General features: G+C 45.6%; 1 protein-coding gene and 3 pseudogenes across 1 annotated transcript; all 4 read right to left on the bottom strand.

Annotated features, from left to right (window-relative positions):
* Positions 1-11,241: 11,241 nt before the first annotated feature.
* LOC146425540 (uncharacterized) lies at positions 11,242-13,394 on the bottom strand (annotated as a pseudogene).
* A 47,419-nt stretch (positions 13,395-60,813) lies between these two features.
* On the bottom strand, positions 60,814-217,626 carry LOC146425537 (uncharacterized; annotated as a pseudogene).
* LOC146425539 (uncharacterized) lies at positions 156,265-163,701 on the bottom strand. The gene is made up of 2 exons (XM_085041629.1): positions 163,028-163,701; positions 156,265-158,009 (listed from the first exon to the last, which is right to left on the bottom strand). Exons 1-2 carry the CDS (start codon positions 163,037-163,039, stop codon positions 156,582-156,584), a joined length of 1,440 nt encoding a protein of 479 aa, XP_084897755.1. The 5' UTR covers positions 163,040-163,701; the 3' UTR covers positions 156,265-156,581.
* Positions 179,183-180,444, bottom strand: LOC146425538 (uncharacterized; annotated as a pseudogene).
* Positions 217,627-269,401: the final 51,775 nt, after the last annotated feature.

The following is a 269,401-nucleotide window of genomic DNA, read 5'->3' as shown; positions in this document are numbered from 1 at the left end:
ATTTTCCCACATTCTCTCTTCATTCCAAAATATGAATTACAGGTAGGAGTTTTAGACTTTCGGGTGTCAACAGATAACCCCTGCCAGGCTCTTAACCTAACTGGATCATCTATCTTCTGCAACCGAGCAGAGAGAGAGAGAGGAGGGGGGGGAATGTCCTGCCACACTCCACCCCTGTGACCAAAAGGCACTACTTTTACCTCATGAAGTGACAGTGCAGGTGTCTCTTGCCTCCATGCTATAAAAGCACTCACGTTTTATATATATATATTATTGTTAAATTTTTTAGTATACATTTTTTTCCCAAATTGTATTATTCTTTAATAGAACTTTGACTATGTTATTGATATTAATAGGAAGCACTTGCTGTTGCTTCAGTTTGTGGGTTCATGTAGTAGATTATGTAACACAATATATATATCTTTTAAAAGAAACATTAGTAGTAACAACTAAGAGATTATAAAATATGTCATTAACTTCAGAATGTCTATAGTAATTAGAGACAATTTAACAAGTCATTTATGTTGATATTGATGCCTTAAATCGCTGGTAAAAACTTTTTAGACGCAGACACACAGTATAGGAAAGGGGTTTTACCTTGGTTTAATAGGATCCCAGATGCACACCGACAAACAAGCCAGCCCCCGACGATATCCCCCGTATACAATTTATGGACAGCCTAGATTAGAATACCTATCTAAAAGTCTCCAATAAGAAGTCTAACAAATGAAGTAATTGCCCCCTTATTAAAATTACCTCCCCCAAAAAAGATTACTACTTAGTTTACAAAAACATGTCTCAGTGATGGGGGCCCTGTTCAAGGTTGGTATTTCATGCTTTTGAGATTGTGGGGATGTTTCGTCTTCCCCAAAGGATTCTGAGCAGGGCAAGGGTACTAGGGTGATAAACATGTAGGGTTAAGATACAGGGAGTAAAAAGTACAGGAAGGGGGAAGGGTAAAAGGTTATATATAAAGGATATATATATAAAGAGAGTATAAAAAAAAAATGAAAAAGGACAAAAACCCATCAGGCATCATTTCCCCCCTTTCTGGGGACTAACAAGATTTTACCTTGTTTAGTCTCTAAACTACTCTACCTACAACACCGGTTTACACAACTAGCTATGGCAAAAATAATAACTACAATTACAATAATTATAAATGTTTCTTTCACCCAGGCCCAATCTGGCAACCATGAAGTGAGGGCATGGACGATTTGGTCAAATTTCAAGGTGTAATTTCTTGAACCCACTTCATGTAGAATTTGAGTTCCCTTCCAAATTTCTTCCAAATCCTCTCTGATTCTCCCATCCTGGTCCACAAAGGAACAACAGCTGCCGTTAATAATATTTCTCATACCCCTTCATGAGCGCCGAGGAAGAATTTGAGAGCTATCCCGTACTGTGTCATTGCCCTTGACAGGCCATGGACTTCTTCTTGCAAAGCTATAATTGCATCAGCAGTATGTTTTTCAATATTTTCAATAACACTCGATATATTCATGATTGCCCTTTCCAATTCAACTATCCCATAAGAGGGAAGGAGGGCTCTCACAATACTATGGAAAACTGTGGGACGTTCAATGAGGGGATTAAGAGTTCTTTTCTCTCTCTTACATGGTTTTTCAATTTGGTCAAATATGGTTATATTTGGAATTACAGCCCTGAGGGCACAGGCCTGGTCTCTATCTACAGGTAGAATTTTCCAGGCCTTATCATCACATATCTAATACACTCCCGTCCCAAAAGGCAGAACCAATCTCCATCCCAGCAACCTCATTTTTGTTACAGATCTTGGGTTAAGTATTTCTCTAAAGTTGGTCTTATGACAATATGGTGGAAGAATGGCCTTTCCTGTAGCATTCATGAGCACGCAGAAAACTGTATAGTTCCCACGTTCCATCAGGCCGCTCAGGGGTATAGGAGGCAGCAAGGTGGTATTGGGCCCGATCCGTTGCCACCTTTCTGTATGTTCCTCTTCCACTGCAATACCAATCAATGACCATTTCCCCTTCCCATTTAGAGGTGGTAATTGAGTACAGATCCAGCAATTGCTCATATTAAGAGCTTTGGATACGTTTTGCATCACAGTATTGTGCAACTCCTGGGCTGAGCCCTGAGTCATGGTTACCAGTTGGAAAAACAGCATACATGTAAGGAACAATTTAACCATCATCTTGATTTGTATCAGTCTCTGTTTTCTCGGTAGTCTCAGGAGCAGAAGCTTTCTTCACTCTGGAATAGTGGATCCACGGTCCTTTCCCAGCCACCTTGACAGCAGTGAGGGTGGTCAGCAAGACTTGGAATGGTCCCTTCCACTTGGGTTGCAAGGGGTCACTGTCCCACCACTTGATGTAGACCCAGTCTCCAGGCTGAAACAGGTGGGCAGGGATGTCCAATCCTATAGGCTTGGACAGGACAATGAATCTCTGGAGCTTCTGCAAAGTGGAACTCAAAGCCATTAAGTATTTCTGTAAATCAATTTTTCCCCTCATGTGAATTTCACCTGGAATGTGTGGAACTTGATATGGTCTGCTATATAGAATTTCATAGGGACTTATGTTGTCCCTCCGCCTTGGTTGTGTGCGGACCCTCAGTAAGGCTATAGGCAGAGCCTGAACCCATGTCATAGATGTTTCTTGACAAATTTTTCCAATCTGGGTTTTGAGGGTTCCATTCATACGTTAACCTTGCCACTTTCTTGGGGCCTGTATGGTGTATGCAGGTCCCAAGTATGTCCCAGGATCTTGCTAACTTCCCCAACTACTGTTGCAATAAAATGTGGTCCCCTATCTGATGACATCCCCAAGGGAACCCCAAATCTTGGAATTATATGATTGAGCAAGGCTTTTACTACCTCTTTTGCTGCATTGGTGCAACAGGGATAAGCTTCAGGCCATCCACTGAATGTATCAACCAATACCAATACATATTTGTATCCTTCCCTCCGTGGCATTTCAGCAAAATCTATTTGCCAGTAATCTCCTGGGAGATGCCCTGTCTTGGTCACTCCTAACACTACTCTTTTAGTTGTGTCAGGGTTGTTTTTGCAATAGGTTTCACACTTGCTTGTTACAGACTGCATGATATCAGTCATCCCTCTCCCTATCACTACTTTCTTTAGATGTTTTAAAAGGTTTTATGTTCCGCAGTGTGTACTCTCATGTTCTCTTTGTGCTATTTCTCGAAGGATCGGGGGTAGGACTACAACCTGGCCCATAGGTGTAACAGCCCACCCACCCTCCTTAATTTCAGCCTTAAGAGATTTAATTAGCTTTTGGTCACTCTGATCATATTTTGGAGCAAACCCTGTCAGATCTACTTCTTTCTATGGCACTATTGTGAAAATGCCTTTTTCTGCTATCCCTCTTGCCATTTCATCAGCAAAGCGATTTCCCACTTCAGGAGTTGTCTTTCCCTTTTGATGACTTTTGCAGTTCATGACAGCTACTTCTGTAGGTTTCCAGATGCTCTGCAGGAGTGCTAGGATTTGTTTGGCATGTTTAATGCCATTACCTTGAGCAGTCAGCAGGCCACGTTCTTTCCAAATAGCTCCATGGGCATGAACAACACTGAATGCATATTTGGAATCAGTCCATATATTTACCTTCTTTCCCTCGCTCAGTTCTAGAGCTCTGGTCCGTGCAATCAGTTCAGCTTTCTGTGATGATACATCTGAAGGCAAGGTTTTTGCCTCAATTACTTCATCTATGGTGGTCACTGCGTAGCCTGTCATACGCTTACCGTTCCGTATGAAAGTGCTTCCATCAGTAAAAAGTTCCCAATCTGGATTCTCCAGAGGCACATCCTTCAGGTCTGGTCTACTGGAGTAGGTTTCTTCTATTGTCTGCAAACAGTCATGCTCAGGCACGTTATCGAGCAGTGTGGATGACAAAAACATTGCGGGGTTTACAACAGATGTTGTTTTTAGAGTGACATCATCCTGTTCCAACAATACAGCCTGGTATTTAAGCATTCTGCTAGGGGATAACCAGTGTCCCCCCTTTTGCTCCAGCACAGAAATCACAGCGTGGGGTACATACACGACAATGTGCTGCCCAAGGGTGAATTTCCGAGCTTCCTGGATTAGGATGACAGTTGCTTCCACGGCCTTCAGACACCCCGGCCACCCTTGGCTAACATTGTCTAGCTGTTTTGAAAAATAGGCCACAGCTCTTCGCTGATCCCCAAGATATTGTGCTAGCACCCCAAGAGCTACATTCTGCCGCTTGTATGTGAATAGTTCGAAGGGCTTTGTTAAATCTGGCAGCCCTAAAGCTGGAGCAGACATCAAGGAATGTTTTAATTGTTTAAAGGCAGCTTTCGCTTTCTCTGTCCAGTTAATGGTTCCCTTTTCAGCTGTCTTAAGGGTTTCATACAGAGGCTTTACTAGCATTCCATACCTTGCCACCCAAAGTCGACACCAACCTACCATGCCGAGGAAAGCTTGCATCTCTCTCACCGTGTGGGGCTCTGGAAGCTGACAGATAGCTTCTTTCCGTTCTCTGCTAAGTTGTCGATGACCAAGGAAGATTTCCAGCCCCAGGTATACTACAGTTTCTTTGGCAACCTGTGCTTTTTCCTTTGAGACTTGGTATCCGCCCATGCCCAAAAAATTCAAAAGACTTACAGTGAGTTGGATGCAGTCATCTCGTGGTTTTGCTGCGATCAGGATGTCATCAACATATTGAAGGATTTCTCCTTTTGATTCTTGTTTTTTCCAGTCCTCCAGTTCTTCTGATAGCTGGTGTCCAAATATTGTTGGGCTGTTCTTGAACCCTTGGGGTAGCACTGTCCAAGTTAATTGAGTCTTTCTTCCTGTCTCAGGATTTCCCCACTCAAAAGCAAAAAGCTCCTGGCTATCTTTGTGGGTTGGAATAGAGAAGAAGGCATCTTTGTGATCTAAGACTGAGAACCACCCTAATTCATTTGTTAGTCTGGTCAGAAAGGTGTAGGGATTTGGTACAACTGAATGTATGTCCTCTGTAATTTTGTTGATTGCCCTCAAATCCTTCACTAGCCTGTAACTCTTACCATCAGCCTTCTTTACTGGCAGGATGGGTGTGTTGTATTTGGACTCACATTCCACTAGCAACCTGAATTTGAGAAATTTCTCAATTACAGGTGCTAGTCCCCTACGACTTTCTAATTTCAGAGGGTATTTTTTCTGCCTTACTGGTGTTGCTCCCGCTTTGAGTGCAATACTCACAGGTTCAGCTCTTTTGGATCTCCCAGGAAAATCACTGGCCCATACTATTGGAATAACCGCATCCTTAACTTCTTTAGGAATTTCTCCACAACATTCCTGGATAAGAATAGTAGCTGCTTCGACAAATTTAGATTCAGGAATTATAACTTTCACTCCCTCCTCCTTGGAAAATTTAATTTCTGCCTCCAATTTTTCCAATAAATCTCTGCCCAACAATGGTTTTGGAGAATTTGGCATATATAAAAATTGATGAGGCATCCAATGTTTCCCCTGTTTAAATCTTAAAGGTTGAAAGAAAGGCCTTGTTTCACTTACCCCCGTGGCACCAATCACATCTACAGTATCTTGACTCAGTTTCCCCTTTAAAGTATTTAACACAGAATATGTTGCCCCCGTATCAACCAAAAATTCAACATCATCTTTCCCCAGCTTAATTATAACCGAAGGCTCCGCTGGGGTGGATAATGCCTTCGGTCCCCGTCAATTCTCATTCACAGCTAATTGAGAAGACGTGGGCGTCTCTTTTGCCCGCATTGGACACTCGTTCTTCCAGTGTCCCTTCTTCTTGCAGATGGCACACTGGTCCTCGGCTAGAGGAGGGTGAGGCGGACCCTTTCTTTTCTCTTGACCGTTTCTTCTTGTAGTGGGGTTTACCAGTATCTTTATCTGTTGAATCTCTATTTTGGTATACTTTCCAGGCTACATTCAACAACCTATTTATATCATACTCATCCAATTTTTGCAGCTTTTTCCTTATATCAGGTGTAGATTGGCCTACAAATATGTAGGCTAAATGAGACTGTTGCATTGGGGAATCCAAGTCCAAGTTTGTGTACTTCCGTGCAGCCTCTTTGAGCCTGTTCAGGAAATCTGTGGGGGTCTCAGTTAGACCTTGCCTAATTTCATATACTTTGGCCCAATTAATTGCTTTAGGAATAGCACATTTTAGTCCAATAACTATCCACTTTTGATACTGTTTTAATTTGGCCATTTCCTCTGGCACATTGGGATTCCAACTTGGATCTATCAAGGGAAAAATATTACCAACAGGTCCTTGAATGGTTCCAGCTGCAATTTGGGTTTCCACAGCATTTACAACAGCCTTGATAACCATCTCCTTTTCTGTACTATCCAGTACTTCATCTAACATTACATTTAGGTCACTCCAATCTGGGTTTTGTGCCTTGATAGCTAATTCAAACCGCATGGCTACTTTCTCTGGGTTGTCTCTGTATGTTCCGACTGACTCTTTCAATTGTTGGAGTTCTCCGAGGGAGAAAGGAGTTTTGATATAAACCATCCCTTGATTCCTGACAGCCTGCCTTAGAGGTACTTCCAGGGCAGGTTCTTCCTTCCTTGATTCATCTCTCTTAGATCTAGTACGTTTTGCTACCGGACTGGCAGCTCTGACAGCTTCCTGGGCTATTTTCCCCCTTTTCTTCCCAGCAGGTTCGCTGCCTGCAGCTTCAGCCTCGGTTTCCCCTTCCTCTTCCGAGCTATCTACATCTACACTGGATTCGTCTGACTCACGCTTGATTTGGGTTTTTCCCCTCTCAGCTCTAGTGGAGCTGTGGAGAGGGTGCCGCCCGCCGTCCCCCCTTTCCCCAGTCTGGGAGGGGCCAGCAGCAGACGTGCTTCCCTCTCTGTCCTGGTCCGTCCCGGTTCCACCCTTCCCTCCGCCCTGGTCCCCCCCTTTGCCTCCACCCCTGCCTCCACCCCTGTCTCCACCCTTGTCTCCAGCCCTGCCTCCACCCCTGTCTCCGCCCCTGCTCCTGCCCTCATCCTCGTTGTCAGAACGGTCGGGGGATGGTGGCAGTGGGGGAGGAGGAGGCCACACCTCCTCAGTTCCCCGTGCTGTATAAAGTAGGTGAAGGGGGGGGGGCAGACGGCCAGAATGGCGGTGGGGGAGGAGGAGGAAGAAGAGGGAGGAGGAAGAGGGGGGAGGAGAGGGGGCACCGGCCCCTGTTACGGATGGTGTGATGCCCCCCTGCGTAAAGCTGGTGCCACCAAATCTGTGTCTGTCATGTCTATCTCCTCATCTTTCGTCGGAGGCTGTTTCTATCTTTTTTCTTTTCTAATTTTTGTAAAGCCATCTCAAAGCGGTTCTCTTTCATTTGCTTATAAGCTTCTTCTCGATTTAGAAATATAGATTACAATTCTGCATATCTTAACTCCTTAAACCTGCCCTGAACTTGGAGTTCTATGAGTAACTTTGTAATAAGTTCATTATCTAAACTGCCCAACCGAGGCCATTTACTCCTCCCTTCCAGTTTCAACACAGGCCATACCCACAGTGAGAGTCTAATTAATTCACCCGAATGTAAATCAACACTTCGTACTGTCAGCAGATTTCAGTTTTTCAAAATCAAACCCAGCAGGGAATCCTGCAGGATTTTTGGGTTGGTAGATAACACACCACCCATATCTTACTTATAAACAGAAAGAAACAGTAGGAAAAGGTTCCTAACCTATAGATCAGCACAGAAACAAACCAGCAGAGCAAAGAAAGCAAGCCTGAAAACCACACGTGTTCAGCTTAGAAACCCTGGCGGGATTCGAACTTTGGTAGTTGAACCCACACCCCAACCTGTGGGCCGAAGCCCCCTCTGAGCCACAGCCCCCCCGTGAGCCCTATGTGGCTCGCTGTGAGTATTAGCGAAGAGCGTCCCCTTCTCCTCACAGTCCCCCACCTTGTGGGAGCGGAGTGGTTAAGAAAACCCCTTTTTATGGCCCCCCTGGCCACGCTCCCACCCTTGGAGATATCCCCAGATGCTAGCTAGCTATCTATAAAACCATAAAACAACCCCTTTGATCTTACCTCTCCAGCTATGTTTCTGCGGTAGGGTCTTCGGAAAACTCCTGGATTTCGATCCTGAATCACCGCTTCCCTCCCCTAGTGCCGGCAAGTGGGGGCGATATAGCGGGGTGTTTCTCGGTCCAAAATCAGAACCCGGGGTTCCTTCTCCTCCTGCCTGGCTCACCAGAACTGATGCCTTAAATCACTGGTAAAAAACTTTTTAGACGCAGACGCACAGTATAGGAAAGGGGTTTTACCTTGGTTTAATAGGATCCCAGATGCACACCGACGAACAAGCCAGCCCCCGACGATATCCCCCGTATACAATTTATGGACAGCCTAGATTAGAATACCTATCTAAAAGTCTCCAATAAGAAGTCTAACAAATGAAGTAATTGCCCCCTTATTAAAATTACCTCCCCCCAAAAAGATTACTACTTAGTTTACAAAAACATGTCTCAGTGATGGGGGCCCTGTTCAAGGTTGGTACTTCATGCTTTTGAGATTGTGGGGATGTTTCGTCTTCCCCAAAGGATTCTGAGCAGGGCAAGGGTACTAGGGTGATAAACATGTAGGGTTAAGATACAGGGAGTAAAAAGTACAGGAATGGGGAAGGGTAAAAGGTTATATATAAAGGATGTATATATAAAGAGAGTATAAAAGTAAAATAAAAAGGACAAAAACCCATCAGGCATCTATTATTCTTTAATAGAACTTTGCCTATGTTATTGATATTAATAGGAAGCACTTGCTGTTGCTTCAGTTTGTGGGTTCATGTAGTAGATTATGTAACACAATATATATATTTTTTTTAAGAAATATTAGTAGTAACAACTAAGAGATTATAAAATATGGCATTAACTTCAGAATGTCTATAGTAATTGGAGACAATTTAACAAGTCATTTATATTGATATTAGTCCATGTAGGGTAGATTGTTTTCCACCCCTTGAGTCTTGAGATTATAGGAAAATCAGGAACAAAGAAGAGTCTGTGGAGGTAACTTCTTGGTTGTAGCAACTGAATGAGTCCAGTAAATGGTTGGTGAGTCTTTCACTCCTCTTGTGCTTTCCAGTTAGTCTTTTTTTTCCAATGGAGTTTAGTGTTAACATATCAAGTGTTAAACAAATACACATATAGAGGTAGAGCAATATATATATATAATTGGTTTGATTGTTTCAGGGGATACAATAAATTTTAATTTGTTTAATTTATTTAGGATGTAATTCTAATTGGCATTTTTATACTTGAAGAGGTAGATATGTAATTTAAATTTATTATCTTATATTTAGGATACAATCCCCTTTTCCTACTGTTACAGTCAGAGTAAAGGCATAGATATTTTAGAGTAATACATGTAGGAAACTATAAAGTATTTACATAGACATCACTTGGATCTGTCAAATCATTTAGTACTTCAATAGTACTAAGTGAACAAAGTTAAATTTATTTCTTTGGGGTTTTCTCCTTTTTAGAGAAGCTGATTATCATTGGATTTACATATTTTGTTGATTCCAATTTTGCAAATTTGGAATATGATCCATATTCCGATTACCAATGTTAGAACGACAATTATTACACCAATTAGTTTCCTCATGATTGGACTTAAATTTGGAATCCACAAGGTTATCCAGTCAAATACATCTGTTCCTTGATATTTCTGGATCTCGTGTAAGCCTTTAGTGTTTTTCCTAATTTCTTCTAGATCAGTCTGTATTCTGAGGGTTTGATCTATATATACACAGCAGCTTGTGTTAATGACTATGCATACCCCACCTTTGGAGGCTAATATCAAGTCCAAAGCCATTTGGTTTTGCTTAACTACCTTTGAGTGGCTGGTACCTTCTTGTTGTAAGGCACTGATTGCATAATCTTTCTGTTTTTCTATTTGTTCAATAACTCCAGATGTATTTACTATTGCTTGTTCTAATTCAGGTATTCCTATCCATGGTAAGAACACTCTTATAAATCTATGAAATCCAGTAGGCCTCTCAACTAAGGGATTTAAATTTCGTTTGTATCTTGTTATAAAAGATTGTAGGTGTCCTCAGGGAAATTCTGATTTGTCAATAATGTCTATCTCTGGGACAACTGTACCGATGGTGCATATTCCTTCCCACAAAGGGGGTAGAGCTTTTCTAGCTTGATTTCCATAAAGCCAATAGTATCCCATGCTGTCTGGAATGGGCCACCATTGCATGGTTAAAATGCCTTTTTTAGTTATGTCCAGATATGAATGACACTTGGCATAAATTCCTACCCTGACACCACAGTTACATTCAGGTAACTTCATTTTTTGGAGTGAAGTCACTCCTGGTCCCTCTAGACATCTGTGAATACAGGAGGTTCCCACAGTCACTATGTCTACTGTTAGGATTTGCTGGTTTATAATGGTGTGAGCTGTTTTTCCCTCAGAAAGAGCATTATTTTGGCAGGAGGGATACCATTGGAAAATATACTTGGTGTGGGAATTCCCATCATCCGAGTACCTTCATCTGTGTGAGTAGGAAACTGAGAACAGATCCAACAATCACTTTGATTGGCTATCAAGGTTACAGCCTGTATTAATTTGAGATGGGTTTTTCTTTTCCATGGGTGTCTTGGAGTGATGTTATGATAATCCTTTATTCCCTATTGTTGGCTTATATGCTCAAAAAAAAAAAAGTGGTCCTGTCGCTTTAGCTATGTTCAGCTGCAAAGAGAAACGTGGGTTGTTTTGAAAACTTTTTCCCCAAGCCTCTCTTTGGGGGAGAATTCTTCGCTCAGGAGAGACTGCGCACTGGACGGCTGTCGGAGTGGGCTCTGTTCCAGTTCTTTTTTTTTCTTTTCTTTTTATTTTTCTTTTTTTTTTTTCTTCGTTTGGACCCCTTTTCTTTGATCTGCTTTGTCACCCGAAAACCCAAGGGAGCCAGAGGACAGCTAACGTGGAGGGGGAGGAGGGGTGGAACCAAGCCTCTGCGTTTACCGAAAGTGTCTCTATGGCTATCGAGAGATCACTCCAGCCAGCACTGCCTGGTGCTGTACAGAAAAGCCCTTCTCACACCCGTGCCGGTGTAAGGCACATATTCTCACTCACCCACGGAGTTGGATAACTCGTGCGTCACCAAAGACAAAGAACTCAGAGCGCTCAGCAGCCGGAGGTTCCAGAGTTTTATTCTGAAGGGTTCCAGGGCTAAAAGAGGGCAAGACACCCCAGCCGTCTACATTTAAAGGGACGTCTGGAGGGTCAGGGGAGAGGAGGCGGGGGGAACACCACAACCAATGGGAGGAGGAATGGATGGAATCAGGGGTTAGGTTACAGCTGGGGGGATTTACATAATTTGGGGAGGAACCATCATGTTCTCCAGGGGGAAGGCTAAGATGGCTTCCACCAGTGGAGTTCTGCTGTATTGGAACTACTCAGCTCCTCAGCAGTTCCTGAGGTGGTATCTTCTACCCCAACAACTCCCCCTTCTTTATTTAAAGGAAAGGCCTCCCCTACTTGCTTAGTTAAACACTTCTTGAGGCAACCGAACAAGCTTAGAACAAGGAAAATTATTAGGATCACCCACAGTCCAGTTTTGACTAAGGATGCTAGCCATCCTTGAAGTCCCCACTGTCCGAAAAGATCGCTAATCCAGTCTGCTTCTTTTTCTGTCTTCAGTTCTTTGATTTGATCCTTTATTTTCTGTATCGTCGCGTGGATGCTCTGGCTATGAGATGACAGGTTAAAGCAACACAGTCCTTCGAATTCCTCACAGCCATGTCCATGGGCCAATAAAAGAAAATCGATGGCTGCTCTGTTTTGCAGTGTTGCATGCCTGGTGGTTTCTTCATCTTCAAGAAGCTGAGAGAGGGCACTCGAGGTTAGGTTAGCATGCTTTCCGAGCCAGCACTCAAGGTGGCTAAGTTCACCTAAGGCTTTTGCTGCTGCTACTCCAGGCAGGAAAAACGATGCAGCAATCCTTTTAGACAATGACCAATTGATAATTTCACTATCACAATTAGGATCTAATTGTTGTATATTTCTTTTTTGGCGGGCCAATCGAGTATGGTTTCTCCAATGTAGAATTTGGGTTTTGTTGGGTGCTAGTACAGAAAGCCTGCCAAGAGTGCACGGTCCCCCTTGGAGCTGGGATGGGATTCCAGACCACGCCTGATTCCCGCAAATCAGGAACATACCTTTGGGCAGCGCTTTGGGGTGTACAGATGACTCTGTTGGGATGACCTTTTTATCCTGACATCAATTACTGACAGAGTAAACCTTTCCCTGGGGTGTTGCTTTTCTACTATGACTTAATTTCTGGTGTTCTGACCAGGATAATGCCATCCCTCTTTTCGGGCTGAAGACAAACTTGAGGCAAAGGGTAGCCTGGGAGGACCCCAATAATAGTAATTCGTGGGGTTCCTCTGGTGCTGTTGCCAGCGTGCTTACCCATTTCTCCCAAGCTTCTTTCTGGGGGAGCACCTCGTTTGCAAAAGGCAGTTCATCTTTGTGGAGAGGGATCCCCACCAGGCATGATGAAAGTGGGTCACTGACGCTGCCCATAGACAGGCACATATGGTCTTGCTGGAGTGCTTTTGCCAATGTAACCCACATATTGGTCTTTGGCTGAGGGACAATCCATGCGACAACCTCTGGTGGTAACAGGATGCAGGAGGTCAGGAGAATGCAGAGGTAGGCAATTACAGGCATGGTGGTAAGAGAGGTATAGGTAGTCCTTTTTTCTGTGGGATTTCAAGCAAAAATCATTAAAAGATGGTTTTCTGTTACTTCTTTCTTTTTTCCCCCTCATCCCCCCTTTTTTTCATAAGACACAGGTAATAAGGTTGTGGGTTAGGGAAACACATGAAGATAACAGATAAGGGATTTGTGGGTTTGGGGAACTGCTTGAAGGCGGCACAAATAGCTGTTCACGTGGCTGGAATCTTGCGTCGACGTCTTCTCCAAGCGGCACTGGTTTCTTTGTCTGGAGTTTCTTTGTCAGTGTCTGGTGTGTCATCTTTCGCTTGCTCAGGAGCTGTCACTGACGGTCGGAGGTAGGGCTTTACATATTTTCCTGGTATCCACTTGGGTCCTGAAGGTGTGGAAACACAAGCATATCCCCTCCCCCATACAATTAGTGAAAAAGGGCCTGATATTTGATGGCTTTCTGGATCTTTGATTAACACTGGTGGTTGTTCTTTCAATTTGGCTTGGGTCGAATTGGTAAAATGCCGGAACACAGGGGGGTCAGGCTCTTCAAACGAATTGTTTAAGAAATTTATTGTAAAAAGGGCTTTGCAGAGTCTCATAATGGGAGAATTGAGTTCTGACCCTCCCCGCTGTTGGTCTAGGACCCTCTTAATTGTCTGGTGGGTCCTCTCAACTATGGATTGTCCTGTGGGGGAGTGGGGGATGCCTGTAATGTGTTTGATACCCCACGAGCTAAAAAACTCTTGAAGTTTGTTAGAGATGTATGCTGGACCGTTGTCAGTTTTTATCTCAGCAGGAACACCCAGGGTAGCAAAAGCAAGGAGAAAGTGCTGTATAACATCTCTTGCTTTTTCTCCTGCATGGGCAGATGCAAAAACAGCTCCAGAAAATGTGTCTACAGAAACGTGTACATATTTCAATCTGCCAAACTGGGGGACATGGGTTACATCTGTTTGCCAGACTTCACAGCTGCCTAGACCCCGGGGGTTAACTCTAGACCCTAATGATGGCACTTGGTAGCTCTGACAGCTAGGACAGGTTGCTACAATTGCTCTTGCCTGGTTTCGAGGTAGTTTGAACATTCTCATCAGTGCTGGTACATTCTGATGGTAAAATTGATGGCTCAGCTTTGCCTGAGCAAAGGTGTCTGGAATGTTAGGAGCTTTCACCGGCATAGCTAGAGCGTCTGCCCTCCGATTCCCTTCAGCAACTGGTCCAGGGAGATCAGTGTGTGACCTCACATGCATCACATGGAACGGCTGCTTTCTGTGGGAAAGCAGAAAAACAAGTTTTGAGAGCAGTTTATACAATTTAGGATTTGACACTTCTTTTAGCCAGGCATGTTCTGCTCTGGCGACTACCCCAGCTACATAAGCTGAATCTGTTACCAGATTAATAGGTTCTTCAAACATCTCAAAAGCTCTAACAGCAGCCACAAGTTCCGCAATTTGCGGTGAGCCTTCGATTATTTGGATATCGTGCTCCCACACTTGCGTTTCGGGATGCTTCCAAGTCACGACTGACTTATGGGATTTCCCGGAGCCATCTGTAAAAACAGTTAGAGCCTTGAGAGGGGTTCGACTTTGGAGTTCTTTTGGGGCTAAATGAAAAGCCGAATTGAATAATTTATGTTTTGGATGATGATTTGAAATCTTGCCTGGATAACTATCCAGAGCAACTTGAAGGTGTTCATTTGTTTGGAGTATGTTTGCTAAGGATTCACTTTCCAATGATGGATAGATGCAGGTGAAATCACACCCTGCAAGGGTACGGAGGCGTGCTCTGGCTCTCATAATTAGTTGGGCTACTAGTTCTTGTCGTGTTGTTATGGTTTTGAGCGGCTGATGTGGTAAGAAAATCCACTCTATTATAAGAAGTGGGTCTTTTTGTGCAGTGTCCCATTGAAAAATCAGTCCATACAGCCTAGGTGACTCACCCAGAACGATGAAATTAAAAGGCAACTCAGGACTTGTCCGATGGGCTTGGCGAGAAGACAGGGCAAGCTGTACCTTAGCGATGGATTCCCGGGCCTCCTCTGTGATGACTCGGGGCGAGTCCAGGTGGTCACAGCCTTTCAGGAGGTTAAACAGTGGAGCAAGGTCTTGCGTAGTAATTCCCAGCAGAGGACGAATCTAGTTTATAGAACCACACAGTTGGTGCAAGTCCCGGAGTGTCCTTGGGTTGTCTTTAATGGTGAGCTGCTGGGGTACGATGGTCCGTTCGCTGATGCGGAGTCCCAGGTAGGTCCACGGGCAGGTACGCTGAATCTTTTCCTGCTGGATCTCAAACCCTGCTTTCTCAATGGCTTGAATAGTTTTTTCTAGAGTTAAGTTCAGGTATTTATCATTTGGTGCACAAATTAACACATCATCCATGTAGTGGAGAATGATAGAACGTGCAAACTCTTTGCGGATGGGGGACAGGACGCGAGCCACATACCATTGGCAAATAGTTGGAGAATTTTTCATACCCTGGGGTAACACACACCAGTGGTATCTGCGCTGGGGGGCTTCCTGGTTTAGGGATGGTACGGAGAAAGCAAACCGAGGAGCATCACTTGGGTGTAGGGGGATTGTGAAGAAACAGTCCTTAATGTCAATGACAGCAAGCTTCCAATTCTTAGGAAGCATTGAGGGAGAGGGCAGGCCAGGCTGTAGGGGTCCTATATCTTCAATGACTTCATTGATTTTCCTGAGGTTTTGGAGGAGCCTCCATTTGTCTTTTCCAGGTTTCTGTATGACAAAGACAGGGGAGTTTCAAGGGCTATTAGATGGTACAATATGACCTTTGGCGAGCTGTTCTTCTACTAGGGATTCTAAAGCGCTGAGCTTCTCTGTGCTTAGGGGCCACTGGGTCACCCACATGGGGTCGCTTGTCTTCTAGGTTAGGGGCGGGGTGGAGTGCACCCCAGTGGCCCCAACTAAAAATCCTGAGATGGAGGTGGGATTACCAGCTGAGTCCCCCACTGGGTAAGGAGATCTCTGCCCCAGAGGGTAAAACCAGAGTCAATTACGTACGGGTGGATGGTGGCTGTGTGTCCTTCAGGGCTTTCTATGATGATATTATTTGTACTCCTCTGGGAAGTTGCTGACCCTCCTATGCCTGTGATTCTGCCGCCTGCTGGTTTGGTCTTCCAGTCCTGGGGCCATTCTGCTCGAGAAATGATGGTTACATCGGCCCCTGTGTCTACCATCCCCGTTAGGTAAGCAGTGGATTTATCATTGTGTAGTTTACAATGCATCATGGGCTTGTTTGCGCCTACAACTTCTGCCCACCATATGGAAGGTGTTCTGTGGCACCTGGGGTGGTTTTCAGGTAGTATGATAGCTTGTGCTACCACCTGACCCTTTGATAGAAACCAGGGAGTGTTGTTACAGGAGACAGAAATTTGTACTTGTCCATTGGGGTCTATTTTGTGCACCTCAGGTAAAATAAAAAGTTTAGGTGGATTATGCTTAGTGTCCCCGACTACTAGAATGTCCACAGTCCTGTCAAAAGGTTTTTCAAAGCTCACATATATGTGTTGTTGATTTCCATTGCGGAAGTGGTGTGTATCAGTACTTACAAGACAGAGTCTCTTGTCCGTTCTGCTGTGTGATGCGCAGTTATCATCCATGGCAGGGGTGGCAGGGCAGGGAGAGACGGCTGTAGAATTTGTGTCCTTGCGCGGAGCCGTGCCGCGCTTCAATGTTCGTTTTCCTGGTCCTTCTGATGGTGATGCTGGCAGGGACAGCCTGGGGGCACAGCTTCAGTATTTTTGTTAGTATTTCTCTTAACACACTTTGGTTTAGGGCAGTCCTTGGCAATGTGTTCAAAACTCCCACAATTATAACATCTCCGTGGAGGTTTTTGAGATGCTGCTAGTGCTTCTGCTACCCCTTTTGAAACTGCTTGGGCTATGGCTGCCTCAGGAGATGCTAATTTGGTGCAAGCCTCAATCATCTGATCGAGGCTAGGAGGTGGGTCTAGCGGAAGGGCTTGGAGGACTTTTTTACAACTCTCATTAGCATTTGCCATAACTAATGCACGCAGCAGCTCCTTTTGGGCTTCTGGATTCCCAACTTGCTTTTCAACTGACTCTTTTAGTCTATCGAAGAATTTTATAAAGGACTCATCGATAGTTTGTTTTATGGTGGAGAAATTTAGAGAGGGAGTGGAATCCGAGGGGGTTGAGAGCAAAGCTCTGTCAGCTTCTCTTTTGATATCTTCTAAAATCAGTTCAGGCAATTGTCTTGCCTGATCCTGGGGTTTAACCAGGTTTCCTTCCCCGCAAAGATCATCCAGTGTTATGTGAGCCCTGTTGGGATCTCTGTGATATACCTGGAGGAGGTCTTTTAATTGTTTTCTCCAAGTTCTGTCCCACAGCATGTATTCTCCGGGTGACAGAAGGCATGCCATAAGATTCTTTATATCATGTGGGACCAGTACATTTGCAGCAAAGGTAGCTTGGAGTAGATTTTTAAAGTAAGGGGAGTTACGCCCAAAATCTTTCCCTGCCTTGCACATCTCTTTTATCTGTGCATATGGGAGGGCATCCCAGCGGGGGTTCCCTCCAGCTCTATTATTATGGACAGGCGCAGCAGTGACAGAGATTTTGTTGGCTAATTCCCAGTGCCCCTCGTATGCAGCCTGCTTGCCTATTTCAAGCCAGGGATCTTCTTCAGAATCGCTGCTTTCTTCATCCGAAGAAGAGCAGCCAGCCCGAGGCCGGTGCCGGCGGGGCTGGCTCTTCCTCTGTCGCTGGCCGGCTCCGTTGCTGTGGGAACCGGGGAGGAGCGGGGCCGCAGGAGTTGCACTGCAGGGGAGGGGGGGGTGAACGAGGGAGGGACCCGCGCTGGGGTGGGAGCTCCCCGCGGGGGGCAGGGCCGACACAGGGACGACACCCGACACCGCGGGGGGGGGTGAACCCGGCGCAGGGATACCCGATGATGCAAGGGGCGGGGCCGATGCTAGCCCGGGAATTTTAGGCTGATAAGGATCAGGCATGCTAGTTTGTTTTTCCACGTGGGCCGCGCCATATTGACCCGCGGGGGGGGAGGGTAACGCGTGGTTTGTGCCGTCTCGTGAGAAACATGGAGTCAAGGTAGGGAGGTTTTGGGGAGCTGGGAAGAGGGTGAGGGACAGGCTCGAGCCGGGCTGGCCAAACCCGGCTGGAGCGGGGGATAGGGGGGATAGCGCTTCTCCCCCCTGGGGTTCCGAGGGTTTGGGGGCAGCAGGGGAGGGAACAGACACGGGGGAGGCAGCACAAGAGAGGTCTGAATTTTTCAGCAGAACTGATTCAGTCTTAGCGTTCTTAACAGACTTATAAATCACTACAAACAAAGGGAGAAAATTAGCAACCTTTCGATCCCCAGCCTGTGTGAGAACAGTCAGCTCGTGTCCGATTTTATCCCAGAAGCTAAGAGATTGAACAGCAGCTACAGAAACATTTGGAAAGATGTTAAAAATCCAGCGAACAAAACATTTCAAATTCCCCTTAGAGAACTGGGAATTATCTGACTTAAGAGTAGTTTTAAGGGAGGTATAAAGCTCTGATTGAGGACGGGTTAACTTCCCACCCATATTCCCCAAATAAATTCTTCCCAACACCGAAAGAAAAAAATAAGGAGAAAAACAAAAGAAGGATTCACCCCAGCAAAGCCTCACTTACCACCTCGAGGCTTCCGAGAGTGTAAAAAAAAACTTTCGGCGTGGTTCTCTGGTTTTAGCCGATTTCTCCTGTCCCAGACAAACGGAGATTTCTCGGCTGCCTCTTTAAACAGATCTAATAAAACTTAGACCTGTTTTCAAGGGAAGTAGCTGCTCCGATCGTGACATCTATGGCATAAAGCCTTCCGAGACACTTTCAGGGCTTTTTTATGTCCCTGTTCGGGCGCCACTTAACGCGGAGGGGGAGGAGGGGTGGAACCAGGCCTCTGCATTTACCGAAAGTGTCTCTATGGCTATCGAGAGATCACTCCAGCCAGCACTGCCTGGTGCTGTACAGAAAAGCCCTTCTCACACCCGTGCCGGTGTAAGGCACATATTCTCACTCACCCACGGAGTTGGATAACTCGTGCGTCACCAAAGACAAAGAACTCAGAGCACTCAGTCAGCCGGAGGTTCCAGAGTTTTATTCTGAAGGGTTCCAGGGCTAAAAGAGGGCGAGACACCCCAGCCGTCTACATTTAAAGGGACGTCTGGAGGGTCAGGGGAGAGGAGGCGGGGGGAACACCACAACCAATGGGAGGAGGAATGGATGGAATCAGGGGTTAGGTTACAGCTGGGGGGATTTACATAATTTGGGGAGGAACCATCGTGTTCTCCAGGGGGAAGGCTAAGATGGCTTCCACCAGTGGAGTTCTGCTGTATTGGAACTACTCAGCTCCTCAGCAGTTCCTGAGGTGGTATCTTCTACCCCAACAGACAGCAGAGCTCTCGGGGAGCTCCGCCTGGCCCCGGGGGGGGGCGAGGAGGAGAGGGGCTGCGTCTGAGGAAAAGGACTTTTTAATCAGGTTTAATAACTCCTTTTCACCTTGGTTTTCCCCTTCCCCTGTGCCTTGCAGGGCACTCTGCATGGTTTTGTTAAATAAATAGTTTTTTTCTTCACTTCCATCTAAGAGGTTCTGTTGTGGGTGGGGGAGGGGGTGTCGGGGCCCTTCGCTCTCAGAGGAGAGAGAGTTTTATCATTAATCCAGGACAATATTTGGCGCCCAACTTAGGGGGCCTTGATTACTTGTTTTACACCTTTTGTGGGGTTAGAGAAAGTGAAGGAAAAACCTCTAACAATTACATTCTGGTTTTAAATGCTTTGTATTGAATTACAGCCATCAGTAGTCACTATGCTGTTTGATGGGAGGTTGTTTGATGTAATACTGTCTGTTTGGCACATAGGTTTGTTTCCCTGTTACGGCCCAAGCAGCTGAGATAGAACTCAGTGCCCTTGAGAATGTGGAGGATTGGGATGAAATGGGAGAAGTGCCAGAAGAAAGTGAAGAAGAGATGGATTATCCCAACAACCTCCCAGAAAAGTATTACAAATAGTATGGACCGTTATCTCTCTCCAACCACTCGACGCATGCATATCTCAGAGTTAGACATTGGTAAATTTAGACTGTAAATTACTTGTATTCACTTTTCTATTTGTTCTGAAAACTTGTAAACCCGCCTAGTTATGTGCCCTTATAACCTGTTGTAGAGCCTTTGTTCAGGGCTCTTCAGATCTCTCTCCAAACTTTCCTATCCCCTATGTAACCCCGAATAAAGCTGAAGAGACCTCATCTCGTTCTCTCGCCTGAGTCGACTTCCAGAAGCCCAAATTCATCTCCTGTGTAGCTCAAGACAGCCCTTCTCCCCACTGAAAGAACTTTCCTGTGGCATTTAAAGCACTTCTGGTTATGACTTCAGAAGTAGCCGCCACATTTCCCTACCAACAGGTAGGGGCAATCTCGTCCCTAATGTATAATTTCCACCAATCAGGGACACGACTCCAGCTTGTTATAGTAATGTGTGTGATACTGACGATCTGTAAGAAGGTATGGGAAACAGTTAAAGATATACATGCTCTGTTACTTTCCTCCTCTAGTTTTAGTAACCTGTTTTGGAGTTTTGTTAGTAATATTACCCAACCTGCTAGAGAAGTAGAGGGTGAAGCTTCCTGGCTTCTCACCCATCTCTTTCCCTTTAAATCTGGTATATCATCTTTTGAGAATATTCAGTTTCCCCTGGATGTTAAAGAGACCCTTAACTTGGTAGTACAGGTGCTTTACCTGGTAGGTTCCATGTATATGATGTTCAGCTTTACCAGAATGAGGGCTGAGAAGTCCAGAGGGGCTGAGCAGGAGCAAGCACCTAATCCAGATGTGAGGAAATTTGAATGGTGTGGAGTATGGGAGGACATAGGTAAAACTTTAAAGAAATTCTCTGACCCAATAGACTGGGAATTTCCCCCTGGACAAATCCTGAGACCAGCTGAGGTGGGGAAGTATCTGAAAGAGAAGTGCAGAGACAACTGCAGTGCAATATGTTGGGCCCTGGCATATGCTTATCGTACACTGTCGGATATTATAGAACAGGAAGTAAGGGAGCCTAAGCCAGTGGCAGTTGCTCCTGTTACGAGAAGCAGGAAAGCCCAAGTCAAGACAATGGGTTAGATAGCATTTGCTCTATTTGGGTTAGGTTAGAGTGAGTCATGGAAGTGTTGACATTTCTTTCTGGTTTCCCTTTTACAATGACTAATTGCAAGGTTCTATCGGGGTGGCTGACATGCCATTCAGCATTGCTAAAAACAGTGACCCATAGGCATAAAAACATAAGCAGCATTGTCATTAATATTTTGATTACAACGGATTTACTGGTTGGTGTGGAGTCCCATTGGTCTTCCATGTATGTGGAATGGATGTTGCTTTTCTTTAAGAGCCCAGGAATTTTTGAAGTCTTCACAGCCGTGTAGGTAGCAAACAGTTCTTTCTCCTTCTGCTTGAGCGTTTCTTGTCTCACATCCGGGGCACACACTTAGTCTTTGATCTGGTGAGGATATTCTTAAATATTTAATGTTATTAAAGAAACTAAAACAGCAGAATTTAAACAGTGATAAACATGTTTTCCTGAGAATAGTTATTCCCTCTTTTGGCCTGTAATTGCAAACACGTCGCTATTTTCAACTGCTGTCACATGGGGGCAGTATAGGGACGGTTTGCGAGGCTTCAATGAGGAAATAGGGTTTTGCCCTGAGCAAAACCAGATTTGTTACAGTTTAAAATGTGGAAAATACCCATCAAGAACTGATTTTATGCTGGTGGCCATTAGAATCAGTAGCCATGGGCCCTCGAGCATTTGTCAGCATCATTGGTACAATCCCAATTTGGGGTAGTGCGGCAATGCGGAATCACGATTCACAAACGGCCACCCCACACCGCAATGTGGAGGGGGCCGCCCGTGGCCAGAACATGCCAGACAGACACATGGCTGTAGCAGGCAGTGGAGCTGCAGGGGACGCGAGACTCCGTGAAGGTGTGGCGATGGAAGAAATGCAGGATCACCATCTGAAGTTTCCAGGGATTTATTAAGGTCCACAGTCGAGGGTCAGAGGAGGGTGGAGAGGGACGGAGAGGCGGGGGAGGGTTCGGGGTGCTGGAAAGCCAAGATGGTGAACCCCGAGGGAGGCTTTCGCAGCGGGTTATCAAGAGAGGGAACAGAGGCGTGGTTACTCAGAAGAACCAACTAGGGGAAGCCAGAGGGGAGGAGCCAGGGAGGAGAAAGGGGTAAACCAATAAGATTACAGCATGGGATGGTACAGGTTTCTGCTAGGGAGAAGTCTCTAGAACAGCATAAGCACACTACAACAGGGTAGCTTTACCATAACTTGTTGGCCCACTGTTAGATTATTTTGAAAGGTCTCAATTTTGTCATGTGGAGTTGTCTGGAAAGACATAGGGCTTAAGAAAGCTCGTGAAACCGGGCTACCCATCACCCCATTTCTATTATTTATCTGGTACAGCACTGAAAATAACCGTCTGTCCCAGTTAGAATTCTGCAGTTTGAGGTACCGTTTTAGTAAACTGTTGGCCCATTCCACCATCCCGTTTGCCTGTGGATAATAAGGTGTATGGAAAATCCACTTGATACCTTCCCTCCTGGCCCAATCCTGTACTGCTTGTCCTAAGTTGCAATATAGATGTAGTTAAGTATTCTATTACCACCAGCTGTGGGCCGTTAGCTGCTATCACCTGCTAATGACCCACTCCGGATGACAGGCAATGGGCCATCTGTTAGCTATTATCAGCTGTTAATGACCCACCCCGCATGACAGGCAATGGGCCATCAGGGACCCACCGTGTGACTCATGGACTTATCTCATCCCATTGTGGGATGCTCTGCCCAGGAGGGAGGAACCAGGTGTTCCCACGTAGATATAACCTGGCCTTGGAACTGCCTGAGCGAGCCCTGTCTACTGGGTTCCCAGAGGACCAGAGCTACCACTGGATCTTCAGCTGGAGACTAGACCTTCACAGGATCACCGCTTCAACTGGACTACTTCAGTTGGACTGCTACTACCACCCTAACAGGGTGTTAGGTTGTATCTGACTTTGTCAGTGCTTTTCCTTGTATTATTTCACTTATTTTTAATTTCAATCTTGACTTGTGATCTCCCATTGGTTTGTTTTTCAAACCAACACATATTTTGGCGCCCAATGTGGGGCACGACCTGGGGAAACTCAGAAATCCTATCACCATGATGCTCAGCTTATCTACATGGGTACTGTATCTCGCTCTCTATATTTTTCCTCAAATGGGAAACTATCTGCCCGTCGTATTGCTCTTGTTACGATCAGGGCATAGCATGAGAATTGCTCTATTGGTTTATTATGCCTATTGCATAATAACCTGTGAGGTGATGAACACCATTCGGTATATATACTCGACTTTGTCTGCCTGGCCTAACCTGAGCTGCTCCGTCTGGGACCTCCTCAGCAATCGCACCCACCCTCTGGGGCTAGGAGGAGAGAGCAGTTTCTTCCAGCATTTCAGGCCGGGCACAGCCGTCTTTGACAATATTGAGTTCTCTCTAGATGCTAAAGATAGCATAATCTTCCTGTTAGTTCTGTTTTCTTTTTTCTCTGCGACCAGCACCGTGTACCTCATGCTGAAGAACAGAACAATACTTTCTCTTCTTAAAGAGGAGAAATGAAGCAAATCAGCAGGCAAGAGGAAAAGAACCAAAAGAGCAGTCGACGTCTCAACACAGACCATCACCAAATCAGAACAGTTAAAGCCAGTAGCAGTTGCCCCCGTCCGGAAAAAAAAATCCAAGAGCAAATCAGTCCGCATAGCGACTGACGAGGATGCGGCAGGACCATCTCACCCAGCAGAAGAGACAGAGCCAGAGATCATCACTCGCTCTCTATCCCTGGGGGAGCTGCGAGACCTACGGAGGGAATTCACCCGGCAGGCAAACGAGTCCATCTTAACCTAGCTGCTCCGCATCTGGGATGCCGCCGCTAATGACACCATTCTAGACGGAAGTGAGGCCAGGCAACTGGGATCCCTGTCCAAGGATGTGGTCATTAACCAGGGGATTAGAAAAACCCAAGAAACTCTCAGCCTCTGGCGGCGATTGCTGGCGAGTGTACGGGACAGATACCTCTGCAAAAAAGACCTCCAGATGCACCAAAGAAAATGGAACACAATAGAACAAAGTGTCCGGTGCCTAAGGGAATTAGCCGTGCTAGAGATAATTTTCTCGGACAACGAGAGATTCCCCAAGAACCCAGATAATGTCCAGTGGACTTCACAAATGTGGCTAAGATTCGCACGGCTCGGACCAGAGATATACTCTCGTTACCTGGCAACACTGCAGTAGAGGGAAGGCGAAGACAAGGTGGGCGTGTTAACAAACAAACTGAGAATTTATGAGGACACTGTCACCGCTCCACTACGCACCCAGGTCTCATCAGTAGAAACAAACCTGGCCAAGCAAGTCCGGAGCTTGATTGAAGAGAGCCTCCAGAAACTAAAGAAAGAGTTCAAAGAAAGATTTTTCCATGTCACATCGAAACCAACCAGAGTCTCTGCCATCAAGAGCAGACGTCCCCCAGCCAAGGAAAGAAGACAAATTCCACGACGTGACCTCTAGTTTTTCCTGCAGGAGCATGGGGAAGACATGAGGAAGTGGGATAGGAAACCCACCTCCTCCTTAGCAGCCCGGGTACGTGAATTGAAAAAAAAAACATCCACTTCAGGAGGCTCATCTAGGTACAACACTGCCCCAGTCTCTTGTAGACAGAACTCCAGACAGAATGGAAGTGATAATATGACTGGTCCTCTTGAAGGGACCTCAGGAACACATTTACAGGAAAAGAACATCATGCACCAAAAACAGGATTAGAGTACCCCTGCCTCTAGCCAGGTAGAAGAAAGGGATAATCGGATCTATTGGACTGTGTGGATCCGATGGCCTGGCACGTCTGACCCACAAAGATACACGGCTTTGGTTGATACCGGTGCTCAGTGCACCCTGATGCCATCCAGGTATGTGGGGACTGAATCCATTTCTATTTCTGGGGTGACAGGAGGATCCCAGCAGCTGACTGTACTGGAAGCTGAAGTGAGTTTAACTGGGAACGAGTGGCAGAAACACCCCATCGTGACTGGTCCAGACGCCCCATGCATCCTCAGCATAGATTATCTCAGGAGTGGATATTTCAAAGACCCAAAGAGACATCGCTGGGCTTTTGGGATAGCAGCCGTAGAGACGGAAGACATAAGACAACTGAATACCCTGCCTGGTCTCTCAGACAACCCATCTGCTGTAAAACTACTGAGAATTGAAAAACAGCGGGTACCAATCGCTACAGCAACAGTGCACCGCTGGCAATACCGCACTGACAGAGACTCTGTGGCCCCCATCCATAAGATGATTTGGGAACTGGAGAGCCAAGGGGTGGTCAGCAAGGCTCACTCACCCTTTAACAGCCCTATATGGCCGGTGCGTAAGTCCAGTGAAGAATGGAGACTGACGGTGGATTACCGTGGCCTGAATGAAGTCACACCACCACTGAGTGCTGCTGTACCGGACATGTTAGAACTTCAGTATGAGCTGAAATCCAAGGCAGCAAAGTGGTATGCGACCATCGACATTGCCAATGCCTTTCTCTCCATTCCTCTGGCAGCAGAGTGCAGACCTCAGTTTGCTTTCACCTGGAGAGGTGTGCAGTACACGTGGAACCGACTGCCCCAGGGGTGGAAGCACAGTCCCACCATCTGCCATGGACTGATCCAGGCTGCACTAGAAAAGGGTGAGGCTCCAGAACATTTGCAGTATATTGATGACATCATTGTGTGGGAGGACACAGCAACGGAAGTATTTAGAAAAGGAAAGAAAATCATCAGAATTCTCCTGGAAGCCAGTTTTGCCATCAAGAAGAGTAAAGTCAAGGGACTTGCCCGAGAGATCCAGTTCCTGGGAGTAAAGTGGCAAGACGGACGGCGTCAGATTCCTACTGAAGTAATCAATAAGATCATCGCGATGTCTCCACCAACCAACAAGAAAGAGACGCAAGCTTTCCTAGGCGCCATAGGCTTTTGGAGAATGCACATCCCTGAGTACAGCCAGATCGTGAGTCCTCTCTACCTCATAACCCGCAAGAAGAACGATTTCCACTGGGGCCCTGAAGAGCAGCAAGCCTTCACCCAGATCAAACAGGAGATCGCTCATGCGGTAGCCCTGGGCCCAGTCAGGACAAGACCAGAGGTAAAGAATGTGCTTTACTCTGCAGCCGGGAGCCATGGTCTGTCCTGGAGCCTTTGGCAGAAGGTGCCTGGTGAGACCCGAGGTCGACCACTGAGATTCTAGAATCGAAGTTACAGAGGGTCTGAAGTCAACTACACTCCCACCGAGAAAGAAATCTTGGCAGCTTACGAAAGGGTCCAAGCCGCCTCAGAAGTGATCGGCACAGAAACACAACTTCTCCTTGCACCCCGACGTCCAGTGCTGGGGTGGATGTTCAAGAGAAAGGTTCCCTCTACCCACCATACCACTGATGCCACGTGGAGCAAATGGATTGCCCTCATCACACAGCGCGCCCGTATTGGAAACCCAAATCGCCCTGAGATTCTAGAAATTATAACAAACTGGCCTGAAGGTGAGACTTTTAAATTATCTTCAGAAGATACAGAAGAGCAAGTAGCACGTGCTGAGGAAGCACCCCCATATAATGAGCTGCCAGAGAGTGAAAGACGCTATGCCCTCTTCACCGATGGGTCCTGCCGAATTGTAAGCGCAGATCGGAAATGGAAAGCTGCAGTATGGAGCCCCACACGACAAGCTGTACAGGCTACTGAGAGACAAGGTAGATCGAGCCAAGTCGCGGAGCTTAAAGCCATCCAACTAGCTTTAGATATTGCCGGACGAGAGAAATGGCCAAGGCTTTATCTCTACACCGACTCTTAGATGGTAGCCAATGCACTGTGGGGATGGTTAGATCGCTGGAAAAAGGCTAACTGGCAGCGCAGAAGAAAACCCATCTGAGCCGCTGAGATTTGGCAAGACATCGCCGCCCGAGCAGAAAAGCTGACTGTGAAAGTTCGACACGTAGATGCACATGTACCTAAGAGTCGGGCTAATGAAGAACATCGTAACAACGAGCAGGTGAACCCAGCTGCCAAGGTGGAAGTGTCACAGGTGGATCTGGACTGGCAGCACAAAAGAGAATTATTTCTAGCTCGTTGGACCCATGATGCCTCTGGTCATCAAAGGAGAGATGCGACATACAGGTGGGCTCGTGACCGAGGGGTGGACTTGACCATGGACAACATCTCACAGGTCATCCACAGCTGTGAGACTTGCGCTGCAATCAAACAGGCCAAGTGGGTAAAGCCTCTGTGGTATGGTGGACGATAGTCAAAGTACAGGTATGAGGAAGTATGGCAAGTTGACTACATCACACTTCCCCAAACCCGCCAAGGAAAGCGCTACGTGTTGACCATGGTGGAAGCAACCACAGGATGGTTAGAGACCTACCCTGTGCCTCATGCTACTGCCCGGAACACCATGTTAAGTCTAGAAAAGCAAGTCCTGTGGAGACATGGTACCCCTGAGAGAATCGAGTCTGACAATAGAACCCATTTCAAGAATGGCCTCATAAGCACCTGAGCTAGAGAACACGGAATTGAATAGATATACCACATCCCCTATCATGCACCAGCTGCTGGGAAAGTTAAACGGTGCAACGGAATACTTAAGACAACTTTAAAGGCACTTGGCGGGGGAACCTTCAAAAATTGGGAACTGAACTTAGCAAAGGCCACCTGGATGGTTAACACAAGGGGTTCTATCAATCGAGCCGGTCCTGCCGAGTCCAAACCTTTGCACACAGTGGATAGAGATAAAGTCCCTGTGGTACACGTAAGAGGTTTCTTAGGAAAGACTGTTTAGATTAGTCCCACCTCAGGCAAAGGCAAACCCATCTGTGGAGTGGTTTTTGCCCAAGGACCTGGTTATACTTGGTGGGTGATGAAGGCAGATGGGGAAACCCGTTGTGTAACACAAGGAGACCTTATCTTGAGTGAGAACTCTGTAAATGGTAATAGAATAAGGGGTGGATAATGTCCTAAGTTGCAATATAGATGTAGTTAAGTATTCTATTACCACCAGCTGTGGGCCGTTAGCTGTTATCACCTGCTAAAGACCCACTCCGGATGACAGGCAATGGGCCATCCGTTAGCTATTATCAGCTGCTAACGACCCACCCCGCATGACAGGCAATGGGCCATCAGGGACCCACCGTGTGACTCATGGACTTATCTCATCCCATTGTGGGATGCTCTGCCCAGGAGGGAGGAACCAGGTGTTCCCACGTAGATATAACCTGGCCTTGGAACTGCCTGAGCGAGCCCTGTCTACTGGGTTCCCAGAGGACGAGAGCTACCACTGGATCTTCAGCTGGAGACTGGCCCTTCACAGGATCACCGCTTCAACTGGACTACTTCAGTTGGACTGCTACTACCACCCTAACAGGGTGTTAGGTTGTATCTGACTTTGTCAGTGCTTTTCCTTGTATTATTTCACTTATTTTTATTTTCAATCTTGACTTGTGATCTCCCACTGGTTTGTTTTTCAAACCAACACACTGCTGTGCTGGTAAAATGTGATCCATTGTCACTCTGTATAAAGTCTGGGATAGGAAGGCTAGAAAACCACTCGCTGAGTCGAGATATAGTGGCTTCTGTGTTAGCCAGTCTGGTTTTTGAGGCCTTTAATAGTCCAGATACAACTTCAACTCCTGTTAGTATGTACTTATAACCATTAGAGGTTTTTAAAGGTCCAATATAATCTACTTGCCAGGTCAACCAAAGCGCCTAATTATCTTTGATGTGTAAAGGTGGTGTTTGATCTGGGTGATTTTGTTTGAGCCTCAGCTGGCATTGTGGACACTGTGTGAGAATGTCTTTGCACATTTTTCTGGTTATTGACCATCCCCTACTTTGTGCTGCAAAAAAGAGAGTGTTTTCGCCTGTGTGTTCTAACTTACAATGTAAAAATTCTGCTAATCTGTACCAGTGTTGTGAGTCCTCTAATTCATCACTTTTTATCTTTTTTATTTTTTTTAGATTATCTACTTTGTTCCAAAATGATTGCAGTGTGTGGTCATTTGAATGGGCTTTAACCCAGCCTATTTGGATTTTCTGATTCTGAGCTTCTGTTAATAGCCACTCCCAATCCTCTTTCTGCCAAACTGCTTTTCCATTCACTTGCCAATTCAGTGCTTGCCCCTGGCACAACCATTGTGTAGCTCCAGCCCACACAGTAAAAGAGTCCACATACACCTTCTCTGCCTTTTCCTTTACTGCCAGTAACACAGCTTTCAATTCTCCCACTTGTGCACTTCCTAAACCTTTCTCTATCACTTCCTGTCCTGTTTCAATATTCAGAGCCACTGCCCTGTATTTCAATTTACCATCAATACGTTTGGCTGAGGCATCAGTAAACCATACACCTTTCACTTCAGAATTTGGGGTAAGCCCAGAGGCATCTGTTATTGGGCTACTCTTGAATGGCTGTTGCAGAGCCAGGGTGTCTGGGGGGATGGCAATTTGTAATTTGGTCGGTTTTATAGGCCCTTCAGTGATAACCATCTGGTCTGTGATTCCTGTAAGGTATGCAAACCATTTGTGTACTGTGGGTCATTGTGCGATGCCCTCAGGCGGAGCACAGCCCTTCTTCACACTATCTAGCAAATTAAAGGGTCCTTGAATCTTAACAGGCTGTTGCTGCTGAAACTTCTCTACTTGTTTAAGGGATCTTGTAAGAGATAAAAGTCCCTTCTCCCAGTTGGAATATCGTTTTTCAGTGTCTTTAAATGCTGTGGAACTGAATCCCAGGGGACGCTTCGGTCCCACAGGTCCTTTTTGGAATAAGTTACAGTAAGTTCCATGCCGAGAAACGGAGGCTTGACAATCCAATATGGGTTTACTACAAGCTTCAATTTATTGATCTGCAGTATACAGTTTTATAGTGTAGTTAACTAGATCATGCATATTCTGTAATCGTACAATATTATTGGTTATATACTTCCACGCCCTAAGTTTGGCTACTTGCCTTAAACATAGATACATGTTATCTATAATGCCTGATTTCTGCATTCTTGCTAGTGATTACTGCATTCTCGACGGCTCCCACAACCTCTATGTTGCAGCAAGGTCATTGCGACCTAGATCGCTGATTGGACACAGGCATCTTAAGCAATAGTTGGCTGAATATGGCTATTGTTAAGAAGCAGCTTGTCTTAAGTGTTAAGAAGCAATTTGTCTATGTCGGCATGCCCCTTCTCTACAAGCCAGCTTTCCACAATTCCCCTGTTTTCTTTACGCGTTTGTGCAAGCCAAAGCTGATTCACTGTCTGTGATAATGATTTTTTCAAGCATTGCAAAGCACAAGGTAGAATAACCGCTATGCCAACAAGGACAAGTAAAATCACCAATCCTACTTGCAAGATATAGCGAAGCCATCCTGTTATACCCCAGTCGCCCCATGGAATTCCGAATAGGCCATTGTCCTTTTGCACTGTTATCTTTGCCATATGCTCCTTAAGCCATTGCAGTTGTTTGTGTATTGACTCACCATGATTGCTAAGGTTGAAACAACACATACCTTTAAATTCATCACAGCCATGCTTTGAGCTAATAAGAGAAAATCTATCGCAGCTCTGTTTTGAAGGGTAGAAAAGGGATTGTATGGTGACGAAAGAGAGAGACAAATTATGTTTTGCCCTGTCAAGTTGGCTAGAGTGACCCACAAATTTGTTTTGGGCTGCACTGGAATCTATGCTACAACAACAGAGATTAGGCAAGCTAAGGTTAGTGAATTCACATAATGACCTTAACAACACATCTAGAATCATCAGTACAGTAACAATAACTGTTCTAAAAAGCGAAATTACATTTTTCTATACATAAAATTTTAGCATAAGTATTGCATTGTCTAATTGCTTGAGGGGTTATACTCCCCCCGTTTTGTTTTTGGCAAGATGTGTTTCTTTCTATAAAAAGATGAAAATGACACAAAGGTGTAACAATACATGGAATGAAACAATAAGCTTATTTAAGAAAATACATCCTCAATTATTTAACTACTCTGCTATCTCCCAGGGACTGCAATTGCTGGGGAACCTCATTCCACAGGCAGGGCTTGGAGAACCTTTCCCGGGCAAGGATTCCAAGTTTACCTGGAAGAGGGTTCAGCTTTCACAAGTCCAAATCAGCGAGTCAAGGTGACTCGATCACATTTTTGGTGCAGAAACACCTGGGTTTGGTGGCATATTTCCCAACCAGTCAGGACTAAGGCTTGGCCAGAGCCCCAGGCCTTAACTGGGAGGGTTTTCTTAGAGCATCTTATAAACAAGCTTTGATTAATACCAATAAGGAGAGTGTTTTATCATGTTACCACTTTGGTAGATAATTATATAAGGTGAGGTGAAATATTTGAAAACAGTGGACCTTATCATTTGACTTTAACTAAGGAAGATGAAACTGCAAGGCTTTTGTGAACAATAATATAAACTAACAATTTTAAAACTTAAAATTAATATCACTGAAAATGAATAAAGCTTGATCTTAATAAATTTGATTTAAAACTAACAAATAGGACTTAACTATAATGGAATTCAAAGTTGATATCACTTTAACAACTTAACTCTAACAGAATTTAAAACTTAACAGAATTTTAACCTTAACAGAATTTAAAACTTATTAAAATTTACATCTAATAATACTTAATTTTAACAGAATTTATACTTAACCATAGGCATTTAACAGGTAACTTAACTATTCAGTAGAACTTTGCTCTTAGGTTTCATTCATACATCAAAACTCTCAAAATCAAAAACCACACTCTCAGCAGTTACAGGTTTCATCTACACATTAAAACACTCAAAAGCAAACAACACTTTCAGCAGGCCTGCAATATTCACACATACACACAAACACTATCTTAAGCAACACTGTAACAAAATTCAGCTTTTGTTCAAGGCTTTGGCAGCAAAAACTTGTGTTCTTCAAATGAGCACAACATAGCAAAAACAAACTTGTCAAAACTCAAAGTTAATACCACTGAAAGTGAACAGAACTCAATCTTAATAGAACTTAATGGGACATAAAATTACTAGAACTTAAAAATTAATAAATAGTAAATTGAGCAACACTTAAGAGACTTAACTATAATTGAATTCAAACTTAATAGAATTTAAAACTAATGGAACTTAAAACAACAAATATTGAGTAACAGTTGAACTTAGTGTTAATTGAATTTAAGCTTAATGAAATGTAAAATAACAGACAACATAATATACCTGTAATAAAATCTAAATTCACTTAACTTTAATAGTGTTTGAACTTAACAAAATTTAAAATTTAATATAATTTGTGGTGCTTTTATTCTCTTGACTCTGCTTAGCTTTTGTCTTAGGTAAGCTTATCAAGGTATTACTTGAGCTTAATTTTAATGGCACTCAACAGGTAGCCCAAATTATCCAGTATATTTTCACTTATAGGCCTGGTCCACAAATTTAAAACGCTTTAGAAGCCAAACGACATTTATAGTATGTTTGTCACAGCACTGTCACACCCACACACACAGACACACTCACAAACACATAAACACTGCCCCAAACAACACTTATAAATAAAAATATTTCTTTAAATTTAGTGTGGTAGTTACTTTGTGAGGTAGTTTTGGATGTTTCTGCAAATAACTTACATGGGGTAAAGCTTAGGGTGAGCTTTACACAGTTAATTGCATTTAATAATTTTTGTAAATCATTTGATGTTTTGATATAAGGATTTAAGGGTAATGGTTCTAGCTTTATATTTTGTTTAGTTAATATTCACTTTATTTTAAAAAGGGTTTTACTGAATTTGTTTAAAACACTGAGTTGGTTTAAAAGCTAAGATATTATACACATAATGATAAATGATGCTTTGAGGAAATAGTTCAAAAATTAACTTTGCTAGAATATACTTAGGATAGACACTTTTAAAATTGCTTTTAGCAAGGAATTCAGCTTTTCTTTAAGGTTTTAGTAACTAAGGTTCATCAGGACAATTATGTTGTTACAATGGTTTCTCATTAGTAAAAGCTGGAAACAAGTTTAAATTATAACTTAGTTGCACCAATTAACAGGGTACTTTGAAAATACAGTTAAGAATTGATTTTTGGAGCTTTGAAAAGAATCTCTCGTAGCACAGTTAGCATTTGCTTGTATCACTCGCAGCGGGGCGATCCCAGTCTCGGTGTTGGTGGTGGTTCCAGCGAGCAGGAGGCGGTGAAAGAGGTGTGGACAGCCAGCGGCACCGCCCATCGGGGTGCCTTCTGCGACTTCCGCCTTCTGCTTCAGTTGACAGGAAACCGAGGTTGGAGTAACTTCCGTTTCGCTCTCGGGTTGCAGAGTCTGAATGGGGCGCGGCGGGGCTGTTCCTGGGCGGCGCGGCTGCTCTGAGCTCTCTCTGCTACTGCGGTGCGTTTCGGCTTTGCGGGTGGTGGCTCTGATCTGGCAGAAACTGTCGTTCTTTTTCCGCGGTTTGTTTGTGCAGCAATGGAGCGATAGAAGGCTACGATTCTCCCTCCCCCCTGGTGGGGGGGGCGCCGCAGCTGCTGGAGTTGTTTGCATGTTAAAAACAGAACGGCAACTCTCAAGTTTCTCTCCGCTCTCTGCAACCGCAATTTTCTGTGCCGCTACCCTCGCAAGTTTTAGCTCTGCAGGTTGTTGTAAGCAAGCTAGGACTTTACTCCATGGTTTGCCAAGCTTTTTTGCAATTTTATCACCCTCTAGAAGTAAACCAGCTCCATAATTTAACCACTCTTTTAGGTTGAATACTGTAACAGGATTTGTAAGAAATCCATAGGCTTGTCCCACCACGATTAGTGAAGCAAACTGTGACAGAATGCTTTTACTGAGTCCATGCTTTTCTAAAAAGCATAATGATATCTCTAGAGCAGCTTGCCTCTCCATCCCGATTTACGGAATTGCGCACTCACTTCCACCCCCTCGAGGTTATCGGCTGCTTGTCCTCCTCGGTGCGTGTGGGACTTCCACCCCGCAAGTCCGGCAGTGTCTGGATCTCGTCTGTACGGTCGTCCGGTCAGTGCGCCCCACTGCTTTGACCCTCCTGGGTGTCCGGAGCCGAGTGCCTGGATTCTCGGCCGTAGCCGTGCTGTTCCCCAAACAGGTCCAGCCAGACAGGGAGCAGGACCTTTGTTCATATCACGTCGGTGGTCACCATTTGCCGAGAAACGGAAGCTTGTAGTAAACCCATATTGGATTGTCAAGCCTCCGTTTCTCGGCAGTTCCATGTTCAGCAAAACCCCATTCAGCAACTATGGGATCACTGGGATGAACTGGACCAAGGGATTGGTAAGTTTTTAGCTCCTCTATTAATGTTTGCAGAGCCTGTTGGTGAACATCATTCCATTCCCACGCTTGATTTTTTTCTCATTAGTGTGTATAAGGGTCTTGCTATTATGGAAAACCTGGGAACATGCTTTCTCCAGTATCCCAAAGTACCCATTATCTGCTGCAGTTCCTTTTTAGTCGTGGGGGTAGGTATGGTGTCTAATTTTGTAACAGTTTCCTCTGGAATCACAGCTCTCCCTGAAACCCACCAAACCCCCCAAAACTTCACTTCTTTAGAAGGTCCCTGGCATTTGGTTATAGATATTTCTATTCCCTCCTCGCTCAATTTATTCCATATGTCCTCTGCGGCAATTCTCACTGCTTTTTCTTCCTTACCCCCCACTAACACATCATCGATGTATTGATACATTTGCACTCCTTCTGGCATTTTTATTTGTTGGAGTAGTTCTGCTAAAGCATTGTGTGCTACAGTGGGCAAGTGTTTGTAGCCCTGGGGTAGTCGATTGAATGTGTATTGTAATCTTTCCCAAGTGAACGCAAATTTGGGTTTATCTTCCTCTCGAATTGGTACCATGAAAAACATGTCTTTTATAGCTAGCACAGCCATCCATTCGTGAGCAGAAGCCTGCAGTGTGGAAGTCAGGTTTGCAATGTTTGGAACAGCTGCTGCTAGGGGTCCCAGGTTAGCGTTTAACCTTCAATAATTGACTGTTAATCTCCTGTTGCTGTTGAGCCGCTAGCAGAGAAGGAAAACCTGGATTCTTAGCTTGGCATAGTGTCTTGGTTGGAAAGACAGGTGTCTGCCAAGAGAGGCTGAACCCTCCCCTAGAGCAGAGGATGTGATTTTCCTTCCCCTCCTCCCTCCGAATTATTTAATTTTGTAAATCAAGGGCTTTCAGGCAAAGGTATGGGAAAAAGGAGTATCAGTTCTTTACTAGTATCTATAAACAAACAATAACAATAATAGCAAACCCCAACTAGAACCAGAAAAACCAAACAGCAGATAACGTGAGCTGCTGAACCTTCTCCTGTGTGGTGTAATCACGGTTGCAAGCAGCAGGGGCGCTGTTGAGCTCCCGGCCGGCCAGGGCAGGTGCGATGACTCCCGAGCGGCTGCAGGTGGCGCTGTGGCGCAGGGTCAGGTCAGCGTCGGGGAGCTGCAATGGCGGACGGGCTGAGAAAGCGCGGAGGGCAGCGAAAGCAGCTCGGGGCAGCGAGAGAACAGGGCAGCAGGAGCGGGCGCTCTCTCTCTCTCTCTCCGGCCAGCGAGAATTTCTGCAGTCACAGCAGACGCCGCAGTCTCGTGCGGCAGAGGGCGGGGCAGGCAGCAGAGGCAGCCGGACTCTCCCGGCAGCAGCCGCGGGAAAACGCAGCCCGGGGAGACGCGCCCTTCCCAGTGGGAAGAAAAATTGAATCAAAGCTCACCCAGCCAGGAGAGAAGAGAAACAGGGCACAATTGGATTTCCTCTGGTAGCAGCTGGAAAGCCAAGAGCCAGCAGCCTCTCCCCTCAGCGTCCGAACCACGAGAGTCCGTTCCCAGGACCGCCTCTCCCTTACCTTGCCCTGCCCAAACCTAGCCTTTGTCTTTTACAAAAGGCTTGATCGCTCCCATTTGTTGCGTAGTAACAGGAATGGGAAGAAATTCTCAACCCCCGACACATAGAAAAAAGCGCTTTATTATTTGAATCCAACATATATATAGACTTTTCAGAGGTCACCGGTATTGGTCAGTCAGAAACCTCCCCCTAGGCCTGATTGGCCAGGCCTGAACTGTCCAAATCTCGAGACACTGTAACAACAACATCCAAACTTTATCTTTGTTTATAAAACATACAAGAATGTTCTCATGGGAAAGACCTGTGCTAGCCACAGCTCCCCTGTTTTGTTTAAGAACAGAAGGCATTGCTTGTGAGCCCCAGTGGGTCAGCATGAAGGATCTGTTTGGTAATGGCCAGTTACCAAACAGAGCCTGGTCGAAACTCAAGAAGGGGTCTGTCCGGAGGTGGCCAGCCACCGAACAGAGCCCGAACCAGATGCTGATTAAGATGGTCAAAGAGGCCCCTTGCAATACTCTAGATAAAGTATATATAAAACTAAATCTACATATAAATCTGTACTTCAACAAAATATGCTTTCAAAGTCCTTGCTCTCTGACTCCATAAATAAGTTTCAGTCTCTGCTTGTGGATGGACCGGCTTCTTGGTCATCATCAGAAGGATCACTCGGTTGGTGTTCGGCATCCTGGTTGTCATTTTGAGGTTGCTGGTTCTGTCTCGGGAGCCACAGGTCTGGGTGGACGCATTTTGCAGGCAGCCACCGTACCCCAGTATCTGTGGAGACGCAAGCATACCCTCGACCCCAAGCAATAAGCTCATGTGGGCCTTCCCAGGTGTTAGTAAGTAGGTTCCGTACCCATACCTTCGCCCGGGGCAAACGCAACTCGCCTGATGACTGCAATGAGAGAAAATGGTTAAAAATCACAGGATTATTCTAATTCGGTGGCACTGTAAGATGATTGATTGTGTACAAAGCTTTTTCCAATCGACTCTGTGGTGTTTCCCCATGCATTCCCCCTCTTTGCCTTTCCAAGACACGCTTCAAAGTACTGTGAGCGCGTTCCACAATGGCTTGGCCAGTAGGAGAATGCGGAATATTGAATGTGTGGTCTACACCCCATAGGTGTAAAAACTGCCACGTCTTCTGTGAGGCATAGGCCGGACCATTGTCAGTTTTCACAGTGGCTGGCACCCCCAGGACTGAGAAGGCTAATTTCCAATGGGCAATGGCATCACGACCTTTTTCTCCAGTATGAGCAGTCGCCCACATAGCTGAGGAGAAAGTGTCAATAGACATATGCACATACTTGACTCGGCCAAGTTCTGGAATGTGTGTCACATCTGTCTGCCACAGCTGCAAGGCCTTTAGACCTCTGGGGTTCACCCCGGATGGCAGAGGAGCAGCGAGTCCGTGGCAGTCAGCACAAGCACTGACAATGTCACGAGCCTCAGTTGGCGTCAATTGAAACTGCTTCTGCAGGGTATGCGCACTTTGATGAAAGAAATTGTGTGATGCCTTGGCTTGCGCAATTCTGTCAGGCTGAGGTGCCACCCATGCAGGGTTGGCTAGCATGTCAGCCCTGGCACTGCCTTCTGTTATAAAGCCTGGTAAATTGGTGTGGCTTCGAATGTGCAGAATATAATATGGATGCACTCGAGCCTGAATCGCCTTCCACAGGATTCACAATAGCAAAAACAGAGTCGCATTATTGACTTCTTTTAGAAGTGAACAATCCAAACATTTGGTTATGTCTGCTACATAAGCAGAATCAGTGACCAGATTCAAAGGCACCTGAGAGAACCGCTGAAAAGCCATGGCAACTGCCTTCAATTCAACCAGTTGAGCAGAGCCTGTCTCTTGGCCCTTCAGCACCTGCCACTCAGATCCTTCCTTCCAGGTGACAATGGCCTTTCCGGTTTTCCCAGAACCGTCTGTGAAGACGGTGGGTCCGTGAACTGGCACCCAGCTGTTCTTTGGCCGCAACATTAGATTGACTGGATTTGCCAGCTGCAGCAATTTGTGACTGGGCAGATGATAAGCAATCTGCCCTGAGAAATTCTGCAGTGCGCTTTGCAAAGGAGCGCTATTAGCAAGACTCCATTCAAAATTGTCCCGTGATACCGGAACAACAATCGTTGCAGGATCCACTGCCATCAATTGTAAACACCGATATCAGCATTTAGTTATCAAGCAGGCTATCAATTCGAACAATGTGGGTGCTGTCTTTTTTGGCTGATGGGGCAAAAAGACCCATTCCAGGATGTGCAAAGGATCATCCCATTGTTTGTTCCACTGGCCAATGATACCTGTAGGATGGAGGACTGGAGCAGTAATGAAAACAGTGATATCAGTAGAGGGATCTACTCGATAAACCTGATGAGCAGAAACAGCTTGCTGCACTTCATTCAGCACTCGTTGCGCCTCGGGAGTCAATTGTCGAGGTGAGTTTAGGTCAGAGTCCCCCTTTAAAATATTGAAAAGTGGGGAAAGTTGTGCATTGGTCAGTTCCAAATATGGACGTAACCAGTTGATGATGCCTAGCAACTTTTGGGCATCATTTAGAGTCTTAATAGTGTCTGAGAACTGCACCTCTTGATGCTGTATGGTTGGATCCAAAATTTTGACTCCCAAATATTTCCAAGGAGGCTGTTGTTGAACCTTTTCCGGAGCAACTTGCAACCCATAGGAATGCAAGGCAGAGAGCAGTCGAGGCTGTAACTTCCGCAACTCATCCTGGGTGGCTGCTGCCACCAGGATATCGTCCATATAATGGTAGCAGAGTGCCTCGGGAAACTGCTCACGAATTCCGGACAAGGCCTGCGCGACATACCATTGACAGATAGTCGGGCTATTTTTCATGCCCTGAAGTAACACTTTCCATTGAAATCGCTTTACGGGCTCCGCATTGTTAATTGCAGGCACAGTAAAGGCAAATTTCGGTCTGTCATAGGGGTGAAAAGGGATTGTAAAAAAGCAATCCTTCAAATCAATGATCAAGATTTCCCACTCAGTGGGAATCATCGTGGGTGAAGGCATGCCAGGCTGTAAACTCCCCATACTTTCCATCACTGCATTGACTTTCCGGAGATCTTGCAACAGTCTCCATTTCCCCGATTTTTTCTTAATCACAAAAACTGGGGTGTTCCAGGGACTGGTAGAAGGTTCTATGTGTCCCTGTTTCAGTTGCTCCTGAACCAGCTGACAAAGGGCGACTAATTTGTTTTTTGGCAAGGGCCACTGTGGTTCCCATATCAGTGTTTTGGTCAGCCATCGTAAAGACAGCGTGGAATATGGTGAGCCCTTGCACACAGTGACCCCTATCAAAAATTTGTCGTGATCCGCACCCCCCAAGCTGCCAACACGTCCCGTCCCCAGAGGTTCACTGGAGCTGGAGTGACATAAGGCCGAATGGAGGCCGTGTGTCCCTCTGGATCCTTCACCAACACAGGTCGCTTACTCAATCGACTCTGTGTCGTTCCTCCCAACCCCGCGATATTCAGTCCCACCGGGCACAAAGGCCACGTAGGAGGCCACGAAGCGGCGGAAAGGATCGTTGCATCAGCACCTGTATCGATCAAACCTCGGACTCGAACTCGATGTGGACGTGCTTTCGGCATGATGAGGGTACATGTCATCTGTGGTGACTCATTGGAGATAGATGCAGCCCAGTAGACCTGCGGAAGTCCTGGCAGTTCAGTGCCGTCACCTCCGCCAACTTGCTGGTCTACCCTGGGAACAGAAGACTCACAAGGCAACAAGTGAGCAAGGCAAGTGTGTGCAGGGATGGTGACAGGAGGATCAGGAGTGGAAACCGTAGCGTGAATTTGGCCCTTAAAATCAGCATCTATGAACTCTGGAAGAACCAGGATCCCTTGGCTAGTGGCCTCAGGCCCTGCCATGAGCAGTGCACCAGTCCCCTGGTCCAGGGAGCTGTCCACCTCCAAGGGAACCCTGTGGGCATCGTCAGATTCTAAGACGACTGTTGCTGCGGTGTAGGCGTTGACTTGGGCTGAGCCTTTGGCGTCTCTTCCACATTGACCGGGTAAGCCTGGGCCATCACCCTGTTCTGGGGGAACTGTTGTGATGGGCGGAAAATCCCCCTTTTTGCCCCCCTCTTCATGTTTCCCAACAGGGGTCGACCATCTACATGGTACAGCGACCTGTAGTAGTCAGAAGTGTGACCTGGCCTACCACACCTCTTACACTGAGGAGTCTCGGTCCCTGAATTTGCCTTCTTCTCTGAATTTTCTTTCTGTTTAGATTTGACCCGTTTCCGTTTGTTCCCAGATTTGGGCTGGTTTTTATCCTGATCAGCGGGTCTCTGATCTGAGGACAAAAATGCAGCCAAGGCGACTTTTCCCTGATTTTCTGACTGCACCCTGATGCAAGCTCGCATCATCTCCTGCACAGAAGGATCCCCCGGTAGGGCATTGATGATCTTTCTACATTTATCATTGGCATTGTCTCTTGCCAAGTGTTTCATCAGGATCTGTCTCGTGGACGAATCATCAACCTGCTTTTCCAAAGCTGCTGCCAGCTTTTCAAGAAATGACATGTAAAGTTCAGATTGCCCCTGCCGTATCTGCATATACCGCGTTTGCGGGGCAACCATCTCAATAGTTTTCAAAATGGCTCCCATACCGAGCTGTTGGGCTTGCTCCAGAACCCAAGGATCCCAGGCAGCTTGAACGTTGGGGTTAGAGAAAGGTCCCTTACCCATGAGGACATCAGCCCCAACCATGCGCCTTAGGGTCCTCGGCAGGCAAGGACAAATTTTTCTTCAGCTGAACCTCAACCAGCACTTTCCAATTGTCCTCAAAGGTGCTGTATTGTACAGGGTGAAACAGCACCTGAGCCAGATACATAATATCAAATGGAGCAAGCAAATCACTGTTTATCATTCTAAGAACTTGCATCACTGCCGGGGAAGACACCCCAAATGTCGCGACCTTGGTCGCTAGGTCATTTGTCATGCACCAGGCGATGGTGGAGTGGCTGTTCCTTGTGTCCATGGCATCTGGGCCAGGCACATACACCGGAAAAGCCTGAGCGCCCCCTTGTGGGAAGCCACCACCATCCAAACCTGCCACAGCAGATTCGCTCCCCTCCCTATGTTTGGGCAATCCAATCTTCTCTATAAGTTCCCAGTCCCCTGCCTCCACCGCACCCTGCTTGACAGATTCCCAGAACTGCAGGGGGTAACGCGGGCGAAAAACCCCCATGCCGTTACGGTGTCTCCAGGGGTTTGACAGAGCCCAATGCCCTTTCTTTTTCGTCGCCCGCGCGAGCCTCCGCCCAGGAGGAAGAAAACTCTCCTCATCACTGTCGGAGCCGTCCGAGCAGGGCTTGCAATCAGCACTCCCCATCACAAAGGACGGCGAGCAGCCGGAGGCAGCGCCCCCGCCAAGAAACTGCGCGGTGACCGGGACGGGGGAGGGGCAGGAAGACAGCAGTGCCACTGGCGCACTGCCGGGCGCGTCTGCCACGCCTGCCGGCACAGCGCCAGCACGCCGCACCAGGGCTTCATGAGCCACAGAACCCAGCAGGTAAACCGGCACCTGCCCGGCGCCAAAGCGTCCCCTCGCTGCCGGCACCAAGCTGGCCGCCGGGCCGCCAGGAAGTCCAGACCCCATCCGGAGACCCGGAGGATGGACTCCCTGGACCACCCCACATGGACCGTGGGGCCTGCACGAACAGACCTCCATCCGCTGCCGAATTTCAGCCACCTCAGCCAGCAAATCATGGAAAAACGAAAGCGGAGGAAAGACCACCACACCCGGCACGGACGCCGCGTCCGCTGAGCCGCAGGGAAGCCGGGCTGGCCCCGCACCCGCGGGAACGCCAATCAAAGCTCCCGCAGTGGAAGCACCGCCCCCTGGCGGCTCCCCTTCCGGCTCCACGACCACTCCGGGGAGCGACCCTGACTGCCAAGCCCCAGCCCCAGCCAGCGGCCAAGCCGGCGCCTGCTCGCTCGGCCCCAACGCCACGGGATCGGCCGCGCCCTCGGCCACCGCAGCCTGGGGCTGCGCCACCGCCCCGCTGGCCGGGCTCGGCAAAACGCCGGCCTCTCCCGAGCTAGCCGCCGCCCATGCGGAAACCCCCGCGCCGGCCGAGACCACTGGCAGATCCGGAACCGGAACCTCTGCAGCCGCAAGTGGCTGGCCTGCAGCCAAAGCGAGCAGCTGCGACTCCCGGTCTTCCGCAGCACTCCCCACCCCCACCCCACCAGTCCCCGCCGCACATCCCGGCTGCCCATGGGGGAGGGGCATCCCGGCACCATTCCGCAGGGGAGGGGGGGGTTCTGAGGCTGCGCACTCCGCGGCGGCAAAGGCGGGGGGACCTTCGCGGCGGCCATGTCAGAGCCGACCCGTGGTCCCCCATTGTTCAGCAACCCGGCGAGCTGCTCTGTCGGGTGGACATAAGTGCGCCTAGGTAGGTCAGCTGGAGAAACAAACTGAGGCCTTGCGGCCGCATCGGCCACCAGGGACGGGACTTCGGAATCCGTCTGGGTCAGCGCGTCCTTCACGCTCCGCCCCAGGGCCGAGAGCAGGGGTTCCACGCCCGTGCAAGCTGATAGCTGCGAGTCATAGAACGCCTGCCCTTCCAAAGCATCCCAAATGTCTCTCCAAATCTCATGGAAGCGGACCGTGGACCTATATCCCCGCATCCACTCCATGACCAAAGTGTGGCCGACCACGAACCAAAAATCACAGTCCAGCGCCACATCCCAAACGGCCCGGGACACATGGCCCGCGACCCATTCCAACAAGGCCCGAGTGACCCGCGGCGACTGATCGGATGCAGGGTCATCCTCAGAGACCTCCAGAAAGGCCCGCAAGAGTCCATCGGCAGGAATGGGGGGGGTCCATGTCTTTATCAGAATCAGCCATACCCCAGGGCAGGCGGGGGGGGGATTCGGGCCCGGGGGCAAGACTGCCGCGTACCTGCAACCACGCGCAGTAAACGTCGGTGGTCACCAGATGTCGCTGTTGAGCCGCTAGCAGAGAAGGAAAACCCGGATTCTCAGCGTGGCATAGAAAAAAGCGCTTTATTATTTGAATCCAACATATATATAGACTTTTCAGAGGTCACCTGGATTGGTCAGTCAGAAACCTCCTCCTAGGCCTGATTGGCCAGGCCTGAACTGTCCAAATCTCAAGACACTGTAACAACAACATCCAAACTTTATCTTTGTTTATAAAACATACAAGAATGTTCTCATGGGAAAGACCTGTGCTAGCCACAATCTCCAGCTTCCATCCGGCTTTTTTACTGGCCAAACAGGGGAGTTGAAAGGAGAATGTGTTCTATATATGATATTTCTCTGTTCTAAGTTTTTAATTAGAGCATTAATTCCTTTTTTGGCTGCAGGGGGTATAGTGATATTGATTCATCCCAATTGAACCCAGAGACACTTCAGAGACCAAGTCAGAGAAGTGGGTATTTGCTTTATTCAATGCACTGGGTGTGGGGGAATTGTTTCCACCAAACACACACCTCAGTACCCCCAAAGACACAGTGTTATAGGTAAAATTCATGAATATTCATTACATTCCCCAGGATAGGAGTGGTTACACAAATCATTTCTTGGAAGTCATTAATATCATTAGCATGTGCACCACGCATGCTCTGTATGTCCTGGTGGTCTTTGGAGACCCCCAAAGACCCCTCCAGGGTGAAGGCCCTTCATGGGATGATTCAGCGTTTTCTGTGCTGGTTTCAAATGCATGCTTGTACATCTTAGCTGATAAGCCATCAGGCCAGAGCTGTTACCTACAATTTGAATTTGAATTAAGAGTTCAGCCTTCAGCCCTGGACAGGCACTGTGCTGGTGGAAGGGGGCAAAAGCTCAAAGAAACAAGGATGATTGAAGTTCAAATAGATTTGGGTTTTCTATTTGACCATTTCTTTCCCAATCCCCCCTTTTCTTTTTGTAATTTGTAATTTGTAATTCTTTACAAATCTTGTATGTTGTGAAAGTAAGTACCTTTCTCTATTTTATATCTAAGTTCGTACTTTTGCCATTGAGCATAAGCATTGCAATTCCAAGTACATAATATTATACAACAATAACTACTAATACAAACAGTAAGTAACAATGCAACAATACAAATAACTATTACAAACAATTGTTTAAGCCAGGTTAAGTTGGGTAACCATGCTATAAGTTTGTCTCATACCTCTTTAAACCCTCAAGAAGTGTCATCTAATGTGATCTGATGCAATGTTTGTGTTTTGTAACTGCAGCAGTTTGTATTTATAACTGTCCATTAATCGAAGGTATGCATTTTGGTCCCATGCACCTGCCCAAATTACCAGTGTCACTAGCATGGTCTAGATTATGTTGTATTGATTTTTTGTATTTGAAGGCGCAGAGGTCCTGTTCTTCTTGTCTCCCACTCTGGTCTTGGTGCAAGTTTGGTCCTGGTATAATGGATCCAAGTCGATTTTCCCTGCACTTTAATTGCTGTATGAGTCACCAGCAACGTTTGATAAGGTCCTTCCCACTTTTCCTGGAGTGGATTTCCTGAAAGAGACTTAACATAAACCCAATCCCCGGGATTCACATTATGAAAGGGTTTATCAGGTGGTGGGGGTTTACAATTAACAACAGTAGTGTGTATTGATTGTAATTTTTGACCTAAATGTTTTACATAATCTATTAGATAGCTTTGCCCTACCAGAGCCACACTGTCATTGTGAATCACATTTGTTCCATAGGGCCTTCCACACAAAATTTCAAAGGGACTCAGTTTTTCCTTGAGCCGTGGTTTTACCCTAATTCTTAGCAAAGCCATGGGCAGAGCCTGATACCAATATAAGTTGGTTTCTTGACAAATTTTGGCTAATTGTTGCTTTATTAAGTGATTCATCTTTTCGACTTGTCCATTTGCCTGTGTCCTGTATGGTGTATGTAGTTGCCAGCGTATGCCTAGTAGATTACTTACTCCCTGAACCACCTGAGCTACAAAGTGTGATCCCCTATCAGAATTAATTTCCCTGGGTACCCCAAATTGTGGAATTATTTCTTGTACTAAAGCTTTAACAACTTCTCTAGCTTTATTTGTTCTACAAGGGAAGGCTTCTGGCCAACCTGAGAAAGTGTCTGTGAGGACTAAAAGGTACTTGTATCCCCACTTCCTAGGTAATTCAGAAAAGTCAATTTGCCTCATGTCCCCTGGTAAGGCTCCTTTGAGGATTGTTCCAGTGTTTTGCCTAACAGTGGTATTAGGGTTGTTTTTAAGACAGATTTCACAAGTGGAAGTTATGTCCTCAATTGTCTCCTTTAATTTTGATGCTATCACTTTGCTCTTTAAATGGTTATGTAAGGCATTAACTCCCCAATGTGTTTTGGAATGGTTGCTTTGGATAAATAACTTTAACAATTTTCTGGGTATGATCAGGAGATCCTTTATTCTAGCCCACCCGTCCGCTCTTATTTGTCCTTTGTCTTTTTGTATCCAATTCAAATAATCAGTGTCATATGGTGGGGGTTTCTCACCCATAAGGATGCTAGAAGGGATTAGAGCTAGGGCTTGAATTTGAACTGCACCAGCCACTGCCTTTGCTGTTTTGTCTGCCATAGCATTTCCCAGTTCAGGGATGGTGTTCCCCTGGGAGTGCCCTTTACAATACATTATAGTCACTTTTGAAGGTTTCAGCACTGCTTCTAGCAATTGTAAGATTTCAGTAGCATGCTTGACTTCTTTCTTCTGTGAGGTTAATAAACCCCTTTCCTTCCAAACAGGCCCATGAGCGTGTACCACCCCAAAAGTATACCTTGAATCAGTCCAAATGTTGACAGCCTTTCCTTCGGCTAGTGCTAAGGCTCGAGTTAGAGCTATTATCTCAGCCTTTTGAGCAGATGTCCCCACAGGTAATGGTTTTGCTTCAATGATGGCATCTGTGGTTGTAACTGCATACCCAGCAAGGCGCTTACCATCTCTGACATAACTGCTTCCATCAGTGAACCAGTTTTCCGCATCTTCCAGCGGAGAGTCCTTCAGGTCTGGGCGGCTGGAGTAAACTGCCTCCATGGTTTCAATGCAGTCATGTTGTACAGGCTCTTTGGTAGCTCTGCCCTGGAGGTAAGCTGCTGGATTTAAGATCTTGGTTACCTGGATACTCACATCCTCTGATTCTGCTAGGACAGCTTGATATTTGAGAAAGCGAGATGGGGTTAACCAGTGATTTCCTTTCTGCGTGAGCACTGCTGACACTGTATGAGAGACAAAACCAGTTATTTTCTGGCCCATTGTGAACTTGCGGGCTTCTTCTATGTTCAGGATCACAGCTGCCACTGCACGCAGCCAGGCGGGCCATCCTCGGCTGACCACATCCAATTGCTTGGAGAAATAAGCCACTGGCCTTTTGTAGGGTCACAGCTTCTGTGCCAAAAGTCCCAACACCAGTCCTTGCCTCTCATGTGAGAACAACAGAAAAGGTTTAGTGATATCTGGTATACCCAATGCCAGGGCTTGCATTAGCTCATGTTTCAGTTACAAATGCATTATTAGTCTCTGGTGTCCAGAATAGGTAGGTCCCCTTGGTTTCCTTTAGGAGCAGGTACAGGGGTTTCACAATCAACCCATAATGAGGGATCCACAACCTACACCATCCTTTCATTCCCAGAAAAGTTTTCAGTTCTTTGATTGTAGTTGGCTGGGACATTTGACAGATTGCCTCCTTCCTGTTGTTTCCCAAGGCTCTGTCTCCTCCCGCCAATTCATATCCCAGATATGTAACTTTCTGGAGGACCAACTGAGCCTTCTCAGGAGAGACCCTATATCCACTTAGTCCCAGAAAATTTAAAAGAGTTACAGTCCAATTCTTGCAGTCTTCACTCATCCTCGTTGCTATTAGTAGGTTGTCAACATACTGCAGAAGTGTACCTTCCCCCAAGGGGCGGTGTCCAGCCTTCCAGTTATTTAGCTAATTGATCTCCAAATATCGTGGGGCTATTTTTGAATCCTTGTGGCAATACAGTCTGTCTTGCATGGGAGACAGGAGTTTTATGTGTTTTGCAGTTTGACAGACTTTAAGACAGCTACTTCCCCAAGACTTAGTCCCGTTCGCAAGATTCTTTGATATCTGGCCGATTTGTCTAAAAATACCATTTATTTGACACAGAACATAACAAACATACAAACATAGAACAGATTGACACACATAAACACACAATGAATACATAATTGCAACACTACAATAGTTAAAAATGCAATTATGGGGTAAAACCTTGCTTGAACTATAAGAATAGTTAAAAATGCAAGAAATGCTTGCTTGAACTATAATGCAAATTAAGAAATGCTTGCTTGAGCTAGCTGAAATGCAAGTTAAGAAAGGTACCTATAAGTTAGCCGGAATAATACAATTTAGGAAACTCGATGATCTTACCAAATCCAATTTTTGGAGCTGGGGATACATCAGTGTCCTCACCCAATCCCTCGGGAAGTAACCACAGGGCTGCGTCCAACCCTGGGGAGAAGGCTTTACTTCACGCTCCAGTGTCCATGTAGAAAGCTTCTACCTTTCTGAGATTTCGTGAGCTTTTTATAGGATAAAAGTGTGTATTTGTAGTCACTGGAAATTTTCTCACATTCTCTCTGCATTCCACAGGGGAGTGTCTTTTCAGACTTTCAGTCGCCAGCACCAGGGAGCTGTTGATTAGGCTATAAACCTAAACCTGAGCCATCCATTTCCTGGGACCGATCAGGGAGAGAGAGAAGGGGGAGGGGGGTGTCCTGCCACACAGTCCATGTAAGTTGGCTTTTTCTCCCTGTTTTGGGGTTTTCCCATTCAAAGGCAAAAATTTCCTGACTGCTGTCAGCTAATGGCAGACAAAAGAAAGCATCTTTTAAATCTAAAACTGAAAACCACACCCAGTCACTTTGCAATTTTGTAAGCAAGGTGTAAGGGTTAGACACTACAGGATGTAGTGTTTTTGTTATTGCATTTATTGCCCTCAGGTCCTGTACTAATCTGTAAATTCCATTTGACTTTTGCACTGGTAGAATTGGGGTATTGTAGGCAGACCTACATTCTCTCAACAACCCTTGATCAATAAATTTAGCAATTATTGGTTCTATTCCTGCCTGTGCTTCATGCCTTAGTGGATATTGTTTTACTGATACTGGCTGCACTCCTTCTAGCAGTTCAATAACCACTGGGGAAGCCTGTTTTGATCTTCCTGGAATTTTGACATCCCATACCAAGGGGAACACTTGATCTGTTATTTCACTATCTATGGGTATTTCTTCTTTTTCAGGGATATTTGCTAGGCTTAAAGCCATAATTAATTTTTCCTCAGGGACCTGAAGTCTCATTCCTTGTTCTGTGAATTCTATTTTTTCTTCTAACCAGGTTAGTAGATCTCTGCCTAAAGGGGTTTTGGTGAATTTGGAAGATATAAAAATTGGTGTATTCCCATCTTCTTGCCTAATGTAAATTTTAAAGGTCTCAAAAAGTAGGCATTTTCAGTTTTCCCTGTGGCCCCAATAACTTGGACATGATCACTGCTTATAGGACGCAAAGTTTGATTCAGGACTGAGAATGTGGCTCCAGTATCCACCAAAAACTCCACCTCCTGTTCCCCTAGCTTAATTTTAACCAGCAAGTCTGCTAGGGAGGGACCTGCCGGTCCCCGTCATTCTGGATACAGCTGTGCTACAGTCACTGGTTCTGGTGGCACTGATGATTGTGTCTTCACAATCGCAGCATGGTTAGGACAATTCCACTTCCAATGCCCGAACTCCCTGCAGGACAGGCACTGGTTATGGCCTGGGTGTTGCTGTCTTTGCCCCCTAGGTGGGGGCCTTCTCCCGCCTCTGGGGGCGCCCACTTCCTCAGCCTGTGCCACTGCCACCATGACGGCCTGTTTTCTGTTCTTATATACTTCCCATGCTTCTGCTAAGAGTTTCTCTAAGTCCCGGCTATCTGGTCCCTTAATCTTTTGCAACTTTCTGCGTACATCTGGTGCTGACTGACCCATCAACAAAGATATTAACTGTTGTTGCCCGGCTTCAGAGGCTGGGTCCAGTGTAGTGTGTTTTCTCATATTATTTCTCAGTCTTTCTATAAATGAGCCTGGGGACTCAGTGGTTTCCTGATGAATACTGAATAATAAGGACCAATTGATGGTTTTAGGAATGGCATTTAGCAGTCCCCAATGTACTAATTTCCTGTATCTAACCAAAAATGGATACATTTGTGTATCGTTCGCATCCCACTGCGGATTTGAAATAGGAAAGATGTTATCTACATTCCCATGTAATATTCCCGTAGCTATCTGTCCCTGCACATGTGTTCTTGCTGCAGATACTACTGTGTGGCTTCTCGCTTTTGAGTTCAGGCAGCACGCCTCGAAGCCACACAGAAAGGGCGAGCCGCCACACCACGCACACGCCGGGTGTGCCCTGGCAGAGAAGCTCACTGACCGGTCTGCGGAGTCCCTGGGGGACGGAGGCGGGCAGGAAACGAGGTGGGACAGAAGAATGTACGACATGCAGTCTGCGGGCTTCCAGGGATTTATTTGAGGGTCTTCGGGTGAGGGTCCAAGGACGGTGAGAAGGGACAGAGAGACAGGGAGGGGCGGAGGGCTGGAAGTCCGGAGGCTGCGAGCCCCGAACAGCCAGTGACAAAGGGTTATATGGGGAAGGAAAAGGGGAGTGGTTTGGTGCGCAGACCAACCAGGACCGTCAGAGGGAAGAGGGACAGGGATACAAACCAATAGTTACATGATAGGGGAGGGTACACAATTCAAATGAACCAATGATACACAACTCAAGAGGGAACAAAGGAGAAGTCTCTAGAAATCAGTCCATAAGGTAAAGAAGGCAGGGGAGTGCTCCGGGAACTTGCAGGCATGTGCCGCAACACTACTGCTGCCTTTTCTGTTTCAGTTAATTCTGATAGCATTAAATCTATGTCCTCCCAATCAATATCTTGATTTCTAACAATTAATTCAAACCTCTTTGCTACCTTTTCAGGGTCTTCTCTATAGTCTGGCTGCCTCCCTCCAGGTATCTAAATCCAAAGCTGTAAATGGTGTTTTAACTTTTGTTATTCCCCCGTCTGGCCCTACCACTTGTCTGAGTGGTGCTATCAGCTTCTCTTTTACAAGGGCCTTGCTTCTAGTTCTGGATGATATTCCTGAGCTAGCTTCACTTGTCCCTTCATCCTCATTATCCTCCAGGGATGTTGAGGACCTGTGGGATGTTGCCCCTGATGTTAGGGTGTCACCATTGCAGTTCATCAACTCCTGGGTTTCTAAGGGATCTTGGTCTCTCTCAACTTTGAGCTTTAAACACCTTTGCCCGATGCTGCAAGAAGAGCAGCACCTTATCATGCGGCTTTTCCCTTTTGCCTCTTTTTCCAATACAAGGACCATCGAGTCCTGAGGTGCTAAATTAATACCACATTGTTTCTGCCATTCTGGTTTACGTCTTAAAGTGAAAAAGCAATCAGCGTAAGAGGTCTCATCCCATTTGTTTGCCCTCCTTAAAAATAACATTAGTTGTAGTAGGGTGTTATAGTTTAAAGTTCCATTTTCTGGCCACTTTTCACCATCATCTAATTTGTACAGTGGCCACCACTGGTTACAATATTTAAATAGGGTGCTCTTTTTCATAGCCCCTCCAGAGAACGCTCCTAGTTGTTTCCAATGTGCTAACACACATCCCAACGGACTTTTTTGGGTTATTTCCTTGCTTTCTGATGATCCCATTGCCTCTTTTTGTCTTCTCTCCCTCTCTTCCTTCCACGCACACTTTCCTGCACGTCTCCTCTGACTTTTCCTGTCAAAACCCCTCAGATCCAGGGAACCAGCCACAAAGTCACACTACTCTCTGCCACTTCTCCCCTTATTCTATTCCTTCAATTACAAGCACACAAAAGTCCAGTTTCCACACTAAACACAGGATTTCAAAAGAAAATCACATGGAGCTGTATTAGAAAGGTGTAGGGGGTCTGGGTGTACTCAATTCAGTCTTTCCCCTGCAATAATACAATATACCCCCCTCCAGATACTCCAAACCAACAGTTTATATATGATTTATATTCATTCACTCTTTGCCAGTCGCTTCGTTTTTCTCTGGCCTTTTCTGTCGCCAGAGAACGGAAACGCAGCTAGAGCTCCACTATCGCTTCGTGTCGGAGACACATCTCACTCATTCACACTCACACAGTAACAAAATAATGACACAGTGACACAGTAACAAAATAACGACAGACAGAACAAAAATCACAGTATGATGGTGTAGTACAGTGGGGTCCAACCCCTTAAAGGTACCTTTCACTATAGCAGGGTCCAAGCCCGGGGATCCAACCCCTTGCCTGGGACTAATTTTGGGAGACCCAGTCTCAACCCACCCTCGGGGACTAGCACCCCGGACCTGCAGGCATTTCTGTTTTTGTAAAAGTAGCAAATACCTTAATTTGGTGCAGATGGTCCTTGGTCTACCCCCACCATGAGCCAAAGGACAGCTGAGCTCCCCCTGTAAATTCAGGGTCACGACTGGGAGGTCTGCTTACCTTTGGATCTGGCAGCCGAGCAGAGTTAGGGTCCCATCTGGAGGTGCCAATTTGATTCAACCCAATCAAGCCCAGAGACACTTCAGAGACCAAGTCAGAGAAGTGGGTATTTGCTTTATTCGATGCACCGGGTGTGGGGGAATTGTTTCCACCAAACACACACCTCAGTACCCCCAAAGACATAGTGTTATAGGTAAAATTCATGAATATTCATTATGTTGCCCGAACCGAGGAAACACAAAACAACCGAAGTTATTTTATGTGGTGCTTTATTGAGGGCCCTGGGGACCTGAGGACTAATGTCCAAAGTCAGAGCCCCAAACCTGCTACAAATCACTGAGTATATATATGTTTTCTTTCCAAATTGCTTCATCTTAACGAATTTGATTTCTAGACACATCTACCTGATTTATGATTACATTGTGACTTTGTTTTTCGTTAACTGAACATTCTTTATCATCATTAATCTACTACACCCTATTAGATAAGTCACACACTCCACTTAGCAGATTACTTAAATAAACAAACTGTTCTATAGCTACATTCCTTAGACAAGTCTTTCTCCCCTCATCAGTATGCTCTATTGATCCTTTTGATCGCTACTGGCAACTTCGCTACACAACAGTGTTTACACTCAGGCCTACTGATCCCTCCAAGCCTTAGCATGACTACTACTAAAGTTTTTATTCATAGTTTTGCAACAATTACATTCCCCAGAATAGGAGTGGTTATACAAATCATTTCTTGGAAGTCATTAATATCATTAGCATGTGCACCACACATGCTCTGTATGTCCTGGTGGTCTTTGGAGACCCCCAAAGACCCCTCCAGGATGAAGGCCCTTCATGGGATGATTCAGCGTTTTCTGTGCTGGTTTCAAATGCATGCTTGTATGTCGTTAGAAATCGTGGCGAGAGTGAGCGAGCGGCAGTCTCAATGTGAGATATAAGCAAGCTTTATTTATTTTACCATATCAGTGGCTTATATACTATTACAGGGTTTCTATTTATATCACATAGCTTACAATCCACATTCTTCTCACACATTCAGAGATTCTCTTTAGTGACTCCTTAATTTCTCATGAAATTCTCTCACAGCAAAGAGGCACAGCTGTGGCTTTCGGTATTTTTCTCATGGCATCTTTCCAGGGCTGTACTGCGGCCTGTGTTCAGCTTGTTCAGCTAACACAAGTCTTGCTCGTACTTGACACAAGCCTTATTACATTTTGCAATAGTTCCCCCTTTTATTTATTTGTGAGAGCAAGACTTGTTAGTTATTAGATTAATTTGCTTTGCTATAAGTAATTCTTATCATTACAATTATTAGTATGAAAACTTTTAACGAGGTGAAAATGACAAACTTACTTAAGAAAATACATTATTAATTGTTTAACTACTTTGTTATGACTCAGGAACTGCAATTTGTTGAAAAATTTCACTTCACAGGTAAGGCTTGGAGAACTTTTCCCGGGTAAGGACTCCAAGTTTACTTGGAAGAAAGTCTAGCTCTTATAAGCTTAATTTAGCAAGTCAAAGTGACTCGATCAAAATTTTTTGTGCAGAAACACCTGAGATTGATGGCATTTTTCCCATCTAGTTAGGACTAGGGCTTGGCCAGAGCCCAGGCCTTAAGCAGGAGGGTTTTCTTAGAACATTTTATAAACAGGTTTTTATTAACTAGGAAAGTGTTTTAAAATGATATTGTTTTTGCAGATAACTACACAAGGCAACGTGAAATCTTTGAAAGCAGTGGACATCATAATTAAACTTTAACTAAGAAAGATAAAACTGCAAAGGTTGATGTAAATATTAGATTCTTATTAGGAAAGCTTCTGTCTTAAATCTTCATCTTATTTTCACAGCAGAAAAACTATGTTCTTTAAAATAAATGAGCATAATCGTAACAAAAGGAACTTGTTAAAACTTAAAGTTAACATTAGTAAAAGTGAATAAAGTTTAATCTTAATAGAACTTAATAGAACATAAAATTACTATAACTTAATAAACAGTAAATTGAGATTTAACTATAATTGAACTTAAACTTAATGGAATTTTAAAATTAACATGGCTTAAACTTAACTTGGCCTAAACTTAACACAATGTACATTTCATAAAATTTAAACTTATTTAATTTAATAGAATTTAACAGAACTTAAACTCAACAGAATTTAAACTTATTACTTAACTTTAACATTACTTAACTTAAAGTCATTTAGCTTTACTAGGATTTAAACTTAACAGAATTTAAAATTAATGGAATTTAACATTACTTAACAGAACTTAACTTTAGCAGAATTTAAAATTAATGGGATTTAAAACAACAAACATTAAATTGAGTAATAGCTGAACTTAGCTTTAATTGAACTTAAACTTAATAAAATTTAAAAAAACAGACTTAACATAAGGTATTTGTAATAAAACTAAAACTTATCTAATTTTAATAAAATTTAAACTTAATTTTTGTCTTAGGTAAGCTTATTAATGTATTATTTGAACTTAATTTTAATGGTACTTAACAGGTAGCTTAAACTATTTAGTATAGCTTTACTTAAAGGTTTAATTTACACATTAAAACACTTAAAAGATTGAAACAGCACTCTCAGCATGTTTGCAGAAGCACTGTCACACTTATACACACACAGACATTGTTCTAAGTAGCACTTTAGCAAGGAATTTAGCTTTTGCTCAAGGTTTTAGCAATTAAGATGTTATTACTCATCAGAACAATCATATTGCTACAATGCTTTTTCATCAGTAAAAAGCTGGAAACAAGTTTTGCTCCTGTTATCGGTGACAGTCTGGGCAGGCAGGAAGTGCTGCTTTGTTCTGTGTTGCTGGTTAGTTCTGGTTGGTTGTCGGGGCTGTCAGTCATTTCTTCATCTTTGGGGAGGGGCCGTGTCTAGGTCTTTGCCACAGACGTAGCAGGTGGGGCGGTGAAGGAGGCGTGGACGGCCTGTGGCACCGCCTACCGGGGTACTCTCTGCGACTTCCGTTTTCTTTGCCAGTTGACAGGAAGCTGGGGTTGGGATAATGTCATGGGTTTTAGACAGGACATTGCTAGGAGGACACACAAAAAGAGGGCAACCAGGCTCCAAGCTTAAAGTTGCAAAAAGTGTTTAATTACCTAACAGAGTTGGAGGATTAATGCAGGCAAAAATAAACTTTTCATACAGTTTTTGTTCACTCCCCCCTCCCTCTTAAGAACCTATAGTATTCACCCCCTTTCCTCCTTTACAGTCAACAAGCCAGGTGGGGGGGGGGCAGGGCAGGGTGTGGGGTCTCTTTTCAGTCCACAGAGCAGATTCTCAAATTTACTCATCACCACAATTCTTCTACTACAAATACTCTTTATCTCTACTTGTTTCTCTCTCTCTTCAGACAGTTTTCTGCTCTCACCCCCACCCTCTTAAGAAGCAGTCTCTGCACTCACCCCCCCCTTCCCTCTTTCCAAACCAGCAACACAGACAGGGGGCAGGTTGAGGGATCCTCTGGTCAGTCCAATCAGGAAAAGAGGTTCTCTACTTAGCCAGGGGTCCTTCCCATGAGAGACAGTCCTCTGGGAACTTGTTTGGCGTGGGTCCAATCTCACGAGCAGCATCCCGCCCGAATTCTGCCGCAACATGAGTTCTTTTGTCCATAGGGTGCTGTGCAGACTCTCCTGAGCTGAGGCCAGGCTGCTTCCATGCCAGGAGCAAGGCCTTTCTCTCCCTTGCAAGGCCTTTGTAGCTTTAACTCTTTAAATGAGACTCCCACTGGTTCACAGCTTTCTCCAGGCATCCACCTGCTCCTCTGGCGTGGGCTATGGGTGAATTTCTGCATCCTTATGGACTCCATGGGCTGCAGGAGAAACTTCTTGCTCCCCCCATAGCTTCCACCACAGCTAGCAGAAAGTTTCAGCTCTGGTGCTGGAAGCACTGGAGCACCCCTTTCTTCCCCCTTCTTCACTGACCTTGGCACTCTCCATGCTGTCCTCCCTCACATATTTTCACCTCCACCTCCTCCTCCTTCTCCAACTACAAAGTGAAAGAAGTGCGTGCCTGCTTTGTTTTGAATTTTTCTTAAATATGTTTTCACAGAGGCGTAACCAGCACCTCCAATTGGCCCAAACTTGGCTGGCAGCATGTCCATCACTTTCAGAGCCATCAGAGATTGGCTCTGCTGGACTTGATGTAAAAACATCCAGAACTTGCACTCAGGACACACAGGAGCCATCTTTGTGCCACACCCCACCCCTCAGACACCTCTCCAGGCCTACTACAACAGCTTCTGAGGGGTCCAAATTTCTCCTAGATGTTAAAAACACTTTACTGATGTTTTGGGCTAATCAAAACCACCACAGGTAACTTCCGCTCTGGGTCTCGGCTCGCAGGGTCCGAACACCGCGTGGTGGGGAAGAGGGGCTGCTGCACTTTGTTTGTTTTTTGACTGACAGGCTATAGTGCTATGACTATTCTTATCGCAGTGGGAGCACCAAAATGGCTTATTACATTGTCGCCGCATGTGTCCTTTATCGCTACATCGATAGCAGCGAGGTGACTTTTTGTTACTCTTTTGCTGTACTGGCATGGCTTTTGTTATTATAGCTTGAGCTGCTGCTGGTACTTTACTCCTTCGCTCTAGCAAATTTTCAATGATGGCATTTCCAGATAAGGTAATTAAGATATTTTTCGTTGTAGAGTTGCTATTTTCTATAAGACACTGACGCAGCAATGCTCTCTTCATTAAATCGGGCATATTAGCTGTTTCAATTGTAATTAATACTCTATGAAACTAGCAAATGTTTCGTCTTTCTCTTGCTTGGGTGGTGTTATACAGACTTGGAGCGCAGTTTCTCGAGCAGTTTGCATTGACTCTAAAAGCACATTAGGATCAGATTCAAATTTTTTAACGCTCTTTTGTCTTTCACGGGAGAGGGGGGCTGAAAGTTGCGTGTTTTCAGCCTCTGGCAATGGTGCAGAGCGCTGCTCCTCTACTAGTGGTGGCGGCGAGGGAGAATTACGGTTCCCCCCCCCAAGCGTGGGGGGCTCCCCCGGCTGTGCAGTTGCTAAAGTTTTTTGCATGTTAAAGACAGGACAGCAACCCTCAGGTCTTTCTCTACTCTTTGCAGCTGCTACTGTTTTTGTTGTTACTTCTGCAATTTTTTCTCTGCCTCATATCGCTGTAAGCAGGTTACTACTTTTTTCCACACTTTGCTAAGCTTTTTTGCAGTTTTATTACCATCTATTAGTCTATTAAACAAACTGGCACCATAATTTAGCCATTCTTTTTCTTCAAATACTGTATTAAGGTTTATGAAAAACCCGTTAGCTTCTCCTACTGCAATTAATCTGGCCAACTGCCTTATGATACTTTTACTCAGTCCCTGCTTTTTTAAAAAGCATTTTAATAAGTCGTGGATTACCTCTTTTTCTATTTTTTTGTCCAGCTGGTTTTAACATGTCCTGGTCATCGCTTCGAGTAGCGCACTTCATGCGTCTTGCACTGGCCTGCGTCTCTCTTTCTACAGCGAGCCATACAGCGCTTGTCAGGGTATAATCCTTTTATGGGCGGCAAGTCCCCTCTTGGACAGACTGAGCTCTTGGATATTAGCTCACCAGTCACTGCGCACCGGTGCTTTCCTGTTCTCATCGCTTCTTGGAGCAGGGTCTTAAATCTTGCTATCAGTGTCTCTGTATCACGTCGGGCTCACCATTTGTCATTAGAAATCGTGGCGAGAGTGAACGAGCGGCAGTCTCAATTTGAGATATAAGCAAGCTTTATTTATTTTACCATATCAGTGGCTTATATACTATTACAGGGTTTCTATTTATATCACATAGCTTACAATCTACATTCTTCTCACACATTCAGAGATTTTCTTTAGTGACTCCTTAATTTCTCATGAAATTCTCTCACAGCAAAGAGGCACAGCTGTGGCTTTCGGTATTTTTCTCATGGCATCTTTCCAGGGCTATACTGCGGCCTATGTTCAGCTTGTTCAGCTAACACAAGTCTTGCTCGTACTTGACACAAGCCTTATTACATTTTTCAATACTTGTACATCTTAGCTGATAAGCCATCAGGCCAGAGCTGTTACCTACAATTTGAATTAAGAGTTCAGCCTTCAGCCCTGGACAGGCACTGTACTGGTGGAAGGGGGCAAAAGCTCAAAGAAACAAGGATGATTGAAGTGCAAATAGATTTGGGTTTTCTATTTGACCATTTCTTTCTCAATATAAACAAATTCACATGCCGGCATTTTTTTAGGAATATAATATTGAACATTTATTAGGAGAACAAAGACTTACAGCTGGGCTGGAGTGGCTGGTTTGCCTTATTCCCGGTCCCGCACCTTTTTCATTTTAATGTGTGCTTAAGTACTTTCTGTAACTGTTACATATTCATTAAGTCCAAAAAATTATTTACACTCCAATCATCCCTTCTTCTTTGCTCTTTGCCCCTCTTGGCCAGGCTGCCGACATCTTGGTCTTCTGGTTAAGCTCAGGGCTGATGGCTGAAGTCTTCTATACCCCTTAATTCAATTTTATGGCTGGCACTTTTCTCAGGGAGGTGTGACTGTAAATCACACTGTCTTGCATGGGAGAGAGGAGATTTATGTGCTTTTGCAGTTTGACAGGCTTTAAGACAGCTAGTTCCCCAAGACTTAGTCCCGTTCGCAAGATTCTTTGATATCTGGCCGATTTGTCTAAAAATACCATTTATTTGACACAGAACATAACAAACATACAAACATAGAACAGATTGACACACATAGACACACAATGAATACATAATTGCAACACTAGGGTAGCTAAAAATGCAATTATGGGGTAAAACCTTGCTTGAACTATAAAGATAGTTAAAAATGCAAGAAATGCTTGCTTGAACGATAATGCAAGTTAAGAAATGCTTGCTTGAGCTAGCTGAAATGCAAGTTAAGAAAGGTACCTATAAGTTAGCCGGAATAATACAATTTAGGAAACTCAAATGATCTTACCAAATCCAGTTTTTGGAGCTGGAGATACATCAGCGTCCTCACTCAATCCCTCGGGAAGTAACCACAAAGCCTGCGTCCAAGCTTAGGGGAGAGACTTTTCTCCACGCTCCGATATCCATGTAGAAAAGCTTCTGGCTTTCTGAGTTTTCGTGAGCTTTTTATAGGATAAAAGTGTGTATTTGTAGTCACTGAAAATTTGCTCACATTCTCTCTGCATTCCACAGGGGAGTGTCTTTTCAGACTTTCAGTCGCCAGCACCAGGTAGTCCTTGATTAGGTTATCAACCTAATCTGAGCCATCCATTTCCTGGGACCGATCAGGGAGAGAGAGAGAAGGCGGAGGGGGGTGTCCTGCCACACACACATGTCCTGGGATGCATGAGGTCTGTTTCTTTTTCTTCCTTCAGGGCGTCTTGATCTCTGTCTTTGTGGCTCATCAGTTTAAAAGATATCTATTACCATGTATTTCTTACCACATTTCTAGCATACTCCAACTATTACATAGCTAATAATTCATTCTAACTTTGTTTCTACTTAACTATATTTTATCTAAGTACTACTTTACACAGTACCTTATCACTTATAAATGCTAAATTCATATATGCGAAAGCCAACTGTCTTGGTTTTGAAAGACAGGTGTCTGCCAAGAGAGGTTGAACCTTCCCCTAGAGCAGAGGATGTGATTTTCTTCCCCTCCCTCTGAATTATTTAATTTTGTAAATCAAGGGCTTTCAGGCAAAGGTATGGGAAAAAAAAAAGGAGTATCAGTTCTTTACTAGTATCTATAAACAAACAATAACAATAATAGCAAACCACAACTAGAACCAGAAAACCAAACAGCAGATAACGTGAGCTGCTGAACTTTCTCCCGTGTGGTGTAATCACGGTTGCAAGCAGCAGGGGCGCTGTTGAGCTCCCGGCCTGCCAGGGCAGGTGCGATGACTCCCGAGCGGCTGTAGGTGGCGCTGTGGCGCAGGGTCAGGTCACTGTCCGGCAACTGCAATGGCGGACGGGCTGAGGAACACGCAGCGCAGCAGGAACAGCTCAGGGCAGCGAGGGAACAGGGCAACAGGAGTGGGCGCTCTCTCTCTCTCTCCGGCCAGCGAGAATTTCTACAGTCACAGCAGACGCTGTGGTCTCATGCGGCAGAGGGCGGGGGCAGGCAGCAGAGGCAGCCGGACTCTCCCAGCAGCAGCCACGAGGGAACGCAGCCCGGGGGGGGGAAAAACACGCCCCTCCCCGTGAGGAGAAAAGTTGAATCAAAGCTCACCCAGCCAGGAGGGAGGAGAAGCAGGGCACAGTTGGATCTCCTCTGGTAGCAGCTGGAAAGCCAGGAGGCAGCAGCCTCTCCCCTCAGCGTCCGAACCACGAGAGAGCGTGTTCCCCAGCAGCTCTCCCTTACCTTGCCCCGCCCAAAAACCTAGCCTTTGTCTTTTACAAAAAGGGCTTGATTGCTCCGAAAATCAGACGATTTGTTGCCTAGTGACAAGAATGGGAAGAAATTCTCAACCCCCAACATAATCCACCCCGAATTTTTTCCCATTCCAACATGTTACATTGAGCTTAAACATTCAGAGTATATACACACATGCATTACTCTAACTATATACATATATACATACAGATATGGATACAGGCACAGTGTTATGGACAATTCAACCCCAACTAAGGTCTCCCTGAGGTATGCATCGTACTTCTCCATCCTTTTGCATCACCCACCAGGTACACCCTGGTTCCTGAGCGAAAACAACCCCCCGGGTGGGTCTGTCTTTGCCTGAGGTAGAATCAATCCACACAGTTTTCCCTAGCATGCCTCTCATGTGTACCACTGGAACTTTATCCCCGTCTGCTGTTTGCAGGGGTTCAGATTGGGCAGGGCCAGCTCGGTTGGTGGAACCTCGGGTGTTAACTAGCCAGGTGGCCTTGGCTAAATGCTGTTCCCAACCTTTAAAAGTCCCCCCGCCTAAAGCTTTCAAGGTGGTTTTTAGCAGACCACTGCATCGCTCCACTTTGCCAGCAGCAGGTGCATGATAAGGAATGTGGTACACCCACTCAATGCCATGTTCCCTAGCCCAGGTGTTTATGAGGCTATTTTTAAAATGAGTCCCGTTGTCTGACTCAATTCTCTCAGGGGTACCATGCCTCCACAGGACTTGGTTTTCAAGGCCCAGGATGGTGTTACGGGCAGTGGCATGAGGCACAGGGTAGGTTTCCAGCCACCCCGTGGTGGCTTCTACCATTGTCAGCACGTAGCGCTTGCCATGGCAGGTTTGAGGCAGTGTGATGTAATCGATCTGCCAGGCCTCTCCATACTTATATTTAGACCACCTTCCACCATACCACAGGGGTTTCACCCGCTTGGCTTGCTTGATGGCAGCACATGTCTCACAATTATGGATTACCTGGGAGATACAGTCCATGGTTAGATCCACCCCTCGGTCTCGTGCCCACTTATAGGTGGCATCTCTGCCCTGATGGCCTGAGGCATCATGGGCCCATCGAGCTAGGAACAGCTCCCCCTTGTGTTGCCAATCCAAATCTATTTGTGATACTTTTATCTTTGCAGCTTTATCCACCTGTTCGTTGTTTCGGTGTTCCTCATTAGCTCGGCTCTTGGGGACATGGGCATCTACATGACGGACTTTCACAGGTAGTTTCTCCACCCTAGCAGCAATGTCCCGCCATTCATCAGCAGCCCAGATTGGTCTTCCTCTACGCTGCCAGCTGGCTTTCTTCCACCTTTCCAACCAACCCCATAGAGCATTGGCTACCATCCATGAATCAGTGTAGAGGTAAAGCTTTGGCCACTTCTCTCTTTCAGCAATGTCCAGGGCCAGCTGAACGGCTTTGAGTTCAGCAAGTTGACTCGATTCCCCCTCTCCTTCTGTAGCCTCTGCGACCCGTCGGGTGGGGCTCCATACAGCTGCTTTCCACTTCCTATTTGCCCCCACAATACGACAGGAACCATCAGTGAACAGAGCGTAGCGTGTTTCATCTTGTGGCAGTTGGTTGTAAGGTGGAGCTTCCTCTGCGCGAGTCACTTGTTCCTGCTCCTCTTCATCCGTGAGGCCAAAGTCTTCACCTTTGGGCCAATTTGTAATTATTTCTAGGATCCCAGGGCGATTCAGGTTTCCAATATGGGCGCGCTGTGTGATGAGAGCAATCCATTTGCTCCACGTGGCATCGGTGGCATGGTGGGTTGAGGGAACCTTTCCCTTGAACATCCACCCCAGCACTGGCAATCGGGGTGCAAGGAGAAGTTGGGCTTCCGTACCAATTACCTCTGAGGCGGCTTGGACTCCTTCATAGGCTGCTAGGATTTCCTTCTCGGTGGGAGTATAGTTGGCTTCGGACCCTCTGTAACTTCGGCTCCAGAATCCCAATGGTCGTCCTCGAGTCTCGCCAGGCACCTTCTGCCACAGGCTCCAGGACAGACCATTTCCCCCGGCTGCAGAGTAGAGCACATTCTTCACTTCTGGTCCTGTCCTGACTGGGCCAAGGGCTACTGCATGAGCGATCTCCTGCTTGATCTGAGCAAAGGCTTGTTGCTGTTCAGGGCCCCAGTGGAAATCGTTCTTCTTGCGTGTCACCAGGTAGAGAGGACTCACAATTTGGCTGTACTCGGGGATATGCATCCTCCAGAAACCTATGGCGCCTAGGAAGGCTTGTGTCTCCTTCTTGTTGGTGGGTGGGGACATCGCTGTGATCTTATTGATGATTACGGTAGGAATCTGCTGTCGGCCATCTTGCCACTTCACTCCTAGGAACTGGATCTCTTGGGCAGGTCCTTTGACTTTGCTCTTCTTGATGGCGAAACCGGCTTCCAGGAGAATTTGGATGATTTTCTCTCCTTTCTCAAACACTTCTTTCGCTGTGCTCCCCCACACAATGATGTCGTCGATGTACTGCAGATGCTCCGGAGCCTCACCCTTTTCCAGAGCAGCCTGGATCAGTCCATGGCAGATGGTGGGACTGTGCTTCCACCCCTGGGGCAGTCGGTTCCAGGTATACTGCACGCCCCTCCAGGTGAAAGCAAACTGAGGTCTGCACTCTGCTGCCAGAGGACTGGAGAAAAATGCATTTGCAATGTCAATAGTAGCATACCACTTTGCTGCCTTGGACTCTAGCTCATACTGGAGCTCCAGCATGTCTGGCACAGCAGCACTCAGAGGTGGAGTCACCTCATTCAAGGCACGATAGTCCACAGTCAATCTCCATTCTCCGTCAGATTTGCGCACAGGCCAGATGGGGCTGTTAAAGGATGAGTGGGCCTTGCTGACCACCCCTTGGCTCTCCAGCTCACGGATCATCTTGTGGATGGGAACCACAGCATCTCGATTAGTCCTGTATTGCCGACGGTGCACTGTCGAGGTGGCAATTGGTACTTTTTGGTCCTCCACCTTCAAAAGTCCGACTGCAGAAGGGTTCTCTGATAGACCAGGCAAGGTGTTCAATTGCCTCACGCCCTCTGCCTCGACAGCAGCTATTCCAAAAGCCCACTTGAGTCCTTTCGGGTCTTTGAAATAGCCGTTACGGAGGAAGTCTATGCCCAGAATACATGGAGCCTCTGGACCAGTCACAATGGGATGTTTTTGCCACTCCCTCCCCGTCAGGCTCACCTCGGCTTCAACCAGGGTCAACTGCTGTGATCCCCCCGTAACCCCAGCAATAGAGATGGATTCTGCTCCCGTAAGTCCCGATGGCATTAGGGTACACTGCGCACCTGTATCAACTAGTGCTTCATATTTTTGTGGCTCTGATGCGCCAGGCCATCGAATCCACACAGTCCAAAAAACACGGTTTTCCCGTACCTCTACCTGGCTAGAGGCAGGGCCCCTCTAGCACTGGTCATCATTCCCTTCCTGGTCATGCATTCCAGAGGTTCCTTCAAGGGGATCTGACCCATCATCTTCCCTTCTATTGTACCTAGCAGGTCGGCCACGGGAAGCTGAGGCTACCTTCGCTTTGGCAGAGCCCCCTCGGTCAGCATTTCCCTCCTTAAGCTGACACACCCGTGCTGCCAGGGCAGTAGTGGGCTTCCCATCCCACCTCCTCATGTCTTCCCCATGGTCATGCAGAAAAAACCACAACTCAGCTCGTGGGGTGTACCCTCTCTCCCTAGCTGGGGGACGTCGGGCTCTGGTATTGGGGCCTGTGACTCTCACTGGTGCCACATTGATCCTCCTCATCTCGTCCCTAATTTCCTCCCTCAGGTCCTTCATCTCCTCTTTAATCTCCTTCCTGAGGTCTTTAACCACAGCAGAGACCTGAGCCTGCGTTGGGTCACTGATCACACTTGCATAATACCTGAGCCTGTCAACTATTGAACCCACCGTCTCTCGATTGCCAGCAACATTAATAGTTGCAAGGAAAGGGGCATGATGGTCTGGCCCTCGCCTTATAAAGCTCCACATCATTGGCGTGGTGCACCTGACCTTATCAGGGTCATTTTCGTGCTGTCCATCCCCCCCAAAGAGCATCTCCATTATGGCTGCTTCTCTCAGCCGTTGGATCCCTTCCTCAATGGTCTTCCAGGTCAATTTACGGTAGGGATCCTGCATTTGGTCTTTGTTGTCAAACTTCTCTCTTACACCCATTAAAAGCCTCTCCCAGAGAGAAAGGGGCCCTGTCTCCCTTGCGAACACTTTGTCAACAGCCGGGTCTTGGGCCAAGGGTCCCAAATTCCTTGCTTCATTATTATCCAGCTGCACTCCTGGGCCCATAAGGTCCCAAACCCGAAGTAACCAGGTTAGGAAAGCTTCGTGCGTCCGTCTCTTAACATCATCTCGCAGATTACGGAGAGTATCAAAGTTGAAGGACTCAGTGATGATTATGGGCTCAGATTCCACTGCTGGTTGTGAGGGCAATGGCTCCCCATCATCATTAACTGGGCATACTGATTTGGTCTTATACTTTGTACGCACCACAGGGGCAACTTTGGCTGGCTGTGGTTGCTCTTGGGATTCAGCTGGAACCTGGATGGTTGTAACATCTGTGGGTTCCACTGCTGCACCATCAGACTCTTTCCCTTTGGGGCGAGGAGAGGGTTTTACACCTGCTAGGGAGATGTATTCCTTCAGCAGCTGGTGTATTCTGTGTATCATCTCCTCCACTAGCACCCCCACCCATTCTGGACGGTTTGTTTCTGAGGCAGGCTGTTGGACAGAGTCAGGCTGTGGGGTATCCCCAGGCTCTGCGACAGCCTTGGGCTCTGTGGCTGCATCCCTGTTCCCTGGCACAGGTGTTGGAATGGTTACCCAGGGTATTTTCACCTTATCCCGGAATGCAAGGTAGGATAAACCTATCAGCCACAGCAACACCAGGCACTGTATGATATCATAAGCATTTAGAGAATTTCCAAACCTTTCGAGCATTAGTTGAGTAGGCCCAAAGTAATGAATAAAAGGTTGAGAGAAACCTTCTCCTGGTGTTATCTCCTCACAAAAGGTACCATTACCAAATAAACTCCAAAAACATGTACTGACGGTGTCAAAAAACTGTAGCCATGTGCCTGCCGTTAAAATGAACTGAAAGATCCAGAAGTTCTTCACCCTATTGGCCCATTGTGCAAACTGGATGACAGCCACAATAACCTTAGTTATAGGACCCATGTTTAGGTAGGGAGCTGCAAATGGGAAAAATGTGGTCACAATTATGTGCCAACCAAACCAGGGTATACTCAGCATAGTACCACTTAATGAGGTTTTCATGTTCACCACACTAAGATAGATCTCACAGAAACTGCTATTCCTTTTTCTTCCAATGCCCTCGTGCCCCACGTTGGGCGCCAAGATCTGTCTTGGTTTTGAAAGACAGGTGTCTGCCAAGAGAGGTTGAACCTTCCCCTAGAGCAGAGGATGTGATTTTCTTCCCCTCCTCCCTCTGAATTATTTAATTTTGTAAATCAAGGGCTTTCAGGCAAAGGTATGGGAAAAAGGAGTATCAGTTCTTTACTAGTATCTATAAACAAACAATAACAATAATAGCAAACCACAACTAGAACCAGAAAACCAAACCGCAGATAACGTGAGCTGCTGAACTTTCTCCCGTGTGGTGTAATCACGGTTGCAAGCAGCAGGGGTGCTGTTGAGCTCCCAGCCGGCCAGGGCAGGTGCGATGACTCCCGAGCGGCTGCAGGTGGCGCTGTGGCGCAGGGTCAGGTCACCGTCGGGCAGCTGCAATGGCGGATGGGCTGAGAAACACGCAGCGCAGCAGGAACAGCTCAGGGCAGCGAGGGAACAGGGCAGCAGGAACGGGCGCTCTCTCTCTCTCTCCGGCCAGCGAGAATCTCCACAGTCACAGCAGACGCCACGGTCTCGCGCGGCAGAGGGCGGGGGCAGGCAGCAGAGGCAGCCGGACTCTCTCCCGGCAGCAGCTGCGAGGGAACGCAGCCTGGGGGGGGGGGGGGAGAAACGTGCCCCTCCCCGTGAGGAGAAAAGTTGAATCAAAGCTCACCCAGCCAGGAGGGAAGAGAAGCAGGGCACAGTTGGATCTCCTCTGGTAGCAGCTGGAAAGCCAGGAGGCAGCAGCCTCTCCCCTCAGCGTCCGAACCACGAGAGAGCGTGTTCCCCAGCAGCTCTCCCTTACCTTGCCCCGCCCAAAAACCTAGCCTTTGTCTTTTACAAAAAGGGCTTGATTGCTCCGAAAATCAGACGATTTGTTGCCTAGTGACAAGAATGGGAAGAAATTCTCAACCCCCAACACCAACATTCACTATCCACTCATTTATCACATATAGGATATTGTTTGGTGTTAGATACAGCAGAAACAGGATATATTGGAGCCATTTTTAGGAGATTTATTTTTCTATTTTTCCCAAAAATGTTACTGCGTGAGGTTTCTGCAGACCCAAAAGACCAAATAGTACCATTTTGTAATTGCCACACTTTTCCTCAAAGAATATCATATCCTAAAATGCTCTCTTCATGATCAGCGATGTGATAAGAATTCGCAAGAATCGCAAGAGAGAGGAAAAGGGGCCTCAACACATCCTGTTAAGGCATCCTGTTTGCCCACAGAACCGAATAGAAAGGGGAGGGAGACCCCCACCCTGCACATCCTGTATCCTGTATTTGTTGAGGAGTGGGCTGATATAGAATCATTGCTTGGGGGGGGGACGACACTGCGAACATACAAGGACTTGTTTCCCACGACCACCGAAGAGCAAGAATAAGACCATCTAGCAAACAACATGATGAAGGGGCTGTACCAACTCCGGAAGATATACGTGGTCAGAAAATAGAGACTGCATAAAAGAGGAGAGTTCGGACTATTTCAGCGCAGTTATCTGCCCAGCGCTGCCTCGCTGATACCCGCTTGCTCTAAATAAATCAAATTATACTTAATTGGACATTGTCTCTGATTGATTATTGAGACTTAATTTATAACAAGCGATAGCAAAAATGTGAGCTGTCATCTTTTCTCCGGGTAACCACAACCAGATTTTTGCTAGGTGAGCTGTGGTTCTGTCTCTGTTAAAACCAGTTAAATGTAGCTTTTTTCTCTTTTTAAAATTTAAGTGTAATTTTGCAGCATCTGCCAAAGAAATTAAAGACATTTGGGCACCAGTATCAATAAGAAATTTTAATGGCTGCCTTTTTGGCCCTACGGGTAGATACACATGAGGGCTAGTTTTGTTGGGTGTGTCTGAGCGCTGGCTCTGCTGCCCTGGCATTCCAGCACTTAGTTTTTTTGAGTTGCAAATGGATTGGGGGTAGGAGCAGTCCCTGCTTCTTGTGTGGTGTTTGAATTGCTAATTGGTTGTTCTTTCATCTTTTCTGTAAACTGAATTAAGTCAGCGAGATCGCACTATTCGACCTCCCCATCATTAACCCTTTCGGAATGCCTGGGGTGACAGCTTTTCTCCATAGCTCATTCCTTTTTTCTCTGCTAGAGTCAGGTCGGTTAGGATTATTCCCTTTCTCGGAGGGGGGGGTTATGTTTCATTACTCTCACCCGCCGTTCAGGGATTCTTTTTTATTCAATTCCTGACTCTAGACTCCATCCTATTTCTTTTGTGTGAGAGGTCACATCGTGTGAGAGATCAGCCCATGTCGGGATGGGTCTCCGTGGTGCTTGTGGATTTTACATTAGTGTTCTGTTGTATGTTATATTATTTCTGATTTCATTTCGTCTCTCTACCAAGTAACTTTTTAAGGCGGATGGGGCCCCCTGTATCAAGGGCCGCATCCTGTCAGGATCTACCTCTGCAGAGATCGGGATGTCTCTGTCTGCCCTGTCATGCATTTCTTGGATACAAGCAGCTTTTGCTATTGCAATTGTGACTTCATCTGCTGAGTGAATAGGGATTGCAGTTGGTTCTCCCCGGTCCATTTGGTTTGTTCCGCCTGCCCAGTAAGCCACTCTGCTGGTGATGGAGTGCAGTTCATTAGGGGGTTGTGGTCCGAGGTGTAAAAATACTCCTGCACCCCAGAAGCCATAGCTTTCTGAGCCATCTAATAATACATCATCTCCCCCTGTGAGGCAAACTCTCTGTAGATATTCTGTTTCATTTTCCCCCACCTTTCTTGTGTATTTTTCTTTAATGTTTGCCATTTGCAGGGGATCATAGGGGGTTGTTTTGGTTGTAGTTCGCCTTCCCCCCCTTTGCGGGCCTTCTGCTGTCTTGGTTTTAATAATGGGTTTTATTTTAAATTCTGGAATTTCTTCCTCCTTAAACGGTGGAAGTTCCATGTTTTCATCTGAATCTAAGTCAAAGGTGCCATTATAATTTTCGTCAGAGCTTTCCCAGATATCACTATCCCAATCTTCAGGTGATGTTATTAATTTTTTAATTTCTCTAACATCCATAGATTTGGGAATATGCAATAATGTTAATTCCAATTTTTCCTCCACCATTTTTGCATGGTTTTTAGATTCTTTTAGTCCCTGTTTTGCCTGGTTATATTGGCTTTGCAGGGATAGTTGTGCAAGTTTTAATCTCTGTATTTCATTCATCAATATCTCATTTTCTTTTATCATTCGTTCTCTCCATCCCCAAGCAGAGTTTAAACACAGGGCAAGTACATGACAAATAATTCCCTTTCCTTTGGTGTCTTTCAGTGATCCCCGTTTTTCATCTATTTTCTCCTTTATGTTTCCCCACTGAAACCAGTTATCTGTGGGCAAGGGATCATCAGTTTCAATATGAATATTGGGCCTCCATAAATAATGTGTTAGCTCCCTACTCTCAATTCTCAAATCGTCTGCCATCAACCCTGCTCGCTAGGCCAAAATATTATGAATGGAGACAGAGGGTTGATAGATTTCTGCCAAAATTGCCTAGGTCTGTGACAACTGGCAGTTAATCTATTTAGAGCAACCAGTACCCCCTAAACCTAGTCTCGTTCACAAGTTCTTAATGATGGCCGATTTAGGTCTAACATAAAATGGATTACTGTTCATTAGACACAGGAGATAACAGAACAAGGAGCCAAATAAATTATATATTACCCAAAATAGGAAAACTACGAATAGCTAAACAAATTATATATTGCCCAAAATGGGAAAACTACGAATAGTTAAAATGCAGCACGCAAAGGTACCTATTATTGTTGTTATTATTGCTAGCACAGAAGAATGCAATTTAGGAAACCAATGATCTTAGCAAAATCCAATTTTGGTGCTGGGATACATCAGAATCCTCCCCCAATCCTGCAAGAAGTTACCACAGAGTTGCGTCCAGACTCTGGGGAGAGGCTTTCTCATGCTCTGGTGTTCGTGTAGAAAAGCTTCTACCTTTGTGAAAAATTGTGCATCTTTTATAGGATAAAAGTGTGTCTGTTTGGTCAGTATGTACAATTTTGTTTCTCTTTTCACACCCTCTCTCCATAACAAAATATGAATTAAGGTTAGAGGTCTTAGATTTTTGGGCACTAAGAGATAACCCCTGCCAGGCTGTCGACCCCACTGGCGTTATCTATCTTCTGCCATTGAGCAGAAGGAGGGGGGGGAACGTCCTGCCACATACACCAAAGGGGAGAGTGCTTGACAGCCAAGAGAAGGCTGTTACTGGGTTTCTGGATTTGTTTGCTTTCACTGCCATTGTTAGTTTGTTTGTCTTTTTATACATATACATACTAGTAAAGAACTGTTATTCCTTTTCCCATATCTTTGCCTGAAAGTCCCTTAATTTCAAAGTTATAATAATTCAGAAGGAAGTGGATCATATCCTCCATTCCGAGGGAGGTTCTCACCTTCCTTGGCAGACACCTGTCTTTCAAACCAAGACAGTGTCCCATCTGGAGTTGTCAAAAATACTGGTCAAATAGAAACTTTCTAACACAGTTTCGAATATTAGAAAGCAGGCATTCTTTATTGCAGCATGCTGGTCACTCAGAGGATCCTTCCTCTAATCAAGTGCCCCAAACATTGGGTAAACAGAGTTTTTATCATACACATTGATTACCTATTCATTAGCTATCCCCACTTACTTTATGTATATGTATTGCTTTATTTTACATAGTCACACCACTTATCGGAAGTCCTTATTTGGTCTTTTGGGGTCTTCTTCAGTGATCTTCAATATCCAGTGTCCCAATATTTTAGGTGGCTCTTCCTTCGCTCCAGCTTTTGAGTAGGTGCAATGTAGTTTGTTTTGCATGACTTCTACTTTCTTAGCCTTATCTAGGTACACAGAGCTGACCTAGCATCCTGCTTGCCCGTTACATCCTTTATCTACTTCTCCAAGGCTACATTGTTCCCTTATTTCATGAGTTAAATGCTGTTCTGTTCTGTTCTACTCTCCTTATCAGTAGCCAGCAAACTTGCAAGTTTTGTCAAAGCAGACAGGGTGGGAAACATTAAGAATGTCATTGCAAGCCTGCTTTGGAAGAGAAGTGTCCAGGGCTAATTTTTGCATTAGCTGGGAGAGGGTATAGCTAAGGCACAGAGGCTAGTCTCTACCCCCCTCACGTCATTGCCAGGGACAGGGGATAGGGACTCTCACTTCTGAGGAGAAAAGGTTCCTTCTGGTCAAGGAAATGTGGTGGGGGAAGCTGTCTAATATTCTTTATTTTTGTGGGCTTTCCATGTAAATAGTTTCTTTTTTTTATACCTTTTGTTATTGATATTATTGCTTTTACTGTTAGTTTTCTTATCTCACTGCTGCTTCCAGTAAATTGTTCTTATCTCAGCCTGTGATCTTTGCCTCCAAGTGGTTTTAACAGGAGTACTAAACTGGAGAATACCTTTTCTGAATCACGACAGACTTAAATGGCGCTCAACGTGAGACACAAAGGGTTGAGATAATAGATCTGCCCAGAGCAGGTGGGAAACAATTTTGACCTAAGCATTTGTTGTATTAGGTACAGAGCCACTGGACACAATGTTGCTTGGTCTGTGCATGTGGGTGTGGTACCTAATCCTGTACATATTCCCATATGTGCTCCTTGTGGTGCTCTTTTTCAGAACAGGGACAGGGATCATGATTGCTTTGTTGCTGTACTGTGTGATATCAGTTCATGACATGATAACATCAAGGGCAGTGAGGGTCACTTGGGATGGGTATTCAGTAGTGCTTCCCTACCCTTACCTCGGGCGCTACCTTTGGGAGCCGATTAATAATCATACCCAGTCTGTGGGGGGAACAGGGGAGGATGATTTTCCCTAGCTTTTCACCCCCTTTTCCTCCTTCAGGCCTGTTACAGCAGCTTTTGAGAATTTTGAATTCCCTTTGGATGTTAAGGAAAGCATGTTCTTGTTGCTATGTCCGCTTTGTCTCCTCAGTGCGGTCCATACCATGTTTAAAGTCAGGACAGAGATTTCTAGGAAAGTCATTCAGAGATCTGCCCCAAGGGTGGATAGTCATGAGTGGCATGGAAGGTGGGAGAAAATGGGACCGTTTTGGGGGAAATGCTCTGCTCCGATGGTTTGGAAGTTAACCCCTTGTCGGAGGTTGAGAATTTCTTCCCGTTCCTGTTACTAAGCAACAAATAGTTAGATGTTTACAGCGATCAAGTCTTTTGTAAAAGACAAAAGCTGGGCTTGGGCAGGGCAAGGTAAGGGTAGAGCCGGCCCTTGGAACTCTCTCTCATGGTTCGGACGCTGAGGGGAGAGGCTGCTCTCTTTGCTTTCCAGCTGCTACCAGAGGAAATCCAACTGTGCCCTGTTTTTCTCTTCTCCTGGCTGGGTGAGCTTTGATTCAACCTTTTTTTCCCACTGGGAAGGGCGCGTTTTCCCCAGGCTGCGTTCTCTCGCGGCTGCTGCCAGGAGAGTCCCGCGGCCTCTGCTGCCTGCCCCCCGCCCTCTGCCGCACGAGACCGCGGCGTCTGCTGTGACTGCAGAAATCCTTGCTGCCTCGCTGGCTGGCCGGGAGAGAGAGCCGGCGCCCGTCCCTGCTGCCCTGCTTTCTCGCTGCTCCGAGCTGTTTCGCTGCCCTGCATGCTTCTCAGCCTCTTCCGCCATTACAGCTGCCGGAGGCTGACTTGACCCTGCGCCACAGCGCCACCTGCAGCCGCTCGGCAGTCATCGCACCTGCCCTGGCCGGCCGGGAGCTCAACAGCGCCCCTGCTGCTTGCAACTGTGATTACACCACACGGGAAAAGGCTCAGCAGCTCACAAGTCATCTGCTATTGGTGTTCTGGTTCTAGTTATGGTTGCTATTATTGTTATTGCTTGTTTATAGATACTAGTAAAGAACTGATATTCCTTTTTTCCCATACCTTTGCCTGAAAGCCCTTGATTTACAAAATTAAATAATTCGGAGGGAGGGGAAAAAATCACATTCTCTGTTCTAAGGGAGGGTTCAACCTCTCTTGGCAGACACCTGTCTTTCAAACCAAGACACCCCTGAACAATGACAGTACCCTGATAAAGAGACAGAATATTTACAAGGAGAATGCTGTGGCAACTCTAAAGAGGAACAACTTATTGCAATGTGCTGGGCCCTGGCTGCTATTTATTAGACACAGCATCCTCAGGGGGAGAAGGAGGAGGAAAGCAGACCAACAGGAACCATGACCACTCACAGTGCAGCTGAACCACAGGAACAACCCGTGCCAGTAGTAGTTGCCCCTATACAGAAGAAGAAATCCAAGAAAAAAATCAGTTCACCTATTCAGGGATGAAGAAAAAACAGGGCACTTAGAGCAGGAAGAAGAGGCAGGGCCAGAGATAATTGCGTGATCCCTATCCCTGGGTGAGCTGCGAGATGTGCAAAAAGCTTTTAGCTGCCAGTCACATGAGCCCCTGGTGGCCTGTCTGCTCTTAGGCTGGGATATCACGGCCCATGATAAACTATATGGTAGTGAAGCCAAGGAACTGGGATCCCTGTCCTGGGATGTGGGTATTGACAGGGGAATTGGGAAGAGAACAGAAATTCTCAGCCTCTGGAGGCGACTCCTGTCAAGCGCAAGGGAAAGGTATTCTCTCAAGGACAATGTAATAATGTGCCCAAGCAGGTGGAATGCCATGGAGAAAGGTATTCAGTACCTGAGAGAATTACCTATGCTGGAGGTAATCTATAGGGATTTGAATAACGAGCTGTAGATTCAGATGAGGTCCAGTGTATAGAATCCGTGTTGCAGCAGTTTATATAGAGTATGCTATTGTTGTATGCCAACTCATACAGAACAAACAGTGCTCCAGTGCCTAAAATTGAAAAAAAAACTTTCCAAACAATATTAGAATTGATAACATAAAGAACAGTTTTTTAATGAAAGCTTTCAGCTGCACAAATTATAGCTGTGCACATGCGGCATCAGATTTTAATAATTTTTATTAGTTTAATTAATTAGTATAACTAGCAAGTACATCCAATTGGACACCATTTGTCAAGGTAAGCCACCCTTGGACCTGCCCGATTGAAGTTCCTCCAAAGAGTTCTTAGCCCTATATCTCGTTATGTCTCCCAAGTGCTGGTGCAAAACAGGCTATCCTTGTTGGAAATCTTTTCTTGAGAATAAGACTAAATAGAATTTCAAGAGTGTGGCATAATGTTGTAAGAACCTGATAATAAGAGAAAGGCTTCAAAAAGTGTTTCGTCATTATGTCTGCTTATCATAATCTCTTTTGAACTCCTGAAAACTACGTGTGGGATGAACTGTGAGCAGCCCACCTTGAGGCCCATAAAAAGGAGGGCAAAACCTGTGCAAAAGTGTGGAGGGGAAAGAGAAGGGCAGAATCTTTGGCCTTCACCTTCCCCCCCTCCCCCCGCCCCCCTGTTGCAAGACACCCTGGGGCCTCCTGGCGCCAATGCCACCAGCTTGAGGAAAAGCCCCCCCAATCCTGCATCCTTGGACTGAAGTCATGAGTGAGTTGTGGAAACCCCCCCTCTCCCTGCTCCAGTGTCCTGTGGTGAGAGCACCATGAGTGGATGGAGGTTCGACTGTGGGGATCAGGCACCATGCTTGCATTTCAGAGGATGGGCTGCTGCATTCCTGCCAAACTGCTCCCAATATTGGAAAAGGCAGCTAATACACATCAAATGGCAGGAAAAAAAGGCACAAACTGCTTCGCCCCTCCCCTCCCAGCTCAGCAGCAACAAAGGTAGCAACAGTGTAGTGACCTATCCTATGCTTTTTCTAACTTTTCTCTACTTTTCTCTTTCTTTCTCCTTGCATCTTTTACTATTAAATAAAATAAATTAATTTTTTTCTATCAACATTTAACCTCATTTGGTTTTTATTTCGTTTTGGGGAATATTTCGAACCTTCAGGGTTCTTTCCATTTTATTCACAGAGAGTTCTCTTTGCTCTTCTGTGCTTAGAGCAAATCGTAACAAATGTGTGAGAAAGGGTAACTACTGTTCGAAAGTGTAAGAAAGTGCTAGAAATGATACAGATATATATTAAAAATTTACAAAGCTACAAATATATGAAAAAGCTAAAAATCTTTAGGCATCACTGTAGCTTAATATTGCCTGGTTTTTGCTGATACCCTTGCCAGTGATTTTTAAGTGATCTCAAACACTCATTCATAACAAGAGGAAACAACACTTCACTCTAATTTCACAGTTTTTAAATTATAAAACTCTTCTCAGATAGAGGATGCCTCTTTAAAATTAATTTGTGTCCCAACTACTGAAAAAGAAAGCAGGAAACATAAAATGTGAGAAAAAGGCCCTTTGCAGGTTAGATCACTCTTTAGGACCCTTGCAAACAGAGCTAAGAAGCCAGTAAACCAAGCAGTTCTGTGATGAGCTGAAGAGCTGGTTTTAACCCAAAAAATAAGTACTTTTCACTAGGAACTATTCTTTAGAAGACTTCTTAAAGAAATAGGAGACCTTATAAATTTTCAGAGATCTGACTCAATCCTGAAGAGAAGGAAAAGTTTTCTTTTGAAAAATTAGGGAACTAAAAAGACTGAATGAGACCTAGCTTTTTGTGAGAATGAGAAAAAGGCTATTTTTCTAAACTCTGTTCCAAATTGCAAGAAAGGGAACAGATTCCCTATGATTTCTTGAATGAATCCTGAAATTGATAAGGGAAGAACAAGCAAATTTAATTTCTGGGAAAGTACTTTTGCTCCCAGTTGTGAAGCATTTAATTATTCAGATAAAACATAACACTGGAGAGAGTAAAAGAGGTAGACCTTTGAATAGATGGAACATGAAAACAAAACCAAAAAGCAATCAGATCCAAATATCCGGCCAATATGACAAAATGGTTGTTTGAACACAGACTAATATTTCTTCTTTTTATTTCTAAATAATGTTATGTTATACCACACTAAAGCTAGGAACAGTACCTGCCTGATAGCCCAAGCAAGGGATGGAGTACAGGAAATTACAAAGGTATTTGGTGTACACTCCCAGTTTAAAGAAAATTCACAATAGGACAGGGTGGAAGGAGGTAGTCATGTGTCAGTCAAGTATTCTCATTCATGCTATTCTTTCTCTACCAAGGTAATGTCTTGTTAAAATGGTCAACCAGAAGAAGGGTAAGCAGTATATTACAGACCTCTTCAGTGAAAAGTTATTCCACTAATGAAACAGGTTTGAAGAAGCAACTTCCAGAGATTCCAGCAAAGAAACCTTGTTAGAGTAGACTCACAGAAACAGAAGACAAGCAAAGAAACTCCTCCTCAAAGGAGTGGCTTTATCATTATGCAAGTCAGGAATATTGTGGGCTACATGAGGCATCTTAAAACTGCATTTCTTTTCAGTCTGCCATCCAGAGACCTGAAAAGACAGAAAAATAATCTGGAAGTTAGCATCCAAAGCTCCTTAAAATTCAGCCACCACATAGAAATATTAACCTACTAAGCTCACCTAACACTACCTAAATGTACTAACTGAAAACAACTCAAAGGAAAAAAAAAGAAACATCCATTTTGAAAGGAAAGGAAAGGAAAGGAAAGGCTGCCAGAATTAGAAGAAAAAGGAACTTCAAGAAACACCCATGTAGCATCTTCAATGAAAGGACAAGCTCACCACAGAAAAAAAAACCCAAACAAAACCCTGCAAACAATTATCTGCTGTACTGGGTCTGGATGAGATGGAGTTAATTTTCTTCACAGCAGCATGTATGGTGCTAACCAGCAGCTCAAAGGGGATTGCCCAGAACTTCAGCTGGCTGGCAATTGCAAGTCCTCCAAAGTTGTGAGGGTACACAAGCAGAATAACTAACTGAACTGACCAAAGAGATATTCCATACCATATAGCATCATGCAGCAGCAATAAAATTGGAGAAGAGGGGTGTTTTGGGTAAGTAGCCATTGTTCAGGGACTGACTTGGCATTGGCCTACTTGTAGAAGGTGGTGAGTGTTTGCCTTTGCACCTTCCTTCCTTCTCGCTCTCGCTCTCGCTCTCTCCTTCTCCTTCATTCTTTCTCTCTCGTTTTTTCTCTTTCGCCTTCTCTTTCGCTCTTTCTCTCTCATTCTTTTTCTTTTTTTCTCTCTCTTTCTCTCCCTCGTTATTTCTCTTTCTTTTTCTCTCTGTTTCATTCTTTCTTTTTCTCTCTCTCTTTTTGTCTCCCTTGTTATTTCTCTTTTTCCCTTACTCTTTCTTTCTTTCTTTCTTTCTTTCTTTCTTTCTTTCTTTCTTTCTTTCTTTCTTTCTTTCTTTCTTTCTTTCTTTCTCTCCATTTCTTTCTCTCTCTCTTTCTGTCTCTTTCTCATTCTCATTCTCTCTCCCATTCTTTCTTTCTCTTTCTGGCTTTCTTTGTCTTTCTCTCTCTCTTCTTCTCTTTCTCTTTCTCTCTCTTCCTCTCTCTTTCTCTCTCTCTTTTTTCTTTTGCTTTCTCTTTCTCAATCTTTCTCTCTTTCTTTCTTTCTCTCTCACTCTTTCTCTCTCTTTCTTTTTTTTCTTTCCCTTTCTCTCTTTCTCTTTTTCTCTCTCTCTTTCTCCCTCTCTCTCTTTTTCTCTTTCTCTTTCTCTCTCTTTCTTTCTCTCTTTCTCTCTTTCTTTCTCTCCCTCTCTCTTCTCTTTATTTCTCTTTTTCTCTCTTTCTCTCTCTCTTTCTCTCTCTTTTTCTTCCTCACTTCGCTTTCTCTCCTTCTTTCTTTTTTCTCTTTATTTCTTATCTTCTCTTTCTCTCTCTTTCTCTCTTTCTCTTTTTCTCTTTCTCTCTTCTCTTTCTTTCTTATCCTCTTTCTCTTTCTCTCTTTCTTTCTCTTTCTCTCTTTCTCTTTCTCTCTCTTTCTTTCTCTTTTTCTTCCTCACTTCGCTTTCTCTCCTTCTTTCTTTTTTCTCTTTCTTTCTTATCTTCTTTCTCTTTCTCTCTTTCTCTTTCTCTTTCTCTTTCTCTTTCTCTCTCATTCTCTCTTTGTCTTTCTCTTTCTCTCTTTCTTCATCATCTTTCTTTAGCTTATTATCTTTATCTCAACACATGAGTTATCTTGCTTTTGCTCTTCAATTCTCTACTCTTTCCCATTCTTGGGGAGAAATGAGCAGGAATCTGTGTGGTGCTTAGCTGCTAGCTTGTGTGCACCCACCACATCTGCACAAATGAGAACGACAGAAGAAAATTACTGATCTCCTAGGAAGGTTTGGGTTTGAGGATTCCCAGCAATCACTATTATTCTCAAAATCTATTTAAAAATATCTGTTCTCCATTTCACTGAATTAAAGAAAAATCAGATGGAAATCTACCAGATCTCCAAAATCTTCATGTATTTTACAACATAAAAGGAAAAAATAATTTTCCATCACTTTCCAAACAGAGGATAATCACACGAACATTTTAGCTTGATAAAATAAGGCAATTTTGTAAAGCTAATTCACACAGGAAATATCTAGATGTTGTAAAAATAAACGAGTACTGCTTCTTTATCTTCCTCCATTAAAATAGAAGGCATAGCTTATTACTATTAATTTTGCTTTTATATTGCTCAAGGAAATTATAAACACTCTGGTACAATGAAACCTCATAACAGCAATAGGCAAAAAGCAGAATTCAATTCAACTGAACAATCTCTCAGAACCTTATTCGGGTACTTTTTTTTTACCGCATTCAGACAAAATTCAGAGAGATATTTAGCATTACCACATTGAAAGCAGAGTGGCATTAAATGCCTTTATGTTGGTACCAACAACAAAAAACTTCACACAGAGAAGAGAAGAGAAGAGAAGAGAAGAGAAGAGAAGAGAAGAGAAGAGAAGAGAAGAGAAAATCCCTTGGCTGTAGAGGAAGATGGACTAGAGGATTGTGAGAGACTGAAATGTTATGGCTAATGGCTTAAACATTGTTATGAAGGACTTTTTGCCCATTATGGCCAAACTGTGTAAAGAAGCTGTGACCACCGAAGCCCACCCCTCCCTGCATATGCCTCCTGACTGGAGCTTTGGACTATGAGTTAAGCCACCTAAAGGAACTTGAGATAAGGTAAAGGTGACAATATTGTCCAATTATCTCAGGTCTAGGGAGAAGGAAATAAGGCTGAAGGAGAAGAATGTATCTACAAAGAAAGCCAAACCCAGTAGCTGTCCTGAAAATCAGCTCTGTCTGGGTTTGGGGTGGGGCAGGCCATAGCCCTCAGACTCATTTGCTGAGGCCAGGTTTGCACACACTTCCCCCCAACTAAGGGAGGAGGAGGAGAGTTTTTGGGTGTGTGGCATAACCTTTGGTCAGAGGGCATTAACACCCATCCTCCCTTACACAAACTGGCTCAGTTATAAACCCCCCCACCATGGGAAGGCCACATACACATGGGACATTCACATGAGAGGCAGTTGAGGAGGTGTCATAAACCATCAAAGACTCCCAAAGCAGCCCCCAGACTTATTCCTGAGGCCTCGCACAAGAGTGTTATGAATATTTTGATTAAATAATCAATTAAATAATATAAAAGGGTTAACTATGATTATAAGTAGAAAATTGTGAAGTATAAGGTATAGAAATATCAGGAGTGCTGTGTTTGGAATGTGCAACCATAGAACCCTCACCAAGAAGTTACTGAACCTTTATGTTTCAGTAAAGAAACTATGAAGACTGTCATGCTCACCAGTTATGCTGCTTGGAAACTCACTATCCTTCCCATCTTGATTTTAATACCAAGGATTCTAATCAGTAGACCTCAGTAGAAATAGCCAATGATTGTTCTATGATAAGAATATTGATGAAGTTATTAACTATTGGAACCAATCAATGTAAAGGCTAAATTTAAGAGTGGGCATAGTATGCATTGTATGTAAAAGAACTTATGTAATGATGAATTAGCAGAAAAAGTATATAAAGGGATGGGTTTTGTTTGTTGAGTGGGACACATTTCGGAGCAGTTATCACCCGTGTCCCTGGCACCCCCAATAAAGAAGTGTCCACTTATTTGCATCAAATTGGTTTTGGATAAGTTCCTTTTGTCCAGTTTGGTGTCAAGAGGACTGCATGTGATGCAAAGTGATGCAACAGATCCAGAGTCTGTTGCAAGAGACAGCATCAAACTTGCATACACCCACACACCCACACACCCACACCCACCAGGGTAGGTACCTGGGCATTCCCACCTAGCCCAAACATATATTAATCTATTGAACTCTATGTTTTGCAGGACCCTCACCACCAAGAAGACCAGAAGAAGATGATCAATGTAACACTACTGGGATCCACAGAGTGGTGATATTTGCTACTCTGTCACTCTTTCTCTCTTCCTCACATTTACTATGATTCGCCCCAATCAAGCCCAGAGACACTTCAGAGACCAAGCCAGAGAAGTGGGTATTTGCTTTATTCGGTGCACCGGATGTGTGGGGAATTCTCTCCGCCAAACACACACCTCAGTACCTCCAAAGACACAGTGTTATAGGTAAAATTCATGAATATTCATTACATTCCCCAGGATAGGAGTGGTTATACAAATTACTTCTCATAAGTCATTATTATTAGCAATTTCTTGTGCTCAATTTCAAAAGGATTCCTTTTGCCCCCTTTTATCTTGATAAGATTAAGGGAATCCACAAGGCCAGAACTGTTAGCCTTCAGCCCTGGACGGGCACTGTGCTGGTGGAAGGGGCAAAAGATCAAAGAAATAAGGATGGTGTAAGTGTAAATAGATTTGGGTTATCTATTTGACCACTCCTTTCTCAACTATTAAATAAAATCCATACTATTGACTTCGGCATATGGTCTCATTTGCACCTTAATTCAGGCAGAGGCATCTCTCTATTAATTTTAATAAGCAAATCATAACAGAGGATGCACCTACTGCAACAGAGCCCATACTCCTTCAGCAATTAATATCCAATTTATATTGTGGTTGAAGAAACTGAATTACAGGTTTATGACCAAAACATTCTGAAAACACATCACAAGCTTACAGTTAGTTAAGATGTTTTCTAAAAGGGATTATGAAATACCTTCCCTTACTTAGTGAGAACACAGCAATGTTTTAATTCAGATGGAAGGCGAGTGGTGCTTATCTTATTGAGAGGGTAAAATCAAAATGCTGAACTGGTCCCTGTGCTGATTTAAAAGTAAACTGGCAGGAGAAATGAACCCCACTCAAACTCCCTCAAGAAAAATTACAGGTCAGAGTTACAATTTACTAAAGAGATTACAAATACAATGATACCAGAGAAAACTGGTTTTAACCGACAAAGGCAAAGTACAACCTAGCACGCTGTTCATCAGACTGATGGTCACAGTCCTATCAAGAGGTGGTTGCAGGCCTGAAGAAGTTCTGGTCCTTCTTCTGATCCGTTGAGTGGTGCTGCCCGAAGTCCCCAAACCAAAGATTACATATGCTCAGGTCCAGTTGGGAATGTTCAGTACCTCCCCCAGGGTGGGGAGTTTCACAATGGATGATGTAACACTGTGAGTCATGGGATATTTTGGGAGTCCTTGATGGCCTAAATCGTTGCAGCTGCCTATTCTGCTTTTGCCATTGAGTCCATTATGGTCCATTAGCAGAGATGACCCCTCAGGCTGGATGTGACTGTACTGGTGCTTCCCAGATGGAATTATTGTGGTGGTTTTGCTTAGCCCAGAACATCAGCAAGGTATCTTTAGCATCTGAGAGAAATTTAAACCCTTCAAAAGCTGTTGTGGTTGGCCTGAAAAAGTGTCTGAAGGGTGGGGAGAGGCACAAAGATGGCTCCTGTGTGTCCTGTGTGAAGGTTCTGGAAGTTTTTCACAAAGTCCAGTAGAGCCAACCTCTGATGGCTCTGAAGATGATAGACATGCTGCTGGCCAAATCTGGGCCAATTAGAGATCTTAGTTATGCCTCTGTGAAAACATTTAAGAAGAAATCAAAACAATGTGAGCATGCAGTTCTTTTTAGCTAGAGGAGGAGGAAGAGGTGAAAATATGTGAAGGGAAAACAACATGGAGATGCCAAGGTCAGTGGAGAAGGTGGGGGAGGAGGTGCTCTAGGTGCCAGAGCTGAAAACCCTCTGCCAGCTGTGGTGAAGACCATGGGGGGAGCAGGTGGTCCCCCTGCAGCCCATGGAGTCCACAGGGGTGCAGAGATCCACCCACAGCCCATGGGGAGCTGCCCACACCAGAGGAGTAGGTGGATGCCTGGAGGAAGTGATTCGCCCCAATCGAGCCCAGAGACACTTCAGAGACCAAGTCAGAGAAGTGGGTATTTGCTTTATTCAGTGCACCGGATGTGTGGGGAATTGTTTCCACCAAACACACATACCTCAGTACCCCAAAGACACAGTGTTATAGGTAAAATTCATGAATATTCATTACATTCCCCAGGATAGGAGTGGTTATGTTGCAAAACCATGGATAAAGACTTTAGTAGTAGTCATGCTAAGGCTTGGAGGGATCAGTAGGCCTGAGTGTAAACAGTGTTGTGTAGCGAAGTTGCCAGTAGCGATCAAAAGGATCAATAGAGCATACTGAGGAGGGTAGAAAGACTTGTCTAAGGAATGTAGCTATAGAACAGTTTGTTTATTTAAGTAATCTGCTAAGTGGAGTGTGTGACTTATCTAATAGGGTGTAGTAGATTAATGATGATAAAGAATGTTCAGTTAACGAAAAACAAAGTCACAATGTAATCATAAATCAGGTAGATGTGTCTAGAAATCAAATTTGTTGAGATGAAGCAATTTGGAAAGAAAACATATATATACTCAGTGATTTTGTAAAAGGTGGGGGCTCTGACTTTGGACATTAGTCCTCAGGTCCCCAGGGCCCTCAATAAAGCACCACATAAAATAACTTCGGTTGTTTTGTGTTCCTCGGTTCGGGCAACAGTTATACTAATTACTTCTCATAAGTCATTAATATTATTAGTGATTTCTTGTGCTCAATGGCAAAAGGATTCCTTTTGCCCCCTTTTATCTTGATAAGATTAAGGGAATCCACAAGGCCAGAACTGACGGGCGCCGTGCTGGTGGAAGAGCTAAAAGCTCAAAGAAACAAGAATGGTTGAAGTGCAAATAGATTTGGGTTTTCTATTTGCCTACTCCTTTCTCAGAAGCTGGGATCCAATGGGAGTCTCATTTATAGAGTTAAAGTTGCAAAGGCCTTGCAAGAGAGAGAAAGGCCTTGCTCCTGGGATGGAAGCAGCCTGGCCTCGGCTCGGAAGTCTGCACTCTATGGACAAAAACTCGGCGTTGCAACAAATTTGGGTGGGATGTTGCTCGTGAGATCAGACCCACGCCAAAGAAGTTTGCAGAGGACTGTCTCTCGTGTAAGGGACTCCATGGCTAAGTAGAGGACCCCTCTCCCTGATGGACTGACCAGGGAAGAAAACGCTTACCCTGCCCCCTGCCCATGCTATTGGTTGGAAAGAGGGAGGGGGGTGAGCAGAGAAACAGTTTCTTAAGAGGGAGGGGAGTGAGTGAAGGAATGGTGTCGGAAGAGCTTCGTTTTCATTTATCCTCCGACTCTGTTACGTTAATAAATCACTTTGCAACTTTAAGTTTTCAGCCTGTTTCTGCCCTTGGTATGTCTCCTCCCACCAGTGCTTTATCTCAACTCATGAGTCCGGTGTGTGTGTGTGTTTAACAGGTTTTTTCCTCCCTCTCCTGCACATCTGCGGCAGGAGAGAGCAGAGAGAGCAGATGTCATAGGTGCCTGGCATTTAGCCAGGGTCAAACCCCAACGGTTATCATACCTGAGTCATTGGTGTGAAGAAAAAGAAACTACCCTGCCTCTTTGGGTTTGCCTCTTTTTCCTTATCTCGTTTAACACCCAGCTTGTAGCCGGGGTTGTTGGTTGCGCATTGGGCAGCTACTGCAAACGATCCACCATTAACAGTTCATCAGAAATGACATAGGGCGGTAGAATACACAGTTTTGTTACACCCACATAGTGCTAAACTTCCATCCTACTCCTGTAACCAGGACAGTCCTATATCACCAGACCCTACATGCAATTCAATGCAACAATGATGCATTATGAAAGCTAAGAATGAAGTTGTCTTAGTTTAAGATAATTTACGGGGCAGAGACTCTGAAATAAGTTGCCTCCCCTTAGTTTTAACCTCTCCCCTTTCCACTAATAAAGAGAGACAAATGTGAAGAGTTATAAGTGAAAAAATAACTACTAGAAGAAAACCAACAATAACCAAGAAAACAGCAATACCCACAAGATAAAAAAACGCTGAGCCACACGATGATTCCCACCCCCTCCCCCCCGGACCATGTGGCCAAAAGAGAGAACAAAGGAAACAACACGACAAACAAGCCTCCGCCGTTCTAGAACTCCCTCCTGACCCCCTGCCGTGAGGAAAAAAAACAAACCAAACCCAAAACCTGGAAAAAACGATTTTTTGTCCAAAAGGAGGTAATGCTGCCGTAACCCTGGAAGAAACTTCTGGACAGTTGCAGGGCTGACCCCCTCAGCGGCTGAAACTTGTGGAGTGGCCCCGACCCACAGACATGGGCGGCGGTCCTGAGCAGCGACAATGAAAAAACGTCTTCCATGTCTCTGCAAGTGGTGGTTGGTAAGCGACACGGTTAGGTTTTGCTTTCTGTTTTTAAGTTGGTTTCCCGGGCGGCAGCTGTGGGTAGCTGTCGGCAGGCGGCAGCGGTGAAGAAATTGTGAAAATCTCGAGATTCCGGAGACAACAAAAGAGAAGGCTTCCTGTCTTCGTTCCCTCTTTTTAAATTGTCCCAACACCCCTTCCCCTTCCATAAACCGGGGTAAAACAGAGGTTCTGCTTCCAACTCAGAATCTTAAAGAGACAGTAAACAGACTTGCCCAGGTTGACATAGAGAGAAATATGGAATACATTGGTTTGGGTTGTTGCCAGATGAAGAATTGTTTGCACCTTGTCATATATACATATTATAGTATTGGCTTTTTGCAAATATCAAAATAGATGCTATGTGTATGGTAATTCTTATAGAAGTGGCTTTGTTCTAAAGATATAATAATAACTAAATGCCTTTATTTTTCTTTGCAACTAACTTTGATATAGTGGTGAAATAACTAATATAGTTGTTTTAGAATACTTACAATAATTAAACCACCTGCTTAGTTGGATAACATCCGAAAAGTGGGCGTGACAAGGATCCCTGCCTCTGACATTTCTATCAGCGACCGCCACCTGCTGAAACCACAGAACAGAGAGGAGCTACACGACTCACCAAAAGGACCACACATGCTCTAAAAAAGGCGGGCCACAGGAGGGGCTGATTTAGGGGGCTAGAGGTTCGATAATGATTTACTAGAAGCTGCTTGCTAAAAACAATATATCGCTTGTTTAACGGTTTTTGCACTTGCCAAGCAGAAAGGGAGGATGCAGAAAGAATGCAAAACCAATTGATAGGAGTTAAACAACCGTGACCAGATATCCTGCTTTCAGACCCTGGAACTGGCCCGAGTCAGCTCTGAGGTTTGGACTTGGACTAAGAACTCAGGGAGCATGCGCAAGGAGGCAGGGTAAAGAGTTCATCCTGAGGAAGACTCTTACTTCATCTGAGGAAGACTCTTACTTCATCCCAGATGTGGCACTGCGCCTGCGCAAGCACATTTAAATGAACTTTAAACTCATTATAATACGATGCGGGGATAGATAATGAATATGTATAGGGGCATTGTGTAATGTTATGCATATGTAACCTGTAACCTGATATAAACCAAGTGAAGTGCTGCTGGGAGTGTGCATGCTTTTGGAGGGGCTACCCCCCATGCACCCCAGCTGGAATAAAGCAGACCTACTTCACAATTTTTTTGAGTTGTGGAGTCCATCCGCGCATCAGGGCCACACTAAAAAGTTCCTGAAACATGCAAACTAGTTTGAATAAATGTTTGAATATGCATAATTGTCTATGAATATGCATTGAATGATGCAATAGTTGACCTATGTATAAGATGTGCTCCATAGTCACAGTGTGCTTTTGGCTAAGGGCCAAGCACCCAGCACTGTTACTTTTGCTTTATTGTCTTTATCCCCTATTGTCCTTTATTAAACTTTTTAAATTCAAACAGGAGAGTGAAACTTTGTTTTTCACACACCTGATGGGTATATACAATGCTTATTCTTCAAAAACCACTGGCCTATGGAACCTGTCAGAGACTGGAAAAGATTGATGTCTGGAGACATTTTGGAATGCCTGAAGTGCCTTTGTGTGTGTGGTGAGAGGGGCAGGTCAGGCCTTGCCAAGAAGAGGCAGTGAAATGGCCCACCCTCTCTGCCCAGAGCTAGAGCATCCCAGCCCTGCAATGTCTGTCAATCATGGCACATTGGAGGAAGTGCTGCTCTCTGCCTAACCCAGATCCTGAGTGGCCGAGTGACCGGAAGTCCCACCTGGGGGGAGGGGGAGGGTGGTGGTGGTGGTGGTCCATGGAGGCCCTGGGGCTTAAAAGGCTGACCATGAGGGAAGCACATGGTCTTGACCCTCTCAGCCTCCTGGAGTTTCTACCTCTTTATTGCTGGAACCCAGGACTTGGTAACTATACATATGTTTTTCAATTTTTTTCTGTCTTTCTTTCTTCTTCTAATTCTCTTTTGATGGACCATTTTGGGTAATGTAACATTGAATGTGTTAAAAGGATTGCTCAGTTCAATGGGCTAAGCTAACACTATGATAAATGTTATTGATACAAGGGAATTAGAAGTTAAGAGATAACTTGTCAGAAACTGCTCACCACACAATATATCTACTGACTTAGCATTCATTGTGTTTGCCAAACAAGCACTGTGATACTCTGGAACTTCCACCCTGGCAAAAACCCCAAATTTGTTGTTCTGGCCTTTGGATGGAGAGGTCAGTGAAAAAGACCTTCTGCAAAGACCCCTCCCAAAAACAGAACTACACAGGCACAAGGATATAAAAATGACTTTTGAACTCATTATAATACAAAGCGGAAATAGGTTATGCATATGTATAAGTGTATTGGGAAACTCTATGAATTTGTAACATGTAACCACATATATACTGAGCTATACGGGACTGATGGCACACGTGTCTTTGGAGGGCTACCTCCCACGTGCCCGGCACTGCAATTAACATACCGGCTTTACAACATAAAATTATATAGGTTGTGACGTTTTGTCTCTTTCTTAAATCATTATGTTGAATTGGATATTATATTAAATCTTTTGCCAAAGTTCCTTGATTTTCTATATTTTGCTAGTGAACTTTTGTGTAATTTTGACCTCTTGACAATATCTGCTTGGTATTTCTCCTGTGCACTGACCCAGAGTAAAGGAACCTCAGTGAAACCCCTTACATGTAAACGTTCCAGGGTACTACAGAACTGCACAATGCTAATTCTGTAGGAAGAGCTGGAAAGCAACCAGCCCAGTTGTGTCAACTTTTACCAGTTCACTGAGCAGTCAGGTATGACTTTGGGGTCATCGACCACCAAAGAGACCCTCAGAACAGAAGAATGCATGTGTAAAGGGGAGGGAATGTATGTTAATGACTTTGGGGAAATTATTATCATATGTATGTGATTCGCCCCAATCGAGCCTGGATATACTTCAGAGACCAAGTCAGAGAAGTGGGTATTTGCTTTATTCGGTGCACCGGATGTGTGGGGAATTCTCTCCGCCAAACACACACCTCAGTACCTCCAAAGACACAGTGTTATAGGTAAAATTCATGAATATTCATTACATTCCCCAGGATAGGAGTGGTTATACAAATTACTTCTCATAAGTCATTAATATTATTAGCGATTTCTTGTGCTCAATTTCAAAAGGATTCCTTTTGCCCCCTTTTATCTTGATAAGATTAAGGGAATCCACAAGGCCAGAACCGTTATCAGCCTTCAGCCCTGGACGGGCACCGTGCTGGTGGAAGGGGCAAAAGACCAAAGAAACAAGGATGGTGTAAGTGTAAATAGATTTGGGTTATCTATTTGACTACTCCTTTCTCATATGTTGCTTCTGGGAAAACCTATGAATATGTATGCAAATATAGTATATAAAGAGGAACTTTTCTGTATTCAGCATGCATGATATTTCGGAGGAGATGTCCTGGAGGAGATATCCCCTCGTGCATCCAGCCGAATAAAGAATGCCTGCTTCTTAATGCTACATTGGAGTTAAGGATTTTCTTTTATTTTTATGCTAAACTCTACTTCATATCCCCGTTACCAGGACTTAAGTACACTTCATTTTTTTATCTAGACCAGATATTCATGACTGGGTAAGGACACTTACTAACTCTTAATGCAAACAAGTTCAGGGCCAACTGACTGTGAACATTTTAACATGTATTTTATTTTATTTATCAGAATATACAAACTTCTAGGACTCCTCTTAGTAACTTGAAACATTGGCAAACTTTAGTTTTCTTCTGTACCAAATGATTTTAATGCAAGACAAGAAGTTAGCCTTCTCTCATGAGAGTCCAAAATAGGAGTGAACACTGCTAAGAGATGTTAATAAGGCTGCCTCTGGAAGACTCCAGGATTCCTCCTGCCTGGCTGCTGGAGACAAGCCATGGGGTCTTTCTGTCCAAAGCCAATGGATGTGGCTGCTGTTTTGTTGTTTGTGGGTTCAACCAGTAACAAGGCTGAGTGTGCATCTCAGAGATGCGTGTGCACGCACACACACGCACACACATGCACACACTATCACAGAGGACACTAACATGGCAAAAAAATTGAAGTTAGCACAGAGGGAGGTATCCCAGCCCCTGCCGAGTAGGAAGCACTGAAACTCTGATGAGGCCCAGCTCTGATTCATCATGCGTGGAGCCAGAAGTGACAGCAGCCACCCCCATATGTACAAAAGCCGCTACTCCAGGGAGCTTGAGCTACAAGGAGCCTGGCAACCAGGATGGGCAAACAGCACAGCAGTTTGTGTAGCCTGTAGGGAGGGTGCAGTCACGCTACCAGCTCAAGAGGTGAGTTCGATTGATAGTCAACACCCTGTCAGCAGGAGTTTAGCCATGATATTGACTTGGTTGAAAGCCATGTCCTCTGCACATGTCAGAGAGGAAACTCTGTAGCATGGTATTGTCACCTAATCTGCGGGAAAAAAGAAAAACCCTCCAACAACATTTTTAATGTTAGAGAGCCAAGGCATTACTTTATTATCTGGCCAGGATGTTGTTCTGGCCAGGATGTACCACAGAAATCATCTCATCTACACATAGCCCGAGTGTGCAGAGAGGATCATGCTATGATACATAGCTTTTACTCGATTTTTCAGATATTTTATACAGTAAAAATACATAGAAAAGTATTGGGTCAGCGTTCATTGGTTCAAAGTTGAGCAAACCCCCATTATTCAGTTTCTCATTGGATCTGAATTTCCTTACCTCTGATGTTAATTAGATTCTTCATTCTTCAATTTTCCTATCAGTTCTTTCCAGACCAGATGCTTCCACCTCTGCTGGAGGTGGTGTCTGGGGTGGCTGTTTGTAGATAGCCACTGATGTCTCACTGATGTTTTGTTGATAGCCCACTGATGTTTTGTTGATAGCCCATTATCTTTGGGTTACTCCCAGTCTGTTGATATGCTGAGTCTATCAGAGCTCATCAGGTAGAACAATGCCCTGGAAGAAACCTAAAATTCCTTTTTCCAGGTTAAAGATAAGTAAAACCTTTTGACTACTGTTATACAAAATTTTTAAACTGGTATCTTTTCTGACAGTATGGCCCTCTGGATTACTATCCTTTTCTGTTTTTTCAGGTGAGCAGCAATGAAGTCACAACAAGAAACCTGAGGACAAATCAAGAGAGAGACCTCAGGGCCTTGGAACAACTGCTTAAGGGACCTGGAGCACAAGTAGTGTTCTCCTCTATCATTTCAGTTGAAGGGAATGATGAGGGATGAAACAGGAAAATCCTTGTTGGAGGTTAGAATTTTTCCTTTTGTCTTCTTTCTCTTAGGGAATTTTCTCCCATCTGTTGCTAAGAGACAATAATGACTGGTACTTAAGAAAAGACAAAAGAAGTAACCAAGCTCCGGGGGAAGGTGCAACTGGCTACTTCTCTTATCTGAAGGGTTTCTCTTTGAGGGGCAGATACTGTGAGATTTGGGCTGGCGGAAGGGCTGGGCAAAGCTCCTAGCTCTCTCAATCTCTCAGCATCAGAGGGAAGAAGGGCTGCGGTTGCTGTGGGAGGAATCCGCCACCACTGTGGAGTTCCATCTTCTACTTCTACCGTGAGTGAGGTTCTGCTCATAAGAGCAGCCATTGAACTGAGACCTTATCAACATCCTACCTCACTAGAAAGGACTCTCACCATCTACTCGGGTGTCTCAGGGGAAAACCCAGGACCCCGAGCCTCTCCCCCTCTGAGGGAGTCTCTCCTGGTTTGGGACCTGGGCTGCCGCTACCCAGCCCCACTGTTTTTTCTGCCACTGCTTCAGGTTTTTCGTTGCACTGTTGTTGGAAAACACAGTTTTCCTGCAAAAATTGTGTTAGTTGAGCAGGCCTGAACAAAACCTCAGCATACGCAGGCCTCAGTAAAAATCCTAACAAGCTGCAATAGCTTGCTTCCCTGAGAACGCTTCGTGAGAAAATATCAAGAAGATGCAGCTGTGTAAGGAATGTATGGGAGTGAACTTGTGATTAACAAAGAATGAGGAGGAAAAACCCTGATTATGTGAGAACAAACTGCAGATATGTGTGTAACTATAATTAGTAACATCTGTAACAGTATATAAGTTTCTTGTTTGGTGAAATAAAATGGAGCTTACTTATATCTCACATTGAGACTGCTGTGAGTTCCCTCTCGCCGCTTCGTCACACTGTGACCCTAAATTCCCCGCCTGCTGGGACACACCACGGAATCTGCCACAGCTGCGGAGTTTTTGCTGCCTCTTGCTTCCTACCCCAGGGGTGCCTGCCTCTGCTGTTGCAGCTTGCTGCTCCAAGATTCCTGCTGCAGCCCATTTTGCCATCCAGCCTGCCCGCCATTACCAGTGAGGGAGATGTACTATGATGCCTAAAATGCTGGTAAAAAAATTGAGACGCAGACACGCAGTATAGGAAAAGGGTATTACCTTGGTTTAATAGGATTCCAGGTGCACCACAACGAAAAAGAGAGCGACGATAACACACATATACAATTTATGGACTTCATAGATTAGCATACCTATCTAAAATTCCCCAATAAGAAGCTTAACAAATGAAGTAATTGCCCCCTTATTCAAATTACCTCCCCCCAAAAAGGTTACAACTTAGTTTACAAAAACATGTCCCAGTGATGGGGCTCTTTCAAGGTTGGTGCCTCATGCTCTTGAGATTGTGGAGATTGTTTCGTCTTCTCCAAAGAATTCTGAGCAAGGCAAGAGTACAAGGGTTATAAACATGTAGGGTTGAGATACAGGGAGTAAAAAGTACAGGAATGGGAAAGGGTAAAAAGGCTATAAAAAGAGTATAAAAGTATAATGAAAAAGGACAAAAAACCCATCAGGCAACTAAACCCTTGCCGCATCGCCCCCTGCAGCCGTGAGGGAATCATTGCACCTGCCCTGCCCTGCCGGGAGCCCAACAGCGCCCCTGCCAGCTGTGACCCTAACTACACCAAAGGGGAAGGTGCTTTGACAGCCCAGAGCAGGCTGTTACTGGGTTTCTGGTTTTGTTTGTTGTTGCTACTGTTGTTGTAATTTGTTTGCCTTGTTATAAATACTAGTAAATAACTGTTATTCATTTTTCCATATCTTTACCTGAAAGCCCCTTAATTTCAAATTTATAATAATTCAGAGGGAAGGGGGGGTCATATTCTCCATTCCAAGGGAGGTTCCCACCTTCCTTGGCAGACACCTGTCTTTCAAACCAAGACAATCCTTCAGATGAATATCTGACTCCATACCTGCTGTTACCAAAAGAATTTTGGGAGGTTTGATCATGGGTTGATTTATCCAACAGCAGGCCTGCTGGTGACAGATAAGGTTCACCTGTCTCAAAGGGAGAAAAGCATCTTTGCTCAGGAGTTAGCAGGCCTCATTGAGAGAGTTTTAAAGTATATTTTAAGGGAGAAGGATGCAAGAGTTATTGTGATACTAGAAACCACGGAAGTGCCTGTGAATCATAGTGCAGGAATTAGAATTTCTCCCCCAAAAAAGGTGTCAAGATCGATAACCAAACTGAAGTGCATCTATACCAATGCACAAAGTATGGACAACAAATAGGAGAATCTGGAAGCCATGGAGCAGCAGGAAAACTATGACATAGTTGCCATCACAGAGACTTGGTGACACAACTGGAGTGCTGCAACGAATGGCTATAAACTCTTCAGAAGTAATAGGCAGAGAAGGAGAGGCAGTGGGGTAGCCTTGTATGTTAGGGAGTGTTTTGACTCTGTAGAGCTCAATGATGAGGATGATACAGTTGAGTGTTTGTGTTTGCTAGTCCTTGTTCTTGTGGGGGATGTCAACTTACCAGATGTCTGCTGGAAATATAATACAGGGGAAAAGACACAGTGTAGGAGGTTCCTGGAATGTGTAGAAGAGAACTTCCTGACACAGCTGCTGAGGGATCCAACCAGGGTAGGCGGCCCACAAGGCCTGTTGCTTGCAGACAGAGAAGGACGTGGCAGTGATGTGACAGTTGAAGGCTGTCTTGGCACAGCAATCACAAAATGATAAGAGTTTTTGATTCTCAGAGAAGAAAGCAGGGGGGTTAGGAGAACTGCTACGTTGGACTTCCAGAGGACATACTTTGGCATGTTTAGGGGGCTGGCTGGGAGAGTTCCTTGGGAGGCAGGCATTGCCATAAAAAACAATAACAAATTTTTTAATAAATATATCAGCAGCAAAAGGAAGGCTAAGGAGAATCTCCATTTATCGGATGCGGGAGGAAACATAACGAAAAAGAATAAGGGAAAAGTTGAGGTATTTAATGCCTTCTTTGCCTCCATCTTTAATAGCAAGACCATTTGTCCTCAGGGTACCCAGCACCATGAGCTGGAAGACAGAGTTGGGTAGCAGAATGAAACCCCCATAATCCAGGAGAAAATGGTTAGTGACCTGCTACACCATGTAGACACATAAAAATCCATGGGGCTGGATGGGATCCACCCAAGGGTACTGAGGGAGCGGGTGGAAGTGCTCACCAAGCCACTCTCCCTCATTTATCAGCAGTCCTGGTCAACCAGGGATGTCCCAGGTGACTGGAAGTTAGTCAAGGTGATGCCCATCTACAAGCAGGGCCAGAAGAAGGATCTGGGGAACTACAGGCCTGACCTCGGTGCCTGAGAATGTTATGGATCAGATCATCTTGAGTGCCATAACATGCAGTATAACCACGGGATCAGGCATAATTAGCATGGGTTTATGAAAGGCAAGTGCTGCTTGACTAACCTGATCTCCTTTTATGACCAGGTGACCTGCCTAGTGGATGAGGGAAAGGCTGTGGATGTTGTCTACCTGAAATTCAGTAAAGCCTTTGACAGTCTCCCAGAGCATTCACCTGGAGAAACTGTCTGTTTATGGGCTTTGACAGACAGATTTTGCTGGGTAAAAAGCTGTCTGGATGGCTGGGCCCAGAGAATTGTGGCAAATGGACTTAAATCCATCTAGTGGCTGATCACAAGTGGTGTTCCCCAGAGCTCAGTATTGGGGCCAGTTCTCTTGAATATCTTGATCGACAACCTCGACAAGGAGATCAACTTCACCCTTAGTGAGTTTGCAGATGACACCAAACTGGACAGGAGAGTTGATCTGCTGGAGGGTAGGAAGGCTCAACAGAGGGGTCTGGACAGGCTGGATTGATGGGCTGAGATCAGTTGTATGAGGTTCAACAAGGCCAAGTGCTGGGTCCTGCACTTGCGTCACAGCAACCCCATGCAGTGCTACAGGCTTGGGGAAGACTGTCTGGAAAGCTGCTCAGAGGAAAAGGAGCTGAGGGTGCTGGTCGACAATGAAGCTAATGAAAGGACTAGAGCACAAGTCCTATGAGGAGCAGCAGAAGGAGCTGAGGTTGTTTAGCCTGGAGGCTTGGGGGAGATCTTACTGCTCTCTACAACTACCTGAAAGAGGTTGTAGTGAGCTGAGTTGTGGTCTCTTCTGCCATGTAGAAGCAACAGGATGAGAGGAAACAGCCTCAAGTTGCACCAGAGGTGGTTTAGATTGGATATTAGGAAAAATCTCTTCACTGAAAAGGTTGTCAAGCACTGGAACGAGCTGCCCAGGGAAGTGGTTGAGTCACCATCCCTGGAAGTGTTCAAAAGGCATGTAGATGTGGCAGTTGGGGACATGGATTAGTGTTTAACATGTCTGGGATAGTTTAGCAGTTGGACTCAATGATCGTGGGTGTCTTTTCCAACCTTGATGATTCTATGATTCCATGGCCAGCTACACAAACTGTCAAAGAGTGTTGCCTTTAACAACACCCACATATAATATTACCAGAACTGACATAAAACAGAAGTACAGGTAGACGAGTTTCCCTCTTCCTCTGGCTGATCACAATTGAAGTTCACTAGTGAAAACACATGTACCCTTACTCTGTAGGTTCACAAACAGACATACATTCAGAGATCCCTTAGAACAGCCCCTCTGTCCATCTAATATTCATGCCCAGACCCTGAGCCCTCTTACCCACTATATGGGTCTCCTACTTGCTAGCTATTCTAGTTTGATACTCACTATCAAACAGGTGCATGCACTCACACACTCATTTTACAGGCACCCTCACACTCTCAGATCCCTCTGATATCAGCGCTGGCCCTTTGCCAGTCTGATACCCCTGCTGAGATCCTGGGCCTCCTACTTAAAGGCTGGTTCAGCTTGAAGTTTGCTAGCACATTACAGAGAGATACACACCACAGGTTAGTGTAAAATGCAAACATTCTAACCCCACTAGTAGTTGGCACGTAGACACATGAGCCCTATAACCTGCTCTTCCCACTTCAGCTGCCAATGTTGTGATCCTTACTTCATTCACCTTGGTCTCCCCAGTAGCTGGCACCCAGGACACAAATAGGTCCTATGACCCATGGTCCCAGCCCAGTGACTGATACCAAGACCCTCACCCACTCCAGTTGTTGGCACTGAGACTCCCACTCACTCTAATTGCTGACACCACAGGCTCAGGGGTGCATCCCCTGGTTTGACTCCAATTGTTGACCCCATATTCATTCATACCCATTCCCCCAATAGCTGGCACTCCAGACACATGGTCCTTAAATCCATTGCCTTTCTAACTACTGATGTTGAGACTCTCACTCCAGCCACCTAAAAAGAGGACAGAAAGTTCAATCTTACTTGAACCAAAGAAGTTTTACTGGAATTAATAAAATGACTCAAAATTACAAGGATTTTTTCTTCAAAATAAAGTTTAAAATATTAAAAGATTTGACAAAGTTCTTCCTGCTATGTTAGATAAAATATAGCTGGAAACACCTTTATTGTTGAAGAAAAAGAAATATTAAAGCACATGCAAATATTGAACACTAGTGGGGTGATCCAGGCCAGATGCCAGGCACCCACTAAAGCCGCTCACCCACTGCCCTCTGCAAACTGGACAGGGGAGAGAAAATATAATGAAGGGTTAATGAGTTGAGATAAGGACCACGAGAAAACACTCATCAATTACTGTCAAGGGCAAAACAGGCTCAGCTTAGAGATAAAGTGAATTTATTACTAACAAGATGAGAGCAGGAAAATGAGAAGTAAAATAAGCCCTTGAAAACACCTTCCCCCCCCAACCCCTCCCTCCTTCCTACGCACAGCGCAGGGAGACAGAGTGGGGGTTTTGCTCAGTTTATCACCTGTGGTTTCTCTTGATGCCAGGCACCTACCAAAGCTGCTCACCCACTGCCCTCTGCAAACGGGACAGAGGAGAGAAAATTTAACAAAGGTTTCATGAGTTGATGTAGCAACATGGGGTTTTAGGATTCCATGTGCTCCTTTGTCCCTCTGCTTTGTATACCATTGGTTCATTTTGAAATATTCTCTGCTGTACCCTGAAATCTATTGGTGGGTTCCCTATGCCTGTCTTCCCTTCAGACTCTCTGGGACTGGCTCTAGGGGAGACAGTCCCTCCCCTTCCTTTCCCTTTATAAGGCGATGTCCAGATCAGCTTGATGTTTTCCATCTCCAAGCTGCTAGCACCTGCTACCTGCCCTGTCTCCCTTCTTCCCTGCAACCCCCTTTTCCCCGTTACCCCAAATAAACCTCTCTAGCAGAACAGAGATGGAGTCCAGTTCTTCCTTTGTATCACTATATTCCTGCTTGAATTGACGTGGTTTGAAGACTCACGCCATGCCGCAGAACCTCGGGGGCCGGGCGCCCCACATCCGGTGAGATTAAACGGACCAGGGACCCTGGACTGGGGGGGAGCCGGCTCGTGCTGCCCTCCCGGACCGTGATACATCAAGTTGAGATAAGGACCAGGAGAGATCGCTCATCAAATACCATAATGGGAAAAACAGACTCAAAGGTATGAAATTACTTTATTACTAGCAAAATCAGAGCAGGATAAATAGAAGTAAAATAAGCCCTTGAAAAAACACCTTCCCCCCACCCCTCCCTCCTTCCCAGCTCTACCTCCTACCCCAGGGGTGCAAGGAGACAGGGAATGGTGGTTATGGTCAGTTCATCACCTGTGGCTTCTCCCACTGCTCAGGGAGAGGAGTCGTTCCCCTGCTGCAGCATGGTGTCCCTTCCCCAGGAGACAGTTCTCCATGAATTTCTCCAATGAGAGTTCATCTCACGAGCAACAGCTCTCTGTGAATTGCTGCAACATGAGTCTGTTCCACAGGCAACAATCCTCCCCAAAACTGCTACAGCATGGGTCACTCTTCCACAGGGTACAGTGGACATGCATGGGAGCATGGACTCCTCTCTCCATGGGTCTCCCATGGGCTCACAGCCTCTTCTAGGCATCCACCTGCTCTGGCATGGGGCTCCTCCATGGGCTGCAGGTGAATTTCTGCATCCCCGTGGACTTCCATGGGCTGCAGAGGGACAGGCTGCTTCAGCATGGTCTTCACCACAGACTGTAGAGGAATCTCTGCTCCAGCACCTGGAGCACCTCCTGCCCCTCCTTCTTCACTGACCTTGGTGTCTGCAGAGTTGTTCCTCTCTCATGTTCTCACTCCGCTCCTCTCTAGTCACAATTAAAACTGTGCCACCACTTTTTGTTTTGATTTCTTCTTAAATATGTTATCACAGAGGCATTACCACAATTTCTAATTGTCCCAGCCTTGGCCAGCAGCACGTTCATCTTTGGAGCCACCAGGGATTGGCTCTGCTGGACATGGAAGAAGCTTCTAGCAGCTTCTCACAGAAGACACCTCTGTGCCCCCCCCTCCCCCTTCCCCCCTTCCACTACCAAAACCAGGCCATGCAAAACCAATATATGAACTAAGTGAAGTTTTAATTTAGAATGCTCATAGGTTCTCTATGAAAGAGTTAAGCTATTTGTGAAGGCATTAGATTTTTCATTACTACAGCCATTTTTCAAACACTCATATCTGAGTGATACTCTTAAATCATTTTCCCATATGCAGGAAGCTAACAGCAGAGTGTGTTACCAATTTCATAGAGCAGGTAACCAAGTTAATGAATTAATTTTCATCAAGTAGAAGAAAATAACCACAACCTGATTTAAATAAGAAAGGCCTGACAACAAAGGGCATAATAAAATAGCTGTTTTATTAAGATAGAATAAAAAGAGGAATATTGAGAGCAAGTAAATCTTATGTCCCTTCAGATGCTGAGAATCCTGCTTACATGCAGCACTGGACAGAGCCCAGATTGTTTTTCCCACAGCATGCTGTGCAGATCCTGTCCATAAAGTAGTTCCTACTTCCTCCCATGCCATAGTGCCTTTTATTTTCTGTAACAAAGACAATTACATATCTTCTCCTGACAACTTCAAATGTTACTGTGATAACATCCAACAGCCCACAGCCCAGGCTGGCACAGGCCATTCCAGAAGATTCCCCTACAGCAGCTATTCATGCTAACCTATGGGCTTCTCAAGCCCTATGAATGAGGCCAAATAGAGCAGACATGGCCTGCTCAAGATCACTAACTCCTTGAATGCAATGTCTTCTGCAAGGTTCCCAATACAGGAACTCCATGCCTCTTTTTTTAAAATTAGTTTTCACAGGAATGATCTGTCTCAGACCTCACAGGTTCCTTAGCCTAGTGGCAGAATCTGGGGGAGCATTACCCATAGTAGGGGAAGAAAGAATTAGGGAACACTTAAATTGGACACACACACACACTCATAGAAACAGCTGGGATGTATTGAAGGGCACTAAGGGAGCTGTCTCATGTTGTTTTGAGGCCACAGTCTACCATCTATGAAAGGTCATGGCAATTGGATTGGTTCTTGATCACTGGAAAAAGGCAAAAGTCATACCCATCTTCAAGAAGGACAATAAATAAGGAGGATCCAGGGAACCACAGGTCAGTTAGATTCACCTCAATCCCTGAGAAGGTTATGTAGCAAATACTCCTGGAAGTCATCTCAAGGCATATTAAGGACAAAAAGGTGATTTGGAACAGCCAACATAGATTTACCAAAGAAAAATTGTGCTTGACCAACCTAATAGCTTTGTACAATGACATGATGTGTAGTGTGGACAAGGGGAGAGCAGTGAACATTGCTTACCTTGACTTTAGCAAGACCTTTGAAATGATCTCTCATAGTATCCTTATAGCTAAATTGGTGAGGTATAGGCTGGGTAAGTGGACTAGAAAGTAGGAAGAAAATTGGCTGAACCACCAAGCTCAAAGGGTTGTGATCAGCAGTAGAAAGTTCAATTGACAGCCTGTACTGGGTTTGCGTGGCAAGGGTTTGGTAGCAGGGGGTTACAGGGGTAGCTTCTTTTAGAAGCTGCTAGAAGCTTCCTCCATGTGTGGCAGAGCCAATCCCTGGCAGCTTCAAAGACAGATGTGCCACTGGCCAAAGCTGGGCCAATTAGAAATGGTGGTAACATCTCTGTGATAACATATTTAAGAAGAAGAAAAAAACCAACTGTATTGGTTTGAAAACAAACCAGTGGGAGATCACAAGTCAAGATTGAAATTAAAAATAAGTGAAATAATACAAGGAAAAGCACTGACAAAGTCAGATACAACCTAACACCCTGTTAGGGTGGTAGTAGCAGTCCAGTTGAAGCGGTGATCCTGTGAAGGTCTAGTCTCCAGCTGAAGATCCAGTAGTAGCTCTGGTCCTCTGGGAACCCAGTAGACAGGGCTGGCTCAGGCAGTTCCAAGGCCAGGTTATATCCAGGTGGGAACACCTGGCTCCTCCCTCCTCGGCAGAGCATCTCACAATGGGATGAGATAAGTCCATGAGTCACATGGTGGGTCCCTGATGGCCCATTGCCTGTCATGCGGGGTGGGTCATTAGCAAGTGATAATAGCTAACGGATGGCCCATTGCCTGTCATCCGGAGTGGGTGATAGCAGCTAATGGCCCACAGCTGGTGGTAATAGAATACTTAACTACATCAATATTGCAACCTAGGACACCAACTTTGAAAGCAAACCAGCAGAGGATTAACTCCACACAAATATTTTGCTAGAGATTTCAATTCAGAACTACAATTTAATAGGAAAAATTAAAATAAAGGCAATAGTACAGAAACACTGGCAGAACTGACAAAGTCAAAATACAACCTGACACCCTGTTGGTCAGGGTGGTGGTAGCAGTCCAATTAAATGGTGGTTGTAGCCCTGTTAGAGTGATAGATTTGGTCCTGTTGAAGCGGTGAGCCTGTAGAAGGGTCTGGTCCTTCTCTGGAGATTTAGTGGTGGTTACTGAGCTCTTGTCCTCTGGGAATCCAGTGGTAATGCAATCCTGGTGTTTCAAGCCTCAGATTATATACAGGTAGGAATGTTCAGTTCTTCCCCTCAGAGTGGGGCATGCCACAATGGGATGATGTAATTTTATGAGTCATTCTGTGATACCTTGATGGCCCATTAGCAGAGATGGCTCCCTCCAGGGCGGCTGCTGCTTCCCGGAGGGAGTTATCAGGGCTGTCACGGAGAAGATAAAGAACACTGCTCCACCTATTTTAACAGCTTATGTAGATGGTAATAGAATACATGCTTTTACCTTACATTGTTGTTGGAAAATAGAGTTTGTACCAGCAAAACTTATGCTAGCTGAATATAGGCCTCAGTAAAGCCCTGAAAGTAACTGTGAGTGAGAAAAGTATCTGAAGGCCACAGCTGTGCTTCTAAGCCGTGAGAGAATTCCATGAAGAATTGAAGAGTAGCTGAGGAGAATCTCTGAATGTGTGAGAATGGAATGCAATATAGATGATAACCTGTGTAGCTATAAATAGTAACATTGCAACAGTATATAACTCTCTCATGCCATAAAATAAACGGAACTTGCTTTATTTCTCACATTGAGACTGCCTGCATGTTCTCTTCGCCGCTGTCTGTTTCCCCTTTTTAACAACACGTTGTAACCCAAGACACCAAGTTATTGCATAGTTGTAGCCAGAGAAGAACAGGATGAGAGTATGTGAGAGAAGCAAACCTGCAGACACCAAGGTCTGTAAAGAAGGAGGGGCAGGAGGTGCTCCAGGTGATGCCAATTGACTTTTGCCTCTGTTGTTTTATATATTCTCTGTATTCTTTACACATATATTTGTAGCTCTGTAGCCTATTATTGTATTAGTATCTAGTTCCAGTAGTTTTTCTTACCCTTTTCCCTATGCAGAAAGACAAAAGACATTCCAGGGCCCCCTATCCTATCTTGGTTCTTCCTAGCTACCAAGGTTGAAAAACAGCTCTTCGAGACACATTTTCATTAAACAAAGTACAACTAGTACCAAGGGGGGGGGCTCTAGAAAAGGGTTGAACCAGAAGGGGGAATTACCTCATCTCCTGTGCTTCTAATTGGGAATTCTTGTCAAATACGCTAATTTGCCAAACTTATAAAACTATATTCACCCCGTGAGGGGGTGGGCTTGTGTGGAAAGCTGGCTTGTAGAGAAGGGGCATGCCGACGTAGACAAATTGCTTCTTAACACTTAAGACAAGCTGCTTCTTAACAATAGCCATATTCAGCCAACTATTGCTTAAGATGCCTGTGTCCAATCAGCGATCTAGGTCGCAATGACCTTGCTGCAACATAGAGGTTGTGGGAGCCGTCGAGAATGCAGTAATCACTAGCAAGAATGCAGAAATCAGGCATTATAGATAACATGTATCTATGTTTAAGGCAAGTAGCCAAACTTAGGGCGTGGAAATATATAATCAATAATATTGTACAATTACAGAATATGCATGATCTAGTTAACTACACTATAAAACTGTATACTGCAGATCAATAAACTGAAGCTTGTAGTAAACCCATATTGGATTGTCAAGCCTCCGTTTCTTGGCAAATGGTGACCACCGACGTGATATGAACAAGGGTCCTGCTCCCCGTCTGGCTGGACTTGTATGGGGAACAGCACGGCTACAGCCGAGAATCCAGGCACCTGGCTCCGGACACCCAGGAGGGTCAAAGCAGTGGGGCGCACTGACCGGACGACCGTACAGACGAGATCCAGACACTGCCGGACTTGCGGGGTGGAAGTCCCACACGCACCGAGGAGGACAAGCAGCCGATAACCTCGAGGGGGTGGAAGTGAGTGCGCAATTCCGTAAATCGGGATGGAGAGGCAAGCTGCTTTAAAATTATTGTTATGCTTTTTAGAAAAGCATGGACTCAGTTAAAGTATTCTATCACAGTTTGCTGCTCTAATCATGGTGGGACAAGCCTATGGATTTCTTACAAATCCTGTTACAGTATTCAGCCTAAAAGAGTAGTTAAATTATAGAGCTGGTTTACTTCTGGAGGGTGATAAAATTGCAAAAAGGCTTGGCAAACCATGGAGTAAAGTCCTAGCTTGCTTACAACATCCTGCAGAGCTAGAACTGGCAAGGGTGGCGGCACAGAAAATTGCGGTTGCAGAGAGCGGAGAGAAACTTGAGAGTTACCGTTCTGTTTTTAACATGCAAAAAACTTCGTCAGCCGCGGTGCCCCCCCACCAAGGGGCAGGGAGAATCGTAGCCCTCTATCGCTCCATTGCCGCACAAACAAACCGTGGAAAAAGAACGACAGTTTCTGCCAGATCAGAGCCACCACCCGCAAAGCCGAAACGCACCGCAGTAGCAGAGAGAGCTCAGAGCAGCCGCGCCGCCCAGGAACAGCCCCGCCGCGCCCCATTCAGACTCTGCAACCCGAGAGCGAAACGGAAGTTACTCCAACCTCGGTTTCCTGTCAACTGAAGCAGAAGACGGAAGTTGCAGAAGGCACCCCGATGGGCGGGGTCTCTGGCTGTCCACGCCTCTTTCACCGCCTCCTGCTCGCTGGAACCACCACCAACACCGAGACTGGGATCGCCCCTGTCCTAGGTTGCGATATAGATATAGTTAAGTATTCTATTACCACCAGCTGTGGGCCGTTAGCTGCTATCACCTGCTAATGACCCACTCCGGATGACAGGCAATGGGCCATCCGTTAGCTGTTACCAGCTGCTAATGACCCACCCGAATGACAGGCAATGGGCCATCAGGGACCCACCGTGTGACTCATGGACTTATCTCATCCCATTGTGAGATGCTCTGCCCAGGAAGGAGGGGCCAGGTGTTCCCACCTGGATATAACCTGGCCTTGGAACTGCCTGAGCTAGCCCTGTCTACTGGGTTCCCAGAGGACGAGAGCTACCACTGGATCTTCAGCTGGAGACTAGACCTTCACAGGATCACCACTTCAACTGGACTACTTCAGTTGGACTGCTACTACCACCCTAACAGGGTGTTAGGTTGTATCTGACTTTGTCAGTGCTTTTTCCTTGTATTATTTCACTTATTTTTAATTTCAATTTTGACTTGTGATCTCCCACTGGTTTGTTTTCAAACCAATACAGCCCCGCTGCGAGTGATACAAGCAAACGTTAACTGTGCTACGAGAGATTCTTTTCAAAGCTCCAAAAATCAATTCTTAACTGTATTTTCAAAGTACCCTGTTAATTGGTGCAACTAAGTTATAATTTAAACTTGTTTCCAGCTTTTACTAATGAGAAACCATTGTAACAACATAATTGTCCTGATGAACCTTAGTTACTAAAACCTTAAAGAAAAGCTGAATTCCTTGCTAAAAGCAATTTTAAAAGTGTCTATCCTAAGTATATTCTAGCAAAGTTAATTTTTGAACTATTTCCTCAAAGCATCATTTATCATTATGTGTATAATATCTTAGCTTTTAAACCAACTCAGTGTTTTAAACAAATTCAGTAAAACCCTTTTTAAAATAAAGTGAATATTAACTAAACAAAATATAAAGCTAGAACCATTACCCTTAAATCCTTATATCAAAACATCAAATGATTTACAAAAATTATTAAATGCAATTAACTGTGTAAAGCTCACCCTAAGCTTTACCCCATGTAAGTTATTTGCAGAAACATCCAAAACTACCTCACAAAGTAACTACCACACTAAATTTAAAGAAATATTTTTATTTATAAGTGTTGTTTGGGGCAGTGTTTATGTGTTTGTGAGTGTGTCTGTGTGTGTGGGTGTGACAGTGCTGTGACAAACATACTATAAATGTCGTTTGGCTTCTAAAGCGTTTTAAATTTGTGGACCAGGCCTATAAGTGAAAATATACTGGATAATTTGGGCTACCTGTTGAGTGCCATTAAAATTAAGCTCAAGTAATACCTTGATAAGCTTACCTAAGACAAAAGCTAAGCAGAGTCAAGAGAATAAAAGCACCACAAATTATATTAAATTTTAAATTTTGTTAAGTTCAAACACTATTAAAGTTAAGTGAATTTAGATTTTATTACAGGTATATTATGTTGTCTGTTATTTTACATTTCATTAAGCTTAAATTCAATTAACACTAAGTTCAACTGTTACTCAATATTTGTTGTTTTAAGTTCCATTAGTTTTAAATTCTATTAAGTTTGAATTCAATTATAGTTAAGTCTCTTAAGTGTTGCTCAATTTACTATTTATTAATTTTTAAGTTCTAGTAATTTTATGTCCCATTAAGTTCTATTAAGATTGAGTTCTGTTCACTTTCAGTGGTATTAACTTTGAGTTTTGACAAGTTTGTTTTTGCTATGTTGTGCTCATTTGAAGAACACACGTTTTTGCTGCCAAAGCCTTGAACAAAAGCTGAATTTTGTTACAGTGTTGCTTAAGATAGTGTTTGTGTGTATGTGTGAATATTGCAGGCCTGCTGAAAGTGTTGTTTGCTTTTGAGTGTTTTAATGTGTAGATGAAACCTGTAACTGCTGAGAGTGTGGTTTTTGATTTTGAGAGTTTTGATGTATGAATGAAACCTAAGAGCAAAGTTCTACTGAATAGTTAAGTTACCTGTTAAATGCCTATGGTTAAGTATAAATTCTGTTAAAATTAAGTATTATTAGATGTAAATTTTAATAAGTTTTAAATTCTGTTAAGGTTAAAATTCTGTTAAGTTTTAAATTCTGTTAGAGTTAAGTTGTTAAAGTGATATCAACTTTGAATTCCATTATAGTTAAGTCCTATTTGTTAGTTTTAAATCAAATTTATTAAGATCAAGCTTTATTCATTTTCAGTGATATTAATTTTAAGTTTTAAAATTGTTAGTTTATATTATTGTTCACAAAAGCCTTGCAGTTTCATCTTCCTTAGTTAAAGTCAAATGATAAGGTCCACTGTTTTCAAATATTTCACCTCACCTTATATAGTTATCTACCAAAGTGGTAACATGATAAAACACTCTCCTTATTGGTATTAATCAAAGCTTGTTTATAAGATGCTCTAAGAAAACCCTCCCAGTTAAGGCCTGGGGCTCTGGCCAAGCCTTAGTCCTGACTGGTTGGGAAATATGCCACCAAACCCAGGTGTTTCTGCACCAAAAATGTGATCGAGTCACCTTGACTCGCTGATTTGGACTTGTGAAAGCTGAACCCTCTTCCAGGTAAACTTGGAATCCTTGCCCGGGAAAGGTTCTCCAAGCCCTGCCTGTGGAATGAGGTTCCCCAGCAATTGCAGTCCCTGGGAGATAGCAGAGTAGTTAAATAATTGAGGATGTATTTTCTTAAATAAGCTTATTGTTTCATTCCATGTATTGTTACACCTTTGTGTCATTTTCATCTTTTTATAGAAAGAAACACATCTTGCCAAAAACAAAACGGGGGGAGTATAACCCCTCAAGCAATTAGACAATGCAATACTTATGCTAAAATTTTATGTATAGAAAAATGTAATTTCGCTTTTTAGAACAGTTATTGTTACTGTACTGATGATTCTAGATGTGTTGTTAAGGTCATTATGTGAATTCACTAACCTTAGCTTGCCTAATCTCTGTTGTTGTAGCATAGATTCCAGTGCAGCCCAAAACAAATTTGTGGGTCACTCTAGCCAACTTGACAGGGCAAAACATAATTTGTCTCTCTCTTTCGTCACCATACAATCCCTTTTCTACCCTTCAAAACAGAGCTGCGATAGATTTTCTCTTATTAGCTCAAAGCATGGCTGTGATGAATTTAAAGGTATGTGTTGTTTCAACCTTAGCAATCATGGTGAGTCAATACACAAACAACTGCAATGGCTTAAGGAGCATATGGCAAAGATAACAGTGCAAAAGGACAATGGCCTATTCGGAATTCCATGGGGCGACTGGGGTATAACAGGATGGCTTCGCTATATCTTGCAAGTAGGATTGGTGATTTTACTTGTCCTTGTTGGCATAGCGGTTATTCTACCTTGTGCTTTGCAATGCTTGAAAAAATCATTATCACAGACAGTGAATCAGCTTTGGCTTGCACAAACGCGTAAAGAAAACAGGGGAATTGTGGAAAGCTGGCTTGTAGAGAAGGGGCATGCCGACGTAGACAAATTGCTTCTTAACACTTAAGACAAGCTGCTTCTTAACAATAGCCATATTCAGCCAACTATTGCTTAAGATGCCTGTGTCCAATCAGCGATCTAGGTCGCAATGACCTTGCTGCAACATAGAGGTTGTGGGAGCCGTCGAGAATGCAGTAATCACTAGCAAGAATGCAGAAATCAGGCATTATAGATAACATGTATCTATGTTTAAGGCAAGTAGCCAAACTTAGGGCGTGGAAATATATAACCAATAATATTGTACGATTACAGAATATGCATGATCTAGTTAACTACACTATAAAACTGTATACTGCAGATCAATAAACTGAAGCTTGTAGTAGACCCATATTGGATTGTCAAGCCTCCGTTTCTCGGCATATTCCTCCATAACTGCCCCTGGAGCTCCAATAAAGATCCACTTTTCTATTACCTCCTATACTATCTTGAAAGTGTGTTATTTTATTTCTCGAGTCTTTAAGGCATCACAGGCACCAGAGCTGAGATTCCACTGCAACCCATGGTGAAGACCATGGCGAAGAAGCTGTCCCACTGCAGCTCATGGAGGACCACAGGGATGCAGAGATCCACCTGCACCCTGTGGATGAGACCCATACCACAGCAGGTGGATGCCTGAGAGGAGGCTGTGACCCCATGGGAGGCCCATGGAGAGAGGAGTCCATGCTGGAGTATACCTGTCCTTGAAGGACTGCAGCACATGGAAGAGTGACCCATGCTGTAGCAGTTTGGGGAGGACTGTTGCCCCTGGGATGGACTCACATTGCAGCAATTCGTGGAGAGCTGTTGCTTGTGAGATGGAGCCATGTCAGAGAAGTTCGTGGAGAACTGTCTCCCGTGGAAGGGACCCCACACTGGAGCAGGGGAAGGACTCCTCTCCCTGAGCAGTGGGAGAAACAATGAGTGATGAACTGACCCTAACCCTCATTCCCTGTCTCCTTGCGTACCTGGGGGGGGAGGTAGGCCTGGGAAGGAGGGAGGTGTGAGGGGAAGACGTTTTCAAGGTTTTAGTTTACCTCTTATTATCCTGCTCTGATTTTGTTAGCAATAAATTAACTTCATATCTCTAAGTTGTGCCTGTTTTGCCCGTGATGGCATTGAGTAAGTGGTCTCTCCCAATCCTTATCTCAACTCATGAGTCCTTTGTTATATTTTCTCTCCCCTGTCCAGCTGCAGAAGGGAAGGAGAGAGTGGCTTTGGTGGGTGCCTGGAATCTAGCCAGTGTCAACCCACTACACAGGACTTGTGGACTAATGGAGGGAGAGGAGCCCACATTGGAGCTGGTTTGCTGGCACGTCTTGTGACCCCATGGGAGACCCATGCTGGGGCAGTTAATGAAGAACTGCAACCCATGGGAAGGACTCACATGGGAGAAGTTCATGGGGGACTGTCTCCTGTGGGAGGGACCCCATGCCAGAGCAGAGGTAGAATGTGAGTGTTCCTCCCCCTGAGGAGGAAGGAGCAACAGAGACATGATAAACTGATCACAACCCCCATTCCTCATACCCCTATGTTGCTGGGTAGGAGTTAGATAAAATCATGAGTAAAGTTGAGCATGAGAATAAGGAAGTGGCACAGGGAAGATGTTTTAAAGATTTCATTTTAATTTCTCATTATTCTACTCTGATTTGTTTGGTAATAAATTAAATTAATTTTCTGCAAGTTGAGTCTGTTTTGCCCATGATAATAATTGGTGGATGATCTCTCTGTCCTTATCTTGACCAATTTTGTTATATTTTCTCTCTTCTGTCCAGTTGAGGAGCGGAGCAATACAGCAACTTTGGTGGGCACCTGGCATCCAGACAGGGTCAACCCACCACACAGCCTGTTACTAGTGATGTCCTTCAAGGATCAATATCGAGGCAAACACTGTTCAATATCTTTATTAGGGACCTGGATGATGGGACAGAATGCACTCTGAACAAGTGCTGAAGCCCTGCTTCCTGGGAAGTGGCTGAATATTGCTCACCAATGAGAAGAGATTAAATTTTTTCCCCTTTGCTTAAGCACATGAAAACTTTTGCTTTTTTCTTGCTTTAGTAAACTGCCTTATCTCAACCTTCTAGGTGTTTTCTATTTTATCTTTCTCTCCCCTGTCCCACTGGGAAGGGGAGTGATAGAGCGGCTTGGTGGGCACCTGGCATCCAGCCAAGGTCACCCCACCACAGTCCTTTTTGGCGCCCAACATGGGCTGAGACAATGGCAGTTATATATCTCTCATGCTATAGCAATAATAGGTCTCGAGTAGCAAGCTCCTGTGCAGGACACAGAGTTTGTCAGCTGCACTGCTTATTTCTTTATTTTGCTGTGTTTGGGAACATACTAATATAAACAGTGGCTTTGTGCTTTGCCCTTACACTGATGGCCTTGTTCTGCTGGGGGAGCTGTCTTCTGGGGATAATGAGGGAATACACCTCCTTCTCCCTGCCCAAGATTGATGTGAATGGTTTCATAATGAAGACTCCCATGGTTGTTGCTGATCCTTATGTAAGTTGTTTAACTCTGTTAATAATATTAACTGTTGTCTCCTCCCAGGATCTTGCCTACTCCCAGCCTACTGATGCGGTGGCAGAATGTTAGAGAGACAGGGCTGATGCTGTGCCAGTGCTGCTCAGCAGTAGCCAAAACACTGGTGTGTCATCAACACCTTCCTATCTCCCAATGCAAAGCATAGCACTGTGAGGGCTGCTATGGGGAAATGAACTCCATCTCAGCCAGACCCAATACACCTTACAACCTCCTTTTAGTCCCTGGGAAAATAAATTTGAAAGAGTAATGTAGAGAGATGGCCCACAGAAATGGTGCCTGGAGCACCTCCTCCTTTGGCAGTATCCTAGCACATCATATACATCATATACAGCTTAGAAAATAGTGGCCTAAAATTTTCCTTGGATTTTTTTTTTTTTTTTTGTAGAGCTGCTTTCTTAGCCTTAAGGCTTAACATAACAAGAAGTGTTTCCTAATTTGTAAGGTCATTCTCAAGAAGCGGGTACAATCTATGAAAAAATGGTAGCATGTCTTAGAATAAATAATACAGTAAATAATGATGTTGGGTATATTCATCAGACTAGTTAGCCATTAATAAATGTATTCTGGTGAACATTTGTAATAAACTAAAGACATAGTGTAGTCTTCAGAAAACCACACATGAAAGGGTGAAGTCAGTTCTCATTTGTGAAACAATGTTTCTGCACTGTGGGTCTAATCATATTCTAAGTGATATTTTCCTTTAGATGTCACTGGGAATAGGATGAAGTTCTTTATTCTTAAATTGCAATAATTTATTCCATAAAAGATATATGCATTGGGAGTTGTGTGAGTTGACAAAGGCAGCTGTCAGGGTTTATTATTCCATGCGAGACGGGAACGACATAACACCAATGTGATGCAGAAAGTCGTCCCACTTTATTCTTCAGCAGTTCTTTTAAAGCCTTTTACCTTCCGTACATGCGCCACGGAACTCTACATATGGTTTGTACATGTGCCATGCAATTATATAATTGGTTACATGATATTAACACGAGCTAAGCACGCATTACATGACTGGTACATACTAAAACCACAGTTCCTAATTTTGGGCAATATATCCTGTTTTCCTTGGCCAGCAAGGAATTTCCTACTTTGGGCAAGGTATCCAGTTTTCTGTGGCCAGCTGCTTGCTTTCTTGCAGCATCAGCAAAATACTTCCTCATCTATCTTCAAAGACTTTCATAGGTCTGTTAAGACAGACCAGCTGTTAAGACAGACTAGACCCTGACATCTCCCCCTTTTCTTTCAAATAAGTCTAACACTTGGCGAATAACCATGTTACAGCACTGTAGGGCACAGCACAGCAAAATCCCACCTACCAAAAGGAACAACACTAACATTAATGCTAACTTACAGAGGTCCTTCAGCCAGCCAGTAATACCCCAGCCACTGAGCCACCCATCAATATCCAGCCTGTCGGATATAGTTAACTAGTATAAAAATGTTCCAGTGGCACTGGGCTTGTAAAATCACAGTGGTTCTATTTGCTCTGGCTTGTTGTATTTTTATTAGTACTTGCCACTTACGTAAGGCTCGGTCCCTAGCTTCAACACTCTCAAACCGTATAAGGTCTTGATTGCTCGAAGAAAAATCTTGAATAAACTCTCGCAAGGCTCTCAGCAGATTATCTCGCTCATGAAAGCGAGAACTTCAGGCTACGCACAGCCACTCTCCAATAAACACTGCTACATTTACTCAAAGCTTCTTCTTACATTCCTAATAAACACTGCTACATTTACTCAAACCTTCTTTTTACATTCCCCACACAAAATTTTCAGCCACTTCTGCTCTGCCCCACACTCATCACATGGTCTCTCCGCCTCTTGCTTTACTTGAGGCTGCGGCAAGCACACTGCATGCTCTTGCGTAACAAAGATGTCTGCCAGTAAGGCCTCTTGTGGAAATAAGTAAATGGAGAACCCTGAAACTTCATATAGGGTCCGCAGCAGAGGAGCTAGTTCACACTTGAGCCGCTGATTACTTCTCCTCTGGGCCTCAGGGCATGACATCTAGCTCTGCGGGTGTTGTAACGTGTGCTCTTACCCACTTGGCTGGCAACCAGCGCGGGCGATGGTCTTGTCCTGTAACGACACAAGCATAACCTTTTCCCCAGGTTAATAGTCTATACGGGCCTTCCCAACTGTTCTGTTGCGGGTTGAATACATCTACGGGTATATCATGTTATGAAAAATCAGATGGATTTCGAGAAAAATGAGAAAAAATGGAGATGCTAGCTTCAGTGTTTGCATCAGCGCGAGGATTTAGCCAATTAAGCACATAAAGGGTTTTTGCTACAACGTTCGCGGGGGATCTCTCCCCCTCTTTTAAAAATATAGTAAAATAGTGCTTAAGTGACTGATGAGCGCGTTTAACTACAGCTTGTTTAGTACTGTTGTATGGGATACCTGTTACATGCTGAATATTCCACTTATTGCAAAAAGTAGCTACAGCAGTGCTGCGATACGCAGGACCATCGTCGGTTTTAATTGTTGCTGGCACGCCTAAGTAACACTCGCTTCTGCGAACGGGGCGGCGGCATCTGCCCGCGGTGAGCGAGGGGCTGCAGCGCCCGGTGGGGCCGGCGCGGTGCCCGGCGCTGCCAGTGCGGGGCTGCCCGCTGGGCAGGGTGCGGGATGCCTGCGGCTGCTGCTGGCAGTGCAGGCGCGGCGAGGGTGAGGCGTGCGGCGGCGGCGCTGCAGGGGGACGCTGTGTGCCCAGCGGGGCTGGGGAGGAGCAGCAGGAGCGGAGCGGAACGGGGTATTTTCTGGAGGTGTGCTCTGGGCAGGATGCTCGGCAAAGGCTCCGGCAGAGCTCAGGGTGAGGCGATGAGAGCAGCGCTGAGCTGGGCCAAGCTGCCGAGGGGCGCTGAGGAAGCAGCTGGGCTCGGCCGGAGCTCCATCCCGGCGGGCGCCGCCCTCTGCCCTGCTCCAGCGCCTCTGGCGCGGGGACAGCAACTGTGAGAACCAGCCCAGCTGCTGCCTGGCCGGCCCGGGGGGCAGCGCTGGAGGGTGTGGCGGAGAAAGGGAAAGATCCGGCCCGGCCCCGCGGGGCTCCTGCCCAGTCGCTACCAGCAGCACCAGCAGTATCATGCCGCGCTGGGGAGAAGGACCCCGCTGGGAACTGGCCTGGTGACGGACGCTCCCCCGGTCCCAGCCGGAGCCCGGCGCTCCTTAGCATATTAGTGGCATTCACAGTCATTTTGGGTCTTTACCCTGTTTAAAAAGTACACTCGAGTAACCAAGCCCGTGGGCTCGAGGCCGCGGCAGCCTCTGCGCTCGGCTCCGGCCGCAACCTGAATGCAGTCCTCTACGCCGCTCCCCGCGCCGTTTCCGCGCAGCGCCGGCGCGAGAGGAGCCCCGGGACTTTCGTGTGTTTACATTTAGGCAGAATTTTTAGGTTTTTTGGAGCTTGACGGTGTCCCCGGGGCGGCAGGGGCCCCCCCAGGGCAGGTCCGGCGCTGCTGCAGGTCAAATGCTACTGCAAGGCTGAGGGACGTGGGGAGCCGGCTCCGAAAGGGCTTCGGGTGTTTTTTCTTCTTCCCCCCCGAGCTCCAGCCTAGCGAGCATTCGCCTTCTGCCTGCCCCGCCGCGGCACCGCCGCGACCCCGCCCCAAGCTCTCCGGGCACCTCCCACCGCCCCCGGCTCCGTGAGCCCCCTCGGAGTGGCGCAGGGCGGCTGCGCCCGCCCTCCCTGCACCGCTCTCACCGTGCCCAACCCAGCCCAGCGCTCGACATCGCCCGCAGCTCCCATTATCCCGTAGCGTAGGACGCCGAGTCAGGAGCGAGGGGAAGCGGCCGCGGGGTGTGGGCGGCGCGGCCGGGGAGGCTCTCGTCTCCACACCGCCGGTCTCGGGAGGCGGCGGCGGCCGGGGGAAGCGAGCCCGTGGGGGCCTCGGCTGCGGGCCCCAGCAGCAGGGTGGCCCTGCCCCGAGGCAGGACGATGCTGGTGAAGAAGAAGAGGGAGTCTTCAGAGGCGGCTGCGGCAGAAGAGGAGGAGGGGGCGGCTCGGCAGGGTCCCACAGAGCAATATTTATCTCGGGTCCTGCCCAAAATTCCCTTTCCACTCGAGTGGTGGGGCACGCCAGTGTTTCTGGCAACAGCAAGTCAGTTTTCTTGGCTTTTGCTACTTTTTCCCGTTCTTTCCCATTTAAATATTTCTTAGCCTCTTCTATAGCTTGCTTTGCTGTGGTGGTAATTTGAGCCTTTCCTTTTAATTGCTCGACCATAAATGTGACAGTCTCCCACACTGGGGCATGCTTCTTTGCCTCCTTGTTTTCAACCGTTATCTCATCCCAGAGTTCCTTCCTTACTTGCTTCCATGCGTTTAGATCAAACAACTTATCAGGCTGCATCATTAGTTCTTTTCTCCGACACCACCATAACAGTGCTGTTAGGTCAGCTTCATTCAGTTCAGTCTCTGTTTTGCTTGATAGCTGGAGCAGGCTGTTTGCAGCTGCTCTTTCTACCACTGATACAGTGTATCCCATCCCGCCCATCTCTGGCTCTTGTGCCAGTCACAGGCCTGCTCCTGTCTCTCTCGGACAGCCCAGCTTATCTTAGCCAGCCGGCGGGATCCTCGTGTTCTCCCAATCACCCTGGTACGGCCGCTAATCCGTCCTTGCGAATCATGTCGGGGTCACCAGTTGTCAGGGTTTATTATTCCATGCGAGACGGGAATGACATAACACCAATGTGATGCAGAAAGTCGTCCCACTTTATTCTTCAGCAGTTCTTCTTTTAAAGCCTTTTACCTTCCGTACATGCGCCACGGAACTCTACATATGGTTTGTACATGTGCCATGCAATTATATAATTGGTTACATGATATTAACACGAGCTAAGCACGCATTATATGATTAGTATATACTAAAACCACAGTTCCTAATTTTGGGCAATATATCCTGTTTTCCTTGGCCAGCAAGGAATTTCCTACTTTGGGCAAGGTATCCTGTTTTCTGTGGCCAGCTGCTTGCTTTCTTGCAGCATCAGCAAAATACTTCCTCTCATCTATCTTCAAAGATTTTCACAGGTCTGTTAAGACAGACCAGCTGTTAAGACAGACTAGACCCTGACAGGCAGCCAACCGGAACAACCATAAGCCCATGGCTAAAACACAGAGTAAATTCATATCTCTTATCTTGCTAACTGGGCGATCCCTGAAGCAACACCTGGGCAGAGGCACACAAGCAGAGACACAGGCACCGTTAAACTCGGTCCATGCCAGAGGATCACTGGCCTGCTGTTCACACTGGTTTTTCAAGAGTTATTCCCAGATGCAAGGTCACTTGAGGGATTTTCAATCCTCCTCAACAGTCTTCTGCTTTTAAGCCATTCCTCCCAACAGGAGCATTGCAGAAGACATTATATTCAAGGAGTTAGTGGTCTTGGGAAAGCCATGTTTGCTCTATTAGGCCTTGTACTTGAAACTTGAGAAACTGGTAGGTTAGCATGAGTACCTGCTGTAAGGGAATCTGCTGGAATGCCCTGTGCCCTAGTGGATGTTATCACGGAGATAACATTCCAACTTGTCAGAAGATGCAAGGCTTTGTTTGTTACACAAAATAAAGGCAGAGAAATGTCTCCACAGATAGAACCTTCACAGCATGCTGTGGGGAAATCTATTCATGGTTCATCAGATGCTGCATTAAAGCAGGGTTAAAAGTAAGCATCTGAAGGGTCTCAAGATTAACTCGCTATCCAATTTTCTCCTTTTATTCTGACTTCTTAAAATAGCTATTTTATTAAGCCACTTCTTGGCACACATTTCTTACTGAGATCTGTAAAGAATCCTGCACTGCACTGTTCCCCACCTCCCATACATAACTACATGTATTTACACATTTAATCCTCCAGAAAGCACTCAATTTTAAAAAATAATGACAAAAACTGTTAGTCTATCAAAAGACATTGAACTAGTAGTCATTGTACAAAAGATTCATGTGTTTCAGTTATACTCGTAAACTTGCTCAGTTTTGTCATGTGTAGCTTCACTATTATTAATTCTCCACTCGCTTTTTGCAGAATTGAATGACACGCTCTCATGAGCAGACTTAATTAGGGTTGGGAGTGAGGGATTTTTTTAATTTGTGCTTGAGAATGTAGAATTCCAATATTAACCATAGCATAATTTACTGAAATTGTCTATTATCCTCTTGGCTAATTTTGTTGTTAGAGTGTTGATTTAGTTTTAAGCAATGGAGTAGAAGATAGCTTTCTTCACAAGTCAAATTTACTCACTCCTTTACCCTAAATATCTTTGGCTATTTTTGAAGGACTTGAATTTTACCTACCAAAATTTTATCAAATTGATTTTGACTCTGACACTCATTTTCACCCCAGATTAGATCTCTGAATCATTTCTACGCTCTTGATAGGACTGCTGTCTCATGGTGACTTACATTTATTCTTGTTTTCACTTAAATTATTTCCTAGGTCAGCTCTTCCAAAAGAAATCTTTATGAAGTTATTTCATGCCTTGAGGAGAGAATAGGGAAATCTTTATGCTCAGTTCAGTTTCTTTCTAAAGCATGGCAGATGGACAATATACTAATTGATTTAAACTTGTGTACTGGTTTTGGCTGGGATACAGTTAAATTTCTTAATAGTAGCTTGTACAATGCAAGTGCAAATGTTCTGAGTTTGTGACCAAAAGAATGTTGATAACATCAGGATGTTTTTTTTAAAATCTGTTGCTGAATAGTGCTTTCAAAGCATCAATGCCTTTTCTACTAAGGAGGAAAGGGGGGAATGTTTGGAGTGATGCCATTTGCCTTCCCAAGTCCCCATTATGCATGATGAGGCCCCGGTCTCCTGGAGATGGCTGAACACCTGCCTGTCCATGGGAAGCAGTGAGTTAATTCCTTGGTTTTCTTTGCTTGTGTGTGCAGTTTTTGCTTTCCCTATTAAATTGTCTTGATCTCAACCCACAAGTTTTCCAGCTTTTACCCTTCCAATTCTCTCCCCAGTCCCGCTGGTGGGGGAGTGAGCAAGTGGCTCATTGCTGGCTCGGATTAAACTACGACAGTCATTTAGACATTTCTTTAGGTCCAGTTGCCTAAATCCAAGGAGAAATGCAATTATAACAGAGCCTGGGTTAGGTTTCTGTGAGGAGCAACCATTGAAACTTCCATACAGCGACACAAAACTCAATATTAAAAAAGTAAAAAATAATTTGAGTACCAGAAACAAGTGTACCATGATACAAAGAAGCAGTCATTTTCACAAAATAGTGAGCCTCATTCTTCAGTTAGCTGCACTAGTACACAGCTGTATAAGTCATGTATCTGCCACTGGCACAGTGAATCAGAGAACAATTCTGATTGTCCCAGGGCTGTTTGATACAAACACCACCAATTTAGCTCAAATTACTTTTAGCTAGTTTAATCTCTGTTTGCAATTCAGTGCGTTCTCCCACCAGTGCTTTATCTTAACTCATGAGTCCAGTGTGTGTGTGTTTAGCAGTTTTTTCTTCCCTCTCCTGCACGTCTGCATCAGGAAAGAGCAGACGTCACAGGTGCCTGGCATTTAGCCAGGGTCAAACCTCGACACAGACTGATATCTTGAAGTTCATAAAGCTTTTTCAGCTAGAAATGATGGCTATAAAATTTCTGATTACATAGGAGTTGGACTTCAGTGATCCTTGTGGGTCCCTTCCAACTCAGGATATTCTATGATTCTATGTCCTTCATCTTCTTACTATGAATATTACTCCAGAGGCTTTTTTTACAAAGAGTGTTTTGAAATCATTCTGATATGTTGTATTTTCAATAATGTATTTCTCACATCAGGCTGATAAGAAGACAAGAAGATTCAGACTGTCATCTCCTGGTTTGTGTAATGTTTCTTTATAAAATCTTTTTGAATATGCTAACTGAAGTCTGGCACAGATTCAAAATCCTGATTTCCACTTTGTATTTGAGTCACACTATCTTACCTGGTGCCCAAGGAACAAATGTGAGAATGAAGAAAAAAAGAATTTCCTAACATAGCAAAATAATTTAAATCATTTATAATTTGTTGTATAGCCTGTTTAGGTCCTGTTTTGATAGGACAAGAGGCAATGGTTTTAAACTAAAACAGGGTAGATTCAGACTAGATACAGGGAATAATATTTTATGATGAGGGGTAGTGAAACACTGGAACAGGTTTCCCAGAGAGCTGGTAGACCTCATTCCTGGAAACATTCAAGGTCAGGCTGGATGGGGCTCTGAGCAACCTGATCTAGTTGAAAATGTCCCTGCCCACTGCATTTGGTTTGGACTACAGGACCTTTAAAGATCCCTTCTAACCCAAACTATTCTATGATTCAATGATAATAGGGGATGAATCCCTTTATGGTTGATTTTCTTGGACTGTCTTCCCTAAACAACCATTATCACACGCTCTCCCCATCCCCTTCCTGGGACTTGATATGAGAGTAGTTAGACTGTTATTCTCACATAGCATCCCTGTGACAATGCTCAGTGAAATGAGTAGTCTTTTTTAATCTGTATTAAATTGTTCCAACATTTCTCTTTGCTGCTGAGTCGCCTGCTTGTACAGCTAAGTTATAGACAAATGACTAACCAAATCTTGATTAACATAATATCTTAGATCACCATAGCCAAGTCACTAGTCTGTTAAGGATACAGTCCTCCAGTCAGATACAAAGTGGAGGAGGGCAGATGTCTTATTCTTCATTTCCTCCTTCTCATCAGATTAGCTCAGTTGGTCAGAGCATGGTGCTAATAACACCAAGATCATGGGTTTGATCACCATATGGGCCATGGGCCATTCACTTAAGAGTTGGACTTGATGATCCTTCTGGGTCCCTTCCAACTCAGTCTATTCTGTGATTATTGCTCTGTGTGATCCAAAAAAATCATGTAAAGGAACTTTTTGGTAAGGTTCTGACATGACTCTTGCTCAGTCTTCTCACAGTAAAGTTTTCAAATTAATGATATTGGAATTAGTTGCAGTTTTGCCTTCAAAACAAAAAGGTTCTTAACGAACAGGAACTGGAAATGCTTGTTTAAAATAACAACATTAGGGTTTTTTAAATAGTAACATTTATGTTTGCAAAATTTATACCCCATTGTCTTTATCATATTGTATACAGTTATGAACATAATATATTGGAAACAACTGTAAAAACTATTCAGGTTAGAAAGTGTTACTTAAGCGGCCTGCATTTTTACAGTAGCTAAGCAAGGAGATATGTTACACTACATATTACATGCCTCCTTTTGGTAACTTTGATACTTGGCTGACATTTATTTTTTTTACTCAGCTTTTGTCCTGGCTGCTTAATATTGTGATATTACCATACTAGATTATCTGAATAAACTCTTCAGTCTAAAGGTAAGAGCCTTTCCCTTTTATAAAAAGAGCCAATGAACCAGCTCCACTGAAAAGAGAATAGAGCTATAATAGGAGATTACTGGAAATCTAGGAGGGCTCTGGGGAACTATTAAGGATATCATTGCCCTATATACTTTTCTGTGCTGGCAATATTCTCTATTAGACAGTACAATCCTTTGAATATAGATTTAATATTAACAGTCTGTGGCCTTAGCTCATTCTGTTAGTTTTAAGTTTCTCTTTCATTGCTTGTTTCTGCAACCTATTTGCCCAGGACATGACTTTTTTTTTTTTTTAATGTTCAAATGTAACAAGCTTGTTCCCAGTGTTATCCAATTATGTATGTAGAAGCTTTAATTATCTATTATTTTGCCCACAGCAGCTCATAGTATTTACATAGCAAGAAAACTGAACTTGCATGGCAAGTAACATTATAAATTGATTCATTTGAAAAGATACAGAAGGTTGCAAACATATTAATTTTGGCTTAATAGCTTATTTCTGCTATTTATAAATGAGTTTCTGTCTAAGCAAAATCAAAACAACCCATTTCAAAATCTAGTTTGATCAAACTAGTTGAAAGTTGAGCTAAATTGGTGATGTTTGTATCAAACAGCCCTGGGACGATCAGAACTGCGCATGCCCCATAGTGTTGCATCAGACATGAAGAATTCCCTCCCTAGGGAGGGATCTAGGTATTCCCATGCTAACCTGAATGTATATAACACGATGAACATTTTGTTTCGCAGACCCCCACCCCCACTGGATCAAGACTGCAACCATTACTCCGATCAGAGACATCGAAATTGCAACAATCAGGTCTTGTCGCTGGATCCACAGGTCTTTCCTCTCCACTGTCTACTCTTGTCCTTTTCCTCTCTTTCCTTCTATTCCTTATAAGTTTTCTTTGTGATATTTTTATGCTTTTATAGAGCCAAAACAGCTGCACACCTCCTTTCCACTGCAATTAAATTGTTTTAAAATAAATCTGCCTCAAATATACACCAGTCATTCAGTGTTGTTTCACTCTCATTCACCCCAAGGGACTTATTAACAGGAACCTCAGTTACCCTGCCTCAGAGGCAGGTCTTAACAACTACCTGAAAGGAGGTTCTAGTGAGGTGGGGGTTGGTCACTTGTCCCAAGTGACAAGCGATAGGACAGGAGGAAATGGCTTCAAGTTGCACCAGAGGAGGTTTAAATTGGATATTAGGAAAAGTTTTTTCACCAAAAGGCTTCTCAAGCATTGGAACAGGCTGCTCAGGGAAGTGGTTGAGTCACCATCCCTAGAGGTATTTACAGGACATGTAGGTATGATGCTTAGGGACATGGTTTAGTGGTGGACTTGGCGATGCCTTAAATGCTGATAAAAATTTGAGACACAGACACGCAGTATAGGAAAAGGGTATTACCTTGGTTTAATAGGATTCCAGGTGCACCACGAGGACTCGAGCCCCGACGATATCCCCCATATACAATTTATGGACCCCCTAGATTAGCATACTTATCTAAAAGTCTCCAATGAGAAGTCTAACAAATGAAGTAATTGCCCCCTTATTAAAATTACCTCCCCCCAAAAAGGTTACAACTTAGTTTACAAAACATGTCTCAGTGATAGGGGCCCTGTTCAAGGTTGGTGCCTCATGCTCTTGAGATTGTGGGGATGTTTTGTCTTCCCCTAAGAATTCTGAGCAGGGCAAGGGTACAAGGGTTATAAACATGTAGGGTTGAGATACAGGTAGTAAAAAGTACAGGAATGGGAAGGGTAAAAGGATATATAAAAAGAGTGTAAAAGTATAATGAAAAAGGAAAAAAAACCCATCAGGCATCATTTGCAGTGTTAGGTCAATGATTGGACTCAATTATTTTAGAGGTCTTTTCCAACTTAAATGATTCTATGATGGTGGGTGTCAGCTACAGACCACCTATACTGGGTATATATGATAAGGTTTTGGTAGCAGAGGTGGCTTCTGTTGAAAGAGGTAAGTGGCTGCCCCATGCCAAACACAGCCAGTTCCAGCTGGCTCAGTAACAGACCCATCAGAGGCCAAAGCTGACTCCATCAGTGAAGTTTGTGGCATCTCTGTGAAAGCATATTTAACAAAGGGAACAAAAAGAGTGAGAAACAGCAAAGGGAATATTGTGATAATGGCTGCAAGTTCCCCACACCCCTTTCTTAACGACTGTACTTGTCACCTATTGTTCTGCCTTCCCTACTCCACATAGTCCTAGCTACGCCCTCAGTTTTCCCTATTGGTTCCTGTACCCTAACCCCACGTGGCCCTGGCCACTCCCTCGGGTTTGCCCTATTGGTTTCTGTACTCCTAACTCCGCCCCTGTACCTCCCCTGTACCCAGAGGTCACTGGGGCTGTGTGCTGTCCCTGCCCCTCTCTGTTTCCCTATAAAACCCCTTACCCTCTGCCATCTTGCTGTCTATGCTCTACGTGTGTCTATGCTCCACGTGTGTTTATGCTTCACATGTGGCTGTGCATGTGAGGCCTTCGCCCTCGAGGCATCTCTGCCTCGGGGAGGTCGTTGGCCTCTGCTGCACCATGCGAATAAACATCTTCCATGGACACAACGCATAGACCCTCCTCGCCTCCTTTATCACCGCCGGTTGTGGAAGCAGACGAACCAGAGCTAGCCTTATGGCTCCCTGGCTGGTGAGAGCGCAGTGTCTGCCCTGGGACAGAGGGTTTGGAACACTGAGGCACTGAACCGGGCTGGGTAGAGAAGCTCTAGGGTAAAGTCTGCTGTAACATCCTTTAAACCGCAACAAATGGCGCCCAACGTGGGGCAGAAGCCACCCTGGAAAGCGTCCCCCTGCAGCCGCAACTGCGGCAGGAGAATAGTCGCTTTTGGGAAGCCATTTCCCCGACAAGAAGCTTGCATTCACCGAGAAGACCGAAGGGGCGGCTGGTAGCCTCTAGAAAAAAGTCGCGCTTTTCAAGGAGGTCGGGCGAACGGCGGTAGACCATCCCGAGTGCTTTTTTTTTTGATTCTCCGTGCTTGGTAAGCCCTCTAGAAAGCCCCTTGGGAGGGGAGCCGGTAAAGGCCTGGTCGGCTTAGTATGAAAGTCCCTTTTTTCTTTTTAGTTTGTCCTTTTTGCCTCGGGGTGGGTGGAGGGTTAGAGGTGGTGTCTTGTCGAGGTGAAGGGAGTCGCGCTCCATGCAAAATCTCGACAAGAAAAAACCCACTTCTAACAAGGGGAGACCTAAGTTTTGTGCCCCCATTTTGGGAGAAGTTCTTCTTATAAAATTAGACATATTTTATAAGGAATGGAAAATCAGCTGTTGTGTGGGAAGTTTTTGCGCGAGAGATAAAGTAAACTAATCTGTGTTTTGTTTTATTTAGTTATCTGGCAGTGAAAAACCCTTGTTCTCTCCCTAATAAGCACCTTCCCCTGCATGTATCCCCCAACATGGTGCCAGCCATGTGTTGGTGGCACCCCCTCCTCCACCAGGTCGTGCTCCCCCTCTGTCCCTCAGGAGACAGCTGATCGTACGTTTTTCAGCCTCTCCTGTCCCTTTCCCGAGTTAGAACTGATCACTCTAACTCAAGATCCCTGCTAACCTCCTTTCCTGTGCCCCAAACCTCAGCCGAGCTGACTCCATGTGTTTTCCAATATGGCGCCGGCCGCATGGTCAGGCACGCCATGTTGTCTTCTTCCCCTTGAAATTTTCCCGGGCTTGCCGAAGCCCCGCCCCCTGCATCCCTCGTGTTCCGTTGTAGCTCCTCCCCCCGCGTCGGTGGGCGCTCCCTTCGGTCGCAGATCCCTCCCCATCTGAGTGTTTCTCTTCGGTGCGGGCCCCTCCTCCCATCCTCCCAGGTGTTCCCTCTCAGCCAGAAGCAGCTATGGCCTGGCCGAGAGCGGAGCCACACCTCCAGTTGCCCGCAGCAGGCTCGGAGGAGCCGGTGGAGCCGCACGTCTTGCTCCCCGCGGCAGACACTGCCCCTGGAGCCTAGTAGAGCTGCGCCAGAGCAGTCCCTGAAGCTGTGCTGCTGTCTGGCCGTGCTGGGGCCTAGTAGAACTGTTCCAGACCCGGCAGAGCCACAGCAGGGAAGAGCTGTGTGTCACCCAGTGGAGCTGCGCTGCGTCCAAAGTTTTCTCCCTCTCCTAAGCTGAGAAAGACTTCGGTGACAACCCCGTTGCTGCTGCAAACCCTGCCTTCATCTTAGCAGCCCCAGCAAAAGAAAAACAGACTACAAACATAACTGCAGTCTGAAAATTCAGCCTATACTGAACTCCAACATCAAAATCAGCCAGCTGCATCATCGTTTTCCCCATACTCACAGCAAAACTAATTTTGTTATTGCTTTACATTATGTTGTTTTACCATTTTCCTGTTGTTTAAAAATTTGCTATGAAAGTTTTTAGGAAAAGCCTTTCCCTCTTTAATTTAGTAAAAAATGGGGAAATATTGTGATAATGGCTGCAAGTTCCCCACACCCCTTTCTTAACGACTGTACTTGTCACCTATTGTCCTGCCTTCCCTACTCCACATAGTCCTAGCAACGCCCCCAGTTTTCCCTATTGGTTCCTGTACCCTAACCCCACGTGGCCCTGGCCACTCCCTCGGGTTTCCCCTATTGGTTCCTGTACTCCTAACTCCACCCCTGTACCTCCCCTGTACCCAGAGGTCACTGGGCCTGTGTGCTGTCCCTGCCCCTCTCTGTTTCCCTATAAAACCCCTTACCCTCCGCCATCTTGCTGTCTATGCTCCACGTGTGTCTATGCTCCACGTGTGTCACCCACTATGCTCCACATGTGGCTGTGCATGTGAGGCCTTCACCCTCGAGGCATCTCTGCCTCGGGGAGGTCGTTGGCCTCTGCTGCACCATGCGAATAAACATCTTCCATGGACACAACGCACAGACCCTCCTCGCCTCCTTTATCACCGCCGGTTGTGGAAGCAGACGAACCAGAGCTAGCCTTATGGCTCCCTGGCTGGTGAGAGCGCAGTGTCTGCCCTGGGACAGAGGGTTTGGAACACTGAGGCACTGAACCGGGCTGGGTAGAGAAGCTCTAGGGTAAAGTCTGCTGTAACATCCTTTAAACCGCAACAAGGGAACACCAAGGGTGGAGAAGGAGGGGAAAGAGGTGCTCCATGGCACCACAGCAGATATTCCCTGCAGCCTGTGGAAGACCCCACACCACAGCAGATTTTCCTGACACAAACTGTGGACTGTAGAGTACTCACTACCTTAATCTATTTTAATTGGCAATAACTTAAATTCATTTTCCCCAACTTGATTCTGTTTTGCCCACAAGAATAACTGGTAAGCAATCTCCCTGTCTTTATCTCAACCCATGAGCTTTTTCATCATATTTTCTCCCTCTATCCTGCTGAGAAGATGGAGTGAGTGAGCAGCTGGGTGGGAGTTAGTTGAGGCTAATCCAATACACAACATCAAGAAGTAGATGAAATTTCCTCCAGTTTTTTAATGGAGTCTTCATGAGTGCAGGCCCTGGTACTCATGGGAGACCATGAACACCCTGATATATGCTGGGAAGACAATAAGTCTGGGTGCAAGCAATCCAGGAGACTTCTTGAGTGTGACAAAGAGCTTCTTGATGTAGATGAACAAAGAGCCAACTAGGGGAGATGCTCTGCTGTAGCTGTTACAACCAAGGAAGGTCTGGCTGGGGATGGGAAGACTGAGGGCAGCCTTGGCTGCAGCAACCATGAGATGGTGGTGTTTAAGATACTGAGATGAAGAAACAAGGCAATCAGAGAATCACATTATTTGACTTCAGAAGAGAAAAATTCAGCTTATTTAGGGATCTGCTTGACAGGTCCCCATGGTAGACTGCCCTGGACAGCAAAGGGGCTGTTTGATCTCAGAGGAGATCCTCCTCAAAGCACAAGAACAGTCTATTCTGACATGCAGAAAGTCTAGCAGCATGGATGAACAGGGAACTCGACTGAGCTCGAATGCAAAAAGGAAGTAGACAGAAGTTGGTTGTGGAGAACAGGCTACCCAAGAGGAATATAGAGACCGTATCCAAGTACACAGGGATGGAGTTAGGACAGCCAAAGCTCAGCTGGAGTTGGAACTGGTGAGGGACGTGAAGTGAAACAAGAAGGGCTTCTCCAAGCATACGGGCAGTAAAAAGACAGGCTAAGAAAAAAACGTGGGCTCCAACTCAGTGGGGCAGTGGACCTAGTGAATGAGATCATGGAAAAGGCTGAGGTACTCAATGATTTCCTTGCCTCAGTTTTCATTGGTAAAGTTTTTCCTCAGGTCTCCAAGTCTACTGGTAGAGTCTAGGGGGAGTAAAACATTACCCACAGTAGAGAAAGATCAAGCTAGAGAGTATTTAAGACAACTGAACATACACAATGTTTATTTATAAAGTCAAAGTGTTGCTATTACTGATCAGAAAGCAAGAGGGCAACAGTCTCCAGTTTAACAAACAGTGAATGCTGTTAACTAAAGAGAACTGTTCGTTAATTAACATTTCAATTTGCAAATAAAATTTCCAAAACTGTTTCATGTTGTAGCACAATGGTGCTTTAATGACATTTCTTCCTTCTGTGCCAACTCTCAGCATAAAATTTAATTATCTGACTTGAGACATTTGACAAATGTTTACAATTAACAAAGTAAAGCACTCTTACTAAGATTCAGATTTAATCGAGACTTTGGATGTGTTTGAATATGTTTAAAGCTTATGACCAAAGCTGAGTATACACCATAATTGCACATTTAAAATGTCAAAACCCACATATGTATACTCATATCATTAGGATGCCTGAAAATACAGTGCTAGATGGTTTTAGATGAGTTCAAATATGTCAAGCAACTGCATGAACCTACCTTGGAAAATCCAAGTCATTGTTAACTCACAAAACAAAAATATAGATGCTCAACTCACTATGAATATGCTAACAAAGATAGATTTTAACAATTAGACCATGCAATACCCAAAGAGATAATGTCATAAGCAGTGCTTGAATGTTGCTGAGTGAAATTAGCTGACAAGAAGACAATTTACTAACAAACTGCATGGTTGGTATTGATGAAGGCAAAGACCTTGGAGGACACATACCACAATAGTATGTAGGCAACATTCTAAAAATGAAAACCTAAGAAAATAGCAATGCTGCTCTTTTGGATAGAACACAGCTATCCTTTCATGGAGCACTATCCATTCACAGCCCTGGATATTGAAGAACCCGATTGTTTGACTATGATTTTCTGAGAGAAGTGCAAGGCCTGCGTAGAAAAGCATAACAAATGTAAAGGCTGGAAGGGTGGAATGTGCTATGAACAGATCTATAACGCACCAGTGCTTTATACCCATGACCAAAACTCCAGAGGCAGGGCAGGACTATATTATCTATGGCATGAAATGTATACAAGGAACCAGGACACACATCCCAAACTATTTCCTGTCACATAAAGCCAAAGGCTATGGTGGCTACTTCATTATTAGCCAACTTTTTAACGGAAAAATGGACGTGCAATTAATCACTCAAGGTGGTAAACTCACGTACATAGAAGTACCCAGCCTGAGTATACATTTAATAGACTCTTAACAGGTTTTTACCCATGAAACTAAGCAGCCTTCCCCAAGCATTGGGAATTGTGGGCTGCAAAGGTTATCCCCCTGCATTTTTCCAACACTGATGAAAATCAAAGTTATGTAGATCCTCTTCCAAAGCCAGAATATTATGGGGTGGACAGCATGATGCTTGAAAAGAAAAAGCCATTTTGGCATGGCACACAGCTAATCAGAAGAGGATTTTTGACTTACAAAAAGAACTGAGTCTGGCTGGGATGGAGTCAACTTTCCCCATAGCAGCCTTCATAGTGCTGTGTTTTGTATTTGTAGCTAGAACAGCGTGGATAACATGCCCATATTTTGGCTACTGTTAGGCAGTGCTGGCACAGCATCAAGGCTGTCTTTGCAACCCCCATCTCAACAGGAAAGGCCAATAGGGTGATTCACCAGGGATTCATCTGACCAAGTGGGGCAAGAGGGTCTTCGCCAAGAAGCTGGCCAGGCTTATAAGGAGGGCTTTAAACTAGAGTTATCAAGGGAAGAGGATGAAGTTCTGAGCACCAGACAAGAGCCAGGGGCTGCTGAGGTATTAGGAACCAACAGGGAGGAAGAGTTGAAAGCCACTGTGCAGCTAGAAAGCTATGATCTAATTGCTATTGCTGAAATGTGGTGGGATGAATCGCACAACTGAAGCGCTGCAATCAATAGCTATAAGCTGTTTTGAAGGGACAGGCAAGGAAGGAGGAGGGTGGGCCTCTATGTAAAAGAATAGACTGACTGCACAGAGTTGTCTTTGAAAAAAGTGATGAACAGGTTGAGAACATATGGGTAAAAATTAGGGGCTGTCACGGTCCACTCATAAGCAGACGCGTGATGGTTTGTACCAGCTATGATCTCAGAGTGCAAAAAGAAAAGAAAACACAAAATGCAACAAGTCAAGGGAGTTAAATTTCAATCCAAGGGGGAACTTTATTAATTTGGCCTGTAAAGCGGCCTGCGATAGAGAGAGAAAGAGAGAAAATTGGGAAAAGATGGGGAGGAAAGGGAAGGAAAGGGGCTATAGCTACCACCACGGGTCCACAGATGTCCGACGTCCCTGGAGTCCCGTCCAGTCGGCGTTCCTTGGCCTCTGCAAAGATCAATGTGATCTTTCGGTGGGGAAGATCTTCGGAGTTCAGCCACTCCAGAGCTGTCTTTTATGCTAGTCCATACACCTGGTCCCTCCTTGCCACCCGCCTTTGCTCCCCCTTAATTCTTGTGGAGATATGCCAAACTCCACTTGGCAGGGTCAAGGGAGGAGTGTCCGAGGCATGGTCGGCAGGTTTTTCACAATGGGTATCAGGGCAACGGGTGCAAAGCCTTCGTCACATACCCGCTTTGGCAGGCACAAGGCCTTTGTTCTGTATCAACTCAGGCAGGTGCAAAGTCTTTGTTCTGTGCCACCTTAGGCAGGTACAAAGCATTCGCTCCGTATCAGCTTTGGGTAGGCACAAAGCATTCGTTCCGTACTACCTTAGGCGGGCACAAAGCATTCGCTCCGTACCAGCTTCAGGTAAGTACAAAGCATTCTCTGCGTAAGTCCTGCACCTGTAGTTTCTGATGAGAAATGTTGAGACAGAACTCGATTCTTGGATCGACCCTTACAGGGGCCAAGCCAACAAAGGAAACCTCGTGGGTGGTGTTTACTTACAGGCTGCCCAATGCATTCTTACGTCAACTATGGGAAGCATCACAATCACAAACCACGATCCTGCTGGGGGACTATAATCAACCCAATGTCAGCTGGAAAAGCAACATAGCAAGCTGTAAACGGTCCAGAAGACTCTTGGTGTACGTCAAGGATAATTTCCTAATCCAGGTGATAGACAGCCCGACCAGAGAAGAAGGGTTACCAGACCTGTTGTTCACAGACACAGATGAACATATTAGAGAGGCCATGCCTGGTGGCAGCCTGGGCTGCAGTGATCATGCCCTGGTGGGATTCACAATCTTGAGGGATATGGGCCAGGTGAAGAGTAGAGTCAGGACTCTGAATTTTAGGAGAGCAAACTTTCAGTTGTTTAAGGAACTGGTTGATGTGACCTCTTGGGAAACTACCCTCAGGAACGAAGGAGCTGAACAGAGCTAGCAGCTCTTTATGGACATTTTTCTTAGAGCAAAAGTACTCTCAATTCCCGTGTGTAAGAAATCGGGCAAGGAGGGCAGGACACCAGCATGCCTGAGTAAGGACCTTCTGGTCAAACTAAAGTGTAAGAAGGAAATCCATAGGCAGTGGAACCAGGGACATGTATCATGGGGAAGAATATAGGGACATCACCCAGATGTATAGGCATGGGATGAAGAGAGATAAGGCTAAGCTGGAGCTAAATTTGACAAGTTGTTGCAGATTAGTAAAACCTTACAAAATGAGGGCCTTGTTACCATTGTAAAATCCTTGCTCACTCCTGTTACTTTGGCTAACCAGAAAAGCACTCTTGGAATGGCTCAGTTAAAGAGAGGTGAAAAACAAGTTATATAACCAGAAAACAAGTTATATAGGCACCTGTGTGTGGACGCATGATCAGAATCCTCATTGGTCAAAAGGACGCATGGACACTGCGTGAGAGGTGATCGGGAACTGGCGTGCAGCCAATGTGTGATTGTTTAATTTAACAAGCATGTAAACTAATAACAGGCTAATTGCATAAAACCCCCTGATTTTTACAATAAAGCAATTTCTCTTGCACCTGCTAAAGGGCAGTCCTAGCCATTCATCTGTTACAAATGACACCTAATTTTAGGGATTTCAGACGGCAGTGAAAAGGAGGACTGGAACTGGTAATGGAGCCCCGCTGGACCAGGGAAGGGATCGATCACCAACTTCAATTAAAGGACTCAAAATGTGCACACAGATCACCTTAAGGTGAGCAGCGGGGAACATAATGGGAGGGAAAATGTCCCTCGAGCCCACATAGTGGCTCTTGCATCAAGAGGATAGAGGTATTTCAACTGCTAGGCTGATTGCCTTGCTGCACTGTGTGTCCATGCATGTGGAAGATTTCCCTCCTGCTGGGACTTTTCAATCTGATGCTCAGTGAGCAGTAGGACAGATTAGAGGACCCTCAGACCCTTTTGGGGACCTTTTTGGCAAGCCACGATCTGGTGGAGGGCAAATTGTTGGCTCAGCCTATAAGATTAGGTAAGACTGTGAGTATCAGGGAACCGGGAGGCGTCCTGAAGGCATCAGTGCAGTTTAAAAGTATTGCAACAGACTCTCCACATTAGAGCAAAATTTTTATTGGTTAGAGAACCCTTTAACTATTTTCTCAATAAGAGAAGCCTTGTTGTTAAGATCCCTCCTCCCAAAGGCTGCTCGGTGGGTCGGGGCATCCCCCTCCTTTCCTCCCACCATGGGTGCCACAACTTGAAATCTCGGAACAAACAGCAGTGCAGCGCTGGAACAAAACACCTCTGGGGAGTGGTGAGAGCCCAGGGCTCCTCCTGAGCATTGCCCATGGTGTGAGCATGGGGCCATGGGGCTGGTACTCACTCTCTGTGTCAGTGCAACGAGTGCGGCTCGCAGGGCCCTGCGCATCCTGTGGCTCGGACAAAGCAATTCCATCTGCGCTAAACTCCAGCATAAGCCCTCCCGGAGCCCTGCTCTGCCTCTAGCCCCAGCTGTCTGGGATGTGTTTCTCCAGGACGGCCAGAAAAGTTGCCCAGAAGAAGAGGTGGCCGGAACAGAAGTGGCGGCCCCTAGCACAGGGAGGGCCCTGCCGTTTTTCTCCCCCCCAGTCTCCTTCCCCCACGTAGCCTCCCACTGCTCTGTTCTCGCTATATATCACCCAGTCGCAGAAGGCAATGATGGCAGGGGCAGGCGGGTGCCGGTGGCCTGCAGACTTGGACACCTGCATGGCACGGGAGGGCCCAGGTGGCCTCTCCAGGCCTGGACAGCTCGATTAATGAACGTATTTTCAGAGAACCCTTTTAATTAGTGCAACCGAGTTGTATTTTAAATTTGTTTCCACTCTTCAAAATGAGGAAGCATTGCAGCAAGATAAAGCTGTACTAATAATAACTTGGTTAATGAGAAAGTTAGGCGTGTGGCCAAATGAAATTCCATCTGTATTTAAAACAACTTTGGTATGAATTGTTGGGCTGCCTGTAATTTGTTGCTGAGTAGTTTTGAAAGTGTTTTATATTAAGTATACCTCTGATGTTCATGGAGTCTTAGCCTAATGCAGATTGTTTAAGTCACTTTAACCTTTCCCAATATATTTTATGTCAACTCTACAGAACTGGTATATAAATCATGACAATCTGCCTTAATTCAAGCCTTTATTGTGGATAAACCTCAGCTCCCCTTCCCCCCTCTTCTCACTATCTCTGTTTCTCTTATGACATTCCACAGGCTTTCTATTTTTGCTGAATTCCACTAGCACGGTATATTTCTCCTGGAAAGCATGTATTTTGTATGTTTTGTCTCTTTTCTAAGATTATAGATTACAACATTTCTCAATTCAAATCACTGAAAAGCAAACCCACTATATAACTTTAAACTGAATGACTATATTTTACAGGAACCACATTTTTCTTTCTAAAGCTGTCCCAGAATTAAGGACTTTTTCCTCTGCCTGCAGACTTCTAGCATCTGCTCTTGCAAATAAGGGTTGCTTAAGTGCTGCAAAGCCATTTCTTCAATTGGGAAGTTCAATAGATGTACCTGAAGTATTTAATTTGAACAAGTCATTTTATGTTCTGCTCAGTTCTGTATATATATCACATCACCTTTATTGTGATGTGCAAATTGAGGCTGTAATTTTATCCAGCTCTGATACAACCAAGGCAGCAATGTTAAAACCATAGGGTAAAATTTATATTTTCTGTAAGTAGCCGAGTTAGTTCAAAGAGTTGGGTATGCTGGCACCCATCCAACAAACCATTTAGAGGATGGCTGGGACTCCAGCTGTGTGACCTTGAGATGCCTAAGCTACTTAAGATGGACCAAATAGTACAAAAAGAGTTACAAGCAGCACATATAATTCCTTATGTCAGTCCCTGGAATACACCTATTTTTTGTGATCCCATAACAAATCAGAAAAGTAGCATTTATTGCATGATTTTCAGGCTATCTCCTCAGAGCATCGTTTATCATTATCCTACTTGGCATCTTAATCTTACTCACCATGGGTTGCAGGTGGCCCCTGACAAAATTTAGTAGGTCTCTCCTTGGAATGTTTAGGGTGGATATTAACTTGACAAAATGTAAATCTATAGCAATGCATTTTAAAGTCTGATGTCAAAACATTGAATGATTTACAGAAGTTACTGGGAGTAATTAATTGGATAAGGCCCACTTCCCTGTGTATGTTATCTGCAGAAGCTATTCAGGAACTAGATATAATTAGCTCACGAATCTCCACCGTGAATCCAGACAGAATAACGCCAGCTTTACCAGTTCACTTGTACAGCTTTAATCAGGCAATTTAAATGTGAATGTTTTCCTATAAAGAAATGTGTGACAGCATTTCAAATGTATACAGCTTTTCAGTGCTTCCAGTGTATTTGTTCTTCATTAACACCTATAGATTGAAATTGAGCTAGATATCAAAATGGTTTAAGTACAGTGATTACCCAGAAAAGTGACTAAAAGTGACACCATCTCATAAAATAGACTTGCCCAGTGAATAATGTGTTATCCTTGATGTGGAGCAGAAAGGCCTTGCAAAGTGAGGCCTTGTTGCCCTTGTAAAATTCTTGCTGACTTCTGTTACTTTGGCTAACTAGAAAAGCATTCTGCGAATGACTCAGCTAAACTAGAGGTGAAAATCAAGTTACATAATTGTAAAACAATTATTAGAACCAATAAGTGCTCACACCGTGGGGCTGGTGATTGGTTACACCTGATGCCTGTTCCTATGGTGATCAATGGTGGTTGGTTAAGCACATTTGTTGTGCCTCACAAGTATGTAAACTCATATCAAACTACACAGTTTAAGAACCCTGGATTTTTGCAATAAAGGGTCTTTGCCATACCATCATGGAGATTATGTGTTGAACACTGCAGTCCTGGCAAATTTATGGTTATACTAAAAAACTATTAGCCATGAAACAAACATTTTCAATAATGTTTATAGTTAACGTAGGTTATTCTCAAAACTGATTTATGTACAATCACAATGTATTTGCCACACCTTTACATTCTTTCCAGTAAATCCTGCAGAAATTCAACCCTCTAGAGTTCCGTGTTGCTGCTATTTAATTTACGACTCATTTGTTTGCTTGTGTATGGTTCCCTGAAGTTTAGCAGTTGTGTGCAAATTTTCAGTGGCTTTCTTGTAATGATGGAGTCAAAATGAATTAAATTCTGCTGTATCTGAAACTTTTAGAGTAACAATCTCAACTTTGAATCTAGTTTTGTTAAATTTAAGGCTCAACCCTGAGCCCACTGAAAAGATTCAAAGGCGTCCAAAGTGACCACTGAATTCAAGGGGTTTTTTTCACAGATTTACCTTGAACAGACTCTTTATGTCTGTGTGCATGCAAGTGTGAAAATGCTGCAGCAAATACACCAGGAATGTTGTTCTAGCTTCTTAAGTATTTTAGATTTCTAAGTTAGGCCTCTAAGTAAGTTAGTACTGTGTTTAAGTAAATTCTATAAGAATCAATTTCTAAATAGTTTAAGTTAAATTATCTATTAAGTGCTGTTAAGTGTTAACTGCCATTAAGGTTAAGTCTATTAAATTTAAGTGTTGCTCATTTAAATTTTTATTAATTTTAAGTTCTGTTATTTTTAGGTTTGTTTAAGTTCTATTACGATTAACTCCTGTTCAGTTTCTGTGATGTTATCTTTAAATTATGTTAGGTTGGCTTTCTGTTACGTTTAAGTGATGTTAAGTTTGAGTGAAGCTAAGTTTAAGTTCTGTTGACGTATGCTCATTTAATTTAAAAAATACAGTTCTTTTGTTATAGAGATAAGATGGAATCAACTGAAACAATTATGATGGAGAATTAGTTGGCAACTGTTTAAGAATATAAGCTTATAAGTTGTATACAAATATGTGAAGATGTGGTTTATTTGATCCTTAATTTCATCACAAATTCTATGGGTGTAAATGCTCTATGTTGGTCAATTAAGATAATTATTCATAACAATCTTTACTGTTTCATCTTCCATGGGTAGCAGAGAAGAATAAGTAACAATTCCAAATTGTGGATTTTATTAATTGTAAGATGCTTAGTGCTTTTTTTCTTGCTTTCATTTTGCTTTATTGTCACATATGCATATATTTGTGGAAAACGACAATCTCAGTATTTTAAAACAGCTACTGTTGTTGTATTAATGGCACTGAATATGTTGTTAATGTAATGACATGAATTCACTGAGCTTTCATAAAAGGCATTATCCATAAGATATTATTCGATGTTATACATATACATTCCTTTGGATGTTTGCAGTTCATTCATAGTACCATTGCTTGTTTAGCTAAAAATAAGTGGCAAAGCCATCTGCTTTAGAAACTTTCACACAGTCTTATGTAATCTGCAAGAAATCTATCATTTTAAGAAACTTTCCCACCTGATATTAATGGAGGCTTGTTTGTAGGATGTTTTAGGGAAACCCTCCCAGTCGAGGCCTAGGCTCTGGTCAAGCCCTGGCCCTGGCTGATCGGGAAGTATGCCACCAGACCCAGGTGTTTCTGTACTAAAAATGTGATCGAGTCACTTCGACTTGCTGATTTGGGCTCATGAAAGCTGGACCCCCTTTGGGATAAACTTGGAAACCTTGCCTGGGAAAGGTTCTCCAGGTCTTGCCTATGAAATCGGGCTCCCCATTGATTGCAGACTCTGGGTGATGGTAAAGTGTTTAGGCAATTGATGATGTATCTTCCTAAATCACTATTCTTTCTCTCGTGTACCAATGTTTGCATGTACTACCTTCCTTATTTCTGTTCATTACTAAAGCTGAGCACATGGTGAGCTTACTGTTTTATTCCACATATTGTTTTATTTTGTGTTGCCTTCATGTTCATAGTCACAGAAGTACATGTTACAAAAAACAAAAAGGGGCAGTATGGCTCCTCAAAAACAATTAGATAATGTAATATTTACACGAAATTTCTTGAATGCAGATCATCAATTTTGATCCCCAGAAGAGAGATACTGGTCTTAAGGTTTGTGTGCGCAGAACCAATTTCCAAAAAGTTTTATGTAAGGATCCACAACTGGGTGTGCAATGGCAAGGCCCAGATGATTTACTAAACTGTGGGAGAGGGTATGCAGGTGTTTGTTGGAGGTTAGGATTTTTCCTTTTATTTTCTTTCTCTTAGGGAACTTTGTTCCATCCATTGCTAAGAGACACTAACAATCGGTACTTAAGAGAGACAAAAGATGTAGCCATGGTGGAGGGGAGGAGAGCACCTGGCCACACTTCTCTAATCAAAGAGCTTTTCTCTTGGATGGGCAGAGATCCCACGAGACTTGAGCCAGGAAAGGGGCCGAGCATAGCTCCTAACTTCTTCTTGGTCTCTGGGCATCACAGGGGACAGTCGAGCTGCTGCTTCCTGTCAGAGAGTTTGCTACGACTGCCGGAGCCCAGCTCTGTACTACTTCTTCCTTACTGGGTGAGCCTTTGCTTGTAAGAGCGGCCATTGAACTGGGACCTTATTAACACCAAATTTGACTGGGAAGGACATTTACTGTCAAATCAGATGCCTCAGGGGAAAACCCGGAACCCTTACCCTCTTCCCCCTCCCAGAGCGCGCGTCTCCCCAGCTGCATGCTACAGCTGCTGCGGGGGAGCCCGGCTGCCGCTCCCTAGCCCTGCCGCTTTTCTGTCACTGCCTCAGGCTTGTTTCTGTTACACTGTAACCCCTCATCCCCCGCTTGCCGGGACACACTGTGGCTTCTGCCACAGCTGCGGAGTTTCTGCCACCTCTTGCTTGCTACCCCGGGTGAGCCAGACCTACCATTCCAGCTTGCTTCTCTGAGGTTCCTGCTGCACCCTGTCCTGCCATCCAGCCCGTCCGCCATTACTGTGTGAGGGACGCTCACCCAAACTCACACTCACACCACAGTGCCCCCTGCTGCCGCAAGAGAATCATCACACTTGCCCTGCCCAGCTGGGAGCCCAACAGCGACCCTGCCGGCTCTGACTGTAGCTGCACCAAAGGGAAGGGTGCCTGACAGCCCAGAGAAGGCTGCCACCAGGTTTCTGGTTTGTTTGTTGTTGCTACAGTTGTTGTTGCTTGTTTGCTTCATTATAAATACTAGTAAAGAACTGTTACTCCTTTGCCCATATCTTTGCCTGAAAGCCCCTTGATTTCAAAGTTTTAATAATTCGGAGAGAAGGGGGGGCTCATATTCTCCATTCCGAGGGAGGTTCCCACCTTCCTTAGCAGACAGCTGTCTTTCAAACCAATACAGTGTTCTATTGTCAGAACGCCAAAAGAAGTTACCTGCTCCTCTGGTAAAACTGTACCATGAGTCAGAAAGACCAGTCCAACAACTTGATACCCCAGCTAAAGAGACTCTCAATAGCGACAATGGGGCACCACATGACACCAGCAATCAGCATGTGGGTTGTTGTATCGCGGTCCGGGAGGGTGGCACAGGCCGGCTGCCCCACGGACCGGGTCTCTGGTTCTTGTAAATCCCACCGGATCCAGAGTGGGCGGCCCCCGAGGTTCTGCGGCATAGCGGCAGTCTTCTAACCGCGTCAATTCAAACAGGAATATAGGAGACTAGGAAAGAACTGGACTCCATCTCTGTTCTACTAGGGATGTTTATTTGGGGTAACGGGAAAAGGGGTGCAGGGAAGGGGAAGGGACACAAGGCAGGGAGGGGATGCTAGCAGCCCAGAGATGGAAAGACCGCGAGGTGATCTGGACATCGCCTTATAAAGGGAAAGGAAGGGGAGGGACTGTCTCCCCTTGAGCCAGTCCCGGGGAGTCTGAAGGGAAGACAGGCATAGGGAACCCACCAATAGATTTTGGGGTACAGCAGAGCATATTTCAAAATGAACCAATGGTATACAAAGCAGAGGAACAAAGGAGCACATGGAATCGTAAAACCCACGTTGCCACAGTGGGTGAACCCAGAGATAACATGGAGGATGTTGAAGAAACTACAACAAACAACTGACATCCTGATGCACAGTGTAGGAGCGGCACCAGCCCCAGAGAACACCTTCCTGGCCTACTTAGCTAGCAACAGTACTGTAAGAATTCTGTGATTCATCTGGACAAACATTGATCTCCTCCGAGGGGACGAGGCCCAGTGAGATGAAGAATGACCTAACCACCATCCAGCCCTCGTAGCCAAGGCAGGAGCAGGGGTAGGGCTGCCAGGAACATGGCTGTGCCTGGAAGCTTACAGAGGCAACCTGCCAACAGAGACCTTGTGTCCCACTGCAGCTGCCATCATACCATTGTGTTCCTGCTGACCTTCTTCAGCTATTCCCTGCACCATGTTTCCAGAAAGACATTCAGTAATGTCAAAGTCAGCATTTCCAGCTAATGGACTCCCTCCTGCCTAAACAGCACGCCCACCGAGCTCCAGCCATATAAGCTCTGGAACAGTAGCCATTTATTTCCAAGTAGAGAAGAAGCAGCTCTTTTCCTGGGGACGTTGGACACCAGCGTTTTGGTTTCCCATGCTGTGGGTCTCTTTGTCAGTGGCCTGGTTGTTTTTTATGGGTTTTTATTGATTGTGATATATATTCCATGTATCTTATCCTGTGTTCAGCATATGATCAGTAATTGTCTTAATAAGATAATGGCTTTACAGGTGCAGACTGCTTTGGCATTAGAGTACTTGAACCGTTCACACTAAAAACAAAGAAAGGGGAGATGTTGCGGATAAGTAAAACCTTACAAAATGAGGGCCTTGTTACCGTTGTAAAATCCTTGCTCACTCCTGTTACTTTGGCTAACCAGAAAAGCATTCTGGGAATGACTCAGTTAAACAGAGCTGAAAAACAAGTTATATAACCAGAAAACAAGTTATATAGGCACCTGTGTGTGGTCACATGATCAGAATCCTCATTGGTCAAAAGGACACATGGACACCGTGTGAGAGGTGATAGGGAACTTGTGTGCAGCCAATGGGTGATTGTTTAATTTAACAAGCATGTAAACTAAGAACAGGCTAATTGTGTAAAAGCCCCTTATTTTTGCAATAAAGTGATTCCTCTTGCAGTTGCTAAAGGGAGGTTTGTGTCGTTCATCCGTTACAAGGGGTACAAAGAATAATAAAAAGATTTTTACAGGTACCTTGGCCAGAAAAGGAAGATTAAAGAAAATGTACCCCCTCCCTGATAAATAAGACAGGAGAGCAGGTGGTAACTGATGTGGAGAAGGCTGAGGTACTCAACACTGTGTTTTTCAATAGAATGTTTCAGTTGGAAGGGACCTACAACAATCATCTAGTCAAACTGCCTGACTACTTCAGGGCTGGCCAAAAGTTAAAGCATGTTCTTAAGGGCATTGCCCAAGTACCCCCTGAAACACTGACAAGCTTGGGGCATCAACCGCCTCCCTAGGAAGACCATTCCAATATTTGACCACTCTCTTGGTAAAGAAATTCTTTCTAATGTTGACTCTGACACAGCTTTGATCCATTCCCACACATCCTGTCAATGGATACCAGGGAGAAGAGATCGGCACCTCCCTCTCCACTTCCCCTGCTCTGGAAGCTGTAGAGAGCAATGAGGTCACCTCTCAGCCTCCTTTTCTCCAAAATAGACAAACCCAGTGTCGTTGGCCACTCCTCATAGGACATTTCTTCCATCCCCTTTGCCAGCTTTGTTGCCCTCTTCTGGACACATTCAAGGACCTTCACATCCTTCTTTAAACTGTGTGGCCCAGACCTGCACACAATACCCAAAGTGAGGCTGCACCAGTGTTGTGGTGGATGAGACCACCTCAGGAACTGCTGGGGAGCCAAGGTGTCCCGGGACAGCAGGAACTCAATGGTGGGAAAATTCTGAAGTTTGATATACCCCCTTGAAAATTGAGTGGTCCCTCTCTAGACTATGTAAATCCTCCTATGGTGATTGGCTGTAACCTGACCCCTCACTCCACCCCTCCCTTCTCCCCATTGGTTGTTGTATTCCCCCCGCCTTCTCTCCGCCCCTGTACCCTCAGAGTATTGGCCCTGTATCTCTATATCTAAGAGAACCTAGAGTTTCTCTTTCTCTTTCACTCCTGGAACCCTTCAGAAATAAACCTCTGGAATATCCAGTTGATTGAGCACTCTGGATTCTTTGTCTCTGGTAACACATGAGCTATCCAGCTCCCTGGGTGAGTGTGTGTTTGTGCCTTCCACCGGCATGGGTGTGAGAGGGTCTTCCTGCACAGCACCAAGGAAGTGCTGGCCAAAGTGATCTCTCAAAAGCCATAGAGACACTTTCAGTAAACGCAGAGGCCTAGCCCACTCCACCACCTCCCTCTGCGTTACACCAGCACTAAATACAGCAGGATAATTCCCTGTTTTGACCAACTGGTTATACTGTGTTAAATGCATCCCAGGATGCAGTTTGTCCTCTTGTCTGCCAGGGCTCACTGCTGACTCATACTGAGCCTCCTATCAATGAGCAGTCCCAGATCTCTTTTTGCAGGGCTGCTCTCTGGCCATTCTTCCACCAATCTGTACTTGCGCCTGGTGTTACTTCATCCCAGGTAAAGAATCTGGCATTTCAGCTTGTCAAATTTCATATCATTGGTGATTACCCAGTGCTCCCATATATCTAGATCCCTCTGCAAGGCCTCCTGTCTCTCTAGAAAGCACCTCCCAGTTTAGTATCATCAGCAAACTTACTAAGGGTGTATTCAACTCCTGCATCCAGATCACCAATAAAATTATTGAATGGAGCTGGCCCTAGAATTGAGCCCCATGGAACACTGCTGGTGACTGGTTACCAGCCAGAGGTGGCCCCATTCTCTACTAAACCTCTGAGCTCTGCCCTTCAGCCAGTTCTTCACCCAGTGCACTGTGTACCTGCTCATCTCACAGTTGGACAGCTTCTCCAGAAGGATGCTGTGAGGGACAGTGTCAAAAGTCTCACTAAAATCCAGAAAAACTACATCCACTGCCTTCCCATCCTCCACTAGGAGGATGACCTTTACCGTAGAAGGATATCAAAGTAGTTAAACAGGACTTTCCCTTTGTGAATCCATGTTGACTGTGCCTGATGATTGCATTGTTCTTTAAATGCCTTTCAATAGCACCCAGTATGATCTTCTCCATAGCTTTTCCAGGTACTGCAGTTATCCTGACAAGTTTATAGTTTCCTGGGTCTTCCTTCATGCCCTTCTTGTAAAGTAGAATAACATTGGCTAGTTTCCAGTCAGCAAGGACCTCCCCAGACAGTTGGTAGCTGATCAAGAGGGGTCCTGCTGTAACATCCTCTATCTCCTTCACTACCTTGAGATGAATCTCATCAGGCCCCGTGGACTTGTGAACATTCAGCTGATACAGCTGGTCCCTTACAATTTCAGTGTCTTCAAGTAAAAAGTCACTGTTCCCACACTCGTGGTCCTCCAACTCAGAGGGAGGACTGGGCAGCCCAAGGTCTATCAGTATCAATAAAGTCTGAGGGGAAAAAAAAGGCACTGAATGCCTCTGCTTTTTCTTCATCCCTAGTAGTCAGGTGACCCTCTTCAACAAATATCGGTCCAATGTTTTCCTTAGACCTCCCCTTGCTTTTAATGTACTTAAACAAAGCCCTTCTTGTTGTCTGACACAACACTGGCCAGTTTCAACTCTAGTTCAACTTTGACCTTTTGTGCCTTCCCCCTTGTCCTAGGTTACAATATAGATGTATTTAGTATTTTATTACCACAAGCTGTGGGGCATTAGCTGTTACCTCCTGCTATGACTCACCCCTGATAACAGTCAATGGGCCATCAAGAACCCACCGCATGACTCATGGACTTATTGTGAGATGCTCCACCCAGGAGGGAGGAGCCAAGCATTCCCACCTGGATATAACCTGGCTTTGGAACTGCCCAAATCAGCCCTGTCTACTGGATTCCCAGAGGACAAGAGCTACCACTGGACCTTCAGGAGGAGACCAAACCTTCCACAGGATCACTGCTTCAACTGAACTACTTCATTTGGACTGCTACCACTACCCTAACAGGGTGTCAGGTTGTATCTGACTTTGTCAGTATTTTTCCTTGTATTATTGCACTTATTTTAATTTTCCTATTAAGTTTTAATCCTGACTTGTGATCCCCCACTGGTTTGTTTTCAAACTAATACACCCCTGCATATGCAAACTACAACTCTGCAATCTTCCTGTGAAGCCTGACCTTGCTTCCAGAGGTCGTGCAATTTCTTTTTCCTCTTGAGCTCCACAAGAAGTTCCCTGTTCAGCCAAGCTGGTCTTCTGCCCCACTTACTTGACTTTTGACACAGTGTCATTGCCTGGTCCTGTGCTTTTAAAGGTGGTTCTTAAAACCTGACCAGCACTCTTGGACCCCTAAGCCCTCAAAGGCAGATTCCCAGGGGACACTGCTAAGTAGCTCCCTGAATAGCTTAAAAGTTTGCTCTCTTGAAATGCAAGGTAGCAACTCTGCCAACCTTTTTTCTCATTACACTGAAAATTTTAAACTCAACTATTTTACAATCTCTGTGGCCAAGACAGTCACCTGCCATCACATCTCTTACAAGTCCTTCTCTAGTCACAAACAACAAGGCTAGGAGGGCATCTTTCCTAGTTGGCTCACTGAGTACCTGTGACAAGAAGCTATTTCCTACAGACTTCAGGAATTTCCCAGACTTGCTTATCACAGTATGGTATTCCCAGTTGATGCCTGGGAAGTTGGAATCTCTCATGAGGACAAGGGCCATTGACTGTAGCAGTGTAGCAGCACATCTCGCCCCCAGAAGAGCTTATCTGTTGCTTGTGAACTGGTGAAATAACTCAGGCAGGACAAGCTGTCTTGTAGTGAATTATTTTGGTGCCATGGGAGTAACACTCCCAGCTGACAATAAACATCTTGCTGTGGAAGTGAGATCTGGAAAGATAAGCTGGAATTTCTGACTGACAGACACCTCTCTTTACAAACTGTAAATGCTACACCAAGCTTTCACGAAGTAGAAATCTTCTGAACATTCCCTAGAAATGTGTGGAGTTTCTCCCTAAAGAGGGGATGCCTGTTATGCAGTTATTCCTCTGGAGGTTGAGTGAAAGGACTCTGTGTACACTATCATAATTTTGGTGGTAAGTTACATTTGACTCCTAATCAATACTATTTCTTTTGCTATCTTTAATATGGGTACCTTGATATTGTGCACTGTTTTAAGTAATCTACTGGGAGTTCTTTTTGTTTTATACTGTGTAGTAACTTTGATTGAGGCCTTTTTTCTGTTATCTGCTGTCTATTCAATAAATAATTCATTTTTATAAATAAACCTGATCTGCCATCCCTAGAACTTGTGGGCCAGAGTGATTTCTTAAATTCAAACTGTTGCCAAAATTCTGAGGCTAAGGCAAGGCTTGCCTGAAGCTCCCACTTGTCCTATGACATTTTTGGCGTAGTCAAAGGCAGGATGGCAAATGATTTTGAGAAACAGACCAAATGATTAGCAGATTACCTACAGAGGCACAGTGTTAATATTGAAATTGACAACCCTTGGCCAGTGGATAACTGGTATGACTAGGAAAAAATACAAGAGAGAATAGATGAAAAATGGGGATCACTAAAAGATAAAGTAGAAAGTACTATTTGTCATCCACAGGCACTATGTTTAAAATCTGCTTGGCAATGGAGGGAACAGATGACAAAAGAAATCGATAAGCTGAGAAATTAAATAAAGGAAAGAAAACATGTAGACTTGTCTCTACAATATCAAAATGATGAATTGAAACAACAGTTAAAAGAATCCAAGGGAAAGACAAAAACCTTGGAAGAAAAAATAGAATTCACATTATTAAAAAACCCCAATTCTATGGATGTTTAAAAAATTAGAAAATTGATATCACCCGAACATTGGGATAGTGATATTTGGGAAAGTTCTGATTAAATTAGAGATGAGAATATTGAATGGGATTCTGATGAAAGCACAGAAACCCCCCCCCCCCCTTAAACAGGAAGAAGTTCCAGAATTTAAATTAGACCCATAATTAAGACTGGATTTTCCAAAGGACCCCAAGGTGGTCAGAGGAGGAAGATGGTCAAAACTATTCCCTGGTGTTGGAAAACGCAGTTTTCCAGCAAAACGTATGCTAACTGAATAAACCTGAGCAGGGCCTCAGCATTCTCAGGCCTCAGTAAAATTCCAACAAGCTACAGTGGCTTGTTTACCTGAGAATGTTCTGTGGGAAGAATGTCATGAGAAAGATTAGGGAGTCAGAAGTGTTATGAGAAAAGAATAAGGGAGTTAACAGGAGGATCCCTGAATGTGTGAGAACAGACTGCAGGTGTGTGTGTAACTATGAATAGTAACTTCTGCAACAGTATATAAGTCTCTCGTTTGGTGAAATAAAATGGAGCTTACTTTATATCTCATATTGAGACTGCCGTGAGTTCCCTCTCGTCGTTATGTTAAATGGTGAGCCCGACGTGATACGGAGTTAGCAGGATTTAGAACCGACGACCACGGACACTGGCAGCAGGGTTTTACGACCCTGCCCAGAGAGCGACGAGACCGGAGAGGCCCCGGGGCAGCGCCGGGGGGCTATGAAAGCCTGGGCCGAAAAAGACCCGCTTCCGGATGGGCTAATAAACCTCGGAAAGGCTGCACTGACCGTGGCGACCGCGTTATAAGCAGAGACGCCCCAGCAGAGCGCGGACGGCGGCGACTACGTAACTTTAAACCCAGCTGGTACGGAATGGAGACAGAGGTAGCCCAATTTTTATTGTTATGCTTTTTAGAAAAGCACGGACTCAGTAAAAGTAGCCTATCACACTTAATGAGCCTGATGGTGGTAGGACAAGCTTATGGATTTTTTACAAATCCTATTACAGTATTCGATGTAGGAGAGTGGTTGAATTATGGAGCTACTTTACTTTTGGACTGTGATAAAATTGCAAGAAAGCTTGGCAAACCATGGAGTAAAGTCGTAGCCTGCTTACAGAAACATGCCACAGAGCAAAACCTTGCGTGGCTCACGGCACAAGACATAACAGCCGCATGGAGCAGAGAAAAACCTGTGAGTTACTGTGCCGCTTTTGATATGCGTAAAACTTCGGCCGCGGCACAGCAGCCGGGGAAACCCCCCCCCGCCAGGGAGGGGGGGGGAGAATAGTAGCTCTCCCGCGCTGCCGACAGCCGAGAATACAAAGTTACTCGATTGGATGAAAAAGCTATTCTTGCCTCAATGTATCACAGAGCTTGGCAATTTTAAAACGAAAAACATCTTAGCTGCTTTGTTTGAGAGAGTCACTGTTGAACTTTTGCCAGAACAACTGAATACTATGTTAGAAAGAGCTCAGATATCGCGGGTAAAGAAACAGAGTAACCAGAAATCATCCCGATGTTATCGAAGTGGGAGTAAAAAACACATAAGAAAGAACTGTAACGAAAAGTTTGGTGTTCCCGCTGCAACAGAGATACAGCACGGAAGCTTGTAAAAACAAAAAGAACAAACGGAAAGTGACCAGTAGCCGAGCAGCAGTGGCAGCCCCTACCCTTCACTGCGCGCCGCCGGCACGCCACACAAGGAGACCTGTGGCGGAAGTTGCTCCAGCCGTGGTTTCCGGTCAAATGACGGTGAGAGCAGAGGTCCCAGAGGGTGCCCCGGTGGGCGGAGCCGCGAGCCATCCACGCCTCGTTCACTGCCACAACGGTGATGTCTATGATGAGACTCTAAACTCTACTCCTCCCCAAGGATGAGGAAATGATTGACAGTTTCAGCAGCGAACCAGAACTAACCAACAGCGTTGCCAGCAGAAACAGCAGTCTGATACAGAATGGAGCAGATCGGCTCTTCCTTCAGCCTGGCTGCACTGACACCGAGACCAAAACCTATTTCCAGCGATTTACTAATAAAGAAGCATTGTAACAAGATATTATCCTGATAAAAAATAACACCTTGAATACTAAAAGCCTTAAACGAAAGCTGAATTTTGCTAAAGCATTTGTGTGTATGTGTGAATATTGTAGGCCTACTGAGAGTGTGTTGAGTGCTTTAACGTGTAGATGAAGCCTGTGACTGATGAGAGTGTGATTTTGATTTTTTGAGAGTTTTAATGTGTGAATGAAAAACCTGTGAGTGAAGTTATACTGAATAGTTTAAACTACCTGTTAAGTACTTTTAGTTAAGCATAGATTCTGTTAAAGTTAAGTAATAGTGAATTTAAATTCTATTAAGTTGTAAATTCTGTTAAAGTTAAAATTCTGTTAAGTAATATTAAGTGATGTTAATTTTAAATTCTGTTAAGTTTTAAATTTTGTTAGAGTTAAGTTGTTAAAGTGATATCAATTTTAAATTCCATTATAGTTAAGTCCTATTTGTTAGTTTAAAATTAGATTTATTAAGATCAAGTTTTATTCATTTTCAGTGATATTGATTTTAAGTTTTAAATTTGTTAGTTTATATTATTATTCACAAAAAGCCTTTGCAGTTTTATCTTTCTTAAAGTCAAATGATAATGTCTACTGTTTTCAAATATTTCATCTCACCTTATATAGCTATCTACAAAAATAATAACATGTTAAGACACTCTCCTTATTGATATTAATCAAAGCTTGTTTATAAGATGTTCTAAGAAAACCCTTCCACTTAGCACCTAAGCTCTGGCCAAGCTTTGGTTCTAACTGGCTGGGAAACATGCCATGAGTCCCAAAGTGTTTTGCATCAAAATGTGATCAAATAATTTTGACTTGCCAAATTGAGTTTATAAAAGCTAAACCTTCTTCCAAGTAAACTTGGAGTCCTTGTCCGGAAAAGGTTCTCCAAGCTTTACCTGTGAAGTGAATGTTTTCAGCAACGACAGTTCCTAGACCATGGCAACATATCTAAATAACTAGTGAAATTTCCTTAAGTAAATTTATAACAATTCTAATAATAAGAATTACTTATAGCAAAGCAAATTAATCTGATAACAGACAACGTCTGTTCTCACAAGCGAAACGGGGGAACTGTTGGAAAACGCAGTTTTCCAGCAAAACTTATGCTAACTGAATAAACCTGAGCAGGGCCTCAGCATTCTCAGGCCTCAGTAAAATTCCAACAAGCTACAGTGGCTTGTTTACCTGAGAATGTTCTGTGGGAAGAATGTCATGAGAAAGATTAGGGAGTCAGAAGTGTTATGAGAAAAGAATAAGGGAGTTAACAGGAGGATCCCTGAATGTGTGAGAACAGACTGCAGGTGTGTGTGTAACTATGAATAGTAACTTCTGTAACAGTATATAAGTCTCTCGTTTGGTGAAATAAAATGGAGCTTACTTTATATCTCATATTGAGACTGCCGTGAGTTCCCTCTCGTCATTTTGTCACCCTGGGATCCCCTGCAATTGGCAAACCTTCAAGAAAAATATCAACAAAGGGCAGGGGAGATGGAAACTGAATATCTGTGGAGAGTTTGTCTCAGTGGGGGAGATCAGATATTATTGGATGGGGTGGAGAGTTTTGGGTTCTGGGGTGCAGGTGTTCTTTTGTACCTTGGACCAGATCCTCATGATGAACCGCATTCAATAACCAGTAGAATTGCATATTGGATGGGAGTGTCACCGAATCTGCGGGAAAAAAGAAAACTCTCCAACAACATTTTAATGTTAGAGAGTCAAGGCATTACTTTATTATCTGGCCAGGGTGTTGTTCTGGCCAGGATGTACCACAGAAATCATCTCATCCACAGATAGCCTGGGTGTGCAGAGAGAATCATTCCAGGATACATGGCTTTTACTCGATTTTTCAGATATTTTATACAGTAAAAATACATAGGAAAGCATTGGGTCAGTGTTCATTGGTCCAAAGTTGAGCTAACCCCGCTATTCAGTCTCTCATTGGATCCGAATTTCTTCGCCTCTGATGCTAATTAGATTCTTCATTCTTCAGTTTTTCTTATCAGTCCTTTCCAGGCCAGGATGTCTTCAGCCCTGCTGGAGATGGTCTGGGGTAGCTGTTTGTGATAGTCACTGATGTCCCGTGGATTTTCTGTTAATAGCCTTTATCTTTCTGGTTATCTTCGGGGTCACTCCCAATCTGTTGATATGCTGAGTCTACCAGACCTCATCTGGTAGAACAATGCCCTGAAAGAAACCTAAAATTCCTTTTCTCGGGGTAAAGACAAACATAACCTTTGACTAAAGTTATAAAAAATTTTTAACCTGATATATTTTCCAACAGGAGGAATAAATGTTATGGAGAGAGGGGAACCTGCCTCGATCCCTATGCAGTCAGTTAATGACATCTCATCTGCTGTTATAAAAGCTACCTGTCTGCAGGCAATGCACAGACGTGCAGACGGAGACATTCCAATCTCCGCAGAGGTAGATCCTGATATATTAAGACCTCTGCTGAGAGGAGCTCCAACTTTGCTAAAAAGTTATTTTGTGGGGAGACAAAATCAAAAGAGATGTAATGCATAATGAAGCTTTACAAGACACACAAGCCCCGAGGAGACCTGTCCCTACCTGGGCAGAACTCCTGCATTATATAGTAAACCATGTGAGAGACATAGGCTGGGAAAAGCAGGAAAAGAACCCAAGTACTGAAATGCAGAAACCTCCTAAAGAATGGGTGAGAACTGTTATACATAACCCACATGAGAGAAATGAATTATGGAGAACTGCCTTGGCTTTAGGAATACCCAGAGCTACTTTAAGAGCAGACTTAGTCCAAGCCAAATTCAAACCCAAACCTTTTAGAGAGAAAAAACCCCACTTACAATTCCTTTGCAACACAGCAGGAAAAAGAAAAAAACCTTAAGCACAGGTCGAACTTTGGGCCTTACCCGACACATTCCTGCATATCAATGGTTTTCTGATAAGGATGGCCCCTATGTTTATTTGGCTGTAGGAGTGAAGAGGCAACCTTTAAAAATTCTTAACTGAGACTGGAGTTCAAAATCTCTTTGATTACTCCTATGGAAGCAGAAAAACTAATTTAAGTTTTAAAAATTAAAAAAAAGTTTAATTGGCTTTAATGGAAAAAGTATTATCTGTTATACTGCCAAAATCCATTTTGAAGTAATTAAGGATTTAGAGCAAAGAGGCATTGTATTTAGGATGCATGCTGCTTACAATTCTCCTGTTTGGACAGAAAAAAAAAGGAGTGGACAGGAGCTGGTGTTTAACAATTGATTATTGAAGGCTTAATGCTAACTCACTGCAGCTGTCACAAATATTGTAAACCTCACTGCTACACTGCAGGCATCTGCACATAAATGGATGGCAGTTTTGGATATAAAAGACATGTTAGCTGCCCTCAGCTAAGTGCCAAGGTCCTTCTATGGAGGTGAAATTCCTGGGAACCTGGTGGGTAGCAAGCCAAGCTGTAATTCCAGATGAAACCATTACAAAATTACATGCTATATCTAAACCCACTACTAAAAAGGAATTTCAAAAGAGCATGGGTACTTTGGGATATTGGAGAAGTCATGTTCTTGGATTTTCTATAATAGCAAGACCCTTGTACACATTAATGAGAAAAAAACAAAACTGGGAATGGCTTGGCAGTCACAAACAGGCTTTGCAAACGCTGATAGAAGAGTTGAAAACATATCAATCACTTGGGCCATTTCACCCCAGTGATCTTATAATAGCTGAATGGGGTTTTGCTGAACATGGAGCTTATGTTTCAGAAAGGGCCACATGGACCAAAACGACCATTAGGATTCAGTTCCACAGCATTAAAAGATACTGAGAAGAGATACGCTGACTGGGAAAAAGGATTATTATCTCTGACCCGAGCTCTTAAACAAGTAGAAAAAATTCAACAATGTCAGCTTGTAAAAATCCAAGGACCTTTCAATCTGTTAGCCAGCATTAAGAAAGGCAGTGCTCAGCCAGGGGGAATTGCACAAAGACCAACAGCGCACAAATGGTGTGCATATATCTCAGGGGTCACAAATCAAATGGATGTCACTGAAGGGCCTACAAAATTATGCTTCAGCCAAACGCATTGATGGTAAATGGAAGTATAGAGCAGTTGCTCTTAATATTTAAACAGGAGTGAAAGTAGTAGAAGAAAGAATGGGAAATGCACAAGTGGCAGAGTTGAAAGCTGTGTTGCTGGCAATAAAGGAGAAAGCAAGGACAATATATGTTGATTCTTATGCAGTCTGGGCTGGTGCCACATGTTGGTTGTGTCAGTGGGAAGCATTAGATTGGCAAGTGAATGGAAAAGAGGTTTGCCAGAAGGAAGACTGGAAATGGTTGCTGTTACAGGCTCAGTCCCAACAAATCCACATATAATGGGTCAAAACTCATGCAAATGACCAAGCTTTACAGACTCATTGGAACAAGGTGGATCAGCTGACAAAAATCAGAAAGATAAAAACTGATCAGTTGGAAGATCCACAACATTGGTTTAGATTGAGTGAACAGTTCATAAGTTCTGTTGTTCTAGTTTCTCTAATAACCTTGGATGTTCAAGTATATCCTCACCAGACAGAAAACTGGATGTGTATCTGGACGTGTGTTGGTTTTGCTTAGCCCAGTTTTTGATGGAGGGAGGGGGGGGCACAAAGACAGCTCCTGTGTGCCCTGTGTGAATGTTGTGGAAGCTTTTACCATGTCCAGCAGAGCAAATCTCTGATGGCTCTGAAGCTGATAGACATGCTGATGGCCAAGCCTGGGCCTATTAGAGATGTTAGTTATGCCTCTGTGATAACATATTTAAGAAGAAATCAAAGCAATGTGAGCATGCACTTCTTTTTAGCCAGAGAAGGAGGAGGAGGTGAGAATATGTGAAGGGAAAACAACATGGAGATGCCAAGGTCAGTAGAGAAGGTGGGGGAGGAGGTGCTTCAGGAGCTGGAGCCGACAATCCTCTGCCAATCGTGGTGAAGACCATGGGGGAGCAGGTTTTCCCCCTGCAGCCCGTGGGGTCCACAGGGGTTGCAGAGATCCACCCACAGCCCGTGGGGAGGTGCCCATGCCAGAGGAGCGGGTGGATGCCTGGAGGAAGCTGTGATCCAGTGGGAGTCCCAGTGGAGGGAAAGGCCTTGCTCCTGAGGCCGAACAGCCTGGCCTCAGCTCGAAGGTCTGCACCCCATGGATGAGGGACTCATGTTTCAGTAGTTCAGGCAGGCTGCTGCTTTTGAGATTTGGACCCACACCAAAGAAGTTTGTAGAGAACTGTCTCCCGTGGGAGGGACCCATGGCTACGCAGAGGACAACTCCTCTCCCTGAGCAGTGGAATAAATCTTGGTGATGGACTGACCCAAACCCCCATACCCTATCCCTCTGTTCAGCTGGTGGGAAGGAGGGAGGGGGGTGGGTGGAGAAACAGTGTCTTAAGAGCTTATTTTTACTTCTCATTATCTGACTTTGTTAGGTTAATAAATCACTTTGCAACTTTAAGTTTTCAGCCTGTTTTGCCCTCAGTGCATCTTCTCCTGGTTCCTTATCTAAAAACATGAGTCCTTTGTGTGTGTGTGTGTGTTTGTGTGTTAACTTTTTTCCTTCTCCTCTGCCCAGCTGTGGCAGGGGAGAGTGGAGTGAACAGATGTCGTAGGTGCCTGGCATTTGGCCAGGGTCAAACCTTTACATTCAGACAAGGAGCCGCTCAAGCAACAGTGGGAAAGAGTGTTGACTACCTACGTGGCTGTGAAGGCTACTGATGGAGACTCCTGGGCTCCTATTGATGCCTGATGGTTTTTTGTCCTTTCCCTTTATAATCTTTTTATACCCTTTTTATATACTTTTTACCCTTTCCTATTCCTGTACTTTTCACTCCCTGTATCTTAGCCCCACATGTTTATAACCCTTGTACTCTAGCCTAGTTCAGAATTCTTTGGGGAAGACGAAACATCCCCACAATCTCAAGAACATGAGGCACCAACCTTGAATGGAGCCTCATCTCTGGAACATGTTTTTGTAAACTAAGTTGTAGCCTTTTTGGGGGGAGATAATTAGAATAAGGGGGCAATTACTTAATTTGTTAGGTTTCTTATTGGGGAATTTTAGATAGGTATGCTAATTGGTGAGGTCCATAAAATTGTATACGCGTTGTACCCGGGGCCTTTTTTTCGTTGTGGTACCACCTTTGATGATGGTGCACCTGGGATCACATTAAACCAAGGTAATACCCTTTTCCCTATACTGCAGTGTCTGCATCTTATTTTTACCAGCATTTTAGGTATCACTATGAGCAAATAAAGCCAGTTCCAGACACAGAGGGACCATACTGGGCAGCACAGTAACTAATGAATCTGCTGTAGCTAAAGCTGCATCAGAATCTCTAAAATGAAAATCACTGTATGGTTTACCTTTTTATGTTTACAGGTCAGTGTTTTCCATACTGCAGCATGGCTGCTCACACTTGGATTAGTCAGCCATCCCAACAAAACCTTGCAACTAACAATTGTAAAAGAAAGGAGAGCAATGCCTTTTTTCCTAAGGGACACTCTAATATAACACACATAGAACAAAAGCTACCTGGCCCTTGAAAGAGAAATTCACACCTAAAGCTAATGCAAGCTGTGACACTGATAACAAACCATGGTAACTGCTGAATTTTCCTCAGTTTCCCATGCATTCAGATGAAAGTATTTGGATGACGGGAATTCCAACACCAAACATATTTTCCAATGGTCTTCCTCCAGCTGGAGTGATGCTCCTTCTGGAAGGAAAGACAGCCCAAACCTTCATAGATCAACAAATCCTGATAGTAGACTATAGTGAACATATCCGGAGTTGTCAAACAAACAGAAAATCAGACAAACGATGCAATCGGTGCCTTGCAACAAGAAGTTACCAGCTTTTCAAAGGTAATTAAACAAAATCAAATGGCTTTGGATTTGCTTTTGGCTTCCAAAGGTGTAATGTGCACAGTTATCAACACCAGTTGCTGTGTATATGTAGATCAGACTGAGAATACAGACTGATTTGCAAGAAATTAGAAAGAACACCGGAATCTTTCATGAGATACAAAAAAATCAAGGGGAAGATATATTTTATTGAAGAACATAATGGATTCCAAATTTAAATGTGACCATGTAAGGGTCGATCCAAGAATCGAGTTCTGTCTCAACATTTGTCATCAGAAACTACAGGTGCAGGACTTACACAGAGAATGCTTTGTACTTACCTGAAGCTGGTATGGAGCGAATGCTTTGTGCCTGCCTAAGGTAGTACGGAACGAATGCTTTGTACCTACCCAAAGCTGGTACGGAGCGAATGCTTTGTACCCGCCTAAGGTAGTACGGAACGAAGGCTTTGCACTTTCCTGAGTTGATACAGAACAAAGGCCTCATGCCTGCCAAAGCGGGTACGTGACAAAGGCTTTGCACCCGTTGCCCTGACACTCATTGTGAAAAACCTGCCGACCATGCCTCAGACACTCCTCCCTTGACCCTGCCAAGTGGAGTTTGGCAAATCTCCACAAGAATTAAGGGGGAGCAAAGGTGGGTGGCAAGGAGGGACCAGGTGTATGGACTAAGCATAAAAGACAGCTCTGGAGTGGCTAAACTCCGAAGATCTTCCCCACCAAAAGATCTCATTGATCTTTGCAGAGGCCAAGGAACGCCGACTGAACAGGACCCCAGGGATGCCGGACGTCTGTGGACCCATGGTGGTAGCTATAGTCCCCTTTCCTTCCCTTTCCTCCCCATCTTTTCCCAATTTTCTCTCTTTCTCTCTCTATCGCAGGCCACTTTACGGGCCAAATTAATAAAGTTCCCCCTTGGATTGAAATTTAACTCCCTTGACTTGTTGCATTTTGTGTTTTCTTTTCTTTTTGCACTCTGAGATCGTAGCTGGTACGAACCATCACGCGTCTGCTTATGAGTGGACCATGACAGACCATGAGAAAATTGATTGGCATAATTATCATAGTTCTGACATTAATGGATGGTACATAGATTCTATTCCAAAGTTGCAAAGTAGGATATAAGAAAATGTCTAAATCTGACAATAACCATGTTTTCTAAAGGGTCTCAGAAGGATGGACCACTATTCTACTTAAGTTTGTTTATTTAGTGTTAAAAATCTTGATCAGTATTGTTAAGGTACTAGATAATTTGATCGTTTTTAATTGTTCTGATTAATTTTTGAATATGTTTTGTAGTTTTCTGCATGTATTGCTTTAGAATGCTTGTGTTCACTCTGGTTTTCACAGTGGATGGAAAAGATTTCTTCCTGAATGTAACTTGAATTTTCATATGATTAGGGAATCAGTTTGTATATCTCTTCCCACCTCCTCAGGGTAAGGTATAAAATTCCTCACTGGAGTAATTAGGACCTTTTGTCTGTTATCTGCTGTCAATTCAATAAATAACTCATTTTATAAATAGACCTTATCTGCCATCCTTAGAACTTGCAGGTCAGAGTGATTTCTTAAATTTAAGCTGTTGCCAAAAATCTGAGGTTAAGGCAAAGCTTGCCTGAAGCTCCCACTTGTTCCATGACACCGATCTAGAGATTTCTCCTAATTGACTATTGAGTAACTCCATTGTGGTCCTGCATGAGCTGCAGGGGGACAGTCTGCCTCACCATGGTCTTCACCAAGAGCTGCAGGGGAATCTCTGCTCTGACACTTGCAGGGGAATCTCTTCTGCCTGGAGCACCTCCTCCCCCTCCTTCTTCACTGACCTCGGTGTTTGCACCTCATTGTTTGTCTATGTCTACATAGGCATCAGACCTGGAAGCTCCACTCCTACCACATATGCTAAGGCCACTGTTTTGGACAATGCTATGAATCCAAGTAGTTTTGTATCGCCCTGTGATTGGCTGGTTGCCATTTTTGACACTGGTATTCCCATGTGATCTCAGAGCATCCTCTGACTGACTGCCCATTTCTTTTGGACCCCCAAAGTGTTCACATATAAAAACACATACATTCCCGTGTATCTATACATCTTATATATTTACAGCTTACATATATTATTTATACATACATGTAGAACAAATTTTTTATCTGTCTATAAACACACAGGTACATAGGTACTCTATATAGAGGTGTATATATATTGATAACGATTATTAAAAATTAAAGTTTAAATGTGGATAGAAAGCAATTAAACATAAGTAAACATTAAAGGCAAGTTTAGAGACACACACAGACTCCTTTTAAAAGTCTGCTGAACAAACTGTAATGTGTTTGGAATTGGGAAGAATGCCAATAGGTGGGGATGGGAGGTGGGGCACAAACAACTCAGAAAATGTCCGAGGGCTATGAACTCCTAGGAGGGACCCTTTCCAATCCCCACACCATGCAATGAGACCAATCATGCAAATCAGACTGAGAAGCCTCCTACATCCAGCCCCAGCCCAACAGCATGACCACACAGTGTTATTGAGACAGCTTCTAGACTTTGTACTGCACTTCAAGATGAGGGCAAGATTTTTTTAAAAGGACTATCAGGACAAAACACCAACTTCAGAACAGTACACCCATGGAGACAATAAGGAAAAGCCCGCAAGGGATTCCCCCCCCAAAGACCATGTGAACCAGAAGGGCTAGCTGAAAGGCCATGGAAGAAAAAACTGTTATGAGTCAGTTCTCACAGAGAGAGGGCAGGTGCTGGTGAGAGCTCCCTTTGGCCATGGGAAAGAGTGCTAGGGTTATGTGGCAAGATTTTGGTTGGGGGGAGGGAGGGAGGGAGGGGAAGGGAAGGGAAGGGAAGGGAAGGAAGGGAAGGGAAGGGAAGGGAAGGGAAGGGAAGGAGGGAGGGGGGGGAGGGAGGGAGGGAGGGAGGGAGGGAGGAACTAGAGCAGAGATTCCCCGGCAGCAGCCTATGGAAAAGACCATGGTTGTAACGGATGAATGACACAAACTCCCCTTAGCAGTTGTAAAGAGGAATCACTTTATTTCAAAAACCCGGGGGTTTCAGACAGTCAGTTTCTTTAAAATTTACATTCTTGTGAAGCACAACGAACGTGTGGCTAGCACAGGTCTTTCTCGTGAGAACATTCCGCTGTGTTTTATAAACAAAGATAAAGTTTGGATGTTTTTCAAACAGTGTCTCGAGATTTGGACAGTTCAGGCCTGGCCAATCAGGCCTAGGGGGAGGTTTCTGGCTGACCAATCTGGGCGACCTCTGAAAAGTCTATATATATTGAAATCAAAATAACAAACTCTCTTTCTTGCCACACTGAGAACTCGGGCCTTTTCTCTGCTAGCGGCTCAACAGCGACATACATGTTTTAACCAACCACCATAAACCATGATGTGAACATGCGCTGGTTATAACCAACCACCATACACCACGGTGTGAGCACTCACTGGTCCTATCACTTGTTTTCTAGGGTTATGCAACTTGTTTTTCACCTCTAGTTTAGCTGAGTCATTCTCAGAATGCTTTTCTGGTTAGCCAAAGTAACAGGAGTGAGCAAGGATTTTACAACGGTAACAAGGCCCTCATTTTGTAAGGTTTTCTTATCTGCAACATCTCCCCCTTCTTTGTTTTTTGTGTGAAGGGTTCATCTATCCTAATGCCAAAGCAGTCTGTACCTGTAAAGCCATTATCTTATCAGGACTATTACTGAGCATATGCTGAACTCAGGATAAGATACATGGAATACATATCAAAATTAATAAAAAGCCATCAAAACACAATCATGCCACTGACAAAGAGACCCACAGCATGGGAAACCAAAACGCTGGTGTCCAACGTCCCCAGGAATAGAGCTGCTTCTTCTCTACTTGGAAGTAAGTGGCTACTGTTCCAGAGCTCATATAGCCAGAGCTCGGGGGTCATGCTGTTAAGGCAGGAGAGAAGTCCACTAGCTGGAAATGCTGACTTTGACATTACTAAATGTCTTTCTGGAAACATGGTGCAGGGAATAGCTGAAGAAGGTCAGCAGGAACACAATGGTATGATGGCAGCTGCAGTGGGACACAAGGTCTCTGTTGGCAGGTTGCCTCTGTAAGCTTCCAGGCACAGCCATGTTCCTGGCAGCCCTACCCCTGCTCCTGCCTTGGCTACGAGGGCTGGATGGTGATTAGGTCATTTCTTCCTCTCACTGGGCCTCGTCCCCTCAGAGGAGATCAATGTTTGTCCAGATGAATCACAGAATTCTTACAGTACTGTTGCTAGCTAAGTAGGCCAGGAAGGTGTTCTCTGGGGCTGGTGCCGCTCCTACACTGTGCATCAGGATGTCAGTTGTTTGTTGTAGTTTCTTCAACATCCTCCATGTTATCTCTGGGTTCACCCACATGCTGATTGCTGGTGTCATGTGGTGCCTCATTGTCGCTATTGAGAGTCTCTTTAGCTGGGGTATCAAGTTGTTGGACTGGTCTTTGTGACTCATAGTATGGTTTTACCAGACAAGCAGGTAACCACTTTGGCGTTCTGACAATAGAACACCTGCATACCCTCTCCCCCAGGTTAGTAAATCATCTGGGCCTTGCCATTGCACACCCGATTGTGGATCCTTACATAAAACTTTTTGGAAATTGGTTCTGTGCACACACACCTTCAGAGCAGTATTGCTCTTCTGGGGATCAAAATTGATGATCTGCATTCAAGAAATTTCGTGTAAATATTGCATTATCTAATTGTTTTTGAGGAGCCATACTGCCCCTTTTTTGTTTTTTGTAACATGTACTTCTGTGACTATGAACATGAAGGCAACACAAAATAAAACAATATGTGGAATAAAACAGTAAGCTCACCATGTGCTCAGCTTTAGTAATGAACAGAAATAAGGAAGGTAATACATGCAAACATTGGTACACGAGAGAAAGGATAGTGATTTAGGAAGATACATCATCAATTGCCTAAACACTTTACCATCACCCAGAGTCTGCAATTGCTGGAGAGCCCATTTCATAGGCAGAATGTGGAGAACCTTTCCTGGGCAAAGTTTCCAAGTTTATCCCAAAGGGGGCCCAGCTTTAATGAGCCCAAATCAGCAAGTCGAAGTGACTCAATCACATTTTTAGTGCAGAAACACCTGGGACTGGTGGCATACTTCCCGACCAGCCCGGGCTTGGCCAGAGCCTAGGCCTCGACTGGGAGGGTTTCCCTAACACATCCTACAAACAAGCCTCCATTAATATCGATTGGGTAAGTTTCTTAAAATTATACATTTCTTGCAGATAACTACATAAGACCATGTGAAAGTTTCTAATGCAGCCGGTACTGTCATTTAATTTTAACAAAGTAATCAATGGTACCATGAAAAAACTACAAATAACTAAAGGAATTGAGAACAGGGTAATCAATAGGTAACTCAAGTTAACTATTGAGAGACAGAATATTTGAATTCTAATACCTAGAAAAGCAGGATTCCCTTTATCTTATCAAGATAAAAGGGACAAGAATCTGTTTGAAGCCAGCACAGAAACCACTGAATCATCCCATGAAGGACTATGTATGCTCCAGAGAGAAAGGTGAAAAGTGCATTGCGATGACTGTCATCCTGGAGGGGTCTTTGGGGGTCTCCAAAGACCACCAGGACACACAGTGCATGTGTGGCACACATGCTAATGATATTAATGACTTCCAAGAAATGATTTGTATAACTACTCCTATCCTGGGGAATGTGATGAATATTCACAAATTTTTCCCATATCATGTTGTTGGAAGTGCTGGGGTGTGTGTTTGGAGGAGTGAATTCCCCACACCCAGTGCTCCGAATAAAGCAAAAACTCACTTCTCTGACTTTGTCTCTGAAGTGTCTCTGGGCTCGCTTGGGGCGAATCAGAATGCATTTGCATAACATCAAAGAATATCTTCTGGATAATGTCCTTTACAAAAGCTCAGTGAATTCATGTCATTACATTAACAGCATATCCAGAATTGTGAATACAGTAACAGTAACTGTTCTAAAAAACCGAGACTATATTTTTCCGCACATCTATGCATATACGACAATGAAGCAAAAGGAAAGCAAGAAAGAAAGCACTAAGCATCCTACAATTAATAAAATTAATAATTTGAAACTGTTACTTATTCTTCTCTGCTACCCATGGAAGATAAAATTGCAAAGATTGTTATGAATCGTTATCTTAATTAACCAATGTAGAACATTTACACTGATAGAATTTGTGATGACATTAACGATCCAACAAACTGCATCTTCGCATATTTGTAAGCAACTTATCATCTTATGTTCTTAAACAGTTGCTTACTAATTCTCCATCATAATTGTTTCAGTTGATTCCATCTTATCTCTATAACAAAAGAACTGTATTTTTTAATTTAAATGAGCATTTTTCAACAGAACTTAAACTTCACTCAAACTTAATGTCACTTAAACGTAACAGAAAGTAAACCTAACAGAACTTAAAGTTAACATCACAGAAACTGAACAGAAATTAATCTTAATAGAACTTAGAACATAAATCAATAAACCTTAAACTGAACAACACTTGAATACAACAGACTTAACCTTAATTGAACTTAAACTTAACAGAGCTTAAAAGACCTTAAACTTAACATCACTTAAATTTAATAGAATTTAACTTGGATAGAACTTAAAATCAACAGACTTTAAACATACCATTACTTAAATTTTGCTCAACCTGAAGTTAAAAGGTCTAAAAATTAACAATACCTAAATTTGACAAAACTAGACTCAAAGGTGAGAGTGTCCTCTCTAAAAGTTTCAGATACAGAATTTAAATCATTTTGACTGCACAGTTACAAGAAAGCTACTGAAAATTTGCATACAACAGTTAAACATCTATGAACAATATGCAAGCAAACAACTGAGTTGTAAATGAAGTAGCAGCAACATGGAGCTCTAGAGGGCTGAGTTTCTGCAGGATTTACTTTAAAGTTTATAAAGGTATGGCAAATACATCATGATTGTACATAAATCAGTTTTGAGAATAACCTATGTAATCTATAAATGTTATTGAAAATGCCTGTTCATGGTCAGTACTCTTCTAATATAAGCATAAGTTTATCAGGATTTTTCCAAAGTGCAGCCTTACTCAGAAAAATTATAACATTATATGTCTTCACAAATTGCGTTTAAAACCTGCTCAGTTCAAAGATGGTAAGACAGCTTCTTGTGATTATCATTACAATAGATTTGAGATATAAATGCTTAGGGACAAAATGTCAGGGACATAATCATGCAACACTGCCATGATTTTTGCACATGTAACTGAGTTAGTGTAGTGGGTGTATAGAACTGACGCCTGTTGACGTAACGACGAGAGGGAACTCATGGCAGTCTCAATGTGAGATATAAGCAAGCTCCATTTATTTTAACGCGTGTGCTCTTTATATACTGTTACAGTGCTTATATTTATTAATCACTAATCTACTCGTTAATTGCAGCAGTTACAGCTTACATTTCTTTCACATTCCATTCCCACATCTACAAGGTCTTCTCCCTCATTCTCTGTTAATCATAAGTTTCCTCCCATACATTCTTCACACAGCTGCATCTCTTTGATATTTTCTCACGAAGCGTTCCCAGGGAAGCGAACTGCTGCGGCCTGTACGTGGCCTGAGTGCTACTTAGCCTAACAATGATCTTGCTCACACAAACTTTCTAATAATTCATGTCTGTGATCTTGAAGCCATTGTGTAACAATTCCCCCTTTTCTCTTTTGGGCGAGCAAGATCCCGTCAGTTGTTTGATTAATTTGCTTAACAACACACTTATAAGTAATTTTCACTACAATAACTATCAATATAAGAATTACTAGCCAACGTAGACCTTCTTTAAGCAAGGGTATCAGCCATGGTGACAGACCTCCAAACAGGGATGATAACCATTTGTCTAAAGGATTGACATCAACTGTAATTGTGGAGGTGTGTTTTTTCAACCACTCTAGTTGCTTATGGATGGAATTGCTGTGATCTGACAAATTAAAGCAGCACATCCCTTCAAAGTCTTTACAACCATGGCCTTGAGCTAACAATAAAAAATCAATAGCAGCTCGATTTTGAAGCACGGCATGTCGCAAACTCTTTTGGTCAAGCAGCAATTGGGAAATAATATTAGTAGTAACATTTGCTTGTTTAACTGTCCAACATGCGAGTTTCTCAATTTGCCTGAGGGCCCTTGCAGCAGCTATTCCAGGGGTGAATAGGGAGGTGAACACCTTAGCTGTTACTGACCATAATTCAACATCATCTTTGCACCGTGAGTTTAGTTGGTGAGACAGAGAACGCTGCTGGCGCTTTGGCTCAGCGACTACGCTAAGCCACATGCGTTGGCTGGGTGCTAAAAGAGTTAGTTCTCCTAAATAGCATGGCCCTCCAAAGATGTTATGAGGGACTCCTTGCCATGCTCTGTCTCCACATATTAAGAACACAGATGGAGGTAACGCTTTGGGTGTTCTGTTGTTCCAAATTGTAATTGGTGGTTCTTTCATTTCAGCTCCCAAAGCACCCAAGCTTTGATTAGCAGTGTTGTTACTTCCACAATAGCTGCCTTTAACAGTGTATGAGTATTCTGCTATATTTATCGGGCTGACATTTGTCCAGCCTTCGTTAGAATGACTTGGGTTTGGGTTTTGTTGTCTATTTCCAAACCAAATGCATGTTTGGGTCCAATTGCTGGAGGTGTTACCAATTTTCATGGAGCCCAGGAGGTGCAACTCCTGTGGGTCCCATGGCAAAGTACTATTTAACTGGTTGATTAGGTTTGCAGCACACCAAGAGGTGCTTTTTGCTGTAGAACACTTAGAATATGTGCTATAATTGCTAAACGCCTCAAAACTGAACAAAGGTACACCGACTAAACATGTTTTAAATGGTGCAGTAGCTGATTGCAAGCTGAGGCAAAATTCTGGGTTATGTGTTGCATTGGCCCAAGTCACCCACAGGTTCTGTCTTTCTTCAACCTTCGTTATGAGGGTCGTGGCTGAGCTCGGTATCAGAACCTTGATCACTAGCAGCACGAGGAACAGCCTTGGTCCACTTCGCAGGGACCCACTGTGTACCTGTGGATGTAAGCACACACATGTAACCGCGCCCTATATATTTCACCTCTGCCGGGCCTCGCCACAGGCCTGAGCATGGGTCGCGATACATAACTATCATGGGTACTTTATGCTCTGAAGCCAGAGTTTGGCCATGCACCTGCGCAGGAGGAGAATCCTGGTCTGAAAAAATACACAAATAGTTTAACACAAACAATGTTTTAGCTAGCTTTTCACAAACATCACGAATATCATTGAACTTGTCCAAGTATCGTTTCAAAGTTTGATTTGCTCGCTCGACAATGGCTTGTCCTGTTGGTGAATGGGGAATGCCTGTTACATGCTTGACCCCCCACTGTTGACAGAATTGTCGCATTTTTTCACCGATATAGGCAGGCCCATTGTCAGTTTTGATCTGCTGAGGCACTCCCATAACTGCAAAACAGCTTGTCAAATGCCGTATGACGTGGGAGGCCTTTTCTCCTGACTGAGCCATAGCCCACAGAAATCTGCTGTATGTGTCGATTGTAACATGCACATACTTTAGTCGGCCAAACTGAGGGACATGGGTGATATCCATTTGCCAAAGTTCACAAGGGCCTAAACCTCGTGGATTCACTCCGATTCCTAGGCCTGGCCCATGATGGCTACAACTAGGACAAGCTCTGACAACGCCTCTTGCTTCTTCCATAGTGATCTTAAACTGGTGGAAGAGTCCCTTGGCATTTTGATGAAAAGTGTTGTGAGCTTCTCTGGCCTTAACAAATTCGCTCAGCGGTACCACTACGGAAACCAAACGATCTGCTCTCTCATTGCCTTCTCCAAGGCCTTTTGACCATTTGTGGCTTCGTATATGAATGACAGTATAGACGCATTCTCGCTGATAAATTGCAACTTGCAGCTGTCTCAAGAGTTCAAACAGTCGTTTATTTTGGCAGTCTTTGAGTCGGGCATCCTCGATACGTTGCACTATGCTGGTGACATACATGGAGTCAGAAACTACATTTAACTCCGTAGAGTGCCAGTTCACAAAGGCCCAGATGACTGCTGCCAGTTCCAGGGTTTGCAGTGAGTCTTCTTCTTTTGCGGCTAATATGTGATGATGCCATTTGCCGTCTTGCATCCAAGTTGCCGCTGCACGTCGAGATTTCCTTCCTGCATCTGTAAAGACTGTTACTGCATTTTGCAATGGGCGCTCACTCCTTTTTGGTATTGTAATCCAATCTTGGTTACTCACCCAATGCAGGGTGGTAGACTGCAGTGGCTCCACATTAATTTCCACTGCTTGAGACAGCAGGCTGATTTGCAGTGCTTGTGAATGCTGAAGATACCACTCAAGATCTCGTCGTTTCATCGGTAGGTAAATAGTTTCTGGCTCTTGGCTTGTTAACTGTAAAATCCTGGTGCGACCCTTCTGGATCAATTCTGCTATGTTTTCAACTTTTTGTTGAATTGTAGTTTTGGGCTGGATGCTAGTAAACAGCCATTCTAATATTTTCACCTTATTCTCCCCCTTTTTATTTTTGCATTGTGTAAGTGCACCAAGGAGTTGTTTTTCACCGCTTAAAATTGTAAGGTCCACTGGAATGTCTGGGTCGCAACGGTCGACCCAGCGCTGTGCGATTTGTGTGCCGATCTTCTGAATAATCTGCTGTTGCACCGGGGTGGGATGCACTGTCCGTGCTGGGTCGGTGCCTTGTAGCAATGGTCGCAGAGCGTCGATGTCGTCGTTTGAGATGCCAATAACTGGACGTAACCATTGAATGTCCCCTAGGAGGCGTTGCACGTCATGTAACGTCTTCACTTGTGTGTTAAGCTGTAATTTTTGTGGTCTGACATGCCCTTTTGTTATTTGCCATCCCAAGTATTTCCAAACAGGATAATGCTGGATATTTTCAGGGGCAATGGTTAGCCCGTGTCTGCTTAACTGTTGTTGAAGCATATTTTCTTGTTCGCTAGTAAAGGCTGAGGCCTGGGCAAATAAAATGTCATCCATATAGTGATAGATCAATGTTTCAGGCCACGCCGTACAAATGGGTTGTAGTGCATTGGCTACAAACAATTGGCACAGGGTGGGGCTATTTTTCATTCCCTGTGGCAGAACAGTCCATTCAAATCTTAAGAAAGGGGCTTCTCTGTTAATCGTTGGTAGGGTAAAAGCAAATCGTGCAGTGTCCACTGGATGCAGCGGAATTGTAAAAAAGCAGTCTTTCAGGTCAATGATCAACAGGTGTCATCCCTCAGGAAGCATGGCAGGGTTTGGCATTCCAGGTTGGAGGGCCCCCATTGCCTGCATTTGTGCATTAACTGCTCGCAGGTCATGTAACAGTCTATACTTGCCGGATTTTTTCTTGATGACAAAGATGGGTGTGTTCCAGGGGCTCATGGAAGGTCGCAGATGTCCTTGTTGCAATTGTTCTTGCACTAAAAGTTGTGCTTGTTCTAGACTTTCCCTTTTTAGCGGCCACTGCCCTATCCATATTGGTTTGTCTGTAGTCCATGTGAGTCGGATCGGGAAAGTCCATCCGACAGCGACCGCTGGGGAAAATGCTGATTGGTTAACACAAGTCCCAGTTGATCTAGCACATCTCGGCCAATTAAGGCATTTACTCCTTTAGGTAAGGGCATGATGGTTACATGGACCGTAGCTACTCTGCCTTCAATGGCTACCTGAATTGGGTTGGAGCTCCGCTGCACAGAAACTGAACCTCCAAAACCTTCGATTCCACTCAAGGTGTGGTGATGCGGCCATTCTACTGGCCAGCAGGCTGTGGCCATTATCGTAATATCTGCACCTGTATCAAGTAACGCTGGCAAGGTTTGAGAGATATCTCTCCGAGTCCAAGTAGTTTCCACAACTGGTCATTCTGTCAATGGAACTGTTAGCATTGCAAGTCCTCCCGTAGAGCCAAATCCACTGGCTCCTCGGTGCACGAGTGCTTCGTGTTGTTGCATCTGCGCGACCATTTGTGGGAGCGGAACAAGCTGAGCTAGTCTGGTGTTTTTAGGACTGTAGATGGGGGGAAACATAGTTTGCACCATGATGTGAATTTCACCTGTAAAATCAGCATCAATTACTCCTGGTAATACGAACAGTCCTTTTATGCTAGCAGACGAACGGCCCACTAGAAGCGCGCCCACAGGTTTGTTGTTAATGCGCAGTGGGCCATGAATTCTGGTGGGAACTTTCACAGGGCGCAAATCGATGATTGTTACGCCTACTGCTGTTGCCAGGTCCAGGCCGAGGCTTCCTTTTGTGGCAGGTCGAAGGGTGTTTGCTGATCGAAGGGGTTGACGGCGGGCGAGCTCATCTGCGGAAGCGCAGCCGTGTATGAAGGATGAGCTGGTGGGATAGTGGCGGGAGAGAGGGCTGGAGCTGTTATTTGTGTCAGGGCGCGGCAGCTGGACGCGCTCTTCTTCCCGTTTCCCGATTGTCGACAAGCTAGCGTGGCGTGGGTGTCACTGTTGCAGTTGTCACACCAGACTGGACCCTTACACTGCTTCCTTGTGTGTCCCTCAAGCCCACAACGATAGCACTTTATACCTTTCCCTGATTTTGTCCCTCCTGCAGGCAAACTAAGGGGTCGCAGTGGCCTTAAAGCAGCAAAGACTTGAGATTGTGCTTGGGCTAGCTTCTCTCCTAGCTTATCTCCCATAGCCGTCACTAATTCTGCCACAAATGCCTGGGTACCTACTGGCACACGACTCATGCGTTCTAACATCATTTCTAGGGTAGCATCCATGGGCTGTGTGACAAGAATGCTTTTTGTTTGCTGGTTACAATTTTCTGCCACACACTGATGCAATAATGCTCCTGACATCCACGGTTCTACCCCAGCAGTTATCATTGCAGCTGAAACTTTATCAACAAAGCTAGCAAAAGACTCATCCTTTCCTTGTTTAATAGACATGTAGGATGGTGTGGGGGGGGCGGTGTGCACTTTGAATATAGCATCTCGTGCAGTTCGCATAGATTCTAACAAAATGTCTGGACCTGTTTGCAATTGCTCGACAATTGTAGACCACCGCCCCTGGCCCATTAACTGTTCTGGGATGACCCCTCGCAGGGGGTCATTTTCCCCCCGTGGCTGATTTGCCGACTGTTGGCACAGCTCTCGCCAGTGAGCTTGCCACAGCAACTGTTGTGATTGGGTCATAACCATTTTAATATTAGTTCTGATATCTTCTGGGCACAGTATATAATTTCCCCAAATATAATTCAACATCATTCTCGTGGGCTCACCATGCAGACCCGATTCTGTAGTTGTGCTACGCAGCTGCGTGAGCAGCTTCCAATCGGTAGCAACATGGGTCGCTTGCTGCCCACCCCCTTGCAGTGGCTCAAAAAATACAGGAAATGCTTGCTCAACTCGACTTAGTTGTGTAACTGTTTCTGCAATTTGTATATCACTGTCTTGAACAGCTTTTTCTGCAATGCCTTTCCAATTAAATCTCCGCTTGCCAGTTAAGCGGCTATCATTTTGAGGAGCCTGCCTGAGGGGAACATAAACTTCATCAGGCAGGGGAGGTGCACTGGGCCATTCTTCAGAGCCCGATGTACCAACAGGGTTTAAATCAGACGTAATACCGTGATTCGCTAACGACCCCTGAACTCCTAGCACTTTGAACTTTCCCGGCAGGGGCAAGCTGGGTGGCTCTGCGCCCATGCCAAGCATGCCCGGAGTGGGACACTCACTCTCTCCAACCCCTTTTCCTGAGTCAGAGTGCTCCCCCCCGACATCTGCTCCCAGTTTCTCAGTGGCTACGGCAGCTATTTTCTTTTTGGCTTTAAACCGCTGTAAGCAATTAATCACTTCTTTCCACAGTCTCCCTAATTTATTGCACACCTTATCACCCTCTAGCAATCCATCAAACAAGATATCTCCAACTTTCCGCCACTCAGCTTCCTCAAACACTAAATTAGGGTCAGCAAAAAACCCTTTAGCTTTCCCTGCAGTAACTAAAGTGGCTAAATATTTTAAAGCATCTCTGCTTACTCCGCGCTTTTCTAAAAAGCGTAATAATAAATCTTGGGCTACCTCCGTCTCCATTGTGGTCCAGCTGGGTTTAAAGTAACGTGGTCGCCGCCGTCCGAGCGCTCCGCTGGGGCGTCTCTGGTTATTCCGCGGTCACCACAGTGCAGCTCACTGAAGTGTAGCCTCCACGGTAGGCAGGTCTTGTTCGGCCTGTGCCGTCGGATCCCCCCCTCACAGGGGTGAAGATCTTGGCACACCGGCGCTGCTCCGGTGCATCTCCGTTCTCGCCGCTCTCTGAAGCAGGGTGCTACACTCTGCTGTCAGCGTCCGTGGTCGGGGTCACCATTTGACGTAACGACGAGAGGGAACTCACGGCAGTCTCAATGTGAGATATAAGCAAGCTCCATTTATTTTAACGCGTGTGCTCTTTATATACTGTTACAGTGCTTATATTTATTAATCACTAATCTACTCGTTAATTGCAGCAGTTACAGCTTACATTTCTTTCACATTCCATTCCCACATCTACAAGATCTTCTCCCTCATTCTCTGTTAATCATAAGTTTCCTCCCATACATTCTTCACACAGCTGCATCTCTTTGATATTTTCTCATGAAGCGTTCCCAGGGAAGCAAACTGCTGCGGCCTGTACATGGCCTGAGTGCTACTTAGCCTAACAATGATCTTGCTCACACAAACTTTCTAATAATTCATGTCCGTGATCTTGAAGCCATTGTGTAACAGCCTGTATACAAGCAGCCGCAGTCACAGTTTTAACTGATTCTAAAGGAGTATGCTATTGTATACTTCACTGTTTCCTCTGTGCTATAAGAACAAAGAATATTAAGAGCATAGTTTCTGAGCAGATAACTGGGCAAGTCTGTTTTATGAGATGGCATCACATTAAGTCACTTTTCTGGGTGATCACTGTACTTAAACCGTTTTGATATCTAGCTCAATTTCAATCTATAGGTGTTAATGAAGAACAAATACACTGGAAGCACTGAAAAGCTTTACTAGTTTGAAATACTGTCACATGTGTCTTCATGGCAAAACAGTCACATTTAAATTCTCAGATTAAAGCTGTTCAAGCGAACTGGTAAAGCTGGCATTATTCTGTCTGGTTTTTACTGTAGAAAATTGTGAGCTAATTGTATCTAATTCCTGAATAACTTCTGCAGATAACGATGAGTCACTAAACCTAGCACAGGCCTCATTCAATTAATTATTCCCAGTAAATTTTGTAAATCGTTCAATGTTTTGACATCACAATTTAATTGCTATGGCTTTACACCTTGTCCAGTCAATATTCATCCTAAATATTCCAAGGAGGGATCTACTGAATTTGTCATGGGCTACCTGCAACCCATGGTGAGTAAGATTAAGATGCCAAGTAGGATAACGATAAATGATGCTCTGAGGAGATAGCCTGAAAATCATGCAATAAATGCTACTTTTCTGATTTGTTATGGGATCACAAAAAATAGGTGTATTCCAGGGACTGACATAAGGAATTATGTGTGTTGCCTGCAATTAATTATTTTGTTCTATTTGGTCCATCTTAAGTAGCTTAGGCATCTCAAGGTCACACAGCTGGAGTCCCAGCCATCCTCCAAACATTTCATTGGACAAGTGCCAACTCAGCTCTGTGAACTACTGGGCTACATACGGAAAACATAAATCTTACCCTATGGTTTTAACATTGATGCCTTGGTTTTATCAGAGATGGATGACATTATAGCCTCAAATTGCACATCACAATAAAGCCAATATAATATATATATAAAACTGAGCAGAACATAACATGACTTGTTCAAATTAAATACTTCAGGTACATTGTATTGGTTTGAAAACAAACCAGTGGGAGATCACAAGTCAAGATTGAAATTAAAAATAAGTGAAATAATACAAGGAAAAGCACTGACAAAGTCAGATACAACCTAACACCCTGTTAGGGTGGTAGTAGCAGTCCAACTGAAGTAGTCCAGTTGAAGCGGTGATCCTGTGAAGGTCCAGTCTCCAGCTGAAGATCCAGTAGTAGCTCTGGTCCTCTGGGAACCCAGTAGACAGGGCTAGCTCAGGCAGTTCCAAGGCCAGGTTATATCCACGTGGGAACACCTGGTTCCTCCCTCCTGGGCAGAGCATCCCACAATGGGATGAGATAAGTCCATGAGTCACACGGTTGGTCCCTGATGGCCCATTGCCTGTCATGCGGGGTGGGTCGTTAGCAGCTGGTAACAGCTAACGGATGGCCCATTGCCTGTCATCCGGAGTGGGTCATTAGCAGGTGATAGCAGCTAACGGCCCACAGCTGGTGGTAATAGAATACTTAACTACATCTATATTGCAACCTAGGACATACATCTATTGAACTTGCCAATTGAAGAACTGACTTTGCAGCACTTAAGCAGTCCTTATTTGCAAGAGCAGATGCTAGAAGTCTGAAGGCAGATGAAAAATCTTTAATTCTGGAACAGTCTTAGAAAAATGTGGTTCCTGTAAAAGATAGTCATTCAATTAAAAGTTATATAGTGGGTTTTCCCTTCAGAGATCTGGATTAAAAATTATTGTAATATGTAACCTCAGAGAAGAGACAAAGTATACAAAATATGGGCTCTTCAGGAGAAATATACCGTGCTAGAGGAATTCAGCAAAAATAGAAAGCCTGTGGAATGTCATAAGAGAAACAGAGATAGTGAGAAGAGGGGGGAAGGGGAGCTGAGGTTTATCCACAATAAAGGCTGCAAATAAGGCAGATTGTCATGATTCATATACCAATTCTGTAGAGTTGATATAATGCATTGGGAAAGGTTAAAGTGACTTAAACAATCTGCATTAGGCTAAGACTCCATGAATAGCAGAGGTATACTTAATATAAAATGACATAACGACGAGAGGGAACTCATGGCAGTCTCAATGTGAGATATAAGCAAGCTCCATTTTATTTCACCAAATGAGAGACTTATATACAGTTACAGATGTTACTAATTATAGTTACACACGTATTTGCAGTTTGTTCTCACATAATCAGGGTTTTCTCCTGCATTCTTTGTTAATCACAAATTCACTCCCGTACATTCCTTACACAGCTGCATCTTCTTGAAATCTTCTCACAGAACATTCTCAGGTAAACAAGCCACTGTAGCTTGTTAAGATTTTAATTAAGGCCTGAGTATGCTGAGGCCCTGCTCAGGTGTGTTCAGTTAGCATAAGTTTTGCTGGAAAACTGCGTTTTCCAACAATAAAACACTTTCAAAACTACTCAGCAACAAATTACAGGCAGCCCAACAATTCATACAAAGTTTGCTTCAAACACAGATGGAATTTCATTTGGCCACATGCCCAACTTTCTCATTAACCTAGTTGTTATCATCATTGTTAGTCCATTTATCTTGCTGCAATACTTTCTCAGTGGTAAAAGTGGAAACAAATTCAAAATACAACTCAGTTGCACTAATTAAACAGTACTCTGAAAATACGTTCACGAATCGAGCTATCCAGGCCTGGAGGGGCCCCTGGGTGCCCCCCGCGCAGCACAGGTTTCCGAGTTTGCTGTCCACCAGCGCCCACCTGCCCCCCGCGCTGCCGCTTTCCCTGGCTGGGTGAAGTACAGTGAAAACCAAGCGGGGGGGAGATCCCGTGGGGGAAAGCGGGGGACTGGGAGGGGAAAGTGGTGCTGCTGTTCCCAGCGCCGCTTCTTCTGGACAGCTTTTCTTGCCTTCCTGGTAAAAAACGTCTTGGGCCAGGCAGCCGGGGAGAGAGGCAGAGCAGGGCTCCGGGAGTGGCTCTGCCGGAGTTTAGCGCAGACGGGATGACTCTGCCCGAGCCAGGGGAGGCGCGGGGTGCTGCAAGCCGCACTCGGTGCACTGACACGGAGAGTGAGTACCAACCCCATGGCCCCGGGCCCGCTCGATGGGTGACGCTCGGGAGGAGCCCTGGGCTCTCGCCGCTCCCCAGAGGTGTTTTGTTCCAGCGCTGCACTGCTGTTTGTTCCAAGGGATCCTAAGCTGTGGCACCCATGGTGGGAGGACAGGGGGGGAATGCCCCGACCCACCGAGCAGCCTTCTGGAGGAGGGATCTTGACATCAAGACTTCTCTTATTGAGAAAATAGTTAAAGGGTTCTCTAACCAATAAAAAAATTTGCTCCAATGTGGAGAGTCTGTTGCAAAACTTTTAAACTGCATTGATGCCTCTGGGACACCTCCCAGTCCCTGATACTCACAGTCCGACCTAATCTTATAGGCTGAGCCAGCAATTTGCCCTCAGCCAGATCCTGGTTTGCCAAACAGGTCCCCTGTCGTCGTTGGGGTCTGAGGGTCCTCTAATCTGTCCTACTGCTTGCCGGGCATCAGATTGAAAGGTCCCAGTAGGAGGGAAATCTTCCACATGCGTGGACACCCAGTGCAGTAAGGCAATCAGCCTAGCATTTGAAATGCCTCTATTCTGCTGATGCAAGAGCCGCCTTAAATTTTCTAGGCTCTGTTTCTGTTCAAGGGACATTTTTCCTCCCATTATGTTCCCCACTGCTCACCTTAAGGTGATGTGCACACACGTTTTGAGCCCTTTAATTTAAGTTAGGGATCGATCCACTCCCTGGTCCAGCGGGGCTCCATTACTGGTCGCAGTCCTCATTTTCACTGCCGTCTGAGATCCCTAAGATCAGGCACCATTTGTAATGGATGAATTACACAGACTCCCCTTAGCAGTTGTAAAGATGAATTGCTTTAATGCAAAAACCCAGGGGTTTTTAAACAGTTAGTTTGTTTAAAATTTACATTCTTGTGAAGCACAACAAACATTTTAACCAACCACCATAAACCATGATGTGAACACGCGCTGGTTATAACCAACCACCATACACCATGGTGTGAGCACTCACTGGTTCTATCACTTGTTTTCTAGGGTTATGTAACTTGTTTTTCACCTCTAGTTTAGCTGAGTCATTCTCAGAATGCTTTTCTGGTTAGCCAAAGTAACAGGAGTGAGCAAGGATTTTACAAGGGTAACAAAGCCCTCATTTTGAAAGGTTTTTCTAATCCACAGCACATGGTGATGCAGGTTGTCCCCCTACAGCCCACCAACCACCGCATTGGAGCTCATGCCTACACTGCATTTCATAGAAAACTCCAAGTTGAAGCAGACTCCTGGAAGGATCTGTGGCCCATGGAAAGGAGCCCACACAGGAGCAGGCTTTGTCAGAAACTGCAGTCCACACTGGAGCATTCTGTTCCTGTAAGACTGTACCCCATAGAAAGGGCCCATGCAGGAACAGTTCTAGAAGGACCGTATTCTAAGAGAGGGACCACATGCTGAAGCAGGGGAACAGTGTGAAGAGGAAGGAGCATCAGATATGAAGTGTTTTATTAATTGAACACAACTCCCATCCCACCGTGCCACACATAGAAGGAGGAGGTAGAAGAGTCAGAAGTGAAGGTAAGCTTGGGAAGAAGGGGGGTGTGGGGGGTGGGTTTTTAGTTTTGTTTCTGACTATCCTTCTCTGTTATTAAGTGGCAATGAGTTAATTGGTTCAGAAGATTCCTAAAACACCTGGATGAACTCTTCATGGCACAGGTACTAAGGGAACCAACTAGAAAAGGTGCCCTCCGTGATTTGTTGCTTGTTAACATAGAGGGTCTCGTGAGCGAAGTAGAAACTGGTGGCCGTCTCAGCCACAGCGGCCACAAAGCAATCAAGTTTAAATACTCTGTTGACAGGAGGAAAAGTGCCAGCAAAACCCCAACTCTGGACATGAGGAGAGCAGACTTCAGGCTGCTCAGGGAACTAGTAAGGTCCCACGGGGAAATGTTTTGGAAGGTGCTAGGGTCCATGAGTGCTGGTCACTTTTTAAGCACCACCTCCTAAGAGCAGAGGAGCAGCAATTTCCAAATATCAGAAGTCAAGCAGGCAAGGCAGAAGGTCAGCTTGGCTGAACAGGGATGTCTTGGAGTGATGTTATGATAATCCTGTATTCCCCATCGTTAGCTTGTATGCTCAGAAATGTGGTCCTGTGGCTTTAACTGCACTCAGCAGCAGAGAGAAGCACAGGTTGTTTTGAAAACTTTTTCCCCAAGCCTCGCTGCGGGGGAGCGAGGAGGAAGAGGAGAAGGAGGACTCTCTCCGGAGACTGCGGCTGCGATGGCTGTCGAAGTTGCTAGCTCTGTTCCTGTGGGGTTTTTTTCCACGATTTTTTCGTTTGGACCCTTTTTTCCCCGATTTGCTTTGTTGCCCGGAAAAGCCAAGGAGCCCTGGAGGATGGCAGAGCTCCAGGGAACTACTGGAGCAACTCCGCCCAGCCCCGGGGGGGGCCCCCCTGGAGAAGAGAAACTACGTCTGAGGAAAAGGACAATAAAGTTCACCAGCTGTTTAATCAGGTTTATTAACTCCTTTTCCCCTGTTTTTCCCTTTCCCTGTGCCTTGCAGGGCACTCTGCATGGTTTTGGTATAAATAAATAGTTTTTTCTTCACTTCCATCTAAGAAATTCTGTTGTGGGTGGGGGAGAGGGTGTCAGAGCCCTTGGCTCTCGGAGGAGGCGTTTGTTCAGAGTGCTCCCCACCTAAAGAATTTTTTTATTAATTCAGGACAATATTTGGCGCCCAACTTATTGGGGCTTGACTACTTGTTTTACACCTTTTGTGGGGTTAGAGAAAGTGAAGAAAAAAACCCTAATAATTACATTCTGGTTTTAAACGCTTTGTATTGAATTACAGCTATCAGTAGTCACTATGTTGTTTGATGGGAGGTTGTTTGATGTAATACTGTCTGTTTGGCACATAGGCCTGTTTCCCTACCAACAGGTAGGGGCAATCTTGTCCCTAATGTATAATTTTCACCAATCAGGGACACGACTCCGGCTTGTCATAGTAATGTGCATGATACTGATGATCTGTAAGAAGGTATGGGAAACAGTTAAAGATGTACATGCGCTGTTACTTTCCTCCTCTAGTTTTAGTAACCTGTTTTGGGGTTTTGTTAGTAATATTACCCAACCTGCTAGAGAAGTAGAGGGTGAAGCTTCCTGGCTCCTCACCCATCTCTTTCCCTTTAAATCTGTGTGTCGGTTTGAAAACAAACCAGTGGGAGATCACAAGTCAAGATTGAAATTAAAAATAAGTGAAATAATACAAGGAAAAGCACTGACAAAGTCAGATACAACCTAACACCCTGTTAGGGTGGTAGTAGCAGTCCAACTGAAGTAGTCCAGTTGAAGCGGTGATCCTGTGAAGGTCCAGTCTCCAGCTGAAGATCCAGTAGTAGCTCTGGTCCTCTGGGAACCCAGTAGACAGGCAGTTCCAAGGCCAGGTTATATCCAGGTGGGAACACTTGGCTCCTCCCTCCTCGGCAGAGCATCTCACAATGGGATGAGATAAGTCCATGAGTCACACGGTGGGTCCCTGATGGCCCATTGCCTGTCATGCGGGGTGGGTCATTAGCAAGTGATAATAGCTAACGGATGGCCCATTGCCTGTCATCCGGAGTGGGTGATAGCAGCTAATGGCCCACAGCTGGTGGTAATAGAATACTTAACTACATCAATATTGCAACCTAGGGCAATCTGGTATATCATCTTTTGAGAGTATTCAGTTTCCCCTGGATGTTAAAGAGACCCTTAACTTGGTAGTACAGGTGCTTTACCTGGTAGGTTCCATGTATATGATGTTCAGCTTTACCAGAATGAGGGCTGAGAAGTCCAGAGGGGCTGAGCAGGAGCAGGCACCTAATCCAGATGTGAGGAAATTTGAATGGTGTGGAGTATGGGAAGACATAGGTAAAACTTTAAAGAAATTCTCTGACCCAATAGACTGGGAATTTCCCCCTGGACAAATCCTGAGACCAGCTGAGGTGGGGAAGTATCTGAAAGAGAAGTGCAGAGACAACTGCAGTGCAATATGTTGGGCCCTGGCATATGCTTATTGTACACTGTCGGATATTATAGAACAGGAAGTAAGAGAGCCTAAGCCAGTGGCAGTTGCTCCTGTTACGAGAAGCAGGAAAGCCCAAGTCAAGACTGATCGCCCAGATGACAGTGGGGAAGGATCCTCAAGGTCAGCAACTGAGTCAGAGGTCATTGTTGAATCCATGAGAGACCTTCACAGCCTAAAAAAAGATTATGTCCAACGAGATGATAAATCTGTAATTAGTTAGTTAGTCCGTCTTTGGGATGCCGCAGGCGATGTTACACTTCTAGATCCTACTGAGGCAAGGCATTTAGGGACTGTGTCACGTGACCCAGATATCAACCAAACTATACGAGATAGGCCTGACTGCTGCAGCCTCTGGAGACAAGCTATCGGAGCTGCGAGGGGAAGATACCTACATCCCGACGATCTCTATTCGCAACAAACCCAGTGGAGAACCATAGAACAAAGGATTCAATGCTTGAGAGAAATGGCGGTGGTAGAAATTGTCTTCTTAGAAGACATAGGAAACCCAGATCCGATTATGGACCCAGATAGGATAGAATGTACACCTGTGATGTGGCGGAAACTCCTAAAGCTTGGGCCATCAGAGTATGCTTCTGCTTTAGCAAATATAAATCGAAATAACGAGCATGAGACCATGCGTAATATGACAAGGAAACTCCAAGCGTATGCAGATGTCATGCATAGCCCAATGAATGCAAGAATCTCAGCTGTGGAAACAAATCTGCAGAAACTAGAAAATAAGATAGAGAAGAATCATGAGAAACCCAGTAAAGAGATTAAAGACAGCCTTCTCCAAATCTCGGCAGTACAGATCAGAAGTTCTGTTACCCCACGCAGACGCTCCTCAGCTATGAAAACTGGATATATCCCTCGACGTGAGTTGTGGTATTTCCTGTGTGACAGTGGAGAAAACATGAACAGGTGAGATGGATAACCCACTACTGTCCTGGCACAGCGAGTGCGTGAATTGAAAGAGGGCAAGAATCAGAAAGGGAACTCCACCAGAAGGGAAGTAGCTCCAGTCAACATGTCTGATCCCCTTGAAGGAACCTCTAATACGAATGCCCACCATGGTTAGAGGGGCCCTGCCTCTATCCAGGTAGAGGCCAGGGAAAACCGTATTTTTTAGACAGTGTGGATTCGGTGGCCTGGCACATCAGAGCCACAAGAATACGAGGCTTTAGTTGACACTGGTGCACAATGCACGATAATCCCATCGCGACATGTAGGGACAGAACCTGTTTCTATTTCTGGCGTGACAAGAGGATCACAAGACTTGACCCTGGTGAAAGCTGAGGTGAGCCTGACTAGAAGAAAGAACATTCCATTGTTAATGAGCGGCAAGAGAGAACTCACACACGACTTAACATAAGTCATAAAAGCAAGCTCCCTTTTATTTCACTAAACGAGAAACTTATATACTGTTACTGATGTTACTAATTATGGTTACACACGTATCCGCAGTCTGTTCTCACACAATCGGGGTTTTTTCCTGATGACTCCCTTATTCTTTTCTCATAACACTTCTGACTCCCTATCTTATAACATTTTTTCTCACAGCCTAGAAACACACAGCTGTGTTCTCAGGTTTTAGCTTCTCATGACACTTTACTAGGATTTTTACTGAGGCCTGCCTATGCTGAGGCTTTGTTCAGGTTTATTTAGTTAACACAAGTTTTGCTGGAAAACTGTGTTTTCCAACAGTTCCCCTGTTTCGTTTGTGAGAACAGACATTGTCTGTTATCAGATTAATTTGCTTTGCTATAAGTAATTCTTATTACTACAATTGTTATAAATTTACTTAAGGAAATATCACTAGTTATTTAGATATGTTGCTGAAGTTGTAGGGTCCGGAGGGGTCCGGCCGCCTTAGTCCCAATGGCTTCCGGGGCTTCGGGAGACCTTGGAGGCCTCACCTGGGCCCAAGCTCTCAGCCCTCCCGGCTGTTCAGCTCTGTCCCAGAGGCGGCTATGGTCAGCCTCAGTGTTCCCAGGCTCGCTCCTTGGAGCGGCAGGGACCATGCGGCGGAGGCGGGTGCCTGCCGGGCAGGAAAGCCGTGGAGTCGCTGGTCGCTTCCCGTGATAAAGAGAGCACGACAAGCTGAGAGTCACCAGTGCACAGTTTATTAAAGGAGAAGCGATGCGGGGGAGGCACACTGGGGGCTCTCGGGTGGGGCGGTCCACGCAGCTACCGGGTGCAGAGCACGGCGGGGCTGGGGTCGTGGCCACACCACACTGAGAGAACAAAGGGAGGGGGTTTTTAGGGGGAGGTACGGGGTTTCCCGGGGAGGGACAACAGGGGCGGAGCCAACGGGGCTCCGGGACAACATGAGGGACAAGCGGGAGAGCAAATGAAATATAACTAGGGAGGGGATTACAAACAACTCATGGGGGAAGCCCGGCAACAGAACATTCTAGTGAGGGCAAGCAGCAAGGGTGGTGATAGGGGCGGGGAAGCGAACTTTAAACCAATAAAAACTTAGGAAAAACTTTCCAGGGGAGGGAGTGAGACTCTGAGCTTTTTGCCCCCCCCCCCTTCCACCAGCACAGGAGCCTGTCTGTGGCCTCCAGGGCTGAAGGCTGAACTCTTAATTCACATTCAAATTATAGGTAACAGCTCTAGCCTGATAGCTTATCGGCTAAGCATGCATTTGAAACCAGCACAGAAACCGCTGAATCATCCCATGAAGGACTGTCACCTTGGAGGAGGCTTTGGGGTCTCCAAAGACCACCAAGACATACGGAGCATGCGTTGTGCACATGCTAATGATATTAATGACTTCCGAGAAATGATTTGTATAACCACTCCTATCCTGAAGAATGTAATTAATATTCATGATTTTACCTATAACTCTGTGTCTTTGGGGTACTGAGGTGTGTGTGTTTAGTGGAAATAATTCCCCACACATCCGGTGCACCGAATAAAGCAAATACCCACTTCTCTGACTTGGTCTCTGAAGTGTCTCTGAGCTCGATTGGGGCGAATCAAACTGGCGACCCAGATGGGACCCTGACTCTGCTCGGCTGCCGGATCCAGGGGTAAGCAGACCTCCCAGTCGCGACCCTGAATTTTCAGGGGGAGCTCAGCTGTCCTTTGGCTCACGGCGGGAGTAGACTAAGGACCATCTGCACCAAATTAAGGTATTTGCTACTTTTAAAATAAATGCCTGCAGGTCCGGGGTGATAGTCCCCGAGGGTGGGTTGAGACTGGGTCTCCCGAAATTAGTCCCGGGCAAGGGGTTGGACCCCCGGGGTTGGACCCCGCTGTCAAGAAAAGGTACTTTTAAAAGGTTGGACCCCGGGGTTGGACCCCGCTATAGTTAAAGGTGCCTTTAAGGGGTTGGACTCCACTGTATTACAACATACTGTGATTTTTGTTCTGTCTGTTGTTATTCTGTTACTGTATTACTGTGTCATTATTTTGTTAATGTGTGAGTGTGAACGAATGAGACGTGTCTCCGACATTAAGCGAGAATGGAGCTTTATCTACGTTTCCGTTCTCTGGTGACAGAAACGGCCAGAGAAAAGCGAAGACACTGGCAAAGAGTGAACGAGTGTGGGTCACATATAAACCGTTGGTTTAGAGTGTCTGGAAGGGAGCAAATTATATTGTTGAATGGAGGGATTTTGGCTGCTGAGTTGAGAACGCTCGGACCCCAACACCTTTCTAGTATTGCTCTATTTGATTTTGCGATTAAAATTCTGTGTTTTGTGTGTGGAAACCGTTATGAAACTTAAACTCAGTGCGCGTGTATTAATTGTGAGAGGAAGTGATGTTGTCTATTTGCTCGGGTGCTTCTAAAATTTTTTAATGTGTGTGCATGTACTGTGTGTGCAAAATTTTACCTGTGTTAATTGGTATTTTTGCCGGCATATAAATTTATGCGGGGACGCCCGCAAGATAAAAATAACTAATTGAATCTACTAAGTACCTCTTTAGAGCTCCTGTGTGTAGCTGCTGAAATATGGTTGTATAGAATGTTGTAGTAGATGGAGCTTGCAATTAAATAAGAGTAAGGGGAAAAGAAAAAGAAGGAAGAGAGGTGTTTCGAGACCCTCCCCCATCTTGCCTAAAATTTTGACAGCTAACCCAGGGCGAGCTGCAGTTCCCTGTGTCCTCCCCTTTCGGCGTGGCAGTGGCGAGCTCGGAGGTGGGGGGCTGGATGCGCAGGCTGAGGCCTGAGGGGAGGTGCGGAGCCGAGCTGGAGCTGTGGGACAGCTGTGAGCTCAGCACCAGGCAGTCCCTGACCCTGCCAGCCCCTGGGGCAAGGCGGCTGTGGGACACACCGATCACCTGTGGTGCTGCTGGCCTTGCCTGCTGACAGCCTCGGAGGGGGAAGGGCTGCGTTTGGATACAGCAGAGGGAATGTTTAGAAATGTGAATTGTCTGTTAAGAGTTCTGTCTAGGTCACCAGAATGACTTTGTGGGACAATGAGCACCCCAGGGAGTAGTGCGGGTGGGGGCTGGAGAAGGGCTGAATAAGCCCTGAAGAAACTGGTTAAAAAGATACTGCAAATGTATGTAAGAAAAGATAAAAGAAAGCAGGAGCAAAAGTAATGCCAAAGAGACACTGTAAGCAAAAATGTCTGTAGAAAAGATATACCAAATCTTGTAATTAACTATTTCAAAGTTAAAATCTCCTGCCTGGGTTACTCTGAGTTGCTGCTTTGGTTTTTTGAACAAAAGTTTGCTCGACCCTTCAAGCAGCCAGCCAAATTGCCTTAGAGAAAAGGCAAATTAACTGCTGCAGAGGAAAAAATTTTAGAACTGCTGAGGAGAAGGTAGAGACAAGGTGTGTCTCTGAGCCACTGTCTAGGGCTGTTCAAGCAGCCAAGAACGTGACAATGTGTACTTAATTCATGTCCCCAAGAGGGTTCAGTCCTTTCTGTATGGTTGATTGTCATGACAAGTAACTTTTGCAAAAAGGTGTTCTTCCCCATGCTTTGAGAATTTGACAGCCACTTTTGGAGAACACGGTGGCGTGATGCTAATTTTATAAGTTACCAAATCCAGTGGCTGGCGGCTATTGATTGTCTCAGAATGTAGCCAGAGGCTGGCCACGCTGTCTGCAAGTTGTGCAGCCAAAGCTCCGATGGTAAATGAAGCCCGAAGGCTGACAATAGGAATATACCTCATAAGTTTCACACCAAGCTAAAGATTTATTAACTCAAAGAACAATCTGAGTAGATGACCAGCGCAGTTATTGTACTGTGAATCTTGTCTAGTAGAACAAGAGTATTTAAGAAAAAAAGAAAAAAAACCCAAAAACAAAGGGGTTTGACTCAGCCTCCTTGAGGAAGTTGAAAAAAAAAAAAAATTTTAGTAGTGAGTCTTCAAAAGTACTAGAAGAGTAACAATTTGAAAAATACACTATCGTTAACGAAAGGAAGTTAAAATAAGTGAAACATTGCCTCTTACATAGTCAGCTCAAGCAGCAGAGCTGTAAGTGCTTATAAAATCCTGCGAAGTATATAAAGACAAAATAGTGAATATTTTTACTAATTCTAAATATGCATATAGAGTAATACATGCATTTAAGAAATTACAAGAAAAAAAGGGAAGTTTATTAAATCTTAATTTCTCACTTATTAAAAGAATTCCCAATGGGGAGTTAAACGAGGCAAGAATTCATCATTCTCCCACTCTAACATGTGTTATCACTGTGCAAGTTTGTTTTAACATCTTTCAGTGTGTCCTCATCAGACAAAAAGCTGTGTAAGACGAAGAACCACTCAAGCCACAGAAGCAAAAGAACTGCTAACTTCCCTCACGGCTGTGAGTTCTACAGCCAGAGACTCCTCTCCAGTGTGAAACCAAAATGAAACACATTAAATAGTTTTGTTTTTTGTATTACCAGAACAGTGTTATCCACAGTCAGCTATCCTAGCAAAACCTTGTAATAATTGTAATGGCAAGTATGGCTTCAAATGCAAAGGGGTAAGTAAGCCAGAAAAAAAAAAAAAAGGAAAAGCTATGTGAGCTTGAATCTAAATTTGTGAAATTGATATATAACAATAACAAAATAATTTCATTTTTAAAATGAAAAGGTTTCAAAAGGATGGCTGGCTATTTTACTAAGTATTTATAACTGTTGCTGTTTAATGCATATTTGTTTGTCCAGTGTTTAAGAATGCTAAGCCCCACAAAAGAAAATACTGCCATAGACTAATCTGCCAGGCTTTGGGCTCTGCAATTTAAAAGTTAATTTAAAATAGCATTTAAAAGTGCCATTCTTCAGTAGCACATTTGAAGTCCTAAAAAAGCTCGCAAAATCGTATAAAAGATCCTGAACATCTGTTGATTTTGTGAGTGGCTAATATTTGTGAGCATATTTTTTTGTAAATTGAAAGATAATCTAGATTTACGGAGAGTAAAACAAAAGACTGAAAAGGTGAGAAAAGATAGCCTAATGGATCACAAGCAGAAAACTAACAGCATGAGAATCTTAGTCAGTTATCCTTTATGCTTTCCTCTTTCCTTTCTGCTCTGTTTGCTAGAAATTCTGCCAAGGTGAGGAAGAAAAGTACCCCATTTTACAAGCAAGAAAAGCTATCAGTGGTCCTGATCACTGTCTGGAGCCATGATGTGAGCTGCCAAAACTGAAAAATTTAATGTCTCTGCAACACTTCAAAATGCCTGTGTGTATGGTGTGTGTGGGAAAGGGACAGGTCAGGCCTTGCCCTGGTGAGACAGTGAACTGCTCCTTACCTCACCCCCAGAGCATCCCAGCCCTGCAGTGAGGTCCAGTCATGGACATAGCAGAGGCAGTGCTGCACAGAGCTCCAAGCCCAGCCCTATAGTGGGGCCAGCCATGCACACAGCAGAGGCAGTGCTGCACAGAGCTCCAAGCCCAGCCTTATAGTGGGGCCAGCCATGCACACAGCAGACGCAGTGCTGCACAGAGCTCCAAGCCCAGCCCTATAGTGAGGCGAATCATAGACACAGCAGAGGGCAGTGCTCCAATCTCCCCATCCCTGACTCCAAAGAAACCTGCTAGGAGATGGAAGGCCCAAGAAAGCCAAAAGAATTAACATTCCTCTTAGAATTTCTATAGATTCTGTCTTTCTTCTTTTTCTTCAAAATAACTGCTCAACCAATGTCTCTCCACATTAGTGTTGCTCCTCAACTAACAAAGCTTACTCCGAATATAAAAACCCACCAATTTTCAGTTTTGCCAGGTAGTTTATGTTATAGCCTGAAATAAGTAAACTAAAAAAAGAACCTTTCTACCATTGTAGAGGCCATAATAAGTGCCACTGCAGATGCCATAAAAGCACAGCAAATCAAAATAAAGAGCATCTTACAATTAACTATAAATTTGCTGTATGCCAAAAGAGAAAGAGTATGTACAATTATAAATACAAGCTGTTGCAATTATGTTAATCCTAACTTAAACAAATGTATGTAATAGTTTTTTGTGTTATTGCATTGTTATTTACTGTCTGCAATAGTAGTTATTGTTATATAATATTATGTACTTAGAACTGTGATGTTTATATCCAATAGCAAAAGTATAAACTTAGATATAAAATAGAAAAAGGTATTTACTTTCATAGCATACAAGATTTGTAAAGAATTACAAATTACAAAAGAAAAAGGGGGAATTGAGACTCTGAGCTTTTTGCCCCCCCCTTCCACCAGCACAGGCGCCTGTCTGTGGCCGCCAGGGCTGAAGACTGAACTCTTAATTCACATTCAAATTATAGGTAACAGCTCTGGCCTGATGGCTTATCGGCTAAGCATGCATTTGAAACCAGCACAGAAACCGCTGAATCATCCCATGAAGGACTGTCACCTTGGAGGAGGCTTTGGGGGTCTCCAAAGACCACCAAGACATACGGAGCATGCGTGGTGCACATGCTAATGATATTAATGACTTCCGAGAAATGATTTGTATAACCACTCCTATCCTGAAGAATGTAATTAATATTCATGATTTTACCTATAACTCTGTGTCTTTGGGGTACTGAGGTGTGTGTGTTTAGTGGAAATAATTCCCCACACATCCGGTGCACCGAATAAAGCAAATACCCACTTCTCTGACTTGGTCTCTGAAGTGTCTCTGAGCTCGATTGGGGCGAATCAGGAGAGAGCAGTTTACGGCCCGGCCTCCTCCGAGTCCCAGGCGATGGCATCCTCGGCAGCGTCCCCGTGGATTATGCCGACCGTCGGCCTCGGGGACTCGGGATCCGCAGCATCGGGCCGCTGCACCCCCACACCTCCCCCTTCTTTACTAAATAAGGACTGAATGTAGCGAACTAAATATTTCTTAATCAAAGCAAACGAAGCAGCAACTAAAACGACTGCAACTAAAACAATAAAACAGTCTTTCAATAAGGTGGCTCCCCATTCAGGCAGTCCCAGTCCTCGCAACAGCTGATGGGCCCATCCTCCAACAGTAGACAGTGTGGGTTTCACCGCTCTGCGGACGCCGTCGACGGTATTTTCAAACCAGAGGCTACTCTCAAAGGTGATGTTGTTGATGAGAGCGTCCATGTCCTGGAGCCTCTGGTGGATACTGCGGCTTCTGGAGGATAAGTTGAAGCAGCAAAGCCCCTCGAACTGGTGACAGCCATGTCCATGCGCAAGGAGCAAAAAATCGATGGCCGCTCTATTCTGCAAGGTCGCATGCCTGGTCACTTGCTCATCCTGTAGGAGGTCTGCAATGGCCTCTGACGTTAACCTGGCTTGCTTCGAAACCCAACATTCTAGATTGCCGACTTCCCCAAGGGCCTTGGCTGCAGCTACCCAAGGCAGGAAGGCAGACACAGCTATTCTCTTTCCTTTACTCCAATGATAAATTTCAGTGCTGCAATCGTCATCATGAGATTTTTTTGGGATCGAATTGTTCGACCACACCGGAAGGTGGGTCATGTTGGGAGAAGCAAGAGTCAGATGACCAAAAGTGCACGGACCACCCACAAGGTGAGAGGGGACCCCAGCCCAGGCGCGTTCCCCGCAAATTAGAAACATTCCCTCAGGGAGCTGAATCGGGTGAGCATAATGCCGATTTGAAGATGAGGGCGCGTTTATGTGGGTAATATTGGTGCACCAATTTCTTGCAACATAATTAGGATTGCCCTGTCTCAGCCCCTGGTACAGTTTTTGATCAGATTTGTGTGGAGTCTGGTAGTCAAATTGAATACAGGCGGGAGCTTTTAGAGAGCCAATCAACTGAAACTCATGGGGCTCTTTCTCCATCTTAGGCTCACTCGCAACCCACTTCTGCCACAGCAAAAGAGGGTTTTGAATGGGGAGAGGGAGAGAAAATTCCTGGCGGTCCTTATAGAATTTATAGACATTTTGTTCCAAATCAAAGGTTGACCTCCACAAGGAGACGAGGGATGGCGGAAACTCATCTACCTGTACCGGGGCTCCCACCAAGGCAGATGAGAGCGGATCTCGGACCGCGTCAGTGGACAAACACGTGCTCCTTGTTCATGGCTCGGGCCAATGTCACCCAGACGTTGGAGCTAGGCTGCCTCACGACCCACAGCTGGACTGGGACGATGACTACTGCGAGGAGAAGGAGCGACGTGCAGATGGTGAACAGCATCTTTGCCACTGAATGGGGAGGCAAACATAACAGCATTAACCAAAGCGATAAAGATTGGGGCAGGTGGAGGAGGGAGGACGGAAAGGCCATAGGGAAGAGGGGGAAGGGAAGTGGGAGGCTGGCTCAGGGAACTGCGGGATGGACTCTTGGTGACTTCAGATGCTCTGTTTGCGGGTATGTGAACGAAGGCGACGTGGTGAGGGTGGTGGTGTCTCAGCCTTCTTCTTGCGGCGCCAGTGAGCAGAGGTCACGTCCTTTGGCTCCGGTCTCGGGGAGAGTGGCCCTGCTTTTAGGAAAGGCTTGACAAATTTAGCTGGGACCCATCGTGGCCCTTCAGAGGTGGAGACGCAGCAATAGCCATGCCCCCAGATGACGAGAGGGAAGGGGCCAACGATCTTTAGGGAATCCGGTTCCTTGATCAGGACAAGGGGGCGCTCCTTCAGCTTGGCTCGCGTGTGGTTGGCAAAGTGGCGAACCACCGGGGGGTCTGGCTCCTTATCGGAGCAATTGAGAAAATTTAGAGTAAAAAGAGCCCTGGCGAGCCGATTTGCCGGGGTCTCTGTTTCTGGCCCCCCCTTTTGCTGCTGAAGCACCCTCTTGAGGGACCGATGGGCCCTTTCCACCAGGGCCTGACCCATGGCTGAGTGGGGAATCCCGGTGGTGTGGGAAATGCCCCACTGGAGGAAAAATTTCCTCACTGGTCCAGAGGTGTAGCACGGACCATTGTCAGTCTTAACCTCTTTAGGAATACCCAGGACGGCGAAGGCCTGCAGGAAGTGCGAAATCGCATCCTTCGCCTTTTCCCCCGAATGTGCGGTGGCAAAGATCGCGCCTGAAAAGGTGTCTACGCTCACGTGTACATACTTTAGCCTGCCGAATTCAGGCACGTGCGTAACATCTGACTGCCAAAGTTCCCCACTATTAAGCCCTCTGGGATTGATTCCAGACCCCATGGATGTAATCTGGAGGGGTTGACAATGGGGACAGGCCGCCATAATGGCCTTGGCTTGGTCCACTGTTAACTCAAACATTCGCCTCAAGGCCGGGACATTTTGGTGGAAAAGTGCATGGCTCAGCAATGCTTGCTGGAATCGATCAGGCACGTTGGCAACATGCACAGGCGCAGTGAGCGCGTCTGCCACCCTATTCCCTTCCATGATAGGACCCGGAAGGTCAGTGTGTGAGCGCACATGCATCACGTAGAATGGTTGGTCACGGTGGGAAATGGCTGTCTTGAGCCTCTTGACCAAGCAATTGATTTTTGGGTTGGAGGAGCCGGACAGCCAACTGTCCTCAGCTCTCGAAACGATCCCCGCAACATAGGCCGAATCAGTGACCAGATTGAAGGGTCCCGGAAAGCGCTCAAATGCTCTGACGGCGGCTGCGAGCTCGGCCACCTGGGTGGACCCAGAAACGATCTCGACATCGCAATCCCACCGCTCTGTCGAGGGGTTCCACCAGGCAATCACCGACTTTCCCGATGTGCCCGAGCCATCAGTGAAAAGTGTCGGGGCATTGAGGGGCTTCCGACTTTGAACCCGATCAAGAACAATTTTGAGCTCGGATATTGCGAATATCTTATTTTTTGGAAACCAGGTGACTACCTGGCCAGGAAACGATTCGAGAGCTAACTGCATCTCCTCACTCTTTTGGAAGACGAACTCGAATGGTTTAGTGTCAAATGGAACGTGAATGTATGCGAACTCACGCCCTGCTAGGGTGGACAGGCGGGACCTCGCTCGTCTAACGAGCTGCGCCGTCTTGTCAAGTGGCGTAACCAAAACTTTGGGGGATGAGATAGGCAGGAAGACCCACTCAATAATTAGAAGTCGGTCCTCCATGTCATCCGGATCCCATTGAAAGATGAGCCCGTGCAGGTGGGGCATTTTACCGAGGATGGCCAAATTAAAGGGCAATTTGGGGTCGCATCGGTGAACGCTACATGTTTTCAGGGCGTTCTGTACCTTTCTGATGGATTCCCGCGCTTCCGGGGTCAATGTCCTTGGGGAGGTCAGGTCGCGATCTCCACACAGGAGGGAAAACAGCGGGACCAGGTCTTCCGAGGAGATGCCGATCAGGGGCCGAATCCAGTTGATGGCACCACAGAGCTGGTGCATTTCCTGCAGGTTAGATGGATTGTCCATAATTTTGATCGGCAAGGGTGTTATTGTTTGCTCCTCAATTTTCGCTCCCAGGTATCTCCACGGCACCGTCACCTGTACCTTGGAGGGTTGGATCTCAAACCCTTCGCTCTCTAGGGCCCCCACGACTCTAGAGAGTGCTGTCCGCAAGATGGCTTCGGTTGGCGAACAGACCAATACATCATCCATATAATGGACGATGATTGACTCACCCGTGACCTCTCGCACTGGTGCGAGAATGCTGTCCACATACCACTGGCAAATGGTGGGGGAGTTTTTCATCCCTTGTGGGAGCACTCGCCAGTGATAGCGGCGCATTGGGCGTTCCCTGTTGGTGGAGGGAACTGAAAAGGCAAACCTGGGCGCATCGTCTGGGTGCAGGGGGATCTGGAAGAAGCAGTCCTTTATGTCCACCACTGCAATCTTCCAGTCCCACGGGAGCATTGAAGGCGATGGCAACCCGGGTTGGAGAGGCCCCATGTCCTCAATGACTTCGTTTATTTTCCTGAGGTCATGAAGGAGCCTCCATTTGGTCCCTCCCGCCTTTTTGATAACGAAGACGGGCGAGTTCCATGGGCTGGTTGAGGGCACGATGTGCCCTTTTTCCTGTTGCTCCTCCACAAGCTCTTCGAGCGCTCTTAATTTTTGTATGGGCAATGGCCACTGGTCGACCCAGACAGGTTTATCAGTGAGCCAATTCAATGGCTGGGTTGGGCGCTCACCAGTGACCCCAATCAAAAATCCCGAGCCGGAGCCAATTCGACTCGGGCACCCCATTGGGACATAGTGTCTCTCCCCCACAGGTTGAATCCCGAGTTAATGATGAATGGCCGCACGGTGGCGATGCGACCCTCGGGGCCTTCAATTAAAATGGGATGGGAACTCTGCTCCGCAGGAGTGTATCCTCCCACACCTTTCAGTGATTGAGCCACAGGCTCTTTTGCCCATGCCGACGGCCAATTCGCTGAGGAGATGACCGTGACATCCGCACCAGTGTCAATCATGCCAGTAAGGGAGATGTTACTTCCCTTCTGGGAAAGGCCACAAGTAAGCATTGGCCTGTCTTTACCAACCGCCTCGGACCAGGCGACGAGCGGTCGCTCCGTGCAGATAGTGTGGAACGGGAGGATCTTGGCCACGACCTGATTCCTAGAGAGGATAAGAGGGGGGTCGGCGACTTCAACCTGGAGTGGAAATAACCCCTCTGCATCCACTCTGATCAAGGAAGGGATGATGGCAATCCCTTTGGGTCCGGCGTTCGCATATGAAATGGCAAGGACAAGAGCATCAGGAAAGTCACACTTTAGCTTAACAAGAAAGGAGTCACATCTGGGTATTGTACAGTCATCATCGACCCACGCCTGCTGGAAATCCATGGGGTCGAGGCCGGCCGGTGGCTGTTGGCAGCGTGAGGCCGGCATCTCACGCTGCGATTTCAGTTTCCCTGGCCAGCAGGGAAGGGAGGTGGAAGGGAGGAAGGGTCAGTCAGAGACATGGGGGAAGGACGCTGGGCGCGGGCAGGGGCAGGGGCAGGAGAGCGGGAGAACTTGGAAATTTCCTCGACCGGCGTGGGGCAGTCTGTGGCGAAGTATCCTCTTTTGCCACACCGGTTACAGGCGGCATAGGTGTTTCGGATGGCCAGTGCCTGGGAGGTGTTAACATTCAGCGCTTTGACGGCTGCCAAGCGTCGACAGGCACTGACCATCTGGGCGATGGTCGGCCGAGGGTCATGTGGGAGGGACAGTATAATTTCTTTGCAGATGGTATTGGATCTGGTGATCGCCCCGTCCACAAGCAGCTGCTCCCTGATGGTGTGGTCGGGGACCTGACGATCGATGGCCTGTTTTAATTTATCAACAAAACTGGGGAAGGCCTCGTCGGGCCCTTGGAAAATTTCCAGGTAGGGGATAGTGGGGGCATCCACCAGAGGGATACCAAGCAGGATCCTCTCTGCTGCACCAGCGAGAGACACCAAGATGTCTGTGGGTATCTCTCGGGCTTGCGTTTGGGGTTTAAAATAATCCCCCTCACCCAACAATAGATCGAAGGTGGGGCCGTTTGGAGTGCCATACCCAGGAAGCAGTCGCTCTAGCCCCCTGATCTGTCTTTTCCACTCGTCCTCCCACTCTTGGTATTCAATGGGGGACAGTAGACAAGACATCACTAATTTAATGTCAGAGGGAACTAGAGGGACGCCGGTGAGAGTGGCGTGAAGGACTGCTCTAAAATAGTTAGAGTCCCGGCCAAACTCCTTTTGAGTTTTTGCCAGGTCCTTGAGCACGGCCCTGTCAAAGGGCTCCCACCGTGGGTGATCGCTTAGCCCCGAAAAGCGGACTGGTGCGGCGAAGGGGGCCTGGAGGCTCTCCGGTTCAGGATCCGGTGTAAAGCCTTTCCCAGCCAGGCCGGAGGACTCATTCAAGATGGCCTCCTTCCGGTCAGGGACCGTTGGAGGACCAACAAAGATGGCCTCCTTCCAGTCAAGGACTGTTGGAGGACCAACAAAGATGGCCTCCTTCCGGTCAGGGACCGTTGGAGGACCAACAAAGATGGCCTCCTTCCGGTCATCGTGGGAAAGGGGATCCAAGATGGCGTCCTTCCGGCGGACGCCGGAAGGGTAGCCGTGGGAACTGGGGAGACCCGCCTCCGGGGAGGGGTTAGGAAGGGGCGGAACATAGGGAGGGGCGACTGACGAAGGTTCCAGGGAGGAGTCGAGGAAGAGGTGGGGTTTTGGTGGGAAAGGGGAGGTAGGCGGAGTAGGGATAAAGGGGTTGGGCGCAGGGGCGGAGGGTCCGAGGGAGGGGGTGTGCCCGCACGGTGATGGATAGGCCGCCCAGGGGGAGGGATCAGGGAAGGGACTCGGCGGGAAAGCCGAAGAAGCAGTGGGAAGGGGAGGATTATAGGGAGAAGGAGTGGGGGATGGAGAAGCCACGCGGCAGGCGCTATCTTGGTGCCAGCCGCCGCTCCTTTGTGGCTCTCCGGGGAGACAAAAGGATACATGGCGGGGATTGCGGGGGACTACCAGGGACGAATCAACCCGGGAAGAGGGGTTAGGAGAGACAGAACCGGGGGTGCCCGAGAGGGTCGCGCGTTCTCCCTCCCAGGCAGGGGACGAAGTGACCGCGGGGGCGCCGGAGACTAGATGAGAACTCCGCATCTGCAGACGTTCTGAGCCGCCACGGTCACCTCGGGAAGGACAGGGGCTAGGGTTAGTTGAGGAACGGGCAGACGGGGAAGGGCTAGCAGGGACTCCCGCGCTCCGAAGGGAGGGACGGAAAGCGTGGAAAATCTGCGTTAAAATCCCGAAAAACTGGTCCACTCGCTTATCCCCTTGGGATATAAGGTGGTTCATGCGCGAGCGGACCCCACGCCAAAATTCGATGGAGTTAGCATCTTGGGGAGAAACATCGGGAAACTCGGCAAAAATAAATTTAACAAAGCGTTTCAGGAGCGGGGAGGGAAAAGAAAATTTCGCTACTCGGAGGGAGGTTTTAACGGAAACATAAAATTCTCGTTGCACCTTAGTCAGGTTAACCCCCATCTCTACCACCCGAAATAAAAGTTAACTGAACTAAGCTCTCACCCGACCGATCTGAACGAAAAATTAAATCAAAAGAGGGCAAGCTAGGGGACCCCTTCCCCTACCAACTCACCCGAACACAAAGCGGCGCGGTCGGTTCACGGGGCTCACGGGGCCGGCGGTGCCGACGAGGAGCACCTCTCGAAGGAGTCCAGGGAGAGTGCTGCAACTCGCCGGGTGGCGGAACAACGGATCTCCACTCTTCCCTTCCAAGGAGCGAAGGCAGGTTCGGAGGGTCACGTTGAAGGCGCCACTTGAAGTTGTAGGGTCCGGAGGGGTCCGGCCGCCTTAGTCCCAATGGCTTCCGGGGCTTCGGGAGACCTCGGAGGCCTCACCTGGGCCCAAGCTCTCAGCCCTCCCGGCTGTTCAGCTCTGTCCCAGAGGCGGCTACGGTCAGCCTCAGTGTTCCCAGGCTCGCTCCTTGGAGCGGCAGGGACCACGCGGCGGAGGCGGGTGCCTGCCGGGCAGGAACGCCGTGGAGTCGCTGGTCGCTTCCCGTGATAAAGAGAGCACGACAAGCTGAGAGTCACCAGTGCACAGTTTATTAAAGGAGAAGCGATGCGGGGGAGGCACACTGGGGGCTCTCGGGTGGGGCGGTCCACGCAGCTACCGGGTGCAGAGCACGGCGGGGCTGGGGTCGCGGCCACACCACACCGAGAGAACAAAGGGAGGGGGTTTTTAGGGGGAGGTACGGGGTTTCCCGGGGAGGGACAACAGGGGCGGAGCCAACGGGGCTCCGGGACAACATGAGGGACAAGCGGGGGAGCAAATGAAATATAAGTAGGGAGGGGATTACAAACAACTCATGGGGGAAGCCCGGCAACAGAACATTCTAGTGAGGGCAAGCAGCAGGGGCGGTGATAGGGGCGGGGAAGCGAACTTTAAACCAATAAAAACTTAGGAAAAACTTTCCAGGGGAGGGAGAGAGCAGTTTACGGCCCGGCCTCCTCCGAGTCCCAGGCGATGGCATCCTCGGCAGCGTCCCCGTGGATTATGCCGACCGTCGGCCTCGGGGACTCGGGATCCGCAGCATCAGGCCGCCGCACCCCCACATGTTGCCATGGTCTAGGAACTGTCATTGCTGAAAACATTCACTTCACAGGCAAAGCTTGGAGAACTTTTCCCGGGTAAGGACTCCAAGTTTACCTGGAAGAAGGTTTAGCTTTTATAAGGTCAATTTGGCATGTCGAAATTATTTGATCACATTTTGGTGCAGAACACTTGGGACTCATGGCATATTTCCCAGCTAGTTAGGACTGAGGCTTGGCCAGAGCCTAGGCCCTAAGTAGGAGGGTTTTCTTAGAACATCTTATAAACAAGCTTTGATTAATATCAATAAGGAGAGTGTCTTAACATGCTACTATTTTTGTAGATAACTATATAAGGTGAGGTGAAATATTTGAAAACAGTGGACATTATCATTTGTCTTTAACTAAGGAAGATAAAACTGCAAAGGCTTTTGTGAATAATAATATAAACTAACAAATTTAAAACTTAAAATTAATATCACTGAAAATGAATAAGACTTGATCTTAATAAATTTGATTTAAAACTAACAAATAGAACTTAACTATAATGGAATTTAAAGTTGATATCACTTTAACAACTTAACGCTAACAGAATTTAAAACTTAACAGAATTTTTACCTTAACAGAATCTAAAACTTAATAGAATTTAAACTCAACATTACTTAATTCTAACAGAATCTATACTTAACCAAAGGCACTTAACAGGTAGCTTAAACTATTCAGTATAACTTTACTCATAGGTTTCATTTACACATCAAAACTCTCAAGAAATTAAAACCACACTCAGCAGTTACAGGTTTCATCTACACATTATTACACTCAAAAGGTAAAACAACACTTTCAGCAGGCCTGCAATATTCACGCATACACACAAACACTATCTTAAGCAACACTTTAGCAAAATTCAGCTTTTGTTCAAGGCTTTAACAGTCAAGGTGTTATTTATTATCAGGATAATATATTGTTACAATGCTTCTTTATCAGTAAAAAGCTGGAAATAAGTTTTGGTCTCGGTGTCGGTGCAGCTGGGCTGAAGGAAGAGCTGATCTGCTCCATGTGCCTGGACATTTTCAGGGAGTTTTGGTTGCTGAGCTGCAGCAGGTGGTGAAGGTCTGCCAGGACAAGTGCTTACGGAAGGAGCCAAGCTCAGAGACATTTTCCTGGAACTCTAGAAAGGCTGAAAAGTCATGAAGCTGCACCGGATCAGCCATAGCAAGGCTGTGCTGCTGGTTAACTCTGTTGGTTAGTTCTGATTCGCCGCTGAAGCTGTCAATCATTTTTTCATCCTTGAGGAGGGGTAGAGTTTAGGATCTCACCACAGAGGTCACAGTTGGGGCAGTGAAGGAGGCGTGGATGGCTCGCAGCTCCGCCTACCGGGGCACCCTCTGTGACTTCCGCCTTCTTTGCTAGTTGAGCGGAAACTGTGGTTGGAGCAACTTCCGGCGCAGGTCTGTCCGTACGGGACTCAGGCGGCGTGTGGCGGAGGGCAAGGGCCGTCGCTGCTGTGTGGCTGCCAGCCTCGTTTTTACAAGCCTCTGTGCTGTGAGTATCCCTGTTGCAGTGGGAACACCAAACTTTCTCGTTACAATTTTTTCGTATGTGTTTTTCGCTGCCACATCGATAACACCAGGGTGATTTCTGGCTACTTTGGCACTTTACCCGCGATACTTGACCCTTTCTTGGTATCGTATTTATTTGTTCTGGCAAAAATTCAACAGTGGCACTCTCAAACAAAGCAGCTAAGATGTTTTTCGTTGTAAAGTTGCTAAGTTCTATGATACATTGACACAAGAATAGTTTTTTCATCCAATCGGGTAACTTTGTATTTTCGGCTCCCGGCAGCGGCGCGGAGCGCCCTCCCCTTGCCAGCGCTGGCAGCGAGGAAGAGCCACGATTCCCCCTCCCCCCTGGCGGGGGGGGCTCCCCCGGCTGCACGGCTGCTGAAGTCTTTTGCATGTTAAAAGCAGCACGGCAACTCTCAGGTTTTTCTCTGCTCTCTGTGGCTGCTACTTTTTCTGTTGTTACATCTGCAACTTTTCTCTCTGCCGCATTTTGCTGCAAGCAGGTCACCACTTCTCTCCACGGTTTGCTAAGTTTTATTGCGGTTTTATCACCATCTATCACTTCGTTAAACAAACAGTTACCAAACTTCTGCCACTGTCTTTCATCAAAGATTGTATCAGGATTAACAAAAAATCCTCTGGCTTCCCTTGTTGCAATTAAAGCGGCTAATTGCCTTAAAGCATATTTGCTTATTCCCCGCTTTCGTAGAAAGCATAATAATAAATCTTGGGCTACCTCTGTCTCCACTGTGGTCCAGCTGGGTTTAAAGTGTTGTGGTCGCCGCCGTCAGAGCTCACCGCCGGGGCGTCTCTGTATATTCCGCGGTCGCCAAGGTCAATGCAGCTCACCGAATTGTAGCCCCCACGGTAGGCAGGTCTTGATCGGCCTGAGCCCTCGGATCTCCCCCCTAGCAGGGGCGAAGATCTTGGCACACCGGCGCTGCTCTGGTGCCTCTCCGTTCTCGCCGCTTTCTGGAACAGGGTGCTAAACTCTGCTACCAGCGTCCGTGGTGATCGTCGTCGTCGGGGTCACCATTTAACGAGCGGCAAGAGAGAACTCACACACGACTTAACATAAGTCATAAAAGCAAGCTCCCTTTTATTTCACTAAACGAGAAACTTATATACTGTTACCGATGTTACTAATTATAGTTACACACGTATCCGCAGTCTGTTCTCACACAATCAGGGTTTTTTCCTGATGACTCCCTTATTCTTTTCTCATAACACTTCTGACTCCCTATCTTATCTCATAACATTTTTTCTCACAGCCTAGAAACACACAGCTGTGTTCTCAGGTTTTAGCTTCTCATGACACTTTACTAGGATTTTTACTGAGGCCTGCCTATGCTGAGGCTTTGTTCAGGTTTATTTAGTTAACACAAGTTTTGCTGGAAAACTGTGTTTTCCAACACATTGTGACTGGCCCAGAGGCTCCATGTATTTTGGGTATAGACTTCCTCCGAAATGGATATTTCAAAGACCCAAAGAGACTCAAGTGGACATTTGGGATAGCTGCTGTAGAGACAGAGGGCATTAAGCAATTGAACACCTTGCCTGGACTGTCAGAAAACCCATCTGCAGTAGGACTCCTGAAAGGGGAAGAGCAACAAGTACCGATGGCAACCTCGATTGTGCACCGCCGACAGTACCCGACAACTCATGATGCCGTGATTCCCATTCACAAACTAATCCGTGAGCTGGAGAGCCAAGGGGTGGTCAGCAGGACCCATTCATCCTTTAAAAGCCCCATCTGGCCTGTGCAAAAATCTGAAGGAGAATGGAGATTGACTGTGGACTATCGTGCCTTGAATGAGGTAACTCCACCTCTGAGTGCTGCCATGCCAGACATGCAGGAGCTCCAATATGAGTTAGAGTCCAAGGCAGCAAAGTGGTATGCCACTATTGACATTGCAAATGCATTTTTTTCCATTCCTCTGGCAGCAGAGTGCAGACCTCAGTTTGCTTTCACCTGGAGGGGCGTGCAGTACACATGGAACCGATTGCCCCAGGGGTAGAAACACAGTCCCACCATTTGTCATGGACTGATCCAGGCTGCATTGGAAAAGGGTGGGGCTCCAGAACATTTGCAATACATTGACGACATCATTGTGTGGGGGGACACAGCAGAAGAAGTATTTGAGAAAGGAAAGAAAATCATCCAGATTCTCCTGGAAGCCGGTTTCGCCATCAAGAAGAGCAAAGTCAAGGGACCTGCCCAAGAGATCCAGTTCCTAGGAGTGAAGTAGCAGGATAGATGGCGTCAGATTCCTACTGAGGTTATCAATAAAATCACCACAATGTCCCCACCAACCAACAAGAAAGAGACGCAAGCTTTCCTGGGAGTTATAGGCTTTTGGAGAATGCACATTCCTGAGTATAGCCAAATTGTGAACCCTCTCTACCTGGTTACCCGTAAGAAAAATGATTTCCACTGGGGCCCTGAACAACAGCAAGCTTTCACCCAGATCAAGCAAGAAATTGCTCATGCAGTAGCCCTTGGCCCAGTCAGGACAGGACCAGAAGTAAAGAATATGCTTTACTCTGCAGCTGGGAGCCATGGTCTGTCATGGAGCCTTTGGCAGAAGGTGCCTGGTGAGACTCGGGGTCGTCCATTGGGATTCTGGAGCCAAAGTTACAGAGGGTCTGAAGCCAACTACACCCCAACAGAGAAAGAAATCTTAGCAGCATACGAAGGAGTCCAAGCTGCCTCAGAGGTAATTGGCACAAAAGCACAACTCCTCCTGGCACCTCGAGTACCGGTGCTGGGGTGGATGTTTAAAGCAGAGGTTCCCTCTACTCACCATGCCACCAATGGCACATGGAGCAAATAGATTGCCCTTATCATACAGCGTGCCCGTATGAGAAATCTGAATCGCCCTGGGATTTTGGAAATAATTACAAATTGGCCGAAAGGTGAAGATTTTAGTCTGATTCAGGAAGGAGAGCTAGAACAGGTGACTCGTGCGGAGAAAGCTCCACCATACAACCAACTGCCAGCAGACAAAACACGCTATGCTCTTTTCACTGATGGTTCCTTGTTGGGGAAGATGAAATAGGATGGTTACTGAAGGTAATCCCCCTTCTTGATAGAACAATGCCCTCTGCCCAGGCAAGTCCAAAGGTGTCTTGGTTTGAAAACAAACCAGTGGGAGATCACAAGTCAAGATTGAAATTAAAAATAAGTGAAATAATACAAGGAAAAGCACTGACAAAGTCAGATACAACCTAACACCCTGTTAGGGTGGTAGTAGCAGTCCAACTGAAGTAGTCCAGTTGAAGCGGTGATCCTGTGAAGGTCTAGTCTCCAGCTGAAGATCCAGTAGTAGCTCTGGTCCTCTGGGAACCCAGTAGACAGGGCTACCTCAGGCAGTTCCAAGGCCAGGTTATATCCAGGTGGGAACACCTGGCTCCTCCCTCCTCGGCAGAGCATCTCACAATGGGATGAGATAAGTCCATGAGTCACACGGTGGGTCCCTGATGGCCCATTGCCTGTCATGCGGGGTGGGTCATTAGCAAGTGATAATAGCTAACGGATGGCCCATTGCCTGTCATCCGGAGTGGGTGATAGCAGCTAATGGCCCACAGCTGGTGGTAATAGAATACTTAACTACATCAATATTGCAACCTAGGACAAAAGGTCAGAAGCAGACCCTACCTGACTGGTAGAGATCCCAAAAAGCAGTTTTTTTAAGGTTTGAAACATGACCCCGTATGGTAATGTGATGATTCTTATAGGTTGTATGTAAATGCTGTAGGGTTTGTCGTTTGTCTTAGATTGGTTAAAGAAGATTTGAATATTCAACAGAGAAGACGATTTATTGAATTGTAAACAGCAAATTGCTCTCTTTTACTCTCTTCTTTCTGCTCTCTCTCTCTCTCTCTCTCTTTCTCTTTTCTCTGGCCTGCTTTGGGCTGCGTCTTGCAGCCTAGCAGGCCTCTCACGTCCATGCTCTTTCGCAATAAACCCTCATGCTCTAAAACTCATCTTTAGAGATCTCTTGTCCCTATTTTTATCCCCATAACTAAACCCCATGGAGTTATTTCCTTACAGTTCCTGTCGTCTTGTAGGGACAAAACGAAAATAGAAAGCAGCTGTGTGGAGCCCCACACGAGTTGCAGAAGATAAGGAAGAAGAGGGTAGATCGAGTCAATTCGCTGAGCTGAAAGCCGTTCAGTTAGCCCTGGACATTGCTGAAAGAAAAGAATGGCCAAAGCTCTACCTCTATACTGATTAATGGATGGTAGCCAATGCTCTATGGGGTTGGCTAGAAAAGTAGAAGGCTGGTTGGCAGCGTAAGAGAAAACCAATCTGGGCAGCTAAAGAGTAGAAAGACATCGCTAGCTGGGCAGAGAAACTACCTGTGAAGGTCCGCCATGTAGACGCCCATGTCCCCAAGAACCGAGCCAATGAAGAGCACCGAAACAACGAACAGGTAGATCAGGCTACAAAGATAAAGGTGTCCCAGGTAGACTTAGATTAGCAGCATAAAAGAGATTTATTCCTAGCTCGATGGGCCCATAATGCCTCAAGCCATCAGGGTAGAGATGCCACCTATAAGTGGGCACAAAACCGAGGGGTGGATCTAACCATGGACTGCATCTCTCAAGTTATCCATGATTGTAAAACGTGTGCTGCCATCAAGCAAGCCAAGTGGGTGAAACCCCTGTGGTATGGTAGAAGGTGGTCAAAATACAAGTATGGAGAGGCCTAGCAGATTGATTACATCACACTGCCTCAAACCCGCCACGGTAAGTGCTATGTGCTCACAATAGTAGAAGCCACCACTGGATGGCTAGAAACTTACCCTGTGCCTCATGCCACTGCTCGTAACACCATCCTAGGCCTTGAAAACCAAGTCCTGTGGAGGCATAGTACTCCTGAGAAAATTGAGTCAAATAACGGAACTCATTTTAAAAATAGCCTCATAAACAACTGGGCTAGAGACCATGGCATTGAGTAGGTGTACCACATTCCTTATCATGCACCAGCCGCTGGCAAAGTAGAACGGTATAATGAACTGTTAAAAACCACCCTAAAGGCACTGGGTGGGGGAACTTATAAAAATTGGGAGTGACATTTAGCAGAGGCCACCTGGTTAGTCAGTACCCGAGGCTCCATCAACCGAGCAAGTCCTGCCCAATCTGAGCCTCTGCATACAGTAGATAGAGACAAGGTCCCAGCAGTACATACCAGAGGCTTGTTAGGAAAAACTGTCTAAATTAATTCTGCCTCACATAAAGACAAACCCATCCGTGGGGTTGTCTTTGCTCAGGGACCAGGGTGTACTTGGTGGATAATGCAAGAAGATGGAGAAACACGATGTGTCCCTCAGGGAGATTTAATTTTAGGTGAGGGCCACATGTAATGTTAAGATAGCAACATCTCACTGTTTACTGAATAACATTGTTTGTACATAGTTATGGGTATATATATATGTGTGTGTGTTTAGAGTTAGAAGATGTTAAGGTAGGCTTTAAGCCAACGATATAAAATAAGGGGTGGAATGTCTTAGAGTGATGTTATGATAATCCGGTATTCCCCATCTTTAGTTTATATGCTCAAAAAAAATGTGGTCCTGTGACTTTAACTATACCCAACCGCAGAGAGAAGAGCGGGTTGTTTTGAAAACTTTTTCCCCAAGCCTCGCTGCGGGGGAGGAAGGGGGGAGGATTCTTGCTCGCTGGGGAGACAGCGCGCTGCGACAGCTGTCGGAGTAGCCAGCTCTGTTTCTGTTTTCTTTTTTTTCATCATTTTTTCTTCCTTTAGACCCTTTTCTTCGATCTGCTTCGTCGCCCCCAAAACCCAAAAGGGCTTGGAGGACAGCAGAGCTTCCGGGCAACTCTGCCCAGCCCCCAAAGGGGGGCCCGAAGAAGAGAAAGTACATCTGAAAGAAAAAGACACTAAGATTACCAGCTTTTTATTCAAGTTTAATAACTCCTTTTACCCTGTTCTCCCCTTCCCCCTGTGCCTTGCAGGGCACTCTGCATGGTTTTGTTAAATAAATAGTTTTTTCTTCACTTCCATCTAAAAAATTCTGTGGTAAGTAGGAGAAAGGAGCATTTGTTCAGAGCTCTCCTTACCTAGAAAATTTTATCACTAAACCAAGACAGAGGGGGAACGTCCTGCCACACCGTATCAACCAGAAATTCAACATTATCTTTCCCCAGCTTAACTGTAACTGAAGGCTCCACTGGGGGGGATAATGCCTTCGGTCCCTGTCAATTCCCATTCACAGCTAATTCAGGAGCTGGGGGCGTCTGTTTCGCCTGCATTGGATACTTGTTCTTCCAGTGTCTCTTTTTCTTGCAGTTGGCACGCTGGTCTTTGGCTAGAGGAGGGCGCGGGGGACCCTTTTTCTGTTTACTAGATGACTTCCCCTGACCATGCTTTTTCTTGAGGTGGGGTTTATCCTCCTTATCTTCTGTATCCCTATCCGTTGGATCTCTATTTTGATATACTTTCCAGGCTGCATTTAACAACCTATTTAGATCATACTCATCTATCTTTTGCAGCTTTTTCCTTATGTCGCTTGTAGATTGGCTTATGAATATGTAGGCTAGGTGGGATTGCTGCATCGGGGAATCTACGCCCAAATTTGTATATTTCCACGCAGCCTCTTTGAGCCTATTCAGGAAGTCTGTAGGGGTCTCATTTACATCTTGTCTAATTTCATATAATTTGGACCAATTCATTGCTTTAGGGATAGCACATTTTAGCCCAAGGACCACTCACTTTTGATATTGTTTTAACCTGGCTATCTGCTCTGGCATGTTAGGGTCTCACCCTGGATCCGTTTGAGGAAAAATATCATTAACAGGTCTCTGAAGAGTACCAGCCGCAATCTGAGTCTATAGCATTTATAGCAGCCTTAATGACCATCTCCTCTTCCATGCTATCTAATAATTCATCTAGCATTACATTTAGATCACCCCAATCTGGGTTTTGTGCCTTGATGGCTAATTCAAAACGCATGGCTACCCTCTCTGGGTTTTCTCTGTATCTTCTGACTGATTCCCTCCATTGCTGGAGTTCTCTGAGGGAGAATGGTGTTTTGATATAAATCACTCTTGATTTCCGACAGCCTGCCTCAAAGATGCTTCTAGGACAGCTTCCTCCTTTTTTGGTTCATCCCTTTTAGATCTGGTGCGTTTAGCTACCAGACTGGCGGCCCCTATGGCTTCCCAGGCTATTTTTCCCCTCTTCTCGGTAAGCCCCCTGACTGCTGTGGCTGTGGCCCCAGCCCCGGTCTCTTCTTCCTTGGAGCTATCTGCACTGGACTCATCTGGCTTGCTTTTGATTGGGGCTATTTCTCCCTCAGCCCTGCCACTAACCACGTGGCAGAGTGGGTGCCACCTTTGGCCCCCCCCTTTCCCCAGCCTGGGAGGGGCCGGGGATGGCGGGCAGACGCACTTCCCTCCCCGCCTGGACCCGCCCCTGCTCCTCCCCCGCCCTCAGGGTGGTCTGGGGAGGGTGGCAGCAGAGGGGGTGGCTGCCACCCATGCCCCATCCCCAGCACCGTATCAGCCCGGTGGGGGGGGGGAGCTGATGGCCACAGTGGGGGAGGGGGCTAGCCTCCCCCCACTGGTCCAGCTGGCCCCTGTAGCAGCAGGGGGTGTGATACCTCCCCCTGTGCAAGGCAGGCACTATCAAATCCATGTCGGTCAAGTCTATCTCTTCAGCTCTGGCTAGAGGCTGCTTTTCTCTATTTTATTTTCCTTTTTCTTCCTTCGTAAAACCATCTTAAAACAGCCCCTTTTCGTTTGTTTGTATGCCTCCTCCCAATTCAGGAATAAAGAAAACAATTCCGGTACCTCAACTCATCAAACCTGCCCTGGGCCCGAAGTTCTACTAGTAATTTTGTGATTAATTCATTTTCCAAACTACCAAAACGGGGTGTCGGAGGTTGGGGGGCATTGGAATTTTTTCTCCATCCCTGTTACTAAGCAACAGATGTCTGGGTGATTAGAGCCATCAAGTCTTTTGTAAGAGACAAAAGGGTGTGCTGGGTGGGGCAGGGGAAGGAGGCAGCCGGCTGTTGGAACTGGCACTGTCGTCGTCGTCAGACACCGGGAGGAGAGACTGCTCTTTGCTTCTGGCTGCCACCGCAGGAGATCCAACTGTGCTCTGTCTTCTCCTCCTGGCTGGGTGAGCTTTGATTCAACCTCTTTCCCATTGGGAGTGCAAGTTTTCCCGGATGCGTTTCTTGCAGCAGCAGCTGCCGGGGAGTCTGGCTGTCCCTGCCGCCTGCCCCACTTTGCCGCACGAGACCGCGGCGTCTGCCGTGACTGCAGAGTCCTTGCTGCCTCGCTGGCTAGCCTGGGAGAGCCAGCCCCTTGCCCCGTGCCGCCCCGCTTTTGCTGCTCCGAGCTGCCTGCATGCTTCTCAGCCCTCTGCCATTACCAGCTGCGTGAAGCTGACCTGACCCTGCGCCAAAGCGCCACCTGCAGCCGCTCGGGAGTCATCGCACCTGCCCTGCCCTGCCCAACTGGGAGCTCAACAGCGCCCCTGCTGCTTGCGACCGTGATTACACCACACGGGAAAGTGCTCGGCAGCTCAAAAAGTCATCTGCTATTGGTTTTCTGGTTCTATTTGTGGTTGCTATCATTGTTATTGCTTGTTTATAGATACTAGTAAAGAACTGTTATTCCTTTTCCCATAACTTTGCCTGAAAGCCCTTGATTTCAAAATTAAAATAACTCAGAGGGAGGGGAAATCACATTCTCTATCCTAAGGGAGGGTTCAAGCTTTCTTAGCAGACACCTGTCTTTCAAAGCAAGACACTGGGCCACTTCCCCCCCCCACTCAGTTTCAAAACAGGCCACACCCATAACAAGAGCCTTGTTAGCTCTCCTGTGTTCAGGGGGGTTCTTTTCCCCGTCAGGACGTGCCAATGTTTTAAGATCAGGCCCAGTGGGGAATCCCGCAGGATTTTGGATTAGCGGAAGACACACCACCCATGTTTTGTTTATAAATGGAAAAGAAACAGCCAGAAAGAAAACTCTTAGCCCAGAGTCTGGCGCGAGAATAGAACCTGCAAGTCCCACGCCACAGCAGAGTAAAGGAAGCAAAAGAGTGAAAGAGCACACACAAAGACCTTTCCCTGGCTGGGCTCGAACCGCCGCCCTCCAGCAGTTGAACTCATGCCCCTAACCTGTGAGCCACCAGCTGCCCTGAGCTGTTGCGTGATTCTCTGTGAGTTGTTACCAAGAAGCGTCCTTCTCTCCTCACAGCCTCCCCGTGAGAGTGGAGCAGCTTGTTAACTCCCCTTCTTTTACAGTCCCCCTTGGCCACACTCTCGCTCTACTCCCTGGAGATCTCCCCTGAACGCTAGCTAGCAATAAAACCATTCTCCTCTGATCTCACTTCTCCGCTGTTGTGGTGGTTTTGATTGGCCCAAAACATCAGTGAAGTGTTTTTAACATCTAGGAGAAATTTGGACCCCTCAGAAGCTGTTGTAGTAGGCCTGGGGAGGTGTCTGAGGGGTGGGGTGTGGCACAAAGATGGCTCCTGTGTGTCCTGAGTGCAAGTTCTGGAAGTTTTTACATCAAGTCCAGCAGGGCCAGTCTCTGATGGCTCTGAAGGTGATGGACATGCTGCTGGCCAAGTTTGGGCCAATTAGAGGTGCTGGTTACGCCTCTGTGAAAACATATTTAAGAAAAATTAAAAACAAAGCAGGCGCGCACTTCTTTCACTTCTTTGTAGTTGGAGGAGGAGGAGGTAGAGGTGAAAATATGTAGAGGGAGAACAGCATGGAGAGTGCCAAGGTCAGTGAAGAAGGTGGGGGAGGAGGTGCTCCAGTGTTGGAGCTGAAAACCCTCTGCAAGCCACAGTGAAGGCCATGGGGGCAGGAGGTCCCCCTGCAGCCCATGGAGTCCACAGGAGTGCAGAAATTCTGCCCACAGCCCACGCCAGAAGGGCAGGTGGATGCCTGGAAAAGACTGTGAACCAGTGGGAGTCTCATCTAAGAGTTAAAACTGCAAAGGCCTTGCAAGAGAGAGAAAGGCCTTGCTCCTGGGATGGAAGCAGCCTGGCCTCAGCTTGGGAGAGTCTGCACAGCACCCTATGGACAAAAAGACTCATGTTGCAGCAGAATTTCGGGCGGGATGTTGCTCGTGAGATTGGACCCACGCCAAAAAAGTTCTCAGAGGACTGTCTCTCGTGGGAAGGACCCCTGGCTAAGTAGAGAACCTCTTTTCCTGATTGGACTGACCAGAGGACCCCTCAACCTGCCCCTGTCTGTGTTGCTGGTTTGGAAAGAGGGAAGGGGGGGGTGGTGAGTGCAGAGACTGCTTCTTAAGAGGGTGGGGGTGAGAGCAGAAAACTGTCTGGAGAGAGAGAGAGAGAAACAAGTAGAGATAAAGAGTATTTGTAGTAGAAGAATTGTAGTAATGAATAAATTTGAGAATCTGCTCTGTGGACGGAAAAGAGACCTCACACCCTGCCCCCCCCCCACCCGGCTTGTGGATTGTAAAGGAGGAAAGGGCGTGAATACTATAGGTTCGTTAGAGGGCGGGGGGAGTGAACAAAATGATGTATGAGAAGTTTATTTTTGCCTTGCATTTATCCTCCAATTCTGTTAGGTAATTAAATCACCTTTTGTAACTTTAAGCTTGAAGCCTGTTTGCCCTTTTTCGTGTGTCCTCCTGGCAGGGTCCTGTCTCAAACCCACAACAGCTGTGTTTCTCCGTTAGGTCTTTTGGAAACTCCCTGGTTTTTGCAATCCTGGATCGCCGCTTCCCTCCTGTAGTGCTGGCAAGTGGGGGGTGCAGTGGGGTGTCTCTCAATCCAGAACTCGATTTTGGCGGTTCCTCTCTTCTGCCTGGCTCGCCAGAACTGATGCCTTTTCGGCTGGTAAAAAAATGAAGCAGACACAGCAGTAAAGGGAAAAAAGGATATTACCTTGGTTTAATAGGATCCTAGGTGCTCAACTCGTCAAAGGTGGAAACATGCCAAGAAGCATACACCATACAACATGTATAGCATTTTTATGGACCTCACAAATTAGCGTATTTACCTAAAATCCCCCAATGAGAAACTTAATAAATGAAGTAATTGTCCTCCCATTCTAATTCCTGTCGCTGTTGAGCAGCTAGCAGAGTAATGAAGGCACCAGTTCTCAGTGGCAAGAAGGAATGACCTTTATTGTTTTGATTTCATCATATATATAGAGTTTTCAAAAGTCACCCAGATTGGTCAGTCAGAAGCCTTCCCCCAGGCCTGATTGGCCAGGCTTGCACTGTCCAAGTTCTGGGACACTGTTCCAATAACTTCCAAACTTTATCTTTATTTATAAAACACAAGAAAAATTCTCATGGGAAAAACCTGTGCTAGCCACAGCTCCCCCTTTTTGTTTAAGAACAGAAGGCATTGCTTGTGAGCCCCAGTGGATCAGCATGAAGGATCTGTTTGGTAATGGCCAGTTACCAAACAGAGCCTGGTTGAAACTCAAGGGGTCTGTTCGGAGGTGGCCAGCCACCGAACAGAACCCAAACCTGATGCTGATTAAGATGGTCAAAGAGGCCCCATGCAATACCCTAGATAAAGTATATATAAAAACTAAATCTACATATAAATCTGTAATTCAACAAAACATGCTTTCAAAGTCCTTGCTTTCTGACTCCATGAATGAGTTTCAGTCTCTGCTTGTGGATGGACCGGCTTCTTGGTCATCATCAGAAGGATCACTCGGTTGGTGTTCGGCATTCTGGTTGTTATTTTGAGGTTGCTGGTTCTGTCTCGAGAGCCGCAGGTCAGGGTGGACGCATTTTGCAGGCAGCCATCGTACCCCAGTATCTGTGGAGACGCAAGCATACCCTCGACCCCAAGCAATAAGCTCATGAGGGCCTTCCCAGGTGTTAGTAAGTAGGTTCCGTACCCATACCTTCGCCCGGGGCAAATGCAACTCGCCTGATGACTGCAATGAGAGAAAGTGGTTCAAAATCACAGGATTATTCAAATTTGGTGGCACCGTAAGATGATTGATTGTGTACAAAGCTTTCTCCAATCGACTCTGTGGTGTTTCCCCATGCATTCCCCCTTTTTGCCTTTCCAAGACACGCTTCAGAGTACCATGAGCGCGTTCCACAATGGCTTGGCCAGTAGGAGAGTGCGGAATACCGAACGTATGGTCTACACCCCATAGGTGCAAAAACTGCCGCGTCTTCTGTGAGGCGTAGGCAGGACCATTGTCGGTTTTCACAGTGGCTGGCACCCCCAGGACTGAGAAGGCTAATTTCCAATGGGCAATGGCATCGCGACTTTTTTCTCCAGTATGGGCAGTTGCCCACATAGCTGAGGAGAAAGTGTCAATAGACACGTGCACATACTTGACTCGGCCAAATTCTGGAATGTGTGTCACATCCGTCTGCCACAGCTGCAAGGCCTTTAGACCTCTGGGGTTCACCCCCGGTGGCAGAGGTGCAGCGAGTCCGTGGCAGTCAGCACAAGCACTGACAATGTCACGAGCCTCAGTTGGCGTCAAATGAAACTGCTTCTGCAGGGTATGTGCACTCTGATGAAAGAAATTGTGCGATGCCTTGGCTTGTGCAATTTTGTCAGGCTGAGGTGCCACCCATGCAGGGTTGGCTAACATGTCAGCCCTGGCATTGCCTTCTGTTAAAAAGCCTGGTAAATTGGTGTGGCTTCGAATGTGCAGAATATAATATGGATGCACTCGAGCCTGAATCGCCTTCCACAGGGTTCGCAATAGCGAAAACAGAGTCGCGTTATTGACTTCTTTTAGAAGAGAGCAATCCAAACGTTTGGTTATGTCTGCTACATAAGCAGAGTCGGTGACCAAATTCAAAGGCACCTGAGAGAACCGCTGAAAAGCCATGGCAACTGCCTTCAATTCAACCAGTTGAGCAGAGCCTGTCTCATGGCCTTTCAGCACCTGCCACTCAGATCCTTCCTTCTAGGAAACAATGGCCCTTCCTGTTTTCCCAGAACCGTCCGTAAAGACGGTGGGTCCATGGACCGGCACCCGGCTGTTCTTTGGCCGCAACATGAGATTGACCGAATTTGCCAGCTGCAGCAATTTGTGACTGGGCAGATGATAAGCAATCTGCCCTGAGAAATTTTGCAGTGCACTTTGCAAAGGAGCGCTATTAGCAAGACTCCATTCGAAATTGTCCCATGGTACTGGGACAACAATCGTTGCGGGATCAGCTGCCATCAATTGTAAACACCGATATCGGCATTTAATTATCAGGCAGGCTATCAATTCGAACAATGTGGGTGCTGTCTTTTTTGGCTGATGGGGCAAAAAGACCCATTCCAGGATGCGCAAAGGATCATCCCATTGTTTGTTCCACTGGCCAATGATACCCGTAGGTTGGAGGTCTGGAGCAGTAATGAAAACAGTGATATCAATAGAGGGATCCACTCGATAAACCTGATGAGCTGAAACAGCTTGCTGCACTTCGTTCAGCACTCGTCGCACCTTGGGAGTCAATTGTCGAGGTGAGTTTAGGTCAGAGTCCCCCTTTAAAATATTAAAAAGTGGGGAAAGTTGTGCGTTGGTCAGTCCCAAATATGGGCGTAACCAGTTGATGATGCCTAGCAACTTTTGGGCATCATTCAGAGTCTTAATAGTGTCTGAGAACTGCACCTCTTGATGCTGTATGGTTCGATCCAAAATTTTGACTCCCAAATATTTCCAAGGAGGCTGTTGTTGAACCTTTTTCGGAGCAACTTGCAACCCATAGGAATGCAAGGCATCTAGCAGTCGAGGCTGTAACCTCCGCAACTCATCCTGGGTGGCTGCTGCCACCAGGATATCATCCATATAATGGTAGCAGAGTGCCTCAGGAAACTGCTCACGAATTCCGGATAAGGCCTGCGCGACATACCATTGACAGATAGTTGGGCTATTTTTCATGCCCTGAGGTAACACTTTCCATTGAAACCGCTTTACAGGCTCCGCATTGTTAATTGCAGGCACAGTAAAGGCAAACTGTGGTCTGTCATTGGGGTGCAAAGGGATTGTAAAAAAGCAATCCTTCAAATCAACGATCAAAATTTCCCACTCAGTGGGAATCATCGTGGGTGAAGGCATGCCAGGCTGTAAACTCCCCATACTTTCCATCACTGCATTGACTTTCCGGAGATCTTGCAAGTCTCCATTTCCCCGATTTTTTCTTAATCACAAAAACTGGGGTATTCCAGGGACTGGTAGAAGGTTCTATGTGTCCCTGTTTCAGTTGCTCCTGAACCAGCTGACAAAGGGCGACTAATTTATCTTTCGGCAAGGGCCACTGTGGTTCCCATATTGGTGTTTTTGTCAGCCATCGTAAAGGCAGCGTGGAATATGGTGCGCCCTTGCACACAGTGACCCCTATCAAAAATTTGTCGTGATCCGCACCCCCCAAGCTGCCAACACGTCCCGTCCCCAGAGGTTCACTGGAGCTGGAGTGACATAAGGCCGAATGGAGGCCGTGTGTCCCTCTGGATCCTTCACCAACACAGGTCGCTTACTCAATCGACTCTGCGTTGTTCCCCCCAACCCCGCGATATTCAGTCCCACCGGGCACAAAGGCCACGTAGGAGGCCACAAAGCGGCGGAAAGGATCGTTGCATCAGCACCTGTATCGATCAAACCTCGGACTCGAACTCGATGTGGACGTGCTTTCGGCATGATGAGGGTACATGTCATCTGTGGCGACTCATTGGAGATAGATGCAGCCCAGTAGACCTGCGGAAGTCCTGGCAGTTCAGTGCCGTCACCTCCGCCAACTTGCTGGTCTACCCTGGGAACAGGAGACTCACAAGGCAACAAGTGAGCAAGACAAGTGTGCGCAGGAATGGTGACAGGAGGATCAGGAGTGGAAACCGTAGCGTGAATTTTGCCCTTGAAACCAGCATCTATGAACTCTGGAAGAACCAGGATTCCTTGGCTAGTGGCCTCAGGCCCTGCCATAAGCAGTGCACTGGTTCCCTGATCCAGGGAACCATCCACCTCCAAGGGAACCCTGTGGGCATCGTCAGATTCTAAGACGACTGTTGCTGCGGTGTAGGCGTTGACTAGGGCTGAGCCTTTGGTGCCTCCTCCACATTGACCGGGTAAGCCTGGGCCATCACCTTGTTCTGGGGGAACTGTTGTGATGGGGGGCAAATCCCCCTTTTTGCACCCCTCATCACGTTTCCCGACAGGGGTCGACCATCTACATGGTACTGTGACCTGCAGTAGTCTGAAGTGTGACCTGGCCTACCACACCTCTTGCACTGAGGAGTCTCGGTCCCTGAATTTCCCTTCTTCCCGGAATTATCTTTCTGTTTAGATTTGACCCGTTTCCGTTTGTTCCCAGATTTGGGCTGTTTTTTATCCTGATCAGCGGGTCCCTGATCTGAGGACAAAAATGCAGCCAAGGCGACTTTTCCCTGATTTTCTGACTGCACCCTGGCGCAAGCTCGCATCATCTCCTGCACAGAAGGATCCCCCGGTAGGGCATTGATGATCCTTCTACATTCATCATTGGCATTGTCCCTTGCTAAGTGTTTCATCAAGATCTGTCTCGTGGACGGATCATCAACCTGCTTTTCCAAGGCTGCTGCCAGCTTCTCAAGAAATGACATGTAAAGTTCAGATTGCCCCTGCCGTATCTGTGTATACCGTGTTTGTGGGGCAACCATCTCAATTGTTTTCAAAATGGCTCCCATACCGAGCTGTTGGGCTTGCTCCAGGATCCGAGGATCCCAGGCAGCTTGAATGTTGGGGTTGGAGAAAGGTCCCTTACCCATGAGGACATCAACCCCAACCATGCGCCTAGGGTCCTCAGCAGGCAAAGACACATTTTTCCGCAGCTGATCCTCGACCAGCGCTTTCCAATTGTCCTCAAAGGCACTGTATTGTACGGGGTGAAACAGCACCTGAGCCAGATACATAATATCAAATGGAGCAAGCAAATCACTATTTATCATTCTAAGAACTTGCATCACTGCCAGAGAAGACACCCCAAATGTCGCGACCTTGGTCGCCAGGTCATTTGTCATGCGCTAGGCGATGGTGGAATGGCATTTCCTTGTGTCCATAGCATCTGGGCCAGGCACATACACTGGAAAAGCCTGAGCGTCCCCCTGAGGGAAGCCATCACCATCCGAACCTGCCACAGCAGATTCGCACCCCTCCCTCTGTTTGGGCAATCCAATCTTCTCTAGAAGTTCCCAGTCCCCTGCCTCCAGTGCACCCTGCTTCACCGATTCCCAGAACTGCAGGGGGTCACGCGGGCGAAAACCCCCATGCCGTTACGGCGTCTCCAGGGGTTCGACAGAGCCCAATGCCCTTTCTTTCTCGTCGCCCGCGCGAGCCTCCGCCCAGGAGGAAGAAAACTCTCCTCATCACCGTCCGAGTCGTCGGAGCAGGGCTTGCAATCAGCACTCCCCATCACAAAGGACGGCGAGCGGCCGGAGGCAGCGTCCCCGCCAAGAAACTGCGCGGTGACCGGGACAGGGAAGGGGCAGGGAGACGGCGGTGCAACCAGCACACCGCGCCAGGGCCTCACTTGCCACAGAACCCGACAGGGGAACCGGCACCCGCCCAGGGCCAAAGCAGCCCCTTGCCGCCGGGACCAAGCCGGCCGTCGGGCCGCCAGGAAGTCCAGACCCCATCCGGAAACCCGGGGGATGGACTCCCTGGGCAGCCCCACACGGACCGTGGGGCCTGCACAAACAGACCTCCATCCGCTGCCGAATCTCAGCCACTTCGGCCAGTAAATCATGGAAAAACGAAAGCGGAGGAAAAACCGCCGCACCCGGCACGGACGCCACGTCCGCCGAGCCGCAGGGAAGCCGGGTCGGCCCCGCACCCGCGGGAACGCCAATCAAAGCCCCCGCGGCGGAAGCACCGCCCGCCGGCGGCTCCCCTTTCGGCCCCACAACCTCCCCAGGGAGCGAACCCGACTGCCGGGCCCCGGCCGCAGCCGGCGGCTGAGCCGGCGCCTGCTCACATGACCCCGACGCCACGGGACCGGCCGCACCCGTGGCCACCGCAGCCCGGGGCTGCGCCGCCGGCGCGCCGGCCGGGCTCGGCAAAGCGCCGGTCTCTCCCAAGCCGGCCGCCGCCCGCGCGGAAACCCCCGCGCCGGCCGAAACCACCGGCAAATCCGGAACCGGAACCTCCGCAGCCGCAAGCGGCTGGCCTGCAGCCAAAGCGAGCAGCCGGGACTCCCGGCCCTCCGCGGCACTTCCTACCCCCACCCCGCCAGCCCCCGCCGCGCATCCCGGCTGCCCACGGGGGAGGGGCAGCCCGGCGCCATTCCGCAGGGGCGGGTTCTGAGGCTGCGCACTCCGCAGCGGCAGAGGCGGGGGGACTGCCGCGGTGGCCGTGTCAGAGCCGGCCCGCGGTCCTCCATTCTTCTGCAACCCGGCCAGCTGCTCTGTCGGGTGGACATAAGTGCGCTTCGGTAGGTCAGCTGGAGAAACAAACTGAGGCCTCGCGGCCGCATCCACCGCCAGGGACGGGACGTCAGAATCCGTCTGGGTCGGCGCGTCCTTCACACTCCGCCCCACGGCCGAGAGCAGGGGCTCCACGCCCGTGCAAGCCGATAGCTGCGAGTCATAGAACGCTTGCCCTTCCAACGGGTCCCAAATGTCTCTCCAAACCCCATGGAAGCGGACCGTAGACCGATCACCCCGCATCCACTCCATGACCAAAGCGCGGCCGACCACAAACCAAAAATCACAGTCCAGCGCCACATCCCAAACGGCCCGGGACACGTGGCCCACGACCCAGTCCAACAAACCTCGAGCGACCCGCGGCGACTGATCGGACGCAGGGTCATCCTCAGAGACCTCCAAAAAGGCCCGCAAGAGTCCATCGGCAGGAACGGGGGGGCCCATGTCCGTATCAGAATCAGCCATGCCTCAGGGCAGGCGGGGGGGGTCGGGCCTGGGGGCAAGACTGCCGCGTCCCTGCAATTGAACGCAGTACACGTCGGTGGTCACCAGATATCGCTGTTGAGCAGCTAGCAGAGTAATGAAGGCACCAGTTCTCAGTGGCAAGAAGGAATGACCTTTATTGTTTTGATTTCATCATATATATAGAGTTTTCAAAAGTCACCCAGATTGGTCGGTCAGAAGCCTTCCCCCAGGCCTGACTGGCCAGGCTTGCACTGTCCAAGTTCTGGGACACTGTTCCAATAACTTCCAAACTTTATCTTCATTTACAAAACACAAGAAAAATTCTCATGGGAAAAACCTGTGCTAGCCACAAATTCCCCCCCCCCAATGAGACTACAGCCTAGTTTACAAAAACATGTTCCAGAGAGGAGGCTCCGTCCAAGGTTGGAGCCTCTAGTTCTGAGATAGTAGGGATGTTTGGTCTCTTCGCTTTGCAAGACCCCAAACTAAACTAAATATTAGACTACAAGAATTATAAACATGTGGGGCTAAGGTACAAGGGGTGTTTGTGAAGGGTACAAGGAGAGGGGAAGGGTATAAAAATGTATAAAAAGGGTATAAAAAGAAAAGACGAAAATCACCAGGCATCATTAGTCTTTGGTCACAGGATAAACTCAGTCACCTCGTTGCCACACAGGAGCCTGAAGGCAGCTCACACTCAGTACCAGCGATTATGCCACATGCGTGACTTTATCTAACAGTGAAGCAAGAGCTTATGCCAGTACCAGATGGCAGTAGTGAACACACCTGTAGGAGGTGTGCCCAGGTAGAGGAACTTCTCCACTTAGTGACAGAGCTCCAGGAGGAGGTGAGTAGGCTGAGGAGTATCAGGGAGTGCAAGAGAGAGAGATAGACTACTGGACTCACACCCTACCTTCCCTGAAATAGGTCCAACAGGCAAACAGGACGCGTGATACAGAGGATTCCCTATCCTCTCTCCACCTGGATGAACGTGGTGACTTAAGGAATGGGGGGAAATGGCAACAAGTTCCTGCCTGGTGCAGCAGGTGCATTTTAACAATTTTAACCGGTGTATTTTAACAATTACTCTAAAGCTAGTCCAAAAACTAATTAAAATTCAGTTAAAATCAATAAACAAACTAATTAAAATCAATTAAATTTAAACAGAAATAAATTTAAACTGGTTACAGGAAGGAAGGAAGGAAGGAAGGAAGGAAAAAAAAGGCAGAAAAAGAAAAGAAAAGAAATTTTCTTTTTCTTTCTTTTTCCTTTTCTTTCTCTTTCTCTTCCTTCCTTCCTTCCTTCCTCCCTCCCTCCCTCCCTCCTCCCCCACTCCAGTATTCTAACTCAGAGTTTAAACAAAGACACGGAAAAAGCCAAGTATGGACCGAAAGAAGCCGACTGAGCGTGTGATGCTTATAGCGCATGCGCACTGCATGTACACATACGCACAGATCTGCATCCTAGCCCCTGTTGAGATATGGGATTGGTTTCGCGTTATCCATTCCTCCTATCCCACTTCGACTGGCGTTTGCTGAAATGGGAGCAGTGTCTTTCTGGTTCCTCCCTAAGCTCAGGGTGGAGGATATGTTGCTGCTGTACTCCCTGCATTTCTCCCTAAGGTGGCCCCTGTAGAATTCCCAGCCCGGTGTTGCTCCCTCATGCAGTGCATAGATTTTTCAGGTAGCATCCTTGTATGCTATCTTTTCATCAAGATGGGAGTGATTGGGTCAGGGGTGAATCTACTCTCATGCAGTGCATGCTTTTCCCCTGCCCCATTTAGCCTTCTTGACACACAGGGACAGGCACCCCTGGCATTGCTTTCCCCAAACTTGTACCTTGTCCACGCGCAAAGACAAAAAAATGCAACAAAAAAAGGGCTAAGGAAAATCTCCATCATTTCTTAGATGTGGGGGAAACGTTGACAAAGGCTGAGGTACTTAATACCTTCTTTACCTCAGTCTTTATTACTAAGATCACTTACACTCTGGGTACCCAGCTCCCTGAGCTTGAAGACAGAGATGTGAAGCAGAATGAAACCCCCATAGTCCTAGGGGAAATGGCTAGCAACCTGCTACACCACTTAGACACAAGTCTATGGGACTGGATGGGATCCAAATTTAGTCATTTTAGGTATTCTGGGTTTTGCAAACCTAGACTACTTTGATTTTTTTTTTGACAGTTCCTTTTTATTGCTTTCTTTGGGATCTCAGCAGCGGATGGTTTTAACCAGTTCTTTACTTCTGCTGTTTGCAAATGTTATATCTTCCATAGCCATTTGTTCTCAATCTTATACTAGAATCATTATCATGTTTTTGCATGGGTTGTGCTTTAATAGTGCCCATAAAAATATCTTGCTTGGATATTTTCTCATCATTTCTTGTCTAAGCCATTATTGCTTATATGCTTTTGCTAACTAGTACCTTTACGCTGGTAGAGGGGAGTTGCAAATGAGACAGTTAAATTCTTTCACCCTGAACTGTTTTTCTCGTCATGAATACTGGCATAGATTCTCTTAGAGGGGTTAGCTTTTTAACCAGAAATCACATGCCTCTAGAAACTAAGGTTTTTGCTAATTTCTTAATGCTACTTCAATGTCCTCATGTTCATATGTGGTGGGTTGACCCTGGCTGGATGTCAGGTACCCACTAAAACCACTCTATCATTCCCCTCTGCAACTGGACAGGGGAAAGAAAATGTAACAAAAGACTCATGAGTTGAGATAAAGGCAGGGACAGATCACTCACTGATTACTGTCATGGGCAAAACAGACTCGACTTGGGGAAATTAATTGAATTTATTACCAATCAAATCAGAGCAGGATAATGAGAAGTAAAACAAATCTTAAAAATACCTTCCCCCCACCCCTCCCTCTTTCCTGAGCTCTACCTCCTCACCCCCCCAGTGGTGCAGGCAGACAGGGAATGGGGGTTATGGTCAGTTCATAAGAGGCTGTTTCTCCCACTGCTCAGGGAGAGAAGTCGTTCCCCTGCTCCACCATGGGGTCCCTCCCACGGGAGACAGTCCTCCATGAACTTCTCCAGCGTGAGTCCATCTCCCTGGGCAACAGTTTTTCGCGAACTGCTGCAGCGTGGGTCACTTTCCACGAGATGCAGTCCTTCATCCCTCCCAGGATCTTGCCCACCCCCAATCCCTTGATAGAATGTCGAGAGACAGCGCTGATGCTGTGCCAGCACTGCTCAGCAGTAGCCAAAACATTGGTGTGTTCTCAAAAACTTTCCAGCTCCCAATGCAAAGCACAACACTGAGGGCTGCTATGGGAAAATGAACTCCATCTCAGCCACACCCAATACAGTTTTTTGAACAGGCTTTTTGAACACTAAGTATACATGGCAGGCAGCAGGCCTGTTAGGAATTGGGCATCCATTTTCTGTACTCCTAAACTGTGAGCATGTCTTGGGGAGGATGTGAGCTGTTTCTGAAGTCTACACATGTGGATGGGGGAGTATTTGGGTCCTAAAGAATCTAGTACAGAAGTTGGTGGGTTGCACGTGTGAGTTTAATGTTGGGAGATTTTTCTGGTGCTTTTTTGTGCTGTGAATAGAGGGCTAGGGTTGTTAAGTCCTGTGTGTGTAGGTTTTTGGTGGAGAAAAGCTGTTGATGGGTTGTACAGTGTTTACTGCTGCGTAAATAAGGGTGTTGGTAGGTTGTGGCAGTGAGATCTTTCCTTGTATGTTGCAAGAGTGCTTGTCCTCCCAATATGTGAGGGAGATGTTAGAAAGTTCATACAGAAAATGTCTGTCCCTCTTTATCACACCATTTGTGACAGGGATGAGTGTCTCTGTGCATCAAAATGTGAAGGTTTGGGGAGGATTGTTCCAGGGTGTTCTAGACCCTTCACCAGCATGCAAAGGGAGAGGGAGGGAATCTGTCTCTAGTCAGAATGGTGTAGGCATATTCCTTGCTAAATGAACTCAATTATACAGATGTGGGGGTTTAATGCTGTGTATGGCTTAGGTTTTCTAGTCCTGTGAGAAGCAGGAATTGAAGTAGCACTGGTAGATTTAAAAAAAGAATGTTTGTGGTTTGCATTGCTCCCCCCCATTACTTGTTGAACGGTGTAGTCTTGTACTACCAAGTTCTGTTTGTTTTCTACAAATGCTGAATTTGCCAGTGAGTTGTGGTGTTATGGAATAACATGGCAGTCTGTTTCTTGTTGAAAAGTAATTGATTTAGCTTCAGAATATTCTATGAAGAAACTGCAGGAGACTTAATACTTTAATACTATGGTTGTGTAACGCGGAGGGGGAGGAGGGGTGGAACCAGGCCTCTGCGTTTACCGAAAGTGTCTCTATGGCTTTTCGAGAGATCACTCCAGCCAGCACTGCCTGGTGCTGTACAGAAAAGCCCTTCTCACACCCGTGCCGGTGTAAGGCACATATTCTCACTCACCCACGGAGCTGGATAACTCGTGCGTTACCAGAGACAAAGAATTCAGAGCGCTCAGTCAGCCGGAGGTTCCAGAGGTTTATTCTGAAGGGTTCCGGGGCCAAAAGAGGACGAGACACCCCAGCCGTCTACATTTAAAGGGGCGGCTGGAGGGTCAGGGGAGAGGAGGCGGGGGGAACACCACAACCAATGGGAGGAGGAAGGGATGGGATCAGGGGTTAGGTTACAGCTGGGGGGATTTACATAATTTGGGGAGGAACCATCGTGTTCTCCAGGGGGGAGGACTAAGAAGGCTTCCACCAGTGGGGTTCTGCTGTGTTGGAACCACTCAGCTCCTCAGCAGCTCCTGAGGTGGTATCATCCACCCCAACAGTTGTGTAATACTTGGATGCTCTTTGATGGCTCACATATATCTTTTGGGAAATGTTGTATACTCCATAACTCTGTCATAGTCATGCATAGTCTCAAATCAGTTTAGTCTATTTTTTCTTACCCCCCACCCCCTCCCCGGATGTGAAAGATGGGTGACAGAGAAACTTAGATCTATAAATTCTGTTTGATTACCCACGTGTGCTCTAGGATGTTCCATTAGAAGTGTATTGTTTTGCTATTTTTCAGGAGTCCTACATAATTGTCTACCTATGTTTATTAAAGTTGTGAATGAGAAAGTTAAAATAAACCCCCCCTCAGATTCTATTTAAACATAACATTAATTCAAACTTTGAAATCTCATGTGCATAATGATCCTTCTGGACTAAAGTACTGTGGGACTCTCCAGGAAGCTACTTCGGGAATAAATTAAAAATATTTGCATGGAAACTTTAAGCTGGATAAGACCTGTAAAGTGGATGTACATTTTGAAAACCACTGCAAATGTAATGGGATCTTTCAAGAATGTGAATGTAGAATATTCCTGGGGGTTTTTAATATGTATATATGTAAGTCTTCATCCTTTTATATTGGGATAGTATTCTGACTGGTACGTAGTTTGAGACAGAGATACTAAATGGAAGCCCTTATCAGCAGTATTTGGTGATGCAATGGATTTCAGAATGATGATTTTCTTGAATGTTTCGTGGTTTAAACTGTTTCCTTTTTGAATTTACTGGTAAAAAGGGCTGAGTGACAGTTCAAACTACCCACTTATGCTCTGATAAATGCTCTATCAGGTTTGAAGGGAGGCCAGAGAAAACTGATTTAGGAATGTCAGATTAGAATGTCTGACTGAAATTAATTAACAGCTAGAAAGACACTGCCAAATTCCAGAATCTATTACTTGATATAGGACTTGTAATAAAGTCCTGTCTCTAGGGTAAATTAACAATTTCAATAAAAGACAGATTCGGGGAAGATGAAAGTCAAGGCTCACAGATTTTGTTTATAGAATCATAAAATCATAGAACATGCTGAGTTGGAAGGGACCCACAGGGATCATCGAAGTCCAACTCCTGGCCCTCCGCACGACACCCCAAGTACCCCACCACATGCCTGAGAGCATTGTCCGAATGCTTCTTTAACTCAGGCAGGCTTGGTGCTGTGACCACTTCCCTGGGGAGCCTGTTCCAGTGCCCAACCATCCTCTGGGTGAAAAACCTTTTTCTAATATCCAACCTAAACCTCTCCTGACACAGCTTCAGGCCATTGCCTCAGGTCCCATCATTGGTCACGAGAGTGAAGAGATCAGTACCTTGTGGCCCTCCCTTGGATGCTCTCTAATAGCTTAATATCCTCCTTATATTGCGGTGACTAAAACTGCACCCAGTACTGGAGGTGAGGCTGCACCAATGCGGTGTAGACCGGGACAATCACCTCCCTTGACCGGCCAGAGATGCTGTGCCTGATGTACCCCAGGATACGGTTGGTTTGTATGTGCACCCAGAGTTGCCCCATCGCAGGTGCAGAATCCGGCATTGCCCTTGTTAAACTTCATATGGTTGGTGATTGCCCAGCCTTCTTATTAGTCTAGGTCTCTCTGCAGGGCCTCTCTGACTTTGAGGGAGTCAACAGCTCCTTCCAATTTAGTGTTGTTGGCAAACTTACTTAGTACAGCTTTGAGTCCTGTGTCCAAGTTATTAATGAAGATGTTGAAGAGAACTGGGCCTAGGATGGAGCCCTGAGGAACCCCACTAGTGGCTGGTCGCCAGCCTGATTTAACCCCATTTGCTATAACCCTTTGTGCCCAACAATATCCACCCCTTATTCCATACAATTTGCATCATGCCAGGTCTCACACTTCCCAATACTCCACCACCTTTCCTATTTATTGATTTTGATAGATATACACACAGATGTCATTCCCTTAGTCTATGGACCGCCTCTGCAAATTGTCTATAAAATGTCCACAAAATGTCTGTTGAATTAATTTAGTCCATGACTTTGGCCTCCATCCCTGATAACAGCTTTTCAAGCAGGAAAGATGGTGTGAGGTGTTGAATTTTTGAAGTCAGTTCTGATTCCATTGTTGCAGCACTTGTTCAGTGTTATCAAAGTTCATTCTTCATTAATGCGACGATCGGAGGGAAGTCAGATTCACATCCCTAGAGTGGATATGGCAAAGATAGATTCTGCGAGGTATCCAGTGTGGTGATGCACACACAGCCACCATAGAAGTGATAATACACAGTATTAAATGTTTATTAACATCATACAGTTCAAGTAATTGTCTCTTGCCACCCAGAATCAAATCTCCTTGAGGTACACACTGCACTTCCCCATCCTCCTGCATTACTTAACAAGTGCACATGGGTCCTTGAGCAAAAGTAATCCCAGGGATGGGTTTGCCTTTGCCTGAGATAGGAATAATCCAGACTGTTTTCCTCAGCATGTTTTTGATGTGTACTACAGGAACTTTTTCCCCTTCTACAGTACATGAAAGTTTTGATTGGGCAGGGCCAGCCCCATTGGCAGATCCTCTGGTGTTGACTAACCAGGTGGCCTTTGCTAAATGTGTATCCCAATGTTTGAAAATCCCACCACCCATTGCTCTCAGTGTAGTCTTTAACAGTTCATTACATCATTTGATCTTTCCAGAGGCTGGTGCATTACAGGGAATGTGATACACCCACTCAATGCCATGTTCTTTGGCCTAATTGTCTATGAGGTTGTTTTGGAAATGAGTTCCATTGTCTGATCCAATTCTTTCTGGAGTATGGTGTTGCCATAAGACTTGCTTTTCAAGGCCCTGGATAGTGTTCCGGGTGGTGCCATGGGGCACAGGGTGTGTTTCCAGCCATCTGACGGTTGCTTCCAGCATCATTATCACATGGCGCTTGCCACCATGGGTTTGGGGGAGTGAGATATAGTCAATGTGCCTAGGCCTCCCCTACTTGTATTTCAGCCACTGTCCTCCATACCAAAGAGGCTTTACCCCCTTGGCCCTGCTTAATTGCAGCACATGTTTCACATTCATGGCTAACCTGTGCAATAAGGTCCATGGGTAAGTCCCCCCCTCAATCACAAGCCCACCTCTATGTTGCATCTCTTCCTTGATGGCCTCAGGTGTCATGGGCCCACTGAGCTAGAAATAATTCACCCTTGTGTTGCCAATCCAAATCCACCTGAGCCACTTCAATCTTAGCAGCCTGATCCACCTGCTGGTTGTTCTGATGTTCTTCAGGGGCCTGACTCTTGGGTACATCAGCATGTGGCAGGATGCTCCCCCCTCCCCCTTCCCTCTCCCTGATCGGCGGATGGAGATGGATGGCTCAGATTAGGTTGATAACTTAATCCGGGCTATCTAGTACTGGCGCCTGGAAGTCAAGGTGAGACACTGAGAGAATGTGAAAAATTTTTAAGTGACCGCAAATCCACTCTCTTTTCCCTATAAAAACACCACGAAATCTCAGCAAAAGTAGAAGCTTTTCTACATGGACATTGGAGCGTGAAGTGTTCTCCCCTGAGCTTGGACGCAGGCTCTGTGGTTACTTCTCGCGGGATTGAGGGAGGATCCTGATGCATCCCAGCTCCAAAAATTGGATTCGGTAAGAGCATTGGTTTCCTAAATTGTATTCTTCTTTGCTAGCTATAATAATATTAATAAGTACCTTTTTAATTTTTAGCGCTATATTGTTTTTAATCTCCCTATGTTGGGCAACATATATATATGTTTGTTTAGCTATGAATAGCTTTTCATGTATTGTGTAGTAAAAAATTGTCTAGTTCTTTGTTCCGTTCTCACCTGTGTCTAATAAACCATAATCTATTTTACATTAGACATAAATCGGCTATCTTTATAAGGACTTGTGAGTGAGACTGGTTTTTTTGGGGTGCTGGTCACTCTGAGTAGGTTTGGTCACTAGTTGTCATAGGCCTAGGCAACTGGTAAAATCTATCCAGCCTCTGTCTCCACTCGTGACACAGCATCTACATGACATACTGTCACATGAAAGGGGGGATTTCCTCAAACCCCTTCGTGTTTGATTGGTCTGTCAGTGCCCCAGGAAAGCCAAGACTCTCATGCCCAACCAGTCAGCATCCCGTTAGGGGGACTCTCCACTGAGCAACCTGCTGGATTGGAGGGCGATTTGACTAACTTGTTTAGGGTCAAATGCCAACAGCATAAAAGAAAGACACCCCCCCCACACCCCACCCCACACACCCCCCCCTCCCGAGTCTCCACGCTTTTTCCCAAGTATGTAACCCACTGCTGGTGACTGCTAGCACCCTTGAAGGACTCACACTAACAGTTTCTGGAATAACACTCTTTATTAATATATACACTGAAAACAGAAAACTGTGATGGGTTAGGGTTTGAGGATTGCCAGTGAACGTATTCAAAGCAATATATAGACAATCTCTAATCACCAATAAAAGTTAGGTTGAGATAATCATTCGGCATGCATAGAGTACAGTTCTTACCCAATAGGTGTCCCTATGGGGGAGAAGACAGGTTCAGCCTGCTGAATGATCCCAACAGTTATGATGGAGTCTTCCCTAACTTTTCCCCATTAACTTACTTTTATACTATTTCTTTGCATTTGGTTGGAGCTTGAGTGACTCTACTCATGCATACCTTTGTTACTGATTGGTGTAAAATTCTGTCGCTTCGCTCTTAAGGGCATAGTCAATAAAATATAGAACTTATGCTCAGTGAGGGGTGGTCGTACCTTGGAGGCAGGTAGCTTTGGGATGGAGGTGTGCCTTAGTATTACAATTCGATTATAATGAACCAAGTTCATCCAAGGAGAATGATTTTGGTTCAGCAGCAAGACATCTCCTATCTCCCCTGGTTGACTGGTGCTATGCAGTTTATCAGCTGCAAGGTACCATCGAGTTCCCCTCCCTGCAAGGATTTCTACAGAGCCTGGCCGCAGTGTCTCCACTCCACTCCACCCTCCGTTTCATCCCCCTTAGTACATGCTTAAGGTTGCACATTGTGTGTGTGTGTGGAGTCATCATGGAATAGGTTTCGGGCATGCCAACTGCATTCCATCCAGGGAGTAGCAACTGCATTTCACCCTATAATTTCCGTACCCTTATAACTTCTGTTAGAATGTGAATCTAACTTCCCAGTTTTCTCAGATTTTACCCCCAGTCATCTTCCCACACGTATCTTCACTACCAGGTTCTCCACCTGGGCTGCAATATCTTGCCACAGTGTAGCAGCCCAGATGGGTTTACTCCTACACTGCCAGTTATTCTGCTTCCATTGCTGCAACTACTATCCACAGGGCATTCGCCACCATCCATGAATCAGTATCGAGGTAAAGTATTGGCCTTTTTTCTCATTCAGCAATGTCTACAGCCAGCTGTATGGCTTTCACCTCTGCAAACTGGCTTGGTTCACCTTCTTCTTCAGCAGTTTCTGTGACTTGTTGTAGGGGACTCCATATAGCTACTTTCCATCTCCAATTCTTTCCCACAAGATGGCAGGATCCATCAGTAAACAAGGCATATTGCTTCTCACTTTCTGGAAATTTATTATAGAGTGGGGCCTCTTCAGCACCTTACTGTCGCTGTTGAGCTGCTAGCAGAGAAAAGACCCGAGTTCTCAGTGTAGCAAGAAAGAGAGAATTTATTATTTTGATTTCAATATATATAGACTTTTCAGAGGTCGCCTAGATTGGTCAGCCAGAAACCTCCCCCTAGGCCTGATTGGCCAGGCCTGAACTGTCCAAATCTCGAGACACTGTTTAAAAAACATCCAAACTTTATCTTTGTTTATAAAACACAGGAGAAAAATTCTCATGGGAAAGACCTGTGCTAGCCACACCTTACCTCCTCCTCTGGTGACATTCCAAACTCTTTGCCTTCTTGCCAGTCTGTGATCACTTCTAAGATTCCCAGACAACTGGGGTTTCTTACTCGAGCTCGTTGTGTGATCAATGTGGGCCATGTATCCATGTAGCATCTGTTGCATGATGTGTAGAGGAGATCCTCCCTTTGAACATCCAACCCAACACGGGTAACCAGGGTGCCAGGAGGAGCTGTGCTTCAGTACCAATCACTTGTGAAGCAGCTCAAACCCCTTCATAAGCTGCCAGTATCTCTTTTTCAGTTGGAGTATAATGGGCTTTGTATCCTCTGTATCCCTGACTCCAAAAGCCTAGGGGTTGACCTCAAGTCTCCCCTGGTGCTTTCTGCCAGAGGCTATAGGTAGGGCCATTCTCCCCGACTGTGGTGGAGAGCATGTTTTACATCTTGCCCTGTCCAGACCAGCTCGAGGGCTGCTGCATGGGCTGTTTCCTGTTTACTTTCTTCAAAGGCTTGTCGCTGCTCAGGGCCCCATTTGAAATCATTCTTCTTCTGGGTCACTTGATAGAGAGGGCTGACAATCAGACCTTAATTTGGAATGTGCATTCTTCAAAATCCCACAATGCCTAAAAAAGCTTGTTTATTTCTTGCTAGTTGGTGGAGACATTGCTGTTATCTTGTTAATCACATCCATTGGGATCTGACGACATCCATCTTGCCATTTTATTCCTAAAAACTGGATCTCCTGTGCAGGTCCCTGTACTTTGTTTTACAGCAAAACCAGCTTTCAGAGGGATTTGAACTATTTTCTTCCCTTTTTCAAAAACTTCTGCTGCTGCATTGCCCCACACAATGATATCATCAATGTATTGCAGGCATTCCAGAGCTTCACACTGTTTCAGTACAGTCTGGATCAGTCCATGGCAGATGGTCAGACTGTGTTTCCACCTCTAGGGCAGCTGGTTCTAGGTGTACTGGACACCCCTCCAAGTGAAAGCAAACTGTGTCCTGCATTCTGCTGCCAAAGGGATTGAGACAAGCGCATTAGCGATATCCTTTGTAGCACCACTGGGCTGCCTTTGACTCCAGCTCATATTGAAGTTCCAACATGTCTGGTATGGCAGCACTCGGTGGCAGTGTGACTTTGTTCAGGCCCCGATAGTCTATTGCTACTCTCCATTCTCCGTTAAACTTTCGCACTGGCCATATGGGACTATTAAAGGGTGAGCGGGTCCTGCTGATCACTCCTTGGCTTTCCAGTCAACAAATCAATTTACGGATCGGAAACAGGGAGTCTCATTTGTTGCAATATTGCTGCCAGTGCACCACTGTAGTGCCCCTGCTGTTCTTCAGCCTTCAGCAATCCAACAACAGAAGGGTCATCTGAGAGACTAGGCAAGATAGACAACTGTTTCATTTCCTCTGTCTCCAGGGCAGCTATACCGAGAGCCCATTGGTGCCCTTTTGGGTCCTTGAAAAACCCTCTACTGAGGTAGTCTTTGCCAAGGATGCACGGAGCCTCTGGGCCAGTCCCAATGGGGTGCTTTTGCCATTCATTCGCAGTCAGGCTAATCTCAGCCTCCAATACAGCCAGATGTTTGGATCCCCCATCACTCCAGAAATACAAATGGGTTCTGCCCATTTATAGCTTGATGGCATTAGGGTACACTGTGCACCAGTGTCTACTAAAGCCTTGTACTCCTGTGGGGCTGCTGTGCCAGGCCATTGAATCCACACAGTCCAGGAAACCCGGTTATCCCTTGAGAAAGGAGTGGTCAAATAGATAACCCAAATCTATTTGCACTTCAACCATTCTTGTTTCTTTGAGCTTTTGCCCCTTCCACCAGCACGGTGCCCGTCCAGGGCTGAACACTGATAACAGTTCTGGCCTTGTGGATTCCCTTAATCTTATCAAGATAAAAGGGGGCAAAAAGAATCCTTTTGCCATTGAGCACAAGAAATCGCTAGTAATATTAATTACTTATGAGAAGTAATTTGTATAACCACTCCTATCCTGGGGAATGTAATGAATATTCATGAATTTTACCTATAACACTGTGCCTTTGGAGGTACTGGTGTGTGTTTGGTGGAAACAATTCCCACACACCCAGTGCATCGAATAAAGCAAATACCCACTTCTCTGACTTGGTCTCTGAAGTGTCTCTGGGCTCAATTGGGGCGAATCACCCTCCCGTCCACCTGTCTGCAGGCAGGGCCCCTCTAATACTGATCACAAGATTCCTCGCTTACTTCTTGTAGAAATGGCCTAGAACTTCTCTCCACAGAGTCAGCACTATGATCAGCCCTTCCATTATGCCTGGGAAACTGCCCACTGGAGACTGGAGCAGCAACTTTCCTGGAAGAACCCCCATTTGTGATTGTTTTTCCCTGCATTTCCTGCAACCACGCCTCTAGGGTTGAGGTAGGTTGTCCATCCTACTTCCTCATGTGGTCCTGCAGGTAAAACCACAGGGTACCCCGTGGTGTGTACCTTCTATATCCTCTCTCTTGAGCAAGAGGACTCCTGTCAGTTGCTGAGATATGGGCCCGTACAAGTGAGGAGTAGAACATATCCTCTTTGAATTGCTGGAGCTCCTGGGTCAGTTCATCTGATAGTTTCTCCACAGCCAAGATGAGGGAAGAAGAAATACTGTCTTCATATTCCCAGATTTGATAAATCACTTCATCTACTTTTGGCGGCACATCATCTTTCCAAATTAATGTTGCCAAGGGGTTGGCATGCGCTGTTGGGCACTCTATACTGATTTCTGCCACATGAGTCGTAGGCATAGGACTTTGTCTTTATCTGTGGGGAGCTGCGTATTGTCTGGGTCATAATATATCATTTCTCGCACAGCCAATTCCCTCAGGTATTGGATACCTTTTTCTATTGCAGTCCATTTGCCTGGGTGACATGGAATATCTTCCTTATAGGGATACCTTTGCCTCACACTTAGCAGGAATCGCCTCCAGAGGCTAAGGGCTTGTGTCTTTTTTCTCATCCTTTTGTCAATGCCTGGTTCCTTAGCAAGTGGTCCCAGCTACCTGGCTTCCTTACTCTCTAATTCCAAATTGCTAGCCCTGTTGTCCCAGCACCGGAGCAGCCAGGCAGTGATACTCTCATGTGGGTGATGGCTGAAATCTTTGTATCTCCTGCAGCTCACTCAGGGATAGGGATCGAATGTTGGTTGTCTCTTCTTCCTGTTCCTGTGATGACCTTGGTGATGGCCCTGAAAATGGCCCTTGTGATGGCCATGCTTCTTCATGCTCTTCACCCTCTCTGCCCTCTCCATCCTCTTTGACCTCCTTGTCCTCCTTGACTGGTTTTGCTAAAGCTGTTTGACAGGGTGACTTTAGTGTGCATTTCTTCTGCTTCTATACAGGGGCAACTGACACTGGCACATGTTGGTTCTCTGTTTCAGTGGCAGTGTCTGTCGCTGGGGTTGGAGCAGCCTCGGGGCCTGTCATCTTAATTGTCAGATCCAGAGATCTGTCCCTCTGGGGTGCCAGGGTAACAACACACCTTTTTCAAATATTTTACTTGTTTTTCTGGATTCATTCAGGGGTAAGGTGCAAACATATTGGAGGTGCCCACTGCACTAGGGACTTGTCCATACAATCCCACACACCCTGCCACTCCAAACTATCCAGCATTTGGGCAGATCTCTGGGTAATGTTCTTAATTAAATTGTCTGACCTTAAACCAGACCTGAACCATATGCGGCAACATGCCGGCTTCTAGAAAAAGGTTGGTTTCAAGGATATTCAAGGGATATTCAAAACCTTTAAAATTCTCAAATGCTACTGTAATCAGCCTGGAGGAGAAGGAAGGGAAGAAGGGAGGGAGGGAGGGAGGGAGGGAGGGAGGGAGGGAGGGAGGGAGGAAGGAAGGAAGGAAGGAAGGAAGGAAGGAAGGAAGGAAGGAAGGAAGGAAGGAAGGAAGGAAGGAAGATGGAGGAAGGTATCTCCCCCATAGGTTGTCTCTCTGAGGAGAAAAGGCCAGAGGTGTGTGGCGAGAACAGACCTTTCCCGTGAGAAATTTTGTCGCTGTCAAGCCGCTAGCAGAGTAAAGAGGACCAGGTTCTCAATGGCATAAAAAAGTGTCTTTTATTTTTTAGTTCCAATTTATATAGACTTTTGAAAGGTCACCCAGATTGGTCAGTCCGAAACCTCCCCCTGAGCCAATTGGCCAGGCCTGAACTGTCCAAATCTCAAGACACTGTTTTTAATAACATCCAAACTTTATCTTTATTTACAAAACACAAGAAAACTTCTCATGGGAAAAACTGTGCTAGCCACAAAGAGAGTTCCCATGGGAAAGGTCTGTGCTAGCCACAAAATTTTTCTCTCTTCTTCCTGTGTTTTATAAACAAAGATAAAGTTTGGATGTTGTTGGAACAGTGTCTCAAGATATGAATGATTCAAGCCTGGCCAATCGGTCTGGGGGGAGGTTTTGAACCGACCAATCTGAGTGACCTTTGAAAGTCTATAAGTTGAAATTAATTAATAAAAACAGACATTTTCTGCCACACTGAAGACTGGTCTCCTTCTCTCTGCTAGCGGTTCAACAGCGACATCTGGTGACCACCGACGTGTACTGCACGCAGCGACAAGTACGCGGTTTGCCCGGGCCCAACCCCCCCGCCTGCCATTAGGCATGGCTGATCTTGATGCCGACATGGAACACCCCCTTCCTGTGGATGAACTCTTGCGGGCTTTTCTGGAGGACTATGAGGATGACCCTGCGGCCCATCAGACGTTGTGGGTCGCTCAGGCCTTGTTGCAATGGGTCGAGGGCCACGTGGCCTGGGATGTTTGGGACGTGGCACTGAGCTGTGATTTTTGGTTCAATGTCAGTCGCACCCTGGCCACGGAGATGATGCTTGGAGACAGGACTACAGTCCGCTTCCATGGGGTTTGGAGAGACATTTGGGATGCTTTGAAGGGGCAGGCGTTTTATGAGTCGTAGCTCGCGGGTTGCAAGGGCCTGGAACCCCTGCTCTCGGTCGTGGGGCAATGTGTGAAGGACACACCGACCCAGACAGATGCTGAAGTCCCATCCCTGGAAGCGGATGCAGCTGGAAAACCTCTGTATGTTTCTCCAACTGACCTCCCAAGGCGCTCTTATGTCCATCCGACAGAACAGCTGGCCGAGATGATGAGGAAAGGGGGACCGCAGACCGGCTCTGACATGGCCACTGCAAAAGTTCCTCCCCTTCTGCCACCGCGGCATGTGCAGCCTCAGAAATCCCCCCCTCCCCCGCAGAATGGTGCCAGAGTGCCTCTCCCTCGTGGGCAGCCGGGGTGCTCGGCGGGGGCTGGTGGGGCAGACGTGGGGGGTGCTGCCGCGGACCGGGACTCCCAGCTGCTCGCCTTGGCTGCGTACCAGCAGCTTGTGGCTGCGGGGGTTCCGGTTCTGGATCTGCCGGTGGTTTCGGCTGCCGTGGGGGTTCCCGTGCACGCAGCGGCTGGTTCGGGGTGTTATAAATTAGGTCTCAATAATCAATCAGAGACAATGTCCAATTAAGTATAATTTGATTTATTTAAAGCAAGCGAGTAGTGAGCAAAGCAGCGCTGGGCGGCCGGGGAGTCTGTGCTCTGCCCACGACACTGCCCCGAGACAGTCAGAGTCCCCCCTTTTTTGCAGTCTCTATTTTCTGGCCACGTATAGCTTCCGGAGTTGGTACAGCGCCTGCGTTGTGGTGTTGCTATGGGGTCTTCTTCTGCCCTTCAGTGGTCGTGGGAGGCAGGCTCCTCTTCTTCCTTGCACATCCGCAGTGCCCCCCAAGCAGAATTCTACAAGCAGCCCACTCCCAGCAAATACAGGATACAGGATGTGCAGGGTAGGGGCCCCTTCCTCTTTTTTTTTGCGGTTTTGTGAACAAACAGGATGTCTTGATAGGGTGTGCAGGGTTGGGGCCCCTTCCTCTTTCTTGCGGTTTTGCGAACCAAGTTTTACTTATCACAATTCCCCCCTCTCTTTATTACCATTTTGTTCGCAGAATCGCCTTAATGCTTCATGGCTTAAGATCAACTCTTCTTCCATCTCACTCTCTTGTTGTTCAGGTATGGTTTTATATTTTGCTCTAACATTAAATGCGCCGCCTCCAGTCTTCCTTTAACTATAGCTATCAGCCTGTTAAAAAATCATGGTCCAAAAGTCAAAGTTAGCACAATTACTACTAGGGGCCCTGCCAGTGTGGAGAGTAGGGTCGTTAGCCACGGGGAGGTATTGAACCAGCTTTCATACCAGCTCTGTCGACTCTCTCTCTCTCTTTTTCACTTATCCAGTTCTTTCCGGAGCTCAGACATTGCATCTCTAACAACCCCTGTATGGTCTGCATAAACACAACATTCCTCTTTTAGGGCAACGCACAGTCCTCCTTCTTGGGCTAGCAGTAACTCTAATCCTCTCCTATTTTGGAGCACCACTTCAGATAAGGACCTCAATGATGTTTCTAAGGCACTGATAGAACTTTCGATTTTGGCTATATCTTCATCTACGGTTTCCCGTAAATTGGCAAATTCTTTGTCTTGTTTTACAAGGGAGGCTATGCCTGTGGCTGCTCCTGTTGTGCCTAATGCTAATAGGGTTGCGATAGTTATAGCTGTAATAGGTTCTCTTTTTACAAGGTGGTGTCCTGGGACCGAATGGTGGTCATATATGTAATCACCTGGGTGGTAGGTGATTCTTGGCACTATTACTACTTGTATGCAATAGTCTGATTGATTAAACTCCTTTAAGGGAATACAGGGAGTTACCCCTACACTTGCACATACCCATTTAGCATTTTTAGCTGGTAATAGCCAATCTGCCGGCTCTTTTGGTCTTTGGGCTTGTATTATTACTTTACATAGGTGCATTTTATAAGATGGGATTTTTCCTATGCACCTTCCTTCTCCTGATACCTGCGCTAATGTGATGCCAGGTTTTGTTCTTTTGCCAGATTTCCACAGACATTGAGCAGGGTTGCTCCCATTTATCCTTCTAGCTTTTTCAATCTTCCCCATAGCTTCATAGAAGGGTGGTCTGGTGTTATAACATAGCCAGCAGTGGTCTGTTAATTCTGGGTGTGTTTTATTTAGGACCTTATAGCTGGCTACCATAAGTCTCCATAATTCATCAGTTATTTCTCCCGAGGGGGTTGGGGGTATTTCGGTTTTGGATATGGTGGTACTTTCCTCATGGTCTATGCCTAATCCATCTGCTTCAGTATTTATCATGTCTGTTATGACCCGGTTTGGTCCCACTGGCTCGGGGTCATTGGGGAGAGGTTCCTTCTTTATAAAGATAAGACCACCTCTGTCGGTTCCTGATTCCCAGTACCTTATACCCCAGGTCTTGCCTAGTAGCCACGTAGGATCTTGGGGTTGTGTTATGTTTATGTATAACCATTTACAGGTTACTTTGGGTCCTGCTCCCCTCCTTCCAATCTGGCTACTATAGTCAGGTGGATTACAACCGTAAGGTCCCCACCCAACTTTAATATGCTTGTCTCCGTCTGGGAGCCAGGGGTAAGCTATGGTTTCGCATCCCCAATAAGCACAGTAATAAGAATTTGGGTAGTTACAATATCCCTTTCCAGGGTTTGAACTAGGGCAAAAATACCAACCCTTGCCTTCAAGCATACAAGGTTCTATAGGAGCTAAAGCACAAAGGGATGCATTAAAACTGATTTGTCCTGGTCCGAGTCGGGTTTGGATTAGGGTTTGACTGTCCCATTGTCTTAACGTCCAGCGAAAAGGTTGGTGGGGGTGCACATCAGCAGTAGTACATGTAAATACTAGGCTTAAAAGCAAGATATAGGTGTGGCAAGGAGGTGGGGGTCCCAGTGCTTTTTGAGTTCTTTTAGTTTGTTTAGACCCTGCCTTGGTCCCCTTTTTAGCCTTATACAGTGGTGCCTGTTTCGGGTTCCTTCTCGATTTGGGGCAGCTCGTGCCAGATTTTTTCATAGTCCCAGGTATGTTCACCCCACTGGCTGTATATATCCCTCTGCCTCGCCCGTCGACTCGGTTGCGGCGAGCCACGGGGGTAGCCATCTTCTCGGCAGCAAGGATAGTCTTCAGGGGTCTCAGGGACAAAGGATTTTTTCTTGTAGCTGTCCCAGTTGACATGTTTAACCATGGGGCCACCACAAGGCAAATGGACCAAGGCTTTTCTGCACTCCCCGCCAATGATGTTCGCCACCATTGGTGCGGGTTCATTTGAGTGGTAACAATACAGCTCTTGGTGTATCCCATATGCATATATGTCCCACCACTCTGGGGACCCTTGCTCCAGTTGGCCCAATTGAACTTTAGATTGCAAAATATGCCAAGTTTGTTCCCGTTCCAATTTGTAACACATTCGGCAAATTCCCTTAGGGGGTCTCCCCTCCTTGTAATGGGTCCACCATTGTTCCTGGCACACCTTACATATAAAGCAAACAAAAGGGTAGCAATTACAATTATGGATATTGCACTTAACAATATAATTACTAACATATTTTCCAAGCAATAAATCGTGGTTTCTCAGGTATACGGTTATAGGATTCATGCACAGGTAGGTTAAGATTTCTTAAGCCTTATCTTTAAGTCCTGTGGTTGTTCTACCACTCTCCACGTGGGGTCCCGGTTGAATTTCTTCACTCGGCTAGCGTGGGTCCAGCCTTTTTCCGCTGTCCGGACCGATGACTCTGTGGTAAGCAACACAACATATGGCCCTTCCCATTGAGGGGTTAAAGATGTTTCTTTCCAGGATTTTATTAAAACCTCATCCCCAGGTTGAAATAAATGTATGGGTAGCCATAGGGGCGGTCGTTGAGCTATCAACCCCTTCTTGCGGAGTTTCTCTCTCCGGCTTGCCAATCGGGTAATATAGGATTGTAAATGGAGATCTGCTATGGCTGGATGATCCACAGGCATTTCCAAATCGAATGGCATCCCATATAACATTTCATATGGAGAAACCCCTACATCCGTGCGGGGTTGGGTTCTAATGTTTAACAATGCCAGTGGTAAACATTTGACCCAGCTCATTTTGGTTTCTAACATTAATTTGGTTAGTTGTTTCTTTATTTCCCCATTCATTCTTTCCACCTTTCCCGAGCTTTGGGGATGCCAGGGAGTGTGATATTCCCAAGTAATTCCCAGGGCCTCAGATATAATTTTAGTGACTTTGGACACAAAATGTGGTTCCCGGTCCGAATCAATCACTTCTATAATTCCATATCTTGGTACAATTTGTTCTAATAAAATTTTTGCAACTGTTTGTGCAGTGGCCCTTGTTGTTGGGAAAGCTTCCACAAAGTGGGTAAGGTGGTCCACCATAACCAGTAAATATTTATGCCTCCCAACCGTTGGCAATTCTGTAAAATCAATTTGAACGTGGGAGAAGGGTCTGTGTGCTAACTCCCTTCCTCCAGGTATCCTTTCTCGTAATTGTTGTTTATTAACCTTTTGGCAAGTGACACATCCCATAGTTATCTCTTTGGCTAAATTGTAAATACCCATACACATATATTTATTGGCAAACTGATCTACTAGAGCTTGAGTCCCCCAATGTGTTTTCTCATGAAGTCTTCTCAAAACCCTTAGGGCCATAGGTTTTGGCAGGATCTCTCTACCATCTTCTAAGAGCCATTTTCCTTCTGAGTTAGGTTTAATGCCTGCTTGTTTTAGTTTTTCTTGTTCAATTGTAGTAAAACTTAACAGTTGGGGAGTGTGGGGGCATCTCGATAATTGAGTTGAGTGAGTCTGTCCTTCTTTGCCATGTATATAACACCAGTCTTTAAGAGGGTTTTCACATGCACAGACTAAGCCATCCCATCTAAGGTCTTTCCAACATGCATAGCAGGGAAAGCTTTCTAAATCATTTTTGCATGTGGTGCATTTTTCCCTGGGGTTTCCTACTCGGAGGGGTAGCAGGGCTGCCCGTTTAGCCTCCTCATCAGCAAGGTTATTTCCTCGAACTATCATTCCCAGTCCCCTCTGGTGCCCTTTTACATGTACCACAGCAAGTTTGGAGGGTAACCGGATAGCCTTTAGAATTTCCTTAATTAGTCTTTCATGGACTAGGTTCTTTCCCTGCAATGTTATGAGACCCCTTTCCTCCCAAATTTTCCCAAATGTGTGTATTACTCCAAATGCATATTTAGAATCAGTATGTATGGTTCCTGCCTCTTTTCCTATGAGTTGTAAAGCTCTTAGAACTGCATACAATTCACATGCTTGTGCTGACCAACTGGGACTTAGTGGGCCGGACTGGAGTACTTCAAGCCTCTTTCCATCTATTATTGCATACCCTGATTTACGTTTTCCTTCAATTACCCGTGAGGAACTGTCCACAAACAATTTCATTCCCTCTTCTAATTCTTCCTCTTCTAAATCCGGTCTAATTTTTGTTTGCTCTTCTATAGTTTGTAGACAATCATGCCATAAAACATTATTTTTGGGGTTTCCGTATAGGAATTGTGCTGGGTTTTGTACTGATGCAACCTCTATAGTAAGTTTGGGGGATGCAACCAGAACTCCTTCATATTTTACTAACCGGGCATCTGTAATCCACTTCTCAGCTTTTTGTTTCAGTACGCTTCTAATGTCATGTGGAGACATCACCCTCAGCTCGCCCCCAAATGTAATTTTCAAAGCTTCTTCCACCATTACCGCAGCTGCTGCTACAACTTGTAAGCAAGTAGGCCAGCCTTTACTTACTGGATCTAGTAATTTGGAGAGGTATGCAATTGGCTTTTTACTTCCAGCCCATTCCTGTGCTAGTACCCCAAATGCTGTTCCCTCCTCAGTATTTACAAACAAATAAAAGGGTCTTTTAATATCCGGGAAGCTCAATACCGGAGCATTTACTAATTCTTTTTTTAATTTTTGAAAGCTGTCTTCATCTTGGGGGGTCCATTTCATTAATCCATCCCGTGTTAGTTTTTCGTATAAGAATTTTACTTTTTGGCTGTAATTTTCAATCCATTGTCTGCAATACCCAAATAGCCCCAATAGTTGTCAAATTTGCCGTTTTGTCTTGGGGGCTGGCATTGCCAGGATCCCCTGCACCCTGTCAGGGTCTAATTTCTTAGTTCCTCCTATTAGTCTATGTCCCAACTATTTCACTTCTTGCTCAGTGAACTGTAGTTTTGACTTGGAAACTTTTAGCCCTTGTGTCCCCAGAAAGTTTAGCAATTTGATACTTTCTTGCCTTACTAGTTCCTCTTGCTTCCCTGCTATCAGTAAGTCATCTACATACTGTATTAACTTAACTTCTGGTCCCACTTGATAATTCTGCAGTATTTGACTCAAGGCTTGCCCGAACAGGTTAGGGGATTCTGTAAACCCCTGGGGGAGGACAGTCCACCGTAGTTGTTGCTTTACATGACTGTCTGGGTCCTCCCACTGGAATGCAAAATAGTCGCGACAGTTTTCATCTAGTGGACAAGCCCAAAATGCATCTTTCAAATCGATCACACTATACCAACAATCATTGGGACCTAGTTGACTAAGGATGGTATAAGGATTGGCCACCAGGGGGAACCGCTCAACAGTTCGCTTGTTGATTTCTCTTGTCATGTACTAATCGATAATTGCCATCTGGTTTCTTCACCGGCAGAATTGGAGTATTAAATGGGGACATACAAGGCTCTAGAATTCCTTGTTCTATCAATCTTTTGATTTCAGGCTTTAATCCCCATTGCCCATCTTCGGGTAAGGGATATTGCTTTATCCTAATTGGAATTTCTGGATTAGTGATAGTAACCTTAAAGGGTTCAATATCCAATTTTCCAACAGACTCAGGAGTATACCAAACTTCAGGGTTTATTTGCTGTTCATCTATCACATTGAGAGAACAAATCTTTATATTTATCTGTTGTTCTTTAATTTCTAATCCTATGCCCAATTCCACCATTAGGTCTCTTCCTAATAAATTGTATTCTGCTTCTGGGACTGACAGGAGGGGGCCTATTCCCAATTTGGAATTTGCTTCGAATAACACATTTTTGATCACGGGGACCCCGAAAGGTTCTCCTTTTGCTCCTACTACCTGGACTGTGTCTTTGGATATTTTGCATCCCATGGGTAGTGTTTGTACTGTGGAGCGCTCTGCTCCAGAGTCTACCAAGAATTTAAATTCTTGTTGCTGGGTTCCTACTTTCAGTTTTACCAGGGGCTCTGATGTCTTCCTTGACCCCAGCAGATAGAGCCCCTGACATCCCTAATCCTCTTTAAACATTTTTTTATCAACCATACGCTGGTGACAATCCTTCTTCATGTGTCCCTTCTTTCCACAGTAATAACATACTATCTCGCCCTTCCCTTGTACACTTTTCTGCCTAGGTGGCCCTGAAGACCCCCCCTCCTGCCCCCCTCGTACAGCCGCAACCATCACCCTGACTTGCTTTTTGTGACTTTCGTCATCCCTTCTAACATATACTTTCTGTGCTTCTCTTAACAATTCATCAAGACCTCGGTTTTGCCAATCCTCCAATTTTTCTAACTTCTTCCTAATGTCCACCCATGCCTTTGCCACAAACTGTGTTTTCAACAAGGCCTGCCCTACCGGGGAATCAGGATCTACTCCAGAGTATAATTGTAAATTTCTTCGGAGTCTCTCCAACCATTCGGTAGGGTCCTCGTCTTTCTTTTGTTGTTCATTAAATGCTTTTGTCATATTTTGTCCCCTTGGGACAGCTTCTTTAATTCCCTGGACAATAATGGTTCTTAGGTCCTGCATATGTGCCCTATCGTTTGGATCCTGGTTATTCCAATTAGGCCGTTGAAGGGGCCATTTCACATCACCGATAGGGCCATGTGGATGAGTGTTTTCCCAAATCCTCATCCCCGCTGCTCTTATTCTTCTCTCTTCTGCTGTAAATAGAATGCCCAATATTGATTGTATCTCCTCCCAGGTGTAAATATTTGGACCTAAAAATTGATCTACTCTCTCGGCTACTCCCAATGGGTCTTCTAATAGGTGTCCCATTTCCTTTTTGAATTCTCTAATGTCTGCCGAATTCAAGGGGACTGCTATATATCCTATACCAGGCGCTTGTCCTCCTCCAGGCTGATTAACCATGCCCATGCCCACTTCCCTGAGGGGGTACATATTAGTTCTTGTTTGACTTCTGGTGACCCGCCGCTCAGTGGGTAGAGTGTCATCGTCCGCGGGTATTTGTGGCGCATCTGGGACTGGTAAGGGCTGGACTGGGGGAGGTGGAACAGGATCTGGTGGAGGAGGTGGAGGGATATATGGTGGAGGCATTTCTTCTATGTTTCTTTTCTTGGGTTTTTCTCTATTTAAGACAAACAAGGTTGCCCTGGTTTCATTGACTATCCATAGGGCAGCATATTCACTTTCCTCTTGGTTAAAAGGTGTTTTAGAATTTACATAGACGTTTAATGCCTGACAAATCCAATCCTCAAAAGATCCGAATACTGGCCAATAGAGGTGGTCCCCCCTAATTTGTTGACCGCCCCAAACTGCCATGCAATAATTTATCATTTTTGCCTTAGTTTTTCCTTTTCTTGAGGGACAATCATCCCAATATTTTATCATCAACCCCAAGGGGCTGTCTGGAGGTATATCAGGGAGTTTTACTTGGGACCCCCCACCCATGGGACCAGAGGGCTTGCTCTTCCTCTGTCCCATCTTCCAGAGTGCCTTCAGACACACACTCACCCGGTCCTCCTGGTCGTGGCCCACTCCCTCGCAGGCTATGGGAACCGCACTACAAAGGAGTCCGCACTCGCTTCATCCCCACTTGGACGTCTCACGCACCACACTCTGGGACACCCCAACCGAACGAATCCCCTGTGTTATTCTTAACACATACTCACGCTTCTCGCGTCTTCGTTCGGAGCTTCGTGCACAAAGATTAAGGGGTTTTCCTTTGCTCACTACCCGAAATTTAGGTTTGTCGGTAAGGGTTTCAAAGGAGTACCCTCTCCGGGCCGTTGTGACAACAGGGCATCTCCCATTGAGGGGTCTCCAAAGAATTGCCCTTATCCGAGTCACGGCACCAATTTGTTATAAATTTGGTCTCAATAATCAGAGACAATGTCCAATTAAGTATAATTTGATTTATTTAAAGCAAGCGAGTAGTGAGCAAAGCAGCGCTGGGCGGCCGGGGAGTCTGTGCTCTGCCCACGACACTGCCCTGAGACAGTCAGAGTCCCCCCTTTTTTGCAGTCTCTATTTTCTGGCCACGTACAGCTTCCGGAGTTGGTACAGCACCTGCGTTGTGGTGTTGCTATGGGGTCTTCTGCCCTTCAGTGGTTGTGGGACGCAGGCTCCTCTTCTTCCTCGCACATCCGCAGTGCCCCCCAAGCAGAATTCTACAAGCAGCCCACTCCCAGCAAATACAGGATACAGGATGTGCAGGGTAGGGGCCCCTTCCTCTTTTTTTTTGCGGTTTTGTGAACAAACAGGATGTCTTGATAGGGTGTGCAGGGTTGGGGCCCCTTCCTCTTTCTTGCGGTTTTGCGAACCAAGTTTTATTTATCACAGGGGGACCCTAGCGTTTTCCCAAGCCCGGACGGCATGGTGGTGGTGCAGCCCCAAGCTGTGGCAGCCGCGGAGGCGGCCAATCCCCTCGCAGGGCGGCTTCCGGGACCCGCCGCCATTCTGGCTGTGCAGGGACCGGAAGAGGTGCCTCCGACGGGGGGGCTTGGAGCCCCGTTCGACCCCGGGGCGGCGGCGGCCGGTTTACGGCCGGCTGCGGCCAGCGCGGGCGGGGCCAGTGTGGCGCCGGGGCGGTGCGAGCACGCGCCGGCTCAGCCGCCGGCTGCGGCTGGTGCCTGGCAGTCAGGGCGGCTTCCTGGGGTGGTCGTGGGGCCACTTCCGGACCTGGCCACCATTCTGGCAGCGCGGGGGCCGGAAGGGAAGCCGCCAGCAGGTGGTGCTTCCGCTGTGGGAGCTTTGATTGGCATTCTCGCTGGAGCGGGGCTGACCCGACTCCCCCACGGCTCGGCAGACACGGTGTCCGTGCTGAGCATGGCGGAAACTCCTGCGCTTGCAGTTCTTCATGATTTACTGGTCGAGGTGGCTGGAATCCGGCAGCGGATGGAGGTCCTTTCGTTTAGGCCCTCCTGTCTGTGCATGGCTGGGCCAGAAGTCCATCCCCCGGGACCCCGGATGGGGTCTGGACTTCCCGGTGGCCCGGCAGCCGGCTTGGTCCCAGAGGCGCGGGGGCATTTCAGCCCCGGGCAGATGCCGGTTCCTCTGCTGGGTTCTGTGGTGAATGCAGCCCTGGTGCAGCGTACTGGCGCTGTGCCGGCAGGCTTGGGAAACGCGCCCAAAACAGACGTTTTCTGCCACACTGAAGACTGGTCTCCTTTTCTCTGCTAGCGGTTCAACAGTGACAGAGGTGTGATTATTAATCATTCCCAGTAGATGACTCCCAAAGCACAGAGGTGCCCGCAATACTAAATACATACACCAGATGGGTTTCCTGACCAGCGACACTGTCATACCATAAACCAATACTACAAAAGTACCTCACAATGATAGTCTTAGCTCAGCCCCCAAGGACAATAAACATCACTACAGGGAACACATACTGCAAGTAAGATATTACGGGTATTATAGAACACAACCCCGAGAGCAAGTGAAACAACTGTGAGAGCAAATAAATCAACATTGTAACCAGTGACTATTAAACCAATACAATGAATGCTTACAACAATTTGGTTTGAGCACACTCTGGTCAGATCTGTCATTATCTCAACCCTTTGAGCTCCACATTGGGCACCAAAAAGGACTGTCATGGTTTAAGCCGAGCTGGCGACTAAGCACCACGCAGCCACTCGTTCACCAGCCCCCCCCCCGCCCCCTCCAGGTTCCAAAGACCCCTCACAAATCATTGAGAGAGGCCTCGTGATGTGATGACATCAGCCAGCTCTTTGAGTACTGTTGGATGAATCACATCAGGCCCCATAGACTTGTAGGGATCCAGCTGGAGTGGCAAATCCCCCACAAGTTCAGGGCTGACTGGGAGTTAATCATTCTCACAGTCATGGTCTTTCAGCTTGTTACCAAAAATCAGTAAAAAGAAAAAAATCTCCTGAACACCAATGTAGCATTAAGAAGCGGGCATTCTTTATTTGGCTGGATGCACGAGGGGATATCTCCTTTGAAATGTCATGCATGCTGAATACAGTAAACTTCCTGTTTATGCACTATATTTTACATACATATTCATTGACTGTCCCAGAATAAACATCCATATGATAATAATTTCCCTGAAATCATTAACATATATTTCCTCCCTTTTACGCATGCTTTTTTCTGTCCTGGGGGGTCTCTTTGGTGGGCCCTGGTGGTTGGTGATCCCAAAGTCACACCTGACCACCAGGTGAACAGGTAAAAGTTGGCACAACTGGGCTGGTTGCTTTCCAGTTCTCCTTCTTACAGAATGGGCATTGTGCAGTTCCACAGGCCAGTGGTTTTTGAAGAATAAGCATTGTGTTAGCTTACCAGGTGCAGATTATTTTTCATCTGGCAACAAGCTCAGGGCTCTGGGTCCCCCTTAGCCCATCATCAGTGTTGATGACTGATGCAAAGCATTAAACACCTCTGCCTTGTCTATGTTCCTGTTTGTGAGGTGACCATCTTCATCCTGTAATGGGCCAATGTTATTTCTGGACTGTTTTTTGGTATCACAGTGATGTCTAAAAAGCTGGTAAAAATAAGACGCAGACACAGCAGTATAGGGGAAAAGGGTATTACCTTGGTTTTAATAGTATCTTAGGTGTACCATCATTAAAGGTGGAACCATGCTGACAAAGCACACTGATGCCTGATGGGTTTTTTGTCCTTTTTCATTATACTTTTATACTCTTTTTATATCCTTTTTACCCTTTCCCACTCCTGTACTTTTTACTCCCTGTGTCTAGCCCCACATGTTTATAACCCTTGTACTCTTGCCTTGCTCAGAATTCTTTGGAGAAGACGAAACAATCTCCACAATCTCAAGAGCATGAGACACCAACCTTGAAAGAGCCCCATCACTGGGACATGTTTTTGTAAACTAAGTTGTAACCTTTTTGGGGGGAGGTAATTTGAATAAGGGGGCAATTACTTCATTTGTTAAGCTTCTTATTGGGGAAATTTAGATAGGTATGCTAATCTATGAAGTCCATAAATTGTATACGCGTGATATCGTCACTCTCTTTTCATTGTGGTGTACCTGGGATCCTATTAAACCAAAGTAATACCCTTTTCCTATACTGCGTGTCTGCGTCTCAATTTTTTACCAGCATTTTAGGCATCACACCAGGTACAACACGTATACAATTTTATGGACTTCACAAGTTAGCATATCTATCTAAAATTTCTTAATAAGAAACTTAACAAATTAAGTAATTGTCCCCTTATTTTAATTACTTTCCCCCATAAACCAGGCTACAATTTAGTTTACAAAAACATGTTCCAGAGAGGAGGCTTCAGCCAAGGTGGGAGCCTCTTGTTTTGAGATAGTAGAGATGTTTCGTCTTCTCCAAAGAACTCTGAACTAGGCTAAACATACAGGGAGTGAAAGGTACAGGGAATGGGAAAGGGTATAAAATGTATAAAAAGGGTATAAAAAGAGCATAAAGAGAAAGGACAAAAAACCATCAGGCATCATTTCCTCCCTTTTTTGGAGACTAACAAGACTTTACCTTGTCTAGTCTCAACTACATTACATTACTTACAGCACTAGTTTACATAACTAGCTATACTAAGAATAATAACTACAATTACAACTATTATAAATGTTTCTTTTACTAAGGCTTAGTCTGGTAACTATGAAGTGAGGGCATGGAAGATATGGTCAAATTTTAAGGTGTAATTTTTGGAACTCACTTTATACAGAATTTGAATTCTCTTCCAAACTTCTTTCAAACTTCTAATTTTTAATGGCCAGTTATCACATCTATCTAGAGGTGGTAACTGAGTACAGATCTAGCAATTGCTCATATTAAGAGCTCTGGATATATTTTGGATCACAGTGTTGTGTAACTTTTGGCTGAGCTTTGAGTCATGGTTACCAATTGGGCAAACAACAGACATGTAAAGAACAATTTAAACTACATCATCTTGTTTTGCATCAGTCTCTGTTTTTGATGGTTTCAGGGGAAGAAGCTTTCTTCATTCGGGAGTAGTGGATCTATGGTCGTTTCTTAGCAACCTTTCTCAGAAGTGAGGGTGGTCAGCAAAACTTGGAATGGTCCCTTCCACTTAGCTTGGAAGGGGTCGCTGGCCCACCATTTGATGTACAGCTAGTTTCCAGGCTGAAATGGGTGAGCAGGGGTGTCCAATCCTATAGCTTTGGACAGCATGAAAAATCTCTGGAGCTTCAGCAAAATGGAGCTTAAGGCTTTTAAGTATTTCTGTAAATCAACTTTTCCTCTTATGTGAATTTTCCCCAGAATGTGTGGAACTTGATATGGTTTGCCATATAGGCTTTCATAGGGACTTATGTTGTCTCTCCGCCTTGGTTGTATGCGGACCCTCAATAAGGCTATAGGCAAAGCGTGAACTTATGTCATAGATGTTTCTTGACAGGTCTTACCAACCTGGGCTTTGAGGGTTCTGTTCATACGTTCAACTTTACCACTTGTTTGGGGCCTGTATGGTGTCTGCAGGTCCCAAGTAAGTCTTAAAATCCTGCTAACTTTTCCAATCACTGTTGCAACAAAATGTGGTCCCCTATCTGATGACATTTTCAAAGGAACTCCAAACATTGGAATTATATGGTTGAGCAAGGCTTTCACTACTTCCTTTGTTGCATTGGTGCGACAGGGATAAGCTTCAGGCCATTCATTGAATATATTAACTAATACTTGTGCATATTTGTATCTTTCTTTACGTGATATTTCAGCAACATCTATTTACCAGTAATCTCCTGGGAGATACCTTGCCTTGGTCACTCCTAATACTGCTCTCTTGCTTTTGTCATGGTTAGTTTTGCAACAGGTTTTACACTTGCTTTCTATAGATTGCACAATATCAGTCATCTCTTTTCTTATCACTATTTTTTTAAGATGTTTTAAAAGGTTTTCGGTTTTTCAGTGTGTACTCTCATGTTCTCTTTGTGCTATTTCTCAAAGGAGCAGGGGTGGGACTACAACTTGGCCTATGGGTGTAACAGCTTACCCACCCTAATTTCAGCTTTAAGAAATTTAATTAACTTTTGGTCACTCTGATCATATTTTGGAGCAAACCCTGTCAGATCTACTTCTTTCTGTGGCACTACTGTAAAAATGCTTCTTTCTGCTATCTCTTTTGCTATTTCGTCAGCAAAGCAATTTCCCACTTCAGGGGTTGTCTTCCTCTTTTGATGACTTCTGCAATGAAGGACAGCTACTTCTGTAGGCTTCCAGGTGCTCTGCAGGAGTGCAAGGATTTGTTTTGCATGCTTAATGCCATTACCTTGAGCAGTCAGCAGGCCACGTTCTTCCCAGATAGCTCTGTGGGCATGAACAACACTGAAGGCATAGTTGGAATCAGTCCATATGTTTACTTTCTTTTTCTCGCTCAATTCTAGAGCTCTGGTTAGTGCGATCAGTTCTCAATCTGGCTTTTTCAGAGGCACATCTTCTAGGTCTGGTCTGCTGGAATAGGTCTCTTCTGTTGTCTGCAAACAGTCATGCTCAGGCAGGTCATTAAGTAACGTGGATGACAAAAATGTTGCAGGGTTTACAACAGATGTTTTTAAGGTATTATCATCTTGTTCTAACAACACACATTGATATTTGACCATTCTGCTATGGGATAACCAGTGTCCCCCCTTTTGTTCCTGCACAGAAATCACAGCATGGGGTACATACACGACAATGTGCTGCCCAAGGGTGAATTCATGAGTTTCCGGTATTAGGATGACAGTTGTTGCTACAGCTTTTAGACACCTAGGCCACCCTTGGCTAGCATTGTCTAGCTGTTTTGAGAAACAGGCCACAGCTCTTTGCTGATTCTCAAGGTGCTGTGCCAGTACCCCTAGAGCAACATTCTGCTGCTCGTATGTAGTTAGGTCTGGCAGCCCCAGAGCTGAAGCAGACATTAAGGAATCTTTTAGTTTTTTAAATGCAGCTCTTGCTTTCTCTGTCTAGTTGATGGTTCTTTTCTCAGCTGTCTTAAGGGCTTTATATAAAGGGGTTTTTTTGTTTTCTCTAGTTCTTAATTCTTTTGACAGCTGATGTCTAAATATAGTTGGGCTATTCTCAAACTCTTGGAGTAGCCCTGTCCAGGTGAGCTGAGTCTCTCCTCCTGTTTCAGGATTTTCCCACTCAGATGTAAAGAGTTCTTGACTACTTTTACTTATAGAAATCCAGGAAAAGGCATCCTTGAGATCTTAAACTGTGAACCTCCCTAGTTCATTTGTCGGTGTGGTCTGAAAAATGTAGGGGTTTGGCACAACTGAATCTATGTCCTCTATGTCCTCTGTGGTTTTGTTAATTGCTTTTGAATCTTGCACTAATTTGTAACTTTTACTATCATCTTTCTTTACTGGCAGAATGGATTTTTCTAGTTTAAATTTTAAAGGTTGAAAGAAAGGCCTTGTTTTACTTATCTCTGTGGCACTGGTTACATTTACAGTACTTTGACTCAGTTTCCCCTCAGCCCACCTCAAAGGTGCTTCTAGGACAGCCTCTTTTTTTCTTGGTTAATCTCTTTTAGATCTGGTGTGTTCAGCTACCGGAATAGCAACCCCTATAGCCTCCCGGGTTACCTTTCCCCTCTCCTTCCTGGTAAGCCCGCTGGCTGCTGTGGTCACAGCCCCTGTCCCCGCCTCCTCCTCCCTGGAGCTATTTGCACTGAATCCATCAAGCTTGCTTTTAATTGCAGCTGCTTTTCCTTCAGCCCTGTCACTGACCGCGCGGGGAAGCAGCTGCTGCCTTCCGCCCCCCCCCTTTCCCAACTTTGGAGGGGTCAGGTACAGCAGCAGATGCACTTCCCTCGCCGCCTAGACTTGCCTCTGCTTCTCCATTGCCTCTGCCCTCGGGGTGGCCTGGGGAGGGTGGCAACAGAGGGGACAGAGGCCAGCTGTCTCCCAGCCCCACCGTGGCAGGGGGGAGCGGAGCTGGCGGTGGCTACTTATTTTTCACTCTCAGCGCCGCATCAGCTCGGGGCAGGGAGGGGGACTGCCAGCAATGGCGGCGGCAGAGGAGGGAGCCAGGGCCAGGGTCTTGCCAGCTCTTCTGGTCCGGCTGGCCCCTATAGCGACAAGCGGTAAGATATTCTTTCTCGCAAGGCAGGCAGTCTTTTTTCATTTGTTTGTACACTTCTTCTCGATTCAGGAATATAGTGTATTGGTTTGAAAACAAACCAGTGGGAGATCACAAGTCAAGACTGAAAGCAAAAATAAGTGAAATAATACAAGGAAAAGCACTGACAAAGTCAGATACAACCTGACACCCAGTTAGGGTGGTGGTAGCAGTCCAAATGAAGTAGTTCAGTTGAAGCAGTGATTCTCTGAAGATCTGGTCTCCAGCTGAAGGTCCACTGGTGTTGCAGTGTGCTAATAGGATTTCTGTACATGGTTTATATTCCAGAAATTTCCCCCTAGCAGGAGCCTGTACCCTCTCATGCTGTAAGCTTATTGGTGTACTCTTCTCCCCACTGGCTTTCCCTGGTTGGCTCTTCGGAGCTAACTACGCCCCTCTTCCCTCTCCTCTTAACCCTCTGCGAGAGCCTCGCTTGGGGTTCACCATCTTGGATTTCCAGCCCCTTCATCCTCCCTTGCTCTCCGTCCCTCTTCACCATCCCCAGACCCTCACCTGTGGACCTTAATAAATTCCCTGTAAATCTCAGATCATGATCCTGCACTTCTTTCATTGCCACGCCTCCACAGCAGCTCGCATTCCCAGCAGCCCCGCCGCTTGCCGCAGCTGCGTGTGCCCGCCTGGTGTGTTTTGGCTCCAAGCGACCTCCCCCATTATGCAGCGTGGGGTGGTCGCTTGCGAACGGCAAGATTGCGCTGCCGCACACTTGTAGACAAGGCTGATTCAGGCAGTTCCAAGGCCAGGTTATATCCAGGTGGGAATGCTTGGCTTCTCCCTCCTGGGTGGAGCATCTCACAATAGGATGAGATAAGTCCATGAGTCACGTGGTGGGTCCTTGATGGCCCATTGTCTGTTATCAGGGGTGAGTCATTAGCAGGCAATAACAGCTGATGGCCCACAGCTGGTGGTAATAGAATACTTAAATACATCTATATTGTAACCTAGGACATATAGAAAACAACTCTGCATACTTTAACTCATCAAACTTGCCTGTGATCCGAAGCTCTACTTGTAATTTTGTAATTAATTGGTTGTTCAAACTACTTAGACAGGGCCATTTCTCTCTCTCTCTGTCTTGCGAGGGAGACAGGAGTTTTATGTGTTTTTGCAATTTGACAGCTAGTTCCCCAAGACTTAGTCCCGTTCGCAAGATTCTTTGATATCTGGCCAATTTGTCTAAAAATACCATTTATTAAACACAGAACATAACAAACATACAAACATAGAACAGATTGACACACATAAACACACAATGAATACATAATTGCAACACTACAATAGTTAAAAATGCAATTATGGGGTAAAACCTTGCTTGAACTATAAAAACAGTTAAAAATGCAAGAAATGTTTGCTTTGAACTATAATGCAAGTTAAGAAATGCTTGCTTGAGCTAGCTGAAATGCAAGTTAAGAAAGGTACCTATAAGTTAGCCGGAATAATACAATTTAGGAAACTCAATGATCTCACCAAATCCAGTTTGGAGCTGGAATACATTAAGACTTCCTCACTCAATCCCAGGGAAGTAACCACAGGGCTGCATCCAAACCCTGGGGAGAAGGCTTTACTTCAAGCTCCAATGTCCATGTAGAAAGCTTCTACCTTTCTGAGATTTCGTGAGCTTTTTATAGGATAAAAGTGTGTATTTGTAGTCACTGAAAATTTCTCACATTCTCTCTACATTCCACAGGGGAGTGTCTTTTCAGACTTTCAGTCGCCAGCATTAGATAGCTGTTGAATAGGCTATCAACCTAAGTTGAGCCATCCATTTCTTGGGACTGCTCAGAGAGAGAAGGGGGAGGGGGGAGCATCCTGCCACACTCAGTCTCAACACAGGCTACACCCACAACGAGAGCCTAGTTAGTTCCTCTATGTTCAGAGGGGTTCTTTTCTCCATTAGGTCGTGCCAGTTTTTTAAGATCAGACCCAGTGGGGAATCCTGTGGGATTTTTGGGTTAGCAGAAGACACACTACTCATGTTTTGCTTATAAACAGAAAAGAAACAGCCAGAAAGAAAGCACTTAGCCTAGAGACTGGCGCGAGAAACGAACCCGCGGTTCCTACGCCCCAGCAGAATAAAGAAAGCAAGCTTAAAAGAGTGGCACGCGCGGCTTAGAGACCTTGGCGAGATTCAAACTACCACACTTTGTTGATGAACCTGCCCCCCCCCAGCCCTGGGCCACAGCTCTTCCTGAGCCACGGCTCTCCGTGAGCTGCTGTGTGGCCTTCTGTGAGTAGTAACGAAGAGTGTCTCCTCCTCACAGCCCCCCTTGCAGGAGCGGAGAAGGTTGTAAAAACGCCTCCTTTATGGCCCCCCTTGCCACACTCTCGCTTTTGGAGATCTTCCCCAGATTCTAGCTAGCAATAAAACTGTAAAACTTTCTTCTTTGGTCTCACCTCTCCTGCTGTGTTCCTGCAGTAGGTTTTTCGGAAACTCCTTGGTTTTCGCAATCTTGGACCACCGCTTCTCTCTTGTAGTGCCGGCAAGTGGGGGGGTGCAGCGGGGTGTTTCTCGATCCAGAATCGGAACTCAGGGTCCCCTTTGCTCCTGGCTGGCTCGCCAGAACTGATGCCTTAAAAGCTGGTAAAAATAAGACGCAGACACAGCAGTATAGGGGAAAAGGCTATTACCTTGGTTTTTATAGGACCTTAGGTGCACCATCATTAAAGGTGGAACCATGCCGATGAAGCACACCGGGTACAATGCATGTACAATTTTATGGACCTCACAAATTAGCATATCTATCTAAAATTTCTTAATAAGAAACTTAACAAATGAAGTAATTGTCCCCTTATTTTAATTACTCTCCCCCTTAAACCAGGCTACAATTTAGTTTACAAAATCATGTTCCAGAGAGGAGGCTCCAAAGAACTCTGAACTAGGCAAAACATACAGGGAGTGAAAGGTACAGGGAATGGGAAAGGGTATAAAATGTATAAAAAGGGTATAAAAAGAGTATAAAGAAAAAAGATAAAAACCATCAGGCATCAACAGAATCACAGAATATTCTGAGTTGGAAGGGACCCGCAAAGATCACTATGTCCAACTCTTAGCCCTGCACAGGACACCCCCAAGAGTGCCTGAGAGCATTGTCCAAATGCTTCTTGAACTCTCTCACGCTTGGTGCAGTGACCACTTCCCTGGGGGGCCTGTTCCAGTGTCCAACTATCCTCTGGGGGAAGAACCTTTTTCTAATATCCAACCTAAACCTCTCCTGACACAACTTCAGGCCATTCTCTCAGGTCCTGTCATTTGTCACCACAGAGAAGACATCAGGGCCTGCCTTACCACTTCCCCTTATATGGGAGTTGTAGACTGCAATGAGGTGTCCCCTCAGATTCCTCTTCTCTAGGTTGAACAAAGCAAGTAACCTCAGCCCCTCCTCATATAGCTTTTCCTTAAGGCCATCCTTGTTGCCCTCCTTTAGACACTCTCTAATAGCTTCATGTCTTTCTTTTATTGCAGTGCCCAAAACTGCACCTGTCACTGAAACTGCAGGAAAAACAAAAACCCTCCAACAACATTTTTAATGTTAGAGAGTCGAGGCGTTACTTTATTTTCTGGCCAGGATTTGCCACAGAAATCATCTCATACACTCATAGCCCGGGTGTGCAGAGAGAATCATTCCATGACACATGGCTTTTACTAGATTTTTCAGATATTTTACAGTCAAAACTCATAGAAATGAGTTGGTTCAGTGTTCATTGGTCCCAAGTTGAGTTGTTCTTAGTATTTGGTTTCCTATTGGATCCAGATTTCTTCACTTCTGATGTTAATAAGATCTTCATTCCTAATTTTCTTATCAGTCTTTTCCTGACAAGATGTCTCCAACTCTGCCAGAGGCAGCGGCTAGGGTCTATGTTCGTAGATGGCCGCTGATATTCTGTTGATGTTCCATTGATGGCCTTTGTTTTTTTGGGGCTACTCTCAGTCTGTTGAAATGCTAAGCCCATCAGGCTTCACCTAGGGAAACAGCGCCCTGGAAAGAAGCTTCAGTTCCCTTCCCCCAGGGCAATGGTGAACAAACCTGGCTAAACTTATATAAAAATTTTTAAACTGGTATGTTTTCCAACACACCCAGTACTGGAGGTGAGGATGCACCAGCAGCAGAGCAGAGAGGGACAATTGTAATGAATGAGGCACTGACCTCTCTATAGCAGGTGCAAAGAGAAATAAATTTATTGCAAAAAACCAGGCCTTTTAAAGCAGTTAGGCTGTTATTAGTTTACATTCTTGTGAAGCACAGCAAACATGTTTCAACCAACCACCATAAACCATGAGGTGAACAAGCACTAGTTTGTCGCTGTTGAGCAGCTAGCAGAGTAAAGAACTCCATTCTCAGTGGCAAGAAGGAAAGACCTTTATTGTTTTGATTTCATCATATATATAGAGTTTTCAAAGGTCACCCAGATTGGTCGGCCAGAAGCCTCCCCCTAGGCCTGATTGGCCAGGCCTGCATCGTCCAGATCTTGGGACACTGTTTTTAATAACATCTAAACTTTATCTTTATTTATAAAACACAAAAAGAATTCTCATGGGAAAAGCCTGTGCTAGCCACACTAGTTATATAACTTGTTTTCATGGGTTATATAACTTGTATTTTACCTCTATGTTAGCTGAGTCATTCCCAGAGTGCTTTTCTGGTTAGCCAAAGTAGCAGGAGTGAGCAAGAATTTTGCAAGGGTGACAAGGCCCAAATGTTGTAAGGCCTTTCTTATCCGCAACATCTCCCTCTTTGTTTTTTGTGTGAAGGGTTCATATACCTTAATGCCAAAGCAGTCTGCACCTGTAATGCCATTATCTTATCAGGACTATTACTGATCATCTGCTGGACACAGGATAAGATACATGGAATACAGATCACAATCAATAAAGACCCATCAAAACATAATCATGCCACTGACAAAGAGACCCACAGCATGGGAAACCAAAATAATGCTGTCCAATGTCCCCAGGGAGAGAGCTGCTTCTGTACTTGGAAGTAAGTGGCTGCTGTTCCAGAGCTCATATGGCCAGAGCTTGGGGGGTGTGCTGCTTAGGCAGGAGGGAGTCCATTAGCTGGAAATGCTGACTTTGACATTACTGAATGTCTTTTTGGAAGCATGGTGCAGGGAATAACTGAAGAAGGTCAGCAGGAATACAACGGTATGATGGTGGGTGCAGTGGGACACAAGGTCTTTGTAGGCAGGCTGCTTTCATAAGCTTCCAGGCACAGCCATGTTCCTGGCAGCTCTACCCCTGCTCCTGCCTTGGCTATAAGGGCTGGATGGTGATTAGGTCATTTCTTCCTCTCACTGGGCCTCATCCCCTCAGAGGCAATGAATGTTTGTCCAGACGAGTCATAGAATTCTTACGGTACTGTTGCTAGTGATGCTTTCATAATTTCAGGGTTTTTTTCTCTTCATGTATCAGTAACTAGGTGTAGTTCTGTGCTCTTACAGAACGCTGAAAACCTCTGTTCCCAACACATTCAGCCAAAAAAAAGCTCTCTGGATGGAGATTGAAGGACATATTTGTTACCCTAGGGCCCGAAAATGTGTAAACAAAAGTGGAAAGGGGGAAGCAGGGCCTGGGGCAGTCAATATCATCACCTGAAGGTGTGATTGGAGAATTATGGAAAAATATGACAATAAGACAAAACTTATAAAAGGTGAAGAGCTCGTAATCCAGGGTTCATTTTGTGTGTAGTCCCTCGAGGGGGACTTTGCTTGCCTGAGTGTACCTTGAAGTCCTTGAATAAATTTGTCCACTTTTTATACTCCTAATTTGTCTTGGCCTCTGTTTCAGGTAGCCTGTTTTAGGCATCACTAGCTAGGTAGGCCAGGAAGACGTTCTCTGGGGCTGGTGCCACTCCTACACTGTGCATTAGGATGTCAGTTCTTTGTTGTAGTTGCTTCAACATCCTCCACATTATCTCTGGGTTCACCCACATGCTGATGGCTGGTGTTATGTTGCACCTCTTTGCCGCTATTGAGAGTCTCTTTAGCTGGGGTATCAAGTTGTTGGACTGATCTTTCCGATTCATGGTACAGTTTTACCAGATGAGCAGGTAACTGCTTTGGTGTGCTGACAATAGAACATGTGCATGCCCTCTCCCCCAGGTTAGTAAATCATCTGGGCCTTGCCATTGCACACCCAATTGTGGATCCTTACATAAAACTTTTTGTAAATTGGTTCTGTGCACACAAACCTTCAGAGCAGTATTGCTCTTCTGGGGATCAACATTGATGATCTTTATTCAAAAATTTAGCATAAATATTGCATTATCTAATTGTTTTTGAGGAGCCATACTCCCCCTTTTTTTGTTTTTGGTAACATGTAGTTCTGTGACTATGAACATGAAGGCAACACAAAAGTAAAACAATACGTGGAATAAAACAATAAGCTCACCATGTGCTCAGCTTTAGTAATGAACAAAAATAAACAAGGTAATACATGTAATCATTGGTGTATGAGTAAAAGGATAATGATTTGGAAAGATACATCAGCAACATCATCAACTGCCTAAATACTTTATCATCACCCAGAGTGCAATTGCTGGGGAGCCCCATTTCACAGGCAGGACCTGGAGAACCTTTCCCAGGCAAGGTTTCCAAGGTTACCCTGAAAGGGGTTCCAGCTTTCATGAGCCCAAATCAGCAAGTCAAAGTGACTTGATCACATTTTTAGTACAGAAACACCTGGAAATGATGGCATACTTACTGACCAGCCAGGGCCAGGGCTTGGCCAGAGCCTAGGCCTCGACTGGGAGGGTTTCACTAAAATATTCTACAAACAAGCCTCTATTAATATCAGGTGGAAAAGTTTCTTAAAATTATACATTTCTTGCAGACAACTACACAAGGTTATGTGAAAGTTTTTTAGGGTAGCCGGTTTATCTTTGTAATTTATTTTTAGCTAAATAATTAATGGTAACATGAACAAGCTGCAAACGACCAAAGGAATGTCTATGTGCAGCATCAAATAATATCTTTAAGCTCATTTCCTTTATAAAGATTCTGTGCATTCACATTATGACATTAACAACATACTCAGAATCATTAATCATATTGACTGTTTCTTGTGTAAAAATCTTTAAAGGTAACACTGCTGCATGATGTTCAACCTGTGGATTAGAACCAACTATTTGATTTATTGCATATTTGCATTTATGATTTTCTTGCCATGTAATGACTGCCTTTGCTGTGCATCCTGATCTGTCAATAAAAAATATTACATGCACCAGGAATAGGGGTACAGCACACAACAGCTTGTTAGTGTTGTTAGTGAACAACATTTCTGCAAGAGTTTGTCTGAAGGTAAAGAAAATCTGTCCCACAAAATCTGCCAGTGCTGCACACAGCGTAGAGCCAGTGTCGGGGCCTGCCTGCCCCCATCCGCTGCCTTCTGTTGAGACGTGGATTGACTCCACAACTCAAATAGTTATGAAGTAGGTATGCGTTTATTCCAGCTGGGGTGCATGGGGGGTAGCCCCTCCAGAGACATGCACGCCATCAGCAGCACTTCACTAGGTTTATATTAGGTTACAGGTTACATATGCATAAAGTTACACAATGCCCCTATATAAATTCATTACCTATCCCCGCTTCGTATTATAATGAGTTCAAAGTTCATTTAAATATGTTCGCGCAAGTGCAGTGTCACGGGTTAATTGTGGGTGAGGGTCCCAAATGATTGATGACAGAGTCTTCCTCACAATGAACTGTTCACCCTGTTCCCTTGCGCGTGCTCCCATGGTTCTTGGTCCAAGTCCAAGCCTTAGAACTAACTTGTACCAGTTCTGGGGTCCGAGGGCAGGATGTTCGGTCACACTCAGTAGTTTTTCTCAATTGTTTGGCTCTCTTCTCTATATCCTCCCCGATACTAGGTAGGCACAAAATCATTAAGTGAATAATAAATTGTCTTCAGCAAGCAAATCTTAGTAAATCATTATCCAATCTCTGGCTTTCTAAATCAGTTCAAAAATTATTATTATTATCCAGCTTCTAGTTCTCTTAAATTAATAAATTCTAGCTCCTCTTAGATCAGTCCCCCCTTTTCTATAAAATTAGTAAATTCTTTTACTAAGAAATGGATTTTTCTTCTAGCAAGCTTCTGCGATAAGTATCTCTCAATGCCTTTTCATGACCTATAATTCCAAACAAATAACAAATAACACAAGATTAATACCTACCAAAATTAGTAAAACAATTATGGGGTGACATAATGTATTAAGGATACCAGTTGCAGTGGGTGACCATCTAAAAAGCATGTCCCACCAGTGATGATCCGCATCCTGTCTTGCTCTTTGTAAGACTCTGCTTATTTCTTTTGTATCATGGTGAATGGTTATTAAAATTTTCTTCCCACTTTTTTGAATTCCTTTTAGGATGTTAATTGTCTTGATGCTCTACTAATTGTCTTACTAATGTAAGGTTCATCCCAATAGGTGTCGATAATAATTCATGATACATTGTGTAATTGGACTTTATCAATTGATGAGATACAACTGGTGCCAAATACAAAAAGTCACACCCAATGATCTTCACAAAATTACAAATACAAAAATTAGAATGATTCTTAACATCCAAAGTAACGTTGTCATTATCCATTTTTATAGAAACACACATTGATCTTAAGCAAACGCAACCCTGACCAATATATACAAGTACTGTTTTCTGACTAGTATCCGTGTGAACTTCAAAGTGGCAAATGCTTTGCTCAACATCTAAGCATATATCTTTGGCATTAATTGTGTTACTCTCACAGATAAACCCTTGTTCTCGTGTAATGCATGATTCAAAATTTACAGTTTGCAATTTTTTATCAACCATCTGGGCCCATACTTTATGTTAAAAAAAATAATATTAACTATAATGTCACTTGGGTCACTGGAAATATTGTTACTGTCAACAACACAAGACAAACACATTTTGTTTAACACAATTCTAATTCTTAGTAAAACATATTTCTTTTGAAATATTAGAGTGGATTTTAAATGCCAAATTAAAATGTAAAAAAATCACCAAAAACTAAAATAAAAAAGGCTTTTTATATTAAAAACCAGGTTCTCTTTTTTTATATCTCATCTGGATTTTTTTCATTAATGATACCAGGTAGGGTCATGATCCACTCATCTCGATTCCAAACCTATTCAGTTGGGTGGTAAATTTCATCATCATGCATTACAATTATAGCCAAATCCGGACAGCTGTTTGTAGGGTAGTTTCCCTAAAAGCTGGTATGCCTTATGAGGGCTTGTGACCAAGGCCATTCAGTATTGCCCTGGCTAAAAGTACCTCCTTTTCCTTGAAGTATGATTATAATTGTGAGAACATCAATAAGAGTAACTTTTCTAATTGCATTCATTTTACCCGGGTAAATTTCAATTTCAGTTCATTATCGTTAGAAGCCACTTTCCAAGGGGTCTCTGGAGCCTTCTTCACTCGAGTATAATGAATCCAGGTGTTCTGGTCTTTGATTTTGATTGCAGTGAAAATGGTAAGGAGTACTTGAAATGGTCCTTCCCACTGTGGCTCCAAAGTTTTCTCTTGGTTACCTCCCGGGCTTTGACAGCTCTAGTGGGAAAGGCTTCTGGCCATCCTGAAAAGGTATCTGTTAATACCAACAAATATTGATACCCCCCTTTTCTTAGGAGTTCCGAAAAATCAATTTGCCACTGCTGTCCGGGCCCATTTCCTTTTCCAATTTGGCCTAATTTTGGTTTGGGAATATTTTTAGGGCTAGTCTGGAGGCAAAGGTCACACTGTCAGGTTACTCATGCGATGGTAGCATATAAATTTCTGGCAATAATTCTTTCAATTAAATATTTGTGTAGGGCATCTATTCCCCAATGTGTCTTTTGGTGTTCTTTTCTTATTAATGCCCACACTAAATGAGAGGGAATGACCAACCTCCCCTGTGCAGTAATAGCCCAACTCTCTTCATTATATGACCCATTCTGATCTTCAATTAGTTTTCTGTCCTCTTTGTTATAGGTTGGCTTACCTTCTAGGGAGATTTGGCCATCTGGAATTAAAGCCCCTTCAGTTGTCACCTCACCTTTTGCTGCTTTTCTCTTTTTTTTTTGCCTCTCTGTCCACCAGATCATTTCCTTCTTCCAATTCTGAGCTCACTTTCTGGTGTGCCTTAATGTACATGATTGCCACCTTTTCAGGTAGCTGGACTGCTTCCAACAGCTGGGTTATCTCTTGTGCATGTTTAATGTTTTTTCTTTGTGAGTTCAACCGTCCCCTTTCTTTCCAAATGGCTCCGTGTGCATGTACAACTCCAAATGCATACTTTGAGTCTGTATAAATGTTTATCTTTTTCCCTTTTGCTATTTCCAAAGCACAGGTTAAAGCAATTATTTCAGCTTTCTGGGCAGAAGTGTTTATTGGTAGGGGTCCAGATTCTATTACCTTTTTGCTGGTGGTGACTGCATACCCTGCATGTCGCTTTCCACTGATGACGTAGCTGCTCCCATCGGTAAACCAGGTCTCTGCATCATCCAAAGGTGTATCCTTCAGATCTGGACGGCTGGAGTATGTGGCTTCAATAGTTTTGTCCCGGGTTAATGATAAGACTCTCTCCTCCGAGAGCGAAGGGCCCCGACACCCCCTCCCCCACCCACAACAGAACCTCTTAGATGGAAGTGAAGAAAAAACTATTTATTTAACAAAACCACGCAGAGTGCCCTACAAGGCACAGGGGAAGGGGAAAAAACAAGGTGAAAGGCAGTTATTCAACCTGATTAAAAAGTCCTTTTCTCAGACGCAGTCCCTCTCCTCCTCGCCCCCCACCCGGGGCGGGGTGGAGCTCCCTGGAGAGCTCTGCTGTCCTCTGGCCCTCCTGGGTCTCCGGGTGGCAAAGCAGATCGAAGAGAAGGGGTCCGAACGAGGAAAAAAAGAAGAAGAATGGAAAAAACGGGAACAGAGCTCACTCCGACCCCCGTCCAGCACGCAGTCTCTGCCGGGCGACGAATCCTCCCCCGGAGCAAGGCTTGGAGAAAATGTTTTCAAAACAACCCGCGTTTCTCTCTGCGGCTGGGTGCAGTTAAAGAGACAGGACCACACATTTTACACATTTTTTTTCTTTCTTGGGCATATAAGCCAACGATAGGGGATAAAGGATTATCATATCATCAATCCAAGACATTCCACCCCTTATTCCATAGCGTTGGCTTAAGGCCCACCTTAACATCTTCCAACTTCAAACACACATATATATATATACACCTATATACATACATACACACATACATATATACATATATACATATATACACATAACTATGTACAAATAATGTCACGAACGGTGAACAGTGGTATGTTGCCATCCCAACCTTACATGTGGCCTTCACCCAAAATTAAATTTCCCTGAGGGACACATTGTGTTTTTCCATCTTCCTGCATTATCCACCAAGTACACCCTGGTCCCTGGGCAAAGACAACCCCACGGATGGGTTTGTCTTTATGTGAGGCAGAATCAATCCAGACAGTTTTCCCTAACAAGCCTCTGGCATGTACTGCTGGGACCTTATCTCCATCCACTGTATGTAGAAGCTCAGATTGGGCAGGACCTGCTCGGTTGATGGAGCCTCAGGTATTGACTAACCAGGTGGCCTCTGCTAAATGTCGCTCCCAATTCTTATAAGTTCCCCCACCCAATGCCTTTAGGGTGGTTTTTAACAATCCATTATACCGTTCCACTTTGCCAGCGGCTGGTGTATGATAGGGAATGTGGTACACCCACTCAATGCCATGGTCTCTAGCCCAGTTGTTTATGAGGCTATTTTTAAAATGAGTTCCGTTATCTGACTCAATTCTCTCAGGGGTACCATGCCTCCACAGGACTTGGTTCTCAAGGCCCAGGATGGTGTTACGAGCAGTGGCATGAGACACAGGGTAGGTTTCCAGCCACCCAGTGGTGGCTTCTACCATTGTGAGCACATAGCGCTTGCCATGGCGGGTTTGAGGCAGTGTGATGTAATCAATCTGCCAGGCCTCTCCATACTTATATTTTGACCACCTTCCACCATACCACAGGGGTTTCACCCGCTTGGCTTGCTTGATGGCAGCACATGTTTCACAGTCATGGATAACTTGAGAGATGCAGTCCATGGTTAGATCAACCCCTCGGTCTCGTGCCCACTTATAGGTGGCATCTCTGCCCTGATGGCCTGAGGCATCATGGGCCCATCGAGCTAGGAATAAATCTCCTTTATGCTGCCAATCCAAGTCTACCTGGGACACCTTTATCTTTGCAGCCTGATCTACCTGTTCGTTGTTTCGGTGTTCCTCATTAGCTCGACTCTTGGGGACATGGGCGTCTACATGGCGGACCTTCACAGGTAGTCTCTCTGCCCAACTAGCGATGTCTTTCCACTCTTCAGCTGCCCAAATTGGTTTTCCCCTACGCTGCCAACCAGCCTTCTTCCACTTTTCCAGCCAACCCCACAGAGCATTGGCTACCATCCATGAATCAGTATAAAGGTAGAGCTTTGGCCATTTCTCTCTTTCAGCAATGTCCAGGGCTAACTGAACGGCTTTGAGCTCAGCGAATTGGCTCGATCCCCCCTCTTCTTCCCTAGCTTCTGCAACCCGTCGTGTGGGACTCCACACAGCTGCTTTCCATTTTCTTTTTGTCCCTACAAGACGACAGGAACCATCAGTGAAAAGAGCGTAGCGTGTTTCATCTGCTGGCAGTTGGTTGTATGGTGGGGCTTCCTCTGCACGGGTCACCTGTTCCAGCTCCTCTTCCTCAGTCAGACTAAAATTTTCACCTTCAGGCCAATTTGTAATTATTTCCAAAATCCCAGGGCGATTCAGATTTCCCATACGGGCACGCTGTGTGATAAGGGCAATCCATTTACTCCATGTGCCATTGGTGGCATGATGAGTAGAGGGAACCTCTGCTTTAAACATCCACCCCAGCACCGGTAGTCGAGGTGCCAGGAGGAGTTGTGCTTCTGTGCCAATTACCTCTGAGGCAGCTTGGACTCCTTCATATGCTGCTAGGATTTCTTTCTCTGTTGGGGTGTAGTTGGCTTCAGACCCTCTGTAACTTCGGCTCCAAAATCCCAGTGGTCGACCTCGGGTCTCACCAGGCACCTTCTGCCAAAGGCTCCAGGACAGACCATGGCTCCCAGCTGCAGAGTAAAGCACATTCTTTACCTCTGGTCCTGTCCTGACTGGTCCCAGGGCTACCGCATGAGCAATCTCCTGTTTGATCTGGGTGAAGGCTTGCTGCTGTTCAGGGCCCCAGCGGAAATCGTTCTTCTTGCGGGTTATGAGGTAGAGAGGACTCACGATCTGGCTGTACTCAGGGATGTGCATTCTCCAAAAGCCTATGGCACCCAGGAAAGCTTGCGTCTCCTTCTTGTTGGTTGGGGGGGACATTGTGATGATTTTATTGATAACCTCAGTAGGAATCTGACGCCGTCCATCTTGCCACTTCACTCCTAGGAACTGGATCTCTTTGGCAGGCCCTTTGACTTTGCTCTTTTTTATAGCGAAACCGGCTTCCAGGAGAATCTGGGTTACTTCCTTTCCTTTCTCAAATACTTCTTCTGCTGTGTCTCCCCACACAATGATGTCATCAATGTATTGCAAATGTTCTGGAGCCCCACCCTTTTCCAGTGCAGCCTGGATCAGTCCATGACAAATGGTGGGACTGTGTTTCCACCCCTGGGGCAATCGGTTCCAGGTGTACTGCACGCCCCTCCAGGTGAAAGCAAACTGAGGTCTGCACTCTGCTGCCAGAGAAATGGAGAAAAATGCATTTGCAATGTCAATAGTAGCATACCACTTTGCTGCCTTGGACTCTAGCTCATACTGGAGCTCCAGCATGTCTGGCACAGCAGCACTCAGAGGTGGAGTCACCTCATTCAAGGCACGATAGTCCACAGTCAATCTCCATTCTCCTTCAGATTTTCGCACAGGCCAGATGGGGCTGTTAAAGGATGAATGGGTCCTGCTGACCACCCCTTGGCTCTCCAGCTCACGGATTAGTTTGTGAATGGGAATCACGGCATCACGAGTTGTCCGGTACTGTCGGCGGTGCACAATCGAGGTTGCAATTGGTACTTGTTGCTCTTCTCCTTTCAGGAGTCCTACTGCAGATGGGTTCTCTGACAGTCCAGGCAAGGTGTTCAATTGTTTTATGCCCTCTGTCTCCACAGCAGCTATCCCAAATACCCACTTGAGTCCCTTTGGGTCTTTGAAATATCCATTTCAGAGGAAGTCTATACCCAAAATACATGGAGCCTCTGGGCCAGTCACAATGGAATGTTCTTTCCACTCTCTTCCAGTCAGGCTCACCTCAGCTTTCACGAGGGTCAAGTCTTGTGATCCTCCTGTAACGCCGGAAATAGAAATAGGTTCTGTCCCCACATGTCGCGATGGGATTATCGTGCATTGTGCACCAGTGTCAACTAAAGCCTCGTATTCTTGTGGCTCTGATGTGCCAGGCCACCGAATCCACACTGTCCAAAAAATTCGGTTTTCCCTGGCCTCTACCTGGCTAGAGGCAGGGCCCCTCTAACCATGGTGGGTATTTGTGTTAGAGGTTCCTTCAATGGAATCAGACATATTGAGTAGAGCTACTTCCCTTCTGGTGGAGTTCCTTCTCTGAGTCTTGCCCTCCTTCAATTCACGCACTCGTCGTGCCAGGACAGCAGTGGGTTGTCCATCCCACCTGTTCATGTTTTCTCCACTGTCACACAGGAAATACCACAACTCATGTTGAGGGATATATCCAGTTCTCATAGCTGAGGAGCGTCTGCGTGGGGTAGCAGAACCTCTGGTCTGTACTGCTGAAATTTGGAGAAGGCTGTCTTTAATCTCTTTACTGAGTTTCTCATGATTCTTCTCTATCTTATTTTCTAGTTTCTGCAGATTTGTTTCCACAGCTGAGATTCTTGCATTCATTGGGCTATGCATGACATCTGCATACGCTCGGAGTTTCCTTGTCATATCACGTACAGCCTCATGCCCGTCATCTTGCTTCATAATGGCTAAAGCAGAAGCATACCCTGATGGCCCAAGCTTTAGGAGTTTCCGCCACATCACAGGTGTACATTCTATCCTATCTGGGTCTATAATCGGATCTGGGTTTGCTATGTCCTCTGGGAAGACAATTTCTACCACTGCCATTTCTCCCAAGCGTTGAATCCCTTGTTCTATGGTTCTCCACTGGGTTTGTTGCGAATAGAGATCGTCGGGATGTAGGTATCTGTCCCTCGCAGCTCTGATAGCTCGTCTCCAGAGGCTGCTGCAGTCAGGCCCATCTCGTATAGTTTGGTTGATATCTGGGTCACGTGACACAGTCCCTAAATGCCTTGCCTCAGTAGGATCTAGAAGTGTAACATCGCCTGCGGCATCCCAAAGACGGACTAACTAACTAATTACAGATTTATCATCTCGTTGGACATAATCTTTTCTTAGGCTGTGAAGGTCTCTCACATTCATGGATTCAACAATGACCTCTGACTCAGTTGCTGGCCTTGAGGGTCCCTCCCCACTGTCATCTGGGCGATCAGTCTTAAATTGGGCTTTCCTGCTCCTTGTAATAGGAGCAACTGCCAGTGGCTTAGGCTCCCTTACTTCCTGTTCTATAATATCTGACAGTGTACGATAAGCATATGCCAGGGCCCAACATATTGCACTGCAGTTGTCTCTGCACTTCTCTTTCAGATACTTCCCCACCTCAGCTGGTCTCGGGATTTGTCCAGGGGGAAATTCCCGGTCTATTGCATCAGAGAATTTCTTTAAAGTTTTACCTATGTCCTCCCATACTCCACACCATTCAAATTTCCTCACATCTGGATTAGGTGCCTGCTCCTGCTCAGCCCCTCTGGACTTCTCAGCCCTCATTCTGGTAACACTGAACATCATATACACGGAAACTCCTAGGTAAAGCACCTGTACTACCAAGTTAATGGTCTCTTTAACATCCAGAGGAAACTGAATATTCTCAAAAGCTGATATACCAGATTTAAAGGGAAAGAGATGGGTGAGGAGCCAGGAAGCTTCACCCTCTACTTCTCTAACAGGTTGGGTAATATTACTAACAAAACTCCAAAACAGGTTACTAAAACTAGAGGAGGAAACTAACAGAGCATGTACATCTTTAACTGTTTCCCATACCTTCTTACAGATCGTCAGTATCACACACATTACTATAACAAGCCGGAGTCGTGTTCCTGATTGGTGGAAATTATACATTAGGGACAGGATTGCCCCTACCTGTTGGTAGGGAAACAAACCTATGTGCCAAACAGACAGTATTACATCAAACAACCTCCCATCAAACAGCATAGTGACTACTGATGGCTGTAATTCAATACCAAGCGTTTAAAACCAGAATGCAATTATTAGGGGTTTTTCTTCACTTTCTCTAACCCCACAAAAGGTGTAGAACAAGTAATCAAGGCCCCGTAAGTTGGGCGCCAAATATGTCCCGGGTTAATGATAAGACACCCCCTCCCCCACCCACAACAGAACCTCTTGGATGGAAGTGAAGAAAACTATTTATTTAACAAAACCACGCAGAGTGCCCTACAAGGCACAGGGGAAGGGGAAGAAACAAGGTGAAAGGCAGTTATTCAACCTGATTATAAGGTCCTTTTCTCAGACGCAGTCCCTCTCCTCCTCGCCCCCCACCCGGGGCCGGGTGGAGCTCCCTGGAGAGCTCTGCTGTCCTCTGGCCCTCCTGGGTCTCCGGGTGGCAAAGCAGATCGAAGAGAAGGGGTCCAAACGAGGAAAAAAAAAAGAAGAAGAATGGGAAAAACGGGAACAAAGCTCACTCCGACCCCCGTCCAGCACGCAGTCTCTGCTGAGCGACGAATCCTCCCCCGGAGCGAGGCTTGGGGAAAATGTTTTCAAAAAAACCCGCGTTTCTCTCTGCGGCTGGGTGCAGTTAAAGAGACAGGACCACACATTTTTACACATTTTTTTCTTTCTTGGGCATATAAGCCAACGATAGGGGATAAAGGATTATCATATCATCAATCCAAGACAAGTTTCCAGGCAGTCGTGGTGCACCTGCTCCCCGTTGTTTCCGCTGAGGAAAGAAGCTGGGTTGACAATGTTAGTGACCACTATTTCCACATCGTCCTGCTCTACCATGATGGCTTGGTATTTCAGGAATCTCTGTGGGGAAAGCCAGTGTCCGCCTTTCACTTCCAGCACTGCAAACACTGTATGGGACACTAGCACAGTCATTTTCTGGCCCAATGTAAACTTGCATGGCTCTTGAATGTTTAGCACGACGGCTGCGACAGCCCTGAGGCACCTGGGCCATCCTTTGGCTGCTGCATCTAGTTGCTTAGACAAATAAGCAACTGCCCATCAATATGGGCCCAGATCTTGTGCTAGTATTCCCAGGGCAATCCCCTGCTTCTCATGAGAAAACAGAAAAAATGGTTTACTCACATCTGGAAGTCCCAAAGCTGGAGCTGACATCAGGGCATTCTTCAGTTGTTTGAAGGCCCTCGTGGCCTCTTTCGTCCACTGAAGATCTCCGCTTTCCTTTTTGATGAGCTCATACAAAGGTTTTACAAGGACTCCATAACTAAGGATCCAAAGCCTACACCATCCCGTCATCCCCAGAAAAGTCCGTAGCTCTTTTACAGTTCGGGGTTTGGCAAATGGCCTCTTTCTGGTCTTGTCCCAAAGTTCGCTGCCCAGCACTGATTTCATAACCCAAATAAATTACTTTTGGTTTTACTACTTGAGCCTTTTTCTTGGACACCCTGTACCCTTGGAGCCCCAGGAAATTTAGTAAACTTACTGTCCCGAGTACGCAGGCTTCTTCTGTCCGGGTAGCTATTTAAAATGTCATCAATGTATTGCAATAGCTTCCCTTCTTCAGAGGGGGCTTCCCAGGATTCCAGGTCTTTTTCTAGTTGATCTCCAAATAGGGTGGGACTGTTCTTAAATCCTTGAGGAAACACCATCCAAGTGAGCTGAGTTTTGCGTCTGCTTTTGGGATTTTCCCATTCGAACGCAAATATTTTCTGACTGGCTTCATGGAGAGGGAGGCAAAAGAAGGCATCTTTCAAATCTAAAACAGTGAACCAGGTTAGTTCAGGTGTTAGCTCAGTTAGCAGCGTGTAGGGATTTGACACCACAGGATAGAGGTCCTCAGTTATTTTGTTTACTGCCCTTAAATCTTGTACCACCCGATATGACCCATTGTGGCAGGATGCTCCCCCTCCCCCTTGTCTCTCTCCCTGATCGGCAGCCGGAGATGGATGGCTCAAATTAGGTTGATTGCTTAATCTAGTACTGGCGCCTGGAAGTCAAGGTGAGACACTGAGAGAATGTGAAAAATTTTTAGGTGACCGCAAATCCACTCTCTTTTCCCTATAAAAACACCATGAAATCTCAGCAAAAGTAGAAGCTTTTCTACATGGACATTGGAGCGTGAAGTAGTCTTCTCCCCTGGACTTGGACGCAGACTCTGTGGTTACTTCTCGCGGGATTGGGGGAGGATCCTGATGCATCCCAGTTCCAAAAATTTGATTTGGTAAGAGCATTGGTTTCCTAAATTGTATTCTTCTTTGCTAGCTATAATAATATTAATAGGTACCTTTTTCATTTTTAGCGCTATATTGTTTTAGTCTCCCTATGTTGGGTAACATATATATATGTTTGTTTTAGCTATGAATAGCTTTTCATGTATAGTGTAGTAAAAAATTGTCTAGTTCTTTGCTCCATTCTCACCTGTGTCTAATAAACCATAATCTATTTTACATTAGACATAAATCGGCTGTCTTTATAAGGACTTGTGAGTGAGACTGGGTTTTAGGGTGCTGGCCACTCTGAGTAGGTTTGGTCACTAGTTGTCATAGGCCTAGGCAACTGGTAAAATCTATCCAGCCTCTGTCTCCACTCGTGACACCCATCAGGTTTGCGGGCTGGTAAAATGGGGGCGTTGAAATCAGATTTGCACTCTCTCAATAGCCTTAGCTGTAAAAAGTTTTCAATCACCGGGCTAATTCCTTCCTTGTCTTCTTTCTTAAGGGGGTATTATTTAACTCTGACTGGTTGTTTCCCTTCTTTTAACTTAATTCGTATCGGGGGTGTATTTTTAGCTCTTCCAGGTATGTTTGTTGCCCATACCCCAGGGAATACTTGATTCATAATTTCTTCACTAATTTCTCTCTCAGCTTCTGTGGTTGTTAGCATTAAACTTAATATTTCAACATATTGTTGATCATTTACCTCCAGAGTAATTTCCCCATCTTTGAATGAAATGGTTGCTTGTAACTGTTCCAACAGATCTCTGCCCAAAAGGGCTTTTGGAGATCTGGGCATGTACAAAAATTTGTGAATACCCCATTGCTTTCCCAGTTTATACTTTAAAGGTTTACAAAAATATGCCTTTTCAGATTGGCCAGTTGCCCCTTGAACCATGATATAATCATCCCCCACTGGCATTAATGCTTTATTTAAAACTGAATATGTTGCCCCCGTATCCACCAAAAATTCTATTTCTTTTTCTTTTTCTCCTAGCTTCATTATAACCAGTGGATCTGCTAGGGTGGAGTCCTCCGGTCTTCTTCAGTCTTCTTTCACGTGTACGATGACCCCTTCTCGGCCTCGCCTTCTTTGCTGGTTGTTCTGCTTTCTTTTTAAAAAAACAACATTAACTGTAATAGTGTGTTATATTCTAAAGACCCATGTGGAGGCCATCTAATTCTGTCATCTAGCTTGTACAAAGGCCACTACTAATTTAAAAATTTAATAAGAGTTCTTTTATCTTCTATACTTCTGCTCCCTGCAATTTCCTTCCAATGTGCTAAAAAACAGACAAGTGGAGTTGTTTTAGGAACTTCTTTGTTTTGCTCAGTTCCCATCTTATCTACTTCCTTCTCTTGGATTAATCTCTTTTTTAGGCAAACCTCTTTTCACTCTGACTTACTGTTTTTTTCCCAATTTTCCTCCCACACTGACCAGGTTTCAGGAACTAAATTACTCTTTCCACACACTAAGGCAATAACAGCTGCTTCTGACCGCTCTGTCACAATAGTAAGCGCATCTCTTTCGTTAAGATCTCCGCTTTTTATTTCAGCTATTCTATATCAAGCTTCAATTTCAGAATCCTCACACACTGGACACCACTTTGATCTCAAATGAAAAACGCGATACCACTTTTTGTGACATGCAGCACACTCACACAATGCCCAAACCTTACAATAATTATTTTTACATTCAGGGCAAAAAAGTTTTTTTGGCATCAGGCAAGCATCTCATTTATTTTGCTCAAAGTCAAGCTGCTATGAAAGAAAAAGGAAAAAAGAAAGGTCAAGATAAATTACTAAGAAAAAGAAAAAAAATAAAAAAGCAACCACTCTTTGCATGTTCCTATTTTTCACGAAATATATTAACTCAATATTCTCAATATTTTCTAAAATTACACTGCTAACAAGGGACTTGGTGTTTTTGTCCACACAAAACTTTTATAATGGTCCAACTTTATTTTCTTTACAACCTGCCCAGTCGTTCTCTGACAGGTCGGTAAAAAATAATATCTCCTAACTCCGCAAGCCTGCAAACCTGACACCGTGTTAAAACCCACTAATCATACTGTGGCGCAGCTGCTGTACTACATCCACATAAAACCAAAGGTCTGGGGCTATACTCTTTTGATGTAGCCACCGAAAAAACCAGTCTTTAACTGGCTGCGGTATAAAGTTTTCCTTTATTTACTTACCACTACAATTTCAATCAACTACATACACTCACCCTAACACAACAATAAACAACACAACAAACACTTTTTGTGACCACAACAACAAATTACAACAAAAATTCCAAAAACCCACACTCATATACCAAAGCTAATAATTCACAACCATACCCAAATATTCATTCCAACTTTGTTAAACCACTTGCTTCATCACTTCACCAACCAATCCCTCGCTTGCTTCACACGTGCAGACTAATCTGCATCTCATACACACACAAACACAACACTGGTGTTAACAACAGTTCAAACTAGATTCCTTTAAAACTAGTTTCCTTTGGGATTCACTCGATCCACCACCAGGATCATTTGCGGCCGCTGTATCGGTCAGCGAATCCCCCCCTTGCCAGCTACGGATGGCAAATTACCTCACCGGTTTCCGGTTCCCCTAGCCGGTCGCTTGCAAGCTCAACCCGCTCAGGGACGACGCTGTGCACAGAGACGTCTCTCTGTGACTTACCAGCAGCCCTAGCCACGCGTATAAGACTTACAGGCTTCCCTATACCCAAAACAAAACACCGTTTCTCTGCTGTATCAGATGGTCGTTGTTTGCCCCTGCAGTGAGCAGCCGAGGAGTGGAGGTCCTCCAGGAAAATCCTGGGGAGTGCCTGGGATGTCAGCCCCTCAGTCAATCCTGCAGCCAGGCAAACCTTGTCCACCTGGGGTGCCAAAATGAGACGTGGATTGACTCCACAACTCAAATAGTTATGAAGTAGGTATGCGTTTATTCCAGCTGGGGTGCATGGGGCTAGCCCCTCCAGAGACATGCACGCCGTCAGCAGCACTTCACTAGGTTTATATTAGATTACAGGTTACATATGCATAAAGTTACACAATGCCCCTATACATATTCATTACCTATCCCCGCTTCGTATTATAATGAGTTCAAAGTTCATTTAAATATGTTCGCGCAAGTGCAATGTCACGGATTAATTGTGAGTGAGGGTACCAAATGATTAATTAGGGTGAAGTCAGTAGTCTTCCTCAGGATGAACTCTTCACCCTGTTCCCTTGCGCATGCTCTCTTGGTTCTTGGTCCAAGTCCAAGCCTTAGAACTAACTTGTACCAGTTCTGGGGTCCGAGGGCAGGATGTTCGGTCACACTCAGTAGTTTTGCTCAATTGTTTGGGTCTCCTCTCTATATCCTCCCCGATACTAGGTAGGCACAAAATCATTAAGTGAATAATAAATTGTCTTCAGCAAGCAAATCTTAGTAAATCATTATCCAATCTCTGGCCTTCTAAATCAGTTCAAAAATTATTATTATTATCCAGCTTCTAGTTCTCTTAAATTAATAAATTCTAGCTCCCCCTAGATCACTGTGGCTGGGTGAAGCACAGTGAGAATGAAGTGGGGGGGGGAAGGGGGGAAGGGGGGGGGTGGGCTGGGGCCCCATCCATGCTGTCTCAGAGCTGCAACCGTGGCCCAGGCAGAGGCTGTGGCCAGGCTGAAGGAAGAGCTTAAAACAGGGGGCTTAATTTACATAGTGGATTACAGGTATTTAACGCAATTGATTACAGGTAACTAACATAGATCGATTGCACAGTTAAGCACAAATGCTTGGCAGCTTCTGCAGGGACTGCATCAAGCAGGTGCTCCAGTGTCACCTGGTGCCCGCTCTGCCACCCCCGTCAGGGAGCTGCAGCCCAACTTTCACCTCCACAACATAGTGCAGATGTTTATGGATGCTCCTGCTCCCCAAGAGGAGGAAAAGCAGGAAGTGCAATGCAAGGAGAAGGGAGAAAGCTCGGGTTTTGTCTTAGAGGAGATGCCCCAAGCACAGCAAACTGCTGGAGTGCTTCTGTGAGGAGGACTGGGACTGCATCTGCATCCTGTTCTCTGTCCTCTCCCACAACAACCACAAGATAATCAGTTTGGAAATGGGGCAGTATTGGAGGTTGTACATACTGAGGGGGTTTCTTAGGCTGATAATTGATAGGCATAGCCAATAACATGGGAATATTTCCCCTTTTTAAGGCTTGTTCCCTGCATTTCTCTATTAATGTTGGAGGTGAATGAGATTGCGGCAGTAAATCAGGTAGGGGAATCATGGGAGGAGGAAGATAAGAATTAGCTAACACTTGAGCCGTAGCGGAAAACACAGCAGTTGAATTTTTACAGGAGTTAAAGGAGGATAAAGATCAGGCTTTTCCTCAGGCTCAATAGGACCAGGATCAAAAGGATAAATATCTGCAACAGGGCGCTTAGCAGGCTGCAAAGTTTTTAAAGCAGTATATACAGTTTTTCATGTAACTAACATATCGTCAGTGACAGCCTAATACATTAGAATTGCGATTCAACCATACTAATAAAGCAGCTAACTTAACTCTCGGGGTTTTAAATCCCTGTTCTTTTAAAATTCTTTATAAAATTTCTAAAGAAAGCTTATGCTCATTGGACATAGACTGTCCCATAGTTCCGCGTTTGTGTCTCACCTGTCCAGCAAGTAGAGATGAAGGGTCACGGATCCCCTGCACACACAGCTCGGTTCAAACATGGTGCTGCTACCAGAGATTCATTGTTTAAGTCCCAGTTCAGGGTGCCATTTGTAGCAGTTTGACAAATAACAATATGGACCTCAGCTTCTCATCTAGCAGGATCATTTTCATCACACACATTTGAGTATTTATGTTTCTTTCGTGTACAAGTTTTAGGATCAACCATGCGGCCAGCCAATAGGAGAGAGAGAAAGCAATCACACAAGCAAGCAGATGTTTCTTGCTTTTATCGGAAAACATTCACACATCCCACATATATCCAAAGTCCAGTGTTCTAGGGCTGTTAGATCAAAGCATTCTCTCATAGATGTTCATGGCTGGAGTTGATCCTTTGGTATGTGCTTTCCCATAGGAAAAGGCTTTTTATCAAGGTCGAGCAGGCCGTGCAGGCCAGCAGGCCTGCAGCTCGAGCAGGCTGGACAGCTGCCACTTCCACAGTCCTGGAAGAGATGGACTGAACAGAAGGCAGAGATTTTGGAGCATTGCCTGAGAAAGTGACTTGTGCCCAAGAAGCACCACCATATAATGAGTTACCAGAAAACAAAAGAGGCTATAGCCTATTTACTGATGGACCCTGCCATGTGATAGGAAACCATCAGAGGTAGAAAGGTGCTGTGTGGAGTCCCACATGATGAGTCATTGAGGCTGCTGAAGGGGAAGGCAAATCAAACCAATTTGCAGAAGTGAAAGCCATCCAACTAGCCCTAGAGATTGCTGAGCAAGAAAAGTGGCCCATACTCTATCTTTATAAGGACTCCTGGATGGTGGCTAACGCCCTGTGGGGGGTGGCTGCTGCAATGGAAGAAGAGCAATTGAATATGCAGGGGTAAACCCATCTGGGCTGCTGCATAGTGGCAGGACATCACTGCACAGGTAGAAAACATGACTCTGAAAGTACATCATGTAGATGTGCACGTGCCCAGAAGTTGTGCCACTGAAGAACATCAAAACAATGAATGGGTAGATAAGCCTGCCAAAATGTGAATAGCTCAGGTGGACCTAGACTGGGAATGAAAGGGTGAGCTATTTATAGCCAGATCGGCCCATGAAGCATCAGGGCATCTAAAAAGGGGTGCAACATACAGATGGACTCGTGATCAAGGGGTGGACCTTACCATGGAGACCATCACACAGGTCATTCACCAATGTGAAACATGCTGCCATCAAGCGAGCCACAGGAGTGAAGTCTCCTTGGAACAGAGGGCAGTGACTGGGTTTCCTATTGGTGAGGCCTGGCAAATTGAATACATGTGACCACTGCCACAAACACACCAAGGCAAGAGCTACATACTCATCATGGTGGAGACAACAACTGGCTGACTGGAAACATACCCTGTAAACCATGCCACTGCTCAATACACCATCTTAGGCCTTGAGAGACACATTTTGTTGTGACATGGTACCCCAGAGAGAATCAAATCAGACAATGGGACTCATTTTTGAAATAACCTCATAAATTCTTGGGCAAAGAAACATGGTATTGAGTGGATATATCACATCCCTTATCATCCACAAGCCTCTGGAAAGACTGAGAGGTATGACGGACTGCTGAAGACAATGTTAAGAGTGTTATGCAATAGGGTATGGAAGCATTGGGATGCAAATTTGGCAGAAGCCACTTGGTGAGTTAATAACAAATCCCCTACATACTGTGCGAGGAGATAAGATCCCCGTACTACACACAGGGAAGTGGCTGGGGAAGGTTGTGTGGATTTCTCCTCCCATGAGAAAAGACAAACCCATTTGTGGGATTGTCTTTGCTCAAGGATCTGGTTGTACTGGGTGGGTAATGAAGAAGGATGGGGAGACCCAGTGTGTGCCTTGATTTGACTTTGGGGGAATGTCCTAGGTTGCAATATTGATGTAGTTAAGTATTCTATTACCACCAGCTGTGGGCCATTAGCTGCTATCACCCACTCCGGATGACAGGCAATGGGCCATCCGTTAGCTATTATCACTTGCTAATGACCCACCCCGCATGACAGGCAATGGGCCATCAGGGACCCCCCGTGTGACTCATGGACTTATCTCATCCCATTGTGAGATGCTCTGCCGAGGAGGGAGGAGCCAGGTGTTCCCACCTGGATATAACCTGGCCTTGGAACTGCCTGAGCTAGCCCTGTCTACTGGGTTCCCAGAGGACCAGAGCTACTACTGGATCTTCAGCTGGAGACTAGACCTTCACAGGATCACAGCTTCAACTGGACTACTTCAGTTGGACTGCTACTACCACCCTAACAGGGTGTTAGGTTGTATCTGACTTTGTCAGTGCTTTTCCTTGTATTATTTCACTTATTTTTAATTTCAATCTTGACTTGTGATCTCCCATTGGTTTGTTTTCAAACCAAGACATATTTTTGGCGCCCAACGTGCGGCACGACCCGGGGAAACGCAGAAATCCTATCAGCATGATGCTCAGCTTATCTATATGGGTGCTTTATCTCGCTCTCTATATCTTTCCTCAAATGGGAAGCTATCTGCCCGTCGTATTGCTCTTGTTACGATCAGGGCATAGCATGAAAATTGCTCTATTGGTTTATTATGCCTATTGCATAATAACCTGTGAGGCGATGAACACCATTCGTTATATATACTCGACTTTGTCTGCCTGGCCTAACCTGAGCTGCTCCATCTGGGACCTCCTCAGCAATCGCACCCACCCTCTGGGGTTAGGAGGAGAGAGCGGTTTCTTCCAGCCTTTCAGGTCAGGCACAGCCGTTTTTGAAGATATTGAGTTCTCTCTGGATGCTAGGGATGGCATAATCTTTTTGTTAGTTCTGTTTTCTTTGACCAGCACCCTGTACCTCATGCTGCAGATCAGGAAAATATTTTGTCTTCTTGCGGAGGAGAAACAAAGCAAATCAAAACAGCCGAAGCCCGTAGCAGTTGCCCCCGTCCAGAAAAAGAAATCCAAGAGCAAATCAGTCCGCACAGCGACTGATGAGGATGCAGCAGGACCATCTCACCCAGCAGAAGAGACAGAGCCGGAGATCATCACTCGCTCTCTATCCCTGGGGGAGCTGCGTGACCTACGGAGGGAATTCACCCGGCAGGCAAACGAGTCCATCTTGACCTGGCTGCTCCGTATCTGGGACGCCGCAGCTAATGACACTATTCTGGATGGAAGTGAGGCCAGGCAACTGGGATCCCTGTCTCAGGATGTGGTCATTGACCAGGGGATTGGGAAAACCCAGGAAACTCTCAGTCTCTGGCGGCGATTGCTACTGAGTGTACGGGACAGATACCTGTGCAAAGAAGACCTCCAGATGCACCAAAGGAAATGGAACACAATAGAACAAGGTATCCGATGCCTGAGGGAATTGGCCGTGCTAGAGATCATTTTCTCAGACAACGAGAGATTCCCCAAGAGCCCAGATAATGTCCGGTGCACTTCACAAATGTAGCTAAGATTCGCGCGGCTCAGACCAGAGATATACTCTCGTTACCTGGCAACACTGCAGTGGAGGGAAGGCGAAGACCAGGTGGGCGTGTTAGCAAACAAACTGAGAATTTATGAGGACACTGTCACCGCCCCACTACGCACCCAGGTCTCATCGGTAGAAACAAACCTGGCCGAGCAAGTCCGGAGATTGATTGAAGAGAGCCATCAGAAGCTACGGAAAGAGCTCACAGAAAGATTTTTCCATGCCACACCAAAACCAACCCGAGTCTCTGCCATCAGGAGCAGACGTACTCCAGTCAGGGAAAGAAAACAAACTCCACGACGTGACCTCTGGTTTTTCCTTCAAGAGCATGGGGAAGACATGAGGAAGTGGGATAGGAAACCCACCTCCACCTTAGCAGCCTGGGTACGTGAATTGAAAACAGAAACATCCACTTCAGGAGGCTCATCTAGGTACAACACTGCCCCAGTCTCCTGTGGACAGAACCCCCGACAGAATGGAAATGATAATATGACTGATCCTCTTGAAGGGACCTCAGGAACACATTTACAGGAGAAGAACATCGTGCACCAAAAACAGGATTAGAGGAGCCCTGCCTCTAGCCAGGTAGAGGAAAGGGATAATCGGATCTATTGGACTGTGTGGATCCGATGGCCTGGCACGTCTGACCCACAAAGATACACGGCTTTGGTTGACACCGGCGCTCAGTGCACCCTGATGCCAGCTAGGTATGTGGGGACCGAATCCATTTCCATTTCTGGGGTGACAGGAGGATCCCAGCAGCTGACTGTACTGGAAGCTGAAGTGAGTTTAACTGGGAACGAGTGGCAGAAACACCCCATTGTGACTGGTCCAGACGCCCCATGCATCCTCGGCATAGATTATCTCAGGAGTGGATATTTCAAAGACCCAAAGGGACATCGCTGGGCTTTTGGGATAGCAACCGTAGAGACAGAAGACATAAGACAACTGAATACCCTGCCCGGTCTCTCAGACAACCCATCTGCTGTGGGACTACTGAGAATTGAAGACCAGCGTGTACCAATTGCTACAGCAACAGTGCACCGCCGGCAATACCGCACTGACAGAGACTCTGTGGCCCCCATCCATAAGATGATTCGGGAACTGGAGAGCCAAGGGGTGGTCAGCAAGGCTCACTCACCCTTTAACAGCCCCATATGGCCGGTGCGTAAGTCCAGTGAAGAATGGAGACTGACGGTGGATTACTGTGGCCTGAATGAAGTCACACCACCACTGAGTGCTGCTGTACCGGACATGTTGGAACTTCAGTATGAGCTGGAATCCAAGGCAGCGAAGTGGTATGCGACCATTGACATTGCCAACGCCTTTTTCTCCATTCCTCTAGCAGCAGAGTGCAGGCCTCAGTTTGCTTTCACCTGGAGAGGTGTGCAGTACACGTGGAACCGACTGCCCCAGGGGTGGAAGCACAGTCCCACCATCTGCCATGGACTGATCCAGGCTGCACTGGAAAAGGGTGAGGCTCCAGAACATCTGCAATATATTGATGACATCATTGTGTGGGGGGACACAGCAACGGAAGTATTTGGGAAAGGAGAGAAAATCATCAGAATTCTCCTGGAAGCCGGTTTTGCCATCAAGAAGAGTAAAGTCAAGGGACCTGCCCGAGAGATCCAGTTCCTAGGAGTAAAGTGGCAAGACGGACGGCGTCAGATTCCTTCTGAGGTCATCAATAAGATCATTGCGATGTCTCCACCAACCAACAAGAAGGAGACGCAAGCCTTCCTAGGCGCCATAGGCTTTTGGAGAATGCACATCCCTGAGTACAGCCAGATCGTGAGTCCTCTCTACCTCATAACCCGCAAGAAGAACGATTTCCACTGGGGCCCTGAACAGCAGCAAGCCTTCACCCAGATCAAACAGGAGATTGCTCATGCGGTAGCCCTTGGCCCAGTCAGGACAGGACCAGAGGTAAAGAATGTGCTTTACTCTGCAGCTGGGAGCCATGGTCTGTCCTGGAGCCTTTGGCAGAAGGTGCCTGGCGAGACCCGAGGTCGACCACTGGGATTCTGGAGTCGAAGTTACAGAGGGTCTGAAGTCAACTACACTCCCACCGAGAAAGAAATCTTGGCAGCTTACGAAGGAGTCCAAGCCGCCTCAGAGGTGATCGGCACAGAAACACAACTTCTCCTCGCACCCCGATTGCCAGTGTTGGGGTGGATGTTCAAGGGAAGGGTTCCCTCTACCCACCATGCCACTGATGCCACGTGGAGCAAATGGATTGCCCTCATCACACAGCGCGCCCGTATTGGAAACCCAAATCGCCCTGGGATTCTGGAAATTATAACAAACTGGCCTGAAGGTGAGACTTTTAAATTATCTTCAGAAGATGCAGAGGAGCAAGTAGCACGTGCCGAGGAAGCACCCCCGTATAATGAACTGCCGGAGAGTGAAAGACGCTATGCCCTCTTCACCGATGGTTCCTGCCGAATTGTAGGCGCAGATCAGAAATGGAAAGCTGCAGTATGGAGCCCCACACGACAAGCTGTACAGGCTACCGAGGGACAAGGTGGATCGAGTCAGGTCGCAGAGCTTAAAGCCATCCAACTGGCTTTGGATATTGCTGAACGAGAGAAATGGCCAAGGCTCTATCTCTACACCGACTCCTGGATGTTAGCCAACGCGCTATGGGGATGGTTAGATCGCTGGAGAAAGGCTAACTGGCAGCGCAGAGGAAAACCCATCTGGGCCGCTGAGATTTGGCAGGACATCGCCGCCCGGGCAGAAAAGCTGACCGTGAAAGTTCGACACGTGGATGCACATGTACCTAAGAGTCGGGCTAATGAAGAGCATCGTTACAACGAGCAGGTGGACCGAGCTGCCAAGGTGGAAGTGTCACAGGTGGATCTGGACTGGCAGCACAAAGGAGAATTATTTCTAGCTCGTTGGGCCCATGATGCCTCTGGTCATCAAGGGAGAGATGCAACATACAGGTGGGCTCGTGACCGAGGGGTGGACTTGACCATGGACAACATCTCACAGGTCATCCACAGCTGTGAGACTTGTGCTGCAATCAAACAGGCCACGCGGGTGAAGCCTCTGTGGTATGGTGGACGATGGTCAAAGTACAGGTATGGGGAAGTATGGCAAGTTGACTACATCACACTTCCCCAAACCCGCCAAGGAAAGCGCTACGTGTTGACCATGGTGGAAGCAACCACAGGATGGTTAGAGACCTACCCTGAGCCTCATGCTACTGCCCGGAACACCATCTTGGGTCTGGAAAAGCAAGTCCTGTGGAGACATGGTACCCCTGAGAGAATCGAGTCTGACAATGGAACCCATTTCAAGAATGGCCTCATAAGCACCTGGGCTAGAGAACACGGAATTGAATGGATATACCACATCCCCTATCATGCACCAGCTGCTGGGAAAGTTGAGCGGTGCAACGGAATACTTAAGACAACTTTGAAGGCACTTGGCGGGGGAACCTTCAAAAATTGGGAACTGAACTTAGCAAAGGCCACCTGGATGGTTAACACAAGGGGTTCTATCAATCGAGCCGGTCCTGCCGAGTCCGAACCTTAGCACACAGTGGATGGAGATAAAGTCCCTGTGGTACACGTAAGAGGTTTTTTAGGAAAGACTGTTTGGATTAGTCCCACCTCAGGCAAAGGCAAACCCATCCGGGGAGTGGTTTTTGCCCAAGGACCTGGTTATACTTGGTGGGTGATGAAGGCAGATGGGGAAACCTGTTGTGTACCACAAGGAGACCTTATCTTGAGTGAGAACTGTGTAGATGGTAATAGAATAAGGGGTGGATAATGTCCTAGGTTGCAATATTGATGTAGTTAAGTATTCTATTACCACCAGCTGTGGGCCGTTAGCTGCTATCACCCACTCCGGATGACAGGCAATGGGCCATCTGTTAGCTATTATATCTTGCTAATGACCCACCCCGCATGACATGCAATGGGCCATCAGGGACCCACCGTGTGACTCGTGGACTTATCTCATCCCATTGTGGGATGCTCTGCCCAGGAGGGAGGAGCCAGGTGTTCCCACCTGGATATAACCTGGCCTTGGAACTGCCTGAGCTAGCCCTGTCTACTGGGTTCCCAGAGGACCAGAGCTACCACTGGATCTTCAGCTGGAGACTAGACCTTCACAGATCACCGCTTCAACTGGACTACTTCAGTTGGACTGCTACTACCACCCTAACAGGGTGTTAGGTTGTATCTGACTTTGTCAGTGCTTTTCCTTGTATTATTTCACTTATTTTTAATTTCAATCTTGACTTGTGATCTCCCATTGGTTTGTTTTCAAACCAAC

This window comes from Lichenostomus cassidix, chromosome W, assembly GCF_008360975.1.
Source record: "Lichenostomus cassidix isolate B80296 chromosome W, HeHo_3.0, whole genome shotgun sequence".
Classification (NCBI taxonomy): domain Eukaryota; kingdom Metazoa; phylum Chordata; class Aves; order Passeriformes; family Meliphagidae; genus Lichenostomus; species Lichenostomus cassidix.
Note: the sequence above shows the minus strand (reverse complement) of the source record. Positions and strands in the feature narration are given on the sequence as shown.